Here is a 254691-nt window from a genome sequence, read left to right on the forward strand (position 1 = left end):
TATTACTCATATTGATCAAATCGATGAAGGGTGGTGGCAAGGTTTGGGACCTGATGGAACTTATGGACTGTTTCCGGCAAACTATGTCGAAATAATAGACTAATAATCTATAGGAAGGAGAAAATTTTTTAAAATATATATTTTACTAAAATTTTAGGTTTATAAAATGTTTAGATAATTTTAACAAATAAAAAAATTATATATCTTGTTGAACGTAGGTCCAAGGCATAGATTATATTTTATTTGTTGAAATTACTTTGCATATTTACAAGCAATAGTTAAAAAAAATCCAATTTTAAACTCCATATACAGAAACTGTAATTTAGAACTTTTGCTAATTAAATATTGTATCTACAATTAATACTTAATCATTATATTAGTGGTGCCAACTCTAAAGCATTAATATGTATTTTCGTAAAAAATAATTGTTTATACATTTTTTGCAGCTTTATTTTTAAGACCTTAATAGATTGAATCCATTGTCAAAACCTGCAAATGACATCTTCATAAATAATAAGAGATTTGGAAATAAATTCATATTCAGTAATAAATTATATGAATTTGCTACCAGTTTCGAGTCTTTTTAAAAGTCACTAAATGTATATAAAATGTTTACTTTATATACATACATACATGTATATATATGTATGTATTAATATTGGTTTGTTAAATAAAAAAAACTTTGAATTTCATTTTGATAATTTATGTCAGTTGCAGATTAATTTTAAGTCATATAATTGTTTTGTTTTTCTTACGTCCTTATTTTAACTATTGCGTCCTGTCACACAATTATTATTTTTGTTGTATATTATATTTTATTAAAAAAAAACTACGCTTAGCGTTTATGTTTTTATACATATTATTTTGAAAACACTTATGTCCTTTTTATATTTTACTCTTTCATACATTCATAAACATATACAATAAACAAAAAATATATTAAAACGTAATTTTAATAAGAAATCTGTTTTTAATATGAAACCGGCGCCGAAATGAAAAAGGTTGTATGTAACAGCCAAGCATTTAAAAATTTAAGTTTTGTTTAAAAATATCAAATTGCATAATTATTTAGAAATGTATTGTTTAAAAAAAGGACGAAACGACAAATTACATTTTATTACAAGCACAACAAAAATAATGAAAAAAACAGTGAAATGTATTTTTATCGCATAAAGCAACCAGTTAATTGTTTTTGTTGTCGTTAAGAATGGTTGCTTTTTTTGTCCGCCAAAAATTTCCTTGGATACCATGACAGTGCAGGTCGAAGGTATTGCCATGTTAGAAACAATAGACTGTTTAATCGATTTCGAATTTAAAGGGATTTTTAATAACATTAAGATATCATTACATATAAGAGGAAATGTTATAGCAAAAAGGTTTAAAGAAAAGTTTGATCTTAATTGATTAATAATGGGAAATACTGAAAGTAATGTCACGAGTGGTGTTAAGAAGCAAGCTGGAGTCTCCACACAGGCTTTATATAAATTTGTTAATCTTAAAGGCGGTGGTCTTTTAGTCGATATGATGAAACGTGCTTGTCAGACAAAACAATTCGCTGAAATCGATCATGCTATCAAGACTAAAGTGGAGCCTTTTTTATATAACAAAGGAGCTGGTCGTTACTTTCCTGTTTCAAAAATGGTTTTATTACGTAATAAAGAAAGAGCAAGAACAAAGCAACTACCAGAGATTAGAGCATTAGAAAATCCAGATGATGATTTCAACATACACGATTATTGTTCAGAAGTTTCAGAAGCCGAATACATATCGAATCCAAGTGCCTACCGCTTTGTGTGCTGGAATTTAAATGTGCGTATTATAGATTCGATTAAACATACGCGTATACATATTTGGTTCCATAAATCTAATAGTTTTTTATTTGCGTGTGCATCTATTCAGGAACGAGGAGCAGTTGGAGAAACAATTTTACATTTGTGTTTGTTGAACGCGTCTTCCTTGCATGCCGACTTAGCTAAAAGATTGTTGAAATTCTACCCAAAGCTTATAATGGATATTTATCTTAGTGATGAATACTACGGCGAAAGTGTACTTCACATAGCTATAGTCAATGAAGATCCTGCAATGGTAAAATACCTTTTAGACGCTAATGCGTATGTAGAAGAAAGGTAAATGATTTATCACATATGTATGTATATAAATCGTTCGATTATAGATATTGTAATATGTTTTAGCCATTAACTTCCATTTGAAATTTTCCATTAAAATTTTGTATTCAAAAATTCTTTCAAAACGTTTAAATGAACATGAATACATACATATATATCTATGTACTTTGTTAAAATTCGAACGTAGATTTCACAAACCAATTATTGGTATAATTAAGTTTTTAATTATCCGCCTTAAATGGGATCTGGATACTAACGTGTTCTAAGAGATATATTCTTTTTTTATTATTTTTTTGATTGGATCTTGTATTTACTAAAATCACTACTAATCCCATAAACCGATAGTTTTGACATAAAGGCGAACATTTTTCTGAAACTAAATCAGTTACTTAACACTAGCAGGTGCTTTCCAAACGTAGTAATTATAAGGAAATAAATATTTATTTAAAACTTTCAGATGTTGTGGAGCCTTTATGTCTGCAGAAGACCAAAAACCTTCTCGCTATGATTCTCCAGATCATGAGTACGTTGGTGTGAATCCAATAACTAACTATGATGGTTATGTTTATTGGGGAGAGTTTCCTTTGAGTTTCGCTGCCTGTCTATCTCAGGAAGAATGTTTTCGGTTGGTTTTAGCAAGGGGAGCAGATCCCGATTTACAAGACACGAATGGCAACAATGTATTACACATGATGGTTATATATGAAAAAATTGATATGTTTGATGTAGCTTACGAAGTTGGGACAAATGTACATCAACGAAACGTTCTCAATTTAACCCCCTTAACACTCGCTGCCAAGTTAGGAAGAGTCGAGATGTTTTTTCATATAATGAGTATTGAACGTGAAATATATTGGCAACTGGGAAGCATAACTTGCGCTGCATATCCTCTTTCAAAAATTGATACAATTGATGTAAAAACGGGCAATATAAACAAGGATTCCGCTTTGAATTTTGTAGTTTTTGGCGTAAGTTAATATCTTTTCACCAAAACTAACTACATAATTGGAAATCTGAGCTCATAACACTTTTATTTCTTTTTCAATTCCTTTATTTTAGGATAAATTAGAACATTTGGAGTTATTGGATGGCGTTGTTATAGATCTCTTAAAAACTAAATGGGATACTTTTGTAAAATCCCGTTTTTACAAGCAATTTTACATGTTTTCGTTTTATTTTTTATTTTCTTTAGTTAGCTTTATTTCACGACCAGGACCAGATGAACAGGAAGTGGAAGACGACAACCGAGAGACAACAACCGAAACGAGTAATATAACATTTTATACACAACAATATTCTTCCGTTACAAAAGCAATCGAAAATAATTTGCCCTATAGTAAGTTGATGTGTTTCAAATTTCTATTGTACTAATAATTTTGTTTTTATTTTTTAGAAACGTTTTGGCTTAATTTCAGCGAGTATATTGATGATGAACGTGATGATCATAATTTGCCTTCCTGGTGGAGTAGTTATGAAAAATGTCCGTTAATGAATATGGAGTCGAATTTGGCCAAGGTCTGCAAACATGTGTAAAGAAATAAGTTTTGTTTGTGGTCTTTTGTTCCCTACCAGTGGTTGAATGTTTAGAATTTTAGTGCATTATGTAGGTCAGAGTAGATTAATAATTATTCTAAAACGCAAATTTGAAGTATGTCAATGTTATGGGACTACATTTTAATTTTTTAAATACAATGTATTTTACTTAATTATTCATAAATAATTAAGATAATCTTCAATCTTTGATTAAACCTGGTTTAATATATGTTTTGTGTTTTTAGTAATCAGTAAAGTTACTTATTATCTTAGTTTAACTGAGTGTTATTGTCCAAAAACACAATTGTCGGTTAAAGTCTGCCTAAATTTGTTCCGAGTTTAATCTAACAGCAAGTTAAGCCTAATTAAACTGAGTAGTAAGTAAAACGCCCTAAGAGATAGAATTCATGTTTTCACGAATATTAGATAAATGAACATTAATATCAATACAGATGAGAAGCATATTAAACTCTACTAATAAAAAAATGTAAAATGTCATTAAACATACCAAGCCATTTACCTCGAAACTACTTTTTCTTGATTATGTTCGCGATGTTTTCTTTTAGAATTTAATAAATCATGAATGTTGCTAATTGGGAACTAAAGAGTCATAACTTAATTTAAGTTCATATTTAAGATACTAATTATTTTCTACTCTTTCCTGCACCGAAAAGATACGAATTATTTCAGAAATTGTTATATTTTTTGGTGCCATACTGTATCTGTTATCTGCTTTACGAGAAGCCAGATTTTTAGGCTATAAAATGTTTATTGAGAATCTAGTAAGAAAAACAATTTACACAAGTTCGATTTTGTATAATAATATTTACATTTATTTTAAGATGACGGCGCCGTCACGAGTTATGTTTCTATTTTCGTGTTGCCTTATGATGACTATTCCTTGGTTAAGATTATCATGTTTAACGGAGCTAGATGATCATGTAGCAGTATGTATTATGTTAACAACAGCACCGTACTTTCTCTTCTTTTGCCGGTGGGTTTATTAATGAAATACCGAAAGTTGCTTCTATATATTCTTTTTAATTTTATAGGGGATTTAAAACTGTTGGACCATTTGTCGTGATGATATATCGAATGGTTATGGGTGATTTAATTCGTTTTGTATCCATTTACTTAGTGTTTGTTATGGGGTTTTCCCAGGCATATTACATTATATTTTTAACTTTTGATAATCCTGCAACTCCAGAAGAGATTGACGATACAGGTACAAATCCCATGCCTTCACCAATGGAATCTGTCGTAGCTATGTTTCTAATGTCCCTTACCAATTTCGGCGACTACTATGGGGCTATGTCTTCAACGCAACATGAAGCTGAGGCAAAGATACTTTTCTTTCTGTTTATGGTCATAGTCAGTGTGTTGTTAGTCAACATGTTAATCGCTATGATGGGTAATACATATCAAAAAATAGCTGAGATTCGCAATGAATGGCAAAGACAATGGGCACGAATCGTTTTGGTGGTCGAGCGAAGTGTCCCGCCTGCAGAAAGACTAAAAAATTTTATGCAATATTCCCAGCCAATGTCAGATGGCAGAAGAGCCCTGGTGTTACGTCTAAATATGAGTGTAAGTTAAAACTTAAATGTATTTATAATTAACTTTCCTGCAAAAATTATGGAGTACATGTATGTACTACAGGAAACTACTTTCCTGTAAACATTTTTAAAGTACATGATCCGTTTTATTGTTCCATATAATGCAGTCATGTACCATGTTTATTTTTTTTAAACCACATGGTCCTTAGCCTTACATAGGATTTTATTGCGAATCATATAAACCCCATATACTTTAGAAAGTGAATAGTTTCTTATTTTACTTATTGTAATTTCAATTGATCTTAATTTTTCAGGATGAAGATAAAGAAGAAATGAAAGAAGTCCAAGAAATGAAGCGAATTCATGAACGGTTTTCGAAGAAAAGGCAACAAGAAAGAGAAGCTCGCAGTAAAAGAAGGCAAGAGGAGTATGAAAAATTCTTTGGAGCTGCATCAGAAAATCATGAAAATAATAATTAATTGTTTCGAAGAAAAGTCAACAAGAAAGAGAAGCTCTCAGTAATAGAAGGCAAGAGGAGTATGAAAAATTCTTTGGAGCTGCATCCGAAAATCATGAAAATTATATTTAATTGTTGCATTTACGTAAAATACAAGTTAAATAAGGATACATTTTTCTGTAGCTGCTGGCACACAACACTGACCATGAGTCAAATCTGTCCTTACATCCACAAGGAATTACAATAAAACGCAGAATTTATTCTAGAATTAACAAATGTGTATGTATGTACGTACTATATTTTTTATTTATTTACTTTTTCTTTTAATACATACATAATTTTTTTAGTATTTTTTTTAAGTTTCATTCTACATAATTTCGATTCGTTATATTAAATCAATAAAACGAAATATGTGTATTTATGTATCTAAAATGTAGTTTTTGCATAAATTGCATTTTAAAAAATTAAAAAACCATTAAAAACAAAATCAAATAAAACACGTTACAACTTTTTTGTGAAAAAAATAAATAAAAAATACATAAATTTTACAAAAACAACTTTGAGACTTTTTTTAATTTTGATAATTTCTTACAAGTTTAAGAATTACATACGCTATACACACACATACATACATATGTATCTCATATTTGCCTCTAAAAGTTCATAACGCCAAATTTTGCAGTTTCCTTATTTTATTATGCTACGTCTATTATTTTCGGAGTTTTAAGTATACATATATACGTACATACATACAAACATACATACATACATACATACATACATACATACATATGTATTTGATTTGTGTTTATTTGGTTTAAACTTAATATTCTTCCAATTCTATGATTTGTGTTAATGTTATTATAAGTTTAAATTACGTTGAATTTTGCACTTTGCCGTTTGATTATGTTCCTACTAAAGCAAATTTGCGAAACGTACATACATATTTATGTATTATGTAGTTTAAATTAATTCATAACTGAGACCGATATACTTCAACTAATTGAGAATATGTAATACAATTCTTTTACGAACTCAAGTAAGATGAAAGACGACAGAACGTCCATAAAATAAAATATACTCAAATATAGTTGAATTGAATAAAATATGTTTATGCTATAAGCTTTCTAGTAAATTGAGGCACTTGTATTTCTGTCAATTAATAATGTATATTAATATTTTCAGGAGTATGTATTATGTTTTTTAAATCAATAAAATACGAACATTAGTCGTTTAAATCATTCTTCACTAACGGCGGTTTATACATACGTATTATGGATAGAGTTAAACACTGTTAGATTGCTTGTTTTATTTTGAATCTAAAAGATTTCTATTTAGTTTTATGGAAACCAGTGTCACGTTTTAAAAATTAAAAAAAGTAATAATTTTTAAAGTTAGATATTCACGTTGGAGGTTAAGGTTAGAGAAAAAAGAGAAACATTTAATTATTGATTTAAAGATTGGCACGAATTTAATTTAGGCTTTAAATGTAAGTATTATTTAACATAAAGTTTAAAATTTAAAAGCATCTGAAATTTGTGAATCGAATAACTACATGGACATCCAGAAATTAATGAATGAATGTAATGTGTTATTCCCAGACTAATGTGTTAAAAATTAACATTAATTGTATTGCTCTAAGACAATCTTTTTAAAGGTGGCCTTTTTATAGCTGGCGGTTGTATTAAGAGTTCTTTCATATCATCATTTTGTTTCAGATGAATTCTCCTTTTTTGGGCCCTCTGCTTTTGATTCGGATTCTTGATGGCTTGTAGTGGAAGCTGCATCATCCTCAGGACAATCTTCTATTTTAACTTCATTGAATTTCTGACTTTCAGGTGGAGGCAGTGGTATGGGTTCATTATTTTTGTGATCCGCCGGTTCCACGGTTTGGTCAGCTGCAGCAGTTGGTGTTGATTCTTTGGTCACTTTTTCGGCTGATGTAGATTTTTGTGTTTCTGCTGGTGGTGCTGGCGATTCACCTTCTTGGACGGGAGTTTGCTGTTCTGGCTCATCGCTTTCGGCGACATTAACCTGGGCTGCCTTTTTATTTTCCTCTGCCTTAGCTTCTAGCACATTAATAGAAGCTTGTATGCATTTGATAGCTTCTTTTCGTGCCAATCGTATGCTCTCCTTGCCATTAGTGTCGATGTTATCCAATTTCAATAGATTTCTAGTTAACATTTCGTCCAAATAGACATATTCCTTGTCAGCTCGAGTGCCCGAAAACTTTTCAACGCGTGACATTAAATCTAAAACATCACGTTGTATATCTTGTATTTTGTTTATGGTATCAACAGTATGAGGTGTTTGGGGAGGTATACCACCACTTTGTTGTTGCTGTTGAGAAGTGGGTTGCTGTTGAGTATTTAATGGAGTAGGACGGTGTGGTTGTTGTTTTGGAGGTGTAAAAGCCCTAGAATTGGCAGGGCCAGTTGCGACATTTGGTGGAGCATTTTGATTGGGAATTTCCTTATTATTGATAATGGGTTCGGACCTACCCTCCACAAATATTGGTATGGTACGTATGTAAGACCCTCCGGGGGTCTGGGGTGGTGGTGGAGTCTGTTGCTTCTGCTGAGGATGTGCTTGTTGTTGGGGAGCATAATAAACTTTTTGAAATTGTGGCGATTGGCCACTGTAAGCTCCGGGCTGTATCTGGGGACTAGTTTGAGTGGCAAATTGATGTTGTTGCTGAGGAGGCGGTGTAGGTCGTTTGGGTCCATTAACCGGTATTTGTTGGGGCTGAGAGTAGTAGGGCTGCTGCTGCGGCTGCTGGGGTTGTTGCTGTTCTGTTGGTGGTGCTGACGACGATCTAGGACTTTGGTTATCATTTTCTGCTGGTGATTTTACACCCATATCCATGGTATTGCGCAAACCATGTTGATTAAGATCAGAGTTAAGTGAATGATCAACTTCCGAGCGTCCAGTGGGATCTTCAGTTTGGATGGCAGCATCGCACACTTTTCTTGATGGAGACTGCGGCATTGTATTGTAAAAATGTGGTTGCTGTTGAGTCGACTGCTGCGGATGAGCCATGGTCGGCCCAGTTCCTGGACTTCCTGCCATGCCAGAACCTCCTCGCCGATGAGCGAAACTTTCTGGTATATATTGACGGAATTCTGAAGGCAAACGATTAAAGAAATCATCATCGTTATGAGTATTCACTCGGCGACGACCCAATGAGTTGAACTGGGGAAAACCAAAATCTGCAGCATCATCAAAATAACGAGAAAAACCATCAGTATGAAATTGGGGATCATGCAAACTAGTACGCTTACGTGAAGTACCTCCGAAATCTCCAAAAGGATCATGAGTCATACGTCCCAAGCGGCTCCGAGGAAACATATCTATGCCCATATCAGGTTCAAAATCAAAGTCCTGCTGGAATATACAAATAAAGATACAATTAAACAAAATCATAAAAAAGTACAGATTACAGATTTTTGTCAGAATTAAAATTATAATGGATGCCTCGATAGCATAGTTTGTAGTGATCTAGTCTATCAGAATGGGTATCGTGAGTTTCTCATAAATTTAAATTAATAAATAAAATTGTAATTTTTGATCGGGAAGAAATCTGAAGTGAATTTTTATTAATAATTGATTTTTTTAAACCAGAATTATTTATATGAAATTAGAATTGTTTTTGGTAAATAGCCTATAGAATGAAACAAGTATAATTTTAAATAAATATTTAATTGTATCAATTACATGTTAAGGAAGAAATATAAATCGCAGTGCACATACATATATACATACATATACATATTTTGAAATTTATTTAACTGGCACAAAATGTACAAAGTTTAAACGAAACGACGTGTATACTACGAAGAGTAAAACAAGTGCGGCCCACATATATAAAAACTCGCCAACAAACAACAAATATTTTTAGCAATGATTCATTCTGTTATTAACAATATAGTATTTGTATTTATGTATAAGTATTAAACAATAAAGTAGTACATAATACACATTCATAAAATAAAATGAATATGACAATAAAATATAAAAACTTAAAAACATTTTGATCAAAGAAATATTAAAAAGCAAAAAACAACAAAATGAAGGGGAAAAAGTCAACAGCAATCAATGACGTAAAAATCGATAGATTCAATACATGATAAAATAATTCGAGGAATGATTTTAAAATCAAGTAATCATTTTTGTAAATATATACATACATACGTACATGCATACATATGTATGTATGAAACGTATGTACATATTACGTATAAAAACAGTTTATTGTTAGTGTTTTTTTGTGTATTACGTCATAATATCAATTATTATCTTTATTAGAAATTTAATGTATTTCTAAAGAACATAGTATCTGTATATCCTCACCTAAAACACAAACGGACCTATTTAAAATTTTTAAAGTTTTACAGAAGAAGCAAAAAAAATATTTACATTGAAATGCTTGTTTCTATCAATGCCATTTTTTTGACATTTGTTTTGATGAAAAACATTAAAATTTTGTAAAAACGTACCAAATGTATCATATAAAAACGAGTTAATTTGAAATTTTGTTTCTTAATAAAATAATAAACATAATCAAATCAAATATAATTGAAATTTTATATAGAGAATCGTTTTTTATTAATTAGATTTCAATTCCTACTCAAATAAGACCACAAACGTATTGTAGTGTAATAGATCGAAGCCTCTGTCGATTATTAATCAAATTTCATTGAGAAGAGTGACTGGAAAAATTATTTTATTTGGTATCGAGATTGAGCCGGTCTAATGCATATATAATATAAATTAATTTATACATATGTATGTACAAATGTTTATATAAACACATAACCACGCAGAAATCAATCTAAATATGTACATATAAATGTAGTTTTGTAATCTTGTGTCTAAGCATCAAGTTGTTTTGTTTTTATTCGAAACCACCCACACTATGTCTTATGAGAACAAATAAACACCTAAAAAAGCGAAGATCTTGTGTATGTATGTACATAAATACCCAGCAAACACAAATTCGAATGTTTGAAAAACAAAAGTATATCGCATATTTTTGTTCAAATCATGAAAGTAATGATCGACATCATCAATAGCAACTGAACTTCACAGATGCTAAAATGAAATTGCGTAAGACAACAGGCAACTAACAGCTGTAAATTACATAAATTTGTGGTTAAAGAGATGTTTTAGAAGGTATAACGTAGCAACTTGATAAATAATTAATTACTTTATTCTTAAATAAAATTGAACCTTACTAAAACAAAATCCTAAACAACTTAGGCAGATGTCTACATACATAATTCACCAAAAATAAAGAAAATGTCATTTCTTGGACATTATTGTTGTTTTTATTTCAGAACTTACTAATTGCATTTATAAATTTTGTAATTTACATATAAAATTTCTTATTAAATTCCAAAAATTTTCCGAATCCATTAAAAAAAAATTATTATTTATAAATTCTAAATTCCAATTGGAAGTCCCAAAGAATATTTAATTTTATTTTGCGTAAACTGATTTGTGGTTTTAGATTAGTTGTAGTAGTTGAAAATGTTTTATTATTTGTTTATCTTATTTTGTTTTTGCTGTAAATGACCTTCACGCATCATCACTTGTAACAAGAGGAAAAAAAACAATTCGTTGGAATTTTAAATAAAAAATAATGACCTTGAACATTTCAAATGTTGCATATGTACAAACATATGTATATAGAGCAATAGCATTAGTTTTTTTAATTGGCCTTACTTTATTTTAAAATGATTCTTAAAATATTTTGATTTTAGCGGCAGCCATTCGTGAGTTGGACTAATTTTACTTTAAATTTGAAATTTAGTTTTTTGATTTTAGCGACAGTCATTCGTGAGTTGGTCCAATTTAAAATAAGTGATGCCCAAACCACTAGAAATCTCTAAGAATCTTGCTTTAAACTCGAAATTTACTTTTTACATGAACTTCTTATCCTGAAATCTATATCGATTATCTTACTAGTTGTTACGTTCGAACATCTTTATTATATGATTCGATTGATTTTGCATTTAGTCGATTAAACAACAAGTCACAATTTAGAAGATAATTTGTTGAAATTTGGTACATGGGGTCTATTGATTTTCGTTCACTGCGACATACCATATTAAAATATTAAAAGGAAATTCAACTCGAAATATTATAAATTGCAGTAGTTTAATGATAAATCTATATAAGCTATTTCTAATTTATAAAATATATTTAATCAAATTTCTTCGCTAATTCCGTGTTTTTCTATATTATACATATAATACCTATTTTAAAATATTGGCCTGATTAGAATTTTTTTAAATGAAGAGATCTGTTTATTTGTACTAAACATATCAGGTTTATCAAATTCCATGATTATCTAATATATAGTAGTTGCTGCGTTTTTTGTATTCACCATTTAAGGCATGAAATAGTGCAATAAAAAAATTCACATGACTAATTTGGCCGAAGCAACGAAGATTTAAGAAAAAATGGAATGAGGTAAAACATTCAAAACTGTTTTTCCCAAAAAAAAATGTTAAGAAGCGATACAAGGAGAATCGTGATACCAACCTGAAAATGTGCTGGAATTTGTTGCTGCTGTGGATGGGGTTGTTGCGGCTGTTGTCCTCTTCCAAGAGATCCTGGAGATCCATAACTGGTGACCTGCGATTCGCCGGCTACATAATGCTGAGCCTGTGCTTGATACTGAGGCTGGTGTTGCTGTTGAGTTGCCGGTTGACCTCTGTACTCATGATTTATAGGTATCGTTACACCATTTCCTCCAGCTTGCGGATTACCAGTGCCAGATGATGCTGATGCACTTGCATTTGATATCACAGTGGGTTTCATTTTGCAACGTTAATATAGTGCGCCAGTCTTTAGTATCGAAATTAGTACCTATTTTTCGTTTCTGCTTTACTATGCTCTTGTTTTCGATGTTTATTTTTACAATTTTCTTTGTCTGCTGATGTATTGTTGTTGATCTATTTTTCTTTTTAATTTTCTCGTTTTTTATTCAAGAATTTTCTTTATTTCACTTATTTTTCACAGTTTATATGGCTGCAACAACAAAAGCTAATGATTTCGTCGTTTTTTCTTTCGTTCTCTGTTTTTGATTAAATGAGCCAGCAACAAACAGTTAGAAGAGAGGGAGCAGCGATTTTGACAACTACTACCACTTTGCTCTGTAGTATTTGTTGTTGTTTGTGATGGTGGAAAATTCTAGGAACAATATATACGAGTAATTTTGTATCGCCAACGTAAAATTTTTAGCTTTTTGATTTTTCAAAATTTAATTGTTTTGTTATTGTTGTTGCTCTGATTGGTTACAATTTCTATTATTGATTTCTTACAGTCAGCAACAAATGTAAGTTCGAGTATTTATTAACGGATTCGCAAACAACTATGTTCACTGGTTGTTTTTGTTAATAATGTCACTGCATACATACATATGGACATTTGTACAATATTGAGAAATTTGTTGCTTGTTTTATTGTATTGATTTCACCTTGATTTAATATGACGTTGCAAATTTTCGTGTTAAAAACGAATACATATACAAATAAATGTGCTATGTTTGTTTGTATGTAAATAATTATGTTTGAATATTTTTTTATTTAATTTGTAGACAACAATGTCTGCATTTAACACGTCGTTTAAAAATAAAATATTTTTTTTATTAATTATTACTGTATATGGAAATCTTTATCGTTATTTTGTCAACACTAGATTGGCGAAATAGAAAATACCTATACGCATTACACGATTTATTACCAAGTTTTAAATTCACTATTTTTCTTATTTAAATTTTGTGGTTAAGTGACGTCACTGGCAAAATTGACTTTCGTTTAATTTTACGTATAAGTATTTTTTCAATTTTGGAATTTATTTATACACACACATTATATACTCGTATATACATATATATATATATTTTTCATTATTAATATATTTCTGCTAGTGCCTTTTCTTTTTAACGTTAATTCTTGTTGTTGCTTTCAAAAGTAAAGTATAAGTAAAAATTTGTTAATTTTTTATTTTATTCTCGTTTTTTTCTTGCTTCCGTATCACCGTATATTTATTGTATCCATTCACTCACTACCTGAATATCTTTTTCCTCAAACACCTCTACTCACTGCAACGCTACTAGTAAAACTGAATACTAAACGTAAAATGTATTAAATACTGCTGAAGTATTTTCTTTTCGATTATAAAAAACATCTCATTTTTCTATTGTATCTTTTTTCTCTCTTTCGGTGTATCTCAATTTTTCGTGTTGTGTTGATAAAAAGGGGTATTTTTAAGTACATTTACTAACAGAATTGTACTTTGGTATACCCTACATCACTGTAGAGGAGTGTTTTTTCTCTGAAACTTAAAAATATTTTGAAAGAAATCGATGGTGAATTTAATGTGCAACTTGTATAGAACAATTTAGCAAAATAAATTGAAACCAATGTCTATTAACTAATAATCTATAAGTTTAAGTACAATTTATTTTACTCATACACAAGAAATCAACATTGGTGGTGAATGATGTTATAAAAGAGAAAGAGAGTGAGAGTGGCTAGGAAAGATGTGAAATTAAATAGGTTTATAGCAGGTTTGGCAAAATTGGCATAATTGTACTTTTTTGGTACAATTCAATCTTGAAAAGTACAATCGTACACCAAAGACCCATTTGGTACAATCCTAATTTTATTTTTTGATTGAAATAATAATATTTCATTATACTTTGGATTTAAAGTTCAAAAGAATGTCAATTTAAGTAGTGTTTAAAGTTTGAAATATTGTATATTGTAATAACTCTTACCAAAGGAGTCCCTTTTTTATGGTCTAGGGAGTATTCTGTGAATTAGACTTTGAACTAGTTTTCAAACTGTTCTATAGAGTGGTCTGTTGTTTACTCTATTGACTGGTATATTGTCAAGTCTATAGATTTATCTTTGGATTAAATAAACACGTAGTTAATTATTATTTTTTTATATATTGATAAAAATTACTAAGAAATACCGATTTGGTACAATCGGAATCAAATAAGTACTATTTTTAATGTGGTTTTGTACTGTTTTAAAATTTTACATGCCATCCCTTTTTCATTCTGCGCTCAGAAAGGAAATGATTTTTGACTCTGTAAATATACATCAGAGTTTAAAAATAGAAATTAAATGTGTGTAGCAAAGAGTAGCAATATTGCAAAGCAACAGAGTAAAATCATTATACATATGTATGTATACATATGTATATACATTGTACAACCTACGTAAGTACCCTGCAGTTTTAAGCTAAGATATTGTTAACTTTCCCATTGCTTCATCGTTGCTCAATGAAATACCAATTACTACTTTTGTAAATTGTCAAATGTCTTGTTCAATTTTTGAATTTTTATTTAACAAAATACATCGAAAAAATAGATAAAAATTTTAAAAATATCTTGTCATCATATTCTCCACTGAATTTTAAAATTATTATTACTTATATTATGTATTATTTACATAGTTATATACATATGTACATATGTATGTATGTGTATAACAAATTATACCATAGTTAAAAAGTATACGTTTATAAAAAAAGTATATTTTACTAACATTGCCAACCCTGGTATGGAGATAAATACATATGTACATATGTAAATATGTATCTACCGTTTGTTTTTTCGATTTACATTCTTATTAATCTACACATCCATACACGTGATTATCGTAACGAATAGCAACATAAAATCATACCGGCCGGCACAAAAACTAAAGAAACATTATTCCTGCAACTTTACACACCATTTATTTTACTTTATTTACTTACTTAAAGCAATCCAAAGATATATTTGTAAACAAAAACATTTGAAAGCAATTAATATTTAATTTAATACTGAAATATTTTGACAATGGAATAGTTTTATGTAAAAATAAAAATTTTTCTACATTATTTAAAATCAACAACTGATTCGAATGTAAATTTGTACTAAGCTCTCAATTGTCATTTTCAACATGAGATGAGTGTGCAACTCAATTGAAGAAGAAATTTGTTGAGAAAATACATATGTATGTATATAGATGTGAGTAAAGCAGGAAATACCGGGAAATAAACCACTGACGGATATAAGAGAAATACAAATATCTTTTGTGTGTTTTTAATATTTGAGTTGCTTTTTTCAATTTAAATACATGTGTATTTGTAAACATTAGTATTCCGCAGGAACACCTCGCAAACGATGAGTATAAATGTACTGAACATGTTTATTTTTTGTTTAAGCTAAAACTTACGACAATTTTGAATTTCAATAAGCAGAGAAAATAATACATATAAATCATTTGGTGGACCAAAATATATATTTTAAACTATAATATATATTCGAAAAGATTAAAGAACTTTTTTAACATACTGTACTGAGATCAAAATTGTCAATCGTTGATAGGGAACTAAGGCCCACTCGTGTTCAATACAATTGAGAGATATTCCAACATGAGAACATAAATATGTATGTATATTTTGTAGCCATTTATATATTATTTGCCATCATGGACAACTATTACAAATGTTACAATTTCAGTGCCATATAAAAATCGGAACTTAAATTTTAATAAACATACCTACTTATTATAGTTATCAAATTCCTATAGCTTTAACTTTTAAATAAATATGTACATTTTGATTTATATAAGTACGTATGTTAATAAATTTGTAATATACATTGATTCCAAGTATTTTTGAATGAAATGTATAACTGCAAAAGAGTAACTAACGCATACTCATCTCATTTCGTAAATGACAGCTATTTAGTAGAATTTTATTACTTGTCATTTTTTGCAATGCATCTCTGTTAGTTTACTCGTATTTTTCACACGGTTCGGTCGTTAATTGAAAGTGTCTATAGAAAATTAGAATTTTTACTTAAAAAAGTAGATAGAATGTAAATATTTTTGCATAAAATTGTAATACAAGTGTTTTTTAATATCTACGTATAAAAATATCCTTTAAAAGTGTAAAATAAATAAATGAAAAAAGTGTGTAAAGTTGTGGGCGAATCATAAATTATCTGCGCCGGTCGCCTTGTTTCTTTTGTGCTTTTGTTCGTCACGACAACAACAAGTGTAAAGAGAAGTTAGTGAAATGTGCAAAATATGTATATGTATATACATATGTAAATGCCGAAAAAAAATAAAAAAATTGATTAACATAACTAAAAGTTATGTTAAGGTCAAGGCATTCTAATGTTCATAAATAAAGAAAGAAATAATGAGTTAATAATGCATTTAATAATTTAAGAGTTAAAAGTGTAAAATAATAAGGAAATTAAAAAAAAACTTAATTATGTAAGTGATTTTTTCTCTTTACTATTTCATATTTAATTTAAATATGCATTAAACATTAAATCAGTTTACTTTTAGAGCACCTAGTTTGTACCGACTGCAATTTTAAACATTTTTTTTTTGTAATTTTGAAAGTTTTTCTACAAATCATACTTCGGCATCTACATCCTTCTTAAGATTCCCCATAAACAAATTCCAAGATTACTCCAAATTTTATAAATCTCTTATCGTTTAATGACATATAATTTTATGCAAATAATGCTCGACTAATAAGATTACTGAATTAAATTAATCAGTTTATTAAAAAGTATTCGATGGGAATTATATGATTTATGTAATTGTACATTTAAATTAATTGCCTTGATTATGTTGCGATTCTGCTTATTAACTTGTATCAATATAAATACAATTGTATGAAGGTGTCTTTATTGATGTAAATATATTTTTGTGAATACTTATATCCATACATATGTACATACATACAAACATATGTATGTAATGTGAATGTGTACCAATTCCACAATTGCAATAGAGTTACTAACGCATACTCGTCTCATTTCGTAAATGACAGCTATTTAGTACAATTTTATTACTTGTCATTTTTAGCAACTCTTTTATTTTCTCTTTTAGTTTACGCATATTTTTCACACGGTTCGGTCTTGAATTAGAAGTGTCTTAGAAAAATTAATATTTTTGCATAAAAAATCTAATAATCTGCAAATATTTTTGCATAAAATTGTAATATAATTGTTTCTTAATATCTGTATATAAAAATATCATTGAAAAGTTGAAAATAAGTAAAGAAAAAAGTGTGTAAAATTTGTTGGAAAAAATAAATTTGTTTGTGCTGGTCGCTGTGATTCTTTTATGTTGTCGTTCGTTGCGCCAATATTCTGCGCATAATGTAAAAGTGTTAGTGTAATTTTAATATATGGAAATGTCAAATAAAAAAATAATAAATATGTAAATCTTTTTTTAATAAATGCATATATGTATGTATATATGTAAAGAAAAAAGTAGTATTCTAATATGAATACATAAATATGTATTCATATTTATGTATGTGGTGTGAATGTAAGTGGATTTTTTGTTTTCTTTTTTATTTTTTACAAATTCAACTAATTGTGCTAGATATATGAGTATGTAATCGTACAATAGAGTTTTTTACGCATCTCAAATCTCAAATCCTAAATCACAACTTTTTAATTAAATTTTATCAGTGTCAATCATTTTTAGATCTCTTCTAATTAACGCACATTTTTTATGCAGTTCGGTCATCTCTGAAAGGATGGAAGAGTGAAAAGTTGTAGGAATTTTTTTTGTTCCGGGGATGTATACAAATATGCGTTTTAATACTAAAGATATTTGCGAAAAAGAAGAAAATACAAATCTTAACGCTAGTGGAAAACAAGTATGAATGTATAGTGGGGCGTAGCCGACCATATGATACCCTACACCAGTCAGTATGTATGTTAAAAATGGGGATTATTTAAAAAATTAAGCATTAGGTTTGTTAAGAGGGCTCAAAGGGAAGTAGGGCAAAATATGGCCCTATCCTTAAAAAATGTTGGTAGGGGGAGTTAAGTTTTCTTCAATATTATTTTTGTAGAATTTAAAAGTGTTATTAGTGTTTGCATGTGAATTTTGACCTTTAAGTCATTTTCTGAAGGGGAGTTTGTATGGGGGATAGGTTCAAATGAAGCCCGATCATTACAAAAATCGGTAGTGTCATTTGAAGTTCTATAAAACTAAGTTTTGTCGACTTTTATTAACATAATAGATCATTTAAATTAATTATAAACCAAAAGGCCCTATTTGGGGGGTACGGTTGTATGGGGGCTAGTCGAAATGATGGACCGATTTTAACCATTTTCAATAGGCTTCGTCCTTGGGCCAAAAGAAGCGTGTGTGCCAAATTTCATCCAATTATCTTGAAAATTGCGGCATGTACCTTGCGCACAAGGTCTGGCTGGCTGGGTGTCCATGCCAGCCAGACGGACGGTCGGACATAGCTTAATCGACTCAGAAAATGATTCTAAGCCGATTGGTTTACTTTAAGGTGGGTATAGGACGAATATTGTTGTATGTTACAAACATCAGCACAAACCCAATATACCCTCCCCACTAAAGTGGTGTAGGGTATAATGAAATTGTACCATAATATTTAAACATATCTTAATCCCTAAATCGTTTTTCAAATAATATTTGGAATTATTTTAAAATTAAAAAGGAAGAGTGTTATATTCGGTTGTGCGGAGTTTTAAATAACCTTTATAAAATTTAAATATATTTAATTTTCCCTACTATATCAATATCGTAGCAATAGCAAAACAAATGGAACAACAAGTACGCTTAACGAGATTTATATAAATGTACATTCAAATTAATTACCTTTATTATGTTGCGATTATTCTTTTCAATATTAAATTGTATCAATATAAATTTAATCGTATGAAGGTGTCTTTGTTGATATACATATATTTTTGTGAATACATAATATGTACATAAATGTATGTATGTAATGTGAATGTCTACAAACTCCACAATTGCAATAGAGTTACTAACGCATTCTCATCTCATTTCGTAAATGACAGCTATTTAGTACAATTTTATTACTTGTCATTTTTAGCATTGCATCTCTGTTAGTTTATTCGTATTTTTCACACGGTTCGGTCGTTAATTGAAAGGTTCTAACGAAAATTAATATTTTTACTTAAAAAAGTAGATAGAATGTAAATATTTTTGCATAAAATTGTAATACAAGTGTTTTTTAATATCAACGTATAAAAATATCCCTTAAAAGTTTAAAATAAATAAATGAAAAAAGTGTGTAAAGTTGTAGGCAAACCACAAATTATCTGCGCCGGTCGCCTTGTTTCTTTTGTGCTTTTGTTCGTTGCGCCAACAACAAGTTTAAAGAGAAGTGTTAGTGGATATATATATATGTTTATATATATGTATGTTTATATATACATATGTGAATGCCAAAAAAAAAATTAAAAAATTTGAGTAACATAACTTAAAGTTATGTTAAGGTCAAGGCATTCTAATGTTAATAAATAAAAAAATAATGATCATTATCTTGTAAAAAGTTCTTTGTGCTAATAAAAATATATGCATTTGTTGCAATTAATTAAAAATTAAAATTAAATTAAAATTTTAAAGTTAAAAATGTTATATACATGCTATGCTATATCTACAGTTTCAAAACGTATTCCGTTAATTAATAAGGAAATTAAAAAAACTATTAACTATAATATAAAAATTAAATTAAAGTATATTGACTTTTAGTGTACATACTTTGTACAGTAATTTAAACTATTTTTTTTTTAATTTTGCCAGTTTTTCAACCAAATCATACTTCGTCACATATTGTTTTGGTTCATTTCTTTTATTTCAAAATAAGGTTGGTGTTACCCTCATTGATATGAAATTTTTAGATTCTTATTAAGATTCTGCATAAACAAATTCCAAAGATTACTCCAAATTTAATTAATCTCTTATCGTTAAATGACATATAATTTTATACAAATAAATCTCGACTAATAAGATATTATGTTATTATGCGATTCTACTTATTCGATATTAAACTGTATCAATATAAATACAATTGTATGAATGTTGTCTTAATTGATGTAAATATATTTTTGTGAATACATAATATGTACACACATACATACTTACATATGTATATAATAATAAATGTGTACCAATTCCACAATTGCAATAGAGTTACTAACGCATACTCGTCTCATTTCTTAAATGACAGCTATTTAGTACTATTTTGTTACTTGTCATTTTTTTTCTCTTTTAGTTTACGCATATTTTCACACGGTTCGGTCTTGAATTAGAAGTGTCTTAGGAAAATTAGTATTTTTGCATAAAAAATCTAATAATCTGTAAATATTTTTGCATAAAATTGTAATATAATTGTTTCTTAATATCTGTATATAAAAATATCATTGAAAAGTTGAAAATAAATGGAAGAAAAAAGTGTGTGAAATTTGATAGAAAAAATAAATTTGTTTGTGCCGGTCGCTGTGTTTCTTTTATGTTGTCTTTCGTTGCGCCAATAATTCGCGCATAATGTAAAAGTGTTAGTGTTCATTATATGGAAATGTCAAATAAAGTAAATAAATAAAGTGTTTTTAATAAATGCATAATATATGTAGATATGATATGAATACATAAATATGTGTGTTTGCAAGAAAAGGCTTAATTAAAGTTCATAATTAGAAATCTCAAATTGGTGAATTAAAAACTGGAAATGAAGGAAATGTAGTACGTACCTATGTAAGTTGTTTTTTTTTTGTTTTCTATATTATTTAATTTAAATTTAACTAGAATTCAAATGTGCAATAAAGTGTTTAACTCATACTCATCTCATATCTTAAATTAAAAATTGTTAGTAAAATTTTATCAGTTGTCTTTAATTTGAATACTCTTCTAATTGACGTACATTTTTCACGCAGTTCGATCATCTTTTAGAAGTTAAAAATAAAAACAGGATGGAATAGTGTAAAGTTGTGGGAAAAATTATGTTTTTTGTTCCGGTTGTAGTGGTTCTTTTATGTTAACAGTATAGAATTGAGTGTTGGTTATGTATAGCTAAATAAAAATGTAAAGTAGTAAAAGCTTTTTGTATTACACAAATGACTTTAGTATAAAGTTATTTGCGAAGAGGATGATAATACAAAGCTTAATGCTAGTGGAAAATTAAATTACACCATAATGTTTGAACATACCTTAATTCCCAATTGGTTTTCAAAATTATATTTTGAATTATTTGAAAATTAAAGAAGTAAGAGTGCTTTATCGACTCTGCTATATATAAGGATTTATAATATACATACATACATATATACTTTTTAGGGTCGGACAATTTTATTTTGGAAATTACAAACGAAATGATAAAATTATATACGTATAACATTCTTACGAAGGTGTATGATATAAAAGAAAGTTTATTTAAATATAAATTATTAGAATGTTTAATAATTTTTGATTTTTTTGGAAACATTAAATTAAATTTGTTACAAAATATAATATTAATTCATACTAAACTTGAACGGTGTAGAATAGATTTATGTAAATCAAATTTGGTGTGATAATTAAATACTTTTTATTTGCTGTTCATTGTTGGGAAATATGTAATTATTAATAAATCTTAATGTATTTCTTAAAAATTAATACATACATATGTATGTATTGTGTAAACATACACTTTCATTAATTTTTCTTATAAATAATTAAATTAACTTTAATAAAAGATGTTAAAATCTTAAAAATATTCACTGTATTTTAATTTCTGCCAACCAACACGTTGCCTCTTTAAGTCCCTAAAGCTATTGGGAAGACCATAAAAGAAGTAAATTGATAGACCTGGTTTACGAAAAAAAGGAATAGACATAAAATTTGTATAATAAAAGATATTACAAAATACATACATACATATGTATGTATGTATGTATGTATATTAACGACTAGATGGTTAAATACCAGTATACAGCATGCAAATCAAGTATTATATTATGTGTGTGTGTTTTTTTAAGTACATGTTTAGAAGTGATATACATAAGCATGTGAACATTAGGTTTTAATATATCACATCTCAAAAGTTTAGTTCTAGAGGTATCCTTTAGGAAATTACCTCATATTTTTTCATAAAAAAATATTTTGTGAAATTTGAAAATTTTGAAAAGCTCATTCAGATTAAATTTTCTGTACAAAAAATTGGAGAATATTAAATATTAAATATAACATAACATTTACATGCTACAAGACAACCAAAATTTACATATGTTACATCTTACATCTTAAAAAAAAATAAGACTACTAATTAATTTTTAATATTGTAAGATGCTATAATTCAATTGGAATTGTTTTTATAGGTGCTGAAACTTCTTTCGATTCCTCTATTTGTGAAGATGTTTTATTGAGATTATTTTTAGGCTTATTACCAATTTGTGGAATATTAAGATTGTCGGTGGTTAATTGTAAGGGACCCTCGGATTTAGGCCTCGTCTTTACCAATTCCGTTCCGATATGAGGCTTATGTGTAGGTCCCCGTTTCAATATCGCCTCAAGTTTTTGTTTGAATGACAATTCGTTATTTTGCGTGTCGTATCTTTCTGGTGAATCTATTTTTTGATCTTTTGATTTTCTTAATTCATCCGTTTTCAATAGTTTATCTAAACTGGGTCTTCCCTTTGTTTTACTTATGCTATTTATAGTTTTGTATAATACGGGATCAAATTTTGGGGGCTTTGGAATGTATTTCCCAACTTCCCCACCAGTATTTGGTTCCTCTTTTTTATTGGCTATGTCGGCATGACAATCCTCTATTGCTTTCAATACTAATACTTTAATATCAGCTTCACTTTTAGAATGTTTTAATTTTGGTTGTATGTTTTGAATATAATCTTCGGTTTTGTGGTCGTCTTTGACAGATTTTGGTTCAGGTGGTTTTATAATTAATTTACTTAGTTTACTGCGAAACTTTTCGGAATGTAAAGGATCATCAACTGAGTTTGAAGATAACACGGATTCTACAGATTGGACTCTTTTTAAGGCATTAATTATCTTTTCATTTTCTTGTTTTGACGTGTTTAAATTGTCAACTTCATTGTTATGTAATTCATTTCTATTGTTGGATTTGTTGAGAATAGTATTTTCTAGCAGTTGTTGTTGTTGTTTGTGTTTCTCCAATGCTAACCATAGATCTTCGCTATTTAAAATTTCATCGACCAGTTCCTGAGCTATTTTTTGCATTTCTTCATAGGTTCCAATACCGGAATCTATGCTATTCGTTGGACTTTTTGTGGAATTTTCCGAACTGTCACTGTTGCTGCTGCTATGTACTGTGGCTACTGTTGTGGTTCTGGTAACACTCGGTTCCATTTCGGAGTCTATACTGATTTTGCGGTCATATGTCTGTAAGAGTTGATAATTGTCATCCTCTTTTTCAAGTACATTATCCAACAATGCTATTACGGACTTTTCCTCTTCGGAAGTGTCATTTTGCAAGGTTGCATAATTTATTTCATTGTCTTCGTCCATTTTTTGTAATGATATTTGCGATTTGTGGCTGTTTCTATCTTCGATATAACAAATTTGACCATTCGGATGTTTTACTTCCTTTAAGCCTTCCTCAACTTCATTTAGATCCATGATATCATCAAGGCTTTTAACGGAACGTTCATTTTGTTGCATTATCAGCGTCGATGTCGATATATTAAGATCATTATTAAAATTGTCTATAAATGCATTTTCAAAATTCGATTGATGAGTTTGAGATGAAAGTTTTAAAAGTCTTTCAAATTCTATTCTATCCGGATGTCTATTAGCTGGATTTTTTATATCATACATACACCAACATGCTACAAACATAGGGATACCTAGTTGCAATGATAGTTTCCTTAATTAGTAGAGACATGCATTAAACAAATGGGTTAGTATATTCGAAAGTGACGTGGGACATGCTTTATACAATATTTAATGTAGATCCAATAATGTTAATCAAAAATTAAATGTAAACTTACCAATAGCCATCCATACACCAAATCTAATCCAAGTCATAACATCTAATTGTAACATAAGATAGATATTTATAAATATGCTTATGGCTGGAACGAAGGGCACAAAGGGGACCGTGAATACACGCGTACACAATTCCCTCGGCTGTAAACATATACAAAGTAATACAAACGCAGTGAGTACACATAGTACCCCCAATATAACTAATACCCAGGTTTGATTATTAATCAGTGCGTCGTATGCTTGCATAAATACCAAGCCAATACCGGCTGACAGAATACCTATATAAATTTATATATGTACGAAATTTCAAAAGTTCTTCTCTGCGTGAAAAATTTAATTATACTTACAAAATACGGTGATGAGTGTGCCAACTATAATTGTAGAAAGTTCGTTGGGAGTGTATTCGCGCCTGAAGTTAAAGAGTTGCACCATCACGGCCTTGAAAGTGGTACGTTCTCCCTTTGAAGTCAATAGCGAATTTTCAGATACATTATAACCATTACCATTGGCATTACCGTGATGATTGCCATTTCCGTTGCTATGGCCATTCTCACCATTTACGCTGTCAATATTTCCATTTGATTGTGATTTTCCAAAAGTATCGGCATTATCCATATAACGTAATATAGTTATAGAGATGGCCACTACGCTGTAAGCTAATAAGGTGCCAATTGACAAAAGATTTACCAATTGAGCCAAATCAAATAAACCAGCAATAAGAGCTAAAAACAATACTATTGAACGAAATCTTTTAATTTAGTCATTTGCGTTTTCTTACCTGTCAACATGGCAGCTACAATTGAACCTATAACAGGCACTCGGAACCTTGGATGAATTTGTGCAAAAACTCTAAACATAAGACCATCTTGAGCCATAGAATACATTACTCTGGGCAACGGAAACAAAGCTCCAAATAAGCTAGCAAGCAACCCCACTAACCCTCCAATAGACACAAGCCACATTGCAAAATTCCAACCAACAACTTTGAATGCACTTGGAAGTGGAGCATTGGGATCTTGCAAATAGTAGGGCACCATTAGTGTTATCACTGTTGAAACTCCAAAATAACACAAAAATATCACTACCAACGATAGCAAAATGGATCGTGGAATATTTTTGCGTGGATTTTGTACTTCTTCACCAGTTGTGGCGATACAATCAAAACCAACGAACCCGAAAAAACAGGTCGCAGCTCCCTTTAATGTACCGGTAAAGCCAAATGGGAAAAACCCTCCCATGCCCAAGTCAACATCTGGTGGTAATTCGGTTTTATTTACTGTATCAACATCAATTGTCCAGTTCGAAAAATCAGCTGCAAGTGTTAGTTAACAATAGAAAATTAATTTGTTGAAAATAACATTAGGAATGTAATCATCTATTCACCTTTTATTGAACCAGCTATAATAACAAATAATAAAATGAACAGATTTAGACAGGTACAAAAATTATTTGCAATCGCTGATGCTTCTACACCAAAAGCCAGTGCAACTATCGAAGAAATAATTTGTAGTGGTATTTTACATTATTATTAGTAATTGAGCTTACCTCCAAAGACTGCTACTAGGCCACAGGCAAAGAAATCAAAATAACTTCCCAAAAAAGAAACATTCATCGGTGCTACTTCAGCAAATGTGGTTTTAAGGGTATCATTGATAAGAGTATCTAAATAAAGACTTATACCTCTGCACACACTAGCTGTACCGATCATATATTCCAATATTAGATTCCAACCAATGACAAAAGCTGCAAATTCCCCTATACACACATAACTGTAAACATATGCAGAACCTGCTTTAGGCACACGAGCACCAAACTCAGCATAACATATACCTATAATTTGACAGTGATACGCAACGGTTCATCAACATTATAATTTAATTATAAAATATTTCACTTACCGGCTAACAACGAAGCCAAGGCCGCAATGGCAAACGAAAGCATTACTGAGGGCCCAGCTTGATCTTTTGCGATTTGACCGGCCAATACGTAGACGCCAGCTCCTAAAGTAGAACCAACACCTAGGGCGGTTAAATCATATAAACCTAAAACACGATTTAATTTACTCTCCCCATCTGCGCCCTCTTGCGACAGTTGTTTTCTCCGAGTTAAAACTTTCCAATAAGAGGGTTGTTGGACCATTGTGAACTTCTACAAAAAATTATTTAATAAAAAAATAATTATTTAAATTATTTACATTTTTTGTTGCAGTAAATGATAAACTTTAGCCACATTCTCAATATTAAGATTAACCCCCCATATTCATAATGAAATATTTTTTTTTTATTTCAGATTTATAAAACAAAATTTTTATACAAAATTTGTTTTTTTTTTTTTTATTCTGAAATAGAATAAATATTTGATTATGAGTATAGGGTAATTAATATACAATTACTAAAATTCAAGTTCAAAGAACTTAGAAAAGAAGATAAATTTTTAATGAAGAATGTAATAGGACAATTTATGTTTCTTAAATCTCTTTATTGAACGTAACTACGCATCATTTTGAATTCATTGAAAACTATTGTAATTATGAACTCTATAAGAAACATCAATGCCAATAAACTGTTCCTATTTTAATCATTATTAAAATACATATAATTTTTATAAATACAACAATACGTACTACGTTTCAGTTTCAATTTCAATCTCAATTTCTTTGAATGATTCTTTCTAATCTTTATTGTGATGATCAGCATCATAATAATCATAAACTTTATTAAGTAGTATTTTTTATTATTATTTCACAAATGACAATTAAATTATTATAATGCGAATTAATTGATATAATTATGATTTAATATTAGACTAAGGATTTCAGTCTTTATGCTCTAGTTTCATTTTGAGAATTATAATATAATAATGCACTAACAATAACTCACACACATACACTTGTTCGTTCGTACGTATGTACATACGAATACAAATAAATTTAAATTTAATTAAAGATGTCTAGTTTTGGTCTTAACTTCAGACAGACAATAATGCAAAGTGCATTCAATTTCGTTTAATTTGATTCTAAAAATAAATCATTTTAATCTCTTAATTAACAATGTTATGAACTGCCCAACATAATTTTAATATATTATGCGCATTTTTGTGCTTTATAATGTACAATTGTTTTTTTTTTTTCGTCAATTCTTATCACAAAATTGTGCGAATTTTACTTAGATACAAGTGAAATTAAGAAATGTCTGTGTCCATCACCTTCTACTTATTGCTGTGTCTGCGACCATATTTCAAAGGCAAAAGGTTACTAAGGTCGTTTATTAAAATTTCATAGCATGAAGCTTTTTTGCTTTATAAGATTAAGTCCTCGTATGGTTAAAACAACAAAATATTTGATAATTTTCTACAGAAAAATTTACCTTTTAATTAATTATAAAAAAGTATGTTTGCAACTAAAGGCAATCCTAAATTAAAAAGTCTTCTGCAGCAAATGTCTGTACGTCTGTTTATTACAGTCAGCATTTTTTTTTGCAAATATCCTCTATAAGCTATCTTTTTTGAAAACAGGGTATGTAAAGCAGATAAAGCGACATTGGACATGAAATTTACTAAAATTTGTACATCAAATCCGAAAGCCTATTGTTAGCTCTTCACAATACCTCTGCTGGAAATCGAACCCACAATCTCCAGTCTATCAGACAGTAAACAGCAACTACTATCTTACCGGAGGCTGTGCTTAAAGTTTACAAGACTTAGTTTTAAACATCAGTAAAACAAATACGTTTTATCCAACAAACACTGATATTTTTGAAGCTTTTCTATTGTATAGAAAATTCAATTATTGCACTTCTCTTAAAAACATTATTTTCTTTTATTAATTACTAGCTATACCCAGTGTGCTTCGCTACCCTCATCGTAATGGAATAAAATAAATATCATTATTGTAAATGTATATATATCTGCAATATCAAAAATTCCCCTTTTAGAGAACTCTTTAAGTTTGATTTTATGATTCTAGTCTCAATATTACAGAAAATTAGAAAAAAGTATTAGTAAAAGAACAAAAAAGTACCAATTTTCGTTCAATTGGGATACTGCGTGTTTAATTTTATGTTTATATATTCAATATTTTAGAAAGCTATAAAAGTACCATTACCAGTGAAGTACGAAAAAGTACCAAAGGACCTATTTTATTTAATTTCATGTTCCTAAGTTCAATATTAAAGAAAATTCAAAAAGTACCAGAAAATATTCCAGTTTAAATTTTCATTTACTCAAGTCCCTGATTGCTTTTAAAGATTCTAATTGACTCCGGGCTCCACATGCTTAATTTCATGTTTCTAAGATCAATATTAAAAAAAAACACAAAAAATACCTTTTGAAGAACGAAAAAGTACCCTTTATAGGTTCTCACTTAATCCAGGCTCTAAACGCTTAATTTCATGTTTCTAGGTCCAATATTATAGAAAATTTAAAATGTACCTTTTAAAGAACGGAAAAGTACCAAAAAGTCCCCTTTTATAGGTCCTCACTTAATCCGGGCTCTACATGCTTAATTTCACGTTTCTAGGTTCAATATTATACAAAAATCCAAAAAGTACCTTTGAAGAACGAAAAGGTTTCAAAAAGTCCCCTTTTATATGTTCTCACTTAATCCATACTCTACATACTTAATTTCACGTTTCTAGGTTCAATATTATAAAAAATTCAAAAAGTACCTTTTGATGAACGAAAAGTCCTCTTTTATAGATTCTCATTTACTCCGGGCTCTACGTGCTTAATTTCATGTTTCTAGGTTAAATTTTATAGAAAACTCAAAAAGTACCTTTTGTAGAACGAAACAGTACCAAAAAGTCTCCTTTTATAGATTCTCATTTACTCCGGGCTTCACATTCTTAATTTCATGTTTCTAGGTTCAATATTATACAAAAATCCAAAAAGTACCTTTTGAAGAACGAAAAAGTACCAAAAGTCCCCTTTTATAGGTTCTCACTTAATTCATCCTCTACATACTTAATTTCATGTTTCAATGTTCAATATTATAAGAAATTAAAAAAGTACCTTTTGAAGAACGAAAAAGTACCAAAAAGTCCCCTTTTATAGATTCTCATTTACTCCGGGCTCTACATACTTAATTTCATGTTTCTAGGTTCAATATCAAAAGTCCCCTTTTATAGGTCTCTCACTTAATCCATCCTCTACATACTTAATTTTATGTTTCTAGGTTCAATATTATAGGAAATTCAAAAAGTACCTTTTGAAGAACGAAAAAATACCAAAAAATCCCCTTTTATAGATTCTCATAAAAAGTACCTTTTGTAGAACGAAACAGTACCAAAAAGTCTCCTTTTATAGATTCTCATTTACTCCGGGCTCTACATGCTTAATTTCATGTTTCTAGGTTCAATATTATACAAAAATCCAAAAAGTACCTTTTGAAGAACGAAAAAGTACCAAAAGTCCCCTTTTATAGGTTCTCACTTAATCCATCCTCTACATACTTAATTTCATGTTTCTAGGTTCAATATTATAGGAAATTCAAAAAGTACCTTTTGAAGAACGAAAAAATACCAAAAAAATCCCCTTTTATCGATTCTCATAAAAAGTACCTTTTGTAGAACGAAACAGTACCAAAAAGTCTCCTTTTATAGATTTTCATTTATTCCGGGCTCTACATGCTTAATTTCATGTTTCTAGGTTCAATATTATACAAAAATCCAAAAAGTACCTTTTGAAGAACGAAAAAGTACCAAAAGTCCCCTTTTATAGGTTCTCACTTAATCCATCCTCTACATACTTAATTTCATGTTTCTATGTTCAATATTATAGGAAATTCAAAAAGTACCTTTTGAAGAACAAAAAATACCAAAAAGTCCCCTTTTATAGATTCTCATAAAAAGTACCTTTTGTAGAACGAAACAGTCAGTGTTGCCAACATTGGTCAAGCAAAACGCGCGCAAAAAAATTAAAAAGGGGTAAAAAAGCGTAATTTTCTAACTGAAAATGGGTAAAAAAGCACTAACGTTTTTTCAGTCAAATATTGTTTATTTTAATAAAAATTGCACATTATTTCGCTCATTTCCTACAAGACTCCAAAATTCGTTTTTTAGAACATTGGGCTGCAAAACAAAACATGCGTCATACTAAAGTCTTTCACCGGTGTGAGTTAGATTTTTAGTAACGTAAGAACTAAAACTAATGTTTGACGAATATTAGATAAATAAGATGAGAATTTTAAAAATAGTAAAATGTCATTAAACATTCAAACTGACAGGCACACTACCAACTGGCCAACCGATGTACCCACACCCAAATTGTAAAATTTTCCAAAACTTATGAAATATATTTTTTTTTTGCAAAATTTATATATATTATTTTTAAGTTTTTTGAGTTCTGGAAAAATTGTTAATTTCACTGATAGTGAATAACATAACTTATTTTAAAGTATTTTGAATATTTTGTTTTTGAAGAATATTTGCTTTTGTACATTTTGTACATAGATTTTGTTTTGTTGGTCAGTTATAGACCAATCGTCATAAAATTCGGCATAAAGAATTATAATAAAAATCTTTTTATTGCGAGTACAACGATAAAGTAATCATGGAGGCTTTATATATGAGGGATAGATTCAATTGTGTAAAAAAATTATATAAAACTTATTTTTTGTCAATTTTCATCGCTGTACTCATATTTTTAAGGGACCTTAATAGGGGGTAGGGTACGTTACCGATAAATCCGAATTAAATTCGGTAGGAAGATTACATTTGTATAAAAGTAGTTTATTTCGAATTTCTCCGCTAAACACGTATTTTTAAGTCAGTAATGAACGTTAAAATCAATTTTTGAAGGTGACCATATGTGGGGGTAGGGTCAATTATGGACCGATTGCCGTAAAATTGCCGTAGATTTTGGCTTATATAAAACATATTTATGTCGAATATTTTTAAGTCGGTAATGAGTATTAATGTCATTTGGTAGAGAAATTTTGATGCATATAAAAATTTGTGGAAAAATTTAACTCGTTTGCTCTTTACGTTCTAACCCTATCGTGCTTTCAACAGACAGACGGACGGACAGATGAACAGACGGACGGACAGATGAACAGACGGATGGACATGGATAGATCCCCTTAGAATTTAATAAGGACCCAAAATACATACGACCAATGTGTTACAAACGGAGTGACAAAATCAATATACCCCACTCATCTTGGGTATATGTTGGGTATAAAAAGCACTAAATGCACTGTCATAAAATTAGAAAGCACCACTTTAGTGCCTTTTTGAAGAAAGGCACCATGAGCAAAATTTTCCGCGTTTGGCACACCAAAAAGCACCGCAAATAGTGCTAAAAGCACTAAGTTGGCAACACTGGAAACAGTACCAAAAAGTCTCCTTTTATAGATTCTCTTTTACTCCGAGCTCTACATGCTTAATTTCATGTTTCTAGGTTCAATATTATACAAAAATCCAAAAAGTACCTTTTGAAGAACGAAAAAGTACCAAAAGTCCCCTTTTATAGGTTCTCACCTAATCCATCCTCTACATACTTAATTTCATTATATTATATTATAGGAAATTCAAAAAGTACCTTTTGAAGAACAAAAAATACCAAAAAGTCCCCTTTTATAGATTCTCATTTACTCCGGTCTCTACATTCTTAATTTCATGTTTCTAGGTTCAATATTATAGGAAATTCAAAAAGTACCTTTTGAAGAACGAAAAAGTACCAAAAAGTCCCCCTTTATAGATTCTCATTTACTCCGGGGCATACATGCTTAATTTCATTTTTCTAGGTTAAATTTTATAGAAAACTCAAAAAGTACCTTTTGTAGAACGAAAAAGTACTAAAAAGTCCGCTTTTACAGATTCTCATTTTCCACGTGCTCTACATGCTTAATTTCATGTTTCTAGGATCAATATTATAAAAAACACAAAAAGTACCTTTTGTAGAACGAAACAGTACCAAAAAGTCTCCTTTTATAGATTCTCATTTACTCCGGGCTCTACATGCTTAATTTCACGTTTCTAGGTTCAATATTATACAAAAATCCAAAAAGTACCTTTTGAAGAACGAAAAAGTACCAAAAGTCCCCTTTTATAGGTTCTCACTTAATCCATCCTCTACATACTTAATTTCATGTTTCAATGTTCAATATTATAAGAAATTAAAAAAGTACCTTTTGAAGAACGAAAAAGTACCAAAAAGTCCCCTTTTATAGATTCTCATTTACTCCGGGCTCTACATACTTAATTTCATGTTTCTAGGTTCAATATTATAGGAAATTCAAAAAGTACCTTTTGAAGAACGAAAAAGTACCAAAAAGTCCCCTTTTATAGATTCTCATTTACTCCGGGCTCTACATGCTTAATTTCATGTTTCTAGGTTAAATTTTATAGAAAACTCAAAAAGTACCTTTTGTAGAACGAAATAGTACCAAAAAGTCTCCTTTTATAGATTCTCATTTACTCCGGGCTCTACATGCTTAATTTCACGTTTCTAGGTTCAATATTATACAAAAATCCAAAAAGTACCTTTTGAAGAACGAAAAGGTTTCAAAAAGTCCCCTTTTATATGTTCTCACTTAATCCAGGCTCTACATACTTAATTTCATGTTTCTAGGTTCAATATTATAAAAAATTCAAAAAGTACCTTTTGATAAACGAAAAGTCCCCTTTTATAGAATCTCATTTACTCCGGGCTCTACATGCTTAGTTTCATGTTTCTAGGTTAAATTTTATAGAAAACTCAAAAAGTATCTTTTGTAGAACGAAACAGTACCAAAAAGTCTCCTTTTATAGATTCTCATTTATTCTGGGCTCTACATGCTTAATTTCATGTTTCTAGGTTCAATATTATACAAAAATCCAAAAAGTACCTTTTGAAGAACGAAAAAATACCAAAAGTCCCCTTTTATAGGTTCTCAATTAATCCATCCTTTACATACTTAATTTCATGTTTCTAGGTTCAATATTATAGGAAATTAAAAAAGTACCTTTTGAAGAACGAAAGAGTACCAAAAAGTCCCCTTTTATAGATTCTCATTTACTCCGGGCTCTGCATACTTAATTTCATGTTTCTAGGTTCAATATTAAAAGAAAATTCAAAGAGTACCTTTTGAAGAACGAAAAAGTACCAAAAAGTCCCCTTTTATAGATTCTCATTTACTCCGGGCTCTACATGCTTAATTTCATTAACGAAATAAAAATTCTATTCCAAAATGTTGCAACATCGTAGTGGGAGCCCGTTATTACGTATTTATATGTATAAGTTAATAAACCAAAATCAATGTTTTATGAAAAAAGTACCAAAAATAGGTACAATTTTCACCCCTTAAACATCCGAATAACCAAAAAGTACTAAATTTATATTTTTATTTTTTCGTCAAGTTATGAAGGAGTCAAAAATATTGTTTGAATGTTCACTGGTTTAAAAGATACATGGGGTGCAAAAAAGGTACCAAAATACAGTTTTTACCCGTTTATTCCCTAAAGGGGCCGAAATTGAAAAAAGTACCAGACACCTGTCCGCTTATTTTTTAAATGAACGACGATAAGCTTTAAACTATTTTTGTATCTTTTCTAGTTTAGGAGATATGAGGTTACCGATTTTACCCGTTTTTACCCTTTTTTACCCCCTAAACATTCGAATTTCCAAAAATCCCGTCTTAGTGGATCTATTTGGTGGGAGACCAACCCCCTGTCCAAATTTCAGCTCTTAAGCTTTAACCGTTTAGGCTGTGCGATGATGAATCAGTCAATCAGTCAGTCAGTCAGTCAGTCAGTCAGTCAGTAACGTTAGAATTTTATATATATAGATAACACTTATTCTGCTTGATTTCTTTAAAAATCTTACATGGACATTAAATAAATATTCTTAATAAAAATGATGTATTTAGATTTGTGATAACAATTGTTTATACATAAGTATATACATACGTGCATATACCTACATATATACATGATTATGTGTATGTATGTCTAGGTAACGATAAACACAAATTTTATTTTGGTTTTAACTGATAAAATCGTTATACGTACATATGTATAAGAAGTAAAGTACTCGTAAGATAACTTGAAATGAAGAAACTGTTTATATTTTAAGTATTAAGCAAACTGATTTCTTATGATTTTTTGTTTTCATGAATGTAGCTATTTGAGTATGTTAAATACATACATTGTAAATGTATGAAATTAATAATAACATTAAAAAACTCAAAGTTTTTATAAGTTTTTCGATATTCAATAATATAAAATTCTATTAGTGTAATAAATAATAAAATTAATAACGTTTATTATTTATTATACTTAATGTGAATCGAAAATATTTAAATATGTATGACTTACCCTTAACAGTTAAAAAAACAAAAGTTAAACAAGAAAACTATAACACTTTTTTCTTCGTAATTTTGAAAAAAAACTAATATTTAAAATTTCAGTTATATTACGTATACTTTTTAAATTTGTATAAAATTCACTATTTATTTGGAATGAGTTTAACCGTTTAGCTCAACGTTTGAAGTGCGTTTAAAGTGAATATAGGAATTTATGCCAAGATTTTCCCCTAAATCAAATCCAGTCAAAGTCAGAAATCAGGCAAAAAAAAATAAAATAAAAGAAACCCATACATACACACTAACATAGAATGCAAATTATTTTAAAAATTATGTGTGTATGTGTTATATACAAACCTATTTGTATTACATTCATGCATACATGCATATATAGACAGCAAAAATTAACAAAAACAAATGACAATTATGAAAAGAAAACCTCATCGCATCATGAAGACAATACTTTTGTATCTCAATGATACTGATAAGAACACACACCAGACTTATAAATAAAAAAAAACAAAAACAATTATTTAGTGGGTTTTTGTTTTCTTTTGTTTTTACACTAGAAGAGATCTTTTTCAGAGAGAGAGAGATAGAAATTACTCTGTAAATAGTATTTTTTCGTTAATTAAATTGTTAATAATTTATTCGTTTTATTTATGTAGACTCGAAGCAAATCGTTAGTTGAAAAAAGATTTGTATATTAAGATATTTCAAATTTAAAATAATTTGATTTTAAAAAATTTACACACATTTACAATGTATTCTCGAATTGAAAAAAAAAAATATTTTTTTCTTAATTTCTAAAATAAATCGGATTAATATCTCTCTAATAAAGAATTAATTTTTGTGATCGTAATAATATTGCTCTGCTCTTACAACTATTTTATTATGTAGTTTTTATTAATAGTATTAATATGTGAACTAGTGTTTGTACTAATGAGATGTAACAAAATACTCTTCTTTAACGATTATTAGTTCTATTCATACTAAATATTAATAAAATAAACAATTAAACACTTTCACCAATTACACAACAACAAAAATACATAATAGAACTATTTAAAGTTAATAGTACAATAAGGACATATCTACATTCATATGTATGTATAAAATTGAATTTAAAGAGCTTAACTTTATGACCCAGCACTATAAAACTTTTAATAGAGATACATACAAGTGGTCAAACAAGGAAGGTCTTATAAAATTGTCATGAGTATCTTCAATATCAAAATAAAATATTTATACATATATTCTTATAGAAACTGTTTTTATCATAACAAAATTTACATCTGATAAGACTACGAGTATCTCAAGCGTATGAGTAACAATATTTAAAGCATTTGTTGTTGCTCCTGATGCAGTATCTTCATTACCTCTTAGATAAACTGAGCGTTGAATTGTTCGTTTACCGCAAATGTATAAATTTAAATATGTTAATTGTCAATTATCAGCGTCTAATATAAAACTAAATGTAAACAGTATATTTTCTAAACATTTTTAGAACTGTTTTGTCCGAAATTGTTTTTATCTTCGCCTTCTTTTTTTGATAACACGACCCGGCAGGTATTGATCTTAAAAACTTGTTCGTATTAAAACGTAGTAATTGTTCCGAATTTCAAAATAAGACTAAACAATTTTTAATAGCGACTGCAACAAGTACCTGAGATACGCTAGCCATATCTCGACATGTTAACAAATACATACATTGTATATATACATACATATCTACAAATGTTTAAGCGTATTTTTGCCTTTAACGTCTTTAGAAAAACTTAAATTTTTACTCATTTCAATGCTCTTACGATTATTTGAATGATACCAATACACAGAGTATAGTGAAGAGTGTTATCGCAAAGATGTTCAATATTAAAAACTATATTAATACTAAGTAATATGATTTTTTTATAATTTTATTGTGATACTAATATAAATAAAACAATTAAACATGTGACATACATATATATTATATACATATATATATATGTATGCATATTGATATTTACGTATCTATTAAGTGCTAGAAGCATACTAGTTAATGAATACCTTAAAAATATCGATTTACCTATATTCGAACGATCAAACGTTTTGTTCAGTATATGATTACAAAAGTTAATCACTTAATTTCTAATTCTAATCAATTTGTTTGTTTGTTAAATTTTCATGATTCATTAATAACTGAATTTTAAAACTGACACTTTTAGATGATCAGAGATTTTTACCATTTTCTTAATTAGAGCGTTATTTAAGGATCTACAGCCTATTTAATGTTTTCCATATAAAAATCAATTTAATTTTTATATGGAAACGATTTCATGTTTTCCATATAAAAATTCATTTTTGATCCAAAAAATCAAGTGATCACAGATTTTCACTATTTTCTTGATTAGAGCGTTATTTAAGGATCTTGATTAGAGCGTTATTTAAGGATCTAGAGCCGATTTTATGTTTTCCATATAAAGTGATCTCAGATTTTCACTATTTTCCTGATTAGAGCGATATTTAATGATCTAGAGCCGATTTTATGTTTTCCATATAAAAATTAATTTTTTATAAATAAATCAAGTGATCACAGATTTTCACTATTTTCTTGATAAGAGTGTTGTTTAAGGATCTACAGCCGATTTCATGTTTTCCATAAAAAAATCATTTTTGATCAAAAAATCAAGTGATCACAGATTTTCACTATTTTCTTGATAAGAGTGTTGTTTAAGGATCTACAGCCGATTTCATGTTTTCCATAAACAAATCATTTTTGATCAAAAAATCAAGTGATCACAGATTTTCACTATTTTCTTGATTAGAGCGTTGTTAAGGGATCTACAGCCGATTTTATGTTTTCCATATAAAAATTCATTTTTTATGAAGAAATCAAGTGATCACAGATTTTCACTATTTTCTTGATTAGAGCGATATTTAAGGATCTACAGCTGATTTTATGTTTTTCATATAAAAATTCATTTTTGATCAAAAAATCAAGTGATCACAGATTTTCACTATTTTCTTGATTAGAGCGTTATTTAAGGATCAACAGCCAATTTTATGTTTTTCATATAAAAATTCATTTTTGATAAAAAAAATTCATTTTTTATGTAGAAATCAAGTGATCACAGATTTTCACTATTTTCTTGATTAGAGCGATATTTAAGGGTCTACAGCCGATTTTATGTTTTTCATATAAAAATTCATTTTTGATCCAAAAATCAAGTGATCAGAGATTTTCACTATTTTCTTGATTAGAGCGTTATTTAAGGATCTGCAGCCTACAGCCGATTTTATGTTTTTCATATTTCACTATTTTCTTGATTAGAGCGTTATTTAAGGATCTAGAGCCGATTTTATGTTTTCCATATAAAAATTAATTTTTATGAAAAAATCAAGTGATCACAGATTTTCACTATTTTTTTGATTAGAGAAAAAATCAAGTGATCACAGATTTTCACTATTTTCTTGATTAGAACGTTATTTAAGGATCTACAGCCGATTTTATGTTTTTCATATAAAAATTCATTTTTGATCAAAAAATCAAGTGATCACAGATTTTCACTATTTTCTTGATTAGAGCGTTATTTAAGGATCTAGAGCCGATTTTATGTTTTCCATATAAAAATTAATTTTTTATGAAGAAATCAAGTGATCACGGATTTTCACTATTTTCTTAATTAGAGCGATTTTTAAGGATCTACAGCCGATTTTATGTTTTCCATATAAAAATTTTCCATATAAAAATTCATTTTTGATCCAAAAAATCAAGTGATCACAGATTTTGACTTTTTTCTTGATTAAAGCGTTATTTAAGGATCTAGAGCCGATTTTATGTTTTCCATATAAAAATTCATTTTTATGAAGAATGAAGTGATCGCAGATTTTCACTATTTTCTTAATTAGAGCGATTTTTAAGGATCTACAACCGATTTTATGTTTTTCATATAAAAATTCATTTTTGATCAAAAAATCAAGTGATCACAGATTTTCACTATTTTCTTGATTAAAGCGTTATTTAAGGATCTACAGCCGATTTTATGTTTTCCATATAAAAATTTTCCATATAAAAATTCATTTTTGATCCAAAAAATCAAGTGATCACAGATTTTGACTTTTTTCTTGATTAAAGCGTTATTTAAGGATCTAGAGCCGATTTTATGTTTTCCATATAAAAATTCATTTTTATGAAGAAATCAAGTGATCGCAGATTTTCACTATTTTCTTAATTAGAGCGATTTTTAAGGATCTACAACCGATTTTATGTTTTTCATATAAAAATTCATTTTTGATCAAAAAATCAAGTGATCACAGATTTTTACTATTTTCTTGATTAGAGCGATATTTAAGGATCTACAGCCGATTTTATGGTTTCCACTAATTTCTTGATTAGGGCGTTATTTAAGGAATTCATTTTTATGAAAAAATCAAGTGATCACAGATTTTCACTATTTTCTTAATTAGAGCGATATTTAAGGATCTACAACCGATTTTATGTTTTTCATATAAAAATTCATTTTTGATCAAAAAATCAAGTGATCACAGATTTTCACTATTTTCTTGATTAGAGCGTTATTTAAGGATCTAGAGCCGATTTTATGTTTTCCATATAAAAATTTATTTTTTAGCAGATTTTCACTATTTTCTTAATTAGAGCGATTTTTAAAGATCTACAACCGATTTTATGTTTTTCATATAAAAATTCATTTTTGATCAAAAAATCAAGTGATCACAGATTTTCACTATTTTCTTGATTAGAGCGTTATTTAAGGATCTAGAGCCGATTTTATGTTTTCCATATAAAAATTTATTTTTTATGAAGAAATCAAGTGATCACAGATTTTCACTATTTTCTTGATTAGAGCGATATTTGAGGATCTACAGCCGATTTTATGTTTTCCACTATTTTCTTGATTAGGGCGTTATTTAAGGATCTACAGCCGTTTTTATGTTTTTCATATAAAAATTAATTTTTGATAAAAAAATCAAGTGATCACAGATTTCCACTATTTTCTTGATTAGAGCGTTATTTAGGGATCTAGAGCCGATTTTATGTTTTCCATATAAAAAATAAAAAAAATTATATGTTTTTCATATAAAAGTTCATTTTTGATCAAAAAATCAAGTGATCACATATTTTCACTATTTTCTTGATTAGAGCGTTATTTAAGGATCTACAGCCGATTTTATGTTTTTGAAGAAATCAAGTGATCACAGATTTTTTCTTGATTAGAGCGATATTTAAGGATCTACAGCCGATTTTATGTTTTCCATATAAAAATTTATTTTTTATGAAGAAATCAAGTGATCACAGATTTTTTCTTGATTAGGGCGCTATTTAAGGATCTACAGCCGATTTTATGTTTTCCATATAAAAATTTATTTTTTATGAAGAAATCAAGTGATCACAGATTTTCACTATTTTCTTAATTAGAGCGATATTTAAGGATCTACAACCGATTTTATGTTTTTCATATAAAAATTCATTTTTGATCAAAAAATCAAGTGATCACAGATTTTCACTATTTTCTTGATTAGAGCGTTATTTAAGGATCTAGAGCCGATTTTATGTTTTCCATATAAAAATTCATTTTTATGAAAAAATCAAGTGATCACAGATTTTCACTATTTTCTTGATTAGAGCGATATTTAAGGATCTACAGCCGATTTTATGTTTTCCACTATTTTCTTGATTAGGGCGTTATTTAAGGATCTACAGCCGATTTTATGTTTTTCATATAAAAATTAATTTTTGATAAAAAAATCAAGTGATCACAGATTTTCACTATTTTCTTGATTAGAGCGTTATTTAAGGATCTAGAGCCGATTTTATGTTTTCCATATAAAAATTTATTTTTTATGAAGAAATCAAGTGATCACAGATTTTCACTATTTTCTTGATTAGAGCGTTATTTAAGGATCTAGAGCCGATTTTATGTTTTCCATATAAAAATTAATTTTTATGAAAAAATCAAGTGATCACAGATTTTCACTATTTTCTTGATTAGAGCGATATTTAAGGATCTACAGCCGATTTTATGTTTTCCACTATTTTCTTGATTAGGGCGTTATTTAAGGATCTACAGCCGATTTTATGTTTTTCATATAAAAATTAATTTTTGATAAAAAAAATCAAGTGATCACAGATTTTCACTATTTTCTTGATTAGAGCGTTATTTAGGGATCTACAGCCGATTTTATGTTTTTCATATAAAAATTCATTTTTTATGAAGAAATCAAGTGATCACAGATTATCACTATTTTCTTGATTAGAGCGTTATTTAAGGATCTAGATCCGATTTTATGTTTTCCAGATAAAAATTCATTTTTATGAAAAAATCAAGTGATCACATATTTTCACTATTTTCTTGATTAGAGCGTTATTTAATGATCTACAGCCGATTTTATGTTTTCCATATAAAAATTCATTTTTTATGAAGAAATCAAGTGATCACAGATTTTCACTATTTTCTTTATTGGAGCGATATTTAAGGATCTACAGCCGATTTTATGTTTTCCATATAAAAATTCATTTTTGATCCAAAAAATCAAGTGATCACAGATTTTTACCATTTTCTTGATTAGAGCGTTATTTAAGGATCTGCAGCCTACAGCCGATTTTATGTTTTTCATATTTCACTATTTTCTTGATTAGAGCATTATTTAAGGATCTAGAGCCGATTTTATGTTTTCCATATAAAAATTAATTTTTATGAAAAAATCAAGTGATCACAGATTTTCACTATTTTTTTGATTAGAGAGAAAATCAAGTGATCACAGATTTTCACTATTTTCTTGATTAGAACGTTATTTAAGGATCTACAGCCGATTTTATGTTTTTCATATAAAAATTCATTTTTGATCAAAAAATCAAGTGATCACAGATTTTAACTATTTTCTTGATTAGAGCGTTATTTAAGGATCTAGAGCCGATTTTATGTTTTCCATATAAAAATTAATTTTTTATGAAGAAATCAAGTGATCACAGATTTTCACTATTTTCTTGATTAAAGCGTTATTTAAGGATCTACAGCCGATTTTATGTTTTCCATATAAAAATTTTCCATATAAAAATTCATTTTTGATCCAAAAAATCAAGTGATCACAGATTTTCACTATTTTCTTGATTTAAGCGTTATTTAAGGATCTAGAGCCGATTTTATGTTTTCCATATAAAAATTCATTTTTATGATAAAATCAAGTGATCACAGATTTTCACTATTTTCTCTATTAGAGCGATATTTAAGGATCTACAGCCGATTTTATGTTTTTCATATAAAAATTGATTTTTGATCAAAAAATCAAGTGATCACAGATTTTCACTATTTCCTTGATTAGAGCGATATTTAAGGATCTAGATCCGATTTTATGTTTTCCATATAAAAAATCATTTTTATGAAAAAATCAAGTGATCACAGATTTTCACTATTTTCTTGATTAAAGCGTTATTTAAGGATCTAGAGCCGATTAATGTTTTCCATATAAAAATTCATTTTTTATGAAAAAATCAAGTGATCACAGATTTTCACTATTTTCTTGATTTGAGCGTTATTTAAGGATCTAGAGCCTATTTTATGTTTTCCATATAAAAATTCATTTTTGACCTAAAAAATGAAGTGATCGCAGATTTTCACTATTTTCTTGATTAGAGCGTTATTTAAGGATCTACAGCCGATTTTATGTTTTCCATATAAAAAATTATTTTTGATCAAAAAATCAAGTGATCACAGATTTTCACTATTTTCTTGATTAGAGCGTTATTTAAGGATCTATCCTATAAAAATTAATTTTTATGAAAAAATCAAGTGATCACAGATTTTCACTATTTTCTTGATTAGATCGATATTTAAGGATCTACAGCCGATTTTATGTTTTTCATATAAAAATTCATTTTTTATCAAAAGATGTTTACTGTTGTCTTAATCAGAGCTGTTTTTAGAATCTACAGCCGATTTTATGTTTTTCATAAAAATGTTTTCGAAAAAAGTGATCACAGATTTTTATTGCTTTTTATTGCAGAGCAATAATATAAGTGATGACAAACTTTCACTTTTATCTTATACATATGCATTTATGTGTAAAGGTATATTCCTTATATCCGTCCAAAGATTGGCCTAATAACACATTATGCCTGAAAGTATGTAAACATTTTTATATGGCATGCTGAGACAATTCTTTCATTTTTATAGCATCAATTTTAATTGCAAGATTTTCTTTGAAATATATTTATTTCTAATTTTATTGATGCAAAAAATGTCCTTATTTTGTTATAGGGGTTTCTGCTTATCTATAATAAAACATGTTTGTAATTAGAAGAAATAGAAAACATTAGGAAAACTATATGAAATTGTCTTCGACAAACCAATAAAGTTAATTGTTATAAAAAAGTCGGGGCTTTATAAAAAAAAGTTTACGTAAAGTATATTTTTTGTTTTACTTCAGTTAAAATACGTAAATATCATGATACAACCATAGAAAGTTATAAAAAGTATATAAACTATTTTTTTTGAGAAAATAAATATATTTGTCTTTATAGTTTATTACTAATTTTACTAATAACTTATAAAATTATAAAAATGAATATTGTATAATAAAGTATTCGTGTAAAGTAAAACACAATATGTGCAGAATATGTTTCCGTCACATAAACATTATCATTTGGTAATGATTTTTAATGCATTTAAGTACATTTGTGAGTGAAAATTAGTTTCCGAACCGAATGCGGTTAAATTAATGCTTAAATTGAATATTCTTTAAAATACAATTAATTTGTGTTTTGCATCACCATTAGAGGGACTTGTGTGCTAAATCTTTCGTCATGTTGTAGAGATGAAATCGAATTTGTTTCACTTATTCCACGAGATTCTGAGTCGGCCAAAATCTTTAGTTCTCGACGACGTAAAGTACTATTACGAATACTGTAGGCAAAGAATATAACTAAGCCTATAGCAATCCAAATACTAAATCTGACCCAAGTCATAATATCCAATTTGATCATAAGATAAATGTTGATAAGCAATGAAAATCCTGGAACCCATGGAACAAAGGGAACTTTAAATGCAAGAGATGAGGATGCAACTGGTTGGCGTGATATTATAAATAATGTAATAAATAGGGACACCACAGTCAATACGAGCTTGATAATGTTAACCAATGATACCTCGGAGAAGTTTTCTTCAAATGTAGTCAATACTTGGGTTAATAAAATGCACTGAAGTACTGGAATAAAAAATAAAAAAGATATATTATGTTTTTGAAATTTTCTTTTTGTTTTTTAATTCACTTACCATATAAACATAACATGATGGTCACAATTCTGGCTGTCTTCTTTGTGGGTACTATTGACTTTGGTGAATTAAATAACATTTTCAAGAGACTACAGTGGGATTCATTGTTTTCTATTAATGTGCGGCCATTTGCTAAGTGACGACTATCTCTTCTCTCATCACTTTCATAGCGTAGAATCAGTACACATGCTGCCACCATAGAGTAGGCCAAGAATGTGCCTATAGACATCATGTTCATCAACTGTTTCAAGTTAAATATGGCTGCGAATGCCCCCGTTAGGAAGCCCGTCAGCAAAGTACTATTTAAAGGTGTTTTGTGTTTTGAACTAATTTCTCCCATGAATTTGAATAGTAAACCGTCATTTGCCATGGCATAGACAATACGAGGCAATGGGAACATAGAGCCCATAAGGCTGGTGCACATGGCGCAAATAGCTCCTATCGAGACAACATACTTGGCAAATGTCCAGCCATACATACTGAAAACATGTACCAAAGGTGCACTTTCATCTTGTTCGTAATAGGGTAACATCATGGTCAGAACAGTTGAAATACCAAAGTATGCCAGAAAGACCATAGCCAGGGATGTGATAACAGCAAATGGTATGGATTTTTTAGGATTTTTAGCTTCTTCGCCAGCAGTGGCAATACAATCAAAACCAATGAAACCATAAAAACATATTGCAGCACCTCTTATAATACCGGCAAAACCATACGGCGCAAATCCGCCGTCACCATAACCCTCTGGTACTGAAGATTTGGGTAGAGCCCAATTGCTGCTTGATACTAAAACCGTACAAAATAATTATTTATAAATAGATTTGTTTTGGGAAATTCTTTAGGATTATTTTTTTTTTAATTAACGCAAAACATATTTTTTTGTTTTACATACCTTTGAAAAGGCCTGCTCCAATGACAAATAAAACCACGCTTAAATTAAGTAGCGTGAATACAGTGTTGAGGCGTGTAGATTCCTTTGCTCCCATGGCTATTGCCCATGCAAATATAATGGTGACTCCAAAAGCAAATATATCGGGGTATTCATTGAGGCCATCTATATTCATTGGCAACTTTTCACTCAAAAAATTCTCCATAGCATGACCACAGAGATTATCCAAATACGCACTTAAACCTTTAACAACACTAGCCGAACCTGTAAAGGTATCGAAGATTAGATTTTATACAGACATAGACAAGGAAATGTGAAATGTCGCATGAAATTAAATACATTAAAACAAGCTTGGCACATGGTTTCGCTTATTAATAAAATAAATTGTCCAAACATTAATTAAAAATCATATAAATCAATCAACTCAATTAAATGTTGAACACTCAAAAAAAAAAAAAAGATGCCGTAATTTAATCTCAATTTTACAAGACAAAAAGTATTCTTTGTGCGTTATACAAATAAGTAAAATAAATAAATATTCGTAAGAAATTATTTCAATTCAAATAACTTAATATTGATTGATCTAACACATACATATTTACAGACATATTTATGTAGATAGTGGATATGTTTGTATATAAATTAATAAATACATACAAGCATTTTGCAAAAAAAGGCTTCAAGTTTATTGTTTTTTTTTTTTTTTTGAATTAAATATACATACGTCTACTTTTTCAATATTCATGAATATCATTTTATGGGACTTAACTTACCTATTGCATATTCCAGTATCAAATTCCAACCAATTATAAATGCAATGAACTCTCCAATTGTAACATAACTGTAGACATAAGCGGATCCCGCTCTAGGAACACGTGCACCAAACTCAGCATAACATAAGCCGGCAAAAATTGAGGCAATAGCAGCAATAAGAAAACTGAAAATCACAGCAGGGCCAGCATATATTTTTGCCACTTGTCCGGCCAATACATAGACACCAACACCGAGTGTAGACCCAATGCCAAGAGTCGTCAGATCAAAAGCCGATAGAACTTTTGCCAATTTAGACTCACTTGAATCTTCAATAGGTTTCTTACGACTTAACGTCTGATATATACTTTTGAATCCGGGAAAACGCATCCTAAAAAACACCCACAATTAAACAATGTTAAATAACTTTTTATTTTATTATAAAATATTTGTAAAACTATGTAAGTAAATAAACATTTTATCACGTCATTCTGTTTATTAGCGCATACATACATATGTATGTATTTCTTATAGTAGATTTTTCGATCACAAGTTTTGTTTTTACAATTATTTAATTAATTGTTTACAGTCTTTAAGAAAATGTTTAGCACAGAATAATGTGTTTAATTTACACTTTCTTGTTAATATGTGAAAATGCCTAAAAAATACATCAGCGTTTTTTCTTCAATATTCATATATGTATTTCTACTCTAATAGTGAAATATATTTTATAAAATTATGTCACTGCCATAATTAATAAATTTTATTTTTTTATTTTAAAATTTTGCTTTTAATTCCAAAAATTCTTTACCTTGATAAATTGTTTTTATTACTTTTAATTTTTCGACAATATTTTTTTACGCGCACTAGAAAAAGAACTGAACTGAAATTTTAAGGGATTTTTCTTTAAATACTATTGACGCTCAAAACAGTGTTGAATATATTTAATTGAATCTTCAATCTAAACTTACTTACGATCGAGGTGAAGTTGAATTTAATGCTTTGCATAACAAAACCAATTAACGCAAATTTCTTATTTTTATGAATTTCCACATTTCAGTTATATATTTATTATATAATTGTACATTTATTTAAAAGTATATTTATCCTATAACTATCCTGTAGAATCATATTTTTTATAATATATGTATTGTTTCATTGTTTTTTACGTTATTTCTCATATTAATTCGTACTTTTTTTAAAGGGAGTTAATCGGTTTTGCAATAGAGACATCCATTTATTGATTTAAACCAAACTCACTGAAAGCTTTTGTAATGTTTTCTTATGTGTTTTAGAGCAAAGTTGGGCTTTTTATCAAAAATATCGGCTTGCTTATCAATTATAGTATGTATAACAAAAAATTTAAATACAGTATGGACAAAATAAAAAGTGTTGCGAATATAATTTTGTTTACATGGGATTACCATTCGAATTGATTATTTAAATCAAATGCAGTTAGTGCTAAATAAAAACCACAACATATTCAATTTTTTTCTCCGTAAATCATTTTGGGAATATTTTTATCGTAAAGAAATATTAAAAAAATAACTGCAGTTAAACGAAATTTTATAAAATGAAGACTCTTTATATATAATTAAATTGTTTTCTTTTTTAAAATACAAATAGATATCTAGAAAAGTAAAAATAAAAATCAATAAAAAACGTACATGACAACTAAACATATATGTATATAAATACTTATTGTTTCTATTTTTAAAATAAATACATACGTAACATGAGTTCAAATTAATTTAGTTTGAATTGTGGCAGAAACATTTTTTAGATAAAAATTTTACATGTATAAATACTTGCTCAAACTACTAAGACATTTACTAATTGTATTTTACCCATTATTTTGTAAAAATTCTTCCATTTTAAAATTTATTTGTCTGGTATTATTTAATATCACAACATGAAGAAATGCATAAAAGGCACTTTTATTAGATTTTTTGAAGTTTCTTAGATAAAGTTACAATTGTTAAGGAAAACACGCGACATTATGCACCGGCAATTGTTTATGTTACTGCGAATGTTTAAACGTTTATGGAAATTATTAAGAACTGTTTAGTATATTTTAGATACAAGTTGTTTGCTGGTAGCTGTTGTTGGCACGACTAAAAAGAGAAACATAACAATTGAGTACTCATTTACTCAGTATTAAGAGCCTGTAGCTGAAAGAGTATTTAAGACATGAGTTGAATTCAGTATTGCCAAGTTATCATTTTTCATCAATCTGACAAAAAGGGAAGAACTTTTTATTATTCTAATCAAAAGGTCCTCCTCATAAAACATCTTTTTGTTACACTAAGAATAAAAATTCGTGTTAGACTAAGAATAAAAATTCGTTTCTATGTTACACCTTTTTGGAACTCTTCATCGTCATTTGATTCTTCTTAATTCTTAGAATTTATTTTTAAATTTTTTATTGGTTTGTGTTTTCTCTCAACTGAAATTATGAACTTTTTGTATTTATTGCATCAGCAAAAAGTTCGTTATTACCGTTTTCATTGTACGTTAATATCTGAGGAATTTTGGGAATTATTTTAAATTTTTTGAGTTTTTAGAAATAAAAGTGTTCGTAACTATATGTTTGATTATTTATTCAGTGTTAATTTACAGTAAATCCTACACAGAGATATTTTAAGTCTAAATTTAAGACTTTTATTATTAAATTTAATGGTCTGAAGTTGTTTTACTAAATAATTTTGTTTTGTTAAATTTATATATTTGATTTGAAGTGTAATTTTCAAAGTTAATTAACTTATTTCTTCTGCAAAGAAATTGGGCCATCCTAATGTAAATAGAAAAATAGCTTCCACTGAAAATGTCTGTGGAGTTAAATATCACAATCAAATATTTTTAATTTGCTTACATATAAATGCCAATATTCCAATTTAAAATTAACTAAATTATATAGATTTGCGATTTTTATTTAAGTTATTTCTAGGAAAATAGTTTACAGAATAGTTTGGTTGCGGTATATAGACAGATACATATGTATCTAGTCATGAGGGAAGTAAAATATAAATGTCGATATTTTTATTGACTTTTATTTTAATGAACGTACACGTAAACTAAACATAAACAAATACTTGAATTTATTGTTGCTATTTTTAAAATAAATACGTAACATGAGTTCAAATTAATTTTATATGAATTGTTTCAGAAATATTTTTAGATAAAAAAAATCACATGTACATATAAACATTTGCTCAAACTACCAACACACATTTAGGTATTTCAAACAATTTCTTACCCATTATTTTGTAAAAAATCTTCCATTTTAAACTATTTTTTTTTGTATTATTTAATATCACAAGTTGAAGAAATATTTAAAAAGCATTTATTAAATGTGTAAATAAAATAAAATTGTTATAGAATTACACGCGGCATAATGCACCGGCAAACGTTAATGAAACTTTATTTAGATTCGAGTGTCCGAACGTTTATGGAATTAATAAAGAACTGTTTGGTATCTTTTAGATACACGTTTTTTTTTGCAGACAGCTGTTGTGGGCACGACGGAAGATATTTTGGCTTAAAAGAGAATCGTAACAATTGGCTACTCATTTACTCAGAAAGAGTATTTAAGAATAGAGTTGCCAAGTCAAATTTCTTTTGTTTATAATTTTACAGCTAAAATCAATGTTTTATTAGTTGTCTTAGCTACAACAATATTAAATTTACCTGGTATCTTTTAAGGTATTTTTATTTTTATGTGGTTACTCTTCTCTATTATTTAATTTTTCTCTTTAGGGTTAATTTTCTCCTTAGACTTCTAATAGTTTGTTGTTTTCGCTCAAATGATGAACGTCTTGCGTTTATTGCATCAGCAATAAACGTTTCTGTAGGTAAATTATTATTGTACGTTTATATTTGAGTTTTTCAACCATTAAAGAAATAGCCATACAGAGGAGAATCGAAAAACTATTTGTAGAAATTATAGTACATATAGAATTGTTTTAAACATTCATTTTAATTTTTAACTTTAAATAGTGAAATTGAAGTAATAAAAGTGAAGAGTGCAATTCTTTAAAATATGTATGTAAAACAATTTAAAACAAATGTATGTATTTAGCCGGCAGTTCCGTCGTCACTTTGCAGTCCACAAGTAATCTGGGGAGTGGACACTGAAAAAAAACTTAACCTTTGGCCTGGCTTTCTAACTACCTCATGGTAATTTATGGAGTAACAATTAACTTCCTCGTAGGACAAGCACATATTAAAGTAGCTAGTAGGACTGTTCGGTCGAACTGCTGGGTATATATGTATGAATTTATTTATATATGCATTTTAATAATGCATTTGTAAGTATGTATGTGTATTTGTATATTTCTCATTCCCATCTATATATGTGCACACATGTGTAAATATAATTAGCCATTATAGCTTTATGCTAAAGCTGACCATTCAAACTGGGTGTGAAAAATTGTGTAGTTTGCTTTTAGGCAGTAAAATTAAAAAAAAACACAATATTGAATATAACCATCCGCATAAACATTTGCAAGATAATTTTCAAATGTATCTAAAAAGTACAATTGTATCAACTTTGCCTTACTTGAAAATGTAACTTTTTTGCTTTCAAAATCACAGCCTTTATTTCAGAAGTAGTAAAATATTAATGTTATAGTAACATTTAATTTGACTTAAATAATATTAAAAAGCCAAAAGAAATTATAAAATTTTAAAAAATTTACATCTTTGGAGATAAATAAATTATCTAAATAATTACATTCTTTTTTGTAAAATATAATGGAAGTACTGCTTTCGGCTACAAAATAAATCTATAATTTTAAAATTTATTATATTTAGAAATTCAAATTCAATCGTTTTAGAATTCGATCCTTACATCCATGAATAATTAAAAAAGATTTTTTAACTTTCAAAACACGTACTAATTTTTATTAACAGAAATTTAACAACATAATATATTTTTTGCAAATAGTTTTTTCTATTTTATGGGGTTTTTAACTTTTTTGGAATATAGCGACAAACGGCCATTTTTGGCCAAGTGTGTCTTGTAATTCCAGCTGTTCAATTTCGGAAGATTTATTGAGATTCTCGTAATATAAATTTTGAGGCTCTTGTAGAAACAAAGTTGACAAATATTTTTAAAGCTCAACTGACGGTATTCAACACAATTTCTTCAAAATTAAAATTTCCACTAGTAGTTTTATAATAGGTGGTATCATCGTTGGCGGCAAATCATTGTTCACTGTTGCAGTAGACAACTCAAATTGTATTTCCTGGCTAAATTCCGCTGCTGGATGTGGAGTTTGTTCTTGTCTAGCTAATCATTTAAAAATAATTTGTTGCAATTTATTATTTCTTCTCAAATTCAGTGGTTCCGCATGACTTAGGATCAAAAGGCTTATTAAAGCCAATAATTGTTTAAGTGATGTCATATTTTGTTAGTTTGGTTTTTTTAAACCTTAAAAGAACCTTTTTTGTAATAACTGTTTAATTATTCAATTCATATCTTTTATAATTTTTTTCTTTTTAATAACTGCACTTAAACAATTCATAATTTTTTTTAATAAAACATGTATATTATTTTTTTTGTTTTGGGTAATTGTTTAAAACTTCATTTAAATACATAAATTTTAAATGTGTATCAATATTATTTTTATTTTTATATGCACCCTATAAAAATTGGAAGTATAATGATTTTATTATTCAGCTTATAACACATCAAGGTATTGGTTAAAAATTTTAAGATCTATCCGTCTTTCCGACAGTTTAATTTTAAACACAATATAGATGTCTTGAAATTGAATTTATCTGATAGATATTATTATTTACACAAACATCGGTGTGTCTAGTTGTCGGTGTATAAGATTCGGTTCAGCCAAATATATCGTTCCCACTAATTATTATTATTTATTTAATTCTACAAAATGCTTTATTGAGTGAATATTTTTTTTGTTATTTTTAACAAATGTCTTTTGTTTTAAGTTGTGCATACTAATATTTATTTTTTATAAAGTTCAACAGTGTCTGAATGTTCACTGGCCTCTATTTTTTATAACACCATCTAATTCATTTTGATTGTTTTATTTCATTTTTAACCAGAAGAAAACAATTGATATGTATATATTGTAGGGTGTCAAGATATGTGATTTTTTTAATATTTTGAAAATCAATGGACAAACATGTTTTATAATTGAACTTTTTAGTCGATTTGAGATTATTTAATGCCTTCAGAATTGTTTTATTTTTACTTTAGTACGTATAGTTCTGAAGTACTTTTCCTAACAATAAAAAATTTACAAATATGGAATATATTTGTTTTTTTATTATGTACAATACATACATATGTATATGCATTAAGTATTAATTTTTTATATAAAAACAATAAAACAATGTTTAATGTTATTATATAAGGATTTTTTAATATTAATTTTCAAGTTTTCTTATATCACAATCATAATATCATGACTTTCGTTAGTCAACCTTTATTCAAGGTTTTAATATAAATTTTGTTTGTATTAAAATTGTTTTTATAATCGTTAAATGAAATAATCATCTTTTCTAGTCTAAACTTGTCACAAATTATCTCTGGGTACCAAAAATTCATATAGGAATCAACAACTTCCAAATGAAGTGAACAAATTAAACTTTAATGCTTCTTTTTTTACGCGAGTAGAAAACAAAATTACATTAAAATTTTTAATATTTTTTTTATTTTAAAAAATACAACATAAAGTGAAAACTTAACAATTCGTAATTAATAAGGAAACTCGTAATATTTGGTTCTGCAATCGTTTGAATGTAAATTATATGTTACAACACTTTTTCTAATGCAAAGTGTAAATGAGAACTGGTTCTGAATGTATAATCTCCACAGTATTAAATCGTGGTTGCACAGGTGCACTGCGCTGGCGCAATGCAGCAGAACGTGAGCGTTTAGCGGGAACACGGGAGCGAAGTGGTGCAGATCGTGAACGAGCACGAATATTCTTATTTCTGGGTTGAATAAGATTTTCGGAAACTAAATTACTTTCGGATTGGGGAATTTCTTCAGCTTCTGGCTCTTCGATGGCAGGTTGATCATCGGTTGTGGGTGGACCATAAGTATTATCTGGCTCAGTTATTGCTGGAACTTCTTCGGCTTCGGGTGGACCATAAGTTTCATCAGGTGTAGGCTCTGGGGGACCATAGGTTTCATCGGGTGTTTGTTCTGGTGGACCATAAGTTTGATCGGGTGTTGGTTCTGGTGGACCGTAGGTATCAGCAGGTTCTGCAACAGGTGCTTCAGTTTCGGTTGGTAAATCAAAAGGAATTTCTGGAGTCACGCCAGCCGGTGGATATGGGGCCGAAGAAAGTGCTGCCTCTGAAGCCTGTTCTTGGCGAGCCAATACTTTTCTATTGTTTTTTATTTTCAAACTGCCGAAACGTTTCGATTGTCTAAAGCGTGGAGGTTCAGCAGCGACCAAAGCCAATGCAATGGCAATAATTACAACAGTTGTGTAAAACTTGGCCATGTTAATGATTTCTGCTTCTAGTGTCGTTGTTCTTTTCTAGTTGTCTGTTGTAAGTGATGTGATGTTCTGATGGTTTAATAATTTGCCTTTTATACTACAATGTTAAATTACCTCTAGTCATTGATTGTTTTGACATTAAATTAAATTTGTTTATACTTTACTATTTTGCCAACTAGTGTCAATGACAAATAAATTTTGGTTACATTTAGTAGGTAAACAAGCAACGTAGTAGCATTTAGTATATCGTATTTGGAAGCAACTTAACTTTAGCATACATTATTATTTCTTATTAAATTTTTAATGTTCAACTTTGAATTTTATTTCTCATGGGCTCTACGTGACCATAAATATTTAGTTGAACATTTTATAATATCAAGGGCTCGTTAGACTTTTCTTTATAGATAGAATATCATTTTAAAATTCTCATACATTTTGAAATTAATTAAAGTTCTGGGCAAGAACACTTTCACATTTTCTAAACAATTGAACTAAGTAGAAAATACTTTTCGAAAGGATACAAGCGTTTATACATAATTATTTTTTATATCAATTTCTATTGGAATATTTAGCGGTCTTTGTACAAAGCAAGTCTTAAGCAACGTCATTTCCACCTGCTTTTGGGAACTATAGCCTGTAACTCTCATTAATATTCTAGTGGTATGACAGCCAAAACAAAGTGTCGCACCACATAATTTAATAGCATAATTAATTTTGTTTATTAATCATGGATGTGTGTATGTGCCATTCTATAGATACAAACACAGTCATAGCACATGGACATATTAAGAGTTCATACTATTTATGTACGTACATATATACATATGTATGTATGAATAAGAAATGCCAAAATAATAAAATGTTTATTTAAAGTTCCCTTAAATGAACTGCTTATGTTAGAAAAGGTTTAGTACGTTCGTATAAAATAAACAAGAATTTTTTGAAATCATATCAGTTAACGATTAGAAACAGCGAAGGCAGCAATATACTTATCTCTAAAGGATTGAAGAAGTTACAACATTAGTAATGGCACAATTTAAAAAGATTTCATTGATTATCTTGGTCTTGGCTATTGTAGCCTGTTCTGCTGAACCAGCTAGATATCGCCAACGTCTGGCTGCTAAGAAATTGCAGCCTTTGAGACAACGCCCAGCAGTACAACAGAAACGTGTTTTAGCTAGACAAGAAGCTGTAACACCTTATCCTACTGCTGATGAATTGAAACCAGAAGTTCCCTTTGAAGAGGGAAACCAACCCGATGAAGTATATGGACCTCCCGATGAGACTTATGGTCCTCCCGAACTTGATGAAACTCCTGCCGATCAATTGCCTTCAGAAGAGGCTCCCGAAGAATTTGCTCCTAATCCCGATGCTGAAGAATTCCAACCCGCTGAAGAAGAGTCTGTGGCCCCTGTAGAGGAAGAGCAAGTCTCCAGACTAACAAGCAGAAGAAAATCAAACAAGAAAAACATTTCATCCCGCTTGGTCCAAAAGAAGAAAACTCAAAAATCCCAACGTTTGGTAGTTGCTCCTGCTCCAGTTGTAGCACCCGCTGCCACAGTACCTGTCGCATTGCCTTTTGCCACCCCTTACACTGCCCAATCTCAGCAATACTTTCTTCTAAACCAACCTTTTGCTTACACTGCCCAATATCAAGCTTGGTAAAACAAAGTTCAAGTGATTGGTTAACAAAAGAAACCAAAGATATTTAGTCAATTTATTAAATTAGTCAGTTTGTTTATGTTCAAACCACAAAAACAAAATATTGTAGCAAATCCTTCCAATTAACTCATACACATATGAAAACAAATTATATAAAATGTGCCGTTAATAAATCTTAAGAGAGAAACGAATTAAATACGAAATCATGTGTTACTTTTCATTCGTATATTTTTGTTTATAATTTTTTCTTTTTCTGAACAAATTGTTCTTTCCAATCAAAGTAGAATCTTGGGGGTTTTACTTTTTCAAACATTAAGTGGGCATTTTATCGAAAGCTTTTCAAAAATATAAGTACAATTTTATTTAGAATTTATCTAAATTTAAATAAAATAATGTAAGAATTCTACAAATTAATATTTTATTAATCATTAACCCTTGTATTCATAAATATATTGGTCGCTTATTTTAGGTGTACTACGAACATTTTCTATACAAAATTCTTAAAATAAACCATCAATAACTTTATTGAGTAATTATAAATATGAGAGTTAGTTTCTATTGCCCTCTATTAAACATTCCATCAATACAGTAGGTGTAGAACTTTAATCTTTTTATTTATACTTATGTACGTATCTCCATATGAAACTGAAACGGTCCTAACTAATTAAAATCGATTTTATTTTTGATTTTAATGTGTTGTATCAGAACAAATGTCCACAAAAAGTTTTAGATGACGATATGTTTGTATGTACACAGTTATTTATTTCATCACTTTTCACCTGGCTTTGAGGTTCTGTAAATTCTGTTTAGTAGTACATGTACAAATAGTAAAATAAATATTTTTTTAATAATTTGAATTTTTAATATTCCTTTTGCCGTGATTTTATATTATAATTACATATAATAGTTTAAAAACTTGTCACACTGAACACACTCTGTTGTTATCATACAGGTAATTGCAAACATTCACACGCATTCTAGTCAATTGCGTTCTAGTTAAATACTGTTTAACCTTGTTTATTCTGACAGAATTTATGTACGATCATATTAACTTACGAATGCAATAAAATAAAACCATATTTATTTAACTCTAAAGACTGACTACTTACTTAACTCCTTACTGAAAAGTACATTATTTATATAACCACTTACTTTTCAACGTAAGTTTTTGCTGGGATTAATTAGGAGAAAACAAAAACTCGTCTTAAATATTGATCACCAATTCATATATGAATAATATTGGTTGGAAAAACCTTTACATACATACATACATACATACATACATACATACATACATACATACATACATACATACATACATACATACATACATACATACATATAGTACTTTTCTATATTTTGACAGTGCTTTTATTTTTTATAATATTTAATTTAAGCAGATGAATGTATGCATATGTATGTACCCCATTTTTGAAGAAGTGATAAGAAATTAATCAAAGGTTGGGGCTTTTTTGAAACTGTAAAAATTATATTTCTGAATAATCAGCTAAACCAATTAATAGATTTTAACATGGTATTGTTTATATTTATATTAAAAATATATAAATTCACTTGAGTATTTAACAATATTTACTTAAAGTACTTTAAAACTATGTTTATTAGTGTCTGGAAGGGGCCTTTTAACCGAAAAAGGAACCTCTAGAGCTTTGAGCGCCAGCGAAATTGTTGGTTGTGCCATTGCGCTGTGCTTCTATCGCTTGATAATTAATAAACCAAAATGGCCTTTTATCGATGGGAATCCGATTTAACTGGTCGATCAATAATTGATCACCATGGGCATCTAAAGGTACACCTGGTCGCTGACTTGCAGATGACGAAGGGTTTGATGAAGATGATGGTGATATGGTATTGGTATTGTCATCGCCGAATCGATCCTCAAATACGACAGACGTACCAATATTGTTGTTATTTGATGGTCTTGTTAAAGCCGTGTATACAGATTCTGGAAATACAACTGGATAACCTACTGGAGGTTTTTGTGTTTGTCCAAATGGTATTTGATTGGGGACGGTTGGAACATCTGCACTACCAAAACGATTTTGTATGTCTGTATTCGTGGGTGTGGTTGAATGATATTTATCTTTTTGATTTAAACCATTTGTAGGGCGACTGCCAGCAAATGAAGGCCTTTGGGCCCAGCTAGAGGGCATGACTAATAGCGTAATTACCACAATACCGATTCGGTGGTTTTTTATAATTTTAGCCATGTTAAAATTAAACACAATTATTTTAATAAATAATATTTTGTTTTTAAGTTTGTTAAAAAAATGATCGTAAAATCAAAACTCGTTTATATTAAAAAAAATATTCGCGCTGTATACAATTAATAAAAACTGAAATTATGCGTTTTGTTTTTGTAGCTATGGATTTTATATAATTGATACTTTCACGTCTTGAAGTAAACTAAAATGAGCTCAACACTTTGTTTATTTATAAATACAAATCTCGTAAAATATATATATATATATTTTTTTTTTGAAAACTCTCATCTCTTTTTGTTTATTAATATTATTTTAAGCCTGCAAAATTTGTTACTCATCTTTAAGATCACAGCACTACTTGCAAATACGTCTCTAACAGACGGCCAGACAGACAAGCAGACTGGTAGCCCTCGTTTTTGTTTTATTTTACATTGATTGTTTTGTTTATCTCTTGTTTTTGTGTGAATACCCTACGCAAGGCGAACAATGTCAATAGATCTTATATATACATGACACAAATAGTTTATTTCTAATAGGTGAATAACATTAAAATAAAATATTTGTTATAAATATCAGTCAAAAGAAATATTTGGACATCTATAGGAAATTCTTTGACATAAATGTGAAAATTTAAAATTTATATAAAAAAGACAAATTTGTCTAATTTTATGAGATCACTGTGTTTTAAATGCGACTTGGCATCCCTGCTCACAAACATATGTATTTCATAGTAAAAAATATTAAGAGAATAATTCAAACATCTAAGTATCTGGTTTGGGTTTTATTTCTTTGCGGTTTTGGGATATTCCCAAGCAACAAAACCAACAACTACGTCAACATCAAGACGCGAGCAAAACGAAAGAGTACATTGAAAAAAAAAACACGAAATTAATAAGCAAAGTAAAAATATAAAAAATATACATAAGTATATTTGATAGTACTTCACACAAACGTACATTCGTATGAATATTTATTGTTTTAATTAAGCAAAAGCAAGCGGCTTTTATGATCGTGCTTTTTCCAAAAACAAAAGGCAACGCGCACTCCTTTAATTTGAAATGATGAAAATGTAAATAATGATGATTAATATTAAAATAACCACAAACTATGACGTAGATAATTTTTGAAAAAATCCTATGAGTACATTAAGATTCTTCAAAAAAAAAAATTAATTCTGTAAGTTTTAAATGTTTACAACATAAACAAAGTATATAATATTATGTACATACATTGATGGGCATTCATTTGCACGCACTACTTTAAAACAGTTTTTTTCACATAAATTCAGATTTATAGTGGTATTTATAAACATTTATCACAGGTTTATAGAACAAATTTTTAATGAAAATTTGACAACTATTTATGAATAAGACCTTTATTATAAGTATATTTATCGATGCACCTAGAGAAAGAGTTAGCCAAGACCTTTAAATTTATCAGCCGGAAAACCACAATAAATCAAATAAGTGATTTTTTTTAAAAAGCTCATTTTATTTTAATAAAATTCGTTTAAATTAATATCTAGTATCATATCGAAAAAAATTCTAGTGAATAGAATAAGCGGGCGTTGTAGTAGTAATAGGCAGCAGTAGTGTCGAATTAGTTTGGGGATTTGTTTTTTTTAAAATTTCGAAAATCTTCTAAACTTCCCCTGAAGAAATGAGGGTGAAGTAAAGACATTTTCTAATTAACCAGCAAATTAAGCAGAACGTTTTGGTTTGGCAGCACGCAATTTAGCTAAACGAGCTTGACGGTAGGCAGCCTTACGACGAGCTTGAACTAAACGAGCTTGACGTTGTCTTTGACGGGCCAAAGTGACTTCAGCAGGTAATTGATTGGCTTCGATTTCTGGTGGGCCATAAACTTCATCGGGAGTGTTGTAGAGAACGGATTCTTCGGGAGGTCCATAAACCTCATCGGGAATGGGTTCGTTGGCAGCACCTTCGGCAGCTTCATCAGCAGGAAATACTTCTTCCTCATCCACAACAGCGGATTCATCGACAGGAGCAGGAGCGGCTTCTTCAAATGGAATTTCTGGTTTCAATTCGTCGGCTAAAGGATAAGGTGTAATTGGTTCTTCGACTTCTTGGCGCGCCAATTGACGATTGCGTTGTAAACGACCTGAGCGAACTCTTTGCCTTTGGGCTTCACAGCTGAATACAGCCAAGACCACCAAAAGTAAAACAAGAGCAAATTGGAATTTGGCCATTTTCAATTAAAACAAACTTCTTAAAGCTGGTTAATTTTCAGATTATGTGTGTGTAGCTTTGGCTAAGCCTGGAGCAACTGATAACGTTCTCAGTTTCGCCGTCTCATTTATACTCGTCGAAACATCTAAGCGTTGTTGAGCTTGTTAAGATCCTTATTTGTGGCCGCTATTGCCTTGATTGGTTATCATGGACATTTACGGTAAAAACCAAGCAAATTCTCATTCATTCATTGATGACAATTAAAGTTATGCTGATTTTATGGGCTAACGTGACAAAAATCCCATACAAATCGAATAGAATGCAAAAACACACACTCGCACATTTATTGAACATTCATATAGCATATGCAATTATTTACTATATACATACTCCACTTACTTAACCATAAATCACATTCCAAAAAACACACACAAAACACTGGCTACTAAACTAGAGCCAAGTCAACAATAATAAACACGACAAATATCCAAAATGCAGTACAAAATAGAAAAAATCAAACAATTTCAATTAGCAATTAATGTCATAAACAAATAGTAGACAAATTTCAAATTCACCGGAAATCATAGTGATGGTTCCTTTTTGCCAAAAAGCAATATTTTGCAACGGGGAGATGCTAATTCAGGCAAAGTGTCTGCATCGAGTAGAATATAATGGGAAACAATTTAGTGTAACACACACTAGTATGTCCAGTGTGATACATACACATGTATGGCTGTTCTATTATAAGCAAGCACACTTACATGCACATATGTACATACTTATATGAACATATGTGTAAGTTTACTATTTCATAGTTTGGAACAATTTGAATTTTGGTTTTTGTGAGTTTGAAAGTCTAAATAAATGGAATAAACTGAATGAATTTGGAAAATAACATGTATGTATGTACGTATACTTAAACAAAAACTTGTAATAAACTAAAATTTGCAATCTTCAAACTTAAAACAAGAAGTATTGCTTCTTAAATTAGTAGACCTCTTCAATATTTATGAATTAAACTAATGGCCACTAGTTTTTTACAATATTGTCTAATTTGTCCATTGATAATATAATTAATTTATGGATAATATAATGCCACTAAATTTGAATGGAAATATGCATTAATAAATGTTTTTATTTTCACTACTATTCTATTAAACAAATCAGAATATAATGCTGTTTAATGCAATTCATTATACAATTAAACATTTTTTTAACAGTAGATATTTTCTATTACAAAAATAATTACAAAGGTGCATTCTTTTGAAGGTCATGGGGGGATGTCATGTTAAGTTTTATTATCGAAATGCATGTAAAATCCTAATGATTAGTTTGAATAAAACACCTTATAAATTAAATACACTTTGTATGCAAAATTAACAAAAAATCATACTAACATACATATATATAGATATATAAGGGTGCTCCTTTAAAAACAATAATTGATATAATTCAATTAGGATTTATTTTTTATCTTTAATAATAAGAAGCTATGTTTATAATAATGAAAGAGAAAACTATAATTATTTTTACATTTATAATCTTATATTAATATATTTATTAATAACTAGTCAACGGGTAACACCCTACATTCAGTAGATATCAGCAAATAGTACACAATTAAAGTCATAAACAAACAAACTAACGAATAATCACAGAAGCAATTTAATTTTACCACATACTTATGCTTTTAATAACAAAATTATAACAAACACATAGAATGAAATGAAAATGACTTTATGTATGTATGAATGTAAAGGTATTAGGGTATTCAATTATAATTTTAAAATATTAAACTATTTGTTTCTAGTATTTTTTTTAATTTTCCAATAAAAAATATAATTGTTATATTAATTAACGAAATTTTTCATAATGAAATTTGAACTACTAACTAAATTGGTAATTTTATTTGTTATATTAAATTTTGAAACATATAATTTATCTATTCGATGTTTGAATACCCTAATATATGTGTTTAACTAACAAGACACGTACGACATACGCATATCAACACTAATACTAACGATAAACGCAGAAACAAACTCAAACCTAAAATCAAATACAAGTAATAATAATAATAACAACAACAAGAACAAAGCCTCAAAACCAAATTGAATAAAATTTACACGCAGACACACTCGATATAAACACCCACAAACGATTCGAATAAACTCATACATATAAAATTCTTGAACATTAAATAATATAATGATTGCCTTTCTGCTGCCTCCTATATTTGTAAAACATTCATAAAAACAAAACTAATGTCTAGAATTATTAATAAATATATGTATGTAGGAACAGACAATAGCAATATAAGTAATAATTGAATAATTGTATGAAAATAAGCAACCACTTATCGAATTTGACATACCCTACCTATTTGTGTTCGTCTTAATCAATTTGCAATTAGTTATAATATTCAATTTGTAACGAAAATTTCACTTAAAGAAGATATTTATTTTTTCACATTAGAAATAAGAATATTTTCAAATATTTCCTAAACGCACACACGCCTAAGTATGTAATTAATATTTACATATGTAGGTATGTGTGTATATGTATATTATGGGTAACATATAAAACGACCAATTTCATATACCTTAAACCCTGTTTTAACATTATCAAACTGAGTAATGACACTAATGATACACGTAATATTGGATTTATGCCAATTTTGGAAAAGACGCCATTCATAACTCAGACTTTCGGTTTCATTGTGGAATATTCAAATGAGCATTTAGAATAGAACGAAGTGAAACAGAAAACAAATCATTTATATATTTTTTAATTGTATTTCGATATTTTAATGAAAATTTCTATAAAACTAATGAGTTTTGGGTGAAATAAAATTAGTCTGTTTCAATTTTTTGATTAATAAATCAACAACAACTGAGAGTGTCGTCTATAAGGATCTTAAAAATTGTTTGCTTTGTTCGCAAGAAATCTTAAACATGATTGTGATTAATAAAAGTAATATAAAGTGTCTTTGGCTATTGGTGTTAATTTCGTTCATTTGTTTGGCAAATGCACGACAAATTCGCTACAGCCGTTATAATACAGAAGTGATAGAAGATAATGTGGAGAAACAGAACAGCACTAATGTTACTGATAATCAAACTGTAGATGATGACAGTGAAATTGAAGCAACAGTGCGAGAAATTAAACTGGCACCATATCCTGCAAGTGGCTACAGACCATCAAGAGCATTTCCTTTGCCAAACGAGGAAGCCGCGAGAAATACACAAAGTGATATTGAAGCACAAGTTACAGATGAATCGTCAGTTGCATCAACAACCGAGACTATAGATTTCACCACAACGACGCTGGGATATGAAGACGAGACAACTACTACTAACATTATAACTGAAGATAACCTAAATGAAGATGATAGTGAAAAAGTGGAAAGTGGAGATGATGTAATGGCAGAAACGGAAGCACCCAAGGCTCCTTATCCTCCAGCTGGCTTTCAGCCTAGAATACCTTTCTTGTTGCCTACAGACTTTTCGTTGAAAAGCGAGCAGCAACTGAAAGAGGAAGAAAACTTAACAGAAATTCCTTACGAAGATACTACTGAATTACCGGCTGAAATTGAGATTAAAGCACCTTATCCAGCAGCTGGATATCGGCCATCTAAAGCATTCCTCCTACCATCGGAACAATTACAATTAGAAGCAGAAAAGAAAAATGATTCAAAACCTCAAAATGATAACAGTAATCATCCGGTGTGTGGTTCCAGTACTAATCCATTGGCTCCAAAGCCCATAGATGGCGAAAAAGAAGATCCGGATTCGGAGTCCATTAATGTTAATGTCCAAACTCAACAAAGATCTCAAGAACAACGAGCTGTCGTAATACCAGTACGTTTTTCGGTGCATCCCCTTCTGCTTACCAGACCTCTTGTCTACAGTGCTCCCATAGCAGCAACATGGTAAATCATTTAAGGAATTTTTATTGAATTTTCCTTAAAAAAGGTTTTGAATCTAACATTTTTCAGTATTTCACTTAAATTTCTTCTGTTAAGTTTATATTTTTTTACACTTTTTATTATTATTTTTTTTAATAAGTTTATGCAAAATGTAACACAATATACATGCTATATTTTATATTAAAAAAACAACAACAAACATTGTTTGAATATAAAATTGTATTTTTTCGAAATTAACATATTTGTCGTTTTAATTTCAGTTTTCTAGGTCAGTATAACACTAATACTAACAGCGAATTTCAAAATGTACACATCTACTTTTTGTATCTCAATTTAAATTTAGACAGATAAATCCGTATCATATGTACATATGTATGTATATGTATTTGTAACTGTATGCATGTATTTATTGACAATCAAACCATAGCAATCTGTGTTTATGTGTGTGTATAAGATCCACCATTAGAACGGAAGTAGGAAGTCATTTGTATTCGAAAATAACATAAAAAACAGAAAAAAAAAACAAATAACGTGTTGCATACAAATTATTTAGTTTTTCGTGTTTGTTTTTGGGGGCTTTTTATTTCTTCTATTTTGGCATGAAAGGAATATTTTGGTTATATATTTTTTTGTATTATTGTTTTCAATTTCTGTTGTGTTTTGGACTTTGGCAACTAAAGTATATTTTTGTTCTTGTATAAACATAACTACAACTACAACAGCAAATTACTTTATATAAATGAAATAAATATGTATATGTAATTATGGAATAACCCAATATACGTAGTGTTCAACCGATAATTATGTTTTAAGATTTCTTAACTATTAATTCGCAGATTTGAGAAAAGTTTTTGTATTGAAAAGAAAAATTAAAATTTTGTCGTGGTGGTGGGTGATATTAGACCAATTAAATAAAAATTAACTTATTTTAAACATTGCAAAATAAATTAAAATATATAGCTGACTCTGTCACTATATTATGTCTTTGCTATATTAATCTTATATAAAATATAGAAATTAATACATGCGACCATCACATCATAGTCATGCCGGCTGTACGTGCTTTACATCTTTAATTTCCCTTCCAAAGTATTGTATACATACAAAAGTACACATACATGAATATCTACCCAGCACACGCACAACTTTGATCTGAAATGGACAATGAACTTTTCTTAAATTTTTATTTAATAAATTGAAAACATTTTTTTAGTATAAACATCTAAGAACATATTGGGCCAGTTCCTATTGTTGTTGTTGCTGGGGTTTCTATAATTCAGATTATTTAATAGAATTTATATATTTGATCAAAAATTATTGCTCATTTTAGAGTTTGGGAATTTTTCAAATTATTGAGCTTTTAAAAAATTTTTTCCAAAAAAATTGATTATGAAATTTTTTTTGGTAAAATTATTATTATTTTTTTTTTTTTTTTTCATTGAAAAACATGTAGTTTAATTTTTAAGGAAAAGTTTAATAAGATACTGAATTCGAAATTTTTATAATATGGAATTAAAAAATTGTAAAAATTTATGAGTATAGTAATTATGTGTATTTTTCATCAAATTTTCGATAAAAAATGCTGGCTGGGAGTAAAAAAAAGTAAAATGTATCAATCTTGTCATACACCTGTTGCTCTAATAAATATGGTGTATATGTATAGGATAGGATTAATAATGTATACCCAGACACCAATTGCGAGTCACTGTAGTAATTAAAATTTGTTTGACCAGAATAGTAATCTTGTAAAGTTATATTATTTAATGGGAAAAGATTTTTAATATAATAAAATTTAATTTCCAAAAAAAAAAAAAAATAATTAATCTACCGACTAGATGATAAATTTAACTTGAATTTGTTTGCTGGGTTATTCAGTGTGAATGAATACATATGTATGTTTGTACATAAATAGTGAAGCTAATAATATTGTAATTTTGTTCTCATTGGAGTTGTATTTATTTCAATTTATTTGCAGTAAATATAAACTTACATACATTCCAGGATAAAAATTATCTATTGTACAACAACAATGTTACTATTTATTGAAAAAACAATTTTTTCTAATAAAAGGCTTCTAATTTTTATGATATAAAGTTTAAATATTTCAATTTTAATCAAACAATAAAACAAGTTTTATATTTTTTTAAAATAAAAAGGAAAGTCCTTTCTTCCTTAAGTACTTTAACTATTAATAAAACCTTTTTTATATATATTTTTTTTATTGTTTTTTATTAATATCATTTTTCTATTTAAGTGTTAGTAGTTTTGTGGTCGATATTTTTTAACATGTCTAAAATTTATTACAAAAATTAAAAGCATTAAAGATAATTAGTTAATATACTAAATTGTATATTAAATCACAATTGTTGAACAACTTATTGAGCAACGTAGTAGAAAAGAGGTTGGGGCACAAATTGGGGTTGGAGTTGGAGACGGGCAGGAGCGGCTTTGCGCAATTTAGCGGGACGGACTGAACTTCTACGGGCAGATGAGGTGCGACGAGCAGTTAAACGGGCGGGAGCAGCCTCTTCTTCGGCAACAGCTTGTTCTTCTTCTTCGGCAACAGCAACCTCTTCATCGGCAACAGCTTGTTCTTCTTCAGCGGCAGCAACATCATCAGTTTCAACGGGAGCTTCTTCTTCTGGTGGGCCATAAACTTCATCGGGTTGGTTGGGTTGTTGTTCTTCGGCGGCAACAGCTTCATCAAAAGGTACTTCAGGTTTTAATTCATCAGCAGTGGGATAAGGAGTAACGGCAGCGGGTTCAGCAGCTTCTTGACGAGCCAAGAAACGATTGCGTCTAGCTTGGAAGCGGGATGTACGAGAGCGGGGAGCTTCAGCGGAGCACAAAGCTACAGCCAACAAAGCAACGAAAAGGATTTGCACGAATTTAGCCATGTTAAAAAATTGAGATTTTTGTTTCGTTATTTAACAAAAAGTTAATTAGTGTTTAATTTGTATTGTTGAATAGATACAAACTGATACTGTTTAACTATTGTAAGCAACTATTTATACAAAAAAATTATTTTAAAATTTACTTAGAATATCTAGGAATGTCTAGCTAAATGTTGTTGTTATTTGCTTATTTTAAATTTGTTGTTCTTTTCTTTTTTAACAAAGAGACATGTTTGGCATATTTGAGATTTTTTAAAGCTTGGGTTTATCAATCAGTCAATATGTATGTATTAAAAATCGGAGGCCTAAACTTTATGGTGTTTTCGATTAACGAGAAAATTCATAAATTTTTTAAAAATTTTGTGGCTTCAGCGCACGTTCATTGAACACATGCCTAAATTATAAACGTTTAATTGATATGAACTTATTCATAATTCAAAAAACATATTTGTTTAAATGCTTGTTTGGCCATTTATGTCCACAACAACACAATTGCTAAGGGTTTAAATGAAAATTGAATTCTCATTAAAAATTAATAATTAAAAATGGAAATGTTTGAATTATTCAAAATCAGATATAATTATGTTTTTATGCATACATATGTACAAGTTCATACATATGTATGTATGTGTGGTTTTCAAACGATTTGAAATATGAAACAAGTCAATGTACCTTCTTTAATTAAGAATCATGTTTAATAATCTTCAACAACAAATGATAATGTTGGTTGTTGCGTAAGCAGATCTCAGAAGCATTTTTCATTTAAATTATTTGTATATTTATTTAAATTTCCTAATTAAAGAAAAACAATAATAAAAATAAGAAATTATTATGTACTTTGAATCTGTGAAATGTCCATGAATGTAAATGTACATATGTATGAATGTATGAACTTGCATGTAATAGAAAGGCAAATGAACACAAATAGAACCAAAAAAATCGAAATATTTTTTATTGTTGTTTTAGTTGTTGCATTATTATTGTGTTTATAATATTTTTTATTTATATGCAAATGTGTGCAAATATGTGCATATTTATTCATTTGTTGGTTTCTTCGAAAACATTTATTCATGTGGTCTAATAGTTTATCCTTAAAACAAATTCTTCTTCTTCTTTTATTGTAGTAAAGTCCTGTTAAATTATTGTATACATTTATCAAAAACATCTTGGTTTCATTTTATTTTCTTATTCTTCTTCTATTTCATTTCAATACAGCAACAATAAGAAATCACAGTAAAGATAAATCTTTTTGAAGTAAAACTTACATACATTTGTAACGTTCTTTTGCAAATGGTCATAACTCAAGATTTATTTATTTTTAAATGATTAAAATTTTTATAAAATATAAATTATTTAATAATTTTATGAATCCTATTTTTGGTATAAACTTTAAGATAAACCATTACAATCAATGTTGTCTATGAAAAAAGAAATAATGCCTTTTCTTGAGTTATGATCCTTTTGTTATAAATACATATACATTAATACATATGTATATTAAAGATGCGTATGTATGTGTGTGCACATAAAGTATGCATAAAGGAGATGAAGTATTGAGGGCGTTTTGTGCACAAAAATTTATTTTTTATTGTGAAATAAAAGTTGTTGCTTTAAAAAAAAATACAGCAAAACTACTGCAACAACAGCAGCCAGCTACATAAAACTGGAATGAAATTGCATTGTCATGCTAAAGCTAAACAAATTTATACTCCTCAGAGACATAATAACAATGATAATTGGATGCTTGCCAATGATATGCATTTTTTATACATTACTATGTATTATCCGACTTTATATTTATGTATATGTACATTAGGGATGGTCACAAAATAATATTTAGTTCGTTTTCTCTGTACAAATGTGGGCTCCCTAATTGTCTTATGTATTTACGTATTTAAATAATATTTTAAGAAAATCTTTTCATATTACTTGTGTTAATTCTTTCACCTATTAAAATCTCAAGATATTACAAATACATAACAAATTTGCAGTCCATTTAAACTAATTTTTCGTTCGTCCAATCATTTCACTATTCATCCTAGGATTATGACGTGTCTATGCATACAGGGACAACAACAGTAATAATAATCAGATCTGCAAGTTTCTTCCAATAGAAATTTGGCAATTTATTATTAAATAAAATTTATTTAGTTGAAATTTAACTTATTATTATTTCACTGCGCTAAGTAAAATATTATTTTAGTTTATATTAAAGCAAATGAAAGTGTTGATTGTGTGAAAAGATAACGTTTTTATTTACCCCAGCTCGCACGTCAAAAAACATCTTCTGTTGTTGACTTTTCTGACAACATGACTTACAGAAAACCTTACGATTTTTGCCCTATGACTTTACCAAAATGCAGTGGATGTTGCAAGTGATACTAATGAAATGACAACTTGAAAGAAAATATTAAATATTGTTGTTGTTCCAACCGAACGAAAGACTAGCCACAAGTTTTATAAATTTTAAAATATATTTCACACTTTAGTGTCTATATTAATTAAAAATGTAATCACAGATAGTTTTTCTACTTTAATTTTATAAAAATAGATTATATTGTAAATATATTTTTGTACACATTATGAAAACCATCAAAAGTGCGAATTTAATAATAACATATTTCATGTAGAGTTGTAACAACAATAAGATAGAGTCAATGAGTATGCACCCTATGCACACATACACTCATTAAAATTATAGCATCCCATTTGAAAATATTTTCGTCCTCCTATACTTTCTTTCAATTAATGGGGCTGTTAAAAATGTGTTAACCCATTTTCGCCATATTGTCAATATTTTCAGCACCTTTGCAGATTTGCACATGTAATGAACCTTGACATTTTTCAACTACTATATTACCTAATTTCCAGTTGTGTGCAAGGTGATGTACGTGCATACAACTGCATTTAGTTAACCAATGGAAACGAAAAATCATTTGTTTACAATTGAAAATGTTAGTTGTAGATTAAAAGGCATTTTTTCTTATCGTGATCTTTTTAAATCGAGCTAACAGTAGGGCCATCATAGTAAATATTAATACATCATAAATCATTATGAAATCGAAAATTTTTAAATTTTATATTATTGTGTTCGTTTTTATTATTATTAATTTTTATACATCTAATAATAATGTTATTAAATATTCGTTATCTAAGAGCTAAAAATTAAAATACTGTTGAAAAAGTGTAACAAAAATAAAACGAAAAATCTTAAGAGAAAAAAGTGCATAACTTGACTTAAGATCAGAGTTACCAACTTTGTACATAATTAATTAGCAAGGTATCATCCAAACTAGAAGGTACAATTTCTACCGATTGAACAATAGGCTGCAGGTGTAATTCACTATCAACATCGGTGTATGAACCTTCCAAGACCTCTGATTCAACCAGAACATAATCGGCTTCTGCTTCTTCTAAGATAACGGAGCCAAGATTTGAGTTTAATGTTTCTTTAGGCTGATCGTCTACAATAGTTGTCGAACTCTGTTCAGATTTTTTACTGCTGTCAGCATAGAGGGTGTCATTGATTGGATATAACTTAGTTATTTTTTCCATAGCTGGCAAGTCCTCTGTCCCATTTTCGACACTTGTTTTATGTTCGGACTTTACTTCATTTTTTGTATCTAATTGACTTTGAGTTGTTTCTTCTTCCATGTTTACGGGCGTTGTAGTATCTTCATTTAGCGAATCCATGGTTGTTGTCTCTATGGTACTTTGTGTAACATTTTCTACCGTTTCATTTTCTTCTTCAGATTCCTCAAGATTTTCTTCGGGTTGTTTTGTTTTTTCTGCAATTTTTTGTGTGCTTAATAACAGAAGTTTGCCAGATTTTTCAATTTGAACCGTCTCTGTTTTAATTAACTCAGCAGGTGCTGGATCTAATAAAGTTTGATCCACGATTAATATGGTTGCTTCCTCATCCCCACTAAGAGCACCAAAACTCTCTGTTGTTGTGGTAGTAAGATCATCTTCTTTAATGGTAGTCAGCTCTGGTTCCATAGTAGTAGACATATCATCTATTGAAACAGTAGTTGTTTCCACAACATTAGTGTCCTTATCCGACGTTCTAATTACAGCAGCTTGTGTGATAATCGCAGACACAGCCAGGATCACAATAGTTGATTTAAACATTATGTTGTTTATTATTGTATATTTTTTTTAACAGTAGTTAATTTTGTAAAGAGATTTTGAAAACTAAACTAAACTTTCAACACTATCATTATTATATATAGTAAATTTTAAATAAAACAAAACACCAACCTACAATCATTTGTACTTTTCAGAATGTTCTATCCGTTCGATGGCTTCTTGCCAATATGTAGTTTATTGTTTACTGACCCTGAATATGACCAAAGTTGTCTGTTTATTTACCTGGTTGATACAAATATTTTCCAGTGCGCCATTATACGGAAGTCGGAAATGTATTTATGTAAGTAAAGTGAATCATTTTACTTTTATTTATTAATTAAATTTAATTAAATTATGGTCATCGACAATAAATAACAACACAAAAATCAACCAAAACCCACAAAACAATTCAACGCACTTAAGTTCATTACACGTATTCAATATAAAAATTGAACCTTTGGGACAGATCTCTACATTAGTGAAATGATTGAGTGAGTGATATTTTTGTTCCTAACATAAATATACATTTTGCCTTTTGATTTGCGGTTTATTAAAATCGAAACTTGTAATAGTTTAATATAAAAATTTCAATTTTATATTCCTCATAATATATCATTCGGATTAATTATGATTTGGTAATTCAGAGCTAATTTTAATTCGTTAAGATCAAATAAACTGCATTACTTACCAAATTATCTATTTGAAAAAATTAATGTATTTATTCTTTTAAATCTACTGCAGCTAAATTAAGTTTAATATTATCGTTGCTGGCTTTTTTTCTCACCATCGGTCACCTTATAAAACGCACGTTTACATACATTTATGAATACATACGTACATATGTACAAACGAGTAACTATTTTTAGTATGTGTGTTTGTATGTAAGTATAAATGTACGAATATTAGTTTATTTATTTAATATGATTCATATGTTATGCTTTGCACGTTCAAACATGTTGCCAACCAAAAATGTTATGAATGGCTTTTTAGTCATCTTTCCGATTTTCTTCTCTTTAAATATTATTTTTAGATTCGAAAAAAAATTCATAGAACTATTTATTTCATATTTATTTTAGTGGGAATCCCAAGATTGTATAGGAAAAGTATTTTAAATCTTTCATTTGCGTAGTAATGGGTACAAGAATTTGCCTGATATTAGTACATGATGCCAAATATTGAAGTTGCGTTGAAAATACTCTCAAATGATAGACAAGTAAACAAACAATCAAGTCAATCATACATACTCACAGACGTTCATAGAATTATTTAGTCAGCTGGTGAATGAACAAATGAATGAAAAAGATATTGTTAGAGTTAGTCAGATATCCTTGCATCATTTGCCTATATACATACATATGTATGCATGTATTTCTATTTAACAAACATGCAAAGCCACAACATGCCAACTTGGCAGCAGTATCAGACATGAGTGTTTGTTTTAGTTGCAGAAATATCAAATTGTGACGTTGCTGATGCATACATCAACCTTCAAACAGTGAAAAAGAGAAGCATAGAGGATTTCATTTTGTTAAGGATTCACATTAATACCAGTTGACCGATTTGCTTTTATGCAACACTGGTCTTAAAACTTCCAACACATGGTGTAAAATACCAACAGACACACAAGCCAACCAAATAACGTTTTAACATTTAAATAGATCTTTAAATGAATGCCTCAATATGTTGAAATTTAAATAATTTGGTTTTGTTTTAAAAATACAGTAATAAATTTGGTTCTATTCTATTAGTCATAAGAAAAGTATATTGTAAATAATTGTTTTTTAATACTTTTAAAGTCCTGAAAATTTCAAATCAGCAAAGTACGCTGATTTAAAAAAGTTCTTTAAACATTCTGGCGATAAAAAATGTAAATTTAGTTAATTTTGTTTATGCTATTATAGGTGTTAATTTCCATTATGTGAAAAATAAAACATTTTTTTGAGGTCACCTTAATGTACATTCATAGGTACGAATGTATCAATCTGTATGTGTACATGAACGATTGTCGAAGTTTAAAGTTGTTTATGCATTCATGCGTTAAACTGTAGAATCATGCATTGATGTTGATTGTATAAATTTTCATCTGCAGAATTTCTTTCAAATTTTTGAATTTCATTATAACTTTTAATAAAAACATTAGTTTTGAGTTTTGTTTATTTAAATCAGAGATTTTTTTCTAATTTATTTCCTTATTTTTTACTTAATTAAACTCCAGTTATGTTAAAAAAATGCCAACAACAGCAAGAGAAAGTATGTATATTTCAGTTGAATACCACGGCGTATGATAAATATGATCAAGTACAGATTTACGTCTGTACCAGTTTAACAATCATACGCCTGCAGCATCTCTTATAAGTGTTGAAAATTATTAATGTAAAAAAATTAAACAAATGAAACGGTATAACCATTGATACAAACCATTACAAAATCTTACGAAAATTAAACAAATTTTTAAAACAAATTTAAGTTTTACATATTTATTGATTTCAAAATTATTTAATTAATTATTTTCTTTTAAAACTGCCAATGAACGATTTTTTGAGGAATTAGATTTTTAACTTTATCAAACATAATTTTTTATTAATACCAAATCAATAACAAAAATAACATATGAATATCATATGACAATGGATTGGATGGGCCCTAAGAAAATAAAATTGACAATGACTATTTATGTTCTTTGTTTTCATTTTATTTAATACTATTTATTAAATTTTTATTTTATTGCACAATAATTAGAAAAGAAAATTTCAATACACACACTCGTATTATACAGATTAGTTATATTGGAAATGGCCAACAGGCTTAATAACTTAACATTTATGAATATGTTCTTATTTGTTGTGTATTTAAAAAAATGTATAAAATAAATTCGGAAACTTGATAATTAAAAAATAAATCCAAATAATTTTTACGTACTACAATTATACAATTTTATTATTATTCATTTAGTTTTTGTTAATATTAATATTTTAAATGTGTAATTAGTTTTAATTAACATTAGTCGATTCAAATCGGATTTTTGATATTTATGAAGAATGATTTATTTTTATTTTCATTTTTTTTTTGGTTAGAATAAAAAAGTTTATTAAGAATATTTCAAGAGTATTTGATTTATTAATTTATGTAATTACGGGTGGTTATATAGATGTATATATATGTGTGTATTTATTTAGTTTTGATCAAATGTACTATTTATATATATCGGTGTTTATATACGAATGTATGTTTATATTTATGAATTAATGTACTTACAATGTCAAATGTATGAATCTTGTATAAACTAAGAGTACAACTAACTTATACAAAATTTCTGTATGTATGACTGTATTTGTATATAAAAGTGAATGTATAAATATGTGTCAGTATTTTTTTGTTTGGGAATGTATTGTTTTTCTGCGGGGATAAATGCGGTAGTGGCACCAAAAATAGCAGAATTTCAACATTATATAGCAAAAAATTTTAAATTCTTTCAGTAATATTGTTAATAATTACATGAAATAATTAAACGTTAAAGTTAAATGCTAATTAATTGACCACAGCTATATCAAACTACTTATGTTTATGGAATTTAAATAAAAATAATTGAATTTCAGAACAATCATATAGACATATGCATATGAATGTTTTTTTATATTTTCTTATTAAATTATATAGTATTATTATTGAAAAAAGAGCATAATGAAGTACTAAATATTTAATAAATGTTAAATAATAATTATTTATGATGATTAATCAATTAAATTAGTTGGTATTGAAAACATATTGTATGAAGTTATATATGTATGTGTTCTTAGTAACCACGATATGTATAAAGGGTTTTATTATTTTTTCGGGGTTTTATATTTTAGGAAGCTCCATTAATTTGAAATGTTTAGGATTTATTTTAGAAATTTTACATATGTTTTATGCTACTTTGTATTGGGACTTTTTTGAATTTCTTTTTACGCTTTTTTTAGTAATACGTTTTACTCTATTTTATTAAATTATTTTTAATTATTGTTAAAGTATGAAATTACAAAAGTTCTTTTTCTTTTACTGTTTTCCATTATTTCTTAAATATTCCACTAAATACCTTGTGTAAATAAATGTGATGTCCTTCGATTTTTCATCTTGTGCATTCCTTCACTCCTAATGCGGTAAATTCAAAGTAAATATTTCTTTAATTGTTGATTTTGTTTTTAAACTATATTATGAACTTTGGCTGACAGACAATTGTGCAGTACAAATACTACGGGTTTGGGGCAACATTCCATGTCCAATTCCTGTTTTAAACCCAACACAAATAAAAGTTAATAAAAATATATATTAATAATAATAATTTAGGAATTTTAAAAGTTATTAAATAGAAAATAATATACAAAAATTAACGTACAATTTCACCATCATCGCCAAAATCCAAAAATAACATACGATTGCCATCGTCAGCGGAACCACGCAATTTATCAAAAGGAAATTGCCACAATTGTGTTTTAGCTTGAGCGGGTGCCGTATAACCGCATTCATAAAGACAAAAACCACGATTTAAATGCACAACCAATTGACACTGTCTGCCTTGATACAAGCAACGAAATGAAAATTCACGCTGATAGTTGACCGCATTATGCGAACCTTGAACTAATGCTCTAGCCCAAGCTGCCATATCACGGTGGGTTTCCGAGCGCAGCCAATAAACTAAAACTCCCCGCGTAGTGCCACAACGTACACAAAACACAGTTGACTGTTGTCCCTGTTTCGTTTCAATTGAAATCATTTAACAATGAGAAAAATAAAATAAAAAAATAATAATAATAAAAGAACAAAGAAACAAAAACAAAAATTATACAAAGTCATTTCATGTTTCTAATTTTTGCTCATTTACTTACATTTAAAGATGAATTATTACCCGCGCCTGCCAATCGAGTAGTGGCTAAGGCAAAACTTTCTAAAGGCCGACCCCAAGCTTCCACCGACCATGGAGCACTTTCATAGATTCTATAAAAAAGTAAAAAATATATTCTATATAAGATAATTGCTTTTAGAAATGTTTATACAAAATTTGTTCTATAAACTATTGATCAATGAATAACACCGTAATTCTTAAATTAAAATATAATTTAATGCAACTACAATAAGTTTATAAAAATTGCAAAATGATTAATATAGTTCGCAAACCAAAAATATTTACGGATAATAATTAAAAAATTATTTCAATCAGTTTTTTTAAAACATTGGTTTAATATTTAAATTATGATCATTTGTTTACAAGTTATTTCAGAAATAGTAAAATTTTTTTAAAACGTTTAAAATCGTTTCCCTTGAGACGTATTTTTTTAGATTTTACCAATTTACTACAATAAATGTTTGACATATGACAAAACAAGATATTTTTTGAAAGGGATAACATAATAATTTTTTCTATGACTCTGTCTAATATATATAAATATGTGTGTTTATATGTATATATATGCGGTACCACCAAAAAGATATTCACTCAGCGATGGCAGACAATATTACATTTCCTGTTGAGAGTTTTTGCTGAATATTAAAAACTGAAGTACAAAAAAACGAACAAATTAAAAAATAAAAAAAAATTATCAAAGAATAGGTACAACTTTTTTTAAGCCTGAAATTAAAACTACTTGCAACATGAAGAAAAATCATAATGTGGTGCATTGTATTTATTACAATGCCACAACAAAAACAAATTTTAGTGGAAAATTTAAAAAAATATAAATTTAAAGAAACAAAACTATATTTAGGTTTCTCTAAAACAGAAAAGAAGAAAAATTTATTCTTAAATAAAAATTAAAAAACTACATTTGATGGCTCTTTTTACTTTTGATTGACTTCGTATAATAGTACAATTCCTTTTCTAACAATGATTGAAATTATTTTTTAAACTTTTTATAAATCCTGATTCTAGAACATTATTACATATCGTTTAATTATAAATCCTGATTCTATTACATTATTACATATCGTTTAATAAGTATTCTTACATATATTCAATTGATCGGAACACCCTAATATCTTTAAAGAACATTCTTAAAAAAAATGTTGTATAAATTATAAATTGAAAATCTTAAACAGAACATAAAGACATAATTCCCAGCAAGACAAATAAAGATACAAATAAACACACACACGCACTCATTGAAATAAAGAAGGAAACACAGACATACCGCAATTCTCGTTCAGTTACGGACACAAATATGGGTTGCCATTTATCGTTTTCATCAGAGCTCTCCGAACTCGAACGACCACTTGGCTGGAGAATATATTTATAAGAAAAAAAATAAAATAATATTACATTTCATAAAGTTGTTGTAACATAAAAATTAAGTCATAAAAAGTGTAATTTTGTTGGATTTGTGTGTTTAACTGTGTGTTGGTACAATTTATAACTTACCACTTCACCAGCACTGCCAACACTTGTTGTAGTGCCTATCATAGGATTAGTGGCACCAACTGCAGTAGCATTGCTGCCATTGCCTCCACCTCCTGCCACTACTCCTCCACCACTACTACTGCCATTGCTTAAACGTCTGCTCAGCCATCCGATGTGTTTCAGTTCACCAATGACATTTATTAAAGCCCGATTGGCCTCCACTAAAGCACGTTGAGTAGAGCCACTCATAGCGCTGTGCAAGGCATTAAACCATACTAATGCTTCCGCCGAGTCTGAAGCGCGCAATATGCACGAATGTACACCATCAGGTGAATGTAGTTCCAGACAACGATTTTCTGTAAACGAGACAAGAGCAACAAGATACCCACAATATAAATACATTTGCACAGACACAAACACACATACACATACAATGTAATATCTATAATGTAAAAGTGGAATTTATACAGTACATGAAACAGAAACTGTACTTGTACATAAAATATTTAAATCGCCTACGTCATCATCTTAATAACATTGTTGCAAGCAACTACCAAATGATTACAGTCTAAAACTCCTACTAGCGAACAGCGGTATTTTTCTTCTTGCTTCAATAGCCTACATACATACACACATACATATAAAAACTACATGTTTTCTTTTCATATACAAAAACGTACTTATCAAACCCAGATGTTGTTTGGTAACTTAAGTATGTTTGTATTTCACAGTCAAATTACAAGCTGTTTCGCGATTGAAAAACTTATTTCACACTGGCTTATGTAAATGTATTTGTTGACTGTTACTCCCACACAGTGTCATCTGACTGCAGTTGCTCCTCTCACTTCTGATAGAAAGTAGATTTACAATTTTTTTTACTTGTGCATATTCACACTGATGATAGGAACAATTCTGTAATGAAAATTTAACACACATTTGCCATTCTAAATATGTATGCTTTAAGTTTTAGCATACGTCAAGATTATTAGAGAAACATTCTACTGCCGCTTTCATTCGCATGTGTACTTTTGGTATTAATTAAGTTTTCTAGTTTTCTACTCTACCACGTCTAGTAAAGTGTTAAATGAAGCATAATTTTGAGGAAAAAAACGCTACAATTACTCTGTAAACTAACAAAATTATTACATATACAGTGTGGGCCAAAAGTAACCGAATATAAGCTATTTATTAGTTAATACAAAAAATAGCATTTATATAGATTTCTACAGTTAGTTTTGATTGACACTGTATCTAAATACAACAAACACATACTAACAAACTTTCGCATGTTTGTTGGAAAATAAATGTATAAAATGAACAAATGTACTAACATTTGTATCCTCCGTATCCTTCTAAATGCAAACAACTGTAAAAACTGGTGGGAGTGAATGGATATTTTAATTCATCTACTGCTACTGCTGCTGCTGCACTATAGTCATGATGATAATAATTTTCTATCTGCATTTATATATACATACGAATGTACATGTCTTTATTAGATGTGTGTAGTACGATGTTTAAGTTTTCAAACTTAAATTAAGTTTAAACTTTTTACACAACAACAAAAACAACAATAATAATAATAACAATAACTTACTTTAACACAGACAGACAATAAAAATATTTATGTTGAGACTGCGTAAAATTCGAATATGATAGAAACTGTATGATAAGTTCAAAAAATACATTCATACATATGTACATAAGTATATTTCAAAATTGTTTGATATTATTTTGAAAATAAATAAGGTTTTCACCTGACAAAGTTTTGCGGAACAAGCAAACGAGTAATTACTTGAACCTATATATATTCACAATCAACAACTCATCAAATTTTATTTCAATTAAGTTTCTTCACTCTAATTGCACAAAAGTATTAGAACAAAAAAAAAACATTTAAATGTACACGTTATTGCAGTTTATAAATTATTTTATTCCGACACGTTTAGACAAATATCTTCCTTTTATGTTTCCTTAAATTGGTAGATACAATATTACCAAAGGCAAAAGTTTTCTAATATTAAAAACATTTTTTTTGTTTAAGTTATGCATCCTGGAATCGTTGACAGAAATAGTTACATTTTTATTCTATAAAGTTGTGTGTTTATAGCGTGAGATTTATACATTGAATTAGAATATAATATTTACTGCAAAAAGTTCTTGCAAAATCAAAAAATAATTAAATTTTATTTTTATTATTATTTACTAACCTGGATCGATGTATTTCAAGTTACGAGCCAAATGTGTTAATTGCAATGGTATGTAGCGGGTATCGGCTCTTGGTGTAGTTTTTGGTGCAGGGGGTGAGGCTGATACGCCGGGTCCTAATGGACATAGAAATGCTCGTTGTAGTTCCCAGCCCACTTCCGAAATAATACTGGCCTTTCTAAAGTACGGTGTAACTTCTCGTAAAAATTTAACTGGAAAAGTAAACATTCGAAATAATATTATGAGACGGTTATTTGAAGTTTTTAATTAAAGTTAAATTTTCATTAAAACTAGTTTATACATTTAATTTTTTTGTATTCCATAAAATATATAGTTATTTGCATTTTTTTTAATATTGATAAATATAAAGACATTATCACAATGGAATATTTATTTCATTAAAATCTGGTTTACTTTTAATATTATGCCAATATTTGTCCAAACGTGAATTGCACAGTCAGAAGTCCATATATTTGAACCAAAATCAATCGCTGCATTAAGCACTTATGTATGTATGAATGTATGTTTGTTTTTATATATAAAGCAATTATGGCTCAATTAAAACTATGTATTGTGAATAATTACCTTAAATTTTTTAATATTATTTTTATTATGTATATGAAATTTTATTTTCATTTATATTTTTCCATTAAATCTAGTATTTAATAAAGTTTTACAAAAAAACATATTATTTAGGCTTTTGTTAGTAGAAATCTCTTTTAAAAAATAATTATTGTTTTTTTATAAATTTTGCGAAATTGCAACAAGTTTTTAGACGCTTTACTTTCGCGAGAAGGTTATGCATAAGTTTGTCATTCCGTTTGTAATTTCTGAACCTATAAAGTATATATATTCTAGAATTCCTATATAGTCCCTCTGTCTACCTGTTTGTTAAAATCAATTTTTTGAGGATTTTGGATATCCAAATGAACAATATTTCTGTCAAACATGCTTTCAGGAAATTTTATATTTAAAATCTTCAAATAGGTAAATAATGGTAATGTAAGCAAAATAATAGACAACCTATGAAACTTTCATATAAAAGTGAAAATTTTTGTTGTTATTGGCAAACTCAGAATTGTGAAAAAATTAAAAAAATTGTTTCGTAATAATCAACAAAAAATTAAAAAAAAATATATATATAATTCTCTTTTAATTGTAAAGGGTATAAAAGGTTCGTCACATTCGGCTAAAGAACTCTTTCTTGTTTTATATAATAAAAATAAGCACACCGGTTATTAAAATTAAATAAATAATTGATTACTCTAGTATAAATGTATGTAAACAAAAAAAAAAACAATAATATAAAATATATAACACGTTTTAAATCTCTAAAATTAAATACAATTCTATTTTTAGTTTTTTTTATTGTTGCATTTAAATAAAGTAATAATTGGTAGTGATAAAAAATAAATCTCTCTCTACTTCTAAATATGAAATAATAACAACAACGACAAACTAAAAATAAAAAGAAGTTGTAACTATAAAACTCTAGACGATGACAAACCTATAAGGATGTTTAAACAAGAACAATATTGACAAATAAAACGGTAAATGTTAACTTGTAAATTCATTATGCTTTCCGCTCAACTTCCCTTAACAATATTAGAAGCACCAACAAATACTGTTGTAACTGAAACGAATTTGCACAATTTGCAGTCTTGGCAGAAAAATTGAGCAGCAAAAAAAAAAAATGATATGTGTATGTGGTATCAAGAAATAGAACACGAAAAAAATATACAAACTACTTGACGTGGAAAATTGATACTTTCCGCTTTATTTTATATTGCATAATATTTACACTTGTATAAAAATGTCCTTAACGTGCAGCGTTTGGTCTAATTAAACCAAAAAAAAAAAACAATTTTAATTTCAAAAAATTTACATTTAGTTGGTTGGAGTGGTATACCCATTAATTTGTTTAATAAATAAGAATTATATGAAATTTTGTAAATTAATTTTATATTCCAAAATCAAATTTAAAGTTTTAGAATCAAAAATCTCTGGAATTTAGTAACTTTAAATTTTTTTAGCTTAAAGTAGAAATTACTTTGAAATAAAATGAAAATAATTTTAACAATTTAATGAAAATAATTAAAATCCCAAAACTCAAAATGAAAATAATTAAAATCCCAAAACTCAAAATTCTGGTTTGCATTACATACATGTGTATGTATTTGCATACTTGATATATAATTTTACTAATAATACTCATACGTGCTGGTAGACTTATACACATATTTTATGAAATGAAGAATATTGGGATTTTTTTTTTAATTTTAATTTTTTCCATACTTTTTGTCAAATTAATAGAAATTTCTAAAAATCACAACACTCTCATTTTTATTGGCGCTTACAACCAACTCTTACAAGATATGATTGCTAGAATTATTAAAGCATATAATATACACTCTTAAAAACCAACATACTTATATACATACATATGTACATTTTACATACTTACATACATATGTATGTATATAATTAAATCATTTTATTATTATTATCTCTTACAAGTTTCAAGCATGACTTGAGGTCAAACTTACTCCTAAACTGTACATTACTTTACTTGATCTCAAAAAGGGATGTCAATATTTCCAGGATTTAAGGAGAATTATAATTTCCAAAATTCTCTTTGATTTTCAACAAATAATGCTGAAATAATTTAATTTATTAATTGAACAATATAAAACAGTTTTAGTGAAATATGTCAAAACTTAAAGGCTGCATCCCTAATATGTTCACATTGCAATTTTCAATTCATTTTTATTTTGCTGAATTTATATTTTATTTTACTTTCGTCCTTCTTTCTTTCCGTTCCATTTTATGTTTTTTGTTAATGTTTTTCAACTAAAAGCAGAAACACCAACTGCAACAATTCGTTTGTAGCACAATTCCTTTTCCCTTTTAAAAACTGGTAACAAATGCTAAGTAAACATTTTTTGCTTTTTGTATCTTCAAATTCTAATGCTAAACTAACAAAAAAAAAAATAATCTATCAAATAATGCAACAGCAAGAACTTATTTAAATAACATATATTTACATAAATACTTATCAAAGTAACAATAATAGAACAGTTTTTTTGTTATTCAACTGCGAACAAACGTGTTGAATGATTGCAGTTTTGAGCATCACATTTCTTCATAGTAAACTGAAGTGACACAAAAGACTGACAGATCTTAACTAAGATTTGTTATATCTACGCCTACGTCTATCGAAATTAGATTTTAAAATTTCTATTTAAAATAAAAAAAAAACCTAACCAATTTTTCTATAAAGGATAAAATGTCTAAAATAAGCTAGCAATTGTCATCGATTATATACTTTTTTAAATGCAAACAATTATTATTTTTTTTAATTTTTAAGCACTTGTATAAATATGAATTATGTATTTTATGAAACAAAATTTTTATATACATATATATATTTTTTTTAATTTCAGAAAAATGTAAACAGTGCGAACGTGAACGTGGGAAGGTGGATGAGGATAAAATCTTCCAACTTATTCCCTTGTAAAAGTTGACAAATACATTATGTACGAGTAACAAAGTAAGTAAATAAGTATTTTATGTTAAAACTAGATGAACATTACGAATATAAATAAGTAGAGATGAAAATAAATGATGGTGGGGTGAAAAACTTTGGTTAAGTTCGGTTTGGCTAATGGACTTTTGAACGTTTTATGGTTTGGTTAACGTCATTTGAACTTTTATTTACGTGGCTGTGTGTATTTATGAGAAAGTGTGTGTACACTAGTGGTGGCCCAAAAATATAGATTTTGTTTGGATGGGTCTTATTTTATAAATTAGTGTCTAAAACTTATTTGTCAACAATTTAAACGCAATCGTATAATGGGTTCCCGTTATGACCAGAACAAAATGATTCTCATCCATGCATAATTGCAATTTTTCTGGGCACCTCTATTTTAATAAACACTTATATATTTATATCCTTAAATACATATGCATATATATACATATATATGTATATAAGTATGTATGCACTTATACGTAGCGTAAGTCTTTATATTGAAAGCTATTTAAAAGAAAACTCTCAATGCCAATATTTATTTCCTTGGCCCACAAACAATCCCAGAACTCAATATGTTCGAAAGTTCTGCTGTATAAGCATAAGTAAGATGCAAAAGTTAAGTGCAAGTTTGAAAGCAAAACGAAAACTAAAATACATAGAATATCAAATATTATGGAATCAAGTGTCAACAACACACTTTCAAAAAGAAACAATATCTGTACATTTGCAAACTCTATCTTATTATTATTATTATTATTATTATTATTTTTGTAGAAAGTAACAGACATACTCCCACACAACAAGATTCGTATGGATAAATAGAAAGAACCAAATCAATAAATGGTCAAAAACAGAATCACATATTTTCCAACTGAAAACATATTCCTTATTTAAAATGTCATTTAAAAGCCTTTTATATGTTATTCATTTTTGAATATCTGAATATCTATCTTAATATTTGTATGAAAAATTTTATTCTCTGGATGAATAATAATACATATGGCTAAAGCCAAAGGGAAGATAAACTACTTTAGTTTTATTCAATTTATACACTCCAAAATAAATCTTTTAAGATTTTCAATCATTAGTCAAGATTTTAATACATTTCAAAAAAAATAATGAATTCCAAAAAAAAAACATTAAATTTGGAAATTTTTTTACCTCTTTCATAACAAAGAATTATGCTTTTAAATTAAAATAAAACTGAAATTCGTTTTGGAAATAATAATATTTTATTTCGATTTCAACAACAACAAAATAAGTATAAAAAATCAACAATATTAACCTACAACTTTAACAAACGGCCATTTTTACGCTGGGCACGTTTTGGTTGATTGGACACTAAACGGCCTAAATATAAATTATTTTCAATGGGCAAAATTACCAAGCGTCCAGTTTTCGAGCGGGTGAGGCGACTGAGAATTTCGAGTTGTTGTTCAACTTCATCCAATTCCGATTCAATTTCATTCTCTTCGTCAAGCTCGGTTTTAGGAGCGCCATAAGTGTCGGCAGGTTCATGAATGTCCAACTCAGATGCTGGGGCAAGTTCACTTTCAGCTGATCCCTCTTCTTCTGTGGCTTCAATATCGACTTCCTCAGTCTGTTGTTGCTCGTCATCTACAGTTTCAGCTCCATTGTGTTGTTCCATTTCACTCTCTGGTTCTACAGTTTCAACATCAGTTTTTGGTTCACTTAATTCCACTTCAGGAACGCCATAGGTGTTAGCAGGTTCGATAACTTCTAAATCTTGCGCTTCTGAGGCTTGCTCAAGGGTAGGAAGATCAGCAATAACATCACCAGTATTATTATCAATAACATCAAAGGCGGAAGAGAAATCCTTGCTGGGTTCTTCGCTAGGGGGTTGAAAGTCCTCAGCTGGTGCAGGTACTACTTCAGCTTCAACTTCTACAGCGTCGTCTGTTGTGGGCAAGGGAGCACCATATGTGTCTGCTGGTGTATGATCGACAACATCCGATTTAACAGTTGTTGGTACGATTTCATCGAAATCCTCTAAAGTAGATTCAGCTGGAGTGGTAGTTATAATTTCAACTGATTCAGTGACAGACACAGGTTTTTCATTGGGCAATTCGAAAGGTATCTTTGGGCGGAAACCAGCTTCTGGATAACCTGTCTTTTGCTCCACTGGCGATGAAGGTGTGGTAAACTCAATTTGTCTTGCCGATTTAGCCTTCGACCTCTTGATGGGTGTTGCCAAAGTGCAGCTAATAGCCAAAGCTACTACTAAAATTTGTAATCCTCTTGAGATGACCATATTGAATTCAATAAATTTGAAATGAAACTGTTGTTGATTAAAGTATCAACAAAAGCTTTTATAGTTAAACTTAACTTTTTTTACTCTAGTACGTATGTTAGCGAAAAAAATAACAAAAACAAAAATTGCCAAAATTGTACATACAAATAATGTTCATCTGTACATATAATGTAGACATGAATGATCTATGTATGTATGTACGTAGACAAGTATGTTAATTTACTACATATTGAACACACTAATAACCTATAAATTGATCAAGAATTCAATTCTGGTTAAAATCAAGGCGATTCGAACTCAAAAAAATGACGCGTTTAAACGCATTTTTGTTTTAATTCCATTGTGATCTCTACAAAAAATTCTTCATTCATACTGAGTCAACTCGTAAAAAACACGATCAACAATATACATTGAGGACTGAATGAGTGAGTAGTACACATAAATACTACATCCACAACAGCAAATATCAAACACCTTTAGCATTCAATGTTGAATTTTAATTTGTAATAAATGATAATCATTTTAAAAGCACTTGTCAATGTGTATGAACATATAAATGTTTACAACAACAAGATCAACTCTATGCAACAAACATACAATTTTTGTAGGAAAAAAACAATAATCATGATATTTAGTTGCAGTATTCTATGCCACTCACGTATCAAGATTTATTTATTTTTATATTGTATACGACATGAGTACTATGGCTCTGACCTGTTCTGCTCTGTCCTGCTTTATCTGTCTACTATTCTGTAATATGTTCTTTCTTTATTTTCAATTTTAAATTATTTAATATTTTCCACTTTTGGTTAAAATAGTAAAATTTTACACCAGGATAACTTTAAGCTTTATATTCTTTTAGTATACACTCATATTTTTCATGATTTAAAAGATAAATATTAATGTAAAATCGGAGCACTTACCTTCCAAGTCAACCACTCGACCGGCTCTTTTTAAAGCTCTAACCGCTTCGTCGTGTGTAGCTTCTCGCAATTCTTCACCATTAACGGAAAGAATAGCATCGCCCACATAGAGACCCTTAGCTTGATCTGCGGCCATGCCACGAAAAATTTTTGATATTAATATTGGCATTCGATTTTCACGACCGCCTTTGATAGATATACCAAGACCATTATTTTCGGATTTTATAATGCGCACCTACAGGAATAAAATAATAAATTTAAGTTCATAAAAATTAATCAATTTTCTATTATAAAATACAAAAAACAAAAATTTGACTTTTTTCTCAAAGTTTTATTAAACTTACGTGTCTCTTTTGATTTGCCACATGATCAGGTACATCACACATATCCATGCCACTATCTAAAGTATTGTTGTTTAGCAAATGGTCGCAATTATCTGTTACATCTATATCATTAGTATTGCTACTGCCACCACTACTTTGGCCCATGCCCTGCATGGAAGCAGAAGATGGAATAGTACCATTATGTCCACTATGATTACTCCTAAATGATTAAAGAATAATTTAGGAATTTTATGAAGGTTTGATACCTAATGAACGATCTTTGTAAAAACATACCCTAAAGTACCATTTAATGTGGTCGATTGATCACCGGATCCAGCATTTTCACACGTCTCATCGAGACTAATGGCTAAATAATCTGTTTCTAAAGTAACTAACACGCGATACCAAGCTCCACGCACGCGTGTCTCCAATGTACCGCAACGCATGCCGGAGGGTGATTGTGTGGGTAGTGGCTGAACTGGGGCATTGTTCAATGTTCTGCCCAAGCTCGATGACTCCACCATATTACCGTCAAATTTTCGTTTTTCGGTAAGAAAGAACTTCAAATATTTGAGTGTGTGCAAAAGATCTCAAATAAAATAAATCGGGAATTACTGGAAATGCATATTGCAGCAATTTTTATTTAAGCGTTAGTTTTTCTAGAAAGAAAAAATAAATAAATGTCCTTAGATGTTTTTTTTTATATGTATAAAATATACACAAATAAGATATTTTGTTTTCTGTCAGGTCTTCAACTTTGAATTTTTCTAATTAAAAAGCTGGACTAAAATTAAAAATAGGTATTTTAAAATTTTTATTTAAATTTGAGTCTTTTTTTTTTTTTTTTTGAAGCAACTGTCTTCTTCCAAAAAATATAAAATTATTAAATTTTTCACGTTTTATATACCGCTAAACTCGACCTTTCAAATAATACTACATATTGTATATTTTGTTTAAGAAAAAACATTAAAAATTTTGAAAAATAACTGAAAAGTCCAGGTCATGAGCGGTTATTATTAGACTTCAAATATTTTTTGAAATTTCATACAAAAAAAATAAAAGTTTTTTGAAACTGGGTGAAAATTTTATTTGACCATGTTAAATCGAGTTCCCTTAGGAATTTTTTTTGAATAATGTTATCCTAAAATATGCAAATATACGTATACATTTATGTAAACATAAATTGTTGGTTGGGTTTTTTTTTGCACTTGAGACTATGTTGTTAATTGCAAAAACACATAAAGTCATATTCTTCTTCATCACCATCATCCGTCATAGATGCAACAACAATAACACATAGTCATTATATTTTGCAGACAATTAATATTCATACGTACATACATACATATGTATCTAACTAACTATGTACATATGAGAAATACTGGAGTTTAATGTAAAGTACATTAAAGATGAATGTGTATAGTGTGTGTAACATAAAAACAATTAACAATAAATTAATTTTTATTGTACAAAATTTTAACAAATTCGAATATTTATTAAAAGATATTTGTCAAAAGATAATGGATCATTTTAGACAGCGTACATATGCATTTGACTTAAATATACAAATATGAACTTACATACATACATATTATGTTGTATATCCGAGAAATTTAAAAAAATGTTAGCCAAAGAAATGGCGTGTAAAAATCCGGCTACCGGAATGCATACTAAAAATATATGTATGTGTATTCGTATATATTAAGGTATGTGTGTGTATGTGTATACAAATATACATAGATATTTTTGTTATACGCTTTAACTACATTCTACTTTAGAAGCAATTAATAGAAAAAAAGTATAGTGTAAAATACATAACGTCATACAAGTGTAGCGCAGTGTAGTGTATAATAATGCATACTTTCACGCTAAATTACGCATACAACTACAACTCAACGTGACACCCAACCAACCAAACAAGCAACCAGCCACCCACCCACTCTCATTGTTACTATTAGACTATTAAGAAAGAACCAGCTTGCAATCCACAGACATCTTGAATGAAAAGCTCATTAGGTCGTAGTAAATAAAGAGAAAAACATCCCGTAGTTGAAAAAGGTAAAGAGCGCAAGAAAGAGAACCAAATCCTAATGAAGGGTGACTTGAGGAAAATCTATTTATTACTAATAGGGGTTGTTATTTGTATTTTTCTTTTCTTTTTTTTTTTTCTTGGCGACATTAAAATTTTTATTGCAAATTTTATGAAAAATTTCATAGAAATTACCTTTTATTACATTTTTATTCAATATTGAATATTTGTTTTTATTTTTAATTTTATTTAATATATTTTAAAATTATTAAAAACATTTATTATGTTATTAAACAATTCTATTTTGTTACTACAAATAAAAACATTTATTTAATTTCTCACACACTATCAAAAACCAGACTGTAAATTTTTTTAATGACCGTATTTTTTTGTAATAATTTTTAATTTATTTAAATTTTAATTTCTTGTTATATTTATTACGAACTAAACTTGTTTTTTTTTTTTTTTTTGTTTAATATCTCATTAATGGTGCATAAATATTAATTCGATTTTTAATAACTTCTTTTTATAATATTTATTATATTATTTTTTTTACAAAAGTATCCCGTTTTTTATATTTGTTGATTTATTTCGTACCGTTCTTTTTCAATTATAACTCGTAACTAAAGTATTGTCTCGAGAAGCATATCCTTTTAAAAAGGCAGCTTTGAAATGTACTTTGGAAAATTTCTCTTTATTTTCAAATATTCTCTTATCTACTAATATTTTTTGTATACTAAAAACGTAGTAGCAAAAAGCAACCTTGGTAGTTACTAAGGATAATAGGGTACAGAATCAGCTGTTCGTTTAACCCCTAAGGACATATAGTACAGAGTGTTTAATATATTATATTAATATATAGTGGCCCACTCTAATTAAGCTCTACTGGCAAATAAAAATTGGTACACTGCCTTATCCTCAGATTTTGAATACTACACATGTCATTCTAATTACATATCGATATTTAAAAAAATATAAAAATGTTTTTAATGAAACGACCTGTTGTAGAACTTATGTAAGTAAGTGTGCGTACATAGTTCAATGTATTAAAATAAAACACTCATGAATGTGCTCATTAAATAAAAATAATAAAAAATCATTGATAACAATTGGGATTTTTAAATTTTCTGAGATAATATTGAAAATACAAACATTTGAACGTACATATTATGTATATTTACATATTTATAAATGTTTGTAGATAATTTAAATTAATTTTTTGTATCAAAAGTATTAAAATAGATTCAAAGATTAAGTCTGACCTCAAAAGGGCTTCTTCGACATCTGTCTATTACATTTGTACTCATATGTATAAGAGTATGTATGTATACATATATGAGTACAAGTGTTTAAAACGAATGTATGTTTGTATGTATTTATGTATGATTGTAAACTCAGAACAAAGAGATTGCAACATTAATGTGATCGTTGAAGTCGGAGACTGAACAAAATGGAAAATATTTGTTAATCTGTAAATTTATTGAATTGAAATCAGTTTCACTTGTTCAACTGTAGCAGAAACATGGATCGGAAGTATATTAAGACAAAATTAATAAAAATATTTTTTGTGTTGTCTTTACTATTGCAACAATGTTGGGGTCAACAAAACTTTAATGAATATGATGATTATGACGATCAAGGAAATTTTAATGATCAGCATCCTTTAGATACTCGTCTAAACTACGATGCGTCACAGCCTCGTCTTCAGTCGCACAATAACTATGACTTGTATGAAAGAAAAATAAATAATCAAGATGCTCAACATTATGGTGAAGAATCTATTCATCGCACACCTCAAACGAACTATGAAGAACAACAATACTCCGCTGAACCTCAACATCCTAGAGTGTATCAACCACGACCAGAACAACATCCACCTCCTCCCCAAGATCCAAATATTATTTTAGTGCCTCGTTTGGGTTTAGTGCGTGGTCAAAGTAATTATAAAACTATAAAAAATAGACCTATTAGTGCCTACTTGGGTTTAAAGTATGGCACTGTTAAACCGGGACTAGGTAGATTTCAGGTAAAATATCCAATATGATTGACAATTGCTCAATATAGTTATTACATAAAACTATTTTAGAAAGCTTTGTCGCCAGAGTTAATTGAAAATTTAATTGACGCCACTAAAGAACCATCAAACTGTCCTCAATTCCCCGATTTGGATATAATCAGAGAAAAGGAGAGCAGGTTTGAAAACGTAGACGATTGTTTAACGCTGAACGTGTTCACTCCAGCGGTATGAACTACAATCACAAATTTGTAAAACAGCATTTAAACGAATTGCATTCCATTTTAGAAACCGGGATCATATCCAGTTTTGATCTTTGTACATGGTGAAATGTTGTTTGATGGCAGTGCCGAGGAAGGTCAACCTGATTACTTTTTGGAAAACGACGTTGTTTTGGTCACCATTAATTACCGATTGGCACCTTTTGGTTATTTGTCTACGCTAACTGACGATATGCCTGGAAATGTTGCCTTGTCCGATATTCAGATGGCTTTAGAGTGGGTACACGAATATATTAGAAGTTTTAATGGCAATCCGGAGCAAGTTACTTTAATGGGTCAATCGGGTGGCGCCACCTTGATTCATGCTCTTAGCTTAAGTGGAAAGGTATTCAATATCAAATCATCGATATTAAATTAGAAGATTTATTTAATGTGGATTTCAGGCCGAAGGTTTATTCCATAAATTAATTCTACAATCTGGCACAGCTCTAAATCCCTACTTCATAGATGACCAACCTTTGGGAACTTTACGCAGTTTTGCTCATTATGCCCGTTGTCCACCTAGCCGAAACATTGAGGGTCTAATATCATGCTTCGAACGTATGAGTACCTCGGATCTTCTAAATTATTTCAAAAGATATTTTGTATGAAATACTCAATTAAGTGATCACAAATTTATATATTAAGTTTATATCTCATTCAAATAACTCGCAGGAAAACAATGAACCTAGAGGTTTACAATTTGTGAATGGTTTCAAATTGATAGTGGGTGACAAGCTTGGGTTTTTGCCGGAACATCCAGCATCAATGGTGGCCAACAACACCAAACCAATGATTGTAGGTGTAACAAAAGATGCGGGAGCTTTCATTATGTCCAGTAAGTGCAGATGCACATAAATTAAATATCGTGAAGTGTTTGGAAACAAATCCATAATATTTATTACATTTTAGGGTTCTATGATCAATTGTTACAATTGCGCTCCCGAAATATATCGGATTATATCAACGTGGTTTTGAAACACACGACTAAACCTAGACATTATATGTTATGGAAACAATGGGCTTTAGAACATATTTTTACCGCTGAAGATGCTCGCAACCCTTCAGTTAGTAATTTAGTGCAAAAATTACTGGAGGTACGCATTATAAAGAACCTTTGTGATCAATTATCAAAATTTTGTTTTAACAATTATTTTAGCTGATCAATTTGATCTTATATCGTGGACCTATAATAGATAGTATACGTTTTACATCGAAAAACCATTCTACATACATGTACTGTTTCGATTATCGTGGCGAATACCATCGTTTTGGACACTTGAAAAATCCATTGCCATTTGAAATTGATGCTACTTTAAGTGACGACAACATCTTTCTATTTCCGTATCCTGTGGAGGTTAGTCAACTAAATCCGGAGGATAAATCAATGGCAAGGGCAATGGTCACTATGTGGGTTAACTTCGCCATACACGGCGTACCCAATTTAAATACTGGTATATGGCCAAATGTTTCATCAGAATACGGACCCTTTTTGCGTTTTACAAACACACATGAAAGCAAATTGGAATTGGACCATCATTTTGGCGAAGGAATACCGGTTCCAAACCTATATCCAGAGTACTTTAACACAACCAAAGCCAATACCACAATGGAAAAAACCACAACGACAAGTACAACCACGACTACAACTACAAACCGGCCCTATTCCAATTATCAACAGACATCTTATCAGTCGTCATATCCCAATTATCGACCATACCCCAACTACAATACTCAATACAGATCCTCCTATCCCAACTACAGATCACATGAAATGGCATCAACTGAACACCAGGATAAGACCGCTCAACCTATACCTTCTCAATATAATTATCCAATGAATTCTCATTATGGCAACTACCGCGACATGCGTCATTAAATTGTTTCTAATAGGAGTATAATATAACATACATACAAACAAACATACACACAGACATTTGTCTATTCACATAAACACATATTTGTATTACTGATAAGTAACTCTAGAAATAGTATATCAATCTATGCACAAATAAACTTACTGCAAGTAGAGAACTCTATAGTACTTATGTATATTTATATGAAAATAAATTTGACTTATCAGTTCACCTACTTTACTGGATAGAGCTTAATACATAAGTATGTAGATCACAACATTCTTACAAAATATAAACAAAAACAAATTATATTTATAGATGCAATCCGCTATAAAAACTAGAACATTGAGATATTTTTATCATACCCGTCAGAGATCTATATACTCGTTTGTATGCTGAAATCAGATTATCATATCCCAAAACTTCAACAATTCTATCAGTTAACGGTTATAAATAATATATAGAACTCTTAGTTGTTGTTTATCATAAATTTAGGTATAAACCGATTCTATAGATGCAAAATTAAAATAACTCTAAAAGTGATTAGTACATCAATATCTGCATATATGTATGCTGGATATTAACTAGTATTCTTTAAATATTTTTATACACATGAAACCTTATTTCATGAACAATATGCATTTTGACAAAGCAAAAATAAAACAGTTAATATTCTTAAAATCTATATATTACTTTATTTCTACTTGGTTGACGTCTAATTATACTATTTTTGGTAATTGATTTCTTTGATGATGCATTCCTGTTTGCCCTACGAGTTGGCCTGGCTCGATTAATGGTGAATCTTCTTCTCATATTTATAGTTTTTGATCGGTGTTTCTGCTTCTGTTGCCTCTCACTGTAGTTACGCCTGAGATAGTAAACTTCTCTTATTAGACTGTGGCTAGACTCTTCATCCATAATCGTAGCCGAAAATTCTTTAAAATAATTGCCGGCTATAGTAAACGTTTCATCTAGTTTTAAATAGGGTCCATACAATGTAGTCATGGGAGGCCAATATCCGCTACGATGGCTTCCGAAAGGATGACCGTTAATAACAAATGAAGTCCAAACATCCACCATACGTTTTGCCATTGACTCATCGGGGGGGCTTAATTTTTCGACATGCTCTGGATAAGGGAACAAGTATAAAGCCTCATCTGTTAGTGAGACACCAGCCTTAAAAGGACTTTGCATGTTATGCTCCTCATCCATGTCTCGGTAACGATTAAATTCCCCCGAATAATCGAATGAATAGAGAAATGTATTATCGGGCACATGCTTGTTGTTCATGTTTAAAGCTAATAATACTGGCAGTTTGTGTAAAAGTGTACCAGCCACCTTAAAAATTTGTTTTTTAATTACTGGACTTATAATATAAATTACTTCCAAAACACTTACATCAATTAATCTGGGTATTAAAGTGGGAAATGTGCCATTTTCCATAAGTCTTCTATTAAAAAAATCATGTGTAACAAAACTGGTCAGTAGCATAGTTTTGTCAGTGCCCACTACTTGTCGGATAACATGATCGATGTAATCATAGCTATTATAAGTATCCTCCGGTATATTTCCTTCCCAATCATTTTCAACGATCTCTGTAAATACATATAATATGAAATGTGATACAACTTCTTTAATAGTATATCACAATGTTTACCATTAAGCGTCCTAGATCCAGCATTTTTTGGACAACCACCCATAGCTGGGTAGGAATTATTTGATTTAAGCATTAAGTCATATGGATGTTCTGGTAAAACTCCGCTTGGTCCCCCTATAGTGAATTGTATACCACCAGTGTGACCTACACCCAAGTCTGACTTTTCAATCTGAAAAGGTACATAAATATTAGTATAGTTGCAGTTCACTTTATACGTAAGTCATTATTTTCAAACGTACACCGTGAGTCATAAAAGCTTCTAGTAATTCCAAAGCTGACATATCCATTAGACACTGATTTAAGTCTCTCACTGTTTTCATTGTACAATTGCTCTTTTCGGCAATTTGTTGGGCAAACTTTCGAGGATTTTCCTCCAAGAATGTTGGCATCAAAGCTGACCCAGAATGATATATCACCTGATGAAACAATCCCTTTTCAACCTGCACCAAAAAATTAAAATATCGTCTAAAGTTTCACATGTTGTTTCTGTAATTTGCTTACCTTAGGTGACAAGGTTAATAAATGCGCAATGGCAGCACCACCCACTTGACCAGCTACTGTCACTTTATCCGGATTCCCCCCAAAATATTTTATAAAATATTTCAAAAACTGTAATGCCAAAAATATATCCAAAACACCAGCGTTTCCGGGAATTTCATCAGTTTTCGTTGATAGAAAACCAAATGGACCCAACCGATATTGTGGCACTACCAGAACAATATCTTTTTCTAGCAGATAATTTGGTGGAGCTTCCGAGTTACTGCCCTCATACAAATATTCTCCATGTATGTAGACTAGTACTGGATAACTGCCAGACACATTTGGTGTTGTAATAGTCATTGACAAGCAATCTTCAATATCCATTAAATCATCAAGTTTTTGCAATGAATTCATCGAAACTATCGAAGGACAACCAATTTTTTCAGCCGTTGCATCCATTGTATCTTCCCAAGGTTCAACTGGACGAGGTGCCTATAAGAATTATAATTAACTCCAAAAACTAAGTTTCGTAAAAAACCAATTTGAAAAAGTTAAATCTTTTAGACGATCATTACTGCCCTCATTAATGTAGTTAAATTAATAAATCAAATATTTATTTCTTAGTTGCAGTTTAGAAATTTTACTTTTTTCTTATTATTAGTCCAAATTTAATGGGTGAATAGAGTTGATTTTATTGCATTGTTAAAATCAAGAGACAGGGAAAACTAATATATTTAAATATGATTGTGTCCCATACATATGTATGTGTATTTTACACTACACCTTTCTAATTTCGCCATTAGCTTCTGTCATCAATATATTCAAGACTTTACAATATCCAAACATATATTTCGTATAAAATTTTGTTAAACTTTTTGATCAATAAACTTTCAGCAAATTGTTTGTTTTAGCAAATCACAAAGTAAAATTCCATTTGAATACAAAGTAAGTTTGAACTAAAAATTACACACCTTAAATCGATACTTTCCCGAAGGTGCTTCTGCATATTTAACATCAACAAACTGCAGTACTTCTCTGTGCGACCACGCAGTCTCAATAACTTTTCCCTGTATAGAGCCCAAATTGGGTAATGTTATAATCGTGTCCTTTTCTTCATCATACGACGCGATTGCTAAATAACTTAGACTAAGAAATACCGTTAGTCTCAAAAACATGATTAATTTTCGAGTTTATTCGCTCAATCAGTATCAGAACCGTTTTCCAAGAATGCGCGTTAAAGACTGATTTCATCGAATGGCGGAGAATGCCACTTTACTAGATCATCATCTGAATGAGAAATAAATGCAAATTTCACTTTAAAAATTAGCCAACGAATATTTTTTTAATTTCTTTCTTTCCTCTTTCTATGTTACATTTGCAAAATCTTTATGAGTTTGTATGTGAGTGTGTTAATTCTTTTGGGGCCAAAACAGAAAAAAAGATTAAGAAATTGTTAAAAATTGGCCAAACAAAGTGAAAGAATGCGTCGACATAAATTATACAATTATAAAATTATAAAAAGTAATCAACATCATTCGAATCATTAGCATAAAATGTTTTAGCAAGAATTGGTATAGACGGTAGATAATGAATGATGGATACTGTATCTGCATATGATGGTTGGTCAAACACTTCCATGTTAGTGTTTTTATATTTTCTCATTTTATTTCTGAGCCTAACTTGAACTTGAAAATTTTGTTATTGAGCAAAATGTTTAATTACATTATTTATAATTTAGTGTGATTTTAGATACTATAATTATGATAATTTATTTTTTATTTTTTTTATTAGTTTCAATAAACAAATCAACATAATTGTCACTAAATATATATATTTCTTAATTACCAAATTTAGCGTATTTATTCTTTTTACTACAAATTGTAATTTAACAACATAATTATGATCGATTAAGTGAAAGTTTTGAAGACTAATTTAATTCATTCACCTATTGATAATGGAGAGAATAAAGGAAGGAAATGTCATTAAAAATAGTGGTTGTTTCAAAATTTTACTTTTCAAAATACGCCATAAGCTATGAATTTAGAAACATGCATCTATCGATCGCATTTATTTCATCAACACCGTTTCTTTTGAAATAGAAAAGTGATTTTTGTTAAATAAAGTAAGTATATACAAACACACTAACATACTTACATAGTATGCTCATACTTTTATTTTTTAAATAGGGTATGTGAAATGACTAAATTGACTCTGAAGTGTAAATATTAAATATTGACATCTTAATTCCATAATCAACTAAAAAGTCTAACTGAAAAATTGCTATATGTATGTTAGTCAAACATATAAACACAATAGCCAAAATATATAGAGCGTTAAACGTTATATTATTTTCTTTTTTTTTCTAATTCTTATTTTTGTTTTCAAACTAATTTTATTCGTCTATAAATATTCATGTGTTTGGGGTCACTGTTTTAGTTTCGCGAATGAACTCTGTTAAAAATTTCGATAAAAGCAGAAATACAAATGCGTCTATTATTTGTTGGAGTGGATAAATAAAAAACTTTCTAAATATGTATGTATGTTTTTGTTTTAACTTCTTTTTTTACTTAACCTAACTGGCGAAAATTGACCTAAACAAATTAATTGTACATATCGATTAAATGCCATAAATCATTTACTTTAAACGCATATGTATGTAAAATATTTGAGATACATACTTACACAGCTAAGTACATATGTATATGTACATTAGAAAACCCCACTAATGTACATATGTATATGTATATTAGTGGGGTTCAGAAAATATCGAGAATTTAGTCTAAACGGATAACATGCACCCATTAAAAGAATCGATTGAAAAGTGTAAAGTTGGTTAAACTAGAGGACTTTTTCGATTTCCTTTAAGAAATCTCAAGAACTAGAATATTAATATTAAGTGACAAATAAGAAAGTTACTGGCATCCTTTTTTCCCAAAATAATACAAAACTACTAATTAATGCCTATTTTATTCATTGTTTTGTGTAGATAGTTGTTTTAAACACTAATGAGCAAAATGAAATCCATCATAGAAAAACACATATATTTGGGTTCCTCTAATGTCTTACAATTCCATAAAGAATTTTTGGTTGCTGAAATGTTTCAAGTTGAATATTCAATTTCGAGTCATATTTATTTCAAATATCAATTAAACTAAATAACATAATAAGAACATGTAATGCATGTAACTCGGTAAATTATTATCAAAAAATCACTCAAATTTATCCTATAGATATTTTTTAAAAGAGAAAAGTTAGATCATATTTAAGAAGAAGGACACATTTTAAATTAGTGATTAGAGTTTGTGTAAATACTACATATACATGTGTATGTTATGTATACATATATATTTACTATTTCGTTTAGAACATTTACAATTTTTAGTTGCAATTCCATAAATCATTCTTTCGTTGTCTTTGCGTTGAATTGAACGGAATGTCCGAAGCTTTGTTCAATATATTAGACATGGAATATTGCTACTGATCAAAATATACTTATAAATATTGTCTTAATTTATAATACATACATATAATATATATGCATACATATGTATGAATATATTTTAAATCGTTTTTTATCATTAAGTTCAAATCATTAAATATTTTAAAGTCGGCGACTTTATTGTGTCGAGTTCAACAACCTCGAATCGATGATGATCATCATATTCTAACAGTATAAATTAAAAGTACTTTTGATACATTTCAAATTTTATTTTCTTTAAAATACATGTAGTTACACATAAGTTATACACAATCATTAAATAGTTACATACAATAAATGGCATGTGCTTAATAACTATATAATTTATTTTATAATCCTAGTCATCATTACGGCAGTTAAATTTTTTTTGTCCTTTTGGCTATTAAGACAATATTGCCACGACCCTCTTCATTGTCTGTCTCCGTTTGATCAGCATTTTGATCGCCTTCATTATTTTCAGTAATATCGACTAAACTGTCAAAGAATTCTTCGTTGACGAGATTATAACCATCGGCGTTTTCTTTCACAGCAGCAGTAAATTCATCGATATAATTTTCACCAATCGAAACGGTTTTTCCAATTTTCATATATGGACCCGTCTCATCGTTCATTGCAGGCCATTTTGGAACATTGGGAGCGGATGGCTTACCAGTGGCAGCAAACGAAGTCCAAAATGAGACCATGCGCTTAGCAATCTTAATGTCACGATTTGAGTTGAGTAAGAGAAATCTTGGCCAAGGGAACAAATAGAGATTGTCGTCAGTTAGAGAAACACCCAAATCGAACGGCATCTCATTGATATCATAATCAGCATTATCAGATGTTGTGTAACGGTTTAACTCGCCTTCATAGTCAAATGAGTATAAATATGTACTATTGGGCAATTTTTGGGCGTTGCCTTGTAGGGCCAACAAAACTGGATTTTTAAAAGCAATAGTACTACACAACTAGAATTTTAGAAAATATTTTGTTTAATATAAAAACTAGTCGATATTGGGGAATCAAAATTGTACAAAGTTTCTGAAAATATTTATATTATTATTTGGAACTTACATCAATTAAACCTGGAGTCATGGCATGGAATGTACCATTTTTAATTATTTCGGGAGTGAATACTTCTTCCTCGGCAAACTTCTTCCAAGCCTCAGTGGGATCAGCACCATTGGTTTGTGATATAATAAGATTTATGTAGTCTATGCCGTTCATGGTGTCATCGATAATAGTTTCGTTAAAGATATCCGTATAAATATCTGAGTAAAAATGTAGAAAACAACTGAATGTGTTTAACTAAATCAATAGTAAATATTTTGATTGATACCTCTTAATATAAAAGTGCCACCATTCTTAACACTACCGCCCATAGTGGGGTAGGCTTTGAAATTTCCAGATGTTAGTATTTTAGCAGGGTATTGAGGCAATATCCCCGAAGGACCACCGACAACAAATTGTACAGCACCAGACGCACCTACTCCTTGACTTAACTTGGAAGTACTGTGTACATTGAAGGCTTCTAACAATTCAGTAGCGTTTAGCTTACGCAAACATTTGTTAAGAGAATCGACTTTGTTTACAGTCTTGCAACCAGCTATTTTACCAATATCCTTAGCTGATGGCAAAGGATTGTCAGTAATGAATGCAGGAGATAAAGCGGAAGCCGAATGATAGATTACACGGTGGAAAAGACCTTCTGGAACGGCTGGACTCATGGTAAGCACATTGATGAGAGCTGCACCAGCAACTTGACCAAACAAAGTGACACGCGTGGGATCACCTCCGAATGCTGAAATATGATCCTGTATCCATTGCAATGCTAACACAACATCCTTAACTCCAGCGTTTCCAGGTATATCGTCTGTCATTGTGGACAAAAATCCGAAAGGACCCAGACGATATCGCACAGAAACCAAAACGACATCTTCTTCTAAAAGATATCCTGGGGCAGCTTCTAAGCTACTACCATCATATAAGAAATCTCCATGGACATAAACCATAACAGGGGAATTGCCAGTAACCTAAATAAATATGATTTACATTTATTATGCATATTAATTTCCACTTTCTGAAGTTTAGTTTTCATGTTTTACTTCGAATATCACAATCACACACATTAATACTTACTGACTTTGTATTTACGGTCAATCTTAAACAGTCTTCCACATTGATTTTTTTCGCTTTTAGTGCTTCGTAGCTGACCAAATCCTGCAGAGAAGGACAGCCGTGATGGGGTTTATCTGCACTTAACACATTGGACCAGGGAGTGACGGGCACAGGTGCCTTAAATCTCAAAGAACCAGATGGAGCTTTGGCATAGGGAATGTCCAAAAATTGGAAAATAGTTTTACCACTCCACTCTGACTTGAAAGTACGTCCCTTCACCGAACCCAGTCCGGGTATTAATTGTGTAACATCATCTTTGACTTTCTTTAAAGGCTTCTCTTGTCTATTCTTATTGTTTTTGATGGGAACTTTATTAATCTTATTCCCCTTTTGTTTATTGTTTTGTGGCCTATTTAAATTTTGTTGTTGTTGTTGAACCTTTTGAGAACCCCGCTTCCGTTTATTTTGCTGTTGTTGAGCTTCTGCGCACAAACTAGAGATCACCAGGATCAAAAGAACTAAACATAAAACCCTTAATTTCAACATCTTATATGTTGAAAGACTAAATTCAAACTAATTCTTAACAAAAATTATGCCTTCCAAGAAACCTTTTTGCGTAAAGAATTCAAGAATAGATATTTTACATAAATCTTGCCGAAAGAAAAAAAGAGAGGAAAAAAAGTTAATTTATGTTTTTGTTAACTGATCGCCTACGGTTTTTGTTAAGCATGTTGTTATGAAAATTGGGTCAATCTTACAAAATTATGATTCTGCTTTATGCTTAAGGGCAATTAAATATCAATAATATAAAGTTGAAACAACAAAAGCCAATAATAAATTTTTTGCAAGAACATATTAGCAATTCTAATTCTTTACCAAAAAGTGTTACAAAATAAAACATCTTCATTAGGGTGGTCCCAAAAAAAAAAATTGGGTTTTATACAGATATTTTTTATTCCAATAATTTGATACAAAGTTGTGTCGTAGCATCGACATAACTGAATCGTTCGAAATTGCGGAATAGTAAGAACTTAATTAAGCAATTTCATCTCGTTTCAAACGAAATTCAGAATACCTAAGGTTGCCATTCGTTTTGAGATTTCGACTTGAGATAAAGAATCGGGAAGATCAAAATTTAAAAGCGAATAATTAAAAATCAGAAAATATAATTCATGTTACAACTCAAACACTAGTTTTTGTATATGTATTTAAATTTTATTGCAGATTCCTTTAAGATGATTATTTTTTTATCAAAATAAATACATATAAATAGGATTCATTTCCACTTGAAAACAACAAATTATAAATTAAACATTTAAATGTTATTTTTATAAATTTGGATTTAGAAAAATGTGTCAAATGTTGCAGTTAAACCTAGAAAATGGCAATATTTTTGAGTGAATATTTTTAATAATCAAACTAAATTGTTTTTTTATTATAATGAAAAGCAATTTTTAGTAAAATGTTTAGTTGATATTTCAATAAAATAGCCAATTCAGTTTTTAATCCATTTATTTGGATTTAATTTTTATTTCAATGTTATTTTTGCTATTTTGTTTGTTTGCGTTTTTTATTAAGTTGTCGTGGTATGGAGAATGGAAAGGAAAGGAAACAAACTTATAAAATGTTTAAGGAATTAATAGGAAGTAAACTAATTATTTTTGGTTAATAATTAAGTATAAATTATTTTAATTTTTTTAGTTTTGTGGTTGGATTGATTTATTTAAAGTTTATTTATTTTAGTTTTGTAGAGATTAGAGAGAAATTTATTTAGGTTGTTTTTTAATTCATTTAAATGACAATTTAAGTTTAAAAATGAAGTGTTGTAGATTGGTTGGTTTGGTTTTTCTTGTGTATTGTTTATTTTATTTTTTGTATGTGTCGTCTGTATTTTTTTAATTTTGTTAAAAGCCACCAAACTTAAAATTTCGCTCAAACAACTGTATGCTGTGTGCTTGTCTTACAAATTCTATACATCTATACTGCTAGCTAGTTATCCTTGTAATCGGCTTCGGCCTCCCTATTCTACGTCCATCGTTGAATCATCTGGTACACTATTTGTGTGCGCTGATTTATCAGCATCTGATTTGTTTGCATTTTCACCGTTTTGTTGTTCAGCGCCGCCAGTGTTTTCTTTGGCTGGTGCTGGTTTCGATGCTGGTTTTGGCTTAGGACGATTGATCACCGAATTGACACAGGTGTTGACAGTCTGTACTTCGTGACGGATATCGGCAACCTTTACAGGGCTATCAGCGGTCCTTGGTGCCTGTGCAAACTTGGCCATGTTAGCGTCAAGCCATTTTTGGGCTTTTTCTGCATGTTCGGCTACATTAATGAATTCGGTTTCAGTTAAATGGTCGTATTTGGGAGATCCCTTCTTAAATTCATTGACGGCAGCGCGAGCATTATTGATGGCGTGTTTTAGTTCCTCAAACACTCCTGGACATAGTTCGAAGTCGTTGGCTCTTTCTTTGATGGGATTTGTTTGGTTGTGCAAGGCTTTGAGTTTATTAACATAAGTATCACGATCACAATCCTCTCCATCCTCATACAACCAATTCTCCAGTTCGTTAAGCTGTGAGCAGATGGCATCACGCTCACTTTCTACCACAAAACGTTCCAGAGGACCGCCCTAAAAATAAAATAAGATTATTATTCGTAACATACAAACTATATGCTATCCATATCGTCGTCATACCTGTAATTTGTTACGCATTTCATAAACAAATTCTTCCAAAGCATTTTTAGCATCAATGCGCTCGGTTTCCTTGGCATCATTGGATACCATCTTAGCCTCCTGTTGAATCAAATTGCTCAAATCATTTGGCGAATGTCCATGTGTGTGGAAATCCATGGGTAATTCGATTAATTTCGATGATTTCTTTTTCTTATCGGCGCCCTAAAAGTAATAAAGCAAATTCGTTTTATATTAAGCATCACAAGTCAAAGTAAAATAAAAAGAAATAGGAAATTTGAAAATTTAAAATGAGTTATTCAATCAACTCAACAATCAGCAAAACAAAAGCCTATATAGGAACCCTTAGTAATGGAAAATAAACAGAACAAACAAACCTTAAAATTCTCAACAAAATCAAGTGCAAAAAAAGACATTCTATTTGTATTTAGGAAGGGAGTGATTGCAATTATAGTAAAAAATAAGCTTATCTTAAATAGTGTAGATGTGAGTTTGTGTGTATGACAAATATTGATTAATAAATTTAATGACAAGGTGGAGTTGTTTGTTACTCAAGGGTAGGCTTGTGAGCGGTTTCCTTCTTTAGTCTAAAACAAAGAAGTTGCCATTATGTTTATGTAGATGTACACATGTTTGGTTCAACAAATTTCCAATTTCTTTTTCTTTTGCTTTGCATGTTTTTCTATTTCTTTTCATTCATAAGAGGAAGTGTATTTAAGGTCTTAATAATAAATAAAAAAGCGTTAGAGAGATTGTGAAAACGTACCGCAGTAAACCAGCCCTTGACCCGCTGAGCCCACCCTTGTCCTTGTCCAGGCGATGAGGCTGTTGTATTATTATCATCCTCATTATCATAAAAAGCCTACGAGAGTGTGTGTGAGTAAGTGGTTCATGGACCATCATCAATGATGAAAATAAGATGTGATTCAAAACGAGAAGCCAAGAAGACAACAAAAAACAGAAAAATCAAATTTCAAAATTGATGATTTACGTTTTTTTCTTTTGTTTGCAATTACTACACACAATTAATGAAGAACGACAAACCAATTATGTGCAAAAAATATGGTTAAGATGCGCAACTTAATAATTAAAACAGAAATGGAAATATTAAGGGAGGGGAAAAGAAATACAAAATATAAATGGAAACCAAATGAAACAGAAAGGATAGGGTTAGTTAACAAAAATAAAACATTAAAGTCCGAAAAGAAACTATTTTTTCACATTTTAAATTGATGTACCGCCTGTAGCGACATGTTTCTACAACTTTGAAAATAAAATTAAAATAAAACTGGATGTTTTGACAACAGAGAGCACTTGAGTACTAGATTCTACTTCAAAATGTATCGATTGATAATTACACTGAGATTATTTTTACCTCTTGAGAGACATCCATTGGTTCGCCAGCATTTGGTGGTTGGCCTTCACCGGCAGCAGGTTGTTCAGCATTTGATTGTTGTTCTGGTTGAGGTGTGGCTGGTTCCTCCAACTCCTTCTTGTCGACCAATGAGGCACTTGAAATCAAGACAATACCGTGGTGATTAATTCTGACTTTCACCTTGACCTCGGAATATTCTCCCTTCTCGTTGGGCTTGACATCCTTTATGGTCCAGCGACCAATTGTGGGATCTGGATAAGGAACGGCTTGGGCATACTGCACGGTCATAGTGAAAGGCTCTTTGCGGTTCAGCGTTAACAGACGACTGAAGGGAGCAGCGTGAAATACGGGGAACACCTCGATACCACCTCCGGGAAGAGAACCTTCCCCATCCCAAGTAACTTTAACGGCATAATTCTGAATGTCAGTAACACCAAACTCGCGTACACGTACAGCGGGCGACATTATGGCGCACTGCAAGGCACCGCCACGAGAAACTGACTCGTCTTGGTTCAATGTTGTGCTGGCCGTCTTTCCGAAGACCTGTTCGATTAAATGCTTAATAGCAGGAATGCGAGTGCTACCGCCCACAACTTCCACCGAGTGAATGTCCTCCAGGCTAAGTTTTGACTCAGCCAACAATTTTTTAAATGTGGCTTCGACCCGTTGGAAAACTGGAGCACACAACTCTTCCATTTGAGAACGTTGCATGCTAGATGATACGTCAATATCATCCATGAAACACTCAATGCTGAGGGGCAGTTTAGTACTGTTGGCAGACATTTGCTTCTTCAACTTTTCAATTTCGGTGATAAGACGCAGCCAAGAACGAGCATTTGTTTTAGCATTAATCTTGTAACGGTCGTTGAATTCCTTAGCAAAGTGTTCAGCTAGGGCAAAATCTATGTCCCGGCCTCCGACCTGATCCCAACTGCTAGCCAGCATCTTAAGTTTGCCCTTCGTAAAGGCGCACGCACTGACCTGCAGTGATGAATGACCACAGTCCACAAATACGACATTACGGGGCTTATCTTCGGGCAAGTCCTGCTTGTAGAAACCGTACGACAAAGCCGTAGCTGTGGTCTCATTCATAAGACGCAAGACATTTAGACCGGCAATTTGGGCAGCATCCAGCAAAGCCCTACGCTCAGCATTTGTGAAATACACGGGACAAGTTATAACACAATCATTTACCTAAAGCCAAACAAAAAAGCCGTTTTTAATATTAAAATAATATTACAACACTCATTATTCCTCTTACCTGGGCGCCTAAAGCATGAGTAGATGTCTCTTTTAATTTGGTGAACAACATGGCGGTCAACTGTTCAGGTGTGAAACATTGTTCCTGGTCCAAATAATTTACACGGAAGCCGATGCTGCCATCTGGTAAAGCCTCGACTTTTGTTGGAATGCTGCTGAGTTCACGTTGAACATGGGGATCATTGAATTTACGCCCCAATAAACGTTTGAAGCCACTAACTGTGTTTTTCAAATTTGTGACTTGTTGATTTTTGGCGGCCACACCAATAATACGTTTCTTGCCATCGAAAGCTACACATGATCTATGATTAAAAAGAGAATAACATCAACACACACACATATAGCCTCAATAACAAAATAAAAAAGTATGATTTCTTAAATCACAACCAAAAAAAAAAAAAACAATCTAGAAAAAATGACGTCATAACAAATTTGGTCAGACGATAAGAAAGAAGTTAATGTTTAAACAAGTAATTGACTCATTCATCTTTTTAATAAGGTGTTTAATATGTTTTAAATATGTTTAAAATATACGTCGGTTAATATGTGAATGTTTAATCCCAACAGCTGGTCACGTAACATTAAATTTCTTTCAATGTAGAATAAAATTTTCCTAACATTGACTTTTTGTTTCATAACAGTAACAATAATCGACCAAAGATTAACCGCCTTATGCAAAAAAGATTATTAAGTTAACAATGGTTGTTAAACCCTTGATCTGGCAACGTCAATATGTGCGGTTGAGAAAAATTCGCGGTCGTGAAGCAAAAGCAAAAAAATCTTTGAAAATATTAAATAATTTGAATTATAAAATATGATCTATGTAAAAAAGTGATTAATATTTAATTCTGAGCTTATTGAATATAAATATAAGTGTGTTTTGATAATAATCCCGAAAAACTTTAACAAAATAAATTTGACTGGAATATCTCACATGGACTTGGTGTTAAGACAAGCTAAAAAAAAATAAAAAAAAAAAAAAAAAAAAAAAAACATACATGATATTTTAACTACTTTAAACTACTTTAACTACTTTAAATATTACTTTTCTCATATTAATGCATATTACAATCCGCAAAAGTGAAATAAATATAAATAAATTAAAATTCAACACAACATTTAATTGACACTAAAAATTAAAACAGAATAAATCTACATGTGTTTCCATTTATGTATATGCATATACATGATATCAATAAACATGATATCAATATAACGTTTGATTTAAACACATACATATGAAGGATAAAATAAATGCAAAAAAAAAAATTACGGAGAGTAAAAGATTTTAAAAGTAACATTTAGTGGGAAGAATATTGTGGATAAAAGGAATTTGAAGAAAGAAATATTTAGTGTTGTCATCTTGATGAATAAAAAAATAAAACAAGATAAATCAAATATACAATCATTTACGCACACAAATACATTAATTACCAATATTTTTGGTGGATAGTTTACTATTAATATGTGTAAAAGTTAGAATTAAACAAGTTACAACCCAACATCTAATTAATTTTACAAAATACAAATAAATATTTTAATTGCTTTAAAAATTATTTTTCTCATATTAATGCATATTACAATCTATATAAGTGAAATAAATATAAATAAATCAAAATTCAACACAACATTTAATGGACACCAAAAACTACAATAGAATAAATCTACATTTGTTTCCATATATGTATATACATATACATGATATCAATATAAGTTTGATTTAAACACATACATATGAAGGACAGAATAAATGTAAGAAATGATGGAGAGTAAAGATCTTAAAAGTAACATTTAGTGGGAAGAATGTTGTGGATAAAAGGAATTTGAAAGATTCATATAAGAAATATTTAGTGTTGTCAACTTCATGGATAAAAAAATAAAACAAAATAAATAAACAATACAATAATTTACGCACACAAATACATTAATTAATAATATTTTTGGTGAAAAGAAAATAATACTGCATTTTACTATTAATATGTGTAAAAGTTAAAATTAAACTAGTTTCAACCCAACATCTAATTAATAATAAAAAAAAAAAATAAAAAAAAAAAAAAAAAAAATAAATAAAAAAAAAAAAAAAAAAAAAAACAAATCTACATTTATTCATACATACTCTAATAAATAAATAATATAAATTAATACATTCTCATAATGTCACCAAAGAATCCTGTCCAGTGTCCTATTTGCCACACGAATATAACAAAAACTAATCCTAGTATTGGATGTGGAAGTTGTGGTCTTTACTTTCATAACAAGTGTGCTGGTGTCACTGAACAATTATTAAATGCCGTTCGTAAAAATATTTCTAAATTTTTGTGTAATGATTGTAAAAAAGGCATTGGAGTTGGTGAAAATACTAACAATGACATTATCAAACGAATGGAAGAAATTAAAATTTCAATAGAAAATAAAATTGAGGATACCAAAGTAAATATTGAGCATCGAATGGATAACGGATTTTTAAACCTAGAAACTAAAGTAGTCCAGATGGTTAATGATTTTCGTAAAGAAGTCAATACTGAAATTGCTAATATTAAATCGGATGTTGCTAATTGTTACTCTTGTGTCAAAAATACAGATAAAGCGTATGAGAACAAATATCATCAACTTCAATACAAGAACAATATGTTGGAAAGACGCTTAAATCGATCGGATATTTTGATAAGTGGATTAAATTGTACCATCGAAAAGATACGTGAAAACACAATTAAAATAGCCAAATTTGTTGGAGTGGATATTAGCCTCTCAGATATTAATCATTGCTGTTACATAAAACATAGAAAATACTTTATAGTAAAATTGAATTCCGTGCAATTACGTGACACCATCATGAAAAATTACCACAAATCAGAACCGTTATTGCTAAATAAAATCATAGGTGGAACCATTGAATCCAGAATTTATCTGAACGACAATTTGTCCCCATCGTCTGGCAAACTAAATTATCTTTGTCGCAAACTTTTGTCTGAGAAGAAAATAAAAAAATTTTATCTATTAAATATGGACAACCCTAAAGCCAAAATTCTTATGCTGGACGGAAAAAATATTTTGTTGGATAGCCAGCAGTGTGCAAACCTATTGGATGGCTGTTTGAATCTTCCTGAAGATGATAATAATTAGTAATAAGTGTAATTTAATAATATAAAATAAATTGTATTTGTTATAAATTATTGTTATCATCAGGTAATTATTATTATATTGATATTATAGTTATTGTATTGCAATTATTATATTATTTTAAAATGAAAATTATACATTTATATCATTCATACTTATATCCTTTTGTATAGTACTTAAAATTGGCATTTGATTATTTAGATATTTTTTCTCATGTGTAGTATAATCACACATGTAGTTAATAATTTCATTCTATAAAACATATGTATTTTTCTCTAGGTGTACACTAATATATTTATAATTTTTTTTTTCTAATTTTTTTAATTTTTTTTTCTCCTTCGTAATATTAGATATTTATTTTGAAATATTAATTACATATTTACTGCAAATCTTGAGAGTAATTAATCAAAGTTATTAATAATACTTTTAAAGTAATAATACTATTAAAGTTATTTTATTAATAATATTCAACTCAAATTGTATTTGTATTTCTTTATTATTAATTTTATAACATATTTCATATTTATTGATTATTAATGCCTAAATTAAATACATTTTAATTAATAATTTGAAATATTGTTATATAACATATTTTTAGTTGCCCAACTGATAAATTTATAATAGAAAATTTTCAGAGGATAATAAAAATAATTTTTGTACACAATTAAATTGATATTTTTTTTTATTTTTTTATTTAAATGGAAATTACAAATACTTATTTGAACAAAACTGAACTAATAATAGAATCTGAAACACTTACCATATTAATTTAATGTTTATTAATTACTTAATTTGTTTAATATACAAATAAAAACCTTATTACTCAAAATTTATTAATAACTATAATTTAAACTAATTAGAATTAAAATTATTAACTCAGTGTAAATTGGATAAATTTACATGTATTTGATATATCTATATACAATTATGAAAATAAAAAGTAAATAATTTAGTGTACCCATTAATACATAATTAATACATATGCCAACTTAAAGTATATAATAGAAATTCAACATTATTGAAAAGGAAAAAAATACATTTGAAGACAATTAATATCAATTGAATTTAAATAAATAAAACTATTTAATAAAACTTTTTTTCTTTTTAATTTGTATTTTCTCTTTTCTACATAATAAATACATACAAATGCTAATTTAAAATAATTGAATCGTTTTACAAACTAAATTGAAAAACAAAATAATAAAAAATTAACTAAATTAAAAAATTAAATATTTGAGCACAATAATGATGATTTGTTATTAGTTTTTTATAAAATAAAATAAAAAATGCAATTACAATTTGTGCCTTTTTTAACAATAATGTTATCTTGTAGTTGTTACTTACTAAAACTATTTAAAATTTTTAAAACAAAATTTGAAATATGATCTCTATTTTTTTTTTTTTTTTTTTTTTTTTTTTTCAATTATTATTAAAATTTAAATATTTAATTAATTTGATATAAAAAAGAAAAAAAAAAAAAAATTAAATACGAAATTTAAGTTATTTTATTGTAATATTAAATACTATTATTATTATTTATCACTAAATCATAATTATTACATTCGTAAACTTTTAATTTTTTATACTTTGAATTTTAATGAATTTTGAATGTTTTAATATTTTTAAATTTATTTTTGCTTTTTTGCGACCTTTATATTATGTTGCCTTTATATATATTAAATAAGTTAAATTTGTTTTTAATAGGGATGATTGATTTTCGTGCACACTTTAGGGTTTATGATGAATTTAGGTGAGAATTTAGGTGAAATTGCCTCTGATGGCAGTAAAATTAATGCTGTAATAAACTCTGCAAACTTTAATATTCTACACTTCAATGCACAAAGTTTGGTTCCTAGAGAAAATAGCACTAAATTTGATGAAATTCGTAACTTGATAATGGATTGCGATATTGATGCCGTTGGTATAACGGAAACATGGTATAAGGAGTTTATTTATGATTCGGCTGTGTCAATTCCTGGTTTTAAACTTTTTAGAAAGGATAGAAGTGGTTGTAGAGGCGGGGGGTTTGCTTATACATACGGAATAATTTAAAGACTGGTAATATTTTTGATGAACAATATGATGTTAATGTTGAATCACTTTTCGTGGAGATAATTTTAGAGGACAATTCAGTAGCTTTGTTAGGTGTTATATATCTTCCTAATGGTCAATTCCTTTGTTGTGAAAGGGTCCTTGAAAATTTCTCTTCTAGGTATAATAATATAATTTTGATGGGCGATTTTAATATAAACCTTTTTATTAATGGTGCTATTGTTCGCGAAATTTGCGAGCGACTGTCGTTATATATAGTTCACAATTCTTTACCCACACATTATTATCCTCAACAATTATCTACATCACTTATAGATTTTTATCTAGTCTCTGACATAGAATTAGTTAGTAGTAAACATCAATTTCAAATACCTGCTCTAAATTCCTATCATGCGGCAATATTTATAACATATAATATTTCTCAGTTTAAAAATCCGGATATATACCTTTGTAGGGATTATTCAAATCTTAGCTACGACCAATGTTTACTTCAATTAGAATCTATGAATTTTTCTGGCGTCTATGATAGTTTGAATGTTGACGAGAGTGTAGAATGTTTTAATTCCAATTTAAATCGTTTGTTTGAGGATAATGTACCAAATCGTAGAGTAGTTAAAAGCGTTGTACATAATTGGATGAATGAAGAGTGTATTTGTAGTGCTAAGCGTATTAGAGATCTGACATATCGTGCCTACAGGGAAAATAGGTCTGATAGGAATTTTGAAGCTTATCGCAGAGCTAGAAACAGATTAAAAACCATCATAAGAGGTGTTCGCAGGAAGTACTGTTTAAGATTTTTTTCTACATGTGATCAGAAACAGTTATGGTGCAAGATTAAATCTATAGGAATTGTGAAATCACCAGGAAATGAACGGTTTCCTATTTCACTGAACGAGTTTAATGAATTTTCCCGTATGGCTGGAACTGCTGATGGTGGTCTTGACCATTTACCTTCCTCTGAAGGATTTACTTTTGCAAATGTTACGGAAACTGATGTTTTAAATGCAGTTTTAAGTATCAAATCTCAAGCGGTAGGTGCTGATCAAATTCATATTAAATTTCTTAAATTCATAATACTGCCTATTTTAAAACATTTAACATTTATTATTAACAGGGTGTTGACAACATCGGTAGTTCCTAAAATTTGGAAGGTTGGTAGGATTGTACCGATTCCTAAAGTTAAGATTCCTAGGAATTGTTCGGACTATCGTCCTATCAGTATTTTGTCAGTCTGTTCAAAAGTTTTGGAACTAATTATTAGGGAACAAATGTTACATCATCTAAATAGTTGTAGTTTGATTCATCCACATCAATCAGGTTTTAGGAAAGGATTTAGTACTACTGGCACACTTCTGGAAATCACGGAAACTATTAGGGAAAACTTCGACAAGGATTTGGTTAGTATTTTAATTTTTTTGGATTATTGTAAGGCATTCGACTCGATTAATCATTCATTGTTGATCCATAAGCTCTCACATACATTTGGTTATAGTTCAAGTGCCTGTAAACTCATTTACTCTTTCTTACATGGTCGCAGTCAATTTGTTCAAATAGAACGTGAAGTTTCTAGTAGGATTCCAATTTACCGAGGTGTGCCACAAGGGTCAATGTTAGGGCCATTATTATTTTTGATATATAAATGACATTTATCATGAATTAAATTTCTTGAAATGTTATACCTATGCTGATGACATACAGCTTTTATCAACGTTTGACTTATTATCTCTACAAAATTCTGAGGCGCATATTAATTCTGAACTTGATCTTTTAGTTGATTGGTCAAAACGTAACTTCTTACAACTAAATGCCATGAAATGCAAGGTAATGGTATTTTCTAAACAATCTATTTCTTTAAACATTATTCTGAATAACGAAGTATTAGAAATTGTTCCTCATTATAAAACACTTGGTATTATTTTGGATGATAAGCTAACATTTAGTTTTCATATAAATTCAGTAATTTCACGAATATCTTGGACATTGAGAAAGTTATATAATATTGGTTTTTACTTGCCCTCTTCAATAAAACGTCGTGTTGCTTTATCATTGTGTTTACCGTTATTAATTTATGGTATTGAAGTTTACTCATGTACCTCAAACTCCAACATTGACAGATTAAAAAGATCCTTTAATAGTGTAGTACGTTATATTTATGGACTTCGGATTAGTGATCATGTTTCTCAATATTACGTTGATTTACTTGGTTGTAGTTTCTTTCGATATGTTCAGTTGAGAAAAATGATTTTCTTTTTTAAAACTATAAAATATGGTAAACCTGACTATTTGCAGAATAAATTTAACTTTGCTATTTCAAATAGAACACATTCTTTAATATGTCCAGCACATGTTTCATTATTTATGACGAGATCATTTCGAGTTAACATAGCGCGCTTATGGAATACTGTTATTCCTTACCAGGAACGTAAATTCTCACATTCATTATATGCATTTAAAAATATTTTTTTGTCGAATTCATAACTAACCCTGAGCCTATTTTTAATGATATTCCACTATGTAAATGTATATTGTACAGCCATTTCCCCTAAGTTTTTATAAAATATTTAATTGGTATAACTCATTTGTTGCAAAAAATCTTTTATATAACCTTATTGCATTTCGCTCCTATTATGTTTTACTGTCATTTTTAGGCTAATAATATTATCTTTATTTTCACCAATTTATAGAATCCTAATCAGTGTGTGCAAAACTTCAAGTCTAACTATTAAAAATAAGAAAATTATAATTAAAAAAATTATAAATATATGTTATATTTTCTTACTAAATAATGTACCAATAATATTTTTGTATTATAAGTATATTTAATTGTAGACTAGCCAATTAGGCCCTATCGGCTTACGGCCATTGTTTTTGAATAAATAAATAAATAAATAAATAAACCCTGTTTTTATATGAAAAAAGTGTGCAGTAAACCATTGTTAACTTTAATAATCGTTTTTGCATAAGGCCCTAATAAATTAAAAATATTTAACTAAATGTATGTATGCAACTTTCAAGTACCTACCAATAAAAAAATTCATTAAAAATTCTTTAGTATTCGGAAAATGTTTTAGAGCATTTCTGTTTGTTTTTCAAGTATAAAATATTTGCCAAGATGGTTTTTATTTATTTTATTATTTTTTTGAATAAATTATGTAGTTGTCCAAGTACGTTTATTCGTCACAAAATTTGCCGGTCGATGACTATTTTTATAGTTTTCGATGATTTTTGCAAATAAATAATGAAAGCTTTTGGTCATAATGAAAATGTGTATAAAGAAAAAATATTACACCCACCTACTTATTCAATATTTTGTATGTAGTTTATATGTTGAATGTACTATGTATATATATAAAAATTTGAAAAAATACCTAGTAAGTTTTATAAAAACTTAAAACTTGTATTGATTTCAAATTCCTTTATATAAACCAATTTTAATATGGTTTGAAAGCTAAGAGTCACCCTTTTTTTAACCGACACTCAGTGTAACAATGTAACATCACAAACCCAAATTTAATTTGGTCGTCCATTTGTTTTGTTAGTGTGAGAATGAAGAATATTCCGATATAGATGCATTAGTTATTTCAGCTGTGTCATTGAAAAATCAATAAATTCTAGAAACATAAACAAACTTCTGGAATTAAATGGAAAAGTTGTAAAATGTTTAATTGATTAAAACGCCCTATTATTTCTGAAATTTATATTTTCCCTTGTACCTATCTAAAAAAAAAACATGAATATGCATACATACATTATTGTTAAATTATTGTAATTTCCATGTACTTGTATACTTTTTGTTTTATTTTCAGCACTTACTCTTTGTGCTAGTCAAAAAGAGAACGAAAAACAAAGTGAGAAAAAGTTAATTCTAACCTCACTTTTTTGGCATTTGTAATGCTTAATCACTCATTTTTTTCTTGTTTTTTTTCATTTGCTTAAATTAAATAAAATATTAGATTTGAATGTACTTACGGAGTTGCTCTTAAGCTGTAATCATTAGCCAATGTCTCGATACCACCAGCCTTAGCGGCGGCAATGTAGCAAGACTCACTTCCAAAATCAATACCAATCACAGACATTTTTCTGCTTTTTTTCTCCCCGATTATATGTAATGCAAAACTTTTAATTGGGTTTTCTTGCTATAATTTAGGCTTGTTTCTTCTCTACTTCTTATGACCAAAATCACAAACTTCCAGAAATTCTGTAAGGAAAATTTGGAGAAAAAAATCTGTTTTTATTTTTATCAATCAATAGTTTTCACACGTCATAGGACAATTTTTCATGTTAATTTTTTCCAGAATATTCTTTGTAAACAACTTAAATAATATGCGAAAATCTTCTACAATACATTAGATTACACAAAAAAATTAACAAAATAAAATTGCACATGGAAAATATTCCGTAACTCCGAATAAATTATTTGATCATTTTCGATATCTGGTTCAAGGTGCGTTTTTATTACCAGTTTTAAATGTCTTTTTTAACAGATGTTTAACTTAAATGTTTGCGTAGTTTAATTTTCACTTTGACAAATTCAATTTAATAATTATTTTTATTATTTTTTAATAAAATATGTATGTACCTTTACTTTTTTAATTAAAAAGCGGAAATTTCTTTCGAGTTGTTTTCTTGAACGCGTTTCTTTTTCAACTGTGCCGTTTTTCTTTTCTTATGAATTTTCTAGAAATTTTTGACATTTGCTTTGTTTGCTCATTCACCAAAAAGAAGAAGAAAACAAACATGGGGATTTTTGGCAAACTTTTTTCAGAGTTGCATAAAAAAGTAAAAAAGTAAACAAAGCAAAAAATACATAAAAAACGTAAACAAAGAGAAAACAAACAATAACAAACTAATTGATTTATTTGTAAAATATTGAATTATTGATATAAAATGAAATAGATTGACTATGGACCAAACTAAACTATACCAATAATTTTTAAAATATTCCGTGTGCATCAAAAACAGCCAATAGTGGTCGATACGGAATCGAATAAGGAATCGATCCCTATGTAAAGTTTTTCCATATTGACAGTTCGACATATTGACAAATCTGACAAAAAATAGGAAAACGTTTTTATACAAAATTTTTTTTAATAATCCGTGTGCACCACAATAGCCAATAGTGATCGATAGGGAATCGATTAATGAATCAATTACTATATAATTTTTTTTTCAAGTACTCAGTAAAAATCACGTATTTTAGTTTTGCTGCTCAAAGAATATTGGGTTCCATTCACATATCGATCACATATTTTTGTTTTGCTGCTTAAAAAATATTTTAGTATAACAACTTTTTGGGTAAATTTGGAAATTTGTTTGGGCCTTAACATCACAGCATCTCATAGAAAGTACACTGCAGAAAAATTAATTTCTATCAATATTTTATTTCTATATATCATTTTATTTCTATATTTCAATATTTCACATGTAAATCAATGAGTTTGCTATATTTTTATGTAATTTCTGCTTTGTTTATAATTTTTATGTATTTTTTCACGTGTATACACAAAAAGTACCATTTTATGCAACTCTGAAAACAGTTTACATAAAAAAAACACGAGTTTGTTGGAAATTACTCGTTCTGTGAGAAGGATTTTTTGGACTTTTCTTAAATTTAGCATTAATAAAATACAAAATAATGTTTCGAATGCCTCCACAAATTGATCCCGCCGAGGAAAAGAAGCGGGTACAAGCTGATGTACGCAATAATTTTATAATGTTTACCGTTTTGTGTTTGGCCATACGTCTGGGTAAGTTGAATATAATTTGTATTACAAAATAACATTTTTCACTGCTAATTTATTTACTTTTTAGCTCCGATTGTTTTGGATAAAGTTCAGGCATAGCATTTAAAAGATTCATCAGCAACTTGGGTCAAGCATCAAATGTCTTTATTTTTTAAGACAAAATGTTGACTGAAACCAATGGTCTCCGATGAGAAAATTTTTTTGCAGTTATACAGTTGCTTTTATTCCTCAACATAATCAAGTTGATTTTAATTAAATTATGAGTGTTATGTACTAGATTGAAATAAATTATTCATTGTTATTAACAAAATATGTATGTTTTTCTTAACGTTTAATCCGTACCCAAGTGCAATAGAAATTTGAGTTGAGCCATTGTAAATAGGAATGTATAAACATATGTATGTAAATGTGTAATACAACTATTAATTATGCCTTGTCTTCACACTGGCTTTTTTAAAGTACCGTTACATGCGAAATTAAATTAAAGTAAAAATTAAGATTAACCAGTATTACTTTTAAAACTAGGTAATTTGACAAATTTTTTGATCTTTAAAGTATAACTTTTTCTATGTCTTCATATTTATTTGAAAGCAGTTTTTACTATAAATTCATTTATCCTGGGGTTGAGCCAAATTTAAAATGGAATTACAATTGCCCCAACAGCTGGAATATCCACTAAGCCAGCAATATGGTATAACAAGAGTTTTATTTATTTATTTGATGTGAAAATTTTAATTAGAAAATCGAAATTTAGATATTCTTACCGAATATGCAAGTCCAGGCAACACAGAGGTTGCAAAACTAACTGAAAAGAATGATGAGGGTTTCTGTAACAAACCAATTCATAATTGGTAAGATATTATTTCAAGGTATTAAGGTGTTGTTAATTAGTAGTTTTCATTTATAAGTACCCAGCGAAAAAGAAAAGTATATCCTAGTCCAGCATGGCGGAGAGATTCAACTAACCGTTTGCAGCGTAAACCACTTCGAAAGAGCACTTCTTTTGAATCATCTTTGAATGAAATTCGGGATTATGATTTAAACGAGAGTACTGCAATGGATTCATTATTCAACTCAACTCATATAAAGTAAGAAACATTTGAATAATAGATAAACCAATAATTTACATAAATAATCAACAGCGACAGTTCTCCCCATTGGCAGAGAATAGAGTATGAATGTACGACACAGTTAAGGAAAGATTTAATGCCTGTACAAAATCGTAAAATTTTTAATTCGACTATGAAAAACGGGTAAGTCAATATTGCGTAAATTTTTGTTAAAACCATTCCATCGATATATTTTAGCTATCCGGGTAAATCTATGACTGAAACTAATGCAAATCCAGAAATTTTGTCAAATATGGACCAATACACCTCACCAGTCATACATCGGCGCAATCACACAGGAAAACTTAAGATGTAACTAGATTTGTTGTCTACAAGTGCATATTCATTCTAAATTCAAATTTCTATTTAAATACAGTTCCAACAGTTGGATAGAATGGACACCATTTTGGAATAGAGATGAATACAGCAAACGTTTAGACCGTCGACATTACATTTCGGATTTTTTTGACTTCTCAATGGATCTCAATGATTATTAATTAGTTATTCTATGTCGAAAGTTTTATAAAGAGCTGCGCTCAATATTATGTTTTATCATTTTATAAAAGTTTTCATTTTATGACTTGCAATTGCATACTATTTAAATTTCATGATTTTAACAATAAATTTTATAGGTTGATTTTAACAAGAAAACAATAATTATTTTATTTTACATATTTTTATTTTAGAATTGTTTATAGAACGTTCGTTCGTTACATATTTTCTTTACTTAAACTAATATTGTAATGAAAGGTACATACATTGCATACTTAATTATGATAAAAAAATAATAATATGGTATATAATTGTTTATACATTTTTCGTAATGATTAATAATTATGTGTATATGTTAACAAATTAATAATGGCAATATCAAAAACACAAACAAATTTATTTCGAAAAATTATTTCGAAATACCCTAATCTCTATCATCTTTCAGAATTCCTTAAGTTAATGAATTTTTAAAGGCATTTCAGCTTGGCTTTTACCTTTGACTTCAGCGCTTTTTATCGACTGTGCGTTTATACTTTACATGGTTTCTTATTATTTTATAAATATAAATAATTTAGGAAATAAAGAATAAAAAATCAGTACGAGAAATTTAAAAACTTAAGACCTAAACGGAGGAATTGAAAATAGAGACAGTAAGGGGGAGAGAGAGCGTAGTCTTAGAAATGTACAATATCAGTTCATTCATTCAATATCTATACAAAGTTCATCGGTTATGGAATGAGGGGACACCAAAGGCTCCTGCTGAGTGGAGATCAATTTTAAATGTACATGAGAATGCGGCGTATATCTAGTATGTCTTTGTGTTGCTGTTGATGACTGCGTGGCCTCGTCTTCTTCATAATAAGGATGATCTACCTCGGGATCGCTAAAAACACAAGACTCTTCGACAGCATCCACCATATTATCATCTTCGATGGCTATTGATGAAGTATCCGATGCTATTTGATATTTATTGTATGATTCGGTTGATGCTGATTGGGAGACGTTTGGTATAATAAGTAGTTGATTTGGCATATCACTCTCGCCATCAACTATTTTGGAATCTGATGATGACAATGATTGTTGATCAATAAAGAAATCTAAAAAATAGAAGTAAATATTAAGTGTTTTTATTAATGTAAAAGTTTCTTAAGACAACTATGATTACTTTAAAAAATACAAACAACAAAACGATTTAAGAAAAAGAAAAACATTAAATGAACCAAAAGATAAATTTACCTTTAATTAAAATTAAAAATAAATTTAAATATTATTAACCAAATCGTATTAAAGGAATTTATATAAATTAGTGTTCTAGTGGATGGTTGGTGGTGTGGTTGTCGTTTCTTTAAGTGCGAATTATTAGTAATTGATGTTTAAGTAGTGTAAAATTTTAAAAAATATCTTCACGACAATCTGGTGGTGTAGGTATTATCTGGACTGTAAAAAACAAATTTGTTGTTTTATTTACAATGATGGTTACATGTGGAAGGGTTAGATATGCATATAAAAATGTAATATGAAATTAATATCGTTATTGCTATTGTTTTTTAAACTATTTTATATTTTATTATATATAAGTATAATTACCCGATTCAACGCCATTCCATTCGCTAACCACAGTGTTGTGATGATGTTGATGTGGATTGGGATGATCTTCAACGGAGCCTTCGTACTGTTTTAAATCTGTTGCTAGATCCATATTTTCTGTCATATCAAATATTTCGGTTACTTTTACTTTATTTGTGTTATCATCAGTGTAGTAATAAGCATACAATGCATCATTGTGGGTTGTAACCTTCAAAACATGTTCAAAATGATCAACATCATCTTCTAAAGGTGCTGCGCCACTGTTTCAAAAAATTACTTTCTATTAATATTATTTAAAATAAAGGAGCAAATTTAACTTACCATTCATCTACTAATATTGAAACTCTAGGCCCATATAATCTCTTTGAATGTAACAAACCAGTCGTATCGAAATGAGGTGGATCACAGATCTAGTTAAATAAATTACGAAATATTTAGTATTTAAAATAATTTCAAATTCAGTTGTACGGTTAAACTTACCGTAAACTTATTAAATATACGCACTTGGAGAGTATTATTTAATTGGTATATAAATTCTTCTACCATCTGCCGCATTTGTTTCGTAAGTTTTGGTGTAAGTGAGCTAAGCCTTAAGAATATAGGGAAAATTAAAACTAAACTTTCATTAAGATAAATAAGCTACTTACTTAGATACTGTAGCCAAAAAGAAATCCATTGGCACCGTAGCTGGCAAAGATAACAACTTAATGCCACGATGTTTAAATATCCAATTTGCCAGACCCTTATTAGCCTGCTCTATATAATCTTGTATAACATCCAATACAGTTTGTGGCATATTAGAAGTTAATGCATCCTAAATTAAATACAAAATATATATAAATTATTATAATTGTTTTCGATAAGTTGAAATGCATATATCGTACCTTTCTATGCTTTTTACATTCTCTACATTCCGGATCGAAATCTTGAGGTTGAGCTACTGTTTCCGAAACTACAAATGTTGACTGGACAGCCACACAGCGGCGACAATTTATTAAATTGTTACGAGTCAAAAATTGTAGAGCATCATCGAAACCTTGCTGACAGAATTTCGATAAAAATTCTGGTCTTGGCGGAAAGAGAATACGAACGAATCGATTAATATTTTGTCTGGAGATCTCAATGCTGGTGTTGGCCCAATTAAGGTGGAACAACTGGGAACTTTGATCGCGTGGACATATATCACTTTCTCCGCAGAAGGGCGATACAGTTATGGTATTTTCATCTAAAATTGGTAAATTGTCCGAAAATGCACCATCCATATAACGGACGCCCCGAAAGCGTGGTGGTAGTATTCCAGAGAAGCCGGGAATGAAACAAGCACATAATAATGCTTGCAAAACCTCATCTCGCGAATTAAACTCAGATATAATAACATTCTTGCCATCGTATACACGGGTCATAGATATGTGCAAGCGACCACTGACTCGTTTATGAGCATCATCAGGCAAATGCTTTTGTAGACCTTCAAAAAGACACGTTTGAATGTTGAAAGATGGGCTAAATGGACCCAAGGAATGACGGCGAGCTTCATTAACAACACGGAAAAAATCAGAAGTCATGCTTCCTGAAAATATAAATTAAAGATTTTATTTAGCATTTTCAATAAAAACACTTAAGTATTATCAGAACAATAGTGGCGTGCGTGCTCTCATTTTAATAATCAATGAAAATATATAGTATACTTTTAACAGAAGTTCAGTATATATTATAGAGATACTATTACTGATAAATTTCTTTAAAGAAACTTTATTAATTTGGAAAATAATAATGCAATTTTTAAACAGTTTTATATAAATTATATAAAATACGAATTATATATACATACATAAGTATTTGAAAAATAAGGAATTTTTAATTCTTTGTGAAAACCGACGTATGTACATATGTATATTGACGTCAATTGCATTTCCCAGGCATAAAACTTATCAATCTTGTCACTGAAAAATGATTTAAAAGGTTTATAGCGCAAGTAGTTTGATAACTCAATATATACACATAAATATTTGTTAATCTTGCTAGTTGAATTCTATAGATTGAAATTTGATTTAAAAAAAAGAATTATATATATTTTTTAATTCTATTCATTCATATTTTAAAGGATTTTAAATTTGGTTTAACATTTTTGTTGAAATATCTTTTACATAATTAGCCACATTATTTTATTGTACTAAATAAAACTGGAAATAGCAGTCCAATTAAAACTGCGTATGTATTTAATTGAGAATTTCTTATCTTTCACATTTTAGGGGGTCTTTTGTGCCGAAATTATTAGCACATTTACTGATAAGGATTAAAGTGCGTATGAAAATTATTGTACGTAGTTTGTAGGTTGATAAAAACACTATTTGTTTATATAAAGAAATTTTATTTTATATTTTTTAAAGAATTTATGATTTTTTTAATTTCTCGAAATTTATACTTTATAGTGCAGCAGTATTATTCAATTCAACTTAGAACTAGTCAGAAAAGCAAATATGTATATATTTATGTACATAGGTATATAAATTAAATGTAAAAATATTGTAAAGTAAACAATATTTGTCATGCATTGCAAAATTTGCTACAATCTATTTAAAAATTGTTTACCACAAAAATAAAGCTACTTCGTAAACAAATGTCAATTATAAACAAATAACGTAGTTGTTTTTATTATTCAATAAAAGTATTAAAATGTATCAAAACAAAATTAATAAAATATTACTACATAATATTACACACATATGTACATAAATAGCAGGGGTACATATTAAACCCCATATTCATAAATACTTAATAAAGTTATTAATGGTTTATTGTAGGTATTTTGTATGAAAAATATGCGTAATAAATCTAAAATAAACGATGAATAACTTTATGAATTAGGTGGTAAATACATTTATTTATTTATTTACATATTTATAAAATACTTAAATATATAAAATGTAAACACAGCGATCTAAAAACACGACCGACCTTCAACTTGTTACAAATTTTCCATTTTGTGTTAAGAAAAAACAATTTTCGTAAAATTCTTTAAACTAATACATACAAATGTACATAGTACATTTATGTTCAAAAAAATAATAAAAAAATAGAGGCACGGGCGCAAAATATTGAAAACTAAAACTAAACCATTTTAAATGAGCACTAACAATGTTACAACATTTACAAAAACAAAAAGTGACGAGCCTCCATAAAAATAGAGGCCAAACTCATTATCAGTGGAATATTTTTACATTTTGTAAATTATACAGAAATATCTACATTTATATACATACATATGTATGTGTGTGTGTGTGTGTGAACAACATAATTTTCAACATGTGGCTTTAAGATAACGTATAAAAACATGTTCCTTATGTTTAGAGTGTCCCAATGGGAAAAAGGTACATTTACTAAATATAAAATTTGTTAAATTTCGAATATGTTAATTTTATGATTTACTCAGAAGTTTAAAATAAAGAAAAATTTGTTCATTCTCTAGAAGATATTAAAACTGTTTCACCAACAATAAGAAAATAGTAACATATTTTTACCCAGAACTTAGAAATATGAATTTAATCAAAATTATATAATTTGGGAACACATTATTTTCATACAATTTATACACTGTCACGTGCTTAATAAACAAATAAATTCCTATTTTTAAAAATATTTATCATAAACCTTTTGCGGTTTTGGTTTATAATTTCAAATAAACAAACTATACATTGAAGGAGTATATGTACATATGTACATACCTACATACATAAGTAACTATATTAGTACAATAATAATTACATATATATAATTTATTATATTTCTATTTATATACATACATATGCAGGTGATTTTCTTATTTATTTTATAATTGAGTATCATTAAACTTTTTAAAATTAAAAATTTGTTCGCCATACAATTAACTGATATTAATTATACTAACTTTCTAGATGATAGGCTCATACATGTATGTATTAATTTTATTATTTGATAAAACCTCTTCCAAACATTAACTACGTACATACATACATATGTATGTATCTTTATAATATTTATTTACATTTATGGCCAATTATAAATGCATTTTTGTTTATGTAAATATTTATTCATAGATTCTTTGAGAAAATTCTAGATTTGTTATTATTCTGCATAGAAAAAATTCCAGTAAAATTCCATTTGAAGTAAAAAATGAAAACAAAGTTAAGTAGGTCGTCACCCATTAAACAAAATACGGTCATCAACCTTAAAGATGAGCACAATATTGAATGCAAAGGTACCATCCACAAAACACGTACACATACACGCATGTACATATAAATACAATTTATATTTGGCTTTGAGAGACACACCCCCTTATATAAATACGTAGTACATTATATGTATTTTTATAAAATGTTAATGCCATATACCGGTTTTCACTTATTCTTGCAAGAGCCCTAAAAATGCGATTGTATGAGTATGGTGAATGTTTTATCGTTTCCAAGGTTTATTATGTTATAAATAAGTGCGTTCCGTCATCAGCAGACACACATACAGACATGTACATATTTATAAGCAAGACAACACATACTCTCAGTTTTATTTTCCATCTGTTTTGTATTGACGGATCGTATGATTTTCTGTACATACATAGTGAAGTGGATTAAATAAAAGGTTTCTCATTCAATACGGATACCTTCCGCTACTTTTTAATGGCAATAAAAGAAAAATTCTTACTCTTATCAATCTAAATTGAAAATAGGCTTATAAAATCATAATTTTTTATTTTTCGGAACTTTTTCTAGTGAACATTGATACTTTCTTAAACAAAATAATTACTTAACTTTTCAAATTCTGTTAATTGAAACTTTCTAATTTTTTATAAAAATTTTAATTTATGAATAATTGGAATATATTACATAGTATTTGATAAATACAAATATATATAACACTTTGATGAAAAACTTAGAATGCAAAATGTACACCTAAATGATTAAAAATATGTATATTGAACCATTAAAACATTTTGAATAAAAACGTATAATTAATGGTTTTATATTATGCTCAATATTATAGAATATTTTTTTTTTATAAATTACAATGAATCAAATACTTATACTACAATTTAAAAACAAACTGATAACAGCGAAAACAATACATATTCAATAATGTGTTTGTATTATGATTCTATTGTTTATTATTGTAATGAAATTAATATTATCAATATAAGGAAATTTAACAAAATAAATGCATATATTAATTTATAAATATATATAGGTAATATGTAGGTATCAGTTTATTTAAAATCAAAATATACATTGACGTCAATTTAAATAATCAAAAGCTAAAAATTTCTAAGCAAATCCCATTACCCTTTATTTTAGAACAATTCTAAATTTTTAAAGAAATACGCGTGCATTTCACACATGTTATTTTAAACGACGCTGATTACTTTAAAAATATTTACATGAGCTTGACCCAATAATATACGTACTTTTGTTTATCCTCCTCTTAATGCATCAGAATAAAACATTGTGATTTCATTAATCAACCATTTAAACATCTCAATTAAAAGTTTTTTACTTTAATTTAAAAGGACAAGAACGAGTAACAAATTAACATACACACAGACTTGTAAATGAGAGGTCACTGATTTTGTTATCATTAATAACCTACTAATACCACTAGCAAAGTCTAATGAAACTAACAACAGATGTTAAACTACATGCATGAATTATACGTACAAATGTAAGTTTATAAATCACCAACTATTGTTATGAGCTAAATGATTAAAATTGCAATATTTAGTACAAAAAAAAAACTTACATAAAAACAAAATTACGTACATATGTATGTTTTTTACTTATATGTACCAACAGACTATTTGGTAAAACACATGTGAAATCTTAAAAATTAATTATTTCACTTTAGTCTGTAAATAGGAATAGACACATACAAACATACTTGGTTTATATTATAACTTTATCACATTCAATAATCAAATAATAAAAATCTTAACAAAAAACTTTAGCTTATCAAAACTTCTTTGTGTAGCGAAATAGGTTTTCAAGTGATGATTTAATTTTTGTTTTATATTTAAACTTATTAAAAATTTTGAGCTGATTTATTTTTAACAAAAAAATAAAACCGTCAATGCCCTAAAATTTTTGCAATTTGTAGATAAGCATTTTTTAAATATACATACATAAATGTATATATGTACATTATACAAATAAACAACTGTAATAATAATGGCAGAATATTAACTTTTTACAATATCTAAATAAATGCAATTGCAATCGAACGCACAAAGACATTTTACAAAAAACTCATACACAAAAGCAAATACTAAATAAAATGAAATTAAAGATAGTAAATAAATTGTTTTATTAAAGTAAACTTTGAACTTTTTGCGCTTGAAAAAGTTATATGATGACGAATTTTAACAAAATATAAATAAAACAAAATTGTTTAGTTATAATACAAATTTCGTTAATAATTGAAATGGTTTCTATTTTTTAATAAAATCATTTAGATAAGTTTTATGAGATACCTAATAGGTATATTAAAAGTTACTTTCTGGCAGAAAATGATTCATCAAACTGTAAAAAATTAATTTAAAAATGTAAAGTAGAAATGATTCTTCTTTCTTCGTTGTGGAATCTCAAAATATAATATAAAAAATTTTATTAAAATTTTGAATAAAAGTTCATATACTATAATACATACGTGTAGGTATATGGAAATATGCTTTATTTGAACATTTGTTAAGGACCTTAATGTAATGTACACGATTGATTTTTACATTGAAGATATACTATATAATCACACACACATACCTAATAACATTTATACATGCATATACGCATTTATTATGAGATTATTATTAATCAATGCATTTATATTATAATTATTTTACTTTGAATTTATTTAAGACTCCGCATGTGGTTTATTGTTGTATATTATTGAAGACAATAAAGATTAAATAAAATCAATAATAATAATATACTTTGTCCTTATAGTAAGGAGCTATTAGTGAATTGTATTACATATGTATATAAAGAGCAGTTATAGAATCGAAATACTAATAATGTCATATTAACATTGTTTTCTTAAATTTAAGTTTACAAAATATAAATCTACAATTTTTATGAGTAATTTTGAATAAATAAATGCTTAAAAATATAAATTGTGGGAAGAAATGTCTAAAAACATATTTTAATATAACGCACATTTATTCTTTGCAAACAAAACACAGAGAATATTTCTGAAGCTAAATTAGCTGCGATATGACCTACAATCACATGATATTTTCTTTCTACGAGTATGTTTTAATGTGTTACATACATAAATACAATATACATTTGTATATTCTATGAAGATTTCTTATATGAACACTATTTTTGATTTCGTTGTTTATTAGAATAAGATGATATTTACAGATATCGCTTATTTGCTTCTAAAATGCCATAACTCAAAATATTAGTTCCGAATTAATAGACTGTGAATGTAATATTTGACAACGAATTCAAGAATCGAGCGATATATGTATAAATGTTCGTACATACATAAATACATATGTATATATATGTATTTTATATATAGATGTGGGTATATAAAGCAAACATAAACGATATTATTGCGTCTTAATTGTTTGATTTTGGATACGCTACTACAAGATTCATTGTCTGTAGATATAAATATGTATACATACATATGTATGTTTGTATATATTTGAGTGTGAATTGTATGTACTACAAACACATACATATACATAAGAAAAAACATTGTACTTAAAGAAATGACGAGCCCCCGTTTTTATTTAGGCAAATGCTTTATTTTTTCTACGCAATTTAGTTTTATAAAGATAAGCGACTTCAGTCCATCTGATGTTTAAATTGTGAAATTATATTTCTACTAATAAATAGCATTTTTAATATTATTTGTGTTAAAATATGTTGTTATATTATTCGTAACTTACCCAAAGGCAAATCGCACAAAAGGCAACATGCTGCTAGAGCTCCAGCCGATGCACCAGCTATCTTTTCTAGGAGCAGATGTGGGGCATACTTTTTAAAACAAACGGCCACACCAACATGATAAATGCCTAAAAATCCGCAGCCAGCAAATGATAGATTCATAATACGAAAATCAGTAAATGCAACAGAATAAAGTGACTAAACTTTCGAGGAAAGGCGATGAATTAATTCAATTTAGATACAGCTGCCTTTTTATACTGAAAAAGGTTGTTTATTTAATGTTAATAAAACAGAAAATTCAAATAAATTTTTCTCTCTATTCGCGTTGTTGTTTATTATTGTGTTTTCTTTTCTTCGTTTTATTGACTTTTGTTGCCAGCAGTTTATTTTTGTTGCTTTTTTCTCGTTGGCATTCGTTCGAAGCAATTGTTTTGTAACTAGATAATGACGTTTACAATGAAAATATGTTTGTATATTCCGTTCGTTGTTTAATTTTTTTTGCAAATTTTGATTAGTGTTTGTTTTTACAAAAAAAAATTGATAAATCTATTTTTTCACAAATTTTCACTTTTATTTTTTAACTATTTTCGATTCAATACTTTGTACACGGTATTTTTTATTTTTCTCTCAACTGTTGTAGTTGCGTCAAAAATAATTTATTTATTGTTAAAAAACGTTTTGAAGATTATAAAAATACAAATGAAATCACAAACGAGCTGTTGTTTATTTTTTTATTGTAATTAGTTTTAATAATTTTCACTTTGACTCTTCTGTGTAGTTCAGCTGCTTTCCAAAATCGTTATGTTGTTGCTGGTTGAGGAGAAGTGGTATTTATAGAAATTTTATCAGGTATGGAAAAGTTAGTACTATTATATTTTCTTCAGTACTAAAAATGTAAAATTTTATATATAAACATGTACGTTTCATTTTTTTTAATCCATTCATATAAATTTTTCATTAACATGTCTTCTAAATTTGCATAGCTTTAAGTTATAACATATTTCGTCTTGTTAATTTAAATGGAAATTAAAGTTATTTGGTACTTTTAATTAGAAAAAGTACCCTTTTAACGACATGTTTTTAAAAAGCGGATTTCCATATCTGATTTATTATTGCCGCGTATTCTCTTACTTTTATTCTTTTCTCTTTGAATTAATTTTCTTCCCTACAAGAAATGTATGACCGAAACTAACACGTACAAAATGATTTTACTAACACACTTGCAACATTTTTCTTTAAAAATTGCTAAAAAAAATAGTTAACGGATAATTCCATCAATAATGATGTTCAAATGACCGGTAAAATGACTGTTGATGTACACAATGTGTAATAAAGGGTTTCATTTACATATGAAAGAGTGTAACAACTGCATTTGACAGTTACTGTGTTTTCCGTCTTATAAATTAATTATTTCGGTGAAAGCCAAAGATCAAGAAGCGAAAAATTAAAAAATTTAAGACTAAAATTATTAAAAGTAAATAGATTTATTATAAACTGAATTTAAAAACGGTGCAGGAAGTGGAGCTGAGAATATATTCTTCGAAGTTTATTCTATCTTTGGTAATATGAATACATATTTACTTTTAATTTTTATATTTCAATATTTATATATATTTCTTTACAGACAATTTATTTCCACAAATTAAAAGGAGTATAAGAGGATTTTACATTTTGCGAGGTATGTAAAATGGTAAAATGATAGTTAATTTATGTATATGCTTACTATGTATATTAATAAAATTAAAAAATATATATCTCAAAATGTTAATAAATTGTGTTTTATTATAAATTGGTATAGCCGTCAGATTTGACGGATAAATTCATCAAGTGTGATTGGTCAACTGTGATGGATATATCAATAAAGAATGATTAGTCAATCGTGACTAACATTTCCATCATCCTTGATGGGTAAAAAGCAAAAGAGTGAGCAGCTCAAATATATGTTTTAAAGTCGATAGAATTCATAAATGCAAGGGAGAAGAAAAATCCCATGTACACAAATGTTTCCATCACTTTTGTCCATTTGCCTTAAGAAACTGATAGAAACTTTGCTTTACGCTGTGATAGAAATAATACATCAGTAGTGCCAGTCAAATGACCGATCAAATGATTGTCACTGTTCTTGTTGGGTTTATTCTTTCGGTCTCTGGAATTTACTAATAATAAGTGTTACCAGATTATATATTTTTTGTGTGTTCTCTGCGAAAATTTAGACTACTTCGCACAGTCTATTGAAAAAAAAAGTAATATGAAATTCCGTATGATTAGTATTTTTTACGTTACATTGGTATAAAACAAAAACGGTATTATAACTCATATGTATAGTAGCAAAATCCAATTTTATTCAAAAGGCATACATATAATACCTTGGTATTAATGGGACAGAGTTTAGGACAAACTTTAAAGAAACAAATAATCTGGCTACACTACCGAAAATGACATCCGCGGAATAACGGAACATTAATTACTCGATTACATATCATTATTTAAATTCATAGTTTTTCTTTTAAAGTTTAAAATATTTTTAGTTTTGTGAATACTGTAAAATACTAATGCAAATGAAAATCAATACATTATTGTTGTATATTAATTCAACTTTAAATTATCTGAGTTCATTCGATGTGTAGTTCAAAAATATGTAGAAACATACATTTACTATAAAAATTGCCAACATATGAAAATGTATATATTTAAATATGGTTCTAGTGGATATAAAAAGTGAAAAAGATAAAATATTTTGTATATTTCACATTTAAACATGGATTTATTGTTTATTAAACATTTACAAGTTGCAATATCATTGTTTTGGATACTTATGTATATGTGGTAAGTTTTTTTTATAAAGTTTATAATTTTCAATAAGGATGTTTTTTGGTTGCCTTTATTTTCCTTATTTCATGTAAAAATTTAATAAATAGATATCAAGTGGAAATTCTAAAATGCAAATTGGATTTCCTTCCGAAGTGATCGAGTTTGTAGATATTTAATTTCTTTTGAATGCACAAATGTATGGTGACGGTGACAGGGTGTCATGCAGGAGTTGTTGTGAAATATTATGATATTGTGTTTTAGATTTTAGACTTTGTTGTTGCGTTGACCCCATTGAGTATCAGTTATTATTTCGTTTAGGTGGTGGTACATACATTTGTCTTTCGCCTCGGTAACGTTGATTGCCACTACTTCCTCCAACTCCAGAATGTATATTAGACCTTGGTTGAAAAGCTGAAGGATGTGGCTGTGCCATGGGAGGAGCAGTGATGTTGGTTTGATAGGCATTCAGTGGTATGTGCTGAGCATCAGTAATGGGTAGGCAGTCGGATTTTAATACCTCTTCATGATTACCATAACCCAAAAATAAAACAACACATGTCTTATCCGAAATAGCAGTGATTTTTGCATCGTAATACTAAAAAAAATTATTCTTTAAAATAATAAAGTTTTAATAGTTGTGTTACTTACATTGCCATCATCCCAATATTTGGCTAAACACAAATCGCCAATATTCCAAGGCCAATTACCGCTAGACATCATGCCGAATTGCGGTGGAGCTTGTTGGGGTGGTGCTACAAATAAGTTGGGATTCTGTGCCATATACGCAACAGTAGCAGTTGCTTGATTGTTGAGTATTTGATTCTGAGAATGTGGTTGCTGTGGCGGAGGTAATGTTCCTTGTTGTGTTTGTGGTGATACCGCTTGTTGCTGCTGCAACTGCTGCATGGTCAAGCCTTGACTTTTTAACAAGTTCATAGCGTATTCATTAGCTTCTTTACTTTGAAATCCCATTATTTTGCTGGAATCATATGCAAAACCATTACCAACCTGAGGCACATAAGCGGGATTTTTCGTGTTTTGTTGAGATTTCGCAGAGAAATTTTGAGAATCTATAAATCGATTTGGTTGTTGTTGGGAATTGTTTGGATAATTCTCCGATGAAGACTTTTGCTTATGTTGGCTCAAAGTTGGCATTTGCTGGTGGCTGTTACCTTTTGAAGTTTGTTGGTGATTTCTGCCCCTATTTTGCTGGTTGTTAGCTGTTGATTCATCTCTCTGTTGGATGGACATTTTTGAGGTACTTTCTACCAAATTGTCCAAAGCCTTCTCAAAATTATTATTAGGTTTTTGTGTTTGTTTTTGTGGAAAATTTTTCGTTGAATCCTGATTATTATTCCTATTATTTTCCCTCGATTGATAGGATTTCTTTTCTAACGGCTTATTAAATTCATTATTCCGTTTATTAGGCAAATATTCATTCATTGGCTGTCTAGGAGTTTGTTCCCTTTCTTTTTTTCTTTCATTTCTCTTAGTGTTGTTGCCTCCTGTGGATTTGATATTCTCTTCTTGAGCCACAGATGATTGATTTAAAGGCTTATCATAATTGGAGGTTTGAGATTGGGTTTGAGTTCTGTTTGTATTATTTCGTTCTCCACCTCTTCCAGGTTTGTTGCTGGATTGTTGTTTACGTTCTTCTTGTCTTTGATTGAAAGTATTTGAACGTGATTGGAAAGGTTGCTTTTCTTCAGATCTTGGGGTAACAGTTGCTCTATTTGCAGCAAAACTAGATGACAAGTTATTTTCAAATCTATTACCTCCAACAGATATAGCTTTGGTATTATTATAAGTTTTTGATGAAGAATCTTTTAAGTTGCGATCATTGTTGGTATTATTACTGATTGCCTGGGATTGTACAGTATTTGAAGAGGAAACAGTCTGTAAAAGAAATATTTACAATTGAAGTAATATAATTAAGAGCACATAATATCTCACCACAGGTAGTTTATCGGTCAGGAAATCAAACAGAGAAACATTTGTCTGTGGTTTTGCCGCTGTGGCTTCTTCCTTGGCTGAGGCTACCCTGTCTCTTACACGTCCCCCTGTTGATGTAGTAACGGTTTTTGCACTGTTATCTGTTGAACCGCTTCTAATATTATTTCTTCTCTTGAGATTATATAAAGCTCTTTCTAGGTTATTGTTGGTAGTTTTGAGAGCCTGTTTCGCTTCTTCCTCGGAGTAACCCTTTTCTAAGATCTTTTTAACATTATGATCCAAAATATTTTGTTGACCCCCACCAAATACTTTCTTTTGTCCAGCCTTTGCGGCTTCGGCAATAGCTTGACTACGACTGACATTGAACTCATCATTTTCTTTAGAGTTTTTATCCTTTTCAGTAGCTGCTTGCAAACTTTTAAAGTTTCTATCTGTAGGCAGTGCATCTTTGTGAGCATCTAATCGTTTACCAAAAGCTATCCATGGTGGAGGTCCTCCTGATCCAGATAGTCTTCTGTTACTTCTAGCATATTTAAGCATTTGTCTAGCCACTTCCCATTTTTCCACCAAAGCTTCAACTTTTCCTCCCAGAATTTGTATATCGGAGGGCTTTAACACTAAAAATCCATTTAATAGCTTTATTTTTTCAGCTTTTATTAATAATTTGGTTCCCGGTGGCACATTAAGATTTAGACTAGGAATTCTTTCAAACTCTAAAGCAGCTATAGTATTAGCTCCATCGCTTAGTTCCAATTGTAGAAATCTTGGCGCAGCCGTAGATTCCTCGTTGGCTTTCGGTGCCGAAATATTTCGCATTTTTTGTATTTGTAATACAATGCGACCAGATATGGTACCATTGCTGTCGGGTTTAGATGGTAAAGCGCCCGCCGCTATATCCTTCAAATCCCACTGTAAACAAATATCATTCCATTGGTTATCCATATACATATGTATGTGTGTATATCAATTAATATGTACTTACATCTAGAGCTAAAGATATTATTTTATTGACATCTTCCGTTTGCAAGTTATTGCTGATGGTTAATTTTCTAAGACCTTCCTCAGTCAAGTACCTATAACATAGATATTTGTTTTCATATATGATTTTGAAGTCTCTATTTTTCTTCAAGATTTACTTACCATCCTTGCTCTTGTAATTTTTCTAGTAAAGCCATATTTAGTTGGGAAAAATTAATAATTTGCAAAGAATGGACAAAAAAAATTAGATCAACATTAATAAGAGTGTATAAGCAAACTGTCACTAGTAAAAAAATGACATTTGACGTAATACATTTTCATAGAAGCGAGCTTTTGTATATGTTGTAAGAATCATTCCTCTAGGAATTTGTAAATCGAACAATCGACTTTTTCTCAAAAAATCGATAACTCGACTATCGTCTATGAAAAATGTCGAATTTGTAAAAAAGAGTAAAAAAGATCGAAAATTCGAAAAAACTTAAAATAAAGTCGAAAAAATACAAAAATTCGAAAAATCTTAAATTTTAGTTTTTATCCAACAGTTTAAATAAGTTAAATATTTTACAAAAAAATATATTGTGACACTAATGCAAATTAAACGCAAAAAATCGTATTATGAAACTGATAGTAATAAATTATACAATTTTTTTGTAAATCGTTACAGTGGATTCAAAAATGAAAATGTCACACACAAATTTTGCCAATATCAATTTGAAATCTTATAAAATATGAAAAATATGATTATGTTTTAGGACAGAGTCATGCAAATTACATTTATTCGTAGTACACAAATATTCAAATAATAAAAAATGTAACATATTATATTTTATTTGGATTCAAAACATAAAAGAAACTCAAGTTTTGCAAATTGACATATTTATTAAAAACTTTTTAATAAAATTATAATTTTTTCTATTGTAACTGAGTTTTTCACCACCCACAAAGAATATATATGCTTCATCATACATTGTCATGCAGTACTTCCCCTAAACATAAACAATTCACAAAAGTTCGTTAGCTAACGAATAAAACAAAATACATAAATCGTTTCTCCGAATAATTCATGACGTGCGCCTTCAAGTTTAGTTGCGCTTTGGCGTTCAAACAAAACGGTTGTGTTTCGGATAGAAGTTGGAATAATATACAAACGGGAAGCGGAAATAGAAAAACGTTAAATGCAACAAGTTAAAACAAGAAAAAAAAACAAGTCAAATTGTTTTATTGTTGACTCGTTAAAAGAATTTTTAAAGAATGCTAATAAAACAAAATAAAAATAAATATTGTTAAACAACTTGCAGATAGTTTGCGTTTTTTACAAAAAGCAAAAATTGTAAAGATTGTTTTTGCAACCAATATAAATATGTACAATGTATATTGTATTTAAAATTGTTTGAAAATTTCGTTCTTCGTTGTGTGGCAAATTAAAGTGCATTGAGTCAAGTGATCAAGAAACAATATAGTAGTGCGTGTTTATACGTACGTATATACAAACTTATATATGTATGTACATCTATCTAATTTTTGTAAATAAATAAATAGGCAACAGGTGTTGGTTTAAATTTTAATTTGTGCGAGGAAAGGAAAATTACTGTTTATTTATAAAAATAAATAAATATTGATTTACGTACGTTACATGTATTTAATTTTGTCATCTTCTGTTTTTAAATTTTAATGAATAATAGATTTTTGATATACATATCTCAATCATTATTTAGATGATGGTACCTGAGATAATATAGCAACTTAATACACTTGGGAACTAGTATGTAAATAAAAGTTCTACAAAACCACATTTTACAAATTAAAATTATTTATAATTATATATACATATGTAGGTGTATGCAATTGTTAAATATGTTAATGTATTAATAGTTTTGTTAATTGGAAATAAAGTTATATTTTTTTATATAATTATGAATTTGCCAGTTTTTTTGTCTACAAATCTATTAGTATTCCAAAAACATATTTTTTTTAACTTAAATATTTTATTCATATTAACAGTTCATTGTTTTACGCAAAAAACAACCGTGTATAGTTGTAGTAAAAAAATTAAAACAATTGAAAAAATTTGTTAATTTTTCTTTGCTAAATACTTAAAAACGTGTCAAAGATATAGAGAAAGATTTTTGCATTAAATCGTGATTGAAATATTTAATGTCTTTTACTTTTTATTTATAACAAATAAATATACATACGTGCGTTTATTAATACATATCAACTCTAAATCTTTTTCAATTTCAAATGTCTTTTAAAAAAATTCCTTCGTTTAAAAACAAACACAATTTATTTGTTTTTATTTTTTTTTTGTTATCTATTAAAAATGTGCTATAAAAATCAGAGAAAATTTAAATTGTGTTAACAGAATGCGTGTGTATGGCTCTATTTGTGCGTGTGTGCATGTATTTGGCATTAAAAATAATAAAAATATGTAAAAATTATACAAATTAAAATAAAATAGTAAATGTTATTGAGAACATATTTGTATATAAAAAGAACAATGTAAATATATTGTTAATACTTTTCAAAGTATTTAAATTTTTATATCTGCTTGTCGGCATTTGTGTATTAATTTAAAGAAATATTTTGTATTAAATTTTCATTCATAATCAGGATATTTATTTATTAGCTATTTTACCTTCTAAACGAATACATATGATTTTTGAGAACAATATTAACTTTTCTCAAGTATTATTTTAATATTTTTGTTTCAAGTTTTACCTTATTAAAATAACAATGCGCCCATTACTATTGAAGTAATGTAGTCATCGGCAGAGTCATACAGTTTTAATATTAATTAAGTTTTAAAAGTGTCAACAAAAACAATTTGTAAAAACTTACGCAATAACATTCAGTATTTAGCATTCTCATATAGATAATGAAAAATTCATAAAATATTTACACATAATGAACTGTTTATTTTAAATTTAAAGAATACAATCAAATAAATTTTTGTATAAGTTTGTTTAATTTAAATTCTATATGTAAATACATATGAATGTATGTACCAGTAATTAATGACTGCACATGTAATTCCGTTTTATCATTTATCTTATTTTATAAAAATTTTATTTTTTACAAATTAGAACATAAATAATAAGAAAAGGCGGGAGACCTATATGTTGCCTGTCATGTCATATAATTTATGTTTGTATATTTTCGAAAAAATGCATTCCCAGTGGAAAGTGTATGAAATTATTATGCCTCCATTTGTTCCATAATCCCAATATCATTACCATTAAGTCATGTTATTATAAATTGTTGTAATTTACAGTTGAACAAATTGATAATTATTTGTTGACAACTTTATGTCTGAAACTCTTGGGTTTTTTTGCTAGTTGATTTTTAATAAAACATTAACGACACTCACTCCGTATTATTGTTATGTATGAATGGTTTTTTTTATGAGGTGTCTTGGGTGTTGGACGTTAATCAATTTTTTTTGTTATTTTCTGAATTTGTTGGCACGCTTTACCATATTTAAAAATGGGTCTTTTGGTTGGAATTGCTCGTCACGTTATTTTTGAATATACTTTTACTTATGTCGAACATATTAATACATTTTTCATTTTTTTTTATAAATACAGTCAGGAAGACTTTACTTCTTAAATTGTTTTATGCGTTTTTCAAAAATATTTACATTTCTCTTATAAATGCAAGTTCATTTGATTTCAATTGTAATTGACTTTGTTGTTATATGAATTTGTTATTGAGCTGACAGCAGTTATATAGTATTTTAATTGGTTCAATAAAGTAAATTGATTCATATAATTTTTTTTATCTGCATATAACTTTAAAATTCTTTACAGAGATACAACATTTGTTTGTAACACATTTTATCTTATGACACAGCCATAAGAATTGATGCGGTGTAATAGACAACTAACTTTATTAACTTTTTACTACTGTATTTTTTATTATCTTATCGTTTTACTTTTTGCAATAAAAAGCCAAAATCTAATTCCTGAAATTCATTAATTATCACTAATAAATATTAACCTAATACACATATCAAAGTTAAATAAAAATACAATCAATAGATTTTTTATCTGTGGTAATTGCTTGTCAAAGAGACATAATTTTATTTGCGATAATTTAAAATCAGACGCCTACACTTATACATAAATATCCTGCCTAATTTAAAGCTTAGATATGTCATTGTTATAAAATACATTAAGACAAAGTTAAACTTAACTCAATTTAGTACTTGAGTTGAGATAAATAAAATATTGCTATAAAATTTAAATATGAATAAGTTTATTTCAAAAAATCTAAAATATTAGTCATAAAATTCACTGCTATAAAGGTAAATTGGAAATTTTACAGTATTTAGTACTCATATGTCTGCCAGTGGCTAATATACATATGTACATATACGCACATACAATATACATACATACATACATACATATGTAGGTTAAATACTCTTATCAGTTTCTAGAGTGAGTGTTGGCTTTAAAAATATGTACTATTTGCTTTATATGAACAGACATTCATTCTACGTGTGTTTTGCATATCCGAAATATTTTGGCTTAAGCTGTAAGTTCAAAATGTGGATGTATAAAAATTACACTTTTTTTGTTTTTATTTTCAACGTTTCTATGAAATTTAAACAGAAGAATATGCAAACTAAAAATTGGAAAAAATTATATAGTATCAAAAGCTATATACATAGTATTACATACTATCACTTGGTTGAATGATGTGATAACATATAAATAAAAATTAAAATAATTTATCATAACGGTTTTTATGAGGTGCAGAAATAATTTTTAAAATACATGATACATTATTAATGTAAAAAAATACAAATTATGCAGGCAAAGGAATATGTATACAAATATGTAAATTTAGTGTGTAAAACCATTTAAGCCAACATGTTCATTTAATTTGTTTTTTTTTTAAATGTCCCGTATCTACCATGTTTTGGTATGCTTGTAGTTTTAAAGTTTCACTTTCAAAATCAATTTTTCATTTAACCACTATCGACATAAGGACATCAAAAATGTTAATGATAACATTTGCAATGTAATTATTTAAATATATTGTTTGATACTAAAAAGTATGTAAAATGTATGGTTTGTCTTTTATAATGAGAACCATGCTAATGTTTTGCGAAAAAAAATTGATGAAAGTTTATTTGTTCGTTTTAGTGGTTTTTCGCATAAACGAATCTTTAGTGAAATAAAATATTTTTATGTATTACATGTGTCTACAAAGACTTAAATAACTATAGTTTAACACACATACATGCATATATTTTATTATAGAAACATGAAGATGGTTTTACGTTAAATTTGCGATAACTGACTCTTAAGTTTTAAAGCGACAAAGAAGAAGCATCAGTAAAAATTTATTTTTACTTAATAACATACTGTCTAATGAATAGATTTTCTAAATAACAAGATTGTTTTTTTAAATCCTAAGTTAAAGAAAAAACTCAAAACTTCTTTTTTTAAATTTATTAAACTGATATAAAACCAAATCTAATTGATTATACGAATGCATACATATGTATGTATATTTGTATGTAAATTTCTTTGTTTTCTTTTTACAAAACCACGAAACCATAAAAAAACTTTTAAAATTATTTAGCAAAAGTTTTCAAACTTTACAAATTTTTACACATCCTTTATACGTGTCTAACATACAAAATTAGCCATAAATAAAAGTTGATCGAACTTTTATATTGACATTACGCACTAAGATTCCAAATAAAATATATACATACTAATGTGGTAAAAAATACTATGTAACAGTCGGCACAGATGAACATTATACATCAATTCGTCATAGTATTCAATTTAATAAATTATTATAGAAACATGTTAGTTCATGTACAGCTGTAGATCGAATCAGTTTCGATATTTTAGATTTTATATACAATTTGACAAAAACACTCAAGTATGTTATGACTTGATGAAGGGTGCTATTTAAATTAGTATAAATAAAAGAAAATATACATAGTGGTTATTACAAATGAAACTTTTAAATTTATTAGATTATCTTAATGCATACAAGCTAACAATGTTTAAAGGATGTGTATATCAATATATATTAACAGTTATAAACATTGTAGAAATCTTATAAAAATTGTTTCTTAAAAGCTCCCTTACCAAAAGGATTGTTGTCATTGGTTTCTACATAATACAAACCCTTTTGCTGTTGATCCAATTCACCCATTATTTTATTTTGCCAACGACAAGAATCCAAACTCATAAAATCTACATTTTCACATTTAAGTAGTAAAAATTCCTGATTTTTAACTGGTGACCACATTTCGGGTATAAATTTATAAGCACGATTATGAGAACATGAATTATCGATAGAATTGCAACCAGGTTGAATTTTACCACCATTGGGATAGTAATCCACATGACCACATGGTGTTTCATAACCGTATTCACCTGCGTTCGTATGTACGACTTCCACATAATCAGCATCATCTGCAGTTAATTTTTCGTTAGCAGGAGTAGTCTCAGTAAAAATGATGCCAGCAGGATCTAGTGCTGTTATGCGATTAATTTTTTCGGCACAGTGTTTATAAATATTTTGTCCCGCAAGTCCTGCAATTTGACCACCCAGACTAAAACCCACTATATGTATGTTTTGAATGTTCATGTTAAAATTTTCCTTTAGCAATATAACTAAATCTGTAATAGATTTGGCAACTAAATCCGCAGAAGAGAAATCAATTTTAAAATCATTGCTCTCCATTAGGGAACTATAATCCACTATAATAATGTTGGCATCTTCAACTTTTAGTTTTGCATCTTTAATTATTAAACATTCCTCTGAACTCTTGTTTCCCAGCACACCGTGAATAGCTAGACTTTTAGAGAAAACATACATACACATTTATTTATTTATAATAATTAGACTATAGAGAAGTAAAAATGTTATATTAACTTTTAATTCGTAATGTTTACACTATGTGATAATTTTCTGAAATTTAAAATATATGTTTAACTTACGTAGATTGTTTGTTGGGATTAAGAACACTACGCACTATGGACTCTACATCAGCTTGCAATATTTGTGGCGTAACATTATTGTGTCTTGTATATACATAAAATTTTATGGGGTCATCAACACTTTCCACATCATCTAAAATTTGGCCTTTTATATTTAGTGCACAAATGAAGGCTAAATAATATATTACAACTGTTGTCTCCCACGATATCCACATGTTTCAAAAGTCACTAAAATACTGACATATTTTCCATTGCATTTATTAGGTAAAATTTATGAATTATTTGCTAGTGTTGTTGCATTACAAAAAGTATATATTGAGATAAGATTAAAAGCAAGTTGAGGGACAATTCAATAATACTGTTGTCTTCAATTTATTTACAACATTATTAATTTTTTAAATAAAAGTCTATAAATCATTAAAATCTAATAAAGCCTCTTACATACATTGAAAAAAATATTTAATTTTTTTTGTCCCCTTTAAATTGTAATTGTCTAAATAGACACGAAATTTGCAGTTTTTAATGTATGCAAAAAATTTAAATTTTTTTGTTAGAAAATTTCAGAGAAAAAAAAATAGATTAGCCGAACTATTAAAATGTTGAATGAATTCATGCTTAATATTAAGTTAAGAAAAAATTTGATTAATTTTTATATTTACAATTTTAAAGGTTGAATTTAATTACATAGAACAATGCTAAATATTCCACAATCAAATTAAGTTTCAGAACAAATTTATCTCACGTGTTAAGTAACTATAAATTAAATTAAAATATATGTTTTTATTTTCTCGTAAAAAAATTGTTTGGTATATAAATTCTGTCATAAGATTTGGAACACCTGGAAAGATTTATGTTTGTTTTCTTAAATCTTAAAAAATCTCTGACTAAAAGGAGATATTATGTACAAACACATATATTTTTGTTGTTGAAATAATTAAATACTAAAAGTATTTATAAGATCAATGAGCTCTTCACTCCTTTCGTTTCTATTAAAATGATATAAAAAGCTTTAATTTATATAAAACCATAAAATCACAGAAATCATATTAAATTCCAAAATTTTAAGGTGAGTGTATTAGATTCATCACTGCTTAGTTTTATTTTATTTAAAATTAAATACAGAAAACCGGTTTTATGTAAAATAATAATAAAAACATAGATTATTATTCTTTTTAAATATTTTTATTTTTACACTAGTTTGCTTGGATATGAGTTTCATTCATTCATACATTCAATATTTTCAGTTTATTTTTAATAAATCCTTATGTTTTGCTATTATTGTGTTGTTTCTATATAACGTGTGAGAAGTTAGAAATTTTACTTGTATTTTATTTTTGTTTAAATAACGAAATTAAAGTAAAATTTGTGAATAAACTACTAGCTCGTTATCTAGAAACAGGACATAAAACACATACAAGATAATGATGGAATAGTCTATCGGAATTAAAAGGGGAAAACAGATACTGGCGAAAAAAAGAAAACAAATTCTTAAAGAAGTTTTCTTAAGATTTTTATAACATTAAATACATTTAAATTTTTACCACAGGGTATTTAATAAAGATACATATACATACATATATGTGTTTATATTTATTTACTTACGAAAAGGAAATTGTGCTTATAAATATGATACTACTTAATAACTTATTCTATACTAATTTCCTGCTAGTATTGCTTGCTTGCCATTAAGCTAAATTTTCATATCATGAAATTTTAGTTCCTGTTTGGTTAGCCATTTGTATTTAAATATTATTCCTTTATCATGCATTAAAGTGTTTAAGGTTGGTGGGATTTTCATGCAAATGTTCCAAAAATAAATCTAGTTTTGGGATAAGCTAAATGGTTCATGATTTTCATTAATTTTTGCAGGGTAATAAAACAAAAAAGGTTGAACTATATAAAATCTTAACGTGTGTCAATTAATAAAATACAATACAATACCATATGTGTGTATTTATAAATGTTGGAGTTTGTAAAAAAAAAAGTACTTAAAACGAATAAACTCTTTGTTTGAAAACAATATTAGTCATTATAATGCATCTAATATTTTCTTTAAATAAAAGAATAAAACTATTTTCTGACCTGTTTTACCAAATGCGAATGGAATTTCTTGTGTTTGAATAATAATACGTATTATTAATATTTGGCATAATATTAATCATTCGTCTAAGTGTCTATAAAAAATCTGGCTCTTAATTTTAAAGTGCTACAATTGGGAAAATGTGAAAACTAGCGATGATGATTTTAAAATAAAAAAAATATGTACGTAAAATCTAAAAATCAACTGTAAATCCTTTAATAACGCTTTAATAGATAAAATAATGATCATTTACATCAATTCAATTTTTTTTATTTTTGGAAATCTAGAATCGGTTGTAGATTCTTAAATATTGCACTAATTTCATCAAAACTCTATAATCTTTTTAATCATCTGAGGTATTTCTGATGTGATAATACAAACACTACCTACTGTAAATAACTAAATAATTAAAAATTAATGGTTAATTATAGGAATTAATACCAAAAATTTAAAACATTAATTATTAAACCTTAATATGCTAAAGAAAAAAATATACTCGCCTTGTATTAAACGGTGTTTAAATTTGAAAACATGCCACTAGTCTCCGATATGTTCTACTAAAAATATTTATAAACGTAATAACATACTCTATAAACAGTTTAAATGACAACCATCTTAAGACTGATTCAATATTCCATGAATAAAAGTTATTTTATTTATTTAAAATATTTTGACCGATATTGTGTATTATGGCATTATGGTTTGGTTGATTTTTATTGTGTCTGTCTGTCATTTTTCTATTTGTGTACTTTACTCGTTTTTTAAAATAATGTCAGGAAAATAAATGTGGATATGTGCAAACGACATTCTTAATGCAGATGTACCCAGCGAAAAACACATGGATAAAAAGTATTTCGTGATAAGGTTTAGATTATTTTATTTGATCATGTACGTTTTTACCACTAGCTTGTCTATGGATAGGGGTAATACATTCACTTTTAATGTTTAAATATTTACTACCAGAATTTTTTGCTGGGTAAATGTTTGCAAGTATGTAAAAATATACTGTATTTGTATAAGGATTTAAAGAAAACATACGCATGCATGCACGAATGGATGAATGATGTGGAAAAGTATGCTAGAGATAGAGTGAGCCAGTTATAAATAAAGTAAAATGTTTTACTGCCATTTACAGAATTTAAAATTAAAACCCTTACGCTAAAATAAATGGTTGGAGATAACAAACAAGAAAAGTTTAACCTATAAAATCTATTTGCAAGACAAAGTTATTCAAATATTTGAAAAGGAAACAGAAGATGAACAAATGAATTGTTTATATTTTACTTACATTTTATTACTTATATTAGAATTTTAATATTAGTTATATTTGTATGATTCAATATTATATCAATATTATACATTAAAAATGATATTTATTTAATATGAATTACAGTTGAACCCGTTTTTAGGTTTTCTAAAAAACCTAGATGAAATACATTTAACAACTGCATTTAAAAAGTCATGCCGATTGATTACAAACTTAAACATTAAATGCTTTTCCAAAACGCATATCAACTATAAGTCGAAACAATAAAAGAAATGCATTTAGAGGGTATGATTAAATGGCACTAAGAAATAAACTATGAAGCGGAAAAAGTTTGTAACTTGTGTCGAGTGAATGAAGATGGTATATTTTCTAGGAACTGAGAAAATAGATTTCTACTACCACGTATTTGTATTTTAACAAAATCACACATACATACTTGTGTATGAATTTCTTCTTATATGTATAAGCAATGTTTAAATGTTCATACTTTTAACTTTATCTTCAAGTTAGTAGCAGTTGCCAGAGAACATATTTAAATTAAACTTTGTTCTGTATAAATTTAATTATAAAACAGAGAATAAACGAAAACTTTAAAGACATCATCAGTGTAGAGTATTACTGTGGCAACCAACAAAGTTAAAATACAAAAGTTTCGATTTAAATTATACACGTCCTTCTTAACCCTCTATCCATCAATCAAATACTATTAATCAAGTGTTGTCGCACGTAATGAGGACATTTTTACGCTCTTTTGCGTTTTTATCAGATTATAAATTTCTTGTTATTCTTGCGATTTTCATTTTAAACTTGATTGATTTTAAAATTTCGGTAAGAGGCGAAATATTTACATTGGGCTATCTGACTGGCTCACAAAGATCACCAGGAAATTTGGATTATCAAAAGCCAGGTAAGATGAATCGATATGAATGGATAATATTTAGCTTGTAATATAAAATTATTTTATTTTCGTTAGGTATAACAATCTCAGGTGCAATAACCTTGGCTGTGAAGGAGGTTAATGAGAATAAATTTAAAACATTAGGCCATTCATTGGATTTTATTGTAGCTGAAACTTATGGGGACGAAGTCAATAGTATAAAACAGACAGCATCATTATGGACCAAACAAGTTGTGGCATATATAGGTCCGCAAGAAACATGTATACATGAAGGGCGCATGGCAGCAGCTTTCAATTTACCAATGATATCGTATGTAAGTGTTGGTTGGCATTAACATTAATAATTATTCTGTGAAACCTATATTAACATAAATTCGTAGTATTGCACACATCATGATACATCTAATAAACAGGATTTTCCCACATTTGCCCGAACTCGACCACCCGATACTCAGATATCAAAATCTGTAGTTTCTTTACTTTTGGCATTTAATTGGACTCAGGTAAACAATGAATGTTACAATTAAAATTAGGTTTAATTTAATTTTAATTTCAAACTTCTAATGCCTTAACGTTTTCCTAGGTAACATTTTTATATCTCGATCATCCTGATAGTTTATATCAGCCTGTAGCCGATACAATAATAAAGATTTTAAAAAGAGCTGGTATTTCGGTACGTGATACTAGGACATGGAATGCAATTTATCATCATGGTTTTATGCCAAATCCATTTGATGGTTTGGTGGATAAAACGTATGCTAATACAAGAAGTAAGTGCAAATTATCATCCTAAACTATTAGGTATTAGGTTAGGTAAATACGAAAGTTTTACGCAGGCAATCATGTGTGTTTCCATTTAATTAAAGCCAATTATTAAAGAGTAGTAAGGGTGATAAAATGTTTAAACGAAATTTTAACTTCAGTTGTCTTATTATATAATGTTTTTATAGCTATAATGTTTGAATAGAAAAGAATTGGGAGATTACAATCTAAAATTCCAAATAAAACGAATTTGTAAAAAATCCTTTTTTTTGTTTGTGAATTTAACCAAAAAATCTAAAAACCATTAATTCTCGTTAGTATAAGTATTGTTAAACTGTTAAAAAGAAAAATGTTTGGGAGATAAGAAATTTATTTGCAAGTTATTTAAACATAGGAACTTTAAAACTAGTTAAAATGAAATGTTATAATTTTTTGGGGGATGGTTTTATAAAACCCTTTCGTCGCGGAAAGTTTTTGTTTCACAAGTGTTTTGTTGTTACAAAACGACTGGCGGTCAGGAGTCAGTTCGGTTGTACCCTAATGGACACATTATGTTTTTACACAAATAGTTGAGGGTTTTATTTCACACACATTCTTAAAGCATTTTTATTTTTATGTGATTTTTTTACATCCGACTTTAATTCAGAATTGAAACTTAAGAATATGAGGGGTTTTTTGTGTTTAATGAAATTAAATCCCTTTTTTATTCAAACATAGATATTCATATTATTTTACATCCGTGCAAAATTCTATACTTATGTTTGTGTATGTCTGTCTACTCTTATGTTATCCCTTTATCAAGTTATTTTATTAGATTTTTACTGTTAATTACTTCATATGTCTGTCTGTGTTTCGTATGAACCTATTTATTGTAATGTATATCCATTCTCTTTCCACTATTATATACATATGTACGTCTTGTAAGTTCGTTGATTACTTTGTTTTTATGTTGTTCCTTTGGCTTTAGTTTATGTTGTACTGGGTCATTACTATGAGCATGTTGGTTTAATGGTATCACTGTATAACAAGGGTCTTCTAAACAAGGGTGATTATTTTGTGGTGGGCATCGATATTGAACAGTATGATGCATCTAAACCGGAGAAATATATGCGTGGCCTGTTAATGGAAAAAAGCGATGAACGAGCGGAAAAAGCATTTCAATCTTATTTGGGTATATTTCCAACAGCACCCTTAGGATTTCAAGAATTCGCAAAAGAGGTAAGTTTATTTAGTTATTTATCACTCACATATGAACAAATTCTGATTTGATTTTTTTTGTATTTTAATTTAATTTATAAAATAAATTAATATAGATTATGACATATCTTTTTAGGTTAACAAGTATATGGAACAACCACCTTTTAATTTTCCTAATCCCTTGGGTTATTTTGGAGGCTCTAAGCAGGTGAGATATTATTCTAATTATTTATTTTATAAATTTAAAAATTTAGAATTCTGACTAGTGTTTTCTTATAGATTAGTGCTGAAGCGGCATATTTATATGATGCAGTGCACTTATATGCAAACGCCTTAATACGTGTTTTACAGAAAAAAGGAAATCCAAGAAATGGCACAGCCATTATTGAGGCTATAAAAGGATCCAAATACCGCAGCGCCATGGGGTAAGCATAAAATGAAAAAACTCTTTAAATTTAGAAATTTAGAAATTTGAAGATTGTGATTGTCTTTCAGTTATCATGGCTTCATAGACGAAAATGGTGATGCGGCTGGGAATTATACAGTATTAGCGCGTGGTTTGGCACGCAATCAAAGAAACAAAACAGTTCCTGGTCTGATTCCAGTAGGAACGTTCAGTCAGACACAAAGTGATAAACTACCTGTAAGTACTAAAGTATTGATGAACACAAACAAATTTTGTATTAAATTATAAATATGCTGTAAATATTTAAAATTGATTTTGCACTGTTATTTGCTTTTATATATCTCATCACATTTTGCTCACTTTTCACTTGTTAACAATCACTACCATTTGTTTTAACTAAAAAAACTAACTTAAGAGCTATAAGCAGGTAAGCAGATTCCACACAACGGCCAATTGCATAATTAAATTAAATTCTAATTTCTTTTTGTTGTTTTAAGGATCTCAATTTATATGGCAAAATAGAATGGGTGGGCGCTGGACGTCCAGCCGCAGAACCCAATTGTGGCTTTGCTGGAGAAAAATGTATCAGTATGTTTTTTATCATTTAAACTAAAAAAGTTTTATAACAAATAGATCTTTGTGTTTTCTATGATTTGAAAAGGTTATACAGGTGAAATTTCTGCTGGCATTGCAGGGGGTGCTTTACTACTACTGGGCATAGTTTCATTAGTACTATATCGCAACTGGCGTTATGAACAAGAATTGGACAGTTTGCTATGGAAAATTGACTTTCGGGAAGTTCAAATGCATGAAAATGAAAAAGAATCAAATACTCAGAAACAAACAAGGGTAATTTAGTTAATGCAGATAAAAGAAGCTCTCTTCCAATTCATAATTTAAAACATTTTTCTAAATATTTTGCACAAAAAACATTTATAGTCAACTCATCCTTTAATACGAACAAGCCAAGTTAGTTTAAGTTCAAATCCTGATGCAGACTTTCGTTACACTACCATATTTACACCAATTGGTCTATACAAAGGACAACTGTATGCCATTAAAAAAGTGCGCAAAAAATGTGTAGACATAACGAGAGAAATGAAGAAAGAACTTAAACTGGTAAATAAAAAAAAAGTAAAACGAAAATCATTTATTTCTTTAACTTTTATCCTATTTACAGTTAAGAGATACTCGTCATGATAATATCTGTGCGTTTATTGGGGCTTGTACAGATCCACCAAATATTTGTATTATTACTGAATATTGCACAAGGGGTAGTTTAAAGGTGAGCAATGAAGACCCTTAATATAAAAACGTACTTAATCTTTATACATAGTTAGTTTGTGTTAGTGGAAATGTAACTTTATTGAATTTTCTTCATGTTTCATTGGCTGCAATAATGCCAACAGGATATTTTGGAAAATGAAGACGTCAAGCTGGACAACATGTTTATTGCTTCAATGGTTGCCGACATAATACGAGTAAGTCATAATCCTTGTTATGAGAAAAAGAATCAAAATAGATTTCATTGTTACTTTCAATTTTTGATTTCTTTCCTTTCATTGTTTCATTTGTCCTTTACATTAGGGTGTCATTTATTTACATGAATCGCCCATACGTTTCCATGGTTCTTTGTGTACATCAAATTGCTTGATTGACTCACGCTGGGTTGTTAAGCTAACAGATTTTGGACTTTTTGCCTTTAAAAAAGGTATAGAAGACAATTCCACAGACATTCAATCGATGTCAGCCAAATGTTCAAGTAAGTAATAGAAATAAAAATATTCGTAGAAAATAATTTTTTAAATTATGTTTTTAAAAATTTAATTTTTATCTATTGGTTATTTGCTTTCATTTAAAAAAATAAGGAATAAAGATTCCTATCCTCTTAACTCCAGCAGCTGTAATTTCTCTTGAAAATTAATATTTCATTAAAAAATTTTCCAAAACATATTAATATATCCATTATTGTGTGCAACTTAAAGAAACTTTCTGCATACATACATTAAAATTTTACAAAATATATATAAAATGATAATAGAATTAACCAATTTGAGCTCATGTTGCAACAACGAAAAACTTTACGTGTTAATAATTTTATATCTATTTTTAAACATAAAAGTACTGCTCTATACAAATTGTATGTATGTATAAATACACTTCTTAAATGTATCTTAAACAAGTTGACGAATGGCGCACACTGTTGATAAAAATAAGTTGCTAACGTTTGTAAGTCTTTTAACAACTCGTTTGTGTAAGCAGTCGTGGCCGAGCGGTTAAGGCGTCTGACTAGAAATCAGATTCCCTCTGGGAGCGTAGGTTCGAATCCTACCGACTGCGATAGAAATTTTTTTTTGTGTTATATTATAATAAATTAATTTTTATTTTTAAAAAATTAGTAAATATACCTATAGGTATACTTTTGAAGTGATTTAAGAAACGAGGATGATGATTAAAAAATATTCCAATTCATTTTTTTAAACAAATTGACTTAATGTTGTAAAATTATCAATAAATAAAAACTAAATCTGTCAATTTCAAAATACGTAACGTGAATTGTTGATAATATTACAGAACTTCTTTATCGAGCACCTGAGTTATTACGCCAAGGCCCGGCTTCTTTAGTGATGGGTTCTCAGAAAGGAGATTCCTACTCTTTTGGTATTGTTTTATATGAAATTCATACAAGACACGGACCATTTGGTGAAACAGGACTTTCGGCAATGCAATGTTTACAGAAGGTTTTGCAAGTTCAGGATACTTTATATCCTTATCGTCCCTCTTTGCAACCCCTAGAAACATCTTTCGATTGTGTACGAGAAATTTTAAAAGAATGTTGGTGTGAAAAGCCCGAAGAAAGGCCGGACTTTAAGACCATACGTGCAAAATTAAGACCTTTGCGGAAGGGCATGAAGCCAAATATTTTTGATAATATGATGGCAATGATGGAGAAATATGCTAATAACTTGGAAGCTTTAGTAGACGAGAGAACTGACCAATTACAGGAAGAAAAAAAGAAAACTGATGCTTTGCTTTTGGAGATGCTTCCACGACCCGTTGCAGAACAATTAAAGAAAGGACACAAAGTGGATCCCGAAAGTTATGAACAAGTTTCTATATACTTTAGCGATATAGTGGGTTTTACAGCAATGTCTGCTGAGAGCACTCCGTTACAAGTGGTTGATTTTTTAAATGATTTGTATACGTGCTTTGATTCAATTATAGGTCATTATGACGTATATAAAGTCGAGACTATAGGAGACGCGTACATGGTAGTAAGTAAACAATAAATACATATAAATGAAACAATGCTTTTAAATTTTAAAATATTTAATCGCTTGCATTTGCAAGGTCTCCGGTTTACCGATACGTAATGGTGATTTACATGCAGCCGAAATAGCCTCAATGTCTTTACATCTGCTTAGTGCGGTTTCCGAATTTAAAATTCGCCATCGTCCACACAACAAGTTGCTTTTACGAATAGGTATCCACTCAGGACCTGTATGTGCTGGAGTTGTAGGACTTAAGATGCCTCGCTATTGTCTTTTTGGAGACACCGTTAATACCGCTTCACGTATGGAATCATCGGGGGTACCATTAAAAATACATTGCAGTTCACAGTGCAAAGACTTGCTTGAAAAACTCGGCGGTTACCATTATCAAGAACGAGGTATTATTAATATGAAAGGCAAAGGTGAACAACGGACGTATTGGTTGCTTGGAGAAGACGAAGAGGCTAAAGCAAAGCGAACTTATGAACGATCGCAGAGAAGAGGCTCTCGAGCCTTAAACAAATTCATACAGGGAACTATTAAACAACAACAGGATCAGTTATCAGCAGCAAATGATTTGGGCATACGATCGTCTTTAAAAAATAAAAATATGCCCCGGAATTCACTAACTCGCTCCTCTAGTTTGGAGTCGCCAAAAAAGTTACGATTTGCGACTGGCACTCTATTAGAACATCATCGTTATCACAGGTATATATTTAATGTGTATGAGTAATCCAACATATCGGACAAATTTTGTTTTTGTTTTCTTATTTATTTCTACGCTTTTAGTGATGAGGCTTTGCTTGAAGTCATAACCGATTCGTATAATGGTGCAAGACGATCATCTGGCGGTTCTTGTCAATCGCGTTATGAAGAGTCAACATTATCTTGCCAAAGTTGTGAAGATTTAAGTACTTACCAACGCCAAAGACGTCCGTCCTCTTTTCCTTCTGCCAATACGCCCCTCTTGCTAAATCATAAAGATACCTAAACTTTTATAATAATTAAAACATGAAACCTAGTGTCAACAATTAACCATCGATATAAAGAAATATTGAACATACAGACAATATAAAAATGTTCAGTTTTAGTTGTACTTAATAGTGAAATCGATCTAGTCTTTATAATTTAAGTAGATTAATTGTATGTAGAATTTGTATATATTTATTAAATTTCGCCACCAAAATTGATGAAAATAATTTAATTATTATTGTTAATAAAAATCTTCCAATAGGAATACAAAAAACATATATATGTACATGTGTGTGTATAGAAAGTCTTCTACACAAAACAATTTTAGTCAAAGTTTGTCTTTGCTTATTTTATTTTCAATCGTTAAAAGTAATAATTTTGTTCATAAACCGCAATACTTTAATGAAATCATTAATCTGGCAACGCTTTATTTAAATTGCTAGTGAAGCCACACACTCTTACCTACACCACTTTTTTTAATTTTTTTGCTATTGCATTGCTTATAACGGTAATGACAACAACAATAATAACATGTTTAATTGCAATTCCTCTTTAGTTTTCTCTAAATTTGACAAGTGATAAGAAGTTTTCGGAGTTTATTGTCGCGTATATTTAATTTTCGATGAAAAACTAAATTATATTATAAAAAATTGTAGAAAATGTGCAATAAATGATTATGAATATAAAATAAATAAAATAATAATGAAAACGTGCTGCATATTCGTCAACAAATATAAATTGTTGGCGGTCGTCCATTTTCTTATGAAATAAATTTTATTATGCAGAGAAAATATCATAGAAATAAATTAGTTTTTTTATAATTTTCAAAAAAAAAAAAAAAAGAAAAGTACAATAAAAGAAAGAGTGAAAATTCGTGGAAAATAAATTGTTTAAATATTAACACGCGTGTTTTTTAGGCTTGAAAGTGTCTAAGGTAAAAATTAGTATGAAAGTAATGCAGTGGAATAATGAGCATGTTTCAGCATGTAAAAATATGTTTTTTGTAAAAAAATATATATTGGCAATATTGAAAAAAAGAAATTATTTGATAAATAAAATGAAAGAAAAAAATAAATTTAATTTAAATTAAATATAATAATTTAAAAAAGAAGCGATATAAAGTGAAAATATGTTTTTTGTAAAAAAATATATATTGGCAATATTAAAAAAAAGAAATTATTTGATAAATAAAATTAAAGAAAAAAATAATTATAATTTAAAATAAATTTAGTAATTTAATAAAAAAAAAGCGATATAAAGTGATTAGGCTTTGAAATTAAAGTAGTGCAGTGAAATTAGCATGTTTCCAAAAAATATATATTGTCAATATTGTTGTTATGAAATAAATTCAATAAATATTGTTATTACAAAAAATATACTTTATAAAAAATAAATTTATAGTAAAAAAGTTAATTATAATATAAATTAAATTAATTTAACAAAAATTGCGATATAAAGTGGAAGAGCTAAATGGTGAGTAGGTGGATGCAATGTTTTCATTAATTGATTTGTAGAGCGATTTATATTTTAATTAAATTGTTATTAGAATTCACATTCTCTTGGAATATGGAATGGAATTTTTCTATTTATTATAATCTATGATAAAAAAGTAATACCTACACATGGACCTATAAAAATATGATCTCAAATTTTGTATGACTTTATTTAAGAATTAATAGAAAATAAATAATAACAATTTCTAATTTTTTTTTATAAAAATCATTAACATAAATATTTTATTTTAATAACATTAATTTTTTTTATTCAATTTTGTTTATTATTTTGTTTAATATTGCACAGTGTTTTGTTCTCTTAAAATGACCTGTTTATTAACAATTTGTAAATTTTTGAATTTTTAAAAAGTATTTAGAAACATACGATGTCTTTAATGATAAATCAAAAATATCGTCTTAAAAATAATTGAATTTTAAGTCACACAAGAACTTTTTTATTAATAATAATTCGAATTTAACTGTTTGCATTGTATTTTAGTTAAAGTCATTTAAATTTTTTTTTCTTTTTTATATAGCAGTATATTGGTGCGTATAGATGATTTTGGGTGTTGTTAAAAAAATTACATTTCGTTTTTTTTATATATATATTTTAAATGATTGTGGCATTTTTAATGAAAATTAAGCTAAATATTTTAAATTTAGTTATTTTTCGAAAATGTAAAAATGTGGTTTTAAATATTTTTCCGTATTATATTTTTAATGATAATAGACAAGCTTTCGCTATTAAAAAAAACAAAAAGGGTTTTCTCTAAAGTTTAAAGCTAATTCATTTAACAATAACATGTAACAACTTTTTGGTATAAAAACAATAGTATTTTATGCATTTTTGTATAAAAAATCTAAGATATTTCTAACAAACAACTTTAATGTTTATCTAAATTAACTTGAGTTATCAAGTTAAATATATAAATTTATATAAAACAAAATTTAATATATTTTCAAGGAAATTTCTTTATAATCAATTTCAAACACGTACATTTCTATGTATGAAAGTTTGAATGTTACCATTATGTAAAATGTGATATCATTCTATCATTCGTAGTATCTAGACCAAGTTATAAAGCTCGACGAGAATAGGAACAATTTGCTACACATGAGGAGATTTTAAACAAGTTTAATCCAACCATATTTTATGTTTTCCTGTGTTGTTGTTTTTCATAAAATAATTAACATTTTTTTCTTTTAAGCAAACTAGGTAAATATTGAAAGTTCAAAATTTGTTTTAGATTTCTTTTGATTATGATAATTACCATAAAAAATCTTAAGGCTGGATAGGTCCACTAAAATGTAGTCTGTGCAACTCCCGCAGTCATAAATTTTTCATTTAAATTTGTTCCTAAATTGTAATTCTCAAAGTATTGGTTTCGTGGCTTCAAACAAACTTTTCTAAAATAAATCTGTTCTTATTTAAATAATAATATAAAAACAAAATTATTTAGTTGAGCTAATAATTTTAAATATTTCTATGCTTTTCTTAAACTTTAACAGGTAACAAACATGTACTTCTATCTGTAATCTTATATTTCATGTATTACTTTTAAAGGTACCAGCGTTGAATTTGTAAACAGGGTTTTATGTGTAATAACTTATCTGAGTATAGTTTATGAAATGATCCAGCATTTAATTAATTTAGTTCGATAGCTTCATTTTAAAATGTCAATATGATATTTGTATGTATGTAAGCTTAATAGATAGAAAAGTGTAGAAAAAATAAATGTCCTTTGTTTTTGACAATAGCTCCAGATTGTTAAATATACATACATATTTTCAGTTAATAAAGATAGATTTTTTTCTTAATTATATAATTAAAGTTTTTTGTTATGAAAATATTTAGTTCACATGAAAGCCTTACTTAACGAAACGTATGAAATCTAGTTTAATTGCTTTTTAAGTTTATGCATATAATTACATATTTGAACTTATGTATGTTGTATATAGATTCAGTATTATTTTATAAATTTATAACAATTTTTAATTTTATCAGATTAAGCGTTAAATGCTTATAGTTTTTTAATATAGATTTTAAGTTTATATTTGGAATTGAGTATTTAGATTAGCTTTAAGGTTTAATATTTGTTTTAAGCAGTAAGTTATAAGAGTACTTTTAAAACAAAATGCTTCTTAAAAAATTGTCTTAATTCTTTAAAAATGCGTCTCTTCCATATGATCCCTTTGCAGTATATATTAATAATTGTTTAAGCTTAGAATGTTAATCATTGCTTTTGCGTAAGAATTGTTTGCGTTTGAATTGTTTAAGAAAACAAAATAATAGTCGGTTATGATTTTTATAAAAAACCATCATGAAGTTTCATCTTTGTTTCTTTATTAAACTGGTGGATCTGTTGGGGGATATAAATTAGAAAACAAAAAGTGATAAATATTCCAATATTTGTTGATCATTTGATTATTATTTTACCTTCTAACGCCCTGACGAGGACTAACAGGTGGTGTTCTTGCCGGTGAGGGTGGTGCCGATGATCCCGACGAAGCACGTGAGGAGGCTAGTGACAGCGAAGAATTTCGTGGAGCCGAACAACCTAAATATATTGCCGATCCCTTGTCAGCATCCCGCAAATCGACACGCGATCCATGGACGGAGGATGGCACGGAACCTAAAAAATTTAGGAAATACTATGAAAATCCAATTTGATCTTACTGATTGGCGGAACCACCTGTGTAGGAATGTAAACCGGCTGGACTGCTGCGAGGTCGAACGGCCATACCACTAACCGTACTGGCACTACGTTGCAGATGTGGGGATCCGTTTTTACCACCTGTTGTAGTAGTCGCCGAGCTATTGTTAGTTTTCACTGATTTCGAATTTCCAGTCAAACGACTTCCAGCACTGCTGACACGAGGTGATCTTATAGAATTTCTTGTAGGTGATTTTTGAAGTTGTTGTTGTTTTTGTTGTTGCTGTAAAAGTTGCTGCTGAGCCTCTAAGCGACTTGCTTCAATGGCGGCTGCATATTCGGCCGCTTCAGTAGAAGTGGTGGGTGAAAGGTGGGCCTCTTCATCTTCTGGAATTTTTTGTCCACCCAATGAACGACGTGACCCCACGCCACCTTGGGTGTTGTGTTTCGGTGAATTTGGACACGACTGTGCGGTGGTTACCCCTCCAGTAGAACTTTGAGGTCGGAGGCGTGATCGTGTTGAGGCAGATGAAGGTCGTCGGCGGAAGAGACCTTTGGTGGGGTCCATATTGCAAACACCTAGATTTTAACAATTCAATAAACATATTTATAGGAATATATTAACTCGTAAATGAGTGAATTTAACAGATTAACGGTTACTAAATGAAATAATGAATGAATGAATGTCTGTATAAAGAAATAATGTTAAAAAGTGAATATTTATTAAAGTTTAGTGAACCATGTACAATCAATTTCAATCAGTTTTTGGAATATTCTATGGATTGGCTCTTGGAACTTGATTTGTTGTAGCTTTATAAAATATTACGTTTTCCATTAGCACTACACCAGACTCATCATTTTCCAAACAAAAATTTTGCATTTTTTTAGTTCTTGAGCATCCTGCTTTTGGATTCTTCCATTGCTCATGCGCAAAAGTTAATGTATAGCTTTGATTTATACTTTTATATGAGGAACTATTTCCTAAACTTGATTTTTGATTCTTAGATTTCTCCCTAAAATCAACAATTAGCCCACCTGTAGGACATTTTTCGCCTCGCACACAGTTTCCTTCACATATATCCTTGTTTTGCAGTAACTCTTCATAGTTATCTAAGGCCGACAAACATTTCGCCCGGTCTAGCTGTTCTAAAGCGGTCGAGGGAAATCTTTCTCTCAAACGTCTGCGTTCTTCACTCAAACGATACATTTCGAATTCCTGTAATTGTGTTTGGAAGCCTACATTTGGATTGGCTACAGCGCGACCAGCACGCACTACTTTCAAAGCATCTTTCCAATTCAAATTGGTGGCTGTCATTATGTATGCCACAGCAACTGTAACGGATCGAGACATACCCGCCAAACAATGTATCAGGACGTTGCCTTCTCTTAAACGCGCAGCATGAATAAAATCATTGCAAACGCTAAAATATTGTGATAGGTTTTGATCAGGCGTATCTGCTGCCATTACGCATAAATAATGTTTATCCTGAAACGATCTTTTCAAATTAAACACTCGCCTAGCGAAAATTAAAAAAAAAAATATACATACCGGCAGTAATCTTCTAGGACTATCATGTATAGCCACTATATGGGTTATTTGAAATTTGTCCAACTGTTGGGTGTCCTTTGAATCTCGATAGTTGCCAACATATAAGCCAGGCAATACCTTGAATTTCAATTAAATTTAAAGCATTTCGTAATCTAATAATAATTTTCTTATTTACCTTGTTCATTCCATTTCCCATGTTTTATCATTTAAGTTATGACAAAACAATGTGTATATAAATAACAAGTTTCTATAAGGCAAATCTAGAAAAGATAGAATTTGTAATTATTTAGGGTTTATTAAATAATAATATGCACATATATAGTGCAGCATTAATTAAATTATAAACTTTTATTTACAAATTATTGGAAATAATTACTATTCATTTAAACAGAAGAATTTCACATATTATAAAGACATCAGCTGAGTTGAGTCAGAAAAAATGTGTTTATTTGATCAAGGGAAATTCAGTTTTGTGCAGTGGTAGAGAGGAGTTCCATCTCAACAAAAATTTATATATATAACATACACATCATCTGTGTCGATGAGAATATTTCGCCATTAATTCGCTTGAATTAATGTTCGAAATTATTAAATGATAAGAACTTATCTGCTCACCAATTGTGAATTATGTACTATCGCAGCAACAAATTAAACTAAACTCTTGTTATTGTTCGAAACTGTTTTTTGTTTATATTTTCATTGCACATATTGAATATGTGTCCATATATGTATATACTTATACACATGTATGTATATCGATTTACTTTAACACGCAATTTGTCTTTAGCACAAATTATTATTTATATCTCATTCAAACAGAATTGCTCTTAAAAATTATAAATTGTTTATGACTTAATTGTATACACTTTTGCATAAACTAACTAACTGACTACTTGTTGATTTATAATATCACTGAATTTATGTATAATTTCGCGATCATCCGAAACATGATTGATGACATTTGCAATATTATAGTGGCTTTATTTGGACAAAAGTTATTTTTAATTAGTTAAGTAGTTTAATAAGAACGATGGTTAAGAAAACTACTAGGGAACGTTGAAATTCCTAATAATTTGTTTAAAGATTTTTTAAATAAAATTAAAATTATTGTATTGTTAGCATCACTGGAGCAACTAATGCAGTGTTGTATTTTTACTTATAAAATAATTAAACGTTATTTACAAAACCTATTAAGTGTTAATCATTTTTTATTTGAAGTATAGGTTAGAAATTCTGTTTTCGTTAGACAGTGACGATACTCTTAACCCTTTTCAAACGAAACCAATTCATAAGTAACATATTATGGGTGCTCTAAGTAAAGGTTAGATACTTATAATGACTTTAATTCTTAATCCTTTAAATGAAAATTACTTCTATTATTGGAAGCATTTTATACTTTTTTATACAATTTGTTTGGAAACTAAAAAAAATGTTTATATCCACTGTACATGTTTTTATATTAATATAGTGTTTTTGTTCCTTGAAATATTCTTTAATTCGGAAAAAAACAATTTTGGCAAACATTTGATTAGTTGTTTTACCTTTTCGTTGAATTTCTAAGAAATCAATATCAATGTACAAATTGAAAGTCATAGGTCATGTGATATTTTGACCAAAAAAATGCTACAAATAATAAAACAGTTTATTTTTGAACATTCAAATATTGTTGGGGTCTAAGTTGAAATGCTACTTACTGTTCTTTTTAACAAAAAAATTTCGGAATTTTCTTGTTTTAATTCATTTGGTGATGAGACGTACATTTATTTTTTACATATATTTATTATATTTATGTACATTCTTTTGTTGGATTTTAAATTTTGTTCTAGTCTAGTGCTGTTTGAGAGCCAGCTGACTCAACAGATTGTTGTTGACTTAAATGCTTATGGCTTGTTAGCTTTTATTATTGCCTAGTTTTAGGCTTATATGATGACATTGAATAAAACAATGTTTGCACAGATGTTTTAGTTCCTTTGTTTTTAACATGCATTTAGAAAAATTTTGTATAAGCGATACATATTTACATACATATACAAGAGAAATGCATAAATTTACATTTGCCAAAGTAATGAATTCTAGTAAAAGTTCGTTTTGTTTTACCATTAACCTAAACTTAGCAATAAATTCACACAATTAGATGAAAAAAGTTCCCCAGAGGAATAATATTTTTTTTCTATTTTTGCTCATCCACGAGTTCAAAGAAATGTTGCATTTCTATGTACATACATACTTAAGATATACATATGTACATTAGTGCAGGCAAAATATTAGCGGGTATCCATGCTATTTTTTGGAACAAATATTAAAACTCAATACTTTTAAATTAGTTTTAGTAGAAGGACATAAATTCCTCAAAACATTTTTAAATATTTTGAAGCATTGACGTATACTTATTTTTTATAAATAGTCAATACTCATACGTCCAGTTGCTGGCTATACAAATTTCATTATTCCATCTACTTTTACTTATACATAGTTATGTTTCATTTTACACCACATTTATATTGATAAGCTTTTAAAATTGTTTTATTACTGAAAAGTCCTATAAATAACTTTTAGTCGATTTGTGAAGGAAATCACAAAAAAACTAACACATATGTATGTGCATATATGGTATGTGTATGTGACCACTTATAGTTTTATTATAATGACTAGACAATGAGCACATCAAAAATACCAGTTACACACTTATAAATGCATATACACAAATATGATGTATATCCATCATCACATTCCTATCATTGATTTACCTAAGAGTGTTTTAGATCATAAAATATTGAATACAAAGGAATGGATAGTATAATTGAAGGGCTTATTGCAGTAACTAGGCATGTCACTAAATAAAAATATTTAGAAAAACTATTTAAAAGTTTTGAAAAATTCTACAATTATATGAATTTTTTGCATTTTGGCCTAATATAAAATCTCATAGAATCAGTTTTCGTATCGAGTGGCTTATCAGTATATCAAGCACACTTTTAAAATCAACAAAGGAGATATTCATTCATTTTTTAATAACAATCAGAAATTTCTTATTCTGTAATTGTTTATTTTTTTCTAAATCAATTTTAATGTTTATATGTATGTATGTTTAATAAATGTTACCTCGTTGTCAATTTAAACTCTAATGCAATCAGTGTCGATTCCCATTACAGACAAGTTAATACCTACATATAGAAATTGTATAGAATCTTTAACTACTGCATCAGCACTTGTCCTTCTACTTACTTACACACATGAGTTCGGATGCGATAAACAGAAATAGTAGGATGATACTAAATAGAACTTTGCAACTGTCTTTTATCGAAAGATGTAGAAAATGTTCATATTAAAATTGTTAAATGAATTCTAAAGAAATCTAATATGATAAAATCGATTAAAATTACATGAAATAATTACTTAATTTAATAGTTGTAATTAATATTTTAAATACCCAATGAAGGAAAATTTTTATTTTTGGAAATATGTTGCACACTAATGTGTGTATAAGTATCCGTGGTTTCTAAACAAACAAATGTTTCTTAGTTTATAAATACACATACATAAGCAACATACGTTTGACCGCCAGTATGAGTATATATGTATGTGTGCACAAATAATAATACGGGTGTGTAAAATAATGGACCGACCTATTAACACACACACGCAGACACTTACAACACCAGTGTTGTTGGAAAATTAATGGTTATAAATAAAAGCAGTTTTCATATCATGTGAATATAAAATAAACTTGAAACTATGTATTTATTTAGGACTATAGGGTAAAAGCTAGTGATTTGACAGAAAAGAGATTTTCAATGTACTTTTCATACATATACATATGACAATACACATGTCACCATAATTTAAAAAAGACTTATCAAACATTTAAAAAAAATTACTAAACAAGAAAACATATTAAAAATTCATAATGTATAATAAGTTTAAGTTTAAATTGTTACTTAAACACTTCTTATATAACATAGCAGAAAAAAGGTTTATTCCACCAAACTGTATAGAATGTGAATGAAACTTTATCTTCCGAAAATGGTAACAATATACATATAACATATGTACAAACGTTCACCAAAATATTAAATATACATATGTGTATGTGTAATTAAATTAAACACTGAGTTAATCCAATAATATATTGCTAAATATTTGACAATGATTAGAAAACTTTGTTATACAAATTATTAATTTGCCATAAAATTTTAAAAGAAAACATTTTTATTATTTTAGTTTTCACTTTTTATCAAAGCTCGACTGTTATACAGAAATCTATAAAAAATTATTTTGAAAATGTTTTGAATCTTTTTTATGGTAGATACATACGTATAACTTATAAAGTATAAAACAACTTATTTATAAAATTCATAAGAGTTTTGTTTCAGTTGAACATTATGATGAGACTCTTAAAAATATTGGCTTTTCTTAACATTTGCTTTTGTAGCACACAGACATATTGGCAGACATTCTTAAATTATTGTTTACGATTAACAGTACCCTAACATTGAATTATGACCAATGACTAAGGAATCACATAATATGTATACAGAGATACTTGCCAAATACATACATATGTATCAACTTTGTATGTTTTTATTAATTACTAAAAATATTTGTTTTCTATTCATTGTCGTAGTTCATTGATATCCCAATTAGGATTTTTCTATATAGTAAGTATTTTTTAAATTTATTAAACATTTTTTTAATAATTAGAAAATCGTAAAAAAATTAAATTCGTTAAAAAATATAAAATACAAAAGAATAAAAATCAGCAATGTAAATAGGTTTTTGTATGCTGTACACTTTCTAAAACAATTTATAGCTTTCTGTAACCAAAATTAAAAGGAGCGTCAGTCACTATATTTATAAGTAATTAAAATATAATGGAAAATGGTTTAGGATGTTATTTTTTAAATTTTACCTTATAAATAAAAAAATAAAAATCACAATCTTAATTAAAAATCTAATATATATTTAGAAGCGCGTACATATAATGTCTGTACGTAGGTACGTATGTGTGTATGTATAATATGTAAATAAATATTTGCCCAATGTAAATATTTAATATGCCAGTATTAGACAGGATAACATGCTAAAGTAAATAGTCCCAACTTAAAAATAAAGTATGATTAAATGAAGAAAAAATTTAAGGGTTTTAACGTTACATTCGTGTTTATTTAGCAAAAAAGCCAGTTGTTTCAAATATGGAATGTGTAACAAAAAGGGGATTGTAATATTTAAAGAGTCATTAAACTGTAAAAAATACACAATGTTTTTGGAGTTTCGGTTATCAAGTGTTTTTTAGTAGTTGCTGTTATTGTTAGTTAGTTTGTAAGTTAGTATATTTAACCTTGTAAGCGCCGTCATAGTAATAATTAAATTTTAGTATTTTTTATGTTTGTTTTTACCCATTTAATTTCATTTAACACTTAAATCTTTTCACACATTCAACTATCCATTCATCTTTCAATCGAGTTATTCAAAAGTGGACAAAGGTCGTAGCGACTTTTGGTGTAAATTTTCACTTGCGGCAATAATCAAGGCAGCCAAATGGCAAAAAGCCCAAATATTCACAAGACACTACCTACATACATACATACATATGTATGTATGTAGTTATGTATATAAACTTAATATTGTTTAACCCAAACAGCTGCATATTAATTTTTAGGTTTTTCCCCCTTTTTATGCATATAAAGGATAAGTGAAAAGTGTTCTTTTGTATTCGCTATTTTATAACTCTTTGGGGAAATTATAAAACTTGTAGATTTATAAATATTTATGAAATTAAAACAATCTCATGAATTCTATAGTATCTTTTTTGTACATATTTGAGTATGTAGCCACTTGTATGACAAAATAAATTTGTTTAATTAAATTTGAAGGTAAAGTTATTGTTGAAAATGGAACTCAATGTATTTTTATATAACTTTATTATTATTTTTTGTAATTTTATTAAAATTAATTTCAAAGAAATATTTAATAATGTTAATTAGGTTCAAATGTATATGTTAACCAAATTATTTTCTTTCTTAAAGTTATAAAGTTATATATATGTATGAAAGTATACTTAAAATGAAAATGTTGCATGCAAATTTGTTCCAACTTAATATTTAGCTATAATGGTGCCAAATAGTAAAAACAAATGATTTGAAAAGAATGATTTTTTTGAGTCATTAACATACACATTTTTGTGATTATTGTTATTAAGTCATAATTATTGTTATTTTCTGCAAAATACTAAATAAATATTTAATTCTTGACCTATTATAATCACATTTAGCTTCTACGCAGATGTCATTTTATTAACATTTAAACTTTTGATTATTAAAACATATTAAATTTCATAAACTTCAAATTTAATTTAAAGTCCATCTATCAAATTATATACAACTGGCCTTATGCCGACGATATCATTTTAACGAAAATAAAAATATGTGATCCTTTTAGTGTAGGCCATCGTAATCCATTCTGCAGGATATTAAAGATACTACAGAGCTCATAGTATCTAACTAGTTTTAACAAATATTCGGTGATTCATTAACGCTTTTGCAATCAAATTATATAAATCTCAGTGGTCCTTACAGTGTAGGCCATCCATCCTGCAGGATATTAAAGATACTACAGAGCTGATAGTATACAATTAGTTTTAACAATTATTCGGTGTTTTATTAAGCATGTTTGTACAATAAAATTATAATAAGTTTTTTTTACAGTTTGCATTATACAGTGAAAACAGCCAAAAGTTGGCAGCTATTGCTGTGAACACTTTACGCTAATATCAGCTGGTTTAGTGTAAATACACCTTTTGATTTACTGGTTTTGAACATACTCTAGTAAAATTCGAAAAATGTAATAATTGTTTCTTTTTTTACGAATATAAGGTATTTACAGAGATTTTACTGTAGATAAAATATTTGGAGCGGAGTTTCCTGTAGACACGACACGTGAGGAGGTTGTTTTTGTTGTTAAACTTTACTAAAACGAAATTAAAACGTAAGGCAAACCAAATTCAAATTTGTACAACTCGTTTATGTATAGACTAAAATGAAATACATAATCATAAAAACATGCTATATATTGTATATATGTACTTACATATATACATATGTGTAAACAATTTATATACAATATATCCATTTACATATATACAAACGTATGTACATACATACGTATAAGGTCCTTATGTAGATGTACGAATATATGATAGTTTAAAATACTATATAATTATTTGTTAATTAAAGTGTAAAATATTATTAATATTTAAATTATTAATTTATTTTCCGCTATTAACTGCTGCATACATTTTCAGTTGATTATATTACAACAATTATTTCACCTTGGTTACCAATATTTTCCAATAACCTCATGCATATATACATATTCACGATTATAATGATAAAAAAAAATGCATTCAAAACTAATGAAATGTGAATACATTTGAAAGAATATAGAAAATTAGATTTTCTTATAGTGTATATAAAAAGCGTATACATACTTAGCTGAACCTTATTAATTTTCAGATTTACAAAACTTCTTTGACTTTTATTTATTTCAAAAAACAATAAAGATTTTAAAATTTTTATTTTGTGAAGAAAACGCACTTTTTTGTATTGCCTAGATGTACACACGTTTACACACACTTAAAATTGTTATATCACAGTTTTCATAAAACAAGCATACACGATACAATAAAATGTTCCTAAATATACATATATCCATACGTATATACGTATCTATGTACATATATATCTTATGTGCATTTCTTTTTCTTTAAATCCACATTATTGAGAGATGTACCAACATGCATATTAGTACAAATTATTTTTCGCAATATGAATTTTAATAAATAATAAATAAAAATATTTATTTAGAAACCGCTACAAATTGAATTACAACAAATTTTATTTGCACGACACGATAAAATTATAATCACATTTTTACAGCGAGCCGAGTCATTAAGGACTAAAAAATATTTCTATAGTTCTGTCTCTTTTAAGAGACTTTCACTCTAAAAAAAACATGAATGAGTATTCACTCCATTTTTGAGTTGATTATTTTGCAGAGAATAACTGTAAAGGGTAGACTTAAGCTAACGTAAACGTAACGTGCTGGCCAGTGGGAACAATTAACATGAAAAAAGGAATCACATTGAATTATTTCTCAAGAAATTTTCCCTTATCTTTAAGAGTGTCATAACTTAAAAAATTAAAATACAATACCATAGGCATTTTTGTTCTCAAAACTATAAGTAAAATAATGACTGACGTAACAAGTATTTTAAATATGATGATATTTCATAACGTAACGTTACGATTTCTTAGGTTTAAATAATTCTGCAGAATTTTGTTTTGAAACAAATAAATTGTTGTAATACTGAAATCATGAATGAATTACTACTGCTACATTTATTTACTTAAATATATATCAACATATACATATGTATGTACTTGTGTAAACAAAACACATACATAAAAAATAAAGTTTAAAAGTATTTACTCCTTCCAGGCAAGGTATACAAACGTGGTTCACAATTTAAAAAGTTTGTAATTAATTTAAATATTATTTTAAAACATTTATGAATGAAAATTCCATTATCAGAATTTGCAAAACAATTTAAATTTTTAAAATCCTATTTCACAAAGAAAATTATTATTTTTATTATGATAATTAAGTACATAAGCTCATTTGTTTTTAATAATATTAAAAATGTCCCAAGCCTTAAGAAGGGCAATAACTTGTGTACAATTACATTAATAAAATAAAACGTGACAAGTTGCCCCCTTAAAATTCACCCACAGACTTTCAGAGTAAGAAACGAACTATAAATGTCTTGAGAGTAAAACTTAACTCTATACATTTAATTGTACACTTAATATATTAAATTAAACTAACGAAAACGCCAACCGTTCATCCAACTCAACGTAAATACATATTTTGTTAATTCAAATTGTGTTGTTGGTGCAATGACAAGGACACCCCCTTGTGGTAAAACAATCCCATGAATCATTTACTTTCCAAACAAAACATTTTCATTGAAAGAACTTAAATCACAACAGTTTGATATGAATAAATATTTAAAGACATATTTATTTAAATGCTTTTTAGGATATACATACATACAAATGTATGTACTTTGAAACATGCATGTCAAATACGTCGACTACATTTGATACATATGTATGTATGTATGTGTGCATGTGGCACTCGTAAAGTATGCACTTACACTATGAGTACATGAATATGTGTGAATATATATGTGTATGTATATTGTTTGTACAAATAAAAATAAAAGATTAATGGCTAAGATAATTTAGCATTTATACCATGTTGAAAGCAAATCACATAAATATATAATATTTTGGGTGGGATGTTGGAAAAACATTAAGAGAAACTGATTTTTTCTATTACGACTTTTAAGCTCATTCTTTCTCTCTGTATCTACTCAGTTTGTGTATGCGCAATGTAAACTTGCAGGTTTCGAAATTTGTCAACCTCAAAAAATTGTTGTTTTTTTAATGAAATTTTACGTACAAACCTTATAAATATATATTTGAGATTTGAGTTTTACTGTTGATAACCTTATTAATGTATATCTCAAACCCTGGTTTGAGCATAATTAGATTTAAGTGTCAATTTATATAACACCAACACAAAATTCATTTGTTTATTTCTTTTCACTCTACTATTTAAAATTGTATACATGACCGCTGAACTTTTGAGTGATATTTTTATCCACGAAATTAAACACATACCTTGACAAACATTTTAACTAACGTAGCTACAATGATCCTTTGCGACTTATTGTAAAGTATTATTAAAAAAACGATTTTTTTTACAAATCAAAATAAAAATTTTCCAACTAAAAGATTTGAAAACATTTCCATCAAAGCTTTTAATAAAATGTTTCCTGTTTATTACAAATACAAAATAATGTTATGTTTACGCAAACTGTTTACATTAAATATAACATGTTAAAGAAAAGCAACGAAAGCTCTCTGAATGTTAAAATTAAAGTTTATGTTATGTTCTTTATTATAAAGCTGTTAAATACCTGTAGAGTTTAAAGGAAATGCAAAATAAAAACTTTTATATTAAATTGTAGATCAAATCGTTTAACGGTCGTTTGGTAGAATATTGCTAAAATTCGATTAACAAATAAACCGATAAATTTGTTTCAATTAAAAGGTGAAACATTTGTTTGCAAAAAAAATTATTAAATGCATATTTCATAAAATCTTCATATATGTTTCAATTTTATTTACTGCCTTTGTTATAATAATTTAAAAACTGTTCGATGAAATTTTCTATAAACTTTTGATACATTGTTGCAAATTTATATTATGTATAAAATATTTTTTCGTTAACCGAACAAATTTGAAAATTCTAGACAAAATATTAAAACGAGAATATATTTTCTATTTACACTAAACATTTTCTACATACATACATATACATATGTATATGTACATAAATAACACATAATTAAGCACATCCTCACAAAAGCTTTTTTAAATTGCAACTTTTTAGAACTTTTTATAACTACCAAAATTAATTCATACTATTTTACATTAAGCTTTCAACGCATACGCATCTCAATTCTAAATGACAGGTTTTTAGTACAATTTCATATCGCGAGTTTTAGCACTTTCTAATGTTGACACTTTTAGTTGAGGCGCATTTTTCACACGGTTCGGTCGTTTATTGTGAGTGTTGTACAAAATTGTTTAAATTTGCACAAAAAAATGATAATGTTTAAATATTATTGCATTTAATTATAATTAAGGTGTTTCTAAACATCTGTATATAAAAATCTTGATGAAAAGTTAAAAATTAATAAGAGAAAAAATTGTGTAAAGTAGTAGCAATTTTTTTTTTTTTTTGGGTGCCGGTCGCTTTGTTTCTTTTTTGTTGTCGTTCGTTACGTTAATAAGAAGTGTTGTGTTGTTGTTATTTGTTTTATTAGTGCAATGTGAAGAAAAAAGAAAAAAAATAAAATGCAAAGGAAAAAGGAAAATCATTAATGTTTGCATTTCACGTAAAAGCAGAGCAAAGTTATAAAAAGTATAGAAATTAAATATATTTTTGTTATAGAAAGAAATTTAACAAATTTATGTATGTAATTCGTTATTGATGCACTTAGTGATGACTTATGTATACAATGTAAGTAATTTTATTTTTAATTTCTATAACCAATATGTATTTTGTATACTTTTAAATGTATTTGGCTTTATACATATTATAAACAACAACACTTTTGTTTTTGGGTATTCTGTTTGTATATTTAGATGTTAGTTGGTTTCATTTCGTTGTCTATTTTGTTTTTTGTGCCTTGATTTATTGACATGCTGTTTAAATGCTTTTGCATAAAATTGTAATATTACTATTTCTTAATATGTTTTCATAAAAATGTCGTTGAGAAGTTAATAAAAAATATCAGAAAAAAGTGTGTAAAGATTGTACTGAAAATGTTTTGTTATTGTGTCGGTCGGTGTGTTTCTTTTCTATCTTCGTTCGTTGCGTTAACAGCAAAATTAATAAATGCCTTAGTGGCTTAGGTAAACTGTCATGAACATAAACATGTAAAGCGAAAAGAATCAAAGCTCGTTAAACATACACATACATATGTATATGAACATCTTAAAAAGTTTAAGTTTTGCATTTCTTTTGAGAATTAGCAAGAAGAAGTAAACTCTGTAATTTTCCGGAAAAGCGAATAATGTACCTATAAAAAAATAAATAAAATTAAAATTATATGTTCTTTACAAATTTATTTTTCTTTAATTCGCCATCCAATCGATTAAACTACGTTCGGTAAAAAATTAAGAAAATTCTATTAACAATTAAACCGATCAAATTGTTTAAATTAAATGGTAAAACATTTGTTTGCGATAAAATAAATTGTTACGAATATTATAAAAAACTGTACTCAAAAAAATAAGAAATACAAATTTATATTACAAAATATATACAATATATTTCCTGCTTACACTAATCATTTTCTGTATACAAAACATATTTATACACACATATGTACATACATATAGAGTACATACTTACTGACATCCTCACAAGAGCTTTTTTTATTTGCAACTTTGCTAAACCTTTCAACGCATACGCATCTCAATTCTAAATGACAGGTTTTTAGTACAATTTCATATCATCATCTGTTTTAGCACTTTCTAATGTTGACACTTTTAGTTGAGGCGCATTTTTCACACGGTTCGGTCGGTTATTGGTAGTGTTGTATAAAATTGTTGAATTTTGCATAAAAAAATTGATAATGTTTAAATATTATTGCATTTAATTATAATTTAAGTGTTTCTAAACTGTATATAAAAATTTTGATGAAAAGTTAAAAATTAATAAGAGAAAAAAGTGTGTAAAGTAGTAGCAATTTCTTGTTTGTGTGCCGGTCGCTTTGTTTCTTTTTTGTTGTCGTTCGTTACGCTAATAAGAGGTGTTGTTGTTATTTGTTATATTAGTGCAATGTGAGGAAAAGAGAAAAAAATTAAAATGCAAAGGAAAATCATTATTGTTTGCATTTTATGTAAAAACAGAGCAGAGTTATAAAAAGTAAAAAATTAAAAATATTTTTGTTTTAAAAAGAAATTAAAAAAATATTAATACTTATAATTCCTAATTTATGCACTTATTGATGACTTCAGTATATAATGTAAGTAATTTTTTTTAATTTCTATAACCAATATGTATTTTGTATACTTTTAAATGTATTCGGCTTTTTAAATACATACATATTATAAACAACAACACTGCGTTGGAAAAAATGAGTATTTGGTTGAATGTTGGTTTCATTGCGCTATGTATTTTGTTTTTTGTATATTTTGTTTCGTATGTTTGGATGTCTGTTGGTTTTAAAGCGATGTGTATTTTGTTTTTATTTTGTGTATTCTGTTCGTATATTTGGATGTCTGTTGGTTTCATTTCGTTGTCTATTTTGTTTTTTGCGTGTTTAAGTTCGTATAGCGTTGTTGTTATTTTTACTTGCAATCTTAACTTTAAGTTCTTTAGTACAATTTGACATCTTTGTCACCGTCAACACTTTTCTTTTAGTTTATGTGCATTTTTCACACGGTACGGTAGTTCATTAAAAGTGTCTTTTAAAATTGTTTATTTTTACATTAAAAATTGCATAATGTTTAAATACTTTTGCATAAAATTTTATTTCTTAATACGTTTACTTAAAAATTTCATTGAAAAGTAAATAATAAATCCCAGAAAAAAGTGTGTAAAGATTCTACTGAAAATGTTTAGCTATTGTGTCTGTTGATGTGTTTCTTTTCTGCCTTCGTGAGTTGCGTTAACAGCGATATTGCAAATGCATTAGTGGCTTATGAAACTGTCATTAACATAACAATTTAAGCGAACAAATTTATATACATAGATCTTGAAAAGTTAAAGTTTTGCATTTCTGTTAAGATTTAGCAAAAAGTAAAATCTGTATTTTACCGGAAAAGCAAATTATAAAGAAAAAAATAAAATTAAAATTATGTGTTCTTTAATAATAATGTACTTGTTTTATTCAATATTCAATCGATTAACCATTGTTCGGTTGAAAATTGTAAAATTTAATTAACTTTTACTACTTCTTAATATGTTTTCATAAAAATTTCATTGAAAAGTTTGTAAAAAAATACCAGAAAAAAGTGTGTAAAAATTGTACTGAAGATGTTTCGTTATTGTGTCGGTCGGTGAGTTTTTTTTCTATCTTTGTGCGTTGCGTTAACAGCGATATTAATAAATGCCTCAGTGGCTTAGGTAAACTGTTATTAACATAAAAATGTAAATCGAATCCAATGAAAGCTCGTTGTATATTCTGTTAAAAGTTAATAAGAAAAAGCAAAATCTGTAATTTACAGGAAAGGCAAAGCTTTTTATATTTTAAAAAAACTAATGTAGAAATTTATGTTGCTTACATTAAATATAATATCCCCCTTTAACAGTCAAAAGCATGCGCTTTAACAATTATATAAGCGGAAAGGGAAGTAAATAATTTATGAGGTTTGTAAAGTAAAATAGAAGAATTCTCTTTTAAATTTAATGCATTTTCGAATTTGTTCACTAAAAACTAAATAAATCACCCAAATGGTGAATAAAATTCAAATGGCGTATGTTTTGATTTGACTTTTTTAATTCAAACTAATATATACATAAATATTTCATAGATAATATTAATTGTATTTTCAAATCAATGTATTGATTCTTTAGAATATGTACTATAAAATACGTTTGTCTACTATCAATAATTAAATACATTTGTATTTGGATAAATAAGCCATATTTTATAATACACGACAATATTTTATTTTGTTTTTTACTTAAGTAACTAAAAATTAAAAACTATTAAAACTATTAAGTACAATGTAATACATTTAGAAGGAGGAATTGGTGTGTATTTGATTCTTAAAGATTTGAAAGTACACATAAAGTCAAAAGTTATTGAGATTCACCACACCAAATAATTGAAAGGATATTTATTTGGGTTTGCATCTAATGGCTTTGACCGTTTACTAAAAAAAAACTAAATAATATATTAAATCCTATTGTAAAGCACTTTGAGGTGGTGTTAAAGGCGTCCAATTGCCAGATCCAGATGCAGCAGCACTAATATTACCTGCTACTACAGATGTGTTGGCACCGGCTGATGGGACCCTATTTATTGATGGTCCATTACTTAAAGATTCCATCTTAACGGAGTTTTCATGGACAAGGGCTGTTGCGTCTGATTTTAGGTTGTTGCACTCCAAGGTCAATACCGTAGAAGATTCATCTGGATTTCGGTATAATGAGTCGTTAGTTGTAGAGTCCATTGTTTTAGTAATTTCTACCGGTTCTAGAGGTGTTGGGGCATACGTGCTGAATTGTTGATAATGGAAAGGAAAATCATTGATAACTAAACTACATATTATTAAAACACATGTCTTATAAATAGCTGGGATAAATTTTTGAGTCTTACCCTATTTCTGAAACCAATGGAATATATTCTGTCTGATAGGCGTACGCAGCAGCTGCAGGATTCTGATATAGGCCATATTCGGCAGCAGAGCCGTTATGCCAAGAACTCGCTGGATAACTTAGAGCACTAGGAGGATTCAAAACGTTCGTGTAGAGCTGGTGGGAAGTAGGTGAGGTTGGTGTAGGGTGATAAACTTGGTGGGCGGGTGCAGCATAAGTCTGAGTAGGTGAAGACGAAGCAACAGTTTGATACATATCTGATGTCGCGTGATTGGTCGATTGGGAGATATTATATTGGTGACCATGACTATGAGGTGTTAGATGATGGATGGTATATCCTGGTGATGGCGACGTATATGTAGGCGAACCGTTGTTTGTAGGAGAAGGCGAATTATGAGAAGCTGTAAAATAAAAACTACATTATAAAATGTACGTGGAAGCAACATTTCTAATTTACTTACTTAAAACTCTGGCTGTATTTACGGGCATCGGTCCTGGCACTGTGGATGAGCTCCAATAGTTTGTATTTGTTTGCCAGGATCCTGGATAGGAAAATACCGTAGCACTGGTTGTGGGTTCAACAGGCATAAATCCTGATTGAGAATAGGAACTTGTAAAACCACCTGATACTGCAGCTGTTGAGCAAAGTGACGACGACGATTGCATGCTAGTGGGAGTTTGCGGAGCTGATGGTGGTTGAGGTGGCGAAGCATTACCTGTACTTCCATTGGATCCAGAACCCGAAACTATACGAGGTCTGTTATAAGGAGTAGATCTATTTGAAGCTGTCGCTCGGCTTGTCAAGGATCTTCCATAACGATCGCAATTGCCAGCTGCCAAGGACGAATCGGCCATGGATAGGGACGAGGGATTGGCATTAACTGTTGCAGTAGTGTAATGCGATGGAGGAGGTATTAACCAACCATAGTGAGCATCATGCGAATATAAAGTATCAGGACGCTCCTTTGTGCAATGTTAAATGTTTTTATTAGTTTTCTGTATACAACTATTATGTTCAATAGCAAATGAAAGTATGACTGAAACTTACCTTGGCATCTAGAAAAGCTTTAGCAAATGGATTATATTTGATCTTCAATGAAGTAACTTCTTCGTTTTGGTATGCTGTAACCGCTATAAATTGCGTTTCTGGAAATGGATACGTAACAACGTGGCGTTGTTCTGTGCCCACTCGAACCAAATGTACTCGTGGCTCATATTTGTGTAGGGAATTTAGCATAATTTGACCATTACCATTGGTTTTATTGGTCAGTTTAACTTTTGCAAATGATATAGGTTCCTTCATCCAATGAGCACCAAAATTTGGAGACTCTGGGTGTACGTAGATGGGATTCGATGGCGGCACTTCAGCTTTACCGCCTGGAACCCATTCGCCATTTACATATTTCCATCGGTGAGAATCTACTTGAACAAATTCCAAAAGAACAGTGTACATGGCTGCAGGGTCTAAACCTGATGCACTTATTTTCACTACCGGAAACATTCGACTGTAACACATAAATAATGTTTTTATGTTATTGAATTCCTGCGACAAAGTAAATCAGAATCTATTTTATGCTTATTACTTTGAATTTTCATTTTCTTTGAAATAAACTAGAACCATGACTGTTTTAATTATCACTTAAATATTAATATTCAAAACAAAATTACCTACTAGTTTTTTATTTTTATTCTTTGTTGTGTAAATGTTAGAAAACGTTAGAATCTCATTATACTCCTACTTTTACAATACTTACACAGATATAAATGTAAAAAAAGAAAAAACAAAACAAAACCTTCAAAGGTAATTTGCAAAACAAAAAGTTTGTAAATATTTAGCACTTTGGAAATGTGTAAATATGAACAACAACAACAAATGAAAAAAAAACAATTACTTTACAAAATCATATTAAAATACATACCGTCCATTTTTTGTAACAATCATTTCATTGGTAAGATTTTGAAAACGTAACCATAATTCACGATCATCCAAAGAAACGTGAAGATTTCGTTCCAAAGCACTAGGACTGCCTCGTTGCTGCATAGAGCCATGATTGTTTGTATTTAAATGTTCAGAATGTAAATGCTGAGGTGAATGTGTACCGTTTGTTGATTGATTAGGATGGGGATCCACAGCAGATAAAATATGGGATGTTGACATGTCTTCTGAAATTATTGAATATTGGGAAAATATTATTTTATTGTAAAACTAAACTCAAATTGTTACCTAAAGGTCATAGGTCAAAATCTTGTTATTTTTAATAAATATAAAAAACTTTTAGATAGATTTATATTTTTCAAAATGTCAATTGTTGTCGGTGGGACAATTTTTTTTTTTGGGTATTATCAAATTTACAATATTATATTTTTATGTTGTTAATGACTTCAAAAGACATTTTGCTCAAAACTAATAACATATGTATATGTTTTGAAACATGAGCCTTTAAGTGCAAATAAGCAAAATATTTATATTTTTTCAAAGCACTACATTATATTTAAAGGTTGGAATTTCATGTTAAAATATTTTCGACGCTTATAAAAACATTCATAATTTTATTAGTTTACAGGGCCAATTCAAATATGTAATAAAATGTTTTTGTTGTTTTCTTAATTTAAATAGTCTTTTAATACATTAGACTCATATACTCATATACATACGCTGAGCAAACGAGTATAAATGAAAAAGACCGCAATATATGATGTCGGTACAATAAAATCTCTATATTCTTTAAATCCTCACAATCACAAAAAATCTTAAGAATTTCTACTGCCAAAACAACTTCTTCTTCATCTTTTTTTTTTTTTTTTTTTTGCTTTGTGTCTCAAATATATAGTATTGACTGAATCACTCATTCGAATGTCGGCTTTAAAATTATATTGCACTTTTTAGCCACGCTAAGGTGACTGGGTGTAAATGTGCGTCATAACTGTTGAAAATAACTGAGATAAAAACAAAAACAAGAAGAAAAATTAAGATTCTTACTGTATCTTCATTAAATGTGTGTCCGTCTGGCGGGCTATCAGTTGATTGTTATGTTCTGGGATGTCATAAATATGAGGGATCCCTTCTGTTTTATGATGCTTTAAGTAAAATGTTTATTATGAAAGTGTTGAAACAAACTGCTGTTGAAATTGGTAAATTGGTTTTGGTATGAAACTTTCTGTTCAAATCATAAACAAACAAAATGTTTTAATTGTTCCTTATAGATGGAAACAAGCGACTAGAACTCTGATAAAAAGTAAAAAAATACTACATATAAGATTTATTAAGGAAAAATCAAAAGAAACAAAAAAAATAATTGAATTGTTTAACTTTGAAAAGGTTTTTAAAAGAAATTTTGAAAATAAAATTTATTAGACTTATACCGACATTTATTTAGATGCACTTTTGTTATGATGCTAATAAAAAGGGAGTAAACATTTTACTTTAATTTGTATAACAAAAAATATAAACAAAATGTGCATAATTACACAAGTATTTATTTAGAAATAAGTACATATATTGTATTTAAATCTATCTATCGTTCATAAATAGCGGAAAATTTTAGAAATATCTACCTTAATATAATTGTATTTTTTTTTTCATAGAACCATTTTTTTCTTGTTCTCAATTTGTTTATTTGTTATTTATTAAAGTTTGTAGTGTTTAAAAATAATCGTGACTGTAATATTTATTTAAGTTAATCGAGCTTAAAGAATACGTAAATTTATACATACATACATACACAAATACATTAGGATGACCCTGTTAGTATTGAAAAAAATAAAAGTTTTTTCTTACTTTTTTGGTTTTGAGATAGTTGTTGTTGAACTCTAATTGATAAAACGGATATTTTCCGTTTATTTTTTCAAAAAATATTTATCAAAGGTTTATAGGACACATTTTGTATTAAAATTTGTTTTATAAGTCTATGTTAAATGTTTATGTTTATTCCATAAAAAATTCATTTCTTCAAACTCCTATCATTAACAATTAATAACAACTTATCAAAGATTTATAAGTAAAATTTTAATTTAGAGGCCTTATTCATAACAATTTTATAAAGATTTATTGCCTAATTCATAATAATTTATCAAAGGTTTATCTTGTATGAAAATTTTTTAAATAAACCATTTATTAAATAAAATGTGAATAAAAGTGTAAATTTGTTGTATAGTAAAAATACTTAAAATTTATCAAAGGTTTATTAAACAAATTTTATACAAAAAATTTTCTTATAAACCTGTTATGAATAAGATCCTTAGAATATATATTAATTTATTGATCTTGGAAAAGAAAAAAAACCGTCGGAAAAATATAATATTCATAATAAAAAACCTGTTTGAAATGCACCTGAAAATGAGCTCTCCATACACATTTCAATTTGTCTACTTAGATAACGTAAAGGTAAAGAGCAATAAAGAAACTAATAAAATTTTCAACTTACGCATTTCAAATAAATTTATTTTTTGATGAGTTTCACTAAAATTGATGACTACGATTTTTATTTGTTCCAAAAACCAGAAGCAAATAACAGGTTGCTAACGGCAATTGCGCTAATATTTATTTTATGTTCTATATAAAATTATAGTTTGTTTAATATTTGCCAGTAATAAATATAATTATCACCCAACATAGACTTCTTTTATTGATATTTTTTATATTTCCTTTTTTGCACAACAAAAAATTTCACACTTTTTATGAGCGTCGGGAAAACACCTTTAAATATTGTAAAATATTTTATATTATTCTTTTTTTTAATTTTTTAAAATGACTTTTGCATTTTATAATTTTGTTTTTTTTTCTGATTTTTTATATTTTGGTAATTTTTTGATAATAAACGTTTAACACTTGCGTGTCAAATGTGTCACGCGCCACTTTAAATTATCAAAACGACAATTAACGGAAACGGAACTTGTTATTGTCAACTCTGCTGAGATGATATTGTTGGTGGTAGTTATTTTTTAGCAACTTGTTGTTGCTTTTATTTTTGATTGTTTAGTAGAATCTCCTGTGATTATGTTAATTAGGTATTTTTCACTTTTTTGCTTTAAATTATTAAATTACTGTTAATTTTAACGTTTTATTAAATATTATTTTTTTAAACTTTTTTTTTGTAATTTTATTTTGTGTGTTAATGATAATTCACGGTTTGTTAATGATTGGTAACGCACTTTATGTCGACGTTAAAGGTGTTGACTACGTGTGTGTGTATGGAGGATGATTGGATAGTGGTACTGGTACCGTTGGCGGTGCTGGTGATTTTGAATCGTACTAAAATTTTGTACAAACTGTAATTAATTAGTATCCATTTGTCAAATACGAGTATGTGTGTTAATAGCGTGCGAGTAACTAGATTGTAGATATTTTTTAATATTTTGCTCACTTTATTTGCAGTTATTTTTAGAATTTATCAACTTATTTTTAGACACAAAATATGAAAAATAATCACAGTATTTATGTCATTTATTGAATTTGAATTAATTTTGCAGCAATAGCTATTGTTTAATCGTAAATGAAACACAATCCATTTGAATGGCACTAAAAGAAGAAATAATATTTCAATTTATTGTTTAATTGTATATATTGTTTTTTTAACATTAAAATATTATTTTATCTTTTGTGACTTACCGTTCTTAAATATGTTTAAAATAGTTTATCATTTATTTAATATATATTTTTTAAATAATATTTTAAATATTTTTACTTTTTTAAAATAGCGTGTTCACACCCGTTTGCGCACTCCGAAGCTAATGATCGGTGTTAATTTGTTCAGCCATCACAAAAGTTGTCGTTTTTTTGTTTTCATCACAAACATCATTCACAAAACCCAATTCATATATTGTTGTTGCCTTTGTATTTGTTGTTTTTCTATAGTTTAGCCTTTTGCTCACCTTTCTAACTCTTTCGCTGTTACAGAGTTTTTTGTCTCGTTTCTACACCTTTAAAGCTCCGCCTTTTTGCCTTCTTCTTTCATCTTCTTCTTTTGAACAGGTAGGAATCCATATTGTTAATATGTTCAGTTCATTTCATTTCGGTTTAGTTTAGTTCAGTTTGAAACCGTCTGTATATGCACGACCATTTTAACTCTCTTTGATTTTAGTCATTATACATTTATTTGTTGCACGGACTTGGTAACAACAGGTAGTTAAAGTTGTTTTGAGACGAAACCGTCTCAACTTCATGTATGAAACGTGTACATTGAGAGAAATATTTTAAATTATTTTCAATGAGCATTGATTGTATGCAGGTGCGATTGTTGTTAATGACAGAATATAAATACGCATTTAGAACACAAGAAGAATACATTTTTAATAAAAACTTTATGTAGATATATTTTTGCTGAAAACCCGATATTTTTATTTTAGGACCCAAAAATGTTTAAAAATATTAATCTTAATTTTAGTTTTTTTTCTGACAATAGTGAATACTAATTTTATTTTCAAACAAGTAGGAAAGTATAGTCGGGCATGGCCGACCATATAATACCCTACACCATGAGTATATTTTTAAAATTTTTACTTTTATAAAATTTTTATTTTTTGTAGAGAAACTTTTATGTTGAATATTACCATAAATCCAAAATATTTAAGCAATTTATTGATAAAAAACTAAAATTTCTAAATGAGGCTTTATATGGGTCAAATATGGGCCGATCCTCGGTAAATTTGGGAAAAGGATATATTTCTAAATAACAGTTAGTTTTGTTGAGTTTCATTGCGATACAAATGGTTACAAGTCAATTTTAGACGTTTAAGTCATTTTTTGAAGGGGGGTTTGTATGGGGGCTAGGGTCAAATATAGGCCGATCCTTACGAAAATCTGCAGTATCATTTATACTAATATATAAAACTTATTTGTGCCAATTTTTAGAGAGATAGCAGAATATTTGACGTAATTATAGCATAAAAAGTTCAAATCGGGAGGTACGGTTGTATGGGGGCTAGGTGAAATAATGGACCGATTTCAACCATTTTCAATAGGCTTCGTCCTTGTGCCAAAAAACATGCTTGGTCCAAATTTCATCAAATTATCTTGAAAATTGCGGCCTGTACCTTGCGCACAAGGTTTACATGGACAGCCAGCCAGCCGGACGGACGGACGGATGGACGGACGGACATGTCTTAATCGACTCAAAAAATGATTCTGAATCGATCGGTATACTTTAAGGTGGGTATTGGACCAATATTTTTGTATGTTACAAACATCAGCACAAACGTATAATACCCTCCCCACTATAGTGGTGTAGGGTATAAAAAAATGTTTAAAACTGGCGTTAGTATCTTAAACATTATCAATGAAATACTTTGTTAATAATATGATATTAACCTTTGTTCATCAACTTAGATATAAATTGATTTTAATTCTCATTTGTATACCGAAAGTATTTCTTTCAGTGTTCTTACGCCACTCTGTGCTATCGTCATACAAAATTTTATAAATACCTGGTACAAACAAAATACTTTTTATTGTGGTAATATTGGTTATGATTTGTTTTTGTTTGTTTTCAAAATATATACATATGTAGTATATATTGTTTAACAAAATAAACTACAATAACTTAAGTTTAGACTTTTTATACAATTCATCTTCTGACGTTTTTTTGTGGCTAGATATTGTATATTAGGGTGCATCCAAAAATGTATCAGTAAATAAATTCATAAATTTTAAATGATACTTACTTTTCTGTAATTTTTTCTAATTTTAAAATGTTTATGGATTTTTTAAATAATTAAAATTTTATATTATTTCGTAATAAGTACATTTTAAAATACAAAGTATGTGCCCTTATAATGTTTGTTTATTCTGCTTTCCTATGTGATGAAAACTGGCGATTTCCATTGAAAAACACTACTTATCCGCACAACTTTATTCTCTTATTTGGAGTTTGTTTTCAGGGGCGATCCAAATGTTTAGACTATTCAATAAAATCGACTTAATTCAAAATTGTTATTATTGCAAAAAAATCTTATGGTAGTAGGTTCTATTTTTTAATGTGATTAAGGAGATAAAGAAAATGTAGGAAAAAATAGAAAATCATTATTTCACGCAGACAAAAACCAAGAGAATCGATTAGATTGGAGAAAACCTTCAAAAGATTTTTGTACAAAATAATAAGTATTTTTTTTTTTAAATTTTCAGATTTTTTTATTTTCTACAAAACGTGTCTTGTGATACAAAATCTGTTTTTATTTTTGAAATTTTTAAGTTACACATTCTACTTTAGCATGTTTTTTACACCATGTCCATTGAAATTAGAAACATTTATCATATGTTTCAAATTTGTATATATAAGATATATAAACATTATTAATAGTATTTTTATTAGAAAAGGTTTTTTTAAATGTAGTTTTTTATGTAAATATATTATTTAAAGAATAAGACTTAAAAAACAAACTTGTTGCAGCTTAGTTAATATGAAGTTTGTTTCCTAAGTCTTTTGATTATTATACTTGCGCATTTTATATTTTTTTTAATTTTCGTTTAACATTTAAAAAATGAATTTATTCTTCTTGTGTACGGGAAATGGTACATTACTAGTATTTGTTTTTATTTCTCTTGTAGTTTTTTTTATAATATTTTTCAAAACGCTATGAAGCGTTTATTCAATGGCAACGTATCCACAAATCAAATGATGTGCCAATGAGAAAAGTCAACAGAACTTGGAGTTAAAAAAATACAAGTCTACAAATTATTTATGTTGTATTTCGTTGAAAGTTCAACAACGAGAAACGTACACTTCTTTATTTAAGAGAAATATATAGAAGAAGATCAAATACAATTTGTATAAACCAGCAGTAAGTGAACAAATAAGAAGTAAAATATGAATGCCTGGATACGCTTGTATTCACAACAAAATCAAACAAAAAACCAAAATGACTAAAAAGAAACTAAATATAATTTGAATTGAAAAAAAAGTATTGTATGTATAAAAACTCCAATATTTGTAAGTGGAATATTTAAAAATCAACAAACATACAGGATAATGAACCCAATTCTTACAAAACAATGCATGCTTTTCTAATACGTCTATTAATAGATTTCAATTAATTTAGTTGTATTAATTAAAACTCATTAAATGCAATTTTCATTAAAAAAAATCTGCTCTTCAAGGTCAGTTTTGAATATTAATTGTTCTAAGTAAAATCCCTTTTTAGTATCTCCGATTAAGTGTTGAACCTTGAGTTTTATTACAACTTACACTTTTTGATCTACCTGCAGTGTATTTATTGGTTTTGTATTTCTCTTTCACATTTGCTCTAATTTGGGAAAGTTTTGCTTTTGTTTACAAACCCAAATCCTTTTAACACAACCAGCACGACTAGTAGCCATTGCTAAATTTTCAACCCTTTCATTTACATGTGTCTGTATTTATGTGCAGCGTGTGTTAGATTTCTAAGATTTTTTGTTTTCATTGTTCTAACTGCCCTAAATATTTACCACACTTCAATTTTCCTTATAATAACCCTTCCTTTTTGTGTGTCTATCTCTAAATAGTTTTCTCAATAGCAAAACAAAAACAGCAACAACTACTCAATATGGTTTATGATGGCTCAAATGCAAATCCGCGCCCTAATTAGTCTGAGGTTGTAAACTCATAAATGCGGTGCTTTAGTTGTTGTATTTTTAGATAAGTTTTTTTCACAAAATCCATCTAAATATTTGTACGAAAACAATAGATCATAAGCGGAGAGGAAAAGTAAATATAATTAGATTAAATATCTAAGTACGAATGCAAGTAAAAATGTTTTTTGTTCTATTTTTTGGAAAAACCCCGACAATATCAAAACACATGATGAATTTGAAGTCTTGTTCCATTAGTTTGTTTTGCTATTTAATGAATTTCTTTAGTCTTAGTTTTTATAGGCGAAGGTCTTTTTAGTTGTAAATATTATTTTCTAAATGAGTTACGAACATGTTGCATGATACAACTTACTTGTATTCTTGTTCATAAAATTATAATTACATTTTTTTCAATATATATTCATTTTGTAGTACATATTAAGGATGAATTATTTTTAAATAAAGGCGCTATTCATTTTAAGGGCTAGAAACTTTTATTTTAATTCGATATTTCACATGGTTGAGATTAAAGTGTTTGCCAGATGATTCACAATTGCAGGTGATCATGGGCGAAATGCGGTCCAGTGGATAGCCTATTAAAGTTAGTCACCTCGGATATCACATTTTTTAATTGCCAAAAATTTCTAAACCGGATGAAATTAAATTTAAAATATAATTACTATTTGAGAAGATTTAAAAAAATGCTTACATGTGTAGGTTATCTATATCGGTTCAAGAGATATTTCGGTTTAAAATTTTTAAGTCTTCCGATAAAATTCTATAAAAAACAAAAACTTTCCAGATTTTCTTCGGTACTAATGACAAATTGTATATGATCCAGAAAGATAATGCATAAGTGTGTAAAAATAATTTTGCCTTTAAACTTTGTAAATTTTGTGTAAAAAATTCTAAAAACTCAAAGCACTAATCCCCAGAATAGCTCCATATAGCCCTATATGTTTCTTAAATATATCCAAATTCTAATATCACAGTGGGCACTTTTATCAATAATATTAGACCTTTTTTATTTTGGTCTTGTCTAATTTGTGGGCATAGTCAAAGCCCAGCCTATGAAGTGTAAGTATCAATTGTCCTGCATATTTATTAGCATGTGGCACTTCTACTTCCTTATCGGCTTTCAAAATTGTGATATCGGTGTTTAGCTACAACTATTTTATCATTTCTTTGTTCACTTTTACTACTTTTTGTGATAGTTACAATTACTTACACACATATTAAGTATGTACTTTAAGATACACATCAGTTTTGTTTTCTCCAATATTGGTAAAAAGTGAACTAAAAATTTAAAATGAAACAATTCTTTAGAAATATCCGCTTTAGTTTTTATTTAAGCTGATGGTCAATGGTCCAATATGACAGTACCCTTTTCATAAAATGGGTCTGTATTTGTGTTTAGTTATTGCATTGCTTATGTATGAGTTTTCTTCATGTATTTGTTTAAATAATTTGTTTAGTATTAAACCATTATTTGCTCTAAAACGTTTTATTTTTTTTTTTTAATTTTTGTTTAAGCCATCGGGGTACTTTGCTGTTTGTTGTTCAATACAAAATGCTCCGTTTAAAAGATAGACCAAGTAAACAAAGTCTTTTACTTCACCATAATGAACGAAAGATATGGAAATGGAAAACATTAATAATTTGTACTTGTTTTATAAACAATATACATACCTACAAACATACATATATATTTTTTTAAATATAAATACTTACACCAGTAATGTATGTGTGTATATGTACGCAAGAGTATAAGTGGAAAATTTGTAGAATAATTTAGTTTGTAAATTTAAATTGTAAATTAAATTTAGTTAACAGTTTCTAGTACTAATGGGATATTTTCTTAAATAGTCTTTATGCAGCATTAATTAAGGGTAATTCCATTTAAATCATATATTTTTGTTTGATTATTTATCACCAATGTTGTTGTTGTGTTTAGCATAGTATTATTTCAACACTTTTGAGGAATAAATAGTCCAGGAGAATAAGATAAATTTCGTAAACATGGTTTTGAAATCTCCACATTTGTATATTTGGAGTAACAACATTTTTATTAATCAGATTTCTTTATTTTTTTATAACATAATTAATTTATTTAAAGTTGCGTTTTGGAAATAATTTTATAAATTTTTTGTTTTCTTTTTCACTTAATTATTCATTTCAATATTCGAAAGGTACTTGTTATGATTTAAAATATGAAATGAATAAATAAAAAATCAATGAAAATTTACATACAATTTATATAATTATAGATAGATTATATTGTATTAATTTTAGTTTATAAATAAATAATTAATTTTATTATCTCTTGTTTTAAAAGCAAATAAATTGAATTTAAATTTTATTAATTTTATAAAATCATGTTATTTAGTTTATTAGTGTATGTAAATATGTATGTATGTATGACTGTATATACATGTATAGTTACATGCACACTGGGCTTTTTATTTATGAAAACATGATAAATTGCAGCTTGGTTAATTTATTTTGTTTTATTATTTTTGGCAATAAAGATATGCATAGAATATTTCTTATGTATTTTTGGTTTCGGGATTTATAAATTTGTTTATATATTTCTTTTTTATGATAAATATTTTCTTTTTAAGGATATGTATTATAATTTTGTGTTTTTATCTGTTGTAACGTTTTATAGTTTTCTTTTATTATTTTAGTTATTTTCTTTTAATAATATAATTAGTTTAAAATAGTTTTTCTTAATTTTTTTAATAACAACATCAAGATTATGGGAAAATGTGATAGTTTGAGTTCAGGAAAATATTTAAATAAAGTGCTTAACATGTTAATAAATAAGTAATTTTTAAATTATTTATTAAAAATCAATTAAAAATTTGTATTTCATAATTTGTAAGTGTTTTTTTAAGGTTTTTTTTTAATTATTTATTTAGTTTTAACAATATGGAAGACATTTGCAATTCATTTTTTTTCTAAAATTAGTTACTTTTATCTGGTTGTTTTATATAATTTTATAATAAATAATAATATTATTAAAATTATATATTATATAATTAAAGTAAATAATCTTTACACACACTCCTTTTTTATTTTTGTTTTGTTTAGTATTTGTTTTTTAGAATTTTTGTAATTTACTCCATAGTGCCATATTGCACCTTTTTAATTTTAAAATATCTGAAAAGACAAATGAGAATTATTAAACACCATTCAAGGGAAATAACTTTTTATAAATTAAATATTTTCGGTAAATTTAAAACTTTTAAGAATTTAAAAAAGTCTTATATAACTTTTATATCAAGATAGAGAGATGATATCATAATTTTTACTTAAATTTTTAATTTATTCCCTCTTTCTCCCTCCCTCTTTCTTTATCCCTAAAGTACATTTCAATATATAAAGAAAACCTTTCGAAATTTATCAAAAAAATATACACTATGATATCGTTTTCAAAATAGTCTAGAAATTACTTTCATCATGTCCTATGAGAATAATCCGTAATCGTTCGCTAATTGATAACTATCATTTAGCAATTTAAATCACATCTTACCTCCATCCACCATAACCGGAAATTGTTAATAGTACCGCTATCGCTAGAGCAGTTCCCACTGCCAATGGCGCAGTTTCATCCCTGTATGAACCCGTAGCGCTGCAATGAAATGATGGTCCCCAATTGCCGCTCTCCTTAAACATAAAACTCTGCATATGTAAATCCCTTAGATATAAGCGTGCAATATGACCTGACTGGTCTCCTGAGTCCAATGGTGCATACATTACAACTGTTTGTTCTTTATCGCAGACATAAGATTTACCCACTGGCGTTGGGAAGTACATGGGTGTATGTGAAGGTGATGTTAACTTAACGTCTAATCCAGGACGATCTGGATGTTCAAATAATGAATTTGATGATGAATAACTCAGTTCAAATAGATTGATATACCATCCTTCGCCACCAGATGACTACAGGGAAATTTACATAAAACAATATTAGATTTCGTTGCATTTCTTCAAATTAATATTTTTGATATCACACATATGCCGTTTGCACTCGTTTACCTTTCTAAATGTCATTTGCAATTTAAATCCCTTAAATTCTAATGACAATATCTCCAAATTTGATTCGACACATTCGCCATTTAAGACAGGATCGTCGGGTAAATATAGATCAGCCTCGACATCTTCATTTAGTTTGTTTCGATATTTAATACTAATTAATCCATCAACACTAATGAGTATGCAAGTAATACCATTAGTGGCGTTAAAGCGATAAAGGGAAGTTGTGGCATCATGATTCATAGAAGAAGACTAGAAACGTAAATACAAACAAGTTATAAATGTATTTAACTTACATATGTACATATATTTCATTAAAACACAATTTTATTTGCATAGATTGACTTACCGCTGGTGATTTAGTTGTGTACTTGGTAACCCTGGGAGTTTTGGTAGTAAATGCGCTTAGCTGCAGACCTTGACAGCATGTAACTAAATACAAATATAAATTAAGAAAAACACTTAAATAATATTCCCTGATTTATTATAACAATTAAAAATAAAAATCAGTCATTCTAATATTGTATAGAAGTTTCAAAATAGTCGCATATTTTTGGATGAAGTAAAATGTGTTAAGAAAAATCGATTTTTCTACAAGTTTACAATGAGAAATATCACAATTTACTCCCTCTCACTCCACGCTGCCTTATTTTATTTTTCTATTTTTATCGTATTTTCCTTTGAGATACTTTCTCAATGTGCACGCAGTCCATTTAAAGTGTACATTCCTAAAAAAGCTAGTAATCATTATTGTGAGATTAATTAAACAATTCTGAGATTAATAAACATTTCATTAATGTAAAATCCCTAAAAAGTCATATAATCATTGAACTTTGACCGTTTTGTCCAATGAGTTTCGTTATGCAATAAATCAATTACTTAAATAAGTATTCAGAGAATAATTATCTTAGAATTGTAACAGTTGTGTCGACATACAATGTACATAAATAAACAGGGACAAGTTGTAATGAAAAATATAGATGAGTTTATGAATAGATTATGAATTTTCAATAGAGATATTATTTAAGTATATTTTAGAAAATTATTTTATATTTGATTTTTGTGGCGTATAAGTAAATAGCAAGCAACACATTTTACTTCATTATCATTGCAGTTGTCGTCATCGTCATTATCATCATGACTACCTTCCTTACACACTTACCCATTAAAGAGAAAAGTATACTTGTAATTATCAAAAATTCATAGCGTAGTGACGTTAGTTTTGATTGACTCAAAAAATTTAAGAATTTGGTCATTTTTCAAAATTCTCAAACGTATTTGATATGAAGAAACTTTAAAAAATCGTTATAGTTTTGAATTAATAAAAAAAATATTAAATTTTTGCTTTTCAAATTATTTATTTTTTTTTTTCTTTGTATTGTAAAACTTTTTCCTTTTTAACACTCCCGTATTTTAAAATCAAACTTTCCTTATGCAAGTCCTGCGTACAAATGATGAATGAATTTATTTGGTATAAAAATGACATTAATAAGAAAATGACAAGTAAGAAACTGTTTTTACATTTTTATAAAAAGCGCAGGTCCATTAATTGGTCTAATAAGAATATAAGAAAACATGTATACATATAGTGTTGTCAATATACAAAGATTAATATTATTTTTGTTATTTCTTTAAAAAATAAGATTCTTGCTAATTTGAATATTATTTTACGATTAAGACATGTCCATCCGTCCGTCTGTTTGCATATTGAAAGTACGGCTTAGGAGTGATTTCCACGAAGGATAAAAATATTTTGTTATAATTACAAATTTTCGGTATTAAAAATAGCAAGTTTTCTATTCAAATAAATATTTATTTAGATTTAATTGTCATGTACATATTTATGTAATCATGGGATATAATACTTACCCATTTATTCTAAAAATTATTATGATACATAAAAAATTCAATTTTATTAAATTAATTTTTTTAACAAAAATATATTTTATAATTATTTTATGTTTTTTTATTTTTTTAAAAAATAAAATCGATAAAAAATCATTTTTGAAAAAAATATAGGGTTGTGTCTGTACTACTACTACTCTTTATTATTATTGTTGTGTAAAATCGACCAATTAGTTTTAATGGTGTCGTTTCTACAAAACTAAATCGCAGTGTTGCCAGAAAAAAACGCTTAATCACAAAAAATCACTCTAGAGTTTTAAAATTGCCTCATATCACTTTTAAAATAGGGTTCTGTAGTTGAAAGAAATAACATAAATTTAAAGTTTTTCATAATAATTTATCAAAGGTTTATTGAACAAATTTTGTATGAAAAATTGTCTTATAAACCTGTGTTAAATTGTTATATTTTGGAAAAGAAGATTTTTTTATACTTTTTTATATTTACTTTCTACTTATTCCAAACTTTTTCGATTTTTTTATTTGAATGATACAGCTCTTAAAAATCACTTGACCAAACTCCGCTAATTTCCTAATTATTGACCGATGTTTATTAAATACTTTAGCAGATTGATAAAATAGTAAAAAAAGATTAGGTTTAAATTACCCAAAAAATCTGTAGGCCCGCGTATAGCTCTCTAAATAAAAAAAGTTTAATTTACTAATGAAATAATTATTATATTTTTATTGTAATTATTTTATCATTATTTTCGTTTAGGACAATGTTTTTTTAATGATTACTTTTAATTGATTTGATTTTTTTAGTTACTGAAAAACTAAAGTAAATGTCCTTTTTTCTATTTTAGTAGTAAATTCTCTAAATATTTTTTTGGTGATGCGTTTTTATTTATTTGTTTTTATTTTGTTATAATAAAAATTTACATACATGTTATAATTAGTAAAGCTTGGTTTAATATTGAAATTTATGGTTTTTGGTATGTATGCATGTCAATTTAATAATTGCTGAAAAAAAATTGTTTGCAAATATGTCATAAAATTAAAATAAGATTATTTGAAGTTAATTAAATTGCTGATCTAAAAGAAACACTTGAAAATTATATATTTACATAAAATTTTATTAAATTAAAATTAAAAAATAATATACATATTTATGTTTATATGTAAGTATAAATAATCACAAAACAATAATGAAACAATAACAAAAGTACACACACAAATATCCAAAAATATTAAATAATTTGATTTCATACACATGCTCACTGAAAAATAAATAATATAAATCTAATTGTTCCTAAACCAATTTTATTAAAAGAAATAACAAAAAAAAACAATGAGCAAATAAATTTAAACGTACAAATTGTACATAATTTAACAAAAAAAAAATAGGAATAAATACATAAATAAATTTAATTTTGATTTGTTTAACAAAAAAATATGTAAAAGGGTAAAGAAGTAAATAAAAATTCAATTTATAATTGTTTTATGGAAAAATGCTTCGTTATAAGAATTTAGTTTAAATTAAAAATTTAAATTACTAAAGTCATAACTTAGTTGTTGTCGTACAATTTTGTTTCATTCTTATCTATAAATTACTAAAATGTCTACGAGTTCATTTTATGTTATTTTATTTGGTTTGGTTTATATTTTTCATATTATTCATTTATACTTTTCAATACTAATCGAATTGAACTGGTTGATGTTGTTGTTGTTGTTGTTTTGTATTGTATTTGTATTATAAACTGGCTAAAATTGTTTTTCGTTTCTCAATGTTATTGCTTTCGTTATTAAATATTTTCAAATTTGAATTCTTTATTTCAAAACGATATTTTTTAAGAGTAGTTTATTTTTTATGTTATTTCTTCTATTTTTGTAATATTTCTTGTAATATTTAGTGTTAAAAAGAGGTACTAAAAATTAAGTTTTCTAATTTTTCTTAAATGTTGTTTTTTTTATCAGAACTTTTAGCTAAATATAGTCTTGTCGTTTGAAAAACAAAAAATCAAATAAATAATTTAAAATTCAAAATTTGCAGCCGTATTATTGGTTGGTTGGTAAACAATTGTTGAGTTTTTGTTGAGAATTACATGTTTCCATTTGGTATTAGGTATGTAATTGGGCTTAATCTAAATGTTTATACATATCCTCCAGTTGGGGTTTAAAGTAACTTTTCAATTGTGGCCGTTTCGATTTGAAAGTCGGAGTCAATAAACCATTTTGTACTGAAAATGGATCAGGATGTAAATAAATGTCTTTCACCTGAAATAGAAACAATCATGACATTTTACATTATAATTTTTAAAGATCGCATAATAAACAAAAACCTACCTGTTCAAATGATTTCAATCCACTTTGTTTACCATATTTCAACATGTCTGTCAGTATAAGATTTTTAACGTCAGGATTATTGCACAAAACCGACAAGGTACCACGCACATTATTCTCTGTGGCCCATTGTTTTAAAACATCCACATCTGGCACTACTACAGCCACTATGCAACTCTACAAACAGAGAAAAGTTAAACAAAATTACCACCCGCTGTATTTCTAAATTCTAATTAGGGATAATACCTTTAGACTTTCTCCGTATACAAAAACTTGATTGACATATTGACTCAAAGTATAAATATTTTCAATTTTTTCGGGTACAATGTATTCGCCCTGGCTCAGTTTGAAGATATGCTTACGACGATCAATAATTCGCAAGGTTCCATTCGGTAACCACATGCCAACGTCACCTGTATGATGCCAACCCTCAGTATCGATGGCCTCGGCAGTTCTTTCAGGATCTTTATAGTACCTATTTACATTTAAGTTACATTATTATTAGTATAATTTAGAACAATTTCACATCACAGACTATTAACAAAATTTTTTTCTTATTTTCAGTGAAATTTTTCTAAATGGAATTCCAACTGGTAAGTTCATAAGAAATTTATTTGAATATTTTTTTATTTAGTTACTTTTCTGTTATAAAAATCATTCGTGTAAGAAATTTAAAACATAATTATTGCCTTCGCAAATAATTTACTTACCCATGGAACACGTTAGAACCTCGAACACAAACTTCACCAGTATTTTGATTTGCATAGTACTCCATTTCTGGCACATCTACTAACTAATATCAATATTTTCATAAGTAAAACCGAATTTGTTTAAAATATTTAAAAATATATATACCTTGACCGCGTTACAGGACACAGGTGGACCAACATGATTAGGTATATAGTCACCCTGTACTGTTAAAGTAATAGCTCCAGTACATTCAGTTTGACCATAGCCCTCCACAACTAAACATCCCAAAGCACAGCGCATAAATGTTAAAACGTTGCCAGCCAAGGGAGCAGAACCGACTACCATTAATCTCAAATTTCCACCGAAAGCTAACAAAATACAATATAAGTTAATTGTTTTTTCGAATTTACTATAAATAAACGTGTAATAAACTAACCTTGATGGACTTTTTTGAAGACCATTTTATCCCAACAACCATTGCGCCTTAATATACCCCTCGATATTTCTTTCTCTTTGGCTTTTAAAGCCATGTTGAATAAAGCTCTTTTAATGGACGAGGCAGCTATTTCATTTTGAATTTTATCGTAGACACGATTTAAAAGACGAGGCACGGCGGGCATTACAGTTGGCTTGAGCATTTTTAGATCATTCGTCAATTCTTTAACATCTCCCGAATAGAATCCTACACAGCCACCAACGTAGTACATGCCATTTTCACAACAACGCTCGAACATATGAGCCAAAGGCAGGAAAGAAATCATAACATCGCCCGCACGAATACGATGATCACCTAAATATAATAGAATAATAATATAATTGTCCCCAAGAACCAGTGTTATCTGGCTGACAATATCAATTACTTACCCAACTGTAAAATCACTGAACATACACCTGCCACAACATTGCCATGGGTTAACATTACACCTTTAGGATTGCCTGTAGTGCCGGATGTGTAGCACACCGTGCACAAATCTTCTGTAGTGGGCGGCACTTCAACATGGTTGTTTTTGGCACCAAGTTTTTCAACGTCTATAAATGAAAAAATCTGTATGCCACGGCTGCGTGCCTTTTCCAATGTTGTTTGCCTGATTGGCTTTACAGCCACGATTATTTTCAAGGAGCGAGGAGCCTTATCCAGCAACATAATTGCTTTGGCATCGTCTTCTACAACCACGATCGACATTTCAGTCTGTCGTATAATAAAAGCACATGCATCTGGTCCTAGTGTATCATAGAGCGGCACTACTACTAGCGAAAAACAGTAACAGCCCTGTTCATATAAAATCCATTCCGGTCGATTTTGTGAATAGATGCCAATTAACTGTTTGGGCCGTGCACCTAAAGCAAGCAGCCCCGAACCAAAATTTTTAGCACGTAATAAGGCTTCATCGTAATTGATCCACTAAATGAAACGGAAATAATTACAACAAATTCAAAAGTCCTTATTCCGTGATTCGTCACTTACCTGATATGGTGATGATAATGTCTCACGCCATCCTAGACAGGGTCCATTATTGGAGGCATAAGCACCTTCACGAAATGTGTGATATAATGTACGTACATTCTCTGTGATATATGACACGAATTTTCCATTCTTAGACTCTTTATAAAATTTTGAAACATGAATTTGTTCAGGACCCTGCAATTGAACATTTTGCAAAAACAAAAAGAAAAAACGAAGGAAATAATGAGTGCAATGTATAAAATGACATGTGTAGGTAAAGGAGGACAGAGAGTACAAAATGCCAGTGAAGGAGAAATACCGTTGTTGTAGGATTATAATTCTTGTTGGAAGGTGGTATTTCGAACACATTTCTCATTCATTTTCATTGACAATAAATCTTAGTTTAGTTACCAGATCAGAACAATAACATAAATTTTAGATCAAAAACGATTGATTAACATTTAGCAGATGTGTGGTTTGCCAAACGAAAATAAAAAGAAATCAATGAAATATACCATTACCATGTTAGTGAAAAAAAAGTATCTCGATGTTTGTTTAAAAAATAAAACTATTAAATCTAAAATGCATTTAAGTTTTTCGCATTGAAATTACTTAAGTGAGTTTTTTTTTCTTGATTTATTTATATTATTGAACAAAAATGTGTAATATCTTGCGATATATTTCTGTTCAACACTTACTACTCAATATTATTAAGAATTTTTAAAATTACTACTTAAATCAAAAATAAAAAAAACACACAAAATATTAATTCAAATATTTCTATGACGTAGAGAACAAATTGTATGGTATTGAAACATTTATTTCAATACTTTAGCATTTCACAATTGCTGATAGAAATTACGGATGATCATCAAAGAATACATTTTTTTTCTAATTTTTCTTTAAAGTGATTTTAAAAATAAATTCACTAAAAAATAGCGCTAAAAGAAATATATATTTTCTTTGGAATTTAACTAAAAACGTCGAAATGAAAGCGGATTCAACAGCTTGTCAATATTTCCTATATTATGCATACATATGTTTATTAAATGTAAATAATGTGTTTCAACACTCAACAAATTCATAATTTACATCATAATTATGATCATGTGAATAAAATGTACAAATATGTATGTTTATACAAATACGTAACCAGAAATGAATAATGTCGGTTTAAAATGCTAAGAAACACATATAGGTTTTATCCTACCCGACGATTTATATCTAGACGAGGATCATATTTTATCTAAAATAAAAAAAGAAGAAAAACAAAATGTTGCAAACAAAACTTGTCTTAAATTTTTGCCAAACATTTTGCTACAACTACTTTTTAAACAAATTTTCATTTTTTTTGTAAACCCAATGAGAATTGCAATTTATGGGTATTTACCTTTAAAACATCACTCTGAGCACCCATTTCAATGGGTACACGTATTGTAGTTACTTGACCGCAGCAAGACATGTTCTATTACTATATAATGATGGACTTTGTTGTTTCAATAAAATATATTAATTTATGTGAAAAGCCTTGTATTTTTTACTTTAATCTTATTATTTGTATGTTTGTATATGGATGTTTTTCTTTCTATTATTTGGATTATTTTTATATTATTCTTTATTATTTCACTTGTGTTTGATTTTCAAATATTTCACTTTTTAGTTATTATCTGCACATGTTGCCAGTTTCTTGTTAGTTTGAAATAAATTTCAATTTTTTATTATTTAAAAAATAAATACTTGATTTTTATTTTCACTAACCCACATTGTTTATACGAGTTATCAAGTTTTATTGTATAAACCCGCCCGCAAAAATACTACCTGTTGTGTGAACTCATTGGGAGGTCAACATATAAAAAATGTTCTGATTTTAAAAAGATATAAAATTTTGAATTGGTCTAACAGAGATTGATCTTTTAACTATTGATTAGGCAGGCTAGTTTATAGTTATATTATACTCTTTTACTTAATTTATCTAACGATTTGAAAATAATTTGCAATTTTAAATATATTTAAATAACATATTTTTCTCTTCTCATTCTGTTGACGTCACATATTTTCTTTTAAATTTCACTTTTTATAATTAAAAAAAAATTGGTCCGAAACCATATTTTGTTTTGGTTGTTTCTAAGATATTCAAGGCTAAACAAATTAGTTAATAACATTTTGGGACGGGCCCCTTTATATTTGATTGCAAAACAACAGCAACAAATTGTTATTTTTATTTATAAAACTAGTGGTTTTGTAAAGACCTTGCTGAAGTTCAAAAATTTATGTAAAAATAAAACATAATTAAATTCATCTTTATAGCGAATATGTATAAAAATATTTTTAAATATATCGGTATGTTGATGATATAGTTCATGATGATGTCTGAAAAGTAATATATGATTTCGAGTTTTGTTTTTAATTTTATTTTATGAGCTCATAGATATTGAAAATCTTTTAAAGGATTTAAACGAAAAAAAAACTTTTATATTGAAATTCCCCAGACAGTTTTATTTTCACTTTTACAAATGATATTGTTTTTTTCTTAATTGATTTTATATTTTTTAATAGTTTTCCCCAATTTTTCAAAAACAATTTAACTAAAAATGTTAAAATACTTTAAGCTTTAAACCATTTCCAAATATTTACATACATTTCAAACAAGGTATGACAACATGATTTTCTTAATCGAACAAAGATAATGTAAGAAATTATAACAATTTCTTGTAATTTTACTTTCATATTGTAATATTAAAAGAAAATTATTTCATGTGGAAAATCACCTCGAGCCTGAAGCGTATTAAATTAATAATTTAAAATTTTTCCATAATTTTATAATATATGAACTTTTCTGTAAATTGCAATTTGTTTATGGTGATTTTAAAAATAATTACATACACATTTTTTGTATTATTATAGATATATCTATAATTGTCTGAATTTATATTTAAACAGAAATAAAACTGTTTTAAAATTTTTATAAAAATAACCGAAATATAATTTTAAAATTATAATTAGAGGTTCGTAGGCACTGCACTAACTAATATGTATTTAAAACACTTTATTTTAATTGACGTTTCATTAGAAAAAAAAAACTCATTTATATTTATATAAATTGAACATTTTTATAGATAAGAAAGAAAATTACATTTTAATTTTATTAGTTTAAAAAGACAATAACCCAAATATTAAAAATAAGAGCTAATATTCTCTAAAGATCGTTTGGGGTCCACTTTATACACAATCCGCAAATAAATAAAAATAAATTTTCAAATTCTTTTTTTTTTAATAAAATATTAAAAACAAGCAAAAAAATATATAGATTCAAAAATGTTCAAGTAACTGACTCATTATAAAATGTGTAGAGACAAAAAATATAACGACAGAATGAAGAAGAGAACAAATATTGTATGTTGAATTATTATTTAGTCTTGGTCTTGTATTTTTTTGTGTTCGTTTTTATTTTATTTATTTCATTTTACTTTTTTATTTAATGGCAAACAATTCAGATTTATTCATTCATATATCAAGTAGTATTAAAAATATTTTTCATTTTTTCTTTGTTTTGCATTTATTTTTGGTTAAAAAATAGATTTTCTTAAAAAAATAACTCAGTGTTCTAGACTCAATTCGAAATTGAAATGTTATTAACAAAAATATTTCATTTTCTTTTTCTGAATTTAAATCCAAAGAAAATTTAAGAATTAATTACGTACACAATACAAATGCACTTTTTTTGGTTGAAGAGCTGATTTACGTAATAAAAAAACTGTCACAATCAATTCATGTATGATTTTTTTTTATTAAAGTATTATTTTTTAATAGTTTAGATAATAAAATATTTTTATGAATATTTTTCAATATTTATGTATTTTAATATTATTTACATTTATATTTTAAATTTATTTATCGATGTATATTTTTAAACGTAACGCTTTATTCTTTTTTTTTGTGTTAAATTAAAAACTTGTTTCTTTTTTTTTTTTTTGCACCTTAAAAATTTTTATCCGTTTCTAATATTTTTTTATTATTCAAATTCGCAACACGCTAGACGTTCAAAATCGTACTGAGATAAAAAATTCTTTAAAAAACCATACGATTACTGAATAACACAATATCTTTTTATTGAGAATAGAAAAGACTATAGAAAGAAAATTTTTCTTAAATTTTGGGAGAGCACGATGTGTCTAAAAGATCACACCAATTTTTTTCTAACATAAATATATAGGGTGAACCGAAAAATATACATTTTAATTGCAATTCTAATCTAATTATTTTATTTAGCATTACAAACTCTAGTTAAGAAATATTACATCCAAATACAAGTTAAAAGATTTCAAATCTGTACTCTTGCAATCAATACAAGATTTTATAATTTATTAATATAAAGATGTAAAAAAAATCTATAAAAACAAATAACGTTAATTAAGGTTTACCCTTAAGATAAACATGCATGAATATCGAATGAAATCACTGGGGGAAATCCTTAAGCACAAGAAATAAAAAAGAGTTCGTTTATTTTGATTTCGTTAAGTAATTTGTGTATTATTTAAATATATTGCTTCACGAGATAGTTGATGGTTTGGGCACATGATTTTTTCCTTTTGTCTTTCTATTGCTTTTAAAAAGATTAATTAATTAATTAAGAAAAAAACTGTCTTTTGTTGATAGAAAAGAGAAAGAGAGATTTTGTTTTATGTTGGCATTAGACGTTAGGAATGGTGAAGAATTCTGTAGGTAGGTCGCGTAAAATGTGTACTGTCTCAAGAACAACAATCAAAACATTGACTAGATGTGGGATATAAAAATAAATACTTTAAATAGTTCAGTGACTGGGAAATCTACCATCGCAGTATGTTTGCTTTAACCATTTGTCTGTCTGTCTATCTCTCGGACTGTCTTTCTGTCTGACTGTGTGTGAAACAAAAATTTTCCTTTTGAAAAGATTTGAAATATGCCTTTTTAGCAATTGAAATATCACAATCGGACATTTTACAACCAACCATGCATTGCGTTTCATTCATAATTTTAAAATAAATATTTCAATTTTAGGAATTGTGATTATTTTGTATATGTTTTGTTCATAAATATTGAAGAATTGTTTATAATTTTAGAAGGAACAAAAAAAAAACAAATCACTGTGAGAACATACATACAAACATTAGCAAAAACCAAATGTAGGTGGCATACATTTGTTTAATTTATTTACAATTTCCCTGTCAATTACCACAGCGATGGTATTTGCATATAGTTTTTCAATACTAAATTTTATATCACGTTAAACTAACTCAAAATAGAACAGATATTTTCCCATCGTAATTTTGTTGCAAGAATTACTACTTTATTGAACGTCTACAAAATGTCAATTATGTTTAACTTTTGATTATAATGATGTACAAATTATATCTATAATTGACCTCTATTAGGAATCGCACATACATAGATATGTAATTAGAAGCAGATTTTGTTGTAGCATTGACTCCCCTTAATATTCAACAAAATTGTTTCTTTTTTAATGTAGTGTTTATTTTAGCTTGCAACACAATTAAATTATATTTGTTTATATTTTTCTCTTTCTTATATTGCATTATTTAATAAATAGAATTAAAAATATCTGAGGCGTGTCATGATGGATGCAAATATATATTCTCATTAAATTGTTATAAGCAGACTTGCACGAATCTACCAAATATATTATAATACTTAGACAGTTTTTGGTCAGAGATCTGGTAGATGTCTATATACATAGACTGTGTTAAGATCAAGCCAAAAAAATATTTGGTTAAAATTAACACAAGTATAAATTTTTATGTTTTAAACTACAATGTAACAAAATTTTTAATTACAATTAAAAAAATGTATACATATATTTTGTGTTATCTTTTAATCGATTTTATTTAAACGTACTACTGATGCAAATATAGAATGTAACAAATTTTTGTTGTTTCTGTCTTATTAATAAAAAAAAGTAATTCATTTTTGTTTACTTTAGAAAAGTAAATTTAAAATTTAATCTGACCCATCGATTTCGCATCGATAATTTAAGAATGGGAATTATTTTGGCATATTTTGTCTCTTTAAATTTGTCCATGTTTTAATAACTACATAATAATTACATAATTACTTACTTCTAATATTGGTGATTGATTCTCTAGAGGCACTAATGGTTTTTCCGGTATGGGACGTGAAGCAAAATAATAAGCTGAAGCAGCAGCTATACCTGTAAGGGTTAAAACTCCAGCTGTACCTCCAAAATAGTAAAGATATCCATCAATTTCATCAACTAGAACGAAACCATTAACCAATGAATTACAAATAATTGGTGAATTTTTAAATTAAAAAAAAAAACAATTAAAATGTAATAAATATTTAAAAATATTACATACAATTATATATTTACTAATTAGTGTATGTATGTATGTATGTAAATATGTACTTACATAAATATGAAATGTTGCTCATTATGAAGTGATTAACGTATGCCCAAATTGACTTTTCTGGCGACATGTGTATTGTTGATGTTGAGATTTTTAATTGACAACAAATACGCCCAAGGTACTTTAGTCTGATGTGATGTTTTCCTTTTTAATTAATTTGAAAATTATTTTCAACTGCCAGGTCAATTTCCAATATTGAATTTCGTGTTTAGTTTAATATAAAATTATGATATTTTAGGTTTTGTTTTTTACTCCTGAGTGTGATGTGTGGTGATTAAAATGAACGTTTAAAACGTTTCTTTGTTGTTTTTTTAATTGGTTATTATATTTTTTTGTTTAACAAAAACAAATCTGAAAATAAACAATACAATATTTAAATAATAGAATTAAAGACTTTTAATGATTTTCTTAAAAAAGCACCTATCACCTTTTGTTTGATTCAAGTGTTAAATTTCTCATTTATTTTAATATTTGTGATAATTATTATTTGTATATGATATGTATTATTTTTGCCTAAAATAAAAAAATCAAACCGTGAACGCTATAAAAGTTTAATGATTTTTTGGTTCTCCTAAAGAAAATGTTATACATGGTGGTTATTTAAATAAAACCACAGAATAAGTTAATTTATTATTAATACGAGTCGAATTATTGAACGTTGTTCTACATATAAAACAAAACTTTCAAGATTTTTAATGCAAATTGCATTTATAATATTTCAAGTTATCTAGTACTAGTGTGTACTAGCACGTATATATGTATGTATATTATAAACATACACACGTACATACATATTTCTATACTTACACATGTAAACAAAATGTTACATATCATTCCATTTATACGATCAATAAAAACTATCCGCTGAGAATTTTAACATGTGCTCCAAAGTGTTCATTGTCGATGAATAAAACTAAATTTAAATATATAGTTTTGTCCTATTTTAATTTTACATTTTTTAATATCTAATTTACATTCAACTAGAATTATTGATTGATCCCTCACGAGTTGTTAAATTGTGTCAGTCAAACAATTTTACAACCCCCTCTTTAATATTGACCAAGAAACACAAACACGCAATTCCATCTACTTTCTGGTTGAATGGATTTTCTTTTCAAATTTAATGGCTGGACTTTTAAAATTGAAATATTATTAAAATAAATCAGTTGTTAATTTCTCATATGATCGTGTAATTATTTATTCTAATAAGTAAAATAGAAAATAACTTTTTTGTAACAAAATTTTTTTAGAATAGCACAAAAATAAGTCTGAACTGCTGAACATTGTATGATTGATTAATTACACAAGTCAACAATATTTGAAAAAAGTCGAAACCCACAAACCAAATAATATTTTTCTATAGGATTGAGCAACGTTGAATTCGAATCTGCCTGCCACATGAGGTTTTCCGAATGTCATAAAATCATACCATAAAACTTGGGACACTATAACAGACCAGAGATACCTTTGTTTATACCAGTTTAATCACTGATATATCTTCCTCTTTCTTCGAGATATCGATTTCAGCTACGATTAATCCTTTGTTGTAATATACTTTGGACTTTGGGTTAAAAATTTGTTGGCCTGTGTTATATTTTTAATAATACTATGACTACAGATGTGTTTGTTTTTATTTAAAAAAAATATATATACTTATCTTAAAAAACGCAAATAAACTTTGTCTGACATATTTTAAAAACAATAAACAAAAATAAAAATGATTGCACTTTTGGTTCAAATATACTCTTAAAATAAAGCATCGACTAACAATCGGTCTAAAGTTCTAAAAATGATAAGAACCTCACAAGAAAACAAAACCTATTAAGTACATGGACAGACTAAACTGTAGGCTACAGTCTGTAGCAATTAGTTGAAGATGATAAGAATTTTATAAAAATTACAAATTTGTTGTAGCATTTTTAAATGATTTGCGCTCTACGAGAAAATATTTGATTTATAATTTTTAAAGCAATATCGTGATTTATACATTTAAAGTTTTTTATATGCAATTTTATTTCTTAATATTAAGCATATCGGGCTCAGAATTTTATTCCGATAGAAACAGAAATTATTTTCGTATTTTGCTTCTCCCAAAAAATAAAGCGAATAATTAACGGTCACGTAATTGTAGACAATATTTTTATCTATAAAATTTTGATAACAACAAAGCTGAGGATAATACCATCCATGAAATCGATATAGTAGCCCACATAATAATTGACCATAATATGGCGGAATCAATCTAATACACATAAATTCATTAATAAATACATATATAGTATATAGCCAATATTTTCACTATTATTTGTCTTTCAGGACTTAATATTTTCATGAACCTATCATTGAGGTTGTCTTAATTTAGATTCTTTCATATAAGAATTTTATTGTACTAATGGTCATTAGTTTTTTTGTTTAAAAACAACGAAAATACATCACTTGAAAGATGCACCCATATTGAAGTTACATAGAACATAAATATTTGGACTAAAATTTAATAGAAACATATAAACATAATAAAAATGTATACTATATGTAAACATACATAGCGAACAAGCAAACATATACCAAATTCCAGTTTATATCAAGATCATCCTGTACATAAATATTTGAAAATAATAATAAAAATAATATTCAAATAAAATCTAACATTAATTTTGTAAACTTTCCTAATGGCATGTTAAATATTTCGGGAATCAGTATGTTTGAACACTTGTTCTTAATCGAATTCTTATCAGGATGATACCTATAGTATCCTCTTTTAACCTTGACTGCTCTTATACGAATACCTTTGAGTGTGTATGAGTGTACAACATTATGTCTGACAAATCGAACAAAAAGTTTCTTTTTTAAGGTTGTTTCTCTTGTTTTACTTTTTGTCTTTGTTGTTGTTTTTTCTGCTTGCTTTCTTTCTTAAAAAAAAAACTAAATCGATTTTTTTGTTTTTATATTGTATAAACATACATATTTATATAAATTTGTATAATTGTTTATTTGTGTAGTTGCAGTAATTCATTAATATGCTAAAAATATAGTTTATTCTTTATAAATACATATGTGCATATGTATTCGTACATATTTATGTAGGTGTGTACATCATTTGATAAAAAGGATAACAAGCACAATATTTGTATTAAAGGCAACAAAAGCTAAAATTAATTAGATATTTGTAATAATTATTTTTTTTGGGGGGGGGTGTAACTCGCTCACTTACCGTTGCTAATATTTGTTCAATTTTTGTTGAATTTTCTGTTGCAGCTGCTTCTGTTTGGAAATGTGGGTTTTCTTTTATTTTACAAGTTTCCTTTTTCTCTTTCATCGATTTTCTTTTCCTACATTATCGTTTTTTTATTTATAATAATTCAAATATTCTATTGATTTTTTTGGGCTTTTATAGTTACCAAGGGAGCAGTTTGCCTTTAATATATTTTTTCCTATTTTAATATTATTTGCAGTTTACTTTATACATATGTATGTATGTATTTTAAATATTAATTTTTCTAATTTTTTAGTTCAAGGATAAAAATATCCTAATTGTATGTGCTTAAAAAAGCAAAATTAACAAATACACACTAACCGACCGACAGACACATGACATACAATACTTGAATACATGGACATGTATATATGTATGTTTTACATTTACCTATATGAATTTATGAATATTTTTATAAAATTTTAAATTATTCAAACACACAGGATTACTCGCACTTATTCACAACACACTTCTAATGAAACAGAGAATTATTTTTTATGATTCACTTAAAAAAAAGTCGCATGTGTGGTAAAAATTACGAAAATATAGACGTTTTTCCTACTGCAAAAAGAAGTAATCTGCACGTGAGCAAGAAGTTAGTTAGCGCTACAAAGTCGTCTACAAAATTCATTACGACCGAAAATGGCAGAAAATTGTAACAAACCAAAATATGAACAACTCAAGTGTGTATATAGTACATAAATTTGAAATAATCATACGATACCGTATCCACTAACAAACTGACAGAAGAACTGACAGTCGTACCATATACGTACATGTGTGTGAATATTTGTTCATGTGTATGTAGACACGAATGGTTTAATGCAATAAAAGGACACCACAAAACCAAATTTTAGTTTTTTTTTCAGTGTATATTTTTCAAATGATTTAAGAAGAAAAATACATAATATTGAAAATTAGATTATTCTATTTTACAAAAATATTTTATATTTGCCAACTATAAAATTATTTTTTCGAAAACAAACAATTTTATTAAACGAAAATTTTACACAGTCACACAAAAACGGAAAAATCAATCACGGTCACAAGCAGATGCCACCAGCTACGTATGTAACAAACTAAGAAGACTCCTTTAGAGGGGGTGAATATTTTCTTTTTAAAATTTTTTTAATAAAACATACACCAAATTTAATTTACAACACAATAAATTAAAGATAATTTAAAAAAAAATTACTAACAATTTTGGCTGCCTTAAGAAGAAACTCCAACCAAAATACTTAATAAAAACACATAAAAACTGTTCGGAATGTATATACGCGTCGTCTGAGTTTAAACGACAAATTCAAACTGAGTGGAGTATACCGACCAGACGGGAAGAACTTTTTTTTTGAGTCAAGCCAAACAAACAGCGTATAGAGCACATGTTATGGAAGGTGGGTGCGCGTTGTTGTGTGCATGTTAAGCAAAATAAGTGGATGGAAGTACATACTTATATGTATGTATATAGGGGATGCCAGAAAAAGGTGGTTGACTACAATAACAAAGAAAATGTGAATACCCAAAATTACCAAAAAAATTACGTTTTTTTAATAAAACATTTTCAGTTTAAATTTATTTTTTTTTTTAACTTTTAAATAAAATTTAATGTATTTTTAACATATATCGGTCATTTATAAAAAAAAATCATAACTCAAATTTCGGTAGAATAAAGAATAATGAACCACAATTTAAATATATTTTATAATTGGTAAAATTTAGCATAAACTCAACTAAGAAAGATATTAATTTCCGCTACACCGTTTCTATTTTTAAAATTTTTGTAAAAAGTATTTGAAGAAAAGTAAATTGACAGGGATCTACTCAAAAGGCGATTTACTCAAAACAAGTTATGATACATAAAATTTGCATAGAAGCTATATGTTTAAATTATAATTAATTACATTTAAATTTTTAATTCCAAACAGAAAAATGATGTGTAAAGTTTTTATCCCCATCATCCGGTAACATTAAAACTAAATAACATGTGTTATCGGAAAGTTAAGTGCAATATCAATAAAGTTTTATTTTAAAACAGGGATGGAAATGTAAAATTTTATTTAAAAAAGGGAAGTATTTTTTTATTACATAAACTAAAGTCATGTATAATGCTATTTCAATAAATTCTGTTGATATTGATATACATATCAGTTCATAAAAGCTAGGAGCCATATTTTTAAGTCTGGCGCGGATCTAAATAGAAATATTTAATTTTGACCTCCTAATTTAACCCTTTTTTTGGAATTTCTTTCTTAATGAATAATATAAAAATTTGAAGTCCTAGATTTATTTAAATATTTTTTCTGGACTTAGACTGCCAAAATACTAATAAAATTTATTTATGAACATAATTTTCCATCCCTGTTTTATTCTCTCTTTCTCTACCTTTAATTTGGAAAGACAAATTTGGAGAGAACTCATTAGTTTTACGTACAAATGTAGGTATATACCGGTAAAAAAAATTATTATGTTAATATGTAAAATAAATAAAAATAACAAGTACAATTAAAACTAAAATAAACAGGTTCTGAATGAAAAAACGTAGATACTAACTAACAAAAAGACTAATCGAATAAGAATGCATGTCTTCTTCGGTGCTTAGTTTTACAACCAACCACTTTTATTCATGTCACGCACATACTGACCGATTCGTGTCCGTTTTTGTTTTATCCATTGCTAAAATATGTATCTTTGACATTGGAATATTTGACGTCATGAAAATTTTGCCAAAACCAGCGACACCGAAAAGGAATTTTGACAAACTTCACATTAGGTAATAAACTTAACGGCTTTGATGCAAAGAATTTATTACAAATATATAAAACTAAGGATTCATAATTTCTTTTTTTCAAAATACAAGTTACATAAGCCAATATCGGTCGAAGTTTTGTAATTTAAAAAAATGTTAAGAAATTGTGCAATGTTTACTTACAAACTTTTAAAGGTTTTTTATTTATATTGTATATTTTGTCTAAATAAAACCGAAAAACAAATATTAGAATCAATTTTGGATTACGTTATACACAAACCGTTAATTTTTAACTTGAATTGTTTTATGTATTCCTCCATTATTTTTATTTAAATTTAACGAATTTTTTATTTACAATCGAAATGTCAAGTGACATTTCTACTAAGCACATGGTTGCATTTTACTTAATACACTGAGAAAAAATATAAATAGTATTTATGAAAACTTTTTGATAATTAAAAAAATTCCTTTTTCATTATATTAAATGACAAACTACAAGGATTAATTATTTGGTCATTGTTTTTCATGCAGAAGTGATGAAAAAAACACTAAAATGTGAAAATAAGAAATGTTATGAAAATTAAATTTTAATGCAATACTTTCTGAAGAATTTAAAAAAAGTTCTTTTATTTAGTTTATTCTAAATCAATCTCCTGGGTTCTGAGTGGACTTAATTTAACACCAGTAAGTTTTAGACACCAATAAACAAAATAAGGCCAATCCAAACCAAATTGATACTTTTTGGACGCCTCTACTGTTCATTAAACAGAAGCGCGAAAACCTTATTCCTCTTCTAAACACAAATAAAAAATATTTCATTTTTGAAAATTGTTGCCAACATATAAAAACTCGATAGTTTTTAATTAATAAAATTATTAAATCACTTTAAATTAAAAATTGTCGTAAATAAAAAAATAAATTCCCCACAAATTCTAATAAAGCAATTTGACATCCTAAAAGTATGCTGTATATTTTTATTTTACCTGCAGAGATGATAATATTAGTACATCGGCATATTTAAATTTTTTTGAAATTCTACTTTCAAAACTAATTAAATATATTGATATAATAAAATTAAGTTTTTAAATAGTAAGGATAAAATTTATTACAAATACTTCATTTCATAAATCTTGAAATTTTATTCAAATAATAAAATTTAGAATCAACACTTCTATTACTTTTATTTAACATAGCTTGTACATTATTATATGTAAGTGCTAAAGCCTTATCATTTTTAACCACAAATGTACATTTATTTAACCACAATTTATTTTAAATTAGACAAAGAAGAAGTCCAAAGAAATTTATTCTGTTTTCAAATCATGTTTTGTTTTATTTTGTACGCGAACAAATAACAAATTGAAAAGTTTAAATTAAAGAATAGCAATTAGTAAATTGAAAAAAAACATAATGGCGACTTCAATTGCCATAAACGAAGGATCTTCGTCTCCAAATGTAACGGAACAATCTGTAAATGATAGCGATGTAAGTGCAGATAGTGAATCATGTTGTAAAACTGATGACAATACAACATATTTGAAAAACACGGAAAAATCTTATAAAAAGGTCAAGGATGAAAATATTCAGACAAATAGTTACGCTGGAAATAAAAACACTGCTGAAGGATTGATGGACATAGCTCTTCTATCAGCTAATGCCAATCAATTGAGATTTCTAATAACATACAACCATGACGCTTCGACCTACTATATTAGTATTACATTAGTGGCACTGTCGCTGTTAATGCAAATATTAGTAGGAATAGCGTTAATATTTAAGGTAAAACCATCAATCAATCCATAGTGCTAAAAGAAATCTTTAGTTGTGCTAACGGCAAATCGAATTTTTAGTAAAAACTTTAAAAATGTGTTATTTATCTTGTTTTAGCGTCGATTTCGTAGATGCCGTAATAAACGTTATAATGAATTTATATTGGGTGGTGTCTTCATAATTACAGTTGTGAATATATTGCTGGCAGCTTTTACTACCACTGATGTTAAGTGAACGAATATTTTAAAATTTAATACATTTTTGTTCAACATTAATATTCTCAATAAAATTGTCTTTCCATAACGAGAGATGTTAATTTAACTCTAAACTGATCTTAACATGTATTATTTATATTACGCAGTGTTCATCCTAGGTTTTTTATAAGATCTAATTTTTCAATAAATCAAAAGGTTTATTAAAAATTTTATTTTTTTAATATAAATCTATTTTATATAACTTTTAAACATTACAAAATATTTGTATATAAAATTAATAAAAACAAAAAATATTTGTATCATCCAAGTGAAAAGTTATTAAATAAACATTTCACTGAATAACTATAAATAAATGCACTCTTGGTATCTGTTACGATGATGAAAATTTGCAACATTTAAAAAACAAATTATTTGTTTTTCGTTGTTAGAACTAATTTATAGTATTTACAGTTGTTATCACTGTCTTAACTTGTTAACACAGAAGTTTAAAGTTGTTAGTTGCTGCTTCTTAAGAGGAATAATCCTTCTTGATCAATTTGGCAATGGTGCTGAGTTGCATGTTGGTTGTTCCTTCATAGATGGCACCAATCTTAACATCACGATAGTATTTCTCTTGAGGGAAGTCACGAGTGAAACCAACACCACCCATCCAGTCAATGCACTTGATGGCAGCACGTTGAGCTACCTCAGAAGCATAGTATTTAGCCATGGCGGCCTCCTTAACAAATGGAATACCGTGTTCGACCATACGGGCAGCGTTGTAGGTCAATAAACGAGCAGCTTCGATTTCTGTAGCAATAGCGGCAATTTGATGTTGCATAGATTGAAAGTTGAAAATTTCAGAACCAAATTGTTTGCGTTCCAACAAGTAGGGCATTGTGTGGTCAAAGACACCTTGAGCCAAACCAATCATTTGAGAGGCAATACCAATGCGGCCTTCATTCAAGAATCCAGCGGCGTATTTGTAGCCGTGGCCAAAGGTACCCAACAAGTTTTCTTCAGGAATGCGAACGTTGTCGAATGTAAGCATGCAAGTACCGGAAGCACGAATGCCCAATTTGTCTTCAGGTTTGTTGACAATCAAGCCGGGAGTGTCACGCTCAACGAAGAAGGTGGTGATACCGCGGTAACCGTCTTCAGGCTTGGCATTGGCAAATACCACAAATACACCAGCCAAATCAGAGTTTGAGATCCACATCTTAGAACCATTGATGACATAATGGTTACCATCCTTTTTGGCAACAGTCTTCAAAGAGAAAGCATCGGAACCTGAGCCGGGTTCGGTCAAAGCGAAACTACCAGGCTAAAAGATAAAAATAATTTATATAATTTTGTGCTTCGTACTCAATTTTCTTATTTTCTCGCAAACTTACATATTCTTGAGCCAATTTTGGCAAATACTTCTTTTTCTGTTCCTCATTGGCCACTTTGATGATCAAAGAGTTCACCAAAGTATTGTGAATATCAACCAAAGCAGCAACAGAGGGATCAACCTTTGAAAGTTCTTCAACGGTCAATATGGTGGTCAAGAAATTGCAACCACTACCACCCAATTCAGTATCGATTTCAATACCCATGAAACCGTTGTCGAACATGGCTTGAACTACAGATGGTTCAAACTTGTGTTGGTCGTCCATTTTCTTGACCAAAGGAGCAATTTGTTCCTGGGCCACTTTGGCAACTAAAAATAAAAATACACATTGTAATAATATACGCTTATAACAAAAAAATAATTAAAAAAAATATTAATTTGAATACAGATAACAAGTTTTGCACAATAAAACTTTTATATTTACATTAAGGAGTCCATATGGATATTTGCATTTAGCATTATTGTTTGCTTTTTTAAAGTAGAATTATTATTATTCTATCTAAGTATCTAATGTACAAACTAAATCTGTAATTTCAGTTAAGAACTAACTCATCAACTTTTTAAGAGTGCTCTAGTAAACATGATATGAAAATAAATACAGTATTTAATGTTTGAATTCGTACAGCAACTAACTAACATGATTAAAATACAAGTTTATTTTTCAGTTTTGCCTTCACAATTCTAAATTTGCTTTATTATTAAATCTTCCATTTTTTAATTAATTCCCATTTCCGATAACATTACATATCGTCACCTGAAATACGCCCTACTTTTTAATTGAATTTTGTTCACATGTTTATTAATTTGAGATTAATTCTTCATAACAATTGTTCTATTCATAATCGGAGTTGTATGGTTGTATCGTAGTATGTAGTAATAATTGTAATTAAAGAATTTTTATGACATACAACATTGATTGTGAATTGGATAAATAATTTTAATTTAATTTATTTCTATTTATCCTGTAAAATTTTGAACGCCCTTTATCATTTTGGCTTACGATATGCCACTATTTATTTTGATTTATGTAAATTTATTTTTATTTATCATAAATATTAAATGTACGAATATGGATTTAGCATACTGTTAAATTCTACATATACATATGTATTTATGTACACATGGCCATACATACATATAAACTTTAATTTTTGTCTAGTTGGGATGAGTTAGCAAAAAAATAAACACATTAGATCTCAGAAATGTTTTTGGATTTATAAAAAAAATCTAAAAAAACAACAATATGACAATAACAATTCACACCCTCTTTTCTTACTCTCTGGCAAGTTTTAATTTATTGACATTATATCAAGTACAAAATGGCAACATACAAGAACGTTTTTTGTATTTTAATGAGATTTAAAACCCGGTCTAGCAAAAAGCTAATATTGCGCAATTCTTTATAAATGGTAGTAGTTATAACTTATTCTCTTTCCCTCTCTCTAACTAATTTTATTGCCACTAATGATAACAGACAATACAAACGTGTGTACTTGTGTAAATATAGCAATTCTTTTTTGGACTGACAGACAAACGACTAGATAAGATAAGAGATACATACATACACATACATATTCATATCTATTCTAAATTTTACTAAATAGAATATGCAACTATAATGCATTTAGTTTAAATTATATGACGGAAATATTTTTTTATGAATTTTGAAAATTTTAAGAAACTATATTATTTGTTTTAAAATCACAATAGATAAAAAACAAGACTTGTTTTGTTTTTTAAAATATTATCAACTTTCCAACTAAGAATAGTGTCATTTTGTTTATATATTTGGCTCTATTCAACTCTCTAGGAAAGTTACGGATTTTAGCACCACAATCCATATGAACCCACTAGAACAGTAGGCAATCATTAGGCGTGATACTGAATCCTAAATTTAATCTATCACAAGTGTAACGCCATTTAAATTATTGGAAAGTTTTCTTCCAAGAAGAAAACACAAATTAAATTGCTGACTAGCTTGTGAATGAAGAATGAATATTATTTTCTAATTTAAAATTCCATTAATTTTTTTTTTTATTTTTATATAGAACATAAATTGATCAATTTAATTTTTATTTTCTACCTCTCCTCAAACTCTGAGAAAAACCAACACACACATTGCCATACACTGGTATTGAACCTGAGGAACAATATCTGAAACATTTCAAAAACTACTTTTGTTCGGTCGTATGCCTGTTTACCCACTTGACTATGGTTGATAGTCTGCGTTCGACAGTAAAGCACACATTATTTGCTTAAACAGAGAAAAAAAGAGACAAACTTATTTTTCTTTCTCTTGTTTTTAGGGCAATTTTATTTTTAGATTTTCCAACCAACAACGGTAAATAATTAATTACATATAATAAAACGACTAATCCCTAATATTTACATTTTAAAATAATTATAAAAATTTAAAAAATGTTAATTAATTAAAAAAAAATAAAATAAATTAAATTACCCAAGTGGGTATTGAACCTGGAAATATAAAACACTTAATTGCCATTTAAGCACAATTTAAACGTGGCAGCTTAACATTTTTAAATACCGTTTTATAGATTTTTAAATGCTAAATTTAAATTGTGTTATTGCAATAATATTATTATACCTACATACATGAATGTGATCGCATGTGCATGTATGTATGTGCATGTGTGCATAAAAAGCAACTTATCAAGGTCATATTGATTTAATGCAATCAATTTAAATTATAAACATATTGTTGTTAAGACAAATTAATTTGTGAAAATCCAGGACTTTTTGAAATTTATATTATTTAATATTAACGAAGAATGTTAATTTAGGTGGAAGGGTTTAAATAATATACATATAACATGTCTGTTAAGGTACTGTTCAGTTTTGCAGGTTTTAGTAAGAAATAGTTTGGATTAAAATTAGTTAAAATTGAAATAAAAATTAGATTAAGTGTTAATTATTAGTCTTAAAGACTAGAAATTAATTTAAATATGTTTATAAACATTTTTTTTTTTAAATTTAGCTCTTTAGATTTAAATGTTATCAAATAGATAAAGTCAATAGGTACATATTAAAAAAAAAACTTTCGAATTTGCAAATTGACTATTCAAATACACATACATACGTACAGATGTATGTATGTACATACAAGTTCACATCATTTAGAAGACGGGGAGGAAAATAGTCTGTCATACTACATATTTCCTAGGTTAAGGCCAATTATTTCATTTAGATTATAAAAAAATATAAATATAACAATATAAATAATGCAACGAAATAAAAACAATCTAAATATTTATAGTACTTTGTATTGGAACGATAAGAAACATTTTCCATTCACTGTATTTCAAAACACTTGACTTTATTTTTTTGCATATAGTAGTTATATAATTTACATTAATTAATTGATATTGATCGCATGCGGAATTGATTATTTATTATTATTATTATTATTATTATTATTAATTTTATTGCTATTTTGTTAAAGTACATATAGATTTATTACCCTGTTCAGACATACTCGCCGAATACAAATTTTATTCGGTAGTACATTTTTAAAGCCGTTGTTAAAAAGTAATTCAATTCTGCTTGAAAATTCTATGATCAATATTATTAAACCTATATATAACCTAATATTTTCTGAAAATATTTTGAATATAGAAAATTTTTTTTGAAAATATGGACATGACTTAATGCTTTTACAGTTTTTGTGGAATTTTGCAAATAAGTTTGTTCTTTCAAAAAAATTAAATAAAATTTTATTTGATAAAAAAATGATAAAACAAATAACAAATAGGTATAGAGCTAGCACAAACAAAGCTAGCACCATTTTCAAAATAAATATTATCAAAACGTGTATTTTATATACAAATGTATACTATACATACATATACTTGCAAACAAATATATTTCTATTTTATTGCCACAAAATTAAGTTGACTGAAATACATATGTACATACATATGTATACCTATATTTACATACTTATGTGCATAAATAGAGAATTCCCTCTATTCGGCCTTTAATTTGGCATAAACATGAACCATGTCGTACAATAAATCAGGTTTACAACTTTACTATAATTTACAACACATGCACTTCTTATATTATTCCACAAATTCTTAAGATGTATGCATACATACACATGTCACATATTAATAGAAAAATTTCCTATATTTAAAATAACTGGATCTATAGGGGTTTTCCTTAGCAATTATTAAAGAAATTTCAAAAGATAAATAATAAAAAACTGCGCATATAAAAAATTTAACTTCTAAAATGTTTGTTCATTAATGATAAACATAAGAAAACAAAAAAATATTAAAATGTAGTTACGTAACATTTGAAATATAAATTAATGGAAAGTATCAAAAGTGCCGCATGTTCAAAGTAAATATGTACGATAAATCAAAAGTAAATTACAAGAAATAATTAAAACAAACAATAATACATTCTAATGTGCTGTTTTACACAAATGTAATTATGCAAATTAATTGTTCCATATTAAAAAAAAATAAAATAAAGTTTTCAAGAACTACTTGTTCATGAAATTGATTTACACTTGCACTTACCAGTTTCCTTCATCATTACTTCGTCCTCGGTAAGAAGGGTCAAGGGAGTGGGAGTGCCGGGATTGCCAGAGGACATAGCACATTGTTGTTGACGCAAAGCATTGGCGATCTACAAAGGAACAATCAAATTGCTTCAATTAGTTGGAATTTAAATTATATAACATTACGGTTATTATTTAATTCAATATCTGAAACTAGTTTAAATTAAATTTACTAAACACAAATACTTAAAACTAACATTAAGCTTCACTGTGGTGTCAGTATGTATGTAAAAAAAAACACACACACAATTGAGAACTTACCAAACGTGTAGGCAACTTTCTTAAAGCATTCATTTTGTATTTTTTACTTTATTAATTGTGCAAATTTAAATACTTTTTTTAATTTATTTAAAAAATAAACCAAAGTGGTCAACAACTACTATGACGAGAACAACCTCTAACGTCTGGCAGCGTACACTCAACTGATCAAAAGTGATCCTCCAGTACACGTATCAACCTAAATTCTCATAAACATAACAGAGCGGCTGAAATAAAAATTGAGCGAGTGATGACGACGGGCCCACTTGTTATTATTTATTTTATTTTTTTATATATAGATTTCATTCTATTGTATTTGATTTAACGAACAATATTTTGTTTTTGTTGAGCATTTGCTACAACCGAAAAAAAGCTAAACAGAAACAATACAAGAAATCATCGTTTTGTTATACTACACATAAAATGTTAAGTATAACAGTAAATGTTAATTTTTATTTATTCGACATATTCAAGCATTACCGACTTACCACCCACCTACCCTATCTATTTCACACAACACAAAGTTTATATAAATCCATCGGAACTTTCAAACTTCAGAGATCATTAAATTTTTGTCGTAATGACAAGATGAATTGAAAAAAAAACTAGGAAATGAAAGTCATTCCTATCGGAATGCGTGACTGAATGTCTGTAATATTTCTAGTTATTTTTCTCTTTTTAAAAATATTAATAGGTACCTTTCGCAAGAGTATTATATTAAATGTTTCCCTTTATTTAACATTTTCCAATTCAATTCTAATTGTAATACCTAACCAAGTTTAAAAAATCATGAGATCTTGCTTCTAAAAAATATATACATTTTTACCGAAATTTAAAATTGTACGAATTTGACTTTTAATGAAACATGGAGATTTCGATATTATTTAACAGTTACAAAATTTTTCATGTTTCGGGCTACGGGAACAAGGCAAAATAAAAGCCTTTACAAATGCATATTAATCTGTTATCTATTAGGAAAAATTAATTAATTTTAACCTTTTTATTTTACAAATTTGATTATTTAATTCAATATCAATTTATAAATCAAATTTAACTTTGTATATACATAGCTCTCTTTAAAGTCCATTGACATATTTCGGTCCCAATGAAAAATGCATCCAATTTGACTTGATATAAATAAAACAAATACATTATGAACTGCATTAAATGAATCGTTTGCGATGGTGAAGCAAATCAGCTGACGTGCATTTATTAAATAAAAAAATTAAAATTCAAAAATTCTGTAATTCGACAATACTGTAACACATTTCCGAAATTTGATGGTTATACGCATTCTCATTCTACTTATACAATTTTATTGCTTTCATGGAACGCCAACATTCCCTTAGTCTAATTTTGCTAAAAAAAAAATCAATTTACTTCAATTTAGGCCAGAAATAAATAACTTCTGCACCCAAATTATTTAACTTTTGTAATCCGAAAGGCAACATTCAATACAACCCAGTCTTTAAGCTTTTAATAATAATGAGTAAACATGTACAAATCTTCTTTAATAAAAAGAAATAAAACTTCCAATTTTATTTAATAAAAAATAAAACGCTTCACAATCACGTTCGTCTTGATATTTAAATGAAAAACGGCAGAGGAGTTCAAACCATTTGACAGCAGTAGAAGCACAACTATATAACTAAAGGTAGACAGTTTGTTTGCTTGTTTAAGCAGTTTCCATGGGCTGAGCGGCAGTCTCTTCGGTATATTTGCCCTTGTCCTTGCCCAAAGCAGCCAAACGTCCCTTGCCGCGGCGTTCCAAAATGGCCTTACGGTCCTTGTCCAATTTCAATTTGACAATCAAACACTTGGAGGGGTGAATGCCGACATAGACATTGGTGCCATTGGCATTTTCGCGTTGGATTTTCTCAATGTAAACGACGAACTTTTTACGATAGGCTTGGACAACTTTGCCAACTTGGTTGCCCTTGAAGTGACCACGCACCACTTGGACTTCATCGTCTTTGCGGATTGGCATGGAACGGACGTTGTACTTCTGACGCAACTCCTTGGAAAGAGGAGCAGACATAAGACGACGACGAATGTGGGAAGGAGCCTGGAAATGGCGCTTGCGGTTCTTTCTGCGAGAAGAGGTTACAAACTTGTTCAATTTCATGTTGGCGGCTCTAGTTGTGTTCACTAAAACAAAACAAACAAAAAACAAATGCTTTTATTAGTTAATGTCATTCATATGAATGTATTTTTTATGTTAAGTGCGATATTTTTAGTGTCAATGAAAATGTTGCAAACACTTTTAATTAATCACACTGTCCCGTATCATTATTTTCAAATATTTATTTACATATTTTTCACATTTTGCCTCTGGTGCTAGCTACGTTTTTATTTTCACTTGCGGCATTCTCGCTTTATTTTCGACATTTTACATTTTCATCAACACATTAAAGGGAAATTTTTGCACTTTAACATAATTTAATGTTTAATTTAGTTTTTGCATGAATTAATTTATTTTTGAAAATTTGTTTAATTACGATGTTTTTTGATAAAAAATCTACTCGAAAAAAACTTACACCAAACAACTATCGTAAAAATACGAAAAAGAAAGAATTTGACAGTTTCACTGTCGGAAGTAAAAAGATGTCAAACAACATTTCGTTGAGTTTTATAAACGTCAAACCAAACACAACACTGTTTTTAACGAAAACAAACGAGTTGTATTTTCAAGTATATAAATAAGGTGCAAAATTACTTTTAGGGTTTTCATAAAAATAAAATTAATCTTCAGGGATTATATTACAATTTAACAATATAAATAACCAATTATTTATTCGGTTTACAATTAATATTCCTAACCATTTATTTAATTTCGACAAAAACCAAAATTAAAACAAGAGTGCTTTCCAAACATGTTAACTGCAACCCCTATCTTCAGCATTCGACACTTGTTGGTTTTTAAAAGGGAATCAAATAAAAACAAAGAAAAGAAATAGAAAGTATTAGAAAAAAATACATATTTAATCACACGTGCCAGAATTAATTCTTAAAAATTGTTAAAATAAAATAAAAAATACTATATTAAAATGGAGATGATGGTTTGTAAAATTATTATGATCAAAATAAAAATAATGTTCGTGAACATTTTTATTTTAGCAAGGAGCTTCCCTTTTATCACGACCAGCAGATGAATTCGGAAATGATGGTTTGGTAGAGGAATTGTGGGCAGTAAAGGCTATGGATCATGCTGAAGTGTATTTTAATGTAAGTAATAGATCAGCTATCTGCACATTGCATTTATTAAAACCGAATGTAAAAAATTGCAGTTACTTACAAGTGTCCACCCTTCATGCATCAAACTGACCCCATATGATGACCAAATATACCAAACATTTCGACAGGACTTTCCAAATTTAAAAGTCGATGTTTTAACAGATGATATTCTTAAATCTCCAGCTGCGAAACAAGAATGGCGTCAGTTTGCCGAAAAGTTTAACAAGTTGGAAGATTATTCCTATGGCACCTTAATGCGGGCCAATTCAGCAGATGAATTTTCGCCTGACAACTCACTTTTGGTAGTGCGCATTCAGTTCCTTGCTATAGAAATTGCACGAAATCGTGAAGGTTATAATAATGACGTACACCAAAAGTTCCGCCCCGCTCCAAAAGCTAACACAATACCAAGTGAAAAACAATTGTACCAAGAAGTGTCTAAGTAGATTAATTATCTATTAAATATAAGTTTTTAAAGAGAATTTTATGTACTATTTATACCGAAGACAAATCGCAATACAACGAACAATTAATCAAAATTTATGTTCGAGAAACTTGCATAAATTATTAAATTACAGTTACATACTATCCTAACTTGGACGTTAAAACACAACTAGATGTGCTCAAAAACTACATAATTTTTCTCTCTATTCAACCTTATAATTAAACTACAAGCGAATCGATGTAAATGTGATTTTAAGGAATATACATTTCTAATTTTAAAATACCTACTTCACAAATAATTTCTAATGACGCAGAAAAACCATATCTGGTATTATTGCATTACTGCAGATGAATAGTTTGCGATGTTTATACAAATAAAACTGTAGCTTTTATCCGTAGACTTTTACTGAAAAATGTGATGCATTTCCGAACGAACTGCGCATTATGTATTTCCGAACAGGCCCGAACTCACGAATATTTCGGTTATCCCAGTTCCAATATTTTGCTATTCATCAACATGTTTCTGCTTCAGTTTTTTTTTTATTATTATTTTTTAGACAATGTTCTATCTGATTGAGATCCAGCGATTCTGAAATTATTTCCCAAATACCGTCATTCCTTAAGCGAACATAATCCGCAAAGGATGATATAATATTTTTCTACATCATTTAGGGACAGTCAGAGCTTAAGATATTAAACTTTAGTGCACATTTTCTCTAAAATTATTTCTTTAACTGAATTTGAAATAAAACGAAATATATTTTTTGTGGCTATTGCGTTAAGGTACCTAAAAATTCGTTGCTTTTCAAAATAAAATGGAAAACATTGAAATACGCTTTTGCTTCCATTTTAGTTTTGTACATCGAACTTCGGTATCACATAACATAATAGGTTAATATGTAATATTTATTATTTTTATTAATGTTAGTAATATGTGTATGTAAATGTTTATTTCATATCCTTCTGCTCATTAGATGAAGTACATAGGATTTCTATTTAGAAAATCTGGTTTGATTAGACGATTTTCGTATTCTCTGTTCAAATTTCTATCAAATCTTTGAGTTCTGAAATATTTGTAAAATATTGTATTATTATTGTATTAGTATTCGTTTTAATTTATCTCACCCTTCCAAGTAAACACGACCACGGAATGCTACCAAATGGGCCAAGTATGCTGGAGCGGGATATGATACAGCACGATTACAACGTGGAAACAAATGACAGAGATTATATGTCAACTTTTGCAAGAGATTTATATCAAAATTCGATTCATCAAGAATAACATTGTATCGTGTCGGTCTAGCCGTACCCTGTATGGACTGGTGGCTAACCATGAAGAACTGCACTTCATTGGGATGGGTGATGTGTTGATCGACAACAGTGCCCGCTTGGACATTGTTAAAGTCCCTTTCGTGCTGTGGTTGGGTTGTTGGGAAGAAACGTGTATGATGGCGTTTAACTACTATAACGCATGTTATCTTAGGATTGCAGCCCTGTAAATTACCATGTTATGCTTAATTTTACGAATTACGGAATTACGAATCAGTAAATTTACCTTTTTCTTGCAAGCATTTCGAATGGCACGGATTTCTTCGCGTTCTACTATAGGAAACTGACCATCTGATACCCCATCGCGATAGTAAATTAGAAGGCTAGGATAACTTTTCTGATATTTGTAATAAACTTCCAAATGCCGAGTAACAATCGACTCCATATCTTCGATGTTTTCAACAGTGGAACGTTGAAGACGATATTGGCAGTTGTAACAAGCTCCATGTGCGTCATGTGATGCAGTAACACCAACCACACTTGGTATGTGCCGTTGATCTGGAGAGGGATGTGTTACATCGGCTCCCAAGTACATAACATTCTTTATAGGGGAGAGTAAATTCGAATCTTTATCCTGTGCAATTTTATGATTAGTGCCGTTCAATTTCCCATTTACTTTAAGCAAAATGTTGGAAAATACGGTTCGATCCTTAATAGTTCGAAAGATTGTCTTGTCCTTGATACATTGCGTTAAAATGCCAATACTCAATTCAGCGATTTGTTTAATTTTAGAATAAGACGTGCCTCTGTCAGAAAGGACAACAAAAACCTTAAAAATAAAGTTTAATGTTAATAAATGGAACACAAATGCAAAATTTATAAATATTTAAAAGATAAGTGTTCCAAATTATGATTTTAGCAGATGTATTATCACATATATAAATATAAAACTGACCAGATCGTATTTCTCTATAGCAAGTTGTTTAAGCATTGACTCCAAATTGCGGTAATTATAACTTTTTATCTCTGCAGTGTTTTGTAAATTCATATTAAGATTTTGCGATGTTTTAATGACCTGAAAAATTAAGGGAATTTTTTCAATAAAATTATAAGTCATATTAGTACATATACATAAGTAGTACTCACATTCGATTTAAAAGTTTCGAGATCATGATATGTGATACCACGATGGTTTGTGCTTTCTTCATATAGAATGGCCCATTTATGACCATTAGGTGGTTTTGATGTAATTAAGAATTTAACATTTTTGATATCGTCCATACGCCATGCTCCTTTGAATGTTGTTACAGTTTGGCCTTGGAGATATTCCATATATGGTGCTGGCAACAGACGCATTGGAACTTTTATGAAATTCGAACCAATTCGCAAACCGAACTCTCTTATTATTGGATTATCATTGTGATCGAAATATCTTAATAGTTCCATTATTTTTTGTTTACGTCTGTTAGTAGATGTGGCGGCATAACGTATCATATTCTGAACTTGTCTATCTTTATCCTTGCGCTGAAATATTTTTCAGATTAATTTCACATGCATTTTCACATGTTTACTAGACTTACGTTTAGTGCTTGACCACTGGGAATAGAACACAACTCCATAGGCAAGGAGATTTGTCGTACAGTTGAGCCAACAATTAAACAATTAAGATTTGGATATGTTAAATTGTAACCTCGAGAACTGAAGTAATAGGCCACCGTAATCTCTTTTCCGTCATCAGTTTTGAATTTTTTTTGGGAAGCTGGATCTCCAACTTCAATTAATTTATATTGTTTAGGAGAAGCCCCGAAACATTTAGGCGGTGTATAGAGGATATTAATTCCTTTTAAATAATTGGAAACGTCTTTAAAAACCGCATAATTTTGCCGTATATCTCGAGTAATATCAATGCGCTGATTTTTTAAATAATCAATTATAGTTGATTCACAAGGAAAGGATTTATGAGCAATGTCTACATTTAAAAGTGGTTGTTCGCCTAAAATAGCAGCTTGATACAGACCAGTCCAAGCTTCGTAACCGTCCTGCAAATTGTATGCATCTGAAGGTCTGCGGAAAAATGAACGTCCTACGCGAATACCACGGTCGTGATTGTTACTAGCTAGCACAACTTCTAAAACTTGAAGAGCCCTCATGGGTTTATCGGAAACTCTTTCATTTTGGTAGCTAAATTCACAAATTAATAGGATACATTCCTCAACACATTATATTTAATTATATGACAAAATTCTTACGTTCTTAATGCTTCCAAGTCTACAACACAATTATCAGTTTCCTTTATTTCTACATGCATCTCTCTCATTCTATTACTAGAATCGGGTACCTGTTAATTTAATAAAGCTTTAGAAAAATTAAGTTAAGGTTTAAATTACGTACTTCGATTTTAATGTCGATAGGAACATTCAAACGTTGCAAAGTATAACAATTTTTCATGCCATCAAAGGCCGAAAATATATTCGGAAACTTTGCACGCCTGCATTGTTCAAATGCAGGCCGTAAAAATTTTTTAGGTCTATCGGGTGTGATGGTTACATCGTAGTGATATGCTTCTTTGGGCATACCTTTCAAGTCCAATTTCAAATAGTTTACTTCTACAACACCAGGCTTTCCCAAAGTTCCACGAACAATACCATTACACGATTTCGCCTTAAGTGGTAGAGGAATTTCTAGAATGATGTACATGCATTATATCTTATAAACATATGTACATAATTAAGTAGTTATATATACCATCACTAATCGTTAGTTGTTCCATTTGTTTACTTAACGTTGCGCTGTGTTGTTGCTGTTGGACTTGTCCGGGTCGACCTCCTCGGCCATGTTGACGACCTTGATCACGTTGTTGACTCCAACCTTCTCCTTGTTTCTGATCTTGACCGACTTTTTGAGGAGAACCACGTTGTTGCTGATCTCTCCACCCTTGTTGCTGATTTGAACCACGTTGTTGTTGATCTCTTCCGCCTTGTGGTTGATTAGGACCACGTTGTTGATCAGCCCTACCGCCTTGTTGATGAGAACCATGTTGTTGTTGATCTCTTCCGCTTTGTTGCTGATTTGAACCACGTTGTTGTTGATCTCTTCCGCCTTGTTGTTGATTAGGACCACGTTGTAGCTGATTTCCACCACCTTGTTGATTATTATCACGACGTTGTTGATCTCTTTCACCTTGTTGATTATTACCGCCTGGTTGATTCCTCCATTGTTGCTGACTGGGACCTCGTTGTTGCTCTGTTCCTCTTTGTTGACCTCCCCAGGCACCTTGTTGAGCCGTTTGTTGTTGCGGCTGTCCTCCACCCCAGGCACCTTGTTGAGGCTGTCCTCCGCCCCAGGCACCTTGAGGCTTTTGCTGGGACTGTCCTCCACTCTCTTGTTGTGACTTTTGTTGTTGCTGCGGCTGTCCTCCACCAACTTGTTGGGGCTTTTGTTGTTGTTGCAACTTTCCTCCACTTCCAGCACCTTGTTGAAGTTTTTGCTGTTGCTGCGGCTGTCCTCCGCCTGCTTGTTGGGGCTTTTGTTGTTGTTGCAACTTTCCTCCACTTCCAGCACCTTGTTGAAGTTTTTGCTGTTGCTGCGGCTGTCCTCCAACACCTTCTTGTGGTTTTTGCTGTTGCTTCTGCTGTCCACTACCTCCAGCACCTTGTTGAGGTTTTTATAACAAAGAATTAAAAAAAACTCTTTAAACACCTACGAACTTTTTGAATGTCTACCTAACAATAGTGTAATAAAATAGATATATCTAAATACATAAATATGTATGTACATATATTGCAGCTGGTATTAAATGCATATAATATACATATGTGTAGATCTTAAACACATACTTAGAAGAACTTTAAATTATCAGATAATTACCTATTTTAAAAACAATTTAAACATCTTAATGATTTATGTATATTTAAAATACAATATACATACATCTATGTACAATATGTACTGTTTATACCTATTGTGAAATTCACTTATACTATACCGAAAGACAAAATTAAATTGTGTGATTTCCCCACGAAAACTGATGTTGCAAAATTAAAATATTTTATAATTTATATCTACATATTTGCATATTTCACATACATACATTGGTGTATATTTAATTAGATTTACCTCCTTGAGGATTCTGTGCCTGTTGTTGTGGTGGTGCACTTTCATCCTTTTTATACTCTGAAAATTAATTGCGATGCAATATAAAATATTAAGTGTCCAATAATTCCTATAAAAACAAATAAACTCACTATTTTTCTTTCCCATTTCGCGTTAAGGATTTTATTTTTATTTACTGCTTGATAGCTCAGAAAGTAAATATAAAATTATTAAAAAATTATTTATTTATAATTTCGATGTTTGCAATTCTTTATTTCTTTAAGAAAACTACAAAGTTATGAAAAATTAAATTTCAGTGGCCGCCCGCAATGAAGTGCAATGTCGACGTTATTCATAATTTAATCGGCAACGTGCCACATAAAAATGTCTACTATCACCAATATTTTCATAGTAAATTGAAAAGTATGTAATTAGTTTACATTTTATTTTAAATATGAATATGAAATCAATGGGCAAAATATAATTACATAATTTAAAAAATGTGATCGTACTAGTTTCGATACAACTTATTGCAAACAATTAAAAAAATAAGAAAAACATATAAATAAATTAAAAAAAAATATTTTCATCGAAATAAATATATGCATTAAAATTATCACATTCATATCAAAAATGTAGCGACGAATATACAGATCGGGAATATTGAAAATTATAAAATATAGGTTGTAACATATATCCTTAAGTTCTTAAAAATCTTGTATGTTTTTTCAAAATATAAATGGACCAATAATAAATCATTATGTTTTATGTCACAGAACCAAAAATAATTGGTCTTACAGTCTATAGCCTTGTTAATATCCAAAGAAAAACATTAAAATTATTAAGGCGACTTGGGCCGCATGTTTCGGCGGCTCAAGCAACTAAATATAGTTCCGCGGCGACTAAACGCCGATTTGAAACGGTTGACAAGGTTACTTTAAAGTACCTTGTTAGGTATGCGTATGTATACTACAAATTATGTGATTCCCCGAAATTTCTAGAAACATGAGATTTAAATTAAATTTATTTAAATTATTAGTTTAAAAACAACATTAGGTATTTTGTTATATTATATTTGATTATTCGCTTTAATAATAACAATTTTCAATACATTAAATTCGTTTGTTTTTCTGCTTTTATTATTTTTTTATAAGAGAACAATCCAATACCCGGTGTGCTTCGCTACCACAATCAAAATTAAATAAAAAAATTAGTTATTAAATTATGCAATTTAAGGGTTTATTATAATTTCATTTGATGACAATATATTTTATTTATATAGACTTTTATTCATACAAAATAATTGTTATTTTAATGCCTTGGGATACACAATATTGTTTGTTTAATCCTCTAGTATACATAAAAAATACTTAACAATTTTGAAAATTCAAAATGATATATTGTTTTTCAGAATAACAATATGTTACATATAAAAGTTTTCAAGCAAATTATTGCTAGTTCGAATTTTCTAACAGTTTACAAGATACCTATACGAAGTTTTTTATTTATTCATATGTGTATGTGGTGCCTAATAGTTTCTTAGATATAAGAATTTTTCTATTTAATTCATGTGGGTGCCACGTCGCCTAATCCTAAATAATCATATTGACACTCCGACAAAATTTATGTATGTGTGTATGTATGTGTATGCGGTGCCTAATAGTTTCTTATATATAAGAATTTTTCTATTTAATTCATGTGGGTGCCACGTCGCCTAATCCTAAATAATCATATTGACACTCCGACAAAATTTGAGTACTCCAACTGTTATACATATTATCTCAAATAGGTATACTGATTTTATATTTTCTTAATATGGACGTAGCTCCCACTTGAAATTTCAAAATAAAAGGCATCCTACTATCTACAGGAATACGCTGTGAAATTTTCAAGAAAATCGGTTCTACCTATCTATCTTTAACGTTCAACCATACAAACACACATTAATTTTTATATATGTACATATGTATATAAATAGATAGAAGACTTAGACGAATAAAAAAATAATTTTATTAGCCGCCTGCAATAATATAATTATAACGTCATATTTCTTAATATTATTATTGACAGCGTTGTCATTGTTTACTGTTGTCAGTATGATAAAAGTTCTATGCATAGACTATCTGTGGTTCTATGGTTTTCAGTTTTTTTGTATTTTACCATATTACAATTTCTTTGTAAAATCATACGGAAGGGTACTTTTTAGTCACTAAATTTTAGTACAATATCGATATAATATCGTTTGGCTTGCTGAAAAATTCCCTTTCCAGTCTTTTCCAAGTTTTCAATGAACATTTAAGTGTCATAACAAAAACATTTTTTTTGTTATCAACTTATTGTGATTGTTCATATTTTTTTTAACTAAAAAATAATAAAAAAAAAGTTATTCCAAAAACTATGGAACAAATAGAGTACACACGAACGGTGGTACCATCTTCAATGCGAAGCCCTTATTGGAAATATTTTGGTTTCCCCTCAGACAGTGGTAACAATATACTTACGCGGCAAAAAATTGTTTGTACTATTTGCAATACTGCCATTGCTTACAACAAGAATACCTCCAACTTGAGGACACATTTAATGTCCAAACATGTTGAAATATTTCAAAAAATTGTAACAGCATCGAGTGACTTGGTTCCAAAACAGGATTTAAATGCTGAAGAACAAATAACTATGACCAAAGAAAGAGTGATAATTTGTGATCCAAAAAATGTTAATAGTAATAGTGTAAATAATAGTGCTAACATCAAAAGACGGCGCAGTGGGGAAACGGGAAATTTTGTTGAAACATTTTTAACGATACCCGAATATTGTTCCAATATGGAAACTCGTGCATGTAATATTCAGAGTGAAAATAATTCTAATTCTATGATAAGTAAAGTGGTAGATGTGGAAATACAAAGTACAGATTACATTACTTTTGCTCCAGCAAATGGAGAGGAAGCAGCAGAAGCCGCCGAAGACAGTTTGGCAAATGCTGAAAATGTGAATGTGACTAAAAATGAGGAAATATTTACATACACTGATGTTGAACTACATGACCAGCAAGAACAACAGCTGCACTCCATGGATATAATGCTAGCAGATATGGTACAAGCAGATCTTTTGCCGTTGGACACATTAGAGAACAATGGTTTTTGTAAATACAATCAGCAGTTGACTGGTGTGAAGCTTGATCATGACACCGTTAAGCGTGTAATGGAAGTTATAGAAATGCGTTTTGTAAACACCAATCAAGTAGTCACTGCTCATGTGGTTCGTATATCACAAATTCAACCATATTCTTTAAGTGTAGAAACTTACCAGGACAATGATGGCCAGAACGTCCTACATATATATTTTAACTATATAAGTGACAGCCAGATGGATTTAATCAGCATTCTATATATAAGCAGCACAATTTGCACCAAACCTATCAATATCTCCGACCTTTTAATAGATCTAGATCTTAAAAATTGTTGCGGTGTGGTGGTACCCTGCTTAGATAATGTTAATGATTGTCTTTTAGAGTTTACAAAATGTCTGGGTTGGTAGAAACCTACATACATGTAAGAATATCTATTTGAACTCATTTATCGCCATTTTTAGATTTGCCATTAATAGAATGTTTAGAATCTATGCTAACAAGTTGTTTGCACAAAATTTTTGAACAAAGCGATTTTTCGGAGGACTACCAAACATTTTTAAAGCAAATGCTTGAAAATGCAAGTGTAAATTTTATAAAGTTTTTATAAAGTTACGATATTACGTTAAAGTTTTTTCTTACAGCAAACCCAACAAATGAAGTCCTTTCTTCGACCACGATGTCATTGGAATAGATTGAATTTTTTGGACCATATATTTAAGAATAAACAATTTGAAAAATGGGCCGAATTTAGGGAATCTTTTGAATACCTTAAACCATTAAAGGTTTGTAAAAATGAAGAATATTTGGACAAAAAAAAAATAATCCCGAGAAAAAGACATAGTTTTACTAAAATATCTTAAACGATGCAAAAAAAAAAACTAGAATCAAAATTTGTATGGTTGGGATTTAACATCTTTTCTGTACACAGGGAAAACCAAAATACCCATTAAGATCTTTTCCATAATTACTTCTTTTACCTTATTATCCATCGTTTGAATTATATGGGATACTAATAAATAATTAAAAAAAAACCTTATGTTATTTTCAATTAACAGATGGCATTGGATATAATTACGGACGAACATTTGCCTTTGTGTACACTAGTGCGTCCGTTGATTATAAAATTGTTTGAAGAACATTTTAGTTCCATAAATCATGAAGAATCTGTAAAAATATTTAAGATACAGAAGATATTGGAAAAAGAGTTATATGAAAGGTATGTGTGAACTGCTCTTTATGCAATTTTAATACTAACATTCTCAATTATTATGCATGCCGATTGATTAGAGTAATGGTACAAAGTTTTCTTAATGAAGCCACATTTTTTGACACGAGATTTCATCGTGACTTTGCTCTTCAGGAATCAAGCTTCGACATAACCAATATTAAATCTCAAGTACACAAACGTTTTAAACATATTTTACAAGTTTTCTATATAAATAAGACACAAAATGTTAAGACTGAACAGAATTCCACCGATTCTTCGATAAGCGCTCGGAAATGTAGTAGTAAGTAGTCCATTAAGTTATTTGGACCTATTCTTTAAATAAAATATACATACATTAGTTTTTACAAATGCAGTTAATTAAAAAAATCTTTTTGTTTAAAGGTTTAAAGTCATTTTTTAAACGTGACGTTACGTTCACAAATACCGATATTAATGCAGATTTAAAAACAAACTTAGATTTGGAGTTTGAACAATATCAAACAGAGCAGTGTTTGGATTTAGACCAATCACCTGCTTTATGGTGGCATCAGAAATCTGATAACTACAAAGAGTTATCGAAAGTGGCTAAACGATATTTGACAATACCCTGTTGTTGCCTGCCGCGTTTGTGTCGCGTAGATATGGAACAAAGGTATTTTAAACTGGATCGTCGGAAAAACTTAAGTCAGTTTTGCAATGTTGAAAGTAAATTATGGTACTTGTACTACAATGATGCTGTTGCAGAACTGATATAAACATACATACATATATTCTTCTTCATTAAAAATTTGCTTTTATTTTAAATATTTTTTTTGTTAATATAGTATTTATGTTATTTTAATAATATAATTATCGTAATTTAATGATTTTAATTTTATTTATCTTTAAATATAAGTTAAATAAATTACAAATACTCACTAGTAAAACATATAAACGGGGTCCTTTTAATATAATTCACTTATAATTTGTCTGGTTTTCTTCATTTCTCAGAATTTTAGCTTTTTACTACAAAATGCTCAATAACATTATATATTTTTATATATAATTTTAATATTTTCCTTTACAACATATTTAATAAAAGTTTGTATACATTTATGTATGTATATTGCTTTGTGTTTAATTTGAAATTTATTAAAAAGAGTATAATATTTTATAATTATTAGTTATTTGAATTTTATTTTTTTAAATTATAAGTGGGTTTGAAACACACATAAAATATTTTTAAATTAAAAAAAAAACAATGGTTCATTTTTCATGTTTTAATTCCCTAAAAAATTTCATTTGGTTTTTTTTGTGTTAATATTTTGAAAAGGAAAGTAATGTAAACTAAAAGATGGTTAATATAATGATACTTTTTGGATTATCTTGTTAACAGGATACATTGCTTCAAAAATCTATTTTGATTCGTTCGATTTTTTGGTAAAAAAAAAACCAATGGCCAGTCGGACAATGTGTAAATGACAAATAGAATAACGATTATAATATATTAAGTTTTCAATTAATACTTAATAAATGCTAAACAAATACATATCTATTGCTTTTCTATATAAAAACAGATATTTATATATTCTTGTGAATAATGTTGTTCATTTCTTGTAAAAGATGAGACGAAAGGGCGATAGAGCTAGGATTATACAACGGTAGAAGGTTTCAGGAAATGTCAGTGCTATTTACGCGTGTATAAGCTCAACATAATTGGCGGGATACAAGCCAACCCGGCCATTCATACGTCCCTTACACCAACCTTGTTCGTCTTCATCTTCTAATTTCTCAAAAACATCTCCTGTAACGAGTATTTAAAACAAGTTGTAAAATAACATTCTATAGTGGCAATAGACTAGACGATTACCTTGCTTAAATGTTAATTCATCACTTTCAGCTCCTTCGTAATCGTATAACGCCTTAACGGGAACACCAGGTTCACCATTATCCACTAAAACATTGTCACCCTCGTCCCATTCTTCTTCCTCTTCGAAGGGATTTGCTTCAGTAGAATTTGATTTGCCATTACTAAATGCGCAACGAAATGAAATTAATATGAGTGAGGATTAGTTTGGTAGTTAGTGAGGGGCTTTAAATGTTGAATACTTAAATAAATAAATGACAATAATACTTACGTTACGCTTGAATTACGATTATGGGCATTTGTATTAGTTTTACTTGTCGTTGTAGGCCCCACTGACGACGCTGTTGTGGTTGCTGCTATTGATGTGGGAGAGGTAGCTGAAGAGTCTGGCTGCTGTTGTTTTCCAGTCGATTTCAATGTAGAAGACGTATTATTTGATTTCTTCAAACTAGATGAACCCGAATATTCCTGCGAAAAAAAAATAACAATAATTACATTTTACTCTCTACAACATTGATAATGATAATTACTTACATGCAAATCTTCATTAACAGGCCTTTGGTTAATCAATGTTATAGGGGCTGCTGGTAATGCCTCTTTAGACTTGCTTCCCTTAGCTATATCGCGGAATTCTTCTGTATATTCCTACATTTAACCGTGTAGTAACGAAATGTATTGTATATTATATTCACAACAAAACCTTCAATAATATTTACCACAAATGCGGGCCAATTCATAGCCATGTTAACACCATGATTGTTTGACCACCACTTCAAGTCCTTTTGATGATCGGCATTGTTTATAGTATGATAAAACTCTTCGTAAATTTGCGGTAAGCTGTTTAAATAAAATTAATATACATATTACCTTATATCCCATATATCCAAGATGTAAATGTATTAAGTTAGATAATTACCTTGGTACCTTTGTAAGATCAAGAACAGCATGTAAGTTAAATAAAACTTCTTTAAAGAATTGCAAACGTGTCTTTTCCATTGTTTGGCACTTTTCGAATACCGAAGTCATATCCTCTATGTACACAGAATTATATTTGGTTATTTCAGCAATGGCTTGTTCATATTTTTCACGACACTTTTGCACTTGATCCTTAGTTTTCTGTACACGATCATGCATCTTCTTTACCTACAACCAAAAATAATTAGTAAATCTTTGAATGAGATCATTTAAAAAATATATTAAAAAATAATAATTATGTATTTTCTAAAATGGTAAAAAAAATAAACTGTTTGTCAAACGAGTCATCTTTCTAAATTTATGCGTAAAATTAGTATGTAATATTGTTTACCAAGCATAAACATTATATAAAGATAAGAAGAAATATTTTATCAAACTTCTTAAACTTATAATAATTCCGAAAACAAATATAAGTGCCCATAATTTACCAATTTTTTAATGTCTGTAAGGTTTTTGTATATACCTGATCGGGTGATAATGAACTATCGGCGGTGGCATTACGTTCTTGATTCGTGGCACTTTTTTCTGTCTTGCAAGCAGCATGATATTCAGCCTTGGCTTTTTCAACTTTAGCCAGTAGTTTAGCCCACGATTTTTGAGCCTTCTTAAATAGATCTTCCATATCTTTGCGCTCTTTGATTTGCATTAGAGTGTGGTGATAGTTGTCCTTTTGCCATGATTTTATTTGTGAACTTACGTCACTGCAAAGATTTTCTTTAATTTTCATATGTACATCTGAAATGCGTTCTGATTCGGTAAGAACGCCCTTCCAGGCAGCCTCCGTAGTACCATATTCTGGACCTGATAAAAAAAATTATCGTGGATTTTAATTTTGGATTTTGTCTTTATAATATACACTTATTTTTTAAAGAAGAAAATATCTGCATGTTGATTTGTTGTATGTACTACATATGTATATAAACTTATATCTCATTAGCTGTGGTATTTAAAACGGTCAACCATCCCATAAAATTACAAACAATATGCATACCCTAAGTACCATGTCTATAAGCTCCAACAGTCATACCCTGTCATTTTACCAACAACAAATGCTAGTATTACTTTCATCTTAAATTTTTGTAGAAGCGGTGCTCTCTTCGAAAAGAAAGGGGTGCAACTTGCATTAAAGCATATGTAGGTATCATCGATTTTTGAAACCTTTTCTATGTAAATAAACATATGTATGTAGATGAAAGACATATAAATAATATAAATACTTGTAGCGTCAAAAGAGAGGCAACAATATTTTTGGACATTTCGCCGAAGTTTCTGTACCTTACATAGGTTTCTTACAATTATAAAAAATTATTAGGAGAATATTATAATAAACCTACACTATTCTCATTTAAATAAAAATAATAATGTTAATATGTATGTAAATTAAAACTAATATTGTTTGATAGAAGACATGAGCACAGTGAATAAATGTACAAACAAGTAATTGCAAGGCTAGGTGAAAAGCATTTTTGCAAATAGTCTAAAAAATGATTACAGGAGAGGAAACAACTACAGCTGTAAATGATTTTGAAATTTGTGTTTTGTAGCTACAACAATTGCTAAAAAATAACTTGTACTATCAATAGCTGTTATGCATTCATTCATATTATTGTACACTGAGCATGGCTGTCTTGCCATTCGCAAACAAATATGACGCAACCTAAATGATGCGTTTTGAATTTTAATTTTGTATAAAATTTTTAAAACCTAAAATCATTGATTTATAAATAGCAACAACAAAAACATGACTACAAACAAATTCAAATATAATAATCATATTATTCTGAGATTAGTACAAAATATTTTAACTATTCAAAAGCATATCTAATCTTTTTTGAATTTTAATAATAGTATATATCAAAATTGAAATTATTTTATAAAGTTTTATACATATGTATGTTTAAGTTGGTAATACTAACGTCAGGAAATGGCAAGGGTAAGGGTGGTTATATATTTTGTATATTCAAGATCAGTATTTTAAGGTATGTGTACACTATTTACTACTTCTAAAATAACAGCAAAAGAAAAAACGTGACCCATATAAATGGGCAAATAAAAAAACAAACTAGAAGTAAAAAAAAAATTAAATCGAAACTTGACAAAATATACACGAAAGTTATAAAAACAGCTAGTAACAACAACAGACTCAAAAGACAAATATGTATTTATTATAGGTATGTGTAAGACAAAAATATTATTGCTGGCACTTTTTATTTAACATGTTTTTAAGTAAAACTCGAGAAGAGAGATGTAAACAAACTAATACTACTTATAATGTCTAAAGCAATATTCTCTTTTAGTAGATCTATCATTTCACTGCTTTTTGCAATATATTAATAAAGATGATAATAATAATAATGTTGATGACGAACGTGTTAATTTTATAGAAAAAATTATTTTGAAAATAGCACTGATGAGTATATTATTTACTTGTAAGGTATTTTTGACAGAGCCCCACATAAACTCGATAAGTTTATACTAAATAACAAAACGACCAACAGAACTAACGACGATGACTTATTAATTGTGGTCAATAGAAATAAACTTATATTTAACAAAACATTAGAGAAACAAAGGGAGAGAGTGAGAACTTTTTAAACATTTGAACGTGTGCGAATTGTTAGGAGTGAATAGATGGACGGGGCAAAGGGGGCAAAGGGAAGGGAAAGTGATTTTAAAGAATGCTGGTTAAAGAAAAATAAGTTAATCGCGACATTAGTGTGTTTTCAAATAATAATGTATTTTTAGTTATTTACCTTTTTCTATCAGTTCACCCCATTTTTTCGACCATGCTCGTAAGCTTTTTGCATAGGATTTTTCAATATCTGCTCTCTCTTGTATTAATTGTTGCAAGTCGTTACAAAGTCTAAAATTGTATATAATACCACATTACACATTATATATTGATTTTTTTTAAGCATTAACACTAGAAATGTTTAGGTTTTAACTTACTTATAGCCATCTTCTATGCGTTTTGTAGTTCTTTTATAATTTCCAGGCTCCCAAAAGGAATCACTGCCAGCTTCTAATAATTGATCATCGCTGTGGTGCGACATTTTTCTAAAAAATATAAAAATATCATAAATTATTGTTTATTGAATGTTTAACGTTGTTGCAAATAATTATTATTTTAAAAAATATATTACATACTAGTAAAAAAAATTGAATGTCTATCAAGTGTTAGCTCTATCCAAATACTCACTCATAGTCGGAAGAAAAAAAAAACACAAGCAAATGTAAATTTTGGGTTGATCGCTTTAATGAAAGTAAACAACAATTTTCGCTAATTTATAGTTTTTGTATTAAATATTGACTACATGTTTGGGATACATATAGGTATTACATATCTGAGTTTATTTATTTTATGAGTTTCAGTTTCAAATACAACTATCAGTAACGGCATATAAGTATAATTTTAATTAATTTTACTATATTTGTGAGTAAAACAATTGGAACAAATACATTAATTATCAGAAGCAAACAGAAATCAGATAAAGTGATTTCGAAGTGTATCACTTGGATACAATAACTACTATCTTTTATTTAATATTTTATTGCTGTTATTGAGAAAAGATACCCCCTTTTAAATAATCTTAAATGAACCCCTGTACCTACTTGGCGCTAAGAATCTTTATCATACAGATAAAGAACAACTTGATATTATTATATTTATTTTTGCCAGTTACTTCATTCAGATTCCAACTAATATTGTAACCCAGTCGCCTAGCCATAAGCTTACATAATAATACGCATAGAATTAAAATGTTTGTAAAAATTAATTTAAATGATAACTCTACTCATTTGAAAAATATAAAATATCCAAATAAAATAACAACATAAGCTTGTAGAAATTTCATCAATTTTTGTTAAAATACAACAAGTTTAACAAGTTTCTAAAGCGATTGCTAGTTTTTCCAAATAGCAGCGACAGACAGCAACATACCAAAAATATCAATCGTTTCACTGACCACTTTTTAAGAAATTTTAATTTGTTTTTTTCTCTTTGTTTTTCAAGCACTTTTAATATTACTTTTTATTATTTTCTGGTAAATTTTTCAGGATTGTTTTACTTATAAGAATTTTCTATTCTTCACTAAAGATAATTTCTGATAAAAATATATATAATTAGACAACAATCAAATGGGAGCCACACCAAAAAGGTCTCTTTTTTTTCTTTTCACAAATTTGTATCGCACCGTACCGTTTATAAAAAAAATCACACAAAAAAATTCCGCAACACCCAAAGCCTCTACTAAGCAAAAACATAAAATGAAAATAAAACGAAATACAAAAATTACACACAAACTTTATTTCATCTATAAGAAAATAATGGCAAAAGAAAAATACAAAATCAGAGTTGTTTCAAATAGAAACAACAAAAAATTAATTTTATCTTTTATTGTTTATTTAAACACATTTTTGGCACTTTATATTGATTTAACCATTAATTGTAACGAACCTTTTTTATTTTTATTCGCTTAAAATGAATATATTAAAAAATGCCAAGTTTTAAGTAGAAGAATTTTTCTGAAAAGTTTTTGACTATTTCTCTTCGTATTTTCACTTGTCACAGCGTTGCATTTGACATAGTGTTGCCAATCTTAATTACACAAATTAGAGTAATTACAAAAATGGGGAAAATTCTTAATTCTTGAAAAGAACTTAACATTTCTAATATTTATTTGAATTAATAAATAATATTTGCAATTTAAGAAGAAGATAAGAATTGTTAAAATTGACATAATTCAAACAAAAAATTATTTTTTGACATTCAAAGCAAAAAAATCACTTTAACGTCGTAAGTAGTTTGAAAATTTATAAAATTATATGAAATACTTAAAACATACCACTTTATAATACATTCGAATTTATTTTATAAAAATATATTCAAATTAAATATGTTTTGAATTATGATTAAATGATGAAATTAAAATAAAAGACATAAGATGGCGCCAGCTATGCTTATTACGAAAAAAGCTATTATGTAGTGTAGTTGACTACAATACATATAATTGCCGTTTCATAAGAAAACGTTTTAAAATTAATTTACGATTTCATAATAAAAAATTTATTAATATAAATATTAAAAACTTAAAGTATATTTATCAACTAATTGTAAAGATTTTATTTGAAATTCGACAAATATGCCAAAATACATTAAACGAAAGTGTCAATCAAGGCAAGAATAACAAAAGAAGTAAAATAAGCAAAAACTTTGTTGTAATTGCCCTTTGCTTTATGTTGTTGTTTTTTTTTTCTTAAATTCTACCGCTAAAAGTTTACATTCCTTTTGTTTTTTCATTCTTAATTTGGCTATTAGATATTGTGTTGCATCGGTCATTGTTTAATATTAATTAATTGGTTTTGTGAAAAAGACAATTTGTGGTGTGATAAAAGTTTATTAATAATTTAGTGTAGTGATAAGTTAATAACATAAATATAAGATAATCGTCCAATTAATTCTGTATCGCAAAATGTGAATGTTTTCTTCAATAAATTGAACATTCTTAAAAGTGAAAATTTATTAAATTTGCAAAATGGTGGCGACTGGCAATTTGGTTTACCTCAATTCAATTCATCAATGCAAAGGTACGTTCTAAAATACTTAATACAGAATATAGACTTCATTTTACATTTATGTTACATTTCCTATCCATTGAGACTTAAATTACGAAGAGGGAATAAATTGTACTGATTTGATGTAAGCTGCTTGTATAACAAAGGCAAAAAAATATGAACATCGAAAACTTAAACTCTGTACAATTGAATAGCCTACGGATGTACATACAAATTTATGTTAAATAGATATTCACAGAAATCAACATTAATTATTAAAAGTCATAACATTTATTATGATGATTTGCTAAACTGCCGGGCGTTTTCTCCTCTGGGGTATAGTGGACACCGACTTCGCAAAGAATACACTCTGCGTGCATCAACAGCCTTTGGCCTTAGGACGGCTATTTATTAAATATTTATTTAGCGAAGACGTTGTAAATGTACCATGGAGAAGAAAGTCCTTGAGCATTTTAGCAAATCTTTATAAAGCCATTTGAAAGTATGCGAGATCTACTTTTGTAGAAATTAAACTTAAATCGTCTTGTTCCATAATTTAATTAATAAAAGAGAAGACCTTAGGCACAATTTGGCACTGACTTCGCTAAGAATACACTCTCCATGTAACAAGAGTGACCGGATTAAGACCAGCCATTTAGAAAATCATACTAAGCGAAGACTGTGTTGGTCATATATAGAGTGCCAAATCCTTGAGTCAGACTGTAGGCCGCCTACTTGAGAAATATTTATTAAGCGAAGCCGTTGCTAGACATACCATAGAGAGGAAAATCCTTGCGCCAGTTCGTAGGACAGCCGTTAAGGAAATTCTTATTAATACATAGATAAACAAGAGATATCTTTAAATTAATATCGATGAGGCGTTTTTGTTGCTAAAAATTGTTGAACGCAAGGGTATATCAGTTTGCCATTCTCTTTGTAATTTCCAATATATAATTTTCTGACCGTATAAAGTATAGTATATATTCTGAATCCTTATAGATAGAGGAGTCAATTAAGCCATATTCGTAAACAATTTTCATGTTTTGATAAATAAGCAACTACAACAACACTGCTTATTTATTGCGTTGTTTATTTTTTTGTTCTGTTTCGTATGTTTGTATGGCTGTTGGTTTCATTACGTTGTCTATTTTGTTTTTTGTGAGTTCTATTTCGTTTAACGTTCTTGTTGTTCTTTATGTTTTGCTTAAGTAATGATTGAACTCGGAAAATTTTGAAATTTTATGAAATTAATATTTTTTTAATACACTATAAGATTCGCAAAGCATTCTTACTTGTTTTTTATATATTTTATTTTAACATTCCTACGAATAAATTTTACTTGTATTGTACCTATAGAATTTTTCTTTGGCAACACTAAAAACAGTGATTAACTTTAAATAATAGACATAAGATGGCGCCAGCTGTGCTTATAACGAAAAAAGCTATCGTTTGCTAATACTAAACTTTATACTTATAATTGCCGTTTCATAAGAAAACATTTTAAAATTAATTTATGTTTTTATAAAAAAGAATAGATTTATTAATAAAATATAAATATTAAAAACTTTTAGTATATTTATCAACTAAAAAAAATAATTGCAAAGTTTTGATTTTAAATCTGATAACTCAAAGTGTCAATCAAGGCAAGAATAACAAAAGAAGTAAAATAAGCAAAAACTTTGTTGTAATTGCCCTTTGCTTTATGTTGTTTTTTTTTCTTAAATTCTCCCGCTAAAAGTTTACATTCCTTTTGTTTTTTCTTTCTTAATTTGGTTATTAGACTATTAGTGTTGCATCGGTCATTGTTTAATATTAATTAATTGGTTTTGTGAAAACGACAATTTGTGTTGTGATAAAAGTTTATAAATAATTTAGTGTAGTGATAAGTTAATAACATAAATATAAGATAATCGTCTACTTAATTCTGTATCGGAAAATGTGAGTGTTTTCTTCAATAAAGTGAACATTCTTAAAAGTGAAAATTTATTACATTTGCAAAATGGTGGCGACTGGCAATTTGGTTAATCTCAATTATATTCTTTCATCAATGCAAGGTACGTTGTTCTAAAATGTTTAATACAAAATAGAGAATTCTTTAAATATATTAATTTTTTTACCGTGTTAGTAAATATAATAACAATTGATAACTTAAGGACTGGACTACTTTGATCCAGAAGCAGGAATAACTTCTATGAATTTGATAAACTTGTAGGTATGGATTTGATAAAAGGCCAACAAATAACTTCGTATTATATGTGTACATTAACACGTCGTAAAATAACTTTCGGCCGGGCGCAAGGGTTTTCTACTCTGGAGTATATTGGACACCGATTTCGCTTATGTTGCTGTTGTTGTAACAGCTCGACTGTGGCCGATAGTTCTTTCCTGGGGAAAAAACTTTCGGTTGATACAGCTGTCGCTGGGTTGACAATCTTTGGCCGAGTTTGACTCGGGTCGTTCCGGAGCGAAGATCCAATTGTCGTGGGACTTCGCTTATAATACAGTCTGCATGTATCAAGAGCGTTAAGCCTTAGGGCAGATATCTTCTAACTATTTATTTAGCGTAGTCGTTGTCGTTAAGTAATATTATAATCGACTTGTTCCATAATTTAATTATGAAAAGGGAATGTTGTCTATTTAAGAAATATATTTATTAAGCGAAGCTCTTGTCAGACACACCATAGAGAGAAACGTTTATGTGCCAGGCCGTAGGTCGGCCATTTAGGAAATCCTTATTAAAACATTTATTTGGAAAAGTCACTAAATTCGACTTGTTGCATAATTTGTTATTGTTTATCTCCACATGTCGAATTTCGAAATGGGAACTTATTTCTTTTTAAAATTAGTGACTTGTTCCATAAGCAATATTTAATGTTTAATTTGTTAATGGAGGCGTTTTTTCATAATAAAGTCCCCACATATGAGGATTTATTTAATTTTTGATTTGGAGAGTTATTTCATTACGTCATTAACGAAAAGCTGGCTTATAAGAAATATTTTATATATATGCTCATACATACATACTTAAATACATACATATTTTTGTATGTACATAAATACATTGGGTTATTATTTAGTGTTTGCTTTGTGATTATGTGGTTATGTGGTAATATTTTTAAAAACCAATTAGAATCAATCTATAAAATTGATAACTATTTTCAAAAAAACGTGTTTCAAATTAAATTTATAAGTTGTGTTAGTAATTTATCATTTCTATACCTATGCCAATCCTTTATAACATTTTCAGAATATTCAGATTGTTAAATGGAAAATAATTAATGTTTTTTATAATAACAAAAGCACGATATTTGTCCATCAATCCTTACTGTTGTTTGGCATTTTTTCAACAACCGCAATTTTGCATAAATTACAACTCTTACTTTAAATATTAGTTAGGTATATAAATTTATGCGTAAACACAAAATAGAATACATTATCAAACAACTGCTCATTGACCTCTCAAAGTACTAGAGTAAATATAATTTCATTTTTTTATTACATGATCTTAAAATTTGAAGTCTATGTAGGTATAGGTGTTGAATGCATATAGTCTTCCAATTTATTATGGACTATTAGGTTTAGGTAAACAAAGAAGAGTTGCAGACGGAATGACAAATTTACTATCTTTAAGATGCGCACAAATCATATGAATTTAAAAATGTTTGTTTAAGGTTACTATTTGGTCTGGTCTGGCTGGTCAAATGCCAAATTGGATTTTTTAATGATTTAAAGAATTTTTATATCTTGTCTTTAAAGGACGTTTTCAATGGAGTATCATGTAAAATTCAAAATTTATAATTTTTAATTTTATATTATTAAACAATTCTAAATTCATTTTTTAAATTTTCGAAGTCAGAAATTTTTATGTCAGACATTCAAATCTTCCACCAGATTTGCTTTCGAGAATTTTGCTACTTAAATCAACAAAATCGATCCTAAATACGGAAATATGTTTAACAAATTAAAAATAAAAAAATATTTCTTAAAAATAAAAAAAATTATAAAGTATTTAGTTTGGTTTGTTGTAAAATACGAATTATTATTTTTTATACACTATGGTGAGAGTATATAAGATTCGACACTGTCAACTGTTTTATATTACCTTAAAAGGGGTTTTCATTTCCCAAAAAGCAGATGATAGATATTTTTTAAAAAAGCCGACAGACAATTGTTGTGTAACTAATTGTTTATGTAGGCAAAATTGGTTGTTTGGTAAATATGAGGATTCGAATCTGTACACATGCACAAGTGATACCAATTGCAATAAAAGCAAAACTAATTGTTATGGATATTTTCTTTGGTGTAGTTTTTCTTTTTTTAATTTCATTATCATGCTACTGGAACCTTTTCATAAACATTGAATTTTAACAAGGTCATTGTTTGGATTGTGATTAATTTATCAAAACGCTTAAAAAGTAAAAAATCAGCTTTGTGCAACCTTGAAAAAAAAAATCAAAAAAGAATAGGAGGGTTGAACAATTTCCACCACTTTAATGACAATTACATAGCGTTGATCTGAATCACAACAGCTGTCACCCGACTAGTATGTATGAGCCTAATTTCAGTAAAAGCACTTGATCCATTTAGGTTAAAGAAGGGTTTGTTTTTTTGCGGTTTTATATAAAGAACTGCAAATGGAAAACTAGTTTATATTTTCTTGTTGTATGATAAATTATCAAGCCCTTATGGGTGGCGTGATTAAATTAACCCTCTAAAGGAAAAATGTACAATAATTTTGTTACTACAATCAAATTGGTTGCAAATTCGTTCCAGACGTTGCATCCGTTTCTCAGTCTTCAATTGTAAATTATAGGTGGGCATGCGAAAACTCAAGTGTACATTAAATTTAAAACTCTTTTCTCCAAAAAACTCGAGGGTTAAACTATTTTCTAAAAACTATTATCAGATGGATAATAAGGGTTACAAAATGATTGAGCAGTTGGTTTTAAATATAACTTTTTATTGGCATGATGATATCTTGTATATAAAAAATTAAAATAAAAAAACAACAGATTTTCTAAAACAAACTAAAAATCATTAGATTTTATAAACAGGTGTTCGAAAAATGTGAATATTTTCTTAAAATAATATTTATTAATAAAGGAATTTAATTTAATTTTTACATACCCGTTGGAGAATTAACAGCTGTAAGATGATGGGGGTCTTAATTTTGTGTAACAATATCCAGTAGTCATGTGAAAGTGTCACTTTGCCTGCAGGAATCTGTTAGAAATAAATATACATATATGTACATAGTATTCTGTATTAATGAGTTAAAATTTAAATATTTGATTATTCGTTCACAGTAAGGTAAAATAATATATTTAACATTTTCAGTCATTAAAAAAAAACATTTAAACAAAATTCTTAGAACTGAGTTTTTACGTACCAACATCGGTTAAAAATACCTTAAACCACAAAAATACCTTATGTTATTATTTTTATCCTAAAATAACAAACACTAACATAATTCTTACAAAAAGAGACCCAAAAAAATCTTTTTAAAAACAAGTAAATCAATTGAAGGTTGGAGATCTCTATCTTCTTTTTTCTTAATTTTTTAAGGATCTCACTTCTTAAAATAATCATAAAAAAATTAAAAAAGAAGACCCATGTAAAGACGGAGGTAACATTTGGTCACGTTTACATTTTCAAATTTTAAACTACATATTTGATGAAAAAAGGGGTTTAAAGTGTTTTCAGGAAAAAATCAACAAATTATTTGTTACAACATTAATCCTATTTATTCAATATAGCAATATGTATGGCTGTCAGCAGGGCAATAACATGTTTAAGAATGACTGACATTTCTAATGCATGATTAGACAATATTTTTTGACAATCTACAGTTTTGAAGGTACAACAACTGATAAATCTCTTGTCGGCAAGAAATCAAAGTCATTTTCTTTTAAGTTGCGTCTGCGTTAAACTCTCAAAAAATTATTTGTAATGAAATCGATATTTGATACAATGATATGTATTATGAGTATTGAAGTAGCAAAAGGTGTCTATTTGTTAAAGACAGTAAGATTTTATTAGAAACCATTAACCATGACATTATTTTTTAAATTCAATAAGATTTGCATACAAATAGCAACATCTCTTGATAAAAAACCGCCAAAGACTAATTATTATAAGTTTACAAATTAAGAACAAAAGATCCCGGGAGTAATAAATTGATTAATTGTATCATTGATACTCCCTCTCTATACAACAGACAGACAAACATTTTATACATACATTTTTGTTGCTGTTCTTCCTCCAATCAATTCATACTAAGTGGTTCGTATAACAACATTTTTTGAGCTTAATTTTTGCTCCATTCAACATCTGCAGCTGTTGGTTTCCATCTCTTTATTGTCCGTTGTTTGGAGAATAGTTTACTTAGTTTAGCTTATGCACGTCGAGATACAAGATTAGTCCATTTATGGCAATTACGCTTTACAAGCCTAAAACTCGAGCCACGAAAATTGTATGTTTCGTACGGGCACATCCCAGAAATAAGAAAACAAAAAATTGAGAAGACTAAATAAAATTCAATAACAAAAGCAAAAAACCAAAATAATACAAAACGTTAAGAGTTCAAGCATTAGTTATCAATGCTGAAATCTCTGGCGCGTATTAAAGGCTGTTAAACGCGTTCTCTACGTTTTTTTCAATCTTTCATCTTCCTCTTTGCTCTGTATGCTCTTTTTGTCCATACTACACACTCTTAATCAATGTTGCATGTGCATTTAGTGTTTTATTTTTGTTTGTTTGTTTCTTCTTAAAATTCTAGGCTTAATGTTTTCCATTTCTAATAAAATGTGGTATGAAAAAATTGGAAAAAGCTTTCAACGCATTTTAGATGATGATTTAAATCGCAAACGCGTGTTGAAATTCTAATGTATTTCTATGGATTTTTGTTTTCTGTTCAACTAAAAGATATTCCGATAATAATCTTGGTGCTACGTGGTTTTCCGGCAGAGTTTCTTTCGGTCCCCCCCTTTTCTATCGATTAATTTTTTTGTCTAATTTTTTTTTATTCATAACAGTGGCAGTATGAAATCGTGTTACTCATTTATTAAATTGAAACTAAAAATAGCTTAATTTGTTGCAAAGAAATTGTAAAAAAAAACCAGCTACATTTGAGTTCATCGATCGTACGTATGACTATCTTAAGCACTCATTTGGGACTGTTTTATTAAAAAAATAAATATATTTATTAAACATCACAATGATTATCACGAATTTCATCAAGTAATATTCTGAAGAACACTTTTTATGGCGGATATGATCAAATAAGCCCTGACTATTCTTCAACTCGGCAGTATTGAAAAATACCATTGCCTATATGTATCTTTCTTGGTACAATATAAGATCATGTGCTAAATTTCATATAAATTTAAAAAGTTCAGGTCAAATCAAGGATTTATTGCATTTTGAAGTGTGCATTTATCTATGAATTTTTTAATATATATAAAAAATAGTAAGTAAAAATAAATGTAAATGATTGAATTTTTAATTAAATGTTGTTTTTGAGAGGATTTCAAACTCTGTGGCTGTAAAATAATATAAGTTTCTGTCAGCAAATTATATATAAAGCATGGTTACTCCATAAGAAAATAGTCAAAACTGTGGAATGTAGACAATGGTTAACGATTAATATATGTTATTCACTTTATGCATCATACATATTATATTAGTGACTTGATATTTTCCAGTTTTTCCTCTTACTCGGCAGGTTACTTACCATGTCTGTCCATCAGGAAAACAGTCATAAAATTTAATTTTCTTTTTAATTCACCATAGAATTTTGGTCACATTGGTTTCTTTTTTTTTTTTTCAAAACTCGACTTTTCTTTAAATTTCCTAAGCAACCGTAAATAATCGATTTGTGGCGTTAATTTGCTTGCGCTGTTCTTCTTGGCCAAACTTCTTCCACAGAAGACAAAGAAAAAAATAAATAAATTTTGCAATCACCTTGAAATAAAAATGTTGGGAAATAAACAAACAACGACTTTGCATCAAAATACAATTTGACAGTACGAAAAGATGAAAAACAATAACAAAAGCAACAGCGACGACCATGTTGACGCACAGTAAAACGTAGACACAGTCGGAGAGGCAGTCAGGCAGACACCCATCCAGCCTGACTGCCTGTTTTGTTAGCCACCGATTTATATTGTAGAGTGCGTAAATTATAAAGTGTCTTTGGTATCGCCTGAAGTGACAACCCCAGGGTGCCATATGGTTTTGCGCTTAAAGGTTAATAGCCATAGGCGGCTTTATTTCAATTTTTGTTGTTTTTTTTTTCGTTACTGTTTGACATTTTTCGATGGACATTGTTGTTATTGTAAATTGTTATTAGAAAATATCATCTGTGAAATCTTTTAACAATTTTGCAGACTTTTTTTCATCCTATTTTTCCTTCAATTTGTTACAGTTACTTAACGGAAATTTAAAATTATACTGTAAAATTAAAAATAAAACAAAATATGTAAAGATAATTGTAAATATTTAAGGAAATTAATTCTGTACTGCAACCATTAAAATAGGGTTAGTAGGTTTCTCAAATGACAAATATATATTGGAAATTAATACTAAACTAGGATTTGCTACCGTAAAAGTCATAAGCGTGTTAGAGAATTGGTTTCAGATTAACATGATTTTAAATTTTGGCATCAACTGTTTGAAATGTACATAAATTCTAAATTAAAATTGTTGGCTTCTCAATAGGTTTTTGGCAGGGCTTTCTAAAAATGGCAACATTCATTTAAAGCTAATATGTTTTAGTTCAGCAAGTTAGTAAGTGAAATTGTCAGTTTCTTTAGATAACATGCTTTTGTAAACACATATTTTTAAATGAATAATGAACAATAAATCTTTTTCGAATAATTATCTTTGATTAGTTTATTAAAAATGTATTTTTAATGAAGTACATTTTACACCTTTTTTTTATTTAATATTCATCAGTATCAGTTTTGTGTTGGTTAGTTTTCTTTGATATTTGGGTCAAATTCATAAATTTCAATACAACATTGTGTGTAATTTTGTGTCTACTTTTTCTTTGTTGTGGTGGAAAATTTAAATTTTTTTATTATTCCAAAATCTATAGAATCTTAAAGAGATAAGAAAAGTGCTATTTAAAAGGGATTAGATCAAACGCCATGCGCTTTGTTAGATTTTAAAGTTTTTATTTTTATGTAAAATAATTTAAATAAATATGTATGTGTATGTAAAAGAATGGAATATGTATTTTTAAATGAAATTTTAATAATTAAGTAGCAAGAAACATATTCATAGAAATTAAGGGGAATTCGATGAACATTTCTTTATTACTAATTAAAAAATAAATAAATAAAAAAAGTTTTATTCTAACTTAGTCACATCATAACCTACACGATTGAATAATTTTCTGAATTTTAAAATTTAATTCTTATTTGTTTTTTCTGGTTTAGTGAAATAAATGTACAAACCTACAAGACACTAAAAAAAATACATATACGAATTCTTTAGTATTTTTCTTTTCATAACTTTCGTTTACATATAGAAAAACCAATAATTTTAATAGGATTCAAAACCGGATAGAGGGATAGATAGGGTTCTGAGCCTAAGTACTTTCCAACCATCCGAAAAGCAACATTTTGTTTAACAATTTATTTCAAAAATTTTTTATACCCGAGGTGAGGCCAAAGAATCCAAACTAAAATTACAGAATTATTTTCTTTTTTTTCATTTCTATTACACTGAAGGCCATCTGGAGATAGTTTTAGTGACAGTTTTCGCATTTATTTTATACAAATTTATATTATTGAAATTTTAAGGATAAATAATAAAATGGTTTCATAAAATGTTGTTTTATTATTGATTTGGCCCTGGTATTTGTGTATAAACAAACATTTGTTATCCAGGACATTTCATTGTTTATTATATTGATTTTAATGGCATTCACTAGAACGAACACATATTATCCATTATGGTTTTTCATATGTATTTATGTATGTGTATGTGTGCGGATAGAAGGACATAGAACCATAGAATTCCACGTAATTTTTTTATATGATTAAATAAAAATCACTATAATTTGTGGTGTTTGCTTTTAATAAGTGTATGTGTGTGTTCTAAAAGGATCACCATCATTTGTGGTGTTGGATTATCATTGTCACAAAGACAAAACCAAAGAAAGGATCAACGGTTTTCCAGCAGAATATCAAACACACACTATGTGCACTATTTTATTACCTCGCATTTCTCTATAATTCTTTTAAGCTATTTGTGGTATTTTCGTTGGATTTTTATAATAATCACGCGGGGTAAGAAAAACATTTCAAAGTATAAATTTATACAGCAACCATGTGAAGGCTACACATCTGCCTGACTACAAAAGGATTCTTTTTTTTGGTTGGGTTTTTAATTTTAGAATATTTTGGAAGAGAAAGATTTATGGTTTTTTAAATAATTAACTCAAGAAGAAAGATGAAAACAAGAAGAAAACTAAAAGAAATGTGTCACAGTATCAATTGTCATTGTCACTGTTGCAAGAAGCATTTGCTAAACAAAACATGTTAAAACAAATGTTTTCAAAACTAAAACAGCACGATAACAAGCATTTCACAATAATTAATTATGCCTAAAAAAAGATGTTGTAGCTCTCTTTTCTCGTCTTAAATTTACGGCTTGATTGTTAAACAGAAGTCATATGAAAAGTTAAACGATGTATGTTTTTATGATAATTGAAGCATATCTCCTTTCACAGCAACACAAAAATGATTTGGAAAATCTGATACTCAAAATAACATAAAAATCGTTTCTTTTAATCACTTTAAGGGAGTTGACTTGAAAATTGAGTAGAGAGAGAGAGAGATCTTGCGTGAAAGACATCAAATATGTTTGGTCATTTCAATGTTTTAGATGCCATATATACCAAAAATCGTTTATTTTATTAGGGATTTGTAAAAATCTGTATTGATTATAGATCAAAGCTCAATTTATAACTTTAGTTCAAACTATAAATTTTATTCAGAGCATTTTACCGATAAAGTGGCAGCTCTTTGTCATGCACACACACACACGCTTAAAACCGAACATACATATGTATGTATGTGTCCATAAAAAAGGATATGGTTGCTTTGAAGATATTTATGATCAACGCCTCTGGCGTCTGTGTCAGTTGGATATTTTTGGGTTTAATATCAAAAGTTCCGCATTGATTGTTTTAAGCAGGAATTCAATGCCTGAAATTCAAATCTCTAGAACGAAACCGAAAAATCAAAATTGATAAAACAAAAACTTATGCACATGCCTCTAAGAAATGTTTTGGTTCCTTTTTCCTTTCATACTGCTTGTTGCCTTTAATATAAAATATAGAAATTATTAAAAATGAAATAAATATGAAGGCGTTTATTTTCTCTTTTCCAAATTTTGTAGTAATTAATGATTGTTTGTGAAAAGTTAAATATGCATTTCCTAATGTACAATTTTGTTTAGTTTAACTACATTACATTAAAAGACTCCTGCTGTTATTTAATCATGTGTCTATGGCGGATTACCAATTATTTTGGCTTGTAATTCCCTCAAAACAAATGTCATTGTTCTTAAATAAATTTCGAAAAATAAAAAAAAACGAAAATAATGTTGACACGAAAAGTGCTCATAAATTAGAATTTTAGTTTTTGTATATTAAAGATCCTCCCCTTTTAGATGATAATATTTGACTTTTCCCGAAAAGTGAAAAAAACCATAAGTCCTAGTTTATCCTTGTTTTGTTTGACCATTTGTTAGCCTTTTGTGTTTAAAGTGTTTATGGTGAAAATATCATTGTGGTCACTAGTGGTGCGTTATCCACTGTGCTTCACTTTCCAAATGTATTTTGGTATTTGACCATCTATGTATGAGCATTAAATGGGGTAATTTTCACTGTATAACTTTTATATTTAAATTTACGACAAAAATGTCATACCACAACAAGGTAGTTTGTTCAAACTCTGTAATTGTTTAAAATAAAAATTCTACATCTGTTTCATTTAACGCATCCCTCATTTCAAATAAAATTCTTTATTTTATTTGTTTATACATTTTGCAAACATTTTTTAACGTATTCAAATTATTAAGTAAATGAAATATATTTTATAATTATAAAACATTTTTACATAAAAACTTGTCTTTATAAATCCACATTTATTTAAAAGTTTGCCAAATATAGTTTATTTTTATACAATTCACATCATAAATTTTTAGTCATTAATTTGTCATTTTATCTCTTCTAATTGATTTATTAATTGTTAATTTATTGTCTTTATATCAACTCACAATAAAAAAAGACAAACGACAGATTTTTTTTAATTTAAAAACAAAAAGAAACAAAAATGAAACGAATAGAAAAAAAGAAAGAAATAATGAAAAAATACAAACTCCTCTTAAATGATTGGGTTCGTGTATTATTATTCTAAATTTATATTTTATTTGATTTTTATTCAATATTAAGGCAAATAAATATTTTGTTTTATTTTGGAATTTTGTTCAAAATTTATGTTTTTTGATGTTTTCGACTGACATGTCGTATATATTTTCAATGATTTTTATAGATTTTATTGTAGATTTTTCTGTTTAAACAATTTTCGTTCATGTTTTATGATAATTAATGTAATTTATTGATTTTTAAATATTTCCTACATGATTTCTGCTTCGAGTCTAAGAAGATCTTTTGTTTTAGAAAACATTTTTAATGTTTGTCTTTGTGTATTTTTTTGATTTTGAAACAAAAATATTTAAAAGATTTCTTAAAAAAAAAACAAATCAGCTCATATGTTGTACTAATGTGTTTTTGGTGGGTTCATTAAATATTTAAACAATAAAATGTTGTTTATATTGTTTGTTTTATGTCGGTGAAAAGCTTATTTTAATCGGTTTTGCTAATCTTAACAAAATGCCATTAATGTTTTGGAATACTTCATAAAAAACGACAGGTGTTGTTGCGTTTCTCGATTGTTTATTTATGGCAGCCTCTGTTGTTATCCAGTGTTAAGTGTTGATGACATATAAAAATAAAACAAAAAGTTACAAGAATGATGCATATATTAATGTTTGTATACCCAATGGAAATTATTACAAATTTAATTGGTTTCACTATTGAATTTAGGATTTGTTTTAGTTTTTTTTTTTAATTTATTGTAAAATTTTCGTTTGCTTTTTGTAGTTATAGAAGTAATCGAAAAAGTTTAGTTTTGTTTCCATCGGGATTTATGTTACAGGACATATGTATGTTGGTTTGGGTGTTTATAGACATACTTATACAACGTATGATAATCTGCCACTCTAGATTTTTGCACAATCCTTTTGTTTATTTCCTTGTTGTGGTAGCAAGATGAGCGTTTGTTATTAGTAAACACTTAACAACTAAATCTAAGTGACATCTTGAAAAGTAGCAAACAAAAACAAGAACAAAACAAAATCATATGTATAAATAAATATAATAAAAACTCTTGAGATGAAGATGAAGAAAAAAGAAGCACTTCTTAAAATAAATCTTAAAATACCAGAAAAAAAGAATAAAATATAATAGATAAAGAAGAGGATTCATTCGTTTTACTACTCGTACTAGTGTTACAAAGTGCCTAAAGGATAATCACTTAAAAAATACATTTAGTAGACATACTTACAAACAAACATACATACATGTACATATGTTTGTTTGCATAGTTGCAACACCAGCCTCTTTAAATGTGAGCTTATGATGAGAGTATTAGTTTTATTTTGTCCTTGTTTTTGTTTTGGCTTTTACTCATTGTTTTTTTTTTCTGCAAGGATTTGTTGGGATTTGTTTGAATGTATAAATGTGTGTGAGTGTTTGTATTTTGTTTGCAAAAATTACTAACAAGTATTGCGAAATTGTTAAGCTTATGTAGGCAAAACAATCGTAAATATTAAAATACTTAAAATAGTAAATAAAGTAAATGTTTGCAAACTACAAGGTGTGTGTATTTCATCGCCTAAAATTAGATGGTTTAAGTAAATCTATATAAAGATACGTAAGATTACAAACAAGTAATATACACATACACCAAATTTATTTCCACATGTGCATTGTAATTATGTATGTATATACTCAAAGTGAAAAATTATATTTCTTTTTGGAGTTTTCAGCGAAACTGCTGTATGCAAACTAATTAAAGTAGCAACTTCTTTTAATCAGGTGCCATAAATTTCAAGTGAATTTTAGAATCGATCCCCCATTTAATTATACAGGTCTACAAAATTTTTAATTTATACGGTATAAATAACATAAATATACTGAATGAGTTTCCAAGCTTTAGGATTATATCTGGACGCAGGAAAAGATATTGTTAGATATTAAGCCTGACCGAACACTTTCATATGACATACAACATTTCATACATAAAATGTATGACGCTGTCTCAAAATGCTCCAAAAAAGGCGTATTTATAAATTTCAGGACACGATATCTTAAATTTCAGTTTAAACACGAATTCTCATAATTTTCCTCATTTTAAAACCGAGTACACAAAGTAAATCGAATTTAATTATTTCCTCTAATAAATGAAATAATTATTTTTTGCGTTTTTTAATACAATTGTAGCTCAATATAAATGCTATTTTTTTGAATTTTACGTTCAAATAAAAAATCGATTTACAGAACACCAAATTCGGTTTAAGAAGCATATCTGTTTTGAAACTCATTCGATTTACAGAACAGACTCATAATGTGATGTGATAAAAAAAATCTGAAATCAGATTCTGCGAATCTCAATCCTTTCTGGGTTCAAAAATTTGTGAAAATAAGTCGAAGAAAAATTAATGTATTGTCAGGTTGTCGGAATCAAAGCAGCTCATTCCTTTCTGGGTTAAAAATTTGTCGATCTCTGTTATTCATTGTATATTTTTTGAAGTGTCATCTTTCCGATGTAACAAACACATTACGAAATTCTTTTCCAAATTTCAGAATTTTTCTCTCATTCATATTGTAAAATCGTGCCAATATTAATAAGCATACCTTTATTTTATAATGGGGTAACTTTCAGTTAAAAATTTTTTTATTTTAAATCTCTGCATTTAAGGTAAAATATAATAAACACATTGCGGGTGACCCTTATCCACACAAAGTGCTGTTAAGTCCAAAGTTTGTTAAGCGATCATTAAGAGTATTTTAAGAGAATAAATGAAAATAGCAGAAATGATCGAAGAGTTCAAAGATAAAGACAAAACATATACATATTTTCCCACACTAAACTGGAATTTATATCTATAAATTGAGTGAGAATTGTAGAGGAAATATCATCACTCAAAGAGAGTGTTTAAAGAGAATTAGATAAATTTAAGAGATTGCTCAAAATTTAAAGAGCATTGCTAAGAACTCAAACATAATTTTCTTCAAATTTATTAAATAGAGTGTGATTTCAGGCCAAACGAGCACTACTTTGGAAAATATCTAGTTAAAAAGTATCTGCTCTATTTTATATGAGTGTTAAGCGGCTAATATTTTTTTGTTGGGTGTAGTTCTTATTTATGCTGATAGTTGTTGTTGTCGTTTTTATTCTGTTTAAAAGATGTTGTGTTTTCGATATCTTTTTAACATTAAAATTAATGATTATTTTGTATGTATGGATTATTCAATATAAAGGTTGGTTGTTTTGTTGGTACGACTAGACTGGTTGCGGAGTAATTTTCAAGTTGTTGCAACTATCTGAAATGTTTGCTACTTGTGCATACTTCAGCACTAAATGTTTGAGGTGAAGGCTTTTTCAGCCAGTTAAAATGTTCACACAATGCATAGTGTTTGTTGCAATTTTAATGTAAAATAAAAATTAATAATTTTTAGTCAAGTCTAAAAAGAATTAATTTTTTATTAAATTTTTTTGTACAATGTATGTTTTATCTTAGTGATAAAAATTATGTTTTTTTTTGATTTAATAAATTTTTAGTAAAAAAGTAATAACTTTACTATTTTGCTTTTTACAAAACAATTTATAATTGAATATGGTTTTATATAAAAAGTAAACAACATTTAAATTTTAACCTCTAACATTCGTTCAAATTTAATAACAAACGAAAACATATATAAAAAAACACCTCTAACCAATGCATTGACCAGTTGTTTCGCTTGTTGCAAGTACGCAGTTTATTTGGCAGTCAAACATTCTCAGAGTTTTAAATGAATTTATTTATTTATTTAGTCTTAATAATTTTAAAGTTTATTTATTAATGCTATAGATAAGGTAGGGGTTTATTTTGAAAAGTTGTTTCTAAAAATCTTAAACTTTAAAAATCTGACATGTAAACATTCTTTTAGTGTCTCGGCAGCCAACCAGTCAACTTACCAACAATTTGGCCAGTTAACCAGACACGATCTAACACACACACACATGGTCATATGCAATTTTTAGCCAATCATCATAATTTTTTAGTTTTATGTTATTATATTAGATGAGCAACAGAAACCTCAACTTCATTCCCGGCATAGACAACAACATCAGCAACAATTGCAAGCATGCAGCATTTATTTGCTTATTTTTTGTTCACTGTTTGTAGAAACAATATTTGCATTTTTTTTAGTTATTATTATTATTATTATTATTATTATTTTTTAAACAATAATATTATTTTCATATGTATAAAAATATAATATTTGTTGTTGCATACATGTAACCAAAGTTAGTGCTAATGTTGCTCTTTTAGTTGGCGTCGTTGCTGGTGCTGTTGTACAATTAAATTTTATTATTTGTTTTGCAATTTTTTATTTTACACAATTTTTCTGTTTCTATTTCTCTTTCTAAAAACAAAAAAAATCCAATTATTTTGTAGATTTTTTATTACAAACATTAGAGACCGTTGTTGAATGCTTGAAATCAGATTCACATACACAAATTCAAATGTTTATTTTAATTTTAATTTATTTCATTAAAAAATAGAAAAATATTTATTGCACAAAAAGTTATAAAAATCGAAAATAAAGATCATTAATTTGAACTAATTTTATGGCTCAGGGTCAGTGTAAGAAATTTATCAAAGAGGGATATGATAAAAGCGAAATGAATTTTGTTTTAAATAAATTATATATTTAAAAGAATATTTATTTATTTTATTATAATAAAATATTTAATCACATCAAAATATTTTAAGTTTGCTTTAAGGGTTACCAGACTAATTTAAAAATATTTTCCTGATTACACCTCAAAAAGGGAAATTATAATTTTGTTCTATTTCACACCTATACGGCAATTGCGCCTTAAATTTTACTAAAAAAGTAACAATCTATTGTAGAATTTTTAGAACTTTAATAGGAACGCAGCAAAAAAAAAAAAAAACGAAGAACTTCCAAAAGAATAACATTAAATTTGTTTACCTTCTGCGGAAGTGATGTTTATTGACATCCAAAGAAGCGAAAAGAATCATTTTTTTTAATTTGAATTAAACCAATATATCCAAGAAATAACATAAAAATTATTTTCCGAGAATGACTTCAGATGTCAAATAAAACGGACATCCCTCAGGTCTTTTTCAGTACTTCCATCTAGTAAATTCTACTTCTTTTTGATTCTTTTAAAGTTTTTTTGCTGGGTTTACAAAGTTTGGCATCATTGAACTATAATTCAGAGGGCAGCACACTTGTTTTTAAAAATGAATCGAATGCTGCTGTTGAAATGGATGGATAGACGGAATATATTTACATATGTACAAAATCATTTATTTATTTTCTTTTTTCTCCACGCCTGATGATTTTTTGTCTCAGTTTTCGTAATGAAAAAAGCAGAAAACAAAAAAAAAACTTTTTGGAATACTTTACAACGATGACGACTGTGAAGACTACAATGTGGCTGGTGGTATGGAGTGTAAACGAAACTATAATAAAAACTTTCGTCATTAGCAAAACTAAATCAAAATATTGAATGAATAGAGGGCTTTTTCTTTAAATACACAATGAACATACGCAAAACATGCTATAACATCGAAAAATGTTTCGCTTTTAAGATTTCTTTAGTAAACAAAAATGTACTTTTCAAGAGCGTGCTATTACAATGGGTACAACTAAGTCCAGTGGTTCTAAAACTTTTATAGCAAAAATTTTTAACTTTTTTAATTAACAACTAACATTTTAATTCATAAATTTATTTGACAAGTTGTGTCAATTTTACCAACACATCCATACTAGTCATACAGTATTTTTGAACCCACAATATTTTGCTTGTTGTAATTGAGTCCACAGTTTGGGAACCTCTGATTTGGGGTATGTTGTGTTTATTTAACACAACATCTTGTTATGTTTTGATTAAATTTTTGTTTTTATTTTCATTTTCGCCTGGTTTTTCTTTTTTCTTTTGTGTGTTTTTTTCAAGCTTGTTTACATATCGAAGATTGATGAAGTTTACTCTCTGTTGTTTCTATTTATACCCTACTTCACTTTAATGGGGAGGGTATATTGCGTTTGTAACACACATAAATATTCGTCCTACAAAAACTGAACAAAAACTAAAATAGGGTATTAAAAATTCGTATTTTATTTGAATATTTTCTTTAATTTTCTTCTCTATTTGTTGGGATAGGGAATTTCTTGGTTGTTGTTGCTCACAGTGTGTACTTAACTAATACTTAATTGATTTAAAAATACAAATAATAATAATAAATGTTAATTATGTTTATAATGATTGTTTTTGTTATTCTTGTAGACATTATGTTGATTTTCAAGATGATTTGTTTTTCTAACATTGAAAATAAAAAATTTCGAAGAAAAAAAAAAAAAAACGATCAAGAATGAGTGAAATTTGAATTTATAAAATTTTCTCTAAAATTATACAGATTTATGGCATTTTAATAGTTCGAATCTTTTTTACATTGACACAACTTTTTGAAAAATTAATATTAATTGTTAATTTTATATGATTTATATCATTCAATTTTGGCAAAAATTTATGCAATAATGAGACCAACTGAACTTACAGTAGTTAACAAATTGTAAAATTGAAGTTGGTTGTCTTCAGCATATGATCTTAAACAAGCTGTGCAAATTTTACCAAGATTTATTTGTATTTGATCATTGTCATCATTGTATTGTTTATCACAATCATAAAATGTCATGTTGTCATTTTATGACAATTATAAAATGAAAACAAACTGCCAAGTCAAAAGAATCATTCGTTCATCCATTCAATCAAGCATACATACATTCTATTTTCACAACTTTGTTTTTTTTATGGACTTTCAAGTGTTCCCTTTGGCCAGACATGCCCTGGCTGTGGAGTAGTAAATAGCGACTGCTGTGGGGTGTTGTAACGAATAAGGGACGGAATTTTTGAAAAGTAATTAAAGGCAATTGAAATTGTCTTGTCGGTGTTATGAATGGTGTTGAAATGATGTGTTGCTTACTGATGAAGTTGCATATAAAATCACCAGCAACTACTACAACAACATCATCGTCAGCATCCTCATTGCCACCAGAAAATTATTAAGCCTTTCAGAAAATACTTTAAATCGTTTGTAATGACTTTTAAATGATGACACATTATATGTTTATAGTTCTGTAGCTGCAGTTAAAGACGACAAACAACATCAAGTCAAATGACGAATGACGAACTAAACAGCTACAGGGAGTGTAAAATTTTACACAAACTTTTCAAATGCTTTTTCACAAAATTATAAACACATTTTCAAATCATTTACCATTTAATTGTCTTAATAATCCTGCTAATTACTGTTATGTTATAAATTTGTCTTCTTGTATCTAGATGAAAACTATTTCTTATAATGCAGTTTGAAAATTTATTCGTACCAAATAGTTCATTAAAATATTTTTCATATTTTAAATATTTCATAAACTTTTTTCCACTTTTGGAATAGGTGGAAAATCGATTTATTTTTTTTAAAAGAGTCCCAGGGTTTTGACAAAACACAAATGTATATTCGTTATTTCAGCTTTAAGCTTTAAAGGCAACTAAGTAATTTAGAGTTTCTCATAAATTTCATTTTAAAATTTTTTCATATAAAAATTCAGTTTTATTTCTTCAACAGTGTGTATGTTTGTTTATAAAATACGTATGTATGTATGGTCTGTACGCTTGTAATTGCCAAATTACAAAAAGCGAAAAAAAGAAAAGGATGAAAATATTCATAATAATGTCTTCATTAAGCGCGTAAAAACTTTATATCGCAATTGCCTTTGATGAGGCTAAGATAGACTGGCATTATTCTGTCTTTTAGAGGCTGCCATTACTAATCCGAAGCCATTGAATGAATTTTACCTTTATTTTTTGGGTAGTTGACTACTAAGTTAGATAAAAGTTTTTTAAGCAAATGAATTGTTATTAATTCTTCTTTAGAAAAAAATTTCTTCTAAAGAAATAAAAAACATTTAACAGTCTATGAAAAGAATTTAATCAAGCGCTAATTTGCTAATGAAGTGCAAAAGGTTTTTACATTTTTTTTTGTAATTTATAAAAAAGAAAAAATAATGTGAAATATTTAATTTTTTTTAATTATGAAAAATATTATGAACAATTTTATATATTTTTGCAACATAGTAATTTACATTACCGGATGATTTCTAGGAACATTTTGTTAAAGAAATTTGTCAAATTAAAATTGTTTTAGTTAAAAATTTTAACTATCACAGGATTTCATTTAATTTAAGTGTTTATTTAGACAAATGTTCTAAACGTTATTTTTTAATATTTTTGTATTATTAATATTTTTATGTTTTCAAGATTTTTATCATCCAAATTGTAAGTTTGAATAGTAAAGAAAAGAATTTTGAGCGAAAAAAACAACCGCTGTAATAATTCATAAAGACAACCAAGTCATGATTTAAGTAGCGGTCTATGTTTATAGACAAACAAACACGGCTTTTAGCTCCCTTTTTAAGGTACAACATAAATAAAAAATATAATTTTTGCGGTGTTTATGGCCTTTTTTAGTTTTTAATGCTTTTTTGTACTTTTTTCTCTCTACTTTTAATGGCACGTTTCAGGTTTTATCTGCACTTTTTGATTATAACTCTAAGCCATACTCTGGGCTTAGATGTAATTTTCATGTTTTTTTTCTTTGGAACTGTAAATGAACCTATATAATTTATAAACAAACAAGAAACAACTAAAAAATAATTGAAAATAATTTATTTACTTTCAGAAAAAGTTTTAAATATTGTGACTAAAAATTATTATTGAT

General features: G+C 28.3%; 35 protein-coding genes, 2 long non-coding RNA genes and 1 other non-coding gene across 74 annotated transcripts in view; 14 read left to right on the forward strand and 24 right to left on the reverse strand.

Moving 5' to 3' along the window:
• LOC111690823 (drebrin-like protein) overlaps positions 1–950 on the forward strand; it is a 4692-nt gene extending 3742 nt beyond the window's left edge. For 4 of the 5 annotated variants that reach the window (XM_023453412.2, XM_023453405.2, XM_023453397.2 and 1 more), the window contains one exon: positions 1–950. This exon is cut by the window's left edge and continues 37 nt beyond it. In XM_023453412.2, coding sequence (XP_023309180.1) covers positions 1–103 — 103 coding nt within the window. In that variant the 3' untranslated portion in view covers positions 104–950. The other variant, XR_006941061.1, reaches the window with a different exon arrangement.
• A 180-nt stretch (positions 951–1130) lies between these two features.
• Positions 1131–6015, forward strand: LOC111691079 (transient receptor potential cation channel subfamily V member 5). 2 transcript variants are annotated; one of them, XM_023453723.2, is made up of 9 exons: positions 1131–1809; positions 1900–2126; positions 2584–3094; positions 3186–3462; positions 3520–3641; positions 4334–4441; positions 4502–4653; positions 4712–5246; positions 5530–6015. In XM_023453723.2, exons 1-9 carry the CDS (start codon positions 1411–1413, stop codon positions 5692–5694), a joined length of 2496 nt encoding a protein of 831 aa, XP_023309491.2. In that variant the 5' UTR covers positions 1131–1410; the 3' UTR covers positions 5695–6015. The 2 variants fall into 2 exon arrangements, with proteins under 2 accessions (XP_023309491.2, XP_046808124.1); XM_046952168.1 differs by having other exon boundaries at positions 4334–4653.
• A 1102-nt stretch (positions 6016–7117) lies between these two features.
• On the reverse strand, positions 7118–13805 carry LOC111691230 (BAG domain-containing protein Samui). Of its 5 annotated transcripts, none has more exons than XM_046952169.1 (3): positions 12219–13805; positions 8954–9053; positions 7118–8881 (listed from the first exon to the last, which is right to left on the reverse strand). In XM_046952169.1, exons 1-3 carry the CDS (start codon positions 12495–12497, stop codon positions 7377–7379), a joined length of 1884 nt encoding a protein of 627 aa, XP_046808125.1. In that variant the 5' UTR covers positions 12498–13805; the 3' UTR covers positions 7118–7376. The 5 variants fall into 5 exon arrangements, with proteins under 5 accessions (XP_046808125.1, XP_023309671.2, XP_046808126.1 ...); XM_023453903.2 differs by having other exon boundaries at positions 8954–9056; XM_046952170.1 differs by lacking the exon at positions 12219–13805 and adding an exon at positions 9435–9450 and having other exon boundaries at positions 8954–9056.
• A 2040-nt stretch (positions 13806–15845) lies between these two features.
• LOC124420376 lies at positions 15846–16391 on the forward strand. The gene is made up of 3 exons (XR_006941159.1): positions 15846–15873; positions 15939–16128; positions 16201–16391. It is a non-coding gene; the product is annotated as an uncharacterized LOC124420376 (long non-coding RNA).
• A 5667-nt stretch (positions 16392–22058) lies between these two features.
• On the reverse strand, positions 22059–36458 carry LOC111690743 (cationic amino acid transporter 3). 3 transcript variants are annotated; one of them, XM_046952130.1, is made up of 8 exons: positions 34792–34971; positions 26398–26647; positions 26045–26329; positions 25883–25987; positions 25278–25811; positions 24847–25221; positions 24502–24777; positions 22059–22342 (listed from the first exon to the last, which is right to left on the reverse strand). In XM_046952130.1, the coding sequence occupies exons 2-8, from the start codon at positions 26636–26638 to the stop codon at positions 22242–22244; spliced, it is 1917 nt and encodes a 638-aa protein (XP_046808086.1). In that variant the 5' UTR covers positions 26639–26647; positions 34792–34971; the 3' UTR covers positions 22059–22241. The 3 variants fall into 3 exon arrangements, with proteins under 3 accessions (XP_046808086.1, XP_023309063.2, XP_023309072.2); XM_023453295.2 differs by lacking the exons at positions 22059–22342; positions 34792–34971 and adding exons at positions 22422–24357; positions 36158–36458; XM_023453304.2 differs by lacking the exon at positions 22059–22342 and adding an exon at positions 22422–24357 and having other exon boundaries at positions 34792–34977.
• A 7030-nt stretch (positions 36459–43488) lies between these two features.
• Positions 43489–49142, reverse strand: LOC111690886 (cationic amino acid transporter 2). Of its 2 annotated transcripts, none has more exons than XM_046951666.1 (5): positions 48946–49142; positions 45713–46080; positions 44943–45203; positions 44051–44836; positions 43489–43982 (listed from the first exon to the last, which is right to left on the reverse strand). In XM_046951666.1, exons 1-5 carry the CDS (start codon positions 48969–48971, stop codon positions 43528–43530), a joined length of 1896 nt encoding a protein of 631 aa, XP_046807622.1. In that variant the 5' UTR covers positions 48972–49142; the 3' UTR covers positions 43489–43527. The 2 variants fall into 2 exon arrangements, with proteins under 2 accessions (XP_046807622.1, XP_046807621.1); XM_046951665.1 differs by lacking the exon at positions 48946–49142 and adding an exon at positions 47537–47764.
• A 3207-nt stretch (positions 49143–52349) lies between these two features.
• LOC111690904 (fibronectin-binding protein A) lies at positions 52350–53698 on the reverse strand. The gene has a single exon (XM_023453501.2). The coding sequence runs from the start codon at positions 53171–53173 to the stop codon at positions 52487–52489; it is 687 nt and encodes a 228-aa protein (XP_023309269.2). The 5' UTR covers positions 53174–53698; the 3' UTR covers positions 52350–52486.
• Positions 53699–54110: 412 nt separating this feature from the next.
• LOC111690906 (fibrous sheath CABYR-binding protein) lies at positions 54111–55035 on the forward strand. The gene has a single exon (XM_023453516.2). The coding sequence runs from the start codon at positions 54197–54199 to the stop codon at positions 54833–54835; it is 639 nt and encodes a 212-aa protein (XP_023309284.2). The 5' UTR covers positions 54111–54196; the 3' UTR covers positions 54836–55035.
• Positions 55036–56352: 1317 nt separating this feature from the next.
• On the reverse strand, positions 56353–57184 carry LOC111691030. The gene has a single exon (XM_023453654.2). The coding sequence runs from the start codon at positions 57058–57060 to the stop codon at positions 56473–56475; it is 588 nt and encodes a 195-aa protein (XP_023309422.2). The 5' UTR covers positions 57061–57184; the 3' UTR covers positions 56353–56472.
• A 1340-nt stretch (positions 57185–58524) lies between these two features.
• Positions 58525–59351, reverse strand: LOC111691049. The gene has a single exon (XM_023453672.2). The coding sequence runs from the start codon at positions 59261–59263 to the stop codon at positions 58754–58756; it is 510 nt and encodes a 169-aa protein (XP_023309440.2). The 5' UTR covers positions 59264–59351; the 3' UTR covers positions 58525–58753.
• A 2716-nt stretch (positions 59352–62067) lies between these two features.
• On the forward strand, positions 62068–63623 carry LOC111691058. The gene has a single exon (XM_023453685.2). The coding sequence runs from the start codon at positions 62198–62200 to the stop codon at positions 63176–63178; it is 981 nt and encodes a 326-aa protein (XP_023309453.2). The 5' UTR covers positions 62068–62197; the 3' UTR covers positions 63179–63623.
• Positions 63624–65406: 1783 nt separating this feature from the next.
• On the reverse strand, positions 65407–66149 carry LOC111690980 (fibrous sheath CABYR-binding protein-like). Its single transcript, XM_023453600.2, has one exon. It carries the CDS (start codon positions 66066–66068, stop codon positions 65547–65549), a length of 522 nt encoding a protein of 173 aa, XP_023309368.1. The 5' UTR covers positions 66069–66149; the 3' UTR covers positions 65407–65546.
• A 3010-nt stretch (positions 66150–69159) lies between these two features.
• On the reverse strand, positions 69160–70282 carry LOC111691072. The gene has a single exon (XM_023453712.2). The coding sequence runs from the start codon at positions 70194–70196 to the stop codon at positions 69315–69317; it is 882 nt and encodes a 293-aa protein (XP_023309480.2). The 5' UTR covers positions 70197–70282; the 3' UTR covers positions 69160–69314.
• A 2372-nt stretch (positions 70283–72654) lies between these two features.
• On the reverse strand, positions 72655–88383 carry LOC111690923 (beta-1-syntrophin). The gene is made up of 10 exons (XM_023453534.2): positions 88046–88383; positions 86116–86480; positions 85843–86041; positions 85499–85733; positions 78774–78983; positions 76585–76919; positions 76358–76443; positions 75059–75167; positions 74569–74922; positions 72655–74458 (listed from the first exon to the last, which is right to left on the reverse strand). The coding sequence occupies exons 2-10, from the start codon at positions 86343–86345 to the stop codon at positions 74375–74377; spliced, it is 1842 nt and encodes a 613-aa protein (XP_023309302.2). The 5' UTR covers positions 86346–86480; positions 88046–88383; the 3' UTR covers positions 72655–74374.
• On the reverse strand, positions 83519–84631 carry LOC111690916. Its single transcript, XM_023453526.2, has one exon. The coding sequence runs from the start codon at positions 84573–84575 to the stop codon at positions 83589–83591; it is 987 nt and encodes a 328-aa protein (XP_023309294.2). The 5' UTR covers positions 84576–84631; the 3' UTR covers positions 83519–83588.
• Positions 88384–89340: 957 nt separating the features above from the next.
• Positions 89341–92665, forward strand: LOC111690856 (glutactin). Its single transcript, XM_023453436.2, has 7 exons — positions 89341–89876; positions 89937–90092; positions 90153–90470; positions 90529–90729; positions 90800–90962; positions 91037–91221; positions 91284–92665. Exons 1-7 carry the CDS (start codon positions 89373–89375, stop codon positions 92001–92003), a joined length of 2247 nt encoding a protein of 748 aa, XP_023309204.2. The 5' UTR covers positions 89341–89372; the 3' UTR covers positions 92004–92665.
• On the reverse strand, positions 92653–95478 carry LOC111691011 (glutactin). The gene is made up of 6 exons (XM_023453633.2): positions 95089–95478; positions 94139–94609; positions 93877–94077; positions 93638–93806; positions 93379–93575; positions 92653–93318 (listed from the first exon to the last, which is right to left on the reverse strand). The coding sequence occupies exons 1-6, from the start codon at positions 95290–95292 to the stop codon at positions 92656–92658; spliced, it is 1905 nt and encodes a 634-aa protein (XP_023309401.2). The 5' UTR covers positions 95293–95478; the 3' UTR covers positions 92653–92655.
• A 2329-nt stretch (positions 95479–97807) lies between these two features.
• On the reverse strand, positions 97808–101033 carry LOC111691189 (glutactin). Its single transcript, XM_023453847.2, has 4 exons — positions 99714–101033; positions 98914–99607; positions 98649–98845; positions 97808–98542 (listed from the first exon to the last, which is right to left on the reverse strand). The coding sequence occupies exons 1-4, from the start codon at positions 100236–100238 to the stop codon at positions 97952–97954; spliced, it is 2007 nt and encodes a 668-aa protein (XP_023309615.2). The 5' UTR covers positions 100239–101033; the 3' UTR covers positions 97808–97951.
• A 153-nt stretch (positions 101034–101186) lies between these two features.
• Positions 101187–114923, reverse strand: LOC111690807 (heat shock 70 kDa protein 4). 3 transcript variants are annotated; one of them, XM_023453378.2, is made up of 7 exons: positions 114774–114923; positions 114164–114392; positions 105024–105324; positions 103763–104956; positions 103154–103249; positions 102391–102591; positions 101187–102324 (listed from the first exon to the last, which is right to left on the reverse strand). In XM_023453378.2, the coding sequence occupies exons 2-7, from the start codon at positions 114268–114270 to the stop codon at positions 101713–101715; spliced, it is 2511 nt and encodes an 836-aa protein (XP_023309146.2). In that variant the 5' UTR covers positions 114271–114392; positions 114774–114923; the 3' UTR covers positions 101187–101712. The 3 variants fall into 3 exon arrangements, with proteins under 3 accessions (XP_023309146.2, XP_046809095.1, XP_023309154.2); XM_046953139.1 differs by lacking the exon at positions 114774–114923 and adding an exon at positions 114654–114678; XM_023453386.2 differs by lacking the exon at positions 103154–103249 and having other exon boundaries at positions 114774–114922.
• An 802-nt stretch (positions 114924–115725) lies between these two features.
• On the forward strand, positions 115726–116248 carry LOC111691069. Its single transcript, XM_023453696.2, has 2 exons — positions 115726–115941; positions 116006–116248. Exons 1-2 carry the CDS (start codon positions 115830–115832, stop codon positions 116035–116037), a joined length of 144 nt encoding a protein of 47 aa, XP_023309464.1. The 5' UTR covers positions 115726–115829; the 3' UTR covers positions 116038–116248.
• A 92-nt stretch (positions 116249–116340) lies between these two features.
• Positions 116341–117698, forward strand: LOC111691097. Of its 2 annotated transcripts, XM_046953141.1 has the most exons (7): positions 116341–116463; positions 116533–116629; positions 116693–116789; positions 116847–117026; positions 117081–117191; positions 117246–117359; positions 117424–117698. In XM_046953141.1, exons 2-7 carry the CDS (start codon positions 116578–116580, stop codon positions 117542–117544), a joined length of 675 nt encoding a protein of 224 aa, XP_046809097.1. In that variant the 5' UTR covers positions 116341–116463; positions 116533–116577; the 3' UTR covers positions 117545–117698. The 2 variants fall into 2 exon arrangements, with proteins under 2 accessions (XP_046809097.1, XP_023309516.2); XM_023453748.2 differs by lacking the exon at positions 116341–116463 and having other exon boundaries at positions 116479–116629; positions 117087–117191.
• A 9-nt stretch (positions 117699–117707) lies between these two features.
• Positions 117708–127628, reverse strand: LOC111691252 (1-acylglycerol-3-phosphate O-acyltransferase Pnpla3). 3 transcript variants are annotated; one of them, XR_002762460.2, is made up of 8 exons: positions 127048–127628; positions 120011–120693; positions 119774–119940; positions 119607–119715; positions 119448–119536; positions 119127–119386; positions 118776–118976; positions 118495–118636 (listed from the first exon to the last, which is right to left on the reverse strand). XR_002762460.2 is itself a non-coding variant. In XM_023453922.2 (7 exons), the coding sequence occupies exons 1-7, from the start codon at positions 127205–127207 to the stop codon at positions 118239–118241; spliced, it is 1842 nt and encodes a 613-aa protein (XP_023309690.2). In that variant the 5' UTR covers positions 127208–127628; the 3' UTR covers positions 117708–118238. The 3 variants fall into 3 exon arrangements, 2 of the variants coding, with proteins under 2 accessions (XP_023309690.2, XP_023309682.2); XM_023453922.2 differs by lacking the exon at positions 118776–118976 and having other exon boundaries at positions 117708–118636; positions 119631–119715; XM_023453914.2 differs by lacking the exon at positions 118776–118976 and having other exon boundaries at positions 117708–118636.
• Positions 127629–129789: 2161 nt separating this feature from the next.
• LOC111690798 (tudor domain-containing protein 3) lies at positions 129790–133099 on the reverse strand. Its single transcript, XM_023453366.2, has 5 exons — positions 132950–133099; positions 132792–132882; positions 131810–132718; positions 130505–131752; positions 129790–130451 (listed from the first exon to the last, which is right to left on the reverse strand). The coding sequence occupies exons 1-5, from the start codon at positions 132982–132984 to the stop codon at positions 130155–130157; spliced, it is 2580 nt and encodes an 859-aa protein (XP_023309134.2). The 5' UTR covers positions 132985–133099; the 3' UTR covers positions 129790–130154.
• A 780-nt stretch (positions 133100–133879) lies between these two features.
• LOC111690773 (speract receptor) lies at positions 133880–151379 on the forward strand. Of its 2 annotated transcripts, XM_046953136.1 has the most exons (19): positions 133880–134287; positions 143232–144012; positions 144079–144317; positions 144384–144506; positions 144587–144773; positions 145733–145983; positions 146099–146170; positions 146242–146387; positions 146458–146605; positions 146784–146795; positions 146866–146956; positions 147030–147217; positions 147308–147487; positions 147549–147653; positions 147778–147849; positions 147956–148130; positions 148943–149643; positions 149720–150348; positions 150430–151379. In XM_046953136.1, exons 2-19 carry the CDS (start codon positions 143835–143837, stop codon positions 150629–150631), a joined length of 3699 nt encoding a protein of 1232 aa, XP_046809092.1. In that variant the 5' UTR covers positions 133880–134287; positions 143232–143834; the 3' UTR covers positions 150632–151379. The 2 variants fall into 2 exon arrangements, with proteins under 2 accessions (XP_046809092.1, XP_046809093.1); XM_046953137.1 differs by lacking the exon at positions 146784–146795.
• LOC111690990 (lipoprotein lipase) lies at positions 138757–140049 on the reverse strand. Its single transcript, XM_023453611.2, has 2 exons — positions 139759–140049; positions 138757–139616 (listed from the first exon to the last, which is right to left on the reverse strand). The coding sequence occupies exons 1-2, from the start codon at positions 139971–139973 to the stop codon at positions 138869–138871; spliced, it is 963 nt and encodes a 320-aa protein (XP_023309379.2). The 5' UTR covers positions 139974–140049; the 3' UTR covers positions 138757–138868.
• Trnas-aga lies at positions 148627–148708 on the forward strand. Its single transcript has one exon. It is a non-coding gene; the product is annotated as a tRNA-Ser (tRNA).
• A 1001-nt stretch (positions 151380–152380) lies between the features above and the next one.
• Positions 152381–164211, reverse strand: LOC111690895 (tyrosine-protein phosphatase vhp-1). 3 transcript variants are annotated; one of them, XM_046952136.1, is made up of 7 exons: positions 163795–164211; positions 156484–156568; positions 156309–156425; positions 155795–156245; positions 154799–155338; positions 154543–154738; positions 152381–154465 (listed from the first exon to the last, which is right to left on the reverse strand). In XM_046952136.1, the coding sequence occupies exons 2-7, from the start codon at positions 156502–156504 to the stop codon at positions 154435–154437; spliced, it is 1356 nt and encodes a 451-aa protein (XP_046808092.1). In that variant the 5' UTR covers positions 156505–156568; positions 163795–164211; the 3' UTR covers positions 152381–154434. The 3 variants fall into 3 exon arrangements, with proteins under 3 accessions (XP_046808092.1, XP_046808091.1, XP_023309257.1); XM_046952135.1 differs by lacking the exon at positions 163795–164211 and adding an exon at positions 156924–157267; XM_023453489.2 differs by lacking the exon at positions 163795–164211 and adding an exon at positions 156685–156896.
• A 5975-nt stretch (positions 164212–170186) lies between these two features.
• Positions 170187–177162, reverse strand: LOC111690970 (T-related protein). Of its 4 annotated transcripts, none has more exons than XM_046953052.1 (7): positions 176881–177162; positions 175697–176790; positions 173192–173435; positions 172321–172777; positions 171734–172235; positions 171274–171673; positions 170187–171215 (listed from the first exon to the last, which is right to left on the reverse strand). In XM_046953052.1, exons 2-7 carry the CDS (start codon positions 175698–175700, stop codon positions 170858–170860), a joined length of 1965 nt encoding a protein of 654 aa, XP_046809008.1. In that variant the 5' UTR covers positions 175701–176790; positions 176881–177162; the 3' UTR covers positions 170187–170857. The 4 variants fall into 4 exon arrangements, with proteins under 4 accessions (XP_046809008.1, XP_046809006.1, XP_046809005.1 ...); XM_046953050.1 differs by having other exon boundaries at positions 170190–171173; positions 171734–172232; positions 176881–177159; XM_046953049.1 differs by having other exon boundaries at positions 170190–171173; positions 176881–177159.
• A 6751-nt stretch (positions 177163–183913) lies between these two features.
• On the reverse strand, positions 183914–186289 carry LOC111691182 (lysosome-associated membrane glycoprotein 5). Its single transcript, XM_023453839.2, has 5 exons — positions 186014–186289; positions 185201–185283; positions 184855–185103; positions 184349–184758; positions 183914–183975 (listed from the first exon to the last, which is right to left on the reverse strand). The coding sequence occupies exons 1-5, from the start codon at positions 186105–186107 to the stop codon at positions 183933–183935; spliced, it is 879 nt and encodes a 292-aa protein (XP_023309607.2). The 5' UTR covers positions 186108–186289; the 3' UTR covers positions 183914–183932.
• A 1995-nt stretch (positions 186290–188284) lies between these two features.
• Positions 188285–202186, reverse strand: LOC111691159 (long-chain-fatty-acid--CoA ligase 5). 9 transcript variants are annotated; one of them, XM_023453815.2, is made up of 12 exons: positions 202045–202186; positions 200804–200921; positions 197596–197943; positions 197284–197438; positions 191192–191365; positions 190591–191128; positions 190163–190516; positions 189892–190094; positions 189747–189829; positions 189283–189511; positions 189040–189213; positions 188285–188970 (listed from the first exon to the last, which is right to left on the reverse strand). In XM_023453815.2, exons 3-12 carry the CDS (start codon positions 197660–197662, stop codon positions 188833–188835), a joined length of 2115 nt encoding a protein of 704 aa, XP_023309583.1. In that variant the 5' UTR covers positions 197663–197943; positions 200804–200921; positions 202045–202186; the 3' UTR covers positions 188285–188832. The 9 variants fall into 9 exon arrangements, with proteins under 9 accessions (XP_023309583.1, XP_023309580.1, XP_023309576.1 ...); XM_023453812.2 differs by having other exon boundaries at positions 200804–201006; positions 202045–202177; XM_023453808.2 differs by having other exon boundaries at positions 200804–201023; positions 202045–202169.
• A 2690-nt stretch (positions 202187–204876) lies between these two features.
• LOC111690735 (ninjurin-B) lies at positions 204877–205689 on the forward strand. The gene is made up of 2 exons (XM_023453281.2): positions 204877–205370; positions 205479–205689. Exons 1-2 carry the CDS (start codon positions 205002–205004, stop codon positions 205593–205595), a joined length of 486 nt encoding a protein of 161 aa, XP_023309049.2. The 5' UTR covers positions 204877–205001; the 3' UTR covers positions 205596–205689.
• A 247-nt stretch (positions 205690–205936) lies between these two features.
• Positions 205937–211969, reverse strand: LOC111690724 (short/branched chain specific acyl-CoA dehydrogenase, mitochondrial). Its single transcript, XM_023453271.2, has 4 exons — positions 211795–211969; positions 211493–211601; positions 206950–207257; positions 205937–206879 (listed from the first exon to the last, which is right to left on the reverse strand). The coding sequence occupies exons 1-4, from the start codon at positions 211825–211827 to the stop codon at positions 206085–206087; spliced, it is 1245 nt and encodes a 414-aa protein (XP_023309039.1). The 5' UTR covers positions 211828–211969; the 3' UTR covers positions 205937–206084.
• Positions 211970–213295: 1326 nt separating this feature from the next.
• Positions 213296–214398, reverse strand: LOC111691218 (60S ribosomal protein L26). The gene is made up of 2 exons (XM_023453877.2): positions 214329–214398; positions 213296–213939 (listed from the first exon to the last, which is right to left on the reverse strand). Exon 2 carries the CDS (start codon positions 213914–213916, stop codon positions 213467–213469), a length of 450 nt encoding a protein of 149 aa, XP_023309645.1. The 5' UTR covers positions 213917–213939; positions 214329–214398; the 3' UTR covers positions 213296–213466.
• Positions 214399–214764: 366 nt separating this feature from the next.
• On the forward strand, positions 214765–215507 carry LOC111691001 (protein PBDC1). Its single transcript, XM_023453622.2, has 3 exons — positions 214765–214850; positions 214909–215016; positions 215079–215507. Exons 1-3 carry the CDS (start codon positions 214839–214841, stop codon positions 215469–215471), a joined length of 513 nt encoding a protein of 170 aa, XP_023309390.2. The 5' UTR covers positions 214765–214838; the 3' UTR covers positions 215472–215507.
• Positions 215508–216229: 722 nt separating this feature from the next.
• Positions 216230–221084, reverse strand: LOC111691018 (protein argonaute-2). 3 transcript variants are annotated; one of them, XM_046951277.1, is made up of 12 exons: positions 220983–221084; positions 220855–220911; positions 220333–220389; positions 219484–220242; positions 219130–219419; positions 218988–219076; positions 218319–218919; positions 217885–218262; positions 217694–217813; positions 217025–217567; positions 216595–216962; positions 216230–216533 (listed from the first exon to the last, which is right to left on the reverse strand). In XM_046951277.1, the coding sequence occupies exons 1-12, from the start codon at positions 220996–220998 to the stop codon at positions 216440–216442; spliced, it is 3372 nt and encodes a 1123-aa protein (XP_046807233.1). In that variant the 5' UTR covers positions 220999–221084; the 3' UTR covers positions 216230–216439. The 3 variants fall into 3 exon arrangements, with proteins under 3 accessions (XP_046807233.1, XP_046807232.1, XP_023309411.2); XM_046951276.1 differs by having other exon boundaries at positions 219484–220209; positions 220300–220389; XM_023453643.2 differs by having other exon boundaries at positions 219484–220389; positions 220983–221083.
• A 2023-nt stretch (positions 221085–223107) lies between these two features.
• LOC111690950 lies at positions 223108–226098 on the forward strand. 2 transcript variants are annotated; one of them, XM_046952381.1, is made up of 6 exons: positions 223108–224356; positions 224419–224534; positions 224599–224739; positions 225013–225173; positions 225245–225465; positions 225567–226098. In XM_046952381.1, the coding sequence occupies exons 1-6, from the start codon at positions 223228–223230 to the stop codon at positions 225917–225919; spliced, it is 2121 nt and encodes a 706-aa protein (XP_046808337.1). In that variant the 5' UTR covers positions 223108–223227; the 3' UTR covers positions 225920–226098. The 2 variants fall into 2 exon arrangements, with proteins under 2 accessions (XP_046808337.1, XP_023309333.2); XM_023453565.2 differs by having other exon boundaries at positions 223109–224356; positions 224419–224540.
• Positions 226099–226408: 310 nt separating this feature from the next.
• Positions 226409–232568, reverse strand: LOC111690867 (protein kinase C and casein kinase substrate in neurons protein 1). Of its 3 annotated transcripts, none has more exons than XM_023453447.2 (10): positions 232442–232568; positions 230935–231042; positions 230739–230848; positions 228449–228786; positions 227927–228153; positions 227727–227847; positions 227545–227655; positions 227282–227478; positions 227014–227174; positions 226409–226947 (listed from the first exon to the last, which is right to left on the reverse strand). In XM_023453447.2, exons 2-10 carry the CDS (start codon positions 231036–231038, stop codon positions 226835–226837), a joined length of 1482 nt encoding a protein of 493 aa, XP_023309215.1. In that variant the 5' UTR covers positions 231039–231042; positions 232442–232568; the 3' UTR covers positions 226409–226834. The 3 variants fall into 3 exon arrangements, with proteins under 3 accessions (XP_023309215.1, XP_023309225.2, XP_023309233.1); XM_023453457.2 differs by lacking the exon at positions 232442–232568 and adding an exon at positions 232184–232258; XM_023453465.2 differs by lacking the exon at positions 232442–232568 and adding an exon at positions 231926–232163.
• A 506-nt stretch (positions 232569–233074) lies between these two features.
• LOC124420316 overlaps positions 233075–254691 on the forward strand; it is a 42008-nt gene continuing 20391 nt past the window's right edge. Inside the window, exon 1 of the long non-coding RNA XR_006941115.1 lies at positions 233075–233571. This is a non-coding gene — a long non-coding RNA (uncharacterized LOC124420316). The remainder of the gene's footprint in view (positions 233572–254691) is intronic.

The sequence above is a fragment of the Lucilia cuprina genome, chromosome 5 (assembly GCF_022045245.1).
Source record: "Lucilia cuprina isolate Lc7/37 chromosome 5, ASM2204524v1, whole genome shotgun sequence".
In the NCBI taxonomy this organism is placed as follows: domain Eukaryota; kingdom Metazoa; phylum Arthropoda; class Insecta; order Diptera; family Calliphoridae; genus Lucilia; species Lucilia cuprina.

Coding starts and splice junctions, on each gene's coding strand:
- LOC111691079 (XM_046952168.1), top strand. CDS start 1,411: ATGGGAAATACTGAAAGTAATGTCACGAGTGGTGTTAAGAAGCAAGCT. Junction 1,810..1,899: donor TTGTGTGCTGGAATTTAAAT/GTGCGTATTATA, acceptor GCATCTATTCAG/GAACGAGGAGCAGTTGGAGA. Junction 3,642..4,333: donor TGGAGTCGAATTTGGCCAAG/GTCTGCAAACAT, acceptor TGCACCGAAAAG/ATACGAATTATTTCAGAAAT.
- LOC111691230 (XM_023453888.2), bottom strand. CDS start 12,497: ATGAAACCCACTGTGATATCAAATGCAAGTGCATCAGCATCATCTGGC. Junction 9,057..12,218: donor AAATTCCAGCACATTTTCAG/GTTGGTATCACG, acceptor TGTATATTCCAG/CAGGACTTTGATTTTGAACC.
- LOC111690743 (XM_023453295.2), bottom strand. CDS start 26,638: ATGGTCCAACAACCCTCTTATTGGAAAGTTTTAACTCGGAGAAAACAA. Junction 25,222..25,277: donor TGTAGCTGCCATGTTGACAG/GTAAGAAAACGC, acceptor TATTGTTTTTAG/CTCTTATTGCTGGTTTATTT. Junction 24,358..24,501: donor TGGTGTATGGATGGCTATTG/GTAAGTTTACAT, acceptor CATTGCAACTAG/GTATCCCTATGTTTGTAGCA.
- LOC111690886 (XM_046951666.1), bottom strand. CDS start 48,971: ATGGAAGATTTTTTACAAAATAATGG. Junction 46,081..48,945: donor GATTTTTTACAAAATAATGG/GTAAGAAATTGT, acceptor GGTGTTTTTTAG/GATGCGTTTTCCCGGATTCA. Junction 43,983..44,050: donor CATCATGTTATGTTTATATG/GTAAGTGAATTA, acceptor TTTTTATTCCAG/TACTTCAGTGCATTTTATTA.
- LOC111690904 (XM_023453501.2), bottom strand. CDS start 53,173: ATGGCCAAGTTTTACACAACTGTTGTAATTATTGCCATTGCATTGGCT.
- LOC111690906 (XM_023453516.2), top strand. CDS start 54,197: ATGGCACAATTTAAAAAGATTTCATTGATTATCTTGGTCTTGGCTATT.
- LOC111691030 (XM_023453654.2), bottom strand. CDS start 57,060: ATGGCTAAAATTATAAAAAACCACCGAATCGGTATTGTGGTAATTACG.
- LOC111691049 (XM_023453672.2), bottom strand. CDS start 59,263: ATGGCCAAATTCCAATTTGCTCTTGTTTTACTTTTGGTGGTCTTGGCT.
- LOC111691058 (XM_023453685.2), top strand. CDS start 62,198: ATGATTGTGATTAATAAAAGTAATATAAAGTGTCTTTGGCTATTGGTG.
- LOC111690980 (XM_023453600.2), bottom strand. CDS start 66,068: ATGGCTAAATTCGTGCAAATCCTTTTCGTTGCTTTGTTGGCTGTAGCT.
- LOC111691072 (XM_023453712.2), bottom strand. CDS start 70,196: ATGTTTAAATCAACTATTGTGATCCTGGCTGTGTCTGCGATTATCACA.
- LOC111690916 (XM_023453526.2), bottom strand. CDS start 84,575: ATGGTCATCTCAAGAGGATTACAAATTTTAGTAGTAGCTTTGGCTATT.
- LOC111690923 (XM_023453534.2), bottom strand. CDS start 86,345: ATGGTGGAGTCATCGAGCTTGGGCAGAACATTGAACAATGCCCCAGTT. Junction 74,923..75,058: donor GTAATAATTCATCTTTAAAT/GTAAGTAAATGA, acceptor GAAACGAAACAG/GGACAACAGTCAACTGTGTT. Junction 74,459..74,568: donor TTGGCGATGATGGTGAAATT/GTACGTTAATTT, acceptor GGTTTAAAACAG/GAATTGGACATGGAATGTTG.
- LOC111690856 (XM_023453436.2), top strand. CDS start 89,373: ATGGATCGGAAGTATATTAAGACAAAATTAATAAAAATATTTTTTGTG. Junction 90,471..90,528: donor CTCTTAGCTTAAGTGGAAAG/GTATTCAATATC, acceptor TGTGGATTTCAG/GCCGAAGGTTTATTCCATAA. Junction 90,730..90,799: donor ATTATTTCAAAAGATATTTT/GTATGAAATACT, acceptor AATAACTCGCAG/GAAAACAATGAACCTAGAGG.
- LOC111691011 (XM_023453633.2), bottom strand. CDS start 95,292: ATGTTTTTGAGACTAACGGTATTTCTTAGTCTAAGTTATTTAGCAATC. Junction 94,610..95,088: donor CGGGAAAGTATCGATTTAAG/GTGTGTAATTTT, acceptor TAATTCTTATAG/GCACCTCGTCCAGTTGAACC. Junction 93,319..93,378: donor TAATACCCAGATTAATTGAT/GTAAGTGTTTTG, acceptor CAAATTTTTAAG/GTGGCTGGTACACTTTTACA.
- LOC111691189 (XM_023453847.2), bottom strand. CDS start 100,238: ATGTTGAAATTAAGGGTTTTATGTTTAGTTCTTTTGATCCTGGTGATC. Junction 99,608..99,713: donor TGACCGTAAATACAAAGTCA/GTAAGTATTAAT, acceptor ATATTTATTTAG/GTTACTGGCAATTCCCCTGT. Junction 98,543..98,648: donor TGACTCCAGGTTTAATTGAT/GTAAGTTCCAAA, acceptor CTAAAATTCTAG/TTGTGTAGTACTATTGCTTT.
- LOC111690807 (XM_023453378.2), bottom strand. CDS start 114,270: ATGTCTGTGATTGGTATTGATTTTGGAAGTGAGTCTTGCTACATTGCC. Junction 105,325..114,163: donor TACAGCTTAAGAGCAACTCC/GTAAGTACATTC, acceptor TTTTAATCATAG/ATCATGTGTAGCTTTCGATG. Junction 103,250..103,762: donor CAATGGATGTCTCTCAAGAG/GTAAAAATAATC, acceptor ACACTCTCGTAG/GCTTTTTATGATAATGAGGA.
- LOC111691069 (XM_023453696.2), top strand. CDS start 115,830: ATGTTTCGAATGCCTCCACAAATTGATCCCGCCGAGGAAAAGAAGCGG. Junction 115,942..116,005: donor GTGTTTGGCCATACGTCTGG/GTAAGTTGAATA, acceptor TTTACTTTTTAG/CTCCGATTGTTTTGGATAAA.
- LOC111691097 (XM_046953141.1), top strand. CDS start 116,578: ATGGAATTACAATTGCCCCAACAGCTGGAATATCCACTAAGCCAGCAA. Junction 116,790..116,846: donor AACAAACCAATTCATAATTG/GTAAGATATTAT, acceptor TTCATTTATAAG/TACCCAGCGAAAAAGAAAAG. Junction 117,360..117,423: donor CACACAGGAAAACTTAAGAT/GTAACTAGATTT, acceptor ATTTAAATACAG/TTCCAACAGTTGGATAGAAT.
- LOC111691252 (XM_023453914.2), bottom strand. CDS start 127,207: ATGAATCTATCATTTGCTGGCTGCGGATTTTTAGGCATTTATCATGTT. Junction 119,716..119,773: donor TTTTTGGCTACAGTATCTAA/GTAAGTAGCTTA, acceptor TATATTCTTAAG/GCTTAGCTCACTTACACCAA. Junction 119,537..119,606: donor GTATATTTAATAAGTTTACG/GTAAGTTTAACC, acceptor TTATTTAACTAG/ATCTGTGATCCACCTCATTT.
- LOC111690798 (XM_023453366.2), bottom strand. CDS start 132,984: ATGGCTTTACTAGAAAAATTACAAGAGCAAGGATG. Junction 131,753..131,809: donor TGACCGATAAACTACCTGTG/GTGAGATATTAT, acceptor TTTCTTTTACAG/ACTGTTTCCTCTTCAAATAC. Junction 130,452..130,504: donor AATATTGGGATGATGGCAAT/GTAAGTAACACA, acceptor AATTTTTTTTAG/TATTACGATGCAAAAATCAC.
- LOC111690990 (XM_023453611.2), bottom strand. CDS start 139,973: ATGTGGATATCGTGGGAGACAACAGTTGTAATATATTATTTAGCCTTC. Junction 139,617..139,758: donor AATCCCAACAAACAATCTAC/GTAAGTTAAACA, acceptor TTTCTCTAAAAG/TCTAGCTATTCACGGTGTGC.
- LOC111690773 (XM_046953136.1), top strand. CDS start 143,835: ATGAGGACATTTTTACGCTCTTTTGCGTTTTTATCAGATTATAAATTT. Junction 144,318..144,383: donor ATTTACCAATGATATCGTAT/GTAAGTGTTGGT, acceptor ATAAATTCGTAG/TATTGCACACATCATGATAC. Junction 147,488..147,548: donor TGAAGAAAGAACTTAAACTG/GTAAATAAAAAA, acceptor TCCTATTTACAG/TTAAGAGATACTCGTCATGA.
- LOC111690895 (XM_046952136.1), bottom strand. CDS start 156,504: ATGGGAAATGGAATGAACAAG. Junction 156,246..156,308: donor GTCCTAGAAGATTACTGCCG/GTATGTATATTT, acceptor AGATCGTTTCAG/GATAAACATTATTTATGCGT. Junction 154,739..154,798: donor CGGTTTACATTCCTACACAG/GTGGTTCCGCCA, acceptor TAAATTTTTTAG/GTTCCGTGCCATCCTCCGTC.
- LOC111690970 (XM_046953052.1), bottom strand. Junction 171,674..171,733: donor AAATACAGCCAGAGTTTTAA/GTAAGTAAATTA, acceptor TTTATTTTACAG/CTTCTCATAATTCGCCTTCT. Junction 171,216..171,273: donor CCATTGGTTTCAGAAATAGG/GTAAGACTCAAA, acceptor AATAATATGTAG/TTTAGTTATCAATGATTTTC.
- LOC111691182 (XM_023453839.2), bottom strand. CDS start 186,107: ATGACCAAATTCTTAAATTTTTTGAGTCAATCAAAACTAACGTCACTA. Junction 184,759..184,854: donor TGCAAATGACATTTAGAAAG/GTAAACGAGTGC, acceptor ATTTCCCTGTAG/TCATCTGGTGGCGAAGGATG. Junction 183,976..184,348: donor TCCGGTTATGGTGGATGGAG/GTAAGATGTGAT, acceptor TTGTCTTTTCAG/ATATTTTAAAATTAAAAAGG.
- LOC111691159 (XM_023453815.2), bottom strand. CDS start 197,662: ATGTCGCCAGAAAAGTCAATTTGGGCATACGTTAATCACTTCATAATG. Junction 191,366..197,283: donor ATCAATCACCAATATTAGAA/GTAAGTAATTAT, acceptor GTTCAATTGCAG/GGTCCTGAACAAATTCATGT. Junction 191,129..191,191: donor CATTATCATCACCATATCAG/GTAAGTGACGAA, acceptor CGTTTCATTTAG/TGGATCAATTACGATGAAGC.
- LOC111690735 (XM_023453281.2), top strand. CDS start 205,002: ATGGCGACTTCAATTGCCATAAACGAAGGATCTTCGTCTCCAAATGTA. Junction 205,371..205,478: donor GAATAGCGTTAATATTTAAG/GTAAAACCATCA, acceptor ATCTTGTTTTAG/CGTCGATTTCGTAGATGCCG.
- LOC111690724 (XM_023453271.2), bottom strand. CDS start 211,827: ATGAATGCTTTAAGAAAGTTGCCTACACGTTTG. Junction 211,602..211,794: donor GAAAGTTGCCTACACGTTTG/GTAAGTTCTCAA, acceptor GTTCCTTTGTAG/ATCGCCAATGCTTTGCGTCA. Junction 207,258..211,492: donor AGTAATGATGAAGGAAACTG/GTAAGTGCAAGT, acceptor TTTTATTTTTAG/TTGCCAAAGTGGCCCAGGAA.
- LOC111691218 (XM_023453877.2), bottom strand. CDS start 213,916: ATGAAATTGAACAAGTTTGTAACCTCTTCTCGCAGAAAGAACCGCAAG.
- LOC111691001 (XM_023453622.2), top strand. Junction 215,017..215,078: donor ATGCTGAAGTGTATTTTAAT/GTAAGTAATAGA, acceptor AAAAAATTGCAG/TTACTTACAAGTGTCCACCC.
- LOC111691018 (XM_023453643.2), bottom strand. Junction 218,263..218,318: donor CCAGTGGTCAAGCACTAAAC/GTAAGTCTAGTA, acceptor AAAATATTTCAG/CGCAAGGATAAAGATAGACA. Junction 216,963..217,024: donor GAAATGCTTGCAAGAAAAAG/GTAAATTTACTG, acceptor GGTAATTTACAG/GGCTGCAATCCTAAGATAAC.
- LOC111690950 (XM_023453565.2), top strand. CDS start 223,228: ATGGAACAAATAGAGTACACACGAACGGTGGTACCATCTTCAATGCGA. Junction 224,541..224,598: donor AAATGCTTGAAAATGCAAGT/GTAAATTTTATA, acceptor TTTTTCTTACAG/CAAACCCAACAAATGAAGTC. Junction 225,466..225,566: donor AAGCGCTCGGAAATGTAGTA/GTAAGTAGTCCA, acceptor TTTTGTTTAAAG/GTTTAAAGTCATTTTTTAAA.
- LOC111690867 (XM_023453457.2), bottom strand. CDS start 232,248: ATGTTTTTGCTTAGTAGAGGCTTTGGGTGTTGCGGAATTTTTTTGTGT. Junction 231,043..232,183: donor TGTGATTTTTTTTATAAACG/GTACGGTGCGAT, acceptor TATATTTTTTAG/AAAAATGTCGCACCACAGCG. Junction 227,175..227,281: donor AATCGTAATTCAAGCGTAAC/GTAAGTATTATT, acceptor TTGCGCATTTAG/TAATGGCAAATCAAATTCTA.